The sequence below is a fragment of the Somniosus microcephalus genome, chromosome 18, assembly GCF_052327205.1.
Source record: "Somniosus microcephalus isolate GS21.2 chromosome 18, FLI_Smic_1.0, whole genome shotgun sequence".
Lineage (NCBI taxonomy): Eukaryota > Metazoa > Chordata > Chondrichthyes > Squaliformes > Somniosidae > Somniosus > Somniosus microcephalus.
In genome coordinates this window covers 55,218,882-55,479,324 of record NC_141004.1, presented here as the reverse complement: position 1 = coordinate 55,479,324, position 260,443 = coordinate 55,218,882, and the positions used below count along the sequence as shown (strand labels likewise).

Below are 260,443 nucleotides of genomic sequence, written 5' to 3'. Positions count from 1 at the left end.
AGGGCCTAGGCAGCTGAAGGCACGGCCGCCGATGGTGGGGCGAAGGAAGTGGGAATACATAGGAGGCCGGAATTAGAAGAATGCAGAGTTCTCAGAGGGTTGTAGGAGGAGGTTACAGAGATGGTGAGGGTCGAGGCCATGGAGGGATTTGAACATGAGGATGAGATTTTTTTAAATAAACATAGGAGGGAATATAGGAACAGGAGTAGGCCATTCAGCCCCTTGAGCCTGTTCTACCAGTCAATTAGATCATAGCTGATCTGTATCGCAACTCCGTCTATCCACCTTGGTAACCCTTAATACCCTTTCAGTTTTAAAATTTTCAATTAACCTCAACAGCTTTTTGGGGGAGAGAGTCCCAGATTTCCACTACCCTTTGTGTGAAGAGGTGCTTCCCGACATCACCCCTGAATGGACTGGCTCTAATTTTAAGATTAAGCCCCCCTTGTTCTTGACTCCCCCACCAGAGGAAATAGTTTCTCTCTATCTACTCCATTAATCGTCTTAAAACCTCAATTAGATCACCCCTTAATCTTCGAGGGAATACAAGCCTAGTCTATGCAACCTGTCCTCCTCATTTAGCCCTTTTAAGTGCATCATTCTGGTGAATATGCGCGGCATCCCCTCCAAGGACAATATATCCTTCCTGAGGTGCGGTACACAGAGCTGAACGCAGTGCTCTAACTGGGGTCTAACCAGAGCTTTGTATAACTGTGACACAACTTCATCCCTTTTGTATTCCAGCCCCCCTTGGGATAAAGGCCAAAATTAGAGAGACTGAACGCTCAATGTCAAGCAAATATTGGTTTCTCAGTAGTTTGGTTTGGAGACTTAAGAATAGTGATGGGTTTTCACAAGTGTCAGATAACTGGCTAACTAAAAAATTGATTTGAGGCAATTGTTAATTGAATTTCCCACCAACAACACTGTTCACTAATCCTGTTTTACCTACTGGTATTAATGTGCATGATGTAAATGTACAGTAAAGCCCTTTTCTGCTGTGTAATGAAGCGTATGTTTTGAAGACTGCACAGGATTTTCACAACTCACAATTGCTGCAGCATTATTTTTTTAAGACACCAGTATACGCAGATTCACTTTGCTCATGAATGCGATCCCAGGACTACAGAAAGACGTAGAGAGAAGTTGGCAAGCAGCAAATCAGCATTTGCCAAGGCCTGATGCATGCGTGTGCTTCTGAGTGACGCTTGGCTCTGCTTTTGAACTTCTGTGTACAAAATACAGATTTCCAGGGGCTAAATCTGTCTGGAAAAGAGATCCAGTGGCAGGAAAAGTGGTGCGGGAAACACACCAGCATTGTTATTTGGAGCTGGTACCTGCTGAGTTACTCACTGCCAGTGGTAGACTTGAATCCTGAATGATGTAAACTCCTGTAGAAAGTAATCACCTTATAGGAAATACTGTGGAACTAAGACTGTCTGTGAAGATGTTTTCTTCAGGAAATGTACCCATTAGCCTTCTGCATTTTGTCCTCCTATTTGCAAGTGGTTTGATTGAAATTTTGATTTTACTTAAATTTACACGGGATATAACTACCAGGGGCTTATTACAAGATGATGAGGCTCCTCTGAAATGCTCAGTCCAGTCTGTAGTTATCTGAGCTGGGAGCTTGCTGGTGATCTGGAGATGTTCTGTTACTTTCAGCTCAGCGGTGAGACTGTTCAGAGAACGGGAAAGAAACAAACAAAAAGAGGAAAGACTCGAGGGCAATTAGGGATGGGCAATAAATGTTGGCCTTGTCAGCGACGCCCACATCCCAGAACAAATAAAAAAATAGCTAAATTGGAAGAGAGGAGAAATGAGCAAAATAGGTTTGAATAGAAAAGAAGAGGTAGAATGCAGAAAGGGAAAGTAAGCTTCAGAGAGGAAGAGTACAAGAGACAAATTGAAAAGGTTTTCCAATCCTTGTCAGGTTATCAAATAAATGTACTATCTCGGTATATGGGCTGCATTAGGGTCTCCAGAGATCAGATCTGTAAATCTGCTTCTACTTTGCTCTTTTACTTTTGAGCTGGAAGTTAAATTTTCCCTTTTTTTTTATTTCCCTCTTTCCCTCCATCGTCAGTTTGTGAAGGTACAAAGGCTTTCCGTTCAACACGAAGCTCAAGTTATTGTGAAGCTACTCCAGAAGTTTTGTCTTCGTCATAAATTTGGTAAAATTGTGATATCGTGTCTTTTGTAGATTTCCATTCAGAGTGTTGGACTCGAGCAAATGTGAAAGAGGTTGTACCACAACAGAGAGCAGGATCAGTGTTGGCCTGAGGATATCATGTTCAAGCAAAACTGTTTAGGCTGATGGACAGGTTAAACTGATTAAACTTAGCGATGTGTTCTAATGAATGGCCTCATAATTGCTAACTGTTGTAAGGAAAGATCCCTGTACTGGTGTCTCTGTCACTCCTTTGTTAGACATGCTGTGTGTAAACCCCCATATATGACAGCAATTGCTGTTCTTATGCATTGTGAATGGAAGCTTCAGACAACATTTCTTCATGATACATTAAGGAGTATTCGAGACAACACGTTTGCTCTCCGGCTGCTTCTAGTCAACTGCAACCACAGAGACAAAGGCCCCGGACCCTTGCACCGGGGCAGAAACGTGGTGTGATAGATCCCAAGGGCCTGTCACAGCAGGAAAAAGAGGCAGTCAGTGAACTGCCTGTGCAAAATTATTTTTCTAGGTGGACTCTGTGCATAGCACACTTGGACTCCAGGCCCAATAGACTGCCCCAGCTTTTAGCAGAACAACACAAGTGGAGGGGAACATAGCGGATGTACATGCCTGTCCATATTGGATGCCGCTGCAATTGCCCTCTGGAAGACAGGGGCGAAGGGGAGACACGGCAGAATGCAGGCCAAAATACATTTCTGACCCCATCCACTCTAGATCAACTAGGAAACTGATGGGACGGTACTGCAAATTCGGGGCCACAATATATTATGTACTATATAGGAAATGTATACTTTTTACAGCATTTAGAAATTATACAGTAGTTCAAAATATTATGCACCCCCTTTCATCAGCAGACTGTTCCGGGAGCTGAGGTAAGGAGAGTAAGAGAGAATTATTCTGTTTATTGAACTTGCCTCTTGTTGGTTAACATAGTGTGCCATTGGAAATCTTTACAGGTCAGGTGCAGGAGCAGTAGTCCTCCACCAAAGCTGATTTCCGGCTCCCACGAGTCATAGGTACCAGAGAATAATGGCAGTATTACAAGTGAAGTTTGTTGCGACAACATTATGATGTTTTTGGCCTTTGTCTCAGTCAAAGCAGAGGGTGCCTGCCAGCATTCTTTATAAAGCTGATACATCTGGACAGTTATCCTGAAGGGTTATTGTTGTGATATATTCACTGAAGGTTTATCAAGTGGTGATGGTTCTAATGAAGGTTCCAAAGCCAAAACATTATCCTGTATTTTCTCTTTTGAGATGCTGGTGGATCTGCTGTGTGTTTTCTCTTTTTTTATTTAGGATTTCCAGCATTTTTTTTCTTTTTATCTGCAGTCTCTCTTATTCCATTAGAATATATTTTTTCTTTACCTCTCCTCCCTCGTCCACCAGACACAATGGGAGTGATTTTATCAATGGGGACGCGATGGAGGCGGGACTGTTGCTTGTCAGGTTTTAGTCCCGCCTCCATCGACGTCCGGCCAACCCACACTATTTTCCCTTGATTGACCTTGTTAACCCCGCCCAGCGGGCTCAGCAGGCCAATTAAGGGAAAGCCGGTTACTGGTGATGTCAGCGAGTGCTGTTTCATCTGTCAAGAGCTTTTGACAGATGAATTGTCATCGTTTGACAGCTCTGTGAAGCTGTCAAACACTGACAATCTGTCTTCTAAGTTGAGTCTTTACTCAAGACTCAATTAGAAAACCTTTCTGAGCAGAAAGCAGAAGGCTGCAGCATTTAAGAATGCAGCGGCCATTCTGCTTTCTCTGCCGGTGAGATGAGGCAGCTCCGCAGCCTAAAGGGATGAAGCCTGGAGGAAGATGCAAAGGTAAGTAATCTTATTAAAACACTGTACACTCACCTCACACATTACCTCTCCACACTTGCACTCATCACTCACCTGCACAGTGCACATTTTGGCCCCGCAGACCCACAGCTCGCCTTGCTGACCCTGGCGAGGTTCCGAGCTGTCGGGAAGCCCACACTTTAGGTGACAAAATAAGGATTAGCCAAAAAACTGCCTGTTAAATATCTGTTAACAGGCAGTTAATTGGCACTAATCCCCTTCTTGCCTTCAGGAGACGGGACCCAGCGCAGGTCGGGTGCCCGCCTCCTGGGAAGATGGCACGGAGGCGGGTTGGGGGCGGGATGGGTACCCACTCCCAGATTCTGCCATTTTCCCGGCAGTTCCGCCTCCAAACCCGCCTTCCCAGGGCTGGCAAAATCGCCCCCAATAGGCTGCCGATAGTGACGCCACTATTCCCAGCCACGATGGAGATGATTGGGTAATTCCCCTGTCAATTACGCCTGGAGTCCGCACTGCTGTAAAGGACGGGGATTGATTTTACGCATTGTGTAACTATCCTCCACTCACTGCATTTTGCTGGAGAAATAATCCTGCTTTTATCGGGAGACATTGCTGTAGTTTCGGTCATGGGTTCTGTTTGCTGTCGTTCGTAGAGTCTCTGTTTAAATAGACTCTTTGCTGAGTAAATAGACTGTTTGCTGTAAAGTAGACAGTTGGCTTTAAGTTCTGCCATAAGTCTTGTCCTGCCTCCAGCTCATTGGCTGACACAGTGGTGTCAATGCTCACTTCGAATAAAATATTTTGGCTCCAGCATTTCCCAGACTATTCACCTTCTTGACAAAAGAATGGCATGGAGGTTGAACGATAGGAAAAGGGATGGGTGGTTATGTTTTTATTTGTTTTTATTGCAAAGTCTGGCATTTCCACCAGGATTTCTGATTCTCTAGATTGGACCACCATTGTACACAGGAATTCCTCACTTGCAGGTTAGAAATTCCAGATCACATCTTGAACTTAAAAAGCAATGTTCTAGCACAAGCTAGATGAGCAAGAGACCACAATCCTCGGTAATATGAAGGTAACAGGAGAAGAACTTTTGACCTGAGGGCTGTTAAGTCTGTGTGTTATATTGAGAATTACTACACAGACCACAAGAGTAAACTTTAACAGGTCTTTACTAGTTGAAGGTCAGGGCGGAACTGCCCAATAAATCATTACACAGCACTTATATACCGGTGTGGTCACCACCGGTATTACAGTATACAGCAGCCAAGATAAAGTAGTGCAATCCTTAAAATAGTTCTCTTAAAGGTGGAACGGTTACATACACTACAATCCTCCCTTTTTAGCTTAACAGTACATATTCCCCATTAAACATAACATCATAACATATATACACAACTTCCTGTAAAAACAGTTCACAGATTCAGTCTCTCTGGAGGCTTCCTGACTCAGTCCGGATACCGCCTCGGTGGTGTGGTAGTTTCCGGTGGTGTAGTAGGTTCTTTTGGCAAGGTCGATTCGGCTTGAATGCCAGTGTCGGGTTCATCTGGTTCCAGTATCACCGGATCGGAGGTAGATACTATGGGTATCTCTGCTTCATCATTAGGCGTATAGAGTGGTGGTGTAGGTTGTCCCTTTCCGGATGACGCTATGATCTGGTCAGCATGGCACCTTATTATGCTTTCACCAATGTCCACGGTATACATCAGCGGTCCTAGTCGTGTGCAAATAGTTCCAGGCTGCCATTTCTCGGTACGGTAGTCCCGGGCCAAAACTTGTTGACCTACCTGGAAGGTTCTAGTTGGCCTTTCATTCATGCCTTGAAATTGCCGGTTCTCTACGTCCCTTCTGATGTTTGGCTTGATCAAATCCAGCCGGCATCTTAGTCTTCTATTGAAAAACATCATGGCGTGAGTTTGGTTTGTGACCGCATGTGTTGCATTCCTGTACGCCAACAAGAAACTATCTACCTTATGTTGTAGATTTATGTCTTCATTACCCATGGCCTTTATGGCCTTCTTGAAGGTCTGGACAAACCTTTCAGCTAATCCATTGGTGGCGGGATGGTATGGGGCGGACGTGTAGTGCTTAACCCCATTGTTTTTTAAGAACTTCCTGAATTCTTCGGACACAAATTGCGGTCCATTATCAGAACAGATCTGTTCCGGCAGCCCATTCCTGGCAAATATGGTCCTTAATACTGTGATGGTTTTTTCCGTGGTGGTGGAGGACATCTTTATTACCTCCGGCCACTTGGAGTGTGCTTCCACCGCGATTAAGAACATTGAGTCCATAAATGGACCAGCAAAGTCGATATGTACCCTTTGCCATGGAGATGAGGGCCACTCCCATGGATGTAGAGGGGCTTGTGGCATCCTAGACAGCTCTTGGTCATTTATTCGATGTCTCCATCGATACCTGGCCACCACACAAACGCTCTGGCTAGATTCTTCATTTTCACTCCACCCAGATGCCCCTCGTGAAGCTCCTTTAGCACTTTACTCTGGAGTTTGGGTGGAATCACCACTCTGGATCCACACATCAGGGTTCCTCGGCACACTGACAGCTGTTCTCTTCTTTGCGAGAATGCTGGCAACAGTGGTTCACCATGTGCTGGCCATCCCTTCACCGTTAAATCGTAGACTCGTGAGAGAGTCGGGTCATTTCTCGTTTCCTTTTCAATGGTAGAATTTGTTACTGGTAGACATTCCACTATGGTTGAGTGGAACATCTCCACTGGGTCCACTGTAGGCGCCTCTTCTACCGTTGGCAACGGTAGGCGCGATAAACCGTCAGCATTCCCATGCTGTTTTGATCCTTTGTATTCTATGTCATATTGGTGTGCCCCTAGGAAAAGGGACCACCTCTGTAGCCTTTGCGCTGTCATAATGGAAACGCCCTTTTTAGGGTTGAATATGGATACCAACGGCTGGTGGTCTGTCAGCAGTGTAAACTTCTTGCCCTGCAGGTAATGATTGAACTTCTTTACTCCCCACACAAGGCTGAGAGCCTCCCTATCTATCTGAGCATAGTTGCGCTCAGCGGAGGTCAATGATCTGGATGCAAATGCGACTGGCCTTTCCGAGCCATTCGGCAACTTGTGTGAGAGTACTGCTCCAATACCATAAGGAGAAGCATCACAAGCTAAACGAATAGGTAGCGTTGGGTTGAAGTGAGCCAACACTTCCTCTGAGGTGATCAATGCCTTGCTTTTGCGAAAGGCCTTCTTACAGTCCTCGCTCCACTTCCATGGTACTTCTTTCTGCAAAAGCGCATTCAGCAGGTGCAGCACCGTGGATAGATTTGGCAGAAACTTATGGTAATAATTAATCAACCCTAGGAACGACCTCAACTGGGATACATTTTCCGGAGCGGGAGCCTTCACAACAGCTTCGATCTCGTCAGGTGACTTGTGCAGACCCTCCTGGTCAATGACATGACCACAGTACGAGATCCGTTTCTGAAAGAACTCACATTTCTGGCGATTAACTCGAAGGCCATATTCCTTCAACCTGGTGAGCACCAGTTTCAAGTTTGCAAGGTGTTCCTCATCGTCCTCTCCCGTAATCAGGATATCGTCCAAGTAACATTGAGTGTTTGGAATTCCCTGTAATACCTGCTCCATGGCCCTCTGCCAAATTGCTGGAGCCGAAGCCACTCCAAAAACCAGTCTATTATATCGATACAAGCCTCTGTGCGTGTTGATTGTGAGATACTGGCGCGACTCTTCCTCAACTTTCATCTGTAAGTATGCTTGCGCCAGGTCTATCTTGGTGAAGTGTTTCCCGCCAGACAATGAAGCAAAGATATCCTCAATCCGCGGAAGCGGATATTGCACCGTGTGAAGCACCGGATTAACTGTGATCTTGAAGTCTCCACAGATGCGGACCTTCCCCGGTTCCCCTGGCTTGTTACTCAATGAACGCTTCATGACGGGAACACTGGGCATGGCCCACTCACTCCAGTCCACCTTAGACAGTACTCCTGAACGTTCTAGCCCTTCCAGCTCAGCTTCCACAGCAGGTCGTATCGCATAAGGTACCGGTCTGGCTTTGAAAAATTTTGGGTTTGCATGTTCTGCAATCTTGATTTTTGCCTTAATTCCTCTTAGTGTTCCCAGTCCCTGTTGGAACACCTCTTTAGCCTCATCCAATATTCTGGACAATCGTTCAGGTTTGACATTTCTTTTTCCGGAATCTACCGTCATTGCTTTTAGGGAGTGCCAGTCCATATTTATTTTCCTGATCCACTCCCGTCCCAGAAGTGGTGGACCTCCCTCAGGTAGTACATATATGTCCATTCCTTGGTGTTCTTTGCCCTTGTGTATCACCTTGACTTTTATCTTTCCGATGGGGTATACTTTTTGCCCCGTGTATGTCTGCAATACTATCTCCGTATCCCGTAGGGGAATATGTGTGAATAACCTTTTGTAATCTTGCTTATTCATGACCGTCAACGCCGATCCGGTGTCCAATTCCATCTTCACTTGGACTCCTGCTATCTGCAGTGTGACCCAAATAGTTTGTCGGTCAGCTTCCTTACTCACATTGTGAATTCTCAGACTACCCAGTTCCTTGCTGTTGGAGTCTGAATCCGAATTCTGTTCATCCGAACTCTTCTCAGCCACCTTATGTACCTTTCTGCACTTTCCCTGTGGTGACTTTTTGTTGCTGGTCTTCTTTCCTGACCAGCATACTTTAGCTATGTGACCAAGCTTGCCACATTTTCTACATTCCTGGTTTTTAAACCAGCATTGGTTCTGATCGTGTGTTGTCTTTCCACAACGATAACATTTCGTTGTACCCAAAGCCAATTGATCTACGCTGAGTACCGCTGCCTTCAGCTGCATTTCCGCAGTGCCTCTCGCTGCGGCTTCATGCGATGCTGCAATAGTGACAGCCTTATCAAATGTAAGATCATTCTCTTCAAGTAGCCGCTTTTGTGTTCCTTCTTTCGACAATCCACACACGAATTTGTCTCTCAGTGCCTCTGTCAGGCTTTCCCCAAACTGACAGTATTTCGCTAGCTTACGCAGTTCAATTACATACTCCGCGTTGCTTTCCTCTTTCAGTTGCGTTCTCGCATAAAATTTAAATCGTTCCGCTAACATCAGCGGTGTGGGGTTCAAATGATTCTTCAGGACAGCAACAATATTAGCGAAAGTCTGATTCGCCGGTTTAGCTGGTGATAGAAGATGCTTCAATAGCCCGTATGTCTTCGCACCCATTGAGTTTAGTAAGGTTAGTGCTTTATCTTCATCTGATATTTTATTTGCCTTACAATATATCTCTATGCGTTCTACATACGTGGCCCAATCTTCAACATCGGGATCGAAATCATTGATGTTACCACGCTTAGGCATCCTCGCAATCTTCTTGAGAAACAAAAAAAAGAAATTTTTCTTTTTTTTTAAATGGCGGTTTCCCGCGCTTGTCTTCTTCCCCCGCCTCCGAAAATGGCGGCTTCCCGCGTTTGCCTTTCTCCCCCGCTGGCTGTAATGGCGATTGCCGTATTGCTGCGTTCACCCTCCCCCAGCGGTTTTCAAATCGTGCCTCCCAGCCCCTCTTGCAGTCCGGTCCTTTCCCCCGGCTGCGGCTGAGTTCTCCGCGTTTTTTTTTATTTCTCCCGCACCTTATGCTGACCCGGTCGCTGCGCCTCGCGGCCTCGGTAGCTGCCCGGCCTTTTTCACCGGTCGCGGTCGAGCTCTCTCTCGACGCTGTTGCGTCTCCCAGCCCGCTTGCAGCCCGGTCTTTTACATCGGCTGTGTTTGCATTCACCGCGGCTCCCATGCCTTACGCTGTCCCAGTCTCAGCGCCTCTGGCCCCGACTTCTGTCCGGCTCTTTTCCCCGGCCGTGGTCGAGTTCTCCGCTCTTATATCCTCCGTTTTTCCCTCCCCTACTTCACGCCAACGTGGCCGACTTGCTGCTCGTCGCTGATCGGCTTACCCACCACCGTGATAGAAGGGATGATCACTGCCTGTTGCTGATGGAAGGCTTCGTGTCAGAATTCTTCCTTTGCTCTGCAGACCCGAGTCTTTTCTCAGCAGGATGATGAGGGCGGATGCCTCCTCTCAACGTCCGTCAAACTGCCTTGGATGTATCTCTGCCGCAGGGGAAGATCGTACTCGTCGCCACTGTTAAGTCTGTGTGTTATATTGAGAATTACTACACAGACCACAAGAGTAGACTTTAACAGGTCTTTACTAGTTGAAGGTCAGGGCGGAACTGCCCAATAAATCATTACACAGCACTTATATACCGGTGTGGTCACCACCGGTATTACAGTATACAGCAGTCAAGATAAAGTAGTGCAATCCTTAAAATAGTTCTCTTAAAGGTGGAATGGTTACATACACTACAAGGGCAATGTTTTGAGGGTGAAGACTGATCCAAATGCTGAAAATGTAAGGTGAAGCCAACTGGGGGCTGTTTTGGATCGCAAGAACCTTTGGGCTGACACAAGCTCTCTAAGTCAGAAGGTCATGGATTTGAGCATATAATCCATCTGACACTCCAGTGCAGTGCTGAGGGAATGCTGCACTATCGGGGTGTCGTCTTTCGGATGAGATGTTAAACCTGCTCTCTCAGGTGGATGTAAAAGATCCCATGGCACTTTTCTGAAGAAGAGCAGTGGAGTTCCCCTGATTCTCTCTAACTTTTACCGCTGCACTATAGAGAGCATCCTGACAAACTGTATCACAGTATGGTATGGCAGCTGTAGCTACTATGACCGGAAAGCCCTGCAGTGGGTAGTCAAAACTGCCCAACGCATTACCGGCACCCGGCTACCGACCATAGAGCACATATACCAGAAACGCTGTCTACGGAGGTCATGGTCCATCAAAGACCCTACCCACCCCAGCCACAGTCTGTTCACCCTCCTGCCATCTGAGAGACGCTACAGATGCATTCGCACCCATACGACTAGATTTAGGAACAGCTTCTTTCCCAGGGCTGTCATCCTACTGAACTCCACAAATAAACTCTAAAGCCTGCACATCTGCCAGTGCACTTTATTATGGTTATGTTATGTTAATATACTACAAGCCAAATGTATGTTGAATGTTTAAATGTCTTAATCCAAATGTACACTCTCGGGAGCCGCAAGCCTACATTTCGTTGTACTGCACTTGTGCACTAACAATGACAATAAAAGTTGATTTGATTTGATTTTGATTTTGATTTGATTCAATGCAGTCTCCTCGCTAATATTTATTCAACCGACACCATAAAAAAATTATCTGGTCATTTATTTCATTGCTGTTTGTCGGACCTTGCAGTGTGCAGATTGACTGCCTACATTACAACAGTAACTATACTGTAGTAATGTACAGTACTTTTGTAAAGCACTTTTCAATATTGGGATGACCGAAGCCATTGTCTTCAGTCCCCGCCACAAACTCCGTTCCCTAGCCACCGACTCCATCCCTCTCCCTGGCAACTATCTGAGGCAGAACCAGACCGTTTGCAACCTTGGTGTTGTATTTGACCCTGAGATGAGTTTCCAACCACATATCCACAGCATCACTAAGACCACCTACTTCCACCTCCGTAACATCGCCTATCCCCGCCCCGGCCTCAGCTCACCCGCTGCTGAAACCCTCATCCATGCCTTTGTTACCTCTCGACTTGACTATTCCAATGCACTCCGGGCTGGCTTCCCACATTCTACCCTACATAAACTTGAGCTCATCCTAAACTCTGCTGCCTGTATCCTAACTCACACCAAGTCCCGCTCACCCATCACCCCTTTGCTCGCTAACCTATTTTCGCCCCTGGTTGAGCAACGCCTCGATTTTAAAATTCTTATCCTTCTGTGTCCACCCCTGGAAACAAAACTCTCTCCCAACTGCACTTACAAAATCCCATCCACCCGCACCTGTTTTTGATCCACCCTTTGAGTGTACTCTTTTTTGTGCCAACCATAAACTGTAACTTAACAAAAAAAAAATTAAAGGAAACTTAACAAATTCAATTAAAATTTTGTTGGCGGGGGTGATGATGCACTCCAGTCCCTGCGGTGCCCACTGGTCGCGGAAGGCCTCGAGCGAGCCAGCAGACACCACGCGCTCCATCTCCAGGGCCACCCGGGCGCGAATGTGGCCGTGGAAGAGAGGCAGGCAGTCAGGCTGAACAACCCCCTCGCCCGCCCGCTGCCTGGACCAGTTAATGGCCACTTTGGCCAGGCCTAGGCGCAGTTCTACGAGGAGGCCCGCCGATCTGCCCGTTCCCCTCCGCACCGGGTGACCAAAGATCAGGAGCGTGGGACTGAAGTGTGTTGTGTCCGTGTGTTAATGGAGACACGGAATGCAGGAATTGGTTTAACAGGTGTTTACTGAACAAAGTCTGGAGGTGAACTAAAAGATACAAGACACTATACAGGCTTATATAGCCCGAGTGGCCACTACCGGCATTACAGTACACAGGGGCTCTTAAAGGCACATACACCACAATTCCTCCCCTTTTAGACAACCAGTACATAATATTTTAAGTAGTTGTTATTAACATGTGTACAAGAACAATAATCTACACATTTGCTGCAGTTAATCAATTATAAGTCAGTCTCTCTGGAGGCTTCCTGACTCGGTCCGGATAACGCCTCGGTGGTGTAGTAGTTTCCGGTGGTGTAGTAGGTTCTTTTGGCAAGGTTGATTTGGCTTGAATGCCAGTGTCGGGTTCATCTGGTTCCAGTATTACCGGATCGGAGGTAGATACTATGGGTATCTCTGCTTCATCATTAGGCGTATAGAGTGGTGGTGTAGATTGTCCCTTTTCGGATGACTCTATGATCTGGTCAGCATGGCGCCTTATTATGCTTTCTCCAATGTCCACGGTATACATCAGTGGTCCTAGTCATGTGCAAATAGTTCCAGGCTGCCATTTCTCGGTACGGTAGTCCCGGGCCAAAACTTGTTGACCTATCTGGAAGGTTCTAGTTGGCCTTTCATTCATGCCTTGAAATTGCCGGTTCTCTACGTCCCTTCTGATGTTTGGCTTGATCAAATCCAGCCGGCATCTTAGTCTTCTATTGAAAAACATCATGGCGGGAGTTTGGTTTGTAACCACATGTGTTGCATTCCTGTATGCAAACAAGAAGTTATCTACCTTATGCTGTAGATTTATGTCTTCATTACCCATGGCCTTTATGGCCTTCTTGAAGGTCTGGACAAACCTTTCAGCCAATCCATTGGTGGCGGGATGGTATGGGGCGGACGTGTAGTGCTTAACCCCATTGTTTTTTAAGAACTTCCTGAATTCTTCGGACACAAATTGCGGTCCATTATCAGAACAGATCTGTTCAGGCAGCCCATTCCTGGCAAATATGGTCCTTAATACTGTGATGGTTTTTTCTGTGGTGGTGGAGGACATCTTTATTACCTCCGGCCACTTGGAGTGTGCATCAACCGCGATTAAGAACATTGAGTCCATAAATGGACCAGCAAAGTCGATGTGTACCCTTTGCCATGGAGATGAGGGCCACTCCCATGGATGTAGAGGGGCTTGTGGTGGGGCGTTTTGGACCTTCTGGCATCCTAGACAGCCCTTGGTCATTTCTTCGATGTCTCCATCGATACCTGGCCACCACACAAACGCTCTGGCTAGGTTCTTCATTTTCACTCCACCCAGATGCCCCTCGTGAAGCTCCTTTAGCACTTTATCCTGGAGTTTGGGTGGAATCACCACTCTGGATCCACACATCAAGGTTCCTCGGCACACTGACAGCTGTTCTCTTCTTTGCGAGAATGCTGGCAACAGTGGTTCGCCATGTGCTGGCCATCCATTCACCATTAAATCATAGACTCGTGAGAGAGTCAGGTCATTTCTCGTTTCCCTTTCAATGGTAGAATTTGTTACTGGTAGACATTCCACTATGGTTGAGTGGAACACCTCCACTGGGTCCACTGTAGGTGCCTCTTCTATCGTTGGCAACGGTAGACGCGATAAACCGTCAGCATTTCCATGCTGTTTTGATCCTTTGTATTCTATGTCATATTGGTGTGCCCTTAGGAAAAGGGACCACCTCTGTAGCCTTTGCGCTGTCATAATGGGAACGCACTTTTTAGGGTTGAATATGGAGACGAGGTGTTGATGGTCAGTCAACAAGGTAAATTTTTGTCCGTGTAGGTAATGGTTGAATTTCTTCACTCCCCATACCAGGCTGAGTGCTTCCCTGTCGATCTGGGCATAGTTACGCTCAGCTGAGTTCAATGAGCATGACGCAAAAGCTATCGGCCGCTCCGAGCCATCAGGGAATCTATGCGATAATACCGCTCCTACGCCGTAAGGGGATGCATCGCACGCCAGCCTGATTGGCAGTGATGGGTTCTAATGAGCCAAAACTTCCTTGGACGTGATCAAGCTTTTACATTTATGGAAGGCATGTTTACAGTCTTAGCTCCATTTCCAAATTACTCCCGTTTGTAGCAGTTCGTTAAGAGGGTGCAGAACAGTTGACAAGTTCGGTAAAAATTTATGATAGTAATTTATCAATCCCAGGAACGACCTTAATTGTGAGACATTTTCAGGTGCTGGGGCTTTTATGACCGCTTCAATTTTTTCAGGTGACTTATGCAACCCTTCTTCGTTAATTATGTGGCCACAATATGATATTTGTTTCTGGAAAAATTCGCACTTGGGGCGATTTGCTCGTAGGCCCCGTTCTCTCAGCCTACTGAGCACCTGCTCCAAATTGGCAAGGTGCTCGTTGTCGTTTTCTCCTGTTACAAGGATGTCGTCTAGGTAGCATTGAGTCCCCGGAATCCCTTGCAGGACTTGCTCCATAGCTCTTTGCCAGATAGCTGGAGCTGATGCTATTCCGAAAACCAGTTGATTGTACTGGTACAGGCCTTTGTGTGTGTTTATCGTGAGATACTTTTTAGAGGCCTCCTCAACCTCCATCTGTAGATATGCCTGTGCCAAGTCAATTTTGGTGAAACGTTTCCCTCCGGATAGTGAGGCGAAAATATCTTCTATCCTCAGAAGAGGATACTGTACTGTGTGAAGGACCGAGTTTACAGTCACCTTGAAGTCCCCACAGATGCGAATTTTTCTCTGTTCTTCAGGTTTATCATTATTCAACGTTTTCTTCATGACCGGGACGATGGGTGTTGCCCACTCGCTCCAATCTATCTTGGATAACACGCCTGCCTTTTCCAAATTCTCCAGCTCTGCCTCGACTGCTGGATGAATTGCATATGGCACCGGCCTTGACTTAAAAAACTTGGGAATTGACGCATCTTCCACTTTTATTGAGGCGGTGACGCCTTTCAAGGTCCCTAGTTCCTGTTGAAACACTTCTTTGGCGTTGGCCAAGATGTCTTTTAATCGTTCAGGTTTGACGTCATCATCATTTTTTTTTTCACTGGTCACCGTCAGTGCCTGAATGGAGTGCCAGTCTAAACGTATCTTCCTGATCCATTCACGTCCCAACAGCGGTGGACCACCATCTTGCAGAACGTATAAATACAACTTCTGTATTTCCTTGCCGTTGTATACAACAGGCACCCTTATTTTCCCTCTGGGGTATACTTTCTGCCCCGTATATGTCTTCAAGATAATGGATGTGTCTTTCAGAGGTATATGCGGAAATAGCCGCTCGCAATCCCGTCGACTTATGACGGTCAGAGCTGATCCTGTATCTAGCTCCATTTTAACTGGGGACCCCGCTATCGTGAGGGTAACCCAAATGGTCTGGTAATCTTCTTTGGCAATTACATTATGTAATTTGAGAGAGCTTAGTCTCTTGTTTCCGGAGTCGCTATTGCTCTTCTGGTCTTCGGAGCTACTGTCCATCATCATTTGTACCTTTCTGTACTTTTCCTTATTGATTTTTTTTCTGTCAGTGGATTTTTTGTTTCCAGATCGGCATACACGTGTAATGTGTCCCATCTTTCCGCATTGCCTGCATGCTTTGTCCTTGAACCAGCAGTCACTCTGGTAATGGGTGGATCTGCCGCAGCGATAACATCTCTCGAAACCCCGTGTCATTTCATGGGTGCCGAAGTCCTGTGGCTTTTGCTGTATCTCTGCAGCTCCTCTTGTTGCTGCTTCGTATGATACAGCCACACTGAAAGCCTTGTCCAGTGTCAAATCTTTCTCAGAAAGTAGCCTTTTTTGTGTTCCTTCACTTAGGAGACAGCAGACGAATTTGTCTCGTAGAGAATCTGCCAGTCCTGCCCCGAATTGGTAGTGTAAGGTATCAACAATTTCCTTAAAATTCTTGTCCATCGGTTTGGCTGGAGTGATTAAGTTTCATAACAGCCTGTATGTCCTTGCACCCATTAGATTTAGAAGTACCGATGCCTTTTTATCATCCTTTATTTCATTCGCTGTGCAATATACCTCCACTCTTTCCACATATGTGGTCCAATCCTCTACATCACTATCGAAAGCAGTAACATTGCCAGTCTTAGGCATCCTGAAAAAAAAAGGCGCCTCCCGCGCTTTCCTTCCCTGCCGAAATAAAAATGGCGCCTCCCGCACTTTGCCGCCGTTGCTGACAACGCTGTTCTCCGCGGTTTTTATTTATACAGATATTTTTAATAGTCGGAGACTCGTTCCCGCCGGACTCTCTGGGACTTTTCCCTCCCTCTGCTTGGTCCGAACGCCGACCTGCTTTGCAGCGCTGGCTGTCTCCCGAGTGCTCCACCCTCCGTCTCTGTTTGCCTCCGCCTTCGCTGCTCGGCCCCGCTGCAGAGCCAGCCGATCGAGCCCCAGCCCGCTGCCCAGGAAGGATTATTGCAGTACCTGCCACCAGCCCGGCTAGTTTTCTTTTTTTTTTCCTTCGACCTTCGTCTGAGGAATCGATCTCCTTGAGGTGCTGCCGAATTGCAGGTAAGTCCGTTTCCAATTCGTCGCCACTGTTGTGTCCGTGTGTTAATGGAGACACGGAATGCAGGAGTTGGTTACAAGACACTATACAGGCTTATATAGCCCGAGTGCATTACAGTACACAGGGGCTCTTAAAGGCACATACACCACAAAGTGCAGCCAAAAATTGTGGAGCAGCCCCTTCAACTAATGCAAGAGGGGCTGCAACCTCTCACACTCTACGTAAACATGGAACACGGACTCCTCCAGGCCGCAGAAAAGGCACGCGGCCTGGGAGTCCGTGAACCTACTTAAAACCTTATGGCACGGGACTGCTCCGTGCAACACCCTCCAGGCCAAGTCCCCAATAGATAAAGGGAGGACTCCCGTGTAGAGAGCTCTCCATTGGGGACCCCCGCCTCCTCCGGATGGCAAGATGGTGCGCCAAGGCGTGTCTAGATGGCAGACGAGCCATCCACCCGCAACATTTGTCTCTCCACAGGTGCTGGCTGACCTGCTGAGTGGTTGCAGCATTTTCTGTTTTTAATTGGAGATTCCCAGCATCTGCAATGGTATTGCTTTGGTATATGAATGGAAGCCTATGGCACCTCAAAGCACTGGAGAGGTACCACCAACGCTGCCTCCACAAGATCCTGCAAATCCATTGGCAGGATAGGCGCACCAACGTTGGTGTTCTTGCTCAGGCCAACATCCCCAGCATCGAAGCTCTGACCAAGCTCGATCTGCTCCGATGGACGGGTCACATTGTCTGCATGCCCGATACGAGACTCCCAAAACAAGCATTCTACTCGGAGCTCCGGCACAGCAAGAGAGCCCCAGGTGGGCAGAGGAAACGCTTCACTGACACCCTCAAAGCCTCCTTGAAAAAGTGCAACATCCCCACCGACACCTGGGAATCCCTGGCCCAAGACCGCACAAAGTGGAGGAGAAGCATCCGGGAAAGGCGCCGAACACCTCGAGTCTCTCCGCTGGAAGCCAAGCGCAGGCAGCGCAAGGAGTGCACGTCAACCCAAGCACCCCACCCACCGTCTGCCCCACCTGTGACAGAGACTGTAGGTCCCGCATTGGACTCATCAGTCACCTGCGAACTCATTTTTAATGTGGAAGCAAGTCATCCTCGGTTCCCAGGGACTGCCTAAGAAGAGAATATTTTTTGTTCCTTCTGTTTGATGCTAAATATACCAGCAAACTCAGTAATCAGTGTGCATATATATATATAGAGAGAGAGAGGGCGGGTAATTGTGTGAGCCGGAAAGTCTGTAATTGAGTAAAAGAGGGAGTGTGTGTGGTTGGGCAGAGAGTAGCACTTTGCGGGCGGGCGGGCGCGCGCCTGAGTGTGGCAGTGAGCGAGCGGGAGCGCGGTCCCGGGGAGGCTGACGTCAGGCTGGGCTCGTCCCCGCCGCCCCGTGCCCGCGCCTCCCTGCCTGCTCGCCTGTCGCAGTCGGTGCAGTGATGGAGCTGCGGAGCGAGCTGCTCAAGTCCATCTGGTACGCGTTCACAGCGCTGGACGTGGAGAAAAGTGGCAAAGTCTCCAAATCGCAGCTGAAGGTAAAGCGCTGGGCGGCTGCCCGACTCACTCAGTCAGTCGGCGGCTCCCCCGCAGCGGGGAGAGGGGGAGCGGACACTCCTTCAACTTTGAGCCTTGCTAGTCGGTGCCTGCCTTGTGTTTGGGGAGGGAGTTGGTACTTGGGGATGTGGCACTCTTTTAAAAAAACAAAAAAGAACAACTCAACTGCGGTACAAGTTTGTGTTGATATATTTTTGTGTGTTTTTAAAAAAAAACGTAATCTCAGAGCACCTTTCTAATGGAGTTTTAAGTGGCAGGAAGTTATTCAACACCTCATAATGCGTCAAAAGGGCAGAGGGTGTGAGGGCTGTTGCTTTAAACTCGTAAACTTGCCCTTTTGCTCTGTGTTTTATTGTTTTTATATATAGATGAGTATTTGTGTTTAGTGTCCTGGACAAAGTAAACCAGCTGCCCACCCCTGTGTGGTTTTTTTTTAAGCCATAGACTTGCCTTGGCTCCAGTACAGTAAATATTTCACTTGTAGCTTCTACAGACAAGAACTGGCCAAGTTTAGACTCAAACTGGGACCATTTTATATGAAATGTCTCGAAATGTAAATTTGACAGAGCTACCAGACTTTTTCATGTGTACTTGTATGCAAGAGACGCACACACAGGAAATACACTGCACCACCGACACAGAAGTGGTTAGAAATTCTTCTGCAGTACAGAAGCAATCGTGACTCACCGGTTCTTTAAAACTAATGTCCCATAATCATGTGTGAATAATGCAAAGATTTTCCTGATCATATACCGTTTACCATATACATCTCCAGTTATATGTTTTGTAAGCGTAACTGTAATTGGGTCTCCTAAAATGTTAATGCAGCATGATAGATCAAAAGAGGGTTGTTGGAAAGTGACAGCATAAGATTAAAAGATACAGCTGACATTTTGACATCCTTTGTATAGGCTGATGGAGGATATTGGTCTCTTAATATTTTTTAGTTATATTCATTTTATTGGGCACCTGATCATTTTATCAGAAAGAAAGTTGATCTTGACAGTTTCTTTGTGTTCAAGTTTAAACTACATGCTAAATAACATTTGAAAGATATCAAGAGCTGATGTGCTTTTTCAATGGCCCCTGAGTGCCAAGACACTTTTTTTTAGTTTAAAAATAGATGAGAGGGTAGTGCAGAGGAAGTCCTGTTGGTGCTGGTGCAGTCGAGCGCCCTATTGGCTCGGAAGAATATATATATGAGTGATCAGAAAGATAGAACTGTCTGGGGGGTGTATGAAAAATTGTTAATGACTTCCTGAAGATTGGTGGAAGGAGCACAATTTGCATGTTTTCTGTTGCCTGAGAAGAAAGTGACATTTCAACCGTAGTTTGATTCTGACTAATCGGCAGTGGAAATCGCAATCAGAAAATTCGTACTCAACCAGCTGTATAAGGGGATCTTTATAAAATAGTTGATACTGTATGCAGCTTCTCTGTTGAGCAAAGGTGTTCTAGTTGCTGTGTGTTAGAGTAAAAGCTGCAATATAACTGTTATGTAAGGCGTAGTTTGCCAACATCGACAACAGTCACTGAACTTCATTTGTATGTGAAGCGTTTTGAGATGTTTGAGAACTCTGATCAGGCACTCTATAAATATATCTTTCTAGTGTTATTACTTTGCTCAGAATGATGGTGTAAAGACCCAAAAGATTTTGCTTTTCATAAACTACATCCCAATAGCACTTATCAGTACCTGTTCTCAAGATTAAACTGTTAAGGAAAGAAAGAACTTGCATTTATATAACACCTTTCACAACTTCTGGACGTCCCAAAGCACTTTACATCCAATTAAGTACTTTTGATGTGCAGTGATTGTTGTAATATAGGTGAACGCAGCAGCCAATATGTGCACAGCAAGGTCCCACGAACAGTGATGGGACAAAAGACCAGCTAATCTGTTTTTGGTGGTATTGGTTGAGACAAATGTTGGCCAGGACTCTGGGAGCACTCACCCACTCTTCTTTGAAAAATGCAGAGGGATCTTTTTATGTCGATTTGAGAGGGCTGACAGGGCCTCGGTTTAACATCTCAACCGAAAGATGGCACGTCAGACAGTGCAGCATTTCCTCGGTACTGTACTGAAGTGTCAGCCTAGATTATGTGCTCCAGTGTCTGGCGTGGGACTTGAACCCGTGACCTTCTGACTTAGAGTGCTGCCACGGTTGACACTTTTAGCCGAATGTTTTGTTTAAACAGTAAGTGAAGCAATGACATGATTCGGCTTTGAGGAGTTACTGAGCCCAGCACTATTATGGAGCTGCATTGTTTAGTGACTATCCTTCATACTGTCAGGCTCAGTAGCCTTTGATCATTTAATAAAAAGTAAGTCTTCAACCCAGCCTAGGAAGGGCCAGTATGGTATTTCCATTTCACGCCCCAGACATCCTTTTGGTCCTTGGAGTGAGAATCCCAAACTGTAGCCATTTTTATGGTATAGATGCGTACACACTTGGAACTGGGTTGTGACTTCCCAAACTCGTATGTCTTCATAAATCACCAGTAATCAAAAGAATTGTCACCCACTCACATCCAATGTTCCCCCTAATTTGTTTTTGGGTGCACGGTCCCTTTAACGGGCTGAACAGCCCATTCAAAGTTTCGCCCATGCGTGGAATTTCCCATTTAAAAAGCCAGTCCTGGGCCGCGCAGCTTAGAGGGAACATTGGTCACATCTGCATGCAGAAAGGCCCATGTTCCTCATTTACCCCCCCCCCCCCCCACCCTCATTTTTCTCCCCAGCATTCCTGGAAATGCTGACTCTTGTTACGAGGTTTGGTTCCTCGGGTACCTTACCGAACAATCCCACAAAAGTTTTGAGTTTAGAAGGTTAGCTGGGCAATTTAGGAATGACATCAGGCAGCACTTTTTTACAAAAATGGTAGTGAAAATCTGGAACTCTCCCTGCCCCCCAAAAGGACACGGGTGCTGGATCAATTTGAAATGTTCACAGCTGAGATTGATTTTTTATTCGGTAAGGGTATCGAGGGATATGGAGCAAAGGTGGGTAAATGGAGTTGAGGTGCAGATCAGCCATGACCTGATTGAATGGCGGAACAGACTCCAGGGGCTGAAGGGCCTGCTCCTGTTACTATGTTCCAATTGGCTATTCTTCATGTGTGATCCTAGACAGTGAGAGTTAGTAGACGTTTCAATCTCATTTAGGCTTCAGTCAAGCTCAATCTTGTCCTCACCTGAAGTTCACATAGATACATAGAAGATAGGAGCAGGAGTAGGCCATTCGGCCCCTCGAGCCTGCTCCGCCATTCAATGAGATCATGGCTGATCATCCAAATTCAGTACCCTATCCCTGCCTTCTCCCCATGTCCCTTGATCCCTTTAGCCTTAAGAAATATATCCAAATCCTTCTTGAATATATTTAATGAATTGGCCTCCACTGCCTTCTGTGGTAGAGAATTCCACAGGTTCACCACTCTCTGGGTGAAGAAATTCCTCCTCATCTCTGTCCTAAATGGCTTACCCCTTATCCTTAGACTGTGACCCCTGGTTCTGGACTCCCTGGCCATCGGGAACATCCTGCAGCCAGTCTGTCTAGTCCTGTTAGAATTTTATAAGTTTCAATGAGATCCCCTCTCATTCTTCTAAACTCCAGCGAGTATAAGCCCAATCGACCCAATCTCTCCTCGTACGTCGTACACATGCATTTCAAGTAGGGGGTCACTCGCTAGTATTCAGGAGTGAGAACCCAGCCTGATTTTATTTTTTCCCCCTTCCTTATCCAGAAATGCCATTTGATTTTAGGCTTGAAAAGATTCCTGTGAAAGATTCATCTGTCTGTATCACTGTTTCTGTAATATTTACTTACAAATCTCTTTACATTAGACAATGTCATAAAATTTTACTTCAAAGAGTACATTTCTACTTCTACACACAAGGTACAATACTAGTAGTGGGAGCAGCCTGGTAGCCGTAACAATACCACAGTATTGATTGCTGTTGAACCAATTCAAGGTCTGTAGGTCACAGAGGCAGAAAGAGAAGAGGCATCAATGGAGCTGACGGAAACTAGCTTCACCAAGGACTGCTGCTAGTACTGCTTGTCGATATGCTGGGTAATCTTCTGACTTTGTTGGCAGCCTGCCGTGATCGCACCAGAAATTCTGGTGCATGCTGGGCACCATTTTCCAGCCAGGAACACAATAACAACAACTTGCATTTATATAGCGCCTTTAACGTAGTAAAACGTCCCAAGGTGCTTCACAGGAGGTTATCAATCAAAATTTGACACCGAACCACATAAGATTTTAGGACAGGTGACCAAAAGCTTGGTCCTACAGGTAGGTTTTAAATAGCGTCTTAGAGGAGGCGGAGAGGTTTAGGGAGGGAATTCCAGAGCTTAGGCAGCTGAAGGCACGGCCACCAATGGTGGAGCGATGAACATCAGGGATGCGTAAGTGGCCAGAAATGGGGGAGCGCAGAGATCTCAGAGTTGTAGGGCTGGAGGAGGTTACAGAGATAGGGAGGGGCGAGGCCATGTTGGGATTTGAAAACAAAGATGCGAATTTTAAATTCGAGGTGTTGCCGGACTGGGAGCTAATGTAGGTCAGCGAGCACAGGGGTGATGGGGGGAGCGGGACTTGGTGCGAGTTAGGATATGGGCAACAGGGTCTTGGATGAGCTCAAGTTTACGGAGGGTGCAAGTAGGGAGGTCGGCCAGGAGAACATTGGAATAGTCGAGTCTAGTGGCAACACAGGCATGGATGAGGGTATCAGCAGCAGGTGAGCTGGGGCAGGGGTGGAGACGGACGATGTTAAGGAGGTAGAAGTCGGCAGTCTTGGTGATGGAGCGGATTTGTGGTCGGAAACTCAACTCAGGGTTAAATAGGACGCCAAGGTTGTGAAGGTCTGGTTCAGCCTCAGACAGTGGCCAGAGAGAGGGACAGAGTCGGTGGCCAGGGACCGAAGACAATGGCTTCAGTCTTCCCAATATTTAATTGGAGGACATTTCTGCTCATCCAGTACTGGATGTTGAACAAACAGAAGCACAGAGTCAGAAAATTACCACTATCATTTTTTTTTCCTGTTCTCACCAATTCTTGACATTTAACGTTTCCCTGCACATTAAGGGCTATGAACAAACACTCAATGGGATGTTTGACAAACTATTCATTATGATTATTCAGAGAATTATATTTGATTTTTGACATGAAAAGTAGTGGTATAGGGGTTGCAGTCATACTGCAGGTTTGATACAATTACCTGCCTTGAGAGCCGTGTGAGTGGGCAGCAAGCAGTGAATTCCACTGCTCTGTACTCACGTAAAATGGAGCTCTGTACATGTGCACTTAAAGATGTAGGCAGAGCTCCACATACTGATGCTAGTGAAATTACTTATTTCCCCCTCCAGTTTATTCCCCTCCTTTACTGAAGGAGCCAGTTGTACAGTTTCATGGCCACGTCTAGTTCTCCATCGTGTTGTCGAAGGTGCGTTCTTCATGCATGAGCCTCGGCAGCGAGTGTCGGTAGACTAATTGTCACTGGATGACACATACGAGGGGTCACTCTGTTAGCAATGAGGCGTGGGAGCTGTTGCCCCCTCTATAGCTCAGAGGTGCCAGGGCCAGTTGTAGCATCCAAACTGCTGCCCTGGCTAATGTCCAGTAACTCTGCACAGAACCGAACCAGTCACCACCTGCTGTGCATGGCTTAACTGGGGAAATTACCAAAGTTAAAAGAAAGCAGGTGGGACAGTTAGCTCTTTCCTAAGGGAAACTTAAAGGGGTCGCTCATCAGACTGCCTGGTACTTTAAAGGGGTCGTCCATCAGGTATTAAATCAAATGGCATTAGAAAGGAGATCCTAACTGAGTGAACTCTCGTACGGACAGTGGATTTGGAAGGTTTTCCTGGAATTTCATGCTGCTTCCACCTCGCTTTCTCCTTTATGATAGCAAAATACTGCAGATGCTGGAAATCCGAAATAACAACAGAAAATGCTGGAAAAACTCAGCTACCAAGGCAATATCCGCGGAGAGAGAAATAGAGTCAATGTTTCAGGTCGAAACCCTTTGTCTTGACAAAGGGCCATCGACCTGAAACGTTGACTCTGTTTCTCTCTCCACGGATGTTGCCTGCTGAGTTTTTCCAGCATTTTCTGTTGTTATTTCGCTTTCTCCTTTGTTTTACTAACATTTGTTGTGGGATATTGTTGGTAGCTGCTGTAGCTTGGCGAGCAGTTGGGAAATTTTAACTATCAAATTCTTCGACGCTACAGTCGTTGAGATTGTGTGCGTTAAATGATAGTTTAATGTACCCTCAATTCTTTTAAATAATTCTGGGTTTTATGCAAATCCATCCAAAATTCCAAGTTCTGCCTTCCCCCAGTTCCCCAGCAGTGATGGACAGGACCGGGGGCGCAGTGGAGATGAAGGGAGGAAAGCCACACGCTGAAAAAACTGAAATGAAAACAGAAAACTCTGGAAGCATCCTGCTGATCTGTCAGAAGAAACAAAATGGGTTAACCTTTTGCGTGCAGATCCTTTTGTCAGAACTGGATGCTGTAAGATAAGCAAACCCCTTCATAAGCCTGAACAAAATGAATGGCTGGGGCGGACGCAGACAACCCCACATGAACGTCAAGAGGCAAAGGTGTCCAAACTGGTATGAAGAGGCAGCGAATGGGTTTAATAATCCGCAAACCGGTGCTTTCTGGAAAGACGTGATGGAAGACATACAAAAATTCATCTCCGCCAAGCAAAGACATTAAAGGACTTAAGAGCATTGAAAACATCTCCGCAAAAAAGTAGGAGAAAGACAAAGAGGGGCGAAGACGGCTGCAAAGTAGAAGGGGTGTGGGAGAAACAGACAGGAAAATCGGGCCGACATCTATGATCTGAGGTTGTTGTAGTCCGTGTTTAGAGTGGAGGATTATAGAGTTCCCAGGAAGTAGATGAGACACGGTTCTTGAAGTTTACATCGAGCTTGGCTGAAAAGGTGTTGGAAACAAAGGCGAACGCAGCACATCTGTCAGCTTATCACATGGTGCCTGGGAACTGGGTCACATGCACAGGAACGTACAGCTGCAACATGCTGAACCACCTACAGGCAAAATGGCCACCCTGGTCCAGTAGCAAAAGTGTTGCACTGCTTCTAGTTATAACTAAACTCGTATTTAAAAAAAAAAAAAAAAAATTGCTTGCCAAATTAGTGGTGAAATTACTGTATTAAATGTTCCAAGGACACGCCTGCTTCAACTAGAATTCTGCTCAAGTTCTAAAAAGGCATGTTTTACACAGTGGGTTTCTTAACCGCTCCCCTGTTAATCAATCTAGCTAAATCCTCAATATAATATTGAAATAAAATAAAAAAATGTAATGAGTGATTAATTTTAAAATATTTTTGCAAAGTTGAGGTGGGATAATTCCAGTGGCTGCTTGTAATAATTCTGCGAATGTTTCTGGGGGAGTACGGCATCACCACCTTCCCTGCCCCTTACCCAAACCCATCACACTCTCCATCAGATTATTGCGGAAAGCCCACCATTCAGTGATCTCATTAAAGCCAGGCCTGTAGTATTTATTCAGTATGGATTAGGCTGCACTGCTAGAAATGAAGGCACATTAATATGCAATAAATGTCGACTGTCTCTACATTTCTGTTAACACCGTGTTTCTCAAAGTATTGAAAGCTGCCAAAGAGATCGTGGTTTCCCTATGGCTGTCTTAAAAAATTAGACGGTACTTAAAATAAGAAGAAAGTAGCATTGAGTAGAGCCAGTGTAAAATGACACAATATTGAGATGGAATTGTTAAGCTGAACAGTTAAGAGACTCTATAAAAGTTTGTATAGATCCATTAGAGTTCTGAGAGTTTTATGGATAAACAAGTAGCTCAAAGGATACGCCATTTTATAACAATTTCCCCTCTGTGCAAGAGGGCAGAGTGCAATAGGAAGTAAGTATGACATCGGAAGTGTACACGTTACCTAAGACTTTCAGTATATTATAGATGTTGTTTTTGATTAATGAGTGAGAACAGAAAATGTCAGATTAGCATGGTTCTATTTTGTAATTTGAATGTACACCGTGTTTGAAATGAGGGAGGTAGTGATCGACAGACATTGGGCTGGAATTTGCTTGATCGAACTTACTTGGCAATTTAGTCCAAAATTCCCTGATAATTTCATCAGAATGAGCCAGCAAATAAAAATTGGTGTAAAACAAACAGAAAGCAGAGATGCCCCCCTCTGACTTTCCCCATTCACACTCTGTCCCCTCTCTCCACCTCTCAGCCGTAGTTGCAACAACTTAGGACCATGTCTAGATTTATACATGAAGAATGGCCAACTCGTGAGGTACTGTAGGGCAGTCGATGCCTGTGGAACAGTACTCCAGCATGGGTCAGTCAGTCAGTGTCTGTGGAACAGTACTCCAGCATAGGTCAGTCAGTGTCTGTGGAACAGTATTCCAGCATGGGTCAGTCAATGCCTGTGGAACAGTACTCCAGCATGGGTCAGTCAGTGTCTGTGGAACAGTACGCCAGCATGGGTCAGTCAGTCAGTGTCTGTGGAACAGTACTCCAGCATAGGTCAGTCAGTGTCTGTGGAACAGTATTCCAGCATGGGTCAGTCAATGCCTGTGGAACAGTACTCCAGCATGGGTCAGTCAGTGTCTGTGGAACAGTACTCCAGCATGGGTCGGTCAATGCCTGTGGAACAGTACTCCAGCATGGGTCAGTCAATGCCCGTGGTACAGTACTCCAGCATGGGTCAGTCAGTCAGTGTCTGTGGAACAGTACTCCAGCATTGGTCAGTCAGTCAGTGTCTGTGCAACAGTACTCCAGCATGGGTCAGTCAGTGTCTGTGGAACAGTACTCCAGCATGGGTCAGTCGGTGCCTGTGGAACAGTACTCCAGCATGGGTCGGTCAATGCCTGTGGAACAGTACTCCAGCATGGGTCAGTCAATGCCCGTGGTACAGTACTCCAGCATGGGTCAGTCAGTCAGTGTCTGTGGAACAGTACTCCAGCATGGGTCAGTCAGTGTCTGTGGAACAGTACTCCAGCATGGGTCAGTCAGTGACTGTGGAACAGTACTCCAGCATGGGTCAGTCAATGCCTGTGGAACAGTACTCCAGCATGGGTCAGTCAGTGTCTGTGGAACAGTACTCCAGCATGGGTCAGTCAGTGTCTGTGGAACAGTACTCCAGCATGGGTCAGTCAGTGTCTGTGGAACAGTACTCCAGCATAGGTCAGTCAGTGTCTGTGGAACAGTACTCCAGCATGGGTCAGTCAGTGTCTGTGGAACAGTACTCCAGCATAGGTCAGTCAGTCAGTGTCTGTGGAACAGTACTCCAGCATGGGTCAGTCAGTGACTGAGGAACAGTACTCCAGCATTGGTCAGTCAGTCAGTGTCTGTGGAACAGTACTCCAGCATGGGTCAGTCGGTGCCTGTGGAACAGTACTCCAGCATGGGTCAGTCGGTGCCTGTGGAACAGTACTCCAGCATGGGTCAGTCAGTGCCTGTGGAACAGTACTCCAGCATGGGTCAGTCAGTGTCTGTGGAACAATACTCCAGCATGGGTCAGTCAGTGTCTGTGGAACAGTACTCCAGCACAGGTCAGTCAGTCAGTGTCTGTGGAACAGTACTCCAGCATGGGTCAGTCGGTGCCTGTGGAACAGTACTCCAGCATGGGTCAGTCAGTGTCTGTGGAACAGTACTCCAGCATGGGTCAGTCAGTCAGTGACTGTGGAACAGTACTCCAGCATGGGTCAGTCAGTCAGTGTCTGTGGAACAGTACTCCAGCATGGGTCAGTCGGTGCCTGTGGAACAGTACTCCAGCATGGGTCAGTCAATGCCTGTGGAACAGTACTCCAGCATGGGTCAGTCAGTGTCTGTGGAACCGTACTCCAGCATAGGTCAGTCGGTGCCTGTGGAACAGTACTCCAGCATGGGTCAGTCAGTCAGTGTCTGTGGAACAGTACTCCAGCATGGGTCAGTCAGTGTCTGTGGAACAGTACTCCAGCATGGGTCGGTCAATGCCTGTGGAACAGTACTCCAGCATGGGTCAGTCAGTGTCTGTGGAACAGTACTCCAGCATCAGTCAGTCAGTGTCTGTGGAACAGTACTCCAGCATGGGTCGGTCAATGCCTGTGGAACAGTACTCCAGCATGGGTCGGTCAATGCCCGTGGTACAGTACTCCAGCATGGGTCAGTCAGTCAGTGTCTGTGGAACAGTACTCCAGCATGGGTCAGTCAGTGTCTGTGGAACAGTACTCCAGCATGGGTCAGTCAATGCCTGTGGAACAGTACTCCAGCATGGGTCAGTCGGTGCCTGTGGAACAGTACTCCAGCATGGGTCAGTCAGTGTCTGTGGAACAGTACTCCAGCATGGGTCAGTCGGTGCCTGTGGAACAGTACTCCAGCATGGGTCGGTCAATGCCCGTGGTACAGTACTCCAGCATGGGTCAGTCAGTCAGTGTCTGTGGAACAGTACTCCAGCATGGGTCAGTCAGTGTCTGTGGAACAGTACTCCAGCATGGGTCAGTCAGTGACTGTGGAACAGTACTCCAGCATTGGTCAGTCAGTCAGTGTCTGTGGAACAGTACTCCAGCATGGGTCAGTCAGTGTCTGTGGAACAGTACTCCAGCATGGGTCAGTCGGTGCCTGTGGAACAGTACTCCAGCATGGGTCGGTCAATGCCTGTGGAACAGTACACCAGCATGGGTCAGTCAGTCAGTGTCTGTGGAACAGTACTCCAGCATGGGTCAGTCAGTGTCTGTGGAACAGTACTCCAGCATGGGTCGGTCAATGCCTGTGGAACAGTACTCCAGCATGGGTCAGTCAGTGACTGTGGAACAGTATTCCAGCATGGGTCAGTCAATGCCTGTGGAACAGTACTCCAGCATGGGTCAGTCAGTGTCTGTGGAACAGTACTCCAGCATGGGTTGGTCAATGCCTGTGGAACAGTACTCCAGCATGGGTCAGTCAGTGCCTGTGAAACAGTACTCCAGCATGGGTCAGTCAGTGTCTGTGGAACAGTACTCCAGCATGGGTCAGTCAGTGTCTGTGGAACAATACTCCAGCATGGGTCAGTCAGTGTCTGTGGAACAGTACTCCAGCATGGGTCAGTCAGTGTCTGTGGAACAGTACTCCAGCATAGGTCAGTCAGTCAGTGTCTGTGGAACAGTACTCCAGCATGGGTCAGTCAATGCCTGTGGAACAGTACTCCAGCATGGGTCAGTCAATGCCCGTGGTACAGTACTCCAGCATGGGTCAGTCAGTCAGTGTCTGTGGAACAGTACTCCAGCATGGGTCAGTCAGTGTCTGTGGAACAGTACTCCAGCATAGGTCAGTCGGTGCCTGTGGAACAGTACTCCAGCATGGGTCAGTCAGTGCCTGTGGAACAGTACTCCAGCATGGGTCAGTCAGTGCCTGTGGAACAGTACTCCAGCATGGGTCAGTCAGTGTCTGTGGAACAGTACTCCAGCATGGGTCAGTCAGTGTCTGTGGAACAGTACTCCAGCATGGGTCAGTCAGTGTCTGTGGAACAGTACTCCAGCATGGGTCAGTCAGTGACTGTGGAACAGTACTCCAGCATGGGTCAGTCAATGCCTGTGGAACAGTACTCCAGCATAGGTCAGTCGGTGCCTGTGGAACAGTACTCCAGCATTGGTCAGTCAGTCAGTGTCTGTGGAACAGTACTCCAGCATGGGTCAGTCAGTGTCTGTGGAACAGTACTCCAGCATGGGTCAGTCAATGCCTGTGGAACAGTACTCCAGCATAGGTCAGTCAGTGTCTGTGGAACAGTACTCCAGCATGGGTCAGTCAGTGTCTGTGGAACAGTACTCCAGCATGGGTCAGTCAGTGTCTGTGGAACAGTACTCCAGCATGGGTCAGTCGGTGCCTGTGGAACAGTACTCCAGCATGGGTCGGTCAATGCCCGTGGTACAGTACTCCAGCATGGGTCAGTCAGTCAGTGTCTGTGGAACAGTACTCCAGCATGGGTCAGTCGGTGCCTGTGGAACAGTACTCCAGCATGGGTCAGTCGGTGCCTGTGGAACAGTACTCCAGCATGGGTCGGTCAATGCCTGTGGAACAGTACACCAGCATGGGTCAGTCAGTCAGTGTCTGTGGAACAGTACTCCAGCATGGGTCAGTCAGTGTCTGTGGAACAGTACTCCAGCATGGGTCGGTCAATGCCTGTGGAACAGTACTCCAGCATGGGTCAGTCAGTGTCTGTGGAACAGTACTCCAGCATGGGTCAGTCAGTGTCTGTGGAACAGTACTCCAGCATGGGTCAGTCAGTGTCTGTGGAACAGTACTCCAGCATGGGTCAGTCAGTGTCTGTGGAACAGTACTCCAGCATGGGTCAGTCAGTGTCTGTGGAACAGTACTCCAGCATGGGTCAGTCAGTCAGTGACTGTGGAACAGTACTCCAGCATGGGTCAGTCAGTCAGTGTCTGTGGAACAGTACTCCAGCATGGGTCAGTCAATGCCTGTGGAACAGTACTCCAGCATGGGTCAGTCAGTCTCTGTGGAACAGTACTCCAGCATGGGTCAGTCGGTGCCTGTGGAACAGTACTCCAGCATGGGTCAGTCAGTGACTGTGGAACAGTACTCCAGCATGGGTCAGTCAGTGACTGTGGAGCAATACTCCAGCATCAGTCAGTCAGTGTCTGTGGAACAGTACTCCAGCATAGGTTAGTCAGTCGGTGTCTGTGGAACAGTACTCCAGCATGGGTCAGTCGTTGTCTGTGGAACAGTACTCCAGCATGGGTCAGTCAGTGTCTGTGGAACAGTACTCCAGCATGGGTCAGTCAGTGTCTGTGGAACAATACTCCAGCTTTGTGCAAAAATAATAAATTGCAGGACAACGGAGTGTTACAATTTAAATTATTTTAATGAAGCATTAGATCTGATCTGACTCACAACAGCACCGTGTGGACAAGATGGAGTCAGGACCCCTGGGTCTTCCAAACAATAGTAGTCCTTACAGATGCCTGCAGGCCAATGACAACTCAGCATGTGATCACATGCGAATATAATAGGTATTCCTTACAGATGCCTGTGTGCCAATGATAAATCAATATGCAAATGTTACATCCCCTTTTTTTTAAAAGAAAAGTGTTATGCATTACTTTTGAACCTTTCTTCTACATAATGTTCTCAGTAGCATCAACATATAAGTAAACTCAACGTTTAACTAGCACTGAAAACATCTCAACGTTTCAATAACGATGTACAGTTTTTTTTAGGGCAGCCATCCGCCTACACCGTTTGACAGTTCACAAGTCAAGGATAACTCTAGGCTTGACCTCTTGTCCCGACCTTGTGTGGTATGGAACTGATCCTCTCATCGGAATGACGGTGTTGTTCCTTGGTGTTCAGGAAGTGCCTGCGATTACGACGGTACACCTGTCCTTCTGGGGTGCGGACGTGATACGATCGCTCGGTGTCAGCTGGCTGGATGACAACTGGCTTCCAGTAGTCATGCTCCTGGATTCTCCATTGTGCAGCGGCGGCAGTAGTCTAGCTGACCTGTCATAGTACCTCTTTTGGTGTTGCTGTCTCTGTACACGTTTTGCATACACTTGCTTGCAGCTGACGACCTGTCAGGGCCTGTCTGGGATACGGTGAGGTATCATGGGCTCTTTGACATTTGATGGGCGACGTTCTAGACAAATGGAACATTTTCCGACAATGTCCTCAATGTGTTTGCACATTCCGGGCCAAAACATAATGTCACGTGCTCTTTGTTTGCATTCTTCCATGCCCATATGTCCAGCATGAATTTTTGTCAACATCTCTTCCCTGAGACTGGTAGGAATGATGATTTTCTCCCCTTTGAAGGTGATTCTATTGATTTGTGACAGTTCGTCTCTGTGGTTCCAGAATTCAGATATGCTCTGAGGGCATTTCCTCCTTTCCTCAGGCCATCCTTCATGTATGACTTTGCTCAGCAGTGTGAGTTGTGCATCTTTCTCTGTTTCTGCTCGGATCTCCTTCAGTTTTGAGTCACTCACAGGTAAGCTGTTGTACACCATGTGCACCTGCACATCCATGCCTTCACCGAGGCTGCTGTCCTGGTAGCTAAGAGACTTTCTGGAGAGCGTGTCTGCGACAGGAATGTCTTTGCCTGGACGGTGAATGATTGTGAAGTCATACTTCTGTAGCTGAAGGATCATTCTCTGTAGCCTTGGTGGGGCTGCGGCTAGTGGTTTCCTCATGATTGACTCGAGGGGCTTGTGGTCGGATTCCACAATGACTTGTTGGCCATAGACGTATTGGTGGAAACGCTTACATCCAAACAGAATTGCATATAGCTCTTTCTCGATTTGAGCATAGTTGATTTCACTGTCTGTGAGAGATCTGGAAGCGTAGTAATACTGCGCCTAGTCCGTACTTTGACGCGTCCACTTGTAGTCTGAGCTCTTTGTTGGGGTCAAAGTAGGCAAGAACTGGTCCTGGTTCTCTGGTGATTAGGTTTTTCATTTTCTGAAATGCTGTGTCATGTTGTTTGTCCCACAGGAACTCATTGGATTGTTTGAGCAACTGACGCATGGGTGTGTTGATTTCGGAGAGGCTCGGGGCAAACTTGGCTAAGTAGTTAACCATGCCTAGTACTGTCTCTAGCTCTGCGTGGTTCTTCGGCGGCTCCATCTTCTTGATGGTGGAGATTTTCTCTGGATCCAGCTTAATGCCATCAGTTGAGAGGCGATGCCCGAAATAACTGATCTCGGTGGATCCGATTATGCTTTTCTCGGGGTTGAGCCAGATACCTTTCTCCCGTGATCTTTGTAGCATCGCACGGAGGTTCCTGTCATGTTCCTCTCTATTCCTGCCATAGATGAGGATGTCGTCTACGATTGCGACTACTCCGTCGAGGCCTTCATAGGTTTCGTCGATCTTCCGCTGGAATTCATCCTGAGCTAAGACCGAATGGTAAACGCAGAAATCGGTAGCGTCCAAATGGTGTGTTGAACATTGTTAGCTTAGATGACTCTTCCGTGAGCTTGATAGTCCAGTATCCTGATCGTGCGTCCATTACACTGAAGTAACGTGCTCCTACTAGCTTGGGTGTGATGTCATCTAGCGTTGGTAGAGGGTAGTGAGGGCGTTTGATAGCCTTGTTCAAATCTTGGGTCGAGACAGACTCTGAGCTTGCCTGTACATGGTTTCTCAACCACTACTAACGCGTTGACCCACTCTGTCGGTTCTGTTTCCCGGACGATGATTTCTGTATTCTCCATGCTCTGCAGCTCCTCTTTCAGGCGACTACGTAGAGCAAGGGGTATCCTTCTCGGTGGGCAAACCACAGGGGTTGCTGCTGGTTCAAGGTGAATAGTGCATTCACCTGGGAATAGTCTGATTCCTTTGAAAACGTCAGCAAACTCCTCCATGACTGTCTGCTTCTCAACTGGTGCTGTCAATGATAGCACTAGCTCGACGAGGTCCATGTCTAAACATGCCTTTAGACCTAGCACTGGAGGTGCTCGAGTGTCAATAATGTAAAAGTCCAACATCATGTCGCTTTCTTTGTACTTGCATTTCATCACACATGTGCCTTTTACATTGAGCTGCTCACCCCCATAGCTGGTCAGTCTGCGTGAGGTGGGCTGTAGCTCACACTCATCCTTCAAGCTGTGATACTCACTCAGAGGAATTACATTAACCTGAGATCCAGTGTCTAGTTTAAACTTAAGCTCTTTGCCCTGTTTTCCTATCTCAATATCGGCAAAAGCTTGCTCAGTCTCTGAAATCTGTTTTTTCTGTGACACAGAATCAATAAACAGTTCCTCTGCATTTGGCTCTCTATCTGGCATTTGGCTGTCACTCACTGTGTGTACTGTTTTTCCGAAAACAGTCTTGCAAACTTTAGCAAAGTGGTTCCATTTACCACATTTAGTACATTGCCTTCCTTTGGCAGGGCAGTACTCCTTTTCTCCATGCCAGTTGTTTCCACAATATCCACAGTTTTTGAAGCGTTTTATGTCTGTGTTGCCCATTTTTAGAACTCTGAAACACGCTCTCTGGGTGGTGTTCTTTGGTGTGTGTTTATTAACTGCGTGCACTGTCTGCTCACACGAGCTGTTCGTGGCGCCGGTTATGGTTTTCAACTGTGCTTGGGCTATCTCGTGCGATCTAGCTATGTCCATAGCTTTGTCCAGCGTTAGCCCGGACCCAACATTCAAAAGTTTCTCTCTCACTTTAGCTGAATGTATTCCAAACACGATGCGGTCTCTGACCATCTCATCTTTATCTGCATATACACAGTCATTTACCAGCAGTTTTAACTCCGTCACAAACTGTTCAAACGACTCACTAGCTCCTTGTACTTTCTCCTGAAACTTGTACCTAGCGAATATCGTATTTGTCTTGGGCATCACATATGCTTCAAAACGGTCAAAATAACTTTTCAGTACCTTTGCTTCATCCGTGGTGAGAGACCATGTGTTAAGAATGTCTCTCCCTTTTTCTTTGATCCACAGGAGTAGGTAGCTGCATCTTTCTTCCTCCCCTTTGCTTTTCAACGGACCCGAGAACATCAGTTCCACGTGTTGCTTGAACTTGCACCATTCTCTGTAAGTTCAAAGATTCCCAATTTATTCGAGGTACAGGAGCTCCAACGATGTCCATTTCAAATCCCTGTTCTGACACCATGTCTTGTTTTGCACACTTTGTACAAAAATAATAAATTGCAGGACAACGGAGTATTACAATTTAAACTATTTTAATGAAGCATTAGATCTGATCTGAGTCACAACAGCACCGTGTGGACAAGATGGAGTCAGGACCCCTGGGTCTTCCAAACAATAGCAGTCCTTACAGATGCCTGCAGGCCAATTACAACTCAGCATGTGATCACGTGAATATAATAGGTATTCCTTACAGATGCCTGCGGGCCAATGACAATTCAACATGCAAATGTTACATGTCAGTCAGTGTCTGTGGAACAGTACTCCAGCATGGGTCAGTCAGTGTCTGTGGAACAGTACTCCAGCATGGGTCAGTCAGTGCCCGTGGAACAGTACTCCAGCATGGGTCAGTCAGTGCCTGTTGAACAGTACTCCAGCATGGGTCAGCCAGTGCCTGTGGAACAGTACTCCAGCATAGGTCAGTCAGTGCCTGTGGAACAGTACTCCAGCATGGGTCAGTCAGTGTCTGTGGAACAGTACTCCAGCATGGGTCAGTCGGTGCCTGTGGAACAGTACTCCAGCATGGGTCAGGCAGTGACTGTGGAACAGTACTCCAGCATGGGTCAGGCAGTGCCCGTGGAACAGTACTCCAGCATGGGTCAGTCAGTCAGTGTCTGTGGAACAGTACTCCAGCATAGGTCAGTCGGTGCCTGTGGAACAGTACTCCAGCATGGGTCAGGCAGTGCCCGTGGAACAGTACTCCAGCATGGGTCAGGCAGTGACTGTGGAACAGTACTCCAGCATGGGTCAGGCAGTGCCCGTGGAACAGTACTCCAGCATGGGTCAGTCAGTCAGTGTCTGTGGAACAGTACTCCAGCATGGGTCAGTCGGTGCCTGTGGAACAGTACTCCAGCATGGGTCAGGCAGTGCCCGTGGAACAGTACTCCAGCATAGGTCAGTCAGTCAGTGTCTGTGGAACAGTACTCCCTTCAGGAGATGAGAGGAGAAAATCGGGCAATTTTATTTTGTCAGTTGCCTTGGACATTCTACCACACTATTGATTATATTGCAGCAGTCTATGTATGTTGTCATGTGAAGCGTTACGTTCATCTTAATTAAGGTCAGTGATTTGGCACAGTATAACATGCCTCAACAATCCCAGTGAATTTCTGTACTTTGTGTGTGTAGTGGGATTTACTGTGCGAATACCACAATTTTGCATGAAAGTTCCTGGAGACACTTTTAGCAAATCTGAGCAACAAATGGCCTTTTGCCATAAATAACAGCCCTAAACATATTCTGACAAAGCATTGCACAAAGCATTATGCTCTGCTTGATGAAAGTGACAGGTATTATTTTTAGTCCCTCTTTTTCTGACCTGCAGATTCTTGATGCAAGGTTTGAAAAAAACTAAAGTTTTGAACCTAAAATCTTTGATCTTGGAGTTTGGTATGGAGGAAAAGAAAGGTCAGTTTTCTTGTCAATCCAATCATAGATCCAAAGAGATTTTACCCAAAGGTTGATTGGTTTAAAATCGTAAAGAAGAGACATTTTGGGACCCTTTTATGTAATTTGTTTACAGACATGTGACATGATAAACCAAATATTGTTTGCATGTGATAGTATTGTGTTGAAGACGATGCATTAATTTTCTGGGTTCTGCTTGCCTCGTCTTGAAGGCGCTACCCCATTAAAATGAGTCTCCTGAGCTTCCCTGGTGGCTTAGTGGGCCACTGCACTGCCTTGTTCCGTGCCAGTCTATACAGGTGAGGGAGCCTAGACCAGAATGCTAAACAGGGCAGCAGTTGGGGTGCTAGAGTTGGCCTTGGCACCCGGAGCTAGCGAGGGGAAAATTCAACCAGACTTCCTGCTCTTGGTCAATCTCCAGCAATATCTCCTGGGAAATACATGTTTGGACATTAGGCTGGGAAAGGATTGGGCTCGGCTGCGATTGTGCCCACAGTTAGCTTGCCAAAGACCATAATTTAGTGCCGGGGTAAGGTGTCTCTGGCATTCACACTGACCTTTTTGAAAAATAATCGGATTCTGGGTTGAAAATACTTTTTGAAAAGATTGGACACTGAGCTGATTGGCTTAATGTTCGCTAGCACTCTGGACGATACAGATTAGGACCCAGTTATATGTTACTGGGTTAGATTTGCCATTGCATAAATATTGTGTGCAGTAATTTGCTTTCTTTGTTTGCTTAAACTAGGCGTGAAATAGCATAAATGCAAATAATATATCTTGGAGCTAAGAATGGGTAAACAGTAACAAAAGCAGGTAGACTTACTGCGGGCTAAGTTGATGCAAGTCATTAGTGATGCCATTATATCATAGAAGTTGTGACATCTTCTGAAAGTGTTTTTTAAATACAGCAGTACCTCCATCATTATCATGGTTATGTCTACAGCAACCATTTAATTGGATGGGTTACAGCTTCCCCTATTGCCTAGCTGGCAAAGGGACAGCCCAGTGCAACACTAGGCCGTACAGCCTGGGAAGGTTGCAGGCTCGAGCCACCTGCTCTGTGCGGAGTCAGCTTATCTTGGTCAATGAAGCAGCCAAGGGTTCTACAATTGCCTCAGCGTCCCTGAGCTGGGAAGGAAATACTTCCTGCTCCTGGTCGCTATTGATGTGCCTCAATTATTCCGAGACTCGAAGTTAGCAGAACAAAAGTAAGGCTTTTATTAACTTAGAACATAACACGTAAACTAGAGAGATGTCTTCCTTCAGGAGGCTGATGCCCGACTGACTTAATTACAAAGGAGCCAGGTATGGGCGGAGCCCTGCACACAACCAATTCCAGCACATTCCAATACATAATACATGAGGACTGGGGGAAGGGAAAAGACACAGAAAGCAGGCAGTTACAAGACACAGAAAACAGGCAGTGATGAATGGAATATATTTCATCACATTCACCCCTTCTATAGATTTAGTCTGTTCGGGGGTTTGATAGTCCTCTGCGACCGACGTGGCTGTTGTGGTGCCGCGGGTGTCGGCTGGGTGTCCCCGGTAGCCTCCTGGGTCTCTGCCGGGGGTGCCGCCGGGGTTGTTGAAGGGGTAGTTGGTTGGGGTGCCGTTGGTCGATGTTCTTCCGGGGGTGATGAAAGAGTAGTGGGTGGGTAAGGGTTGCTGTGATCGTCGTCGCTGCTATTGCCGTGGTTGTTGTCGATGCCGGCTGGGGCGACGTCTTTTATGGACACGGTGTCCTCCCTTCCGTCGGCGTGCCGGACATATGCGTATTGGGGGTTGGCGTGGAGTAGGTGTACTGGCTCCACGAGAGGGTCCGTCTTGTGGCCCCTCACATGCCTTCGCACGAGTACCGGACCTGGGGTGGAGAGCCATGACGGCATGGATACGCCTGAGGTGGATTTCCGAGGAAAGACAAACATTCGTTCATGAGGCGTGGCATTAGTGGCCGTACACAATAGCGACCGTATCGAATGGAGCACATCCGAGAGGACTTCCTGCCAGCGGGAGATAGGGAGGCCCTTGGTCCTTAGAGCTAGAGTGACTGCTTTCCACACTGTCCCATTCTCTCGCTCCACCTGGCCGTTACCCCGGGGGTTATAGCTGGTGGTACGGCTCGTGGCGATCCCCTTGGACAGCATGTACTGGCGTAGCTCTTCACTCATGAAGGACGCCCCCCTATCCGTGTGGATATAGCTCGGCATACCGAACAGGCAGAACAGGCTGTTGAGGCATTTAATGACCGTGGCGCTGGTCATGTCTGGGCAGGGGAAGGCGAATGGGAAACGGGAGTATTCGTCCACAATGTTCAGGAAGTAAACATTGCGGTCGACGGACGGGAGGGGGCCCTTGAAATCTAAGCTGAGCCGCTCGAAGGGCCGTGTAGCTTTGATTAAGTGGGCTCTATCTGGGCGGTAGAACCGAGGCTTGCACTCAGCGCAAGTGCGGCAGTTCCTGGTCAGAGACCGAACTTCCTCAATCGAGTAGGGTAAGTTACGGGACTTTATGAAGTGGAACAGCCGCGTGACCCCTGGGTGGCAGAGGTCGTTGTGGAGGGTCTGTAGCCGATCCTCGGTGGCGCTGGCACACATCCCTCGTGAGAGGGCGTCAGGGGATTCGTTAAGGGCCCCTGGCCGGTAAATGATGTCGTACTCGAAAGTGGAGAGCTCGATCCGCCACCTAAGAATCTTATCATTTTTAATCTTCCCCCTCTGTTTATTGTTGAACATAAACGCTACCGACCGCTGGTCGGTAAGTAGGGTGAAGCGTTTGCCGGCTAGGTAGTGGCACCAGTGGCGCACTGCCTCCACGATGGCTTGGGCCTCCTTTTCCACGGAGGAGTGTCTGATCTCGGGCCCTTGGAGGGTCCTCGAGAAGAAAGCTACGGGCCGCCCTGCCTGGTTGAGGGTGGCCGCCAAGGCAAAGTCGGACGCATCACTTTCCACTTGAAATGGAGTGTTCTCGTCCACTGCCTGTAGCGTGGCCCGCTCAATATCCTGCTTAATGCTTTTGAAGGCGGCGTGGGCCTCAGCAGAGAGCGGAAAAGAGGATGCTTTCAAGAGGGGGCGGGCTTTGTCGGAGTAGTTGGGGACCCATTGGGAATAGTAAGAAAATAACCCCAGGCACCTTTTCAGGGCTTTGGGAGTGTTGGGCAGGGGCAGCTCCCGTAGGGGGCGCAATCGGTCGGGGTCTGGTCCGATTTCCCCATTCTCCACCACGCTGCCCAGTATGCAGAGGCGCGTGGTGTTGAAAACGCACTTGTCCTCGTTATAGGTGAGGTTGAGTTTTTGTGCGGTTTTCAGGAACCTCTCGAGGTTCGAGTCGTGATCCTGCTGGTTGTGACCGCAGATGGTGACGTTGTCGAGGTAGGGGAAGGTTGCCTGCAAGTGGTGGTCATCGACCATGCGATCCATCTCCCTCTGAAAGACCGAGACCCCGTTCGTCACCCCAAAGGGGACTCTGAGGAATTGGTAGAGGCGTCCGTTCGCCTCGAAGGCGGTGTACGGGCGGTCCTCTGGTCTGATAGGTAGCTGGTGGTACGCTGACTTGAGGTCGATGGTGGAGAACACCCGGTATTGGGCGATTTGGTTCACCATTTCTGATATGCGGGGTAGCGGGTAGGCGTCTAGTAGGGTGTACCTGTTGATCGTTTGACTATAGTCGATCACCATCCGTTTCTTCTCGCTACCCCTTACCACTACCACTTGGGCGCGCCACGGGCTGTTGCTGCGTTCAATAATGCGCTCTTTCAGGAGCCTGTCTACCTCGGTCGCGATAAACCGCCTGTCCTCCCAGCTGTACCTCCTGCTTTTGGTCGCTATTGGCCGGCAGTTAGGGGTAAGGTTCGCGAATAGCGAAGGTGGCTTTACCTTCAGGGTAGCCAGACCGCACACTGTGAGGGGCGGCTGGGACCCACCGTACTTGAGCGTGATGCTTTGGTGGTTGCACTGGAAAGCCAAACCCAAGATCACGCTCGCACATAGATTCTTCATGATTAATACTTTAAAATTATCATACACAGTTCCGTTAACGCACAATTGTACCGTGCAGTAACCCAGAATGGTCGATGTCTGGGTTTTATCGGCCATAGAGATGGTACCCTGAGCAGGGACCACCTTTAGGGAGAGTTGTTGTGCCAGTTCAGGGTGGATAAAACTCTCCGTGCTTCCACTGTCAATTAAGCATTTAACCCGGCACCCGTTTACCTCGATGTCCACCATTGATTTGGATAGCGGATGCGGCCTGGTCTGGTCCACTGTGACCGATGCCACTGTAGGGCCCTGATCGAGACAAGATGGCATCCACGCTGTCTGCTCATAAGATGGCGGACCCCACGAGGTCGGGCAAGATGGCGTCCAAGATGGCCGCTCCCACGGCGCACACGCGGCGGTGGCGGGTTTTCCGGCGGTTGGTTTTCCGGCGGGGTTCCCTCTGCACACCTTCCCGAAGTGCCCCTTCTTACCGCACTTAAAGCAGGTGGTGCCTTTCGCCGGGCACAGGTTTCTGGTGTGCTTTGGCTGCCCGCAGAAGTAGCAGTTGGGTCCTTGACGCGTCGCGGCTGTCGTAGGGCTTCTGGGGGGAGAGCTGGGCCCCGCCGGTGTCGGGCTGCCGGGCGGGGAAGATGCCTTCCAAGATGGTGGCGCCCTCGGCGCACACGTGGCGGCGTGGGCGGCGCGGGCTGAAGAGTAGGCGTCCGAGTTTCTCTGGGCCATCTCCAGGGACCGCGCGGTGTCCGCAGCCTGTTTCAGGTCCAACTCCGTTTTTTCCAGCAGTCTTTGCCGGATGTGAGTGGACCTGAGGCCTGTGATAAAGGCATCGCGAACAAGCTCGTCGGTGTACACTGCGGCTTTTACATCTCGGCACTTACAGTCCTTGCCAAGCTTTTTCAGGATGCTTAGGAACTCCTCCACCGATTCCCCAGGTCGCTGTGCGCGAGTAGCGAGTAGATGCCTAGCATACACCTCATTCGTAGGCTGCTGGTAATGCGCCTTTAAGATGTTGCAGGCGGCCAGGTACGTATCGGCGTCTTGGATGAGGGGGTAAACCCGGTGGCTTACCCAATTCCGTAGCATTCCGAGTCTCATCTTCGCAGTGTCCGTAGCGTCTTTGACGGCTGCGGAATTGTCCAGGAAGAATTCCATACAGTCAAACCAGTGTCCGAAGCGTGCTGATGCGTCCGGAGCATGTTGATCCAAATCCAAACGTTCGGGTTTCAGGAGTTGATCCATAGTGTTGAAAATTTAAGTTAATAAAATTGATGTGCCTCAATTATTCCGAGACTCGAAGTTAGCAGAACAAAAGTAAGGCTTTTATTAACTTAGAACATAACACGTAAACTAGAGAGATGTCTTCCTTCAGGAGGCTGATGCCCGACTGACTTAATTACAAAGGAGCCAGGTATGGGCGGAGCCCTGCACACAACCAATTCCAGCACATTCCAATACATAATACATGAGGACTGGGGGAAGGGAAAAGACACAGAAAGCAGGCAGTTACAAGACACAGAAAACAGGCAGTGATGAATGGAATATATTTCATCACAGCTATCCAGTGACTTCTGTTGGAAAATGTGTGTGTGAAGATTGAGTGAGGTTGGAACGGTCCTCAGCGAAGATACCAGCACAGTCAAATAGCCTGCTGATACTTGCCTTTATAGGCTCACACACACAGAATGGCCATCTAGATAAGGTACAGGAGGGCGACTGGTGTGTGGAACTGTACCCTAGGATGCATCAGCACCTTTGGAGGGGGGGGGGCGCGGAGAAACTGGTAGGAAAATAAGGAGAAAGAAAAAATGTTGCAAAAAAAAAATTTGGTCACTATGTCATCTGTTTATGGGTGACAGTGTGGTTTGGTAGGAAAATATCTGTTTAGTGCAGGATTATCTACTGAGGAGATGAAAGGAAAATAGTAATTGAAATTTATAAATTTAGCTCGGCTAGTATAAGAACTTGAATTTCCTATATGTCAGCCTTGGCTCAGTGGGCAGCACCCTCGCCTCTGAGTCAGAAAGTTGTGTGTTCAAGTCCCACTCCAGGGACTTGAGCACAAAATCTAGGCTGACACTCCAGTGCAGTACTGAGGGAATGCTTTCAGATGCGATGTTAAACCAAGGCCCTGTCTGCCCCCTCGGCTGGACGTAAGAGATCTCCTGGTGCTATTCGAAGATCAGGGAAGTTATCCCCGGGTTCCTGGCAAATATTTATCCCTCAACCAACATCACTAAAACAGATTATCTGGTCATTATCACCTTGCTGTTTGTGGGACCTTGCTGTGCGCAAATTGGCTGCCCTGTTTCTTACGTTACAACAGTGACTGTACTTTAAAAAGTACTTGATTGGCTGTAAAGCGCTTTGGGGTGTCCTGAGGTCGTAAAAGGTGCTATATAAATGCAAGTTCTTTCTTTATAGTATCTTATAGACTGAGCAACATAGCCCGTGAAAGGAGATTTCATCGGGGTCCTGGTCTGATACATTGAAAGAATGACGTGGACTCAGTTGTGGGTGATTCCAATGTTGTTAAACCGCTGCGATCGTGGTTTGATACAACTCGGAGGCTTGTTAGGCCACTTCGGAGGGCAATTAAGAGTCAACCATGTTGGTGTGGGACTGGAGTCACATCCAGACTGGGTAAGGACAACATGTTTCCTTCCCTAAAGGACATTAGTGAATCAGTTGGGTTTTTATGACAATGCGACCGCTGCATGGTCACTTTTAAATGAAAGAAGTGGTTTCACGGCGCCCCAGGGGCCACAGCCATTGCATTTGCTCTTTCAAAGAGCCGGCACAGTCATCATGGGCCGAATGGCCTTCTGTGCTGTATCATTCTAAGATTCTAAACGGATTCCTTCCCTATAAATAGGATGGATTTAGAGAGACAGAATATTCCATGGCATATCCTGCAAATTTCTAGAGTTACCGAGTGTACAATTTGCTACCCGATGACCGCAATATGTATAAATGTCCCAAAGTCGGTGAAATGTCGGATTTCCTACACAGCAACAATAACGTCAAAAATAATGGATTGGTTGTGAAGTGCCTTTTGACATCCTGACGACATGAAAGGTGTTGTATAAATTCAAGTTCTTTTTCTCTATCAAAGCAGTAACAAATGTTAGCGGCAGCAAATCACCTGTGAAGTGTGTGAGTGACAGAGAGCCACAGTCAGTCAATCAGCCGGTCCACCATTTACCATTGAGCAGCTCCAGCCAAGAACTGTCCCCTTCCTTAAGTGTCTCGCTGGTAGCACCAACACTTGTTGAGGTCATTTTGCCTTTTGTATTTCGTCATTGATAGCTGGTGTAAATGAGGCTTTGATCATTTCAAAATGGATTAACAAATGTCAACTTTGTAAAAGCTGTGTCAGAGATTTCTTTCATAGTCTTGTACTGTGTCTGTTGCTTTTGGTACTGAGGTGACTGAACTCCTGTATCGGACTACAGAAAGGAAAAAAAACTGCTCCTTCACTGAACGTGCCAAGAAACTTTTGAACATTTGAGAGTCTCTGGCCCACATTGCGGTACAATTTCTGCACAGACTGAATAAACCCTTGTCTTTTCTTTGAATGCATAATTTAAGAAGTAATTAATTTAATGTTTTTAACTGAATGTCTGCATTGACTCTGCCCATATTTTTTTTTCTACATAAATGTTGCTGCTGGCTCAGTGGAGGACTTGCGGCGTTATACACACCCCACGGTGCTGTTAACGCCGATAGATGCTGAAACTCATTTAAAATTCACAGAGCGTTGGCGTTTAATTATGCAGCTATTAAATCGTCCTCTCGGACTGATCCCTGCCATGTGACCACGTATACTGGAACTGACTGCAGTCTTTAGTACGTTTAAAATATTTTTTGTTGGTTGTGCAGCTTTTTCAATAGCTCTTGTCGATAACCACATTTCCCAATCTGAAACTGAGCCATTCAGAGCAGGAAAGTTCTAGGTATGATCCCCGGACTGTGTTGAGTGAACTAATTTCAGTCGGAACAGTTGGCTGCTAGAATCTATTTTTGGAGGAAGGGGACCAGTATGGTTCTCGCTCCTGATCACTGTTGAGTGCTGGAACGTGATTGTGTGTGGAGTACGTCCCTGTGAAGCACCTTGGGGATGTTTTACTATGTTAAAGATGCTATATAAATGCAAATTGTTGTTGGTGTGTTGGGTGAGAAAAGATCGAGGTTAGGTGTTGCACTCTGGTTGTATGGTCTGCCAACACCCAGCATGAAGAATGGCCACTGGGGCCAGTTACCAGAGTCAGACAGTGTCTGTCGAACCATATGAGTGAGGCAGCACTCTCAAGAGGGAAGAGTAGAATATTTGTGCCTTTGTACTGTGGTGAGTACAGTTTTTGTCCACACAGGCGGCTCACTCCCAACCAGAAAGTCATGAGGTTACAATCTAGTTATGCGGTGCTCCCATATCTTGAACAGGTTTTTCCTATGAACAGCACATTTCTACTTGTTAGTTCTCTTGCACACCAATGAGTGTAACTACAGTAAGAAAGACTATGGAAACACTGAAATGGTTCTCACTTATGTGCATAGATAGCAGGAAAAATTGTACAGAATTATAATGTGACATTTCTTTCTGTTGTCTGTTTACTTTTCATATTAGTCTAATTGCATTTATTTCTTATTTCTTATTGTTTCTGTGTTCGTCACAGCTCAGCCCTGTTCTGCATTAGGGTTAGGGTTTTATCATTCATTCCACTATTCCCAAGTTTATACCTACCAGAGCCTCGGGATAAGAATCAGAGCAGTTACTGCAACAAAATGTCCAACAGGATACTCAAAAATAAATCATTGTGTTTGCTCCAAGAATGTTGGCTGCCATTTGCGTAATGGATGCCATGAATGTTTGAGAATCTCTAGGAAAGGTGTTCTTGGGAATTCTTTGCTCATATCTGGTTTTCACTCGGGATTTCTGAGGGATCCAGGAGTCTTTATAGCGATGAGACCTTCTGGTGCCTGTCACTCAGGCTCATTTATCGTGGGTGGGTGAGTTTTGTTAATTTCTGGATATGCTTTTAGATGGAATGGCATACGGGAGTGAACTGTTCAACCTCCAGGTGAGGGGATGAGGCCCAAGATGCCTATCCTTGTGTCCCACGTCTTGTTGGGTGTCGTAGCTTTTGCTGCTGTGGCTACAACCTGCAGCACAGACCCTGCTGTCTCTGCTCCCGGAGAGGACAAAAATGGGAAAGTGAGAAGAAAATTAATTTTACTTTACAAAGTCTCAATTGTTTTGCAGAGGATGGATTAAGGAAAATCTGAGCATTTTGAAAAGTGTCAAGGAAATGCTGAAATAAAGTCTGTCTGAGCAGGATAAGATAACTTTGTTGTCTGAACTGTACACGATGGGCTGTTAGCACACAATATGCAGCTCCAATTGTAATGAATCTTGGCTTCCTTTTCATATTGCTGAGTAATGGAGAAGAGTGTATTTGAAATCTAGCCACTGCTGCGTCTTTTGTTGTTTTCCCTCATGGTCATGTAAAGCTCCACCTCATTATGACTTGTTCAACGGGAGCTAATTATTTTGCATGTTTAAGCAAACCGTTGGGAATCCTAGCCTAGAATCTAACTCTAAACAATCAGGGACCAAGTAGCCTTGTAAAAGAGATATTGACAGCTGACAAGGTAGAGTCTAAACTGGCCTGTAATTGGGACCCAGTAGACACTGATTTTCAAAATTGGCAAATGTGTGATTTCCAAATATGCACCAAGGATGAAAAAACTTGCCTTTATATAGAGCCTTTTTATGTCCTCAGGAAATTCCAAAGTGCTTCACAGGCAACAAAGCACTCTTGAAATGTAGTCACTGTTGTAATGCAGGGAAACATGGCAGCCAATTTGCACAAAGAGCAATGAGAAAAATGACCTGATGGTTTGTTTTAGTGCAGTTGGTTGAGGGATAAATGTTGGTCAGGACATCAAGAGAAATCACTTGTGCTTGTAACTCTGCTGCCCGTATCCGAACTCGCACCAAGTCCCGTTTGCCCATCACCTCTGTGCTCACCGACCTATGTTGGCTCCCGGTCCGGCAGCACCTCGATTTAAAAATTCTCATCCCTGTTTTCAAATCCCCCCATGGCTTCGCCCCTCCCTATCTCTGTAACCTTCTCCAGTCCTACAACCCTCCGAGATCTCTGCGCTCCTCCAATTCTGGCCTCTTGCACATCCCCAATTTTAATCACTCCACCATTGGCGGCCATGCCTTCAGCTGCCTAGGCCCTATACTCTGGGATTTTTCTCTAAACCCCTCTTCCTCTCTACCTCTCTCCTTTTAAGACACTCTTTAAAACCTACCTCCTCATCTGTCCTAACATCATGTTCTGTGGCTTAGTGTCAAATTTTGTTTGATAACATTCCTGAGAAGCAACTTGGAATGCCAAACTATGTTAAAGGTGCTATATAAATGCAAGTTGTTGTTGTAGTGCCATGGGATCTTTTACCTCCACCTGAGATGGGTCTATCGGGCCTTGGTTTAACATCTAATCCAAAAGACTACCTCTGACTCTGCAGTACTCCCTCCATATTGCACTGAAGTGTTAACCTAGATTACGTGCTCAAGTCTTGTCGAGTGAGGTTTAAAAAGAAAGACTTGCATTTATATAGCGCCTCTCACGACCAATGAAGTACTTTTTGGGGTGTGGTCATTGGCCCAGAAATTTGGGTCGGGGGCTTCCCGCGGGTGCAAGCCCCCGACCTGCACTTACCTAGCGCGCCGGCCGTTGAGCTGTGGGCCCCCGTGGGATTCCGATGCTGGGCCTGGTCCAGCTGCCGGTGCGCAGTGCTTGCGTATCCCAGGGGCGCAGTTAGTTCGATGCGTCCCCTGGGATCACGTGGCCCACGTGATCCCATCGGAGCAGGGAATGCTCCATTCATAAGTTTGACAGGAAGAGCTGTCAAAACTTATAAATACTACGGGCCCCAAAAATCACTAAATCTTCAAATAATTTTTTTTTTTTAATCACATTTTTTAAATAAACTATAAATTACATGAAATAACTTTTAAACAATAATTTAAATTTTTGAAAAAAATAATTTTATTTTCTAACTGGGCTAAAAATAAACTTACCTTGCTTTAAAGTATTAAAAAAAAACCTGTGGAAAAAATGTTTTAATTTTAATTAATTCACCACTTACCTTGTAAAAAGCAGGCCTTACGCCTGCTTTTTAAATGTGTAAAAGAAAACGTAAGTTCGGTGCGCACACGCAGCCTCTCCTGCGCACGCGGTCGACCTCTTAACCCCTGCTTTCAGGGGAACGGAAGTGCCGGTTTCCCGCGCATGCGCCGTGCATGCAGGAAACCAACACTTCCATTGGGCCTGCGGGTGAGTACCCCGTGCGAATTTCTGGGCCATTGTTGTAATGTTTAGACTGAACTTCTGACCCAGAGGTGAGGGTGCAACTTAGTGCAAAGAGGTGAAATGTCTCTCTAACGCTTATAGAGTGGCTTTACCTGTGCTATGTAGCAGGGGTAAGAACTTAAGCACAAGAAGGAAGGTAGTTGCACATGAGGTGTGGCACTTTCCAAACTGAGTTAGACTTCATTCACTCAATACTTCTTACCAATTATTTTTCCTTAAAATTCATTGGGCGTAACATGATACCAAAATTATAGATAAGTGATCACTCATAAATATCGACATGTACTGTGCTGGTTTGCTTTATTACTGGACTTGCATTTGCATTCCATTAATTTAACCGATTCAAAATAAAAAGGAGGAAAAACTCCAATCAGAGTTGTGAGGACGAGCGAGGCACACACCTATACACACAGATACAGGTTATTATTTGCCCTTTTCAATTGTGTTTTGGGGGAATTTTCTCACCATTTTAATTCTGTTGTGGACACTTCTTTTTGTGGTTCTAGTATTAGAAAATTATCCTTTTCAGTTGATGTTGCTGCCAGCAGCAATTCAAAAGGGCAGTGTTAATTTTACTCCTCTCCTGCTCATAATCACAGCCAGGTTGGTTTCCTTTAGGAGCCCATTCAACAGGATATCCCACAATAGGTCTACACATCCAGCCAGAGTGAAGTCATAGCTGGGCACTCCCCAAACACACTGGTGTCATTGCCTACTGATGCAGTTCCTTGTGAATTGCAGTTACGCAGTAGGAATACAACGTGCTGAAGGTTTTTGTATTAGCCTGAACTGGTACAACCAAGGGTTAGCGTTCAAACGACCATCAGGCATTTGGATGAGTGAACTTGTCACTGTTCAGCCTGTTTTTAATTACTCTATTGCTAACTCTAACATAACGTATTAAAATATATAAGCTGCATTGCAAGATTTAATGCTACCCCACCCTGGCCCACCCATCCAAACTAAGTCCAGTACTTTGCTCCAGTAGATACTCCAGAGCCCAGCAGAAACCGCATGGAGTCTAGCTTCCAGGTTCCCTGATATCCCCACCTCCAAGATGGCACTTTCTCCCCCCCCCAGGTTCCCCCTCTGCTTAGTTGTCCTTTTCCATGCAATGAGGCGCATCCAGGTCAAACCTCATCATTATTACCCAACTTTGTATCTTCCCTCTCCAATGGCACCCACAATCCGCCCACCCTACAACACTCCGCTCCCCGTCATCTTACATCCTATAGCTCTCAAACATCTTCTTTAGTTCTCAAACATGCCAAAAACCTGCCCTAGTCCTCACTAGAACTTGATCTCTCGCTTGCCTAAAACAGTGACCACATTCATTTCCTCCACGTCCCGTCTTCCTAAACGGCATTTTAGGAGATTGTCACTGATAAAACTGTTTGAAAGACTGAAATGTTATTAATAAAAATGTTCAAATGACAAGAACCATACTTGTGAGCTTAATCTGTATTTTGCAGAGTTAATCAGAATAGGCCTATTTTCGTCAGCTCGGCATTCTTGCCTGGATTTATGCTCATGCACCAGTGCACACCCATTCATGTGAGTCTGCATTATGGTGTGTCTGCTGTATAATCACACTCGAGTGTTTTCACCTACTTTTATTTGACCTCTCTTGGGAGGATCACAAGCCTATTTTTTTAGGGACTTTCTTTGAATAAGCAAAAATGTATCCTTGTTTCTTTTGGTGCCAAAATGTGTCTGGAAGTTGACATTTAAATATATTCTCTCAATTTTCAGTTCTGATGTGATGCTTAAAGCCGCTTTCTGTTTGGCGCGGGGAGCAGTCCAACATTCTCCCCATGGAATATCAAAAATAATACAACAGATATCAGTCACGTCTCTATTTTACAGTCGCCTTTAAAGAAGGAACACGTAATTATTTTTACAACGCAGTGAGGATATAACTAACGTCAACGGGACAATGACATGTAAACATTTTATGTTGCTCTTTCATCATTTTAAATAGCGCAGAATGACACGGGCAGAGTGAGGGGCCAGTATAGCTCCTCCACAGTGAATTTTACACATTAAGGAGGTAACGTTCTGTAATGTATTATCACATGGTTTGTCACATGGTTTAGTATGAGCATGCTCAGTTCACTCTGGCCTAATAAACAAGCACATGGCCTAGCAACTCATCCTGTCCCCCTCCTTCATTTGTTCTACCTGCATGTATTAGACGTTCCAAGTAAGCACTGGCGTACGGAAGCTCGTTAGTGCATATTGGAAAATTGCGGGCCCTAATTTTCCTTTATGTGCTAACCACGGTGGCATAGTGGTTAGCACTGTTGCCTCACAGCGCCAGGGACCCGGGTTCAAATCCGGCCTCGGGTGACTGTCTGTGTGGAGTTTGCACATTCTCCCCGTGTTTGCGTGGGTTTCCTCCCACAGTCCAAAGATGTGCGGGTTAGGTTGATTGGCCATGATAAATTGACCCTTAGTGTTAGGGGGGATTAAATACGTGGGGTTACGGGGATAGGGCTTGGGTGGGATGGCTGTCGGCGTAGGGACCGGGTGCTAGAGTTTGGATGATCAGCCATGATCTCGTTGAATGGCGGAGCAGGCTCGAAGGGCCGAATGGCCTACTCCTCCTATCTTCTATGTTTCTATATGCAAGGTTCCACGCTGCCAGTGTGTACACAAAGTTACCCCTAAATGTTAAACTTTGCTGGCTCCAGCGATATGAACCTGCATACTCACACGCACTTTCTTCCCGAACTCTGCCTTGATACCTGCCAAATCATCTCTGTTTATTTTTTAAGGTGCAAAATTTCAGTGAATAAATTCACTGCACAAGATGGCACGGAGACTTACAGATGAGTAAGATCACTAATCTCCGCTGGAGTGGTAGCAGGGGTACGACACCTTGACTTATTGCCCACGGATTAGGGAAAAAAATCCACCAGTATTTACTACTCCTGCTCTTAGCTGAAAAGTGCACACAATTGGATCTCAGTTGAGGATAGAATAAGGCTCATCCATGATACCCTCTAGGGTTGCATAGCTGTGCGACACCGAGATACCAAGGGTAGCTGGTGTGGTGGGACCATACGAAAGCATGGGCCAGTACTTTCAGGATAGGAGGAGAAACATTGGAGGGAAAATGAAGAACATATGTGGGTCCTTGTGTAACAAAGCTCCGGAGATTCTGGGTCCTATCAAATGCTTCTGTTCGTTCAAATAAAAATAATTCTCGATCCACACTCGCATAGTTAGGCGAGCACCCTCTCAGTCAAGTAATCAAAATACATTATCACATTAATAAATATTCTGGAATTCTAATTGGCTGCCTACTATCCACTTATACCCTCATGTAAATCAGTCCCACCTGCAGCCATGGATTTAACCAGGATGTTATCCAGCCACCTTATCAATTCTTTGGCCTCAATATTAACACGCCCCCCTCCCCACCCACGGGTGGGAAGAGGTCGGGAGAGTGGGGTTAAACCCTAAAAGCTCGGGGAAAGCGTCGGCGAGATGTGAGGCGTGCGTGTGTCTCATCTTGGAGAAGCAGGACATTTTATTATCATATTTAAATCAGGCTCCCACAATGCAATTGGGAGCCTGATTAAAATTTAACTGCTGCCGGCTGGGTTTCCCAGGGCTCGGGAAACCCGGCAGCGAAATGGAGACGGGAGCTGCCAGCTCCAGAAGGTAAATGCTTTTCATAGCATTCCATGTGGGCCTGGAGGAGCAGGAGTGCTTTCCACCCTCCCGCCCACCCCCCCCCCCCCCCCCAACAATTGATGCCTGACCCACGATTGCCAATTTCGCCCCCCCCCCCCAACAATTGATGCCTGACCCGCGATTGCCAATTTCGTCCCCCCCCTTAACAATTGATGCCTGACCCGCGATTGCCAATTTCGCCCCCCCAAACAATTGATGCCTGACCCACGATTGCCAATTTCGCCCCCCCCCAACAATTGATGCCTGACCCACGATTGCCAATTTCGCCCCCCCCCCCCAACAATTGATGCCTGACCCGCGATTGCCAATTTCGCCCCCCCCAACAATTGATGCCTGACCTGCGATTGCCAATCTCGCCCCCCCACCCCCCAACAATTGATGCCTGACCTGCGATTGCCAATTTCGCTCTCTTTCCCCCCCCCCCCAACCCCCCAACAATTGATGCCTGACCCGCGATTGCCAATTTCGCCCCCCCCCCCAACAATTGATGCCTGACCCGCGATTGCCAATTTCGTCGTCCCCCCCCTTAACAATTGATGCCTGACCCGCGATTGCCAATTTCGCCCCCCCCTAACAATTGATGCCTGACCCACGATTGCCAATTTCGCCCCCCCTAACAATTGATGCCTGACCCACGATTGCCAATTTCGCCCCCCCCAACAATTGATGCCTGACTCGCGATTGCCAATTTCGCACCCCCCAATAATTGATGCCTGACCCGCGATTGCCAATTTCGCCCCCCCTAACAATTGATGCCTGACCCATGATTGCCAATTTCGCCCCCCCCCCCCCAACAATTGATGCCTGACCTGCGATTGCCAATCTCGCCCCCCCCAACAATTGATGCCTGACCTGCGATTGCCAATTTCGCTCTCCCCCCCCCCCCCCCCACCCCCCAACAATTGACGCCTGACCCGCGATTGCCAATTTTGCCCCCCCCCCCCCCCCAACAATTGATGCCTGACCCACGATTGCCAATTTCGCCCCCCCCCCCCCAACAATTGATGCCTGGCCCTGCGATTGCGAATACTGGAGGCTGTCCTGCGGGGTTTTTCCCCCCCGCACCTTCCCTGCCTCCCCCTAACTATCGGGGCCTATATGTCAGCAACATGGTGGGGAAAAAAAATCCAAATGGCCCATTCAGTTCTAACACTGCCCAGTAATTGAAATGCAGTGTTAACAGTAGCAGCAGAAGCAAGATCTGCTATTGAATGTCCTCGAGTTTGTGCTGCCCCAATGTGAAAAGCGCGGTAAAATGAATCATTCTATCAGGTCACCTTCATTCTTTGAATGATATGGATCCTGCAAACGTCAAAGGAGTGCAGCCTAACCTGATACTTTCTGGGAATTAAAAATGTTGTCATAACACATCTGATAGGCCCTGCTGCATGTTTACTGCTGAAGTCTTGTATAAAGCCCCAGAACCTGTGCCATTGGACCAATTCTTTTGATCTTAAACTAACATGAAACGAAATAATCACTTAAACCCAACTACCCCAAAACGATATCCTGCTAGGGTCAGATCATGATGTGTGGAGAATTTATATCATAAAAAGCATAAAAAACACCCTATAAAGTAATCTCTCTTGATTCTGTTGCTCAATTCTCTACACACTACACACCAAAGAAGCACAAATTTAGGAGGGCAGGCCTCTGCATAAAAGCCATAAAGGTGCTGGAATCAAATCCGGACAGTAATGTTTGGTAATTGTGTAAAGATTACTGTATGTGGCAGCCTTGCTTATACAATCGATTGGAACCTGGCTGAGAGATACACAGGAAGCAGCTGTGGAATGGGTGAATGATCCTTCACTGCTCCCTGAGCTTCTGCCTCGCAAGATCACAGCAGCACAACAGGCACTCAACCATTCGTTAGGTTTCCACTGTTTAATCACCAGTTTGCCTTGGGCTGCTGTACCGTAGGAAGAAAATAACTCTCGAGACTGCCTAAATTGCTCTGTGAGTGACATCATTTAACGTTTTGGAAGTATCTACATATTGGGAACGATGCTTCAGTTGTGACTTCTATGGCAGCCAATAAAACAATGGGACAACTACCTTTTGACCAAGTGAAATTGGGAAGTGACTCCAGTTAAAAATTAAGCTCTGCCCTGTGAGGATGCCAAGTCAAATATGGCTTATTTACAATAAGATCATTAATTCTACAACTAATACTGAACACTAACCGTGCGTTTAAGAAATGTAAACTTGCATATTTAAACAAATTTGAATGGTGGCTACATTGAACAGCAGGAAAAGGAGAGAATGTCCTCTCTAAGCTGACCATGACTTGGCTCCTTGAACAGGAACATGGGAACTGATGTTTTTTTTTTTTTTTAGAGAGGCAAGTTGATCTATTTCTGATGGACCAAACACTTGGAAAAAATAGCTTGAACGCTCTTGGGTAGATCTTCCACTTATGAGGGTAAACGGTGAAATCACTGACAGAATTTGCAATTCTGTTGTTGAACGCTTTAAAAGCTAAGCTGAGAAAATAACTGTCTTAGATACCGCCAACGTACTATCAAGATTGTATCTTGACAAAGGAAGTGAACTGCGCCTCTCTCCCTCCATTCCCCCTCCCCCCAGCTTGTTAATGTGGCAGAATGTTGTAGTGTTGCCTCATCACATATATACCAGCTTACCTTGGTGCAGAGTTGACATTATTGGCATTATTTGGTGATAGCAGAGAATTGCTATATTACTGGCGCATTATATGGCATTGCACAAAAATTGCTAATTTTCAAGTTTCAATACAGTCAGAATTCAAGTAAAACAAACAATTATGCAACAAAAACCAAATGTGATTTAAGAACATAAGAAGTAGGAGCAGGAGTCAGCCATTTGACCCTTTGAGCCTGCTCTGCCATTCAGTAAGATCATGGTTGATCTTCTACCTCATCTCCACTTTCCTGAACTATCCCCATATCCTTTGATTCCCTTAATATTCAAAAATCTATCGATCTCTGTCTTGAATATACTCAACGACTGAGCCTCCACAGTCTTGTGGTAGAGAATTCCAAAGATTCACCACCCTTTTAAATTTGTTTATGGGATGTGGGCGTCGCTGGCAAGGCCAGCATTTATTGCCCATCCCTAATTGCCCTTGAGAAGGTGGTGGTGAGCCGCCTTCTTGAACCGCTGCAGTCCGTGTGGTGAAGATACTCCCACAGTGCTGTTAGGCAGAGAGTTCCAGGATTTTGACCCAGCGACGATGAAGGATCAGCGATATATTTCTAAGTCAGGATGGTGTGTGACTTGGAGGGGAACTTGGAGGTGGTGGTGTTCCCATGCGCCTGCTGCCCTTGTCCTTCTCGGTGGAAGAGGTGCTGCCGAAGAAGCCTTGGCGAGTTGCTACAGTGCATCTTGTAGATGGTACACACTGCAGCCACGGTACGCCGGTGGTGGAGGGAGTGAATGTTTAAGGTGGTGGATGGGGTGCCAATCAAGCGGGCTGCTTTGTCCTGGATGGTGTTGAGATTCTTGAATGTTGTTGGAGCTGCACTCATCCAGGCAAGTGGAGAGTATTCCATCACACTCCTTACTGGTGGAAAGGTTTTGGGGAGTCTGGAGGCGAGACACTCACCGCAGAATACCTAGCCTCTGGCCTGCTTTTGTTGCCACAGTATTTACGTGGCTGGTCCAGTTAAGTTTCTGGTCAAATGTGAGTGAAGAAATTTCTCCTCATCTCAGTCTTAGATGGCCGACCCCTTACTCTGAGACTGTGACCCCTGGTTCTAGACTCCCCAGCCAGGTGAAACATCCTCCCTGCATCTACCCTGTCCAGCCCTGTAATAATTTTACAAAAGCAAAATACTGCGGATGCTGGAAATCTGAAATAAAAACAGAAAATGCTGAAAATATTCAGCAGGTCAGGCAGCATCTGTGGAGAGAGAAACAGAGTTAACGTTTCAGGTCGTCAGAACTGGAAAAAGCTGGAGATGGAACAGGTTTTTAAGCAAGTGCAAGGAAAGGGGGGAGGGGAGGAAAGAACAAAAGGGAAGGTCTGTGATAGGATGGAAGGCAGGAGAGATTAAGAGACAAAAGGGATGATGGTGCAAGGCAAAAGGAGATGGTAATGGGACAAGTTAAGAAACCAAAGATGGCTCTAGATGAAGTGTAAATGGCACTGGCAGAATGAAAGACAGCTGCCATGTGGGAGAGAGAAAAAAAAATGGGGAAAAAGAAGATAGGGGCCGAGGTTCTGGTCTGAAATTGTTGAACTCGATGTTGAGTCCAGAAGGCTGTAAAGTGCCTAATCGAAAGATGAGGTGCTGTTCCTCGAGCTTCCGTTGAGCTTCATTGGAACAATGCAAGAGGACGGTGAGGTCTGAGCCGGAGTGGAGCGGAGAATTAAAGTGACAGGCGACTGGAAGCTCGGTCACCCTTACGGACTGAACGGAAGTGTTCCGCAAAGCGGTCACCCAATCTGCGTTTGGTCTCCCCAATGTAGAGGAGACCACATCGTGAGCAGCGAATACAATATACTAAATTGCAAGAAGTACAAGTAAATCACTGTTTCACCTGGAAGGAGTGTTTGGGGCCCTGGACAGTGGGAAGGGTGGAGGTAAAAGGGCAGGTGTTGCATCTCCTGCCAGCTTTGATCACCAGCCTGTACTGATTTAGACCATAAGAACCTAAGAAATAGGAGCAGGAGTCGGCCATACGTCTCCTCAAGCCTGCTCCACCATTCAATAAGACCATGGCTGATCTTCAACCTCAACTCCACTTTCCCGCCCTATCCCCATATCCCTTGATTACCTTTAATATTCAAAAATCTATCGATCTCAGCCTTGAATATACTCAATGACTGAGCCTCCAGAGGCCTCTGGGGTAGAGAATTCCAAAGATTCACAACCTTCTGAGTGAAGAAATTCCTCCTCATCTCAGTCCCAAATGACTGACCCCTTATCCTGAGACTAGCCCCCTAGTTCTAGACTCTCCAGCCAGGGGAAACAACCTCTCAGCATCTACCCTGTAAATCCCCCTCAGAATCTTTTATATTTCAATGTGTTAGCTGGTCTTTGTTAGAATGGCAGTTAGAGCACTGTAATTTTCATCAGTTCTGGATTAGAGAGGAGAATATTGTCTCGGCCTCGACTCCTGATCACTATTGGATGATCCCCGCTGTAAGGACACGTACATCAATTTTAGATGAGGACAGGATTAGGCTCCGCTGTGATGCCCACCACAGTTGAATATCCTCCTGACACTCACTCTCAAGGCTGCACATGAATAATTGCACCTTTGGGTGATATCGGGGAGGGGGGGCTCGTGGAACCGTATCCCAGAAAGGAGTCAGAGAGGGAGGGGAGAACATTTGCAGTGAAAATAAAGAAGCTCAAAATAAAAAGAGACTCGGGCATTGTGGCCAAGCAAAGAAGAAATATGTAGTGAAATATGTAGTGCTTTGCAGAATTCCGCACCTGCTTACAATGGGCTCTTGTGGCACAGAATTCCACTGCCTCCAGAGATTTTGTATTGGGTTTTTGGATTTGCAATATAGCTCGAAGTACGCACATTCTATTAAAAGTTTCACTACCAGCCCTGGAGTGGTTTTGCACAGTAAAAGATCGCTGTAGTAATGACAAAATAAAACCAGCAGGAAGAAGGTCTGGTGAACGAAACTCTTTGTAACTTTGGATAAAAGGGAATAAAGAACTCTCCTAGGCTGAGCAAAAGATCTAGAGGGGAGATGAGGAGAATTTTTTTTTCCACTCGAGTTGTTGGGATCTGGTACACTCGACCTGGAAAGATGGTGGGAGCTGAATCCATAATTAATTTTTAAAAGCGAGTTGGACGGGTACTTGAGGGTTACGGACAAAAAGCGGGGGCGTGGGTCGAAGCAACACTGCTCTTTCAAAGAGCCAGCGCAGGCACGGTGGGCCGTATGGCAGCCTCCTGTGCAGCAAGTTTCTATGAAGTTGTCTTAAAGAGTTGTAAAGATTTTGGGGGATTTAACATTTTATAAAATTAAATTGCTGTAAAATCCAGCGCATACCTGGGCAGGATCTGTAAACCTGGGGGTGCACTTTATACATTGGTATGGTTTAGTCTTCGTTGGTAAGAGAGATCTGAAACATTTTCATGATTCACAGAAAATAGAAGCCTTTGCAGTTACATCAGTTGTGTGAATTGTACATGTTCCACTGCCACACAAATCCACAAGTTTTACAATTTTGTTTTGATAAATTCTGGAAGATGTCCTGTATATTATCTTTCAGAAGATGTACTCGATATTTATTAACTTACAGATGTACTATAGTGTATGTTGAAACAGGAGCCACCCATGAGCGATGGGTGCCATTTTCGCCAGGGCAATAACAGGAATGCTATGACTCGACTGATACTGTGCCTGGTGTTATTGGTAATTCTGCAATGTCGGCTAGTTTATGATTTTCACTCGTAAACAGGCGCTGGCGGTAGGCAGCTGTTTGCACACGGAGAAAGGGATACGCTGATAAAGAATAGAGTGGATCGATGGTACTGCTGCCTGATTTTCCAAACTCTGCTCGTAGCTATACCACCAGGGAGATAGCAAGCTGGACAAAGACTGGTCTCTTATCCACTGCCACCTCTTGCTAATGTAGGTATAGCCTTCGTCAGACAGAAGTCTAGTTGTGAGCAGCATAATTTAAACGGCCATTAAAGTGAATTGTGGGAATATATGGAGAAGGAGTGGGCAGAAAATTGTTATCCCAGTGGATAATTTGAACACAGCAATTTTTAACCTTACAGTAGAAGATTTAGATGACATATGCAGTAATTCAGTGATGCCAAAATTAGTTTTTTTATTGCATGTTTTGAGAGCATGTAGGGCATACTTACCCATCTGGAGTCATTATTGTAAACTCTGTTTTATATCTCTTGCTGTGGTATTTGCTTCAAACTGAAGCTTCTTTAAAGGCCAAACATCTCAAAGTTGAAGCCCTATTAGAATTAGGGCTTCAGCTCCAATGGAATTTAGTTGCAATTTATGGCATGTCAGGAGGGAAAACCTTCACTTTGTTTTTCCTCCTCTGAAGTCAGCCATGGCTCAGTCGGTAGCGCTCTCGCCTCTGAGTCAGAAGATTGTGGGTTCATCATGCAACCTTTGTTGCCCCACTGGGGGCAAATCTTGCCAATCTCCTCCCCATCCAACTCAACCCCCCTGCCCCCCCCCCAGCGCTGGCAGTGGGGCAGCCATCACCGACCCTCTCCGCATCTCCCTCCAGTACGTCCGTTCACTTGCGAACAAAGCCCTTGCCATCCATGAGCTTATCGTGAATGATTGCATTGACATCATAGCCCTGGTTGAAACTTGGCTGAGGGGTGATGACACCTTACCCCGCCTGGCTATACCTCCCACCACTTGCCCCGCTCAGACTGCTGCGGTGGCGGTGTGATTCTCATCACCAAATCACACCTTGGTCTGTCCCCCTACTCCTAGGCAGTTTCTCCTCCTTTGGGCATCTCACTTTATTCCACCCCTCTCACCTCTCATTTAAAATTCTTGTTCTCTACCGTCCACCCAAGTACCATAAAAATTTTATTACCGAGATATCTTCATTGTTCTCCTCCCTCAGGCTCTGCACCGAACGGCTTCTCATCCTTGGTGATTTCAATCTCAATTCAGCATGTTCTCGTTCTCTCTCTCTCTCTCTCTCTCTCTCTCTCTCTCTCTCTCTCTCTGAGTTCACTAGCTCTCTCTCTGAGTTCACTAGCCTCCTAAGCTCCCTTAATCTCCCCCCCCCCCCCCCCCATGTAAACTCCCAAACCCATATTCATGGCCACCCCCTTGACCTTGCCATCTCTCGTGGCCTTGCTACTCCCATCGTGTCAATTGCAGATAAGGCCATCTTTGACCGCTTCCTCGTATCGCTCTTCACCCACCCCCCCCCCCCCCCCCCCCCAAACTGAAAGGATTTGCAAATTTCATGTCTCCCCTGATGATTTACTTCTGGCTTATTGGAGAAACCCTGGCTGGACTGAGTTTAAAATCCAGGGCTCCAGGGCCCAACAAGATGGCTGCGGTCAACCTCATGGCCAAGGCCTGTAAGTTTCAGTTTGGGCTGACAAAGAAGGAACTTTCCAGAAATTAGAAGGCAGACAGGCTTTCTGCATTTATGCATGAGAAGCAAACCAGTGGCATTCGGGCCTCTGATTAAAACCCATCAAGGCCGTTTGCACAAGCAATCAACATGTAATAGCTGCATTCAGACCTTTGTTTGCAAGCAGTGTTGATGTCCTCTAACAATCAACGGGGCATTCAAACTGGAATGGCCCCATCACAAGGCCAGTTAGACAAAGGGGAACACTTATGGGACGTTTGAAACCCGATTAACCGGCCATCCAGGTCAATGGGCCCAGATCATTTTCCTTTGTATAGGCTTCAACACGTCCAGGTCAGACAAAGAAACAAGCTGATCTGGCGAGTGATAAGGGCTCCCAGAAAGGGGTATAAGTAGTCCCTCGGGAAGCCATATCTCTCTCTCTCTCCCACCTCGACTCCAATGCCCTGCCTTACCATCCAGAAGATTATCGACGAAGAGCCCGTCCAGGGAAGCAAGAAACCGGCAGTTACATTTAAATCACTGGGGTATCTCTGCTCTGGGCTGTGAAAACCCTAAAGACATCGGCAGGCAACGGGGCACGGAGCAGGCGTTCTAACATCCGAGACTGGTGAGCATAAATTTTCTGGCCCATCACAAGACAACTTAGATAGGTGTAAAGGGTGGGAGTTAAGGGGATTGCTAAAATTTTCATTTTAGTCATTTTCCCTCGATGTGTCCATTTCTCCTCCCCCGCTAAGTGTAATTGTGTTACATACATAGTGATTTTCTCTGTATAGTGATTATTTTCTCTATTTTAATAAACATTGGTTTTCTTTGCACCAAACCACTGGTCTCGTTTTGTTTATATCGCTGCTCGTAATAAGTCCGGTGGTCAGAACCAGAGGGGAAGCGATTCGAACTGCACGGGGCTGGAGCAGCTCAGACACAAACCACAAACCCCCTACAAATCCTACTTCCTTCTGTGTCCACCCCTGGGAAAAACTCTCCCAACTCTCTTACAACTGCACTTATGAAAACCCAACTGTCCAGCCTTTGGCCCTCCATTCACTATTACATTTCTGCAGCTACCGATCTTCTCAACCACACCCTCACCACCACCTTTGATGCCCTAGTCCCTACTAAAACAAATACTCTCTCTCACACTGGCTGTTCCCCCTGGTACGGCTCTCATCTTTGCTCCCTTAAGTCCAAGGGACACAGACTTGAACGGATATGGCGGACAACTGGTTTAGCCATTCTCCGCCAGATCTGGCTGGACCACATAAAGCATTATCGGGTCCTGCTCTCGTCTGCCAAAACTGCTCAACTATTCCAGAATCATTTGTTGAAATACAAAGATAAACCCCGGCTCCTATTCTCTGTTGCTAACCATCATCTTAAATCCCTCTCCTCTTCCTTCTCCACCCTCACCTCCGACAAGTGTGAGGAGCTCATGGACCTCTTTGTCTCTGAGATTGAGTGTAAGAAGTCACACAACACCAGGTTATAGTCCAACAGCTTTATTTGAAATCACAAGCTTTCGGAGCGCTGCTCCTTCGTCAGGTGAAGTGGAGAAATGCATAAAGACACAGCTTATATAGTCAGAGAATAATGTCAGATGTTTACAGGTAATCTTGCCAACTGCCATTTATCACACCTCGGCAGAGAGATAATCACAGCAATCAAAGGTGTGAATGGTGTCCAAACAGGTCAGTCAGGAAAACATTACATCAAAGAACAAGGGATTGAGACCATCCGTTCAGCTGCCTCTGCCACTTCCCTTCCTTCCCCTAGCCTACCGGGCCAAACTTCCTCTAAGGTTCCCCCCCTGCCCTAGCCCTGAACTCCCATCTTTCTCCAGTTTCTCTCCGATCTCCCCTCATGACCTCGCCACGCTCAACTTGTCCAGGAGACCCACCTCCTGCTCCCTTGACCCTATTCTCTCCAAACTGCTGACTACCCAACTTCCTTTTCTGGCTCCCATGTTAACGGTTCTCTCTCCTCAGGTACTGTCGCCCTCTCCCTCAAATCTGCTGTCATCACCCCTCTCCTCAGAAAACCAACCCTTGACCCCTCCATCCTGGCAAACTACCGCCCCATCGCCAACCTCCCTTTCCTCTCAAGTCCTTGAACGTGTTGTCGCCTCCCAAATCCGCGCCCATCTTTCCCACAATTCCATGTTTGAATCCCTCCAATCAGGTTTCCGCCCTTGCCACAGTACCGAAACAGCTCTCATCAAAGTCACAAAGGTAAACTATTCCCTCCTCGTCCTTCTTGACTTGTCTGCAGTCTTTGACATGGTTGACCACTCCATCCTTCTCCAACACCTCTCCACCATCGTCCAGCTGGGTGGGACTGCACTCACCTGGATCCATTCTTATCTATCTAATCATAGCCAGAGAATCACCTGCAACGGCTTCTCTTCCCGCTCCCGCATCGTTACCTCTGGTGTCCCCCAAGGATCTATCCTTGGCCCCCTATTTCTCATCTACATGTTGCCCCTTGGTGACATCATCCGAAAACACAGCATCACTTTCCACATGTACACTGACGACACCTCACCACCACTTCTCTCGACCTCTCCATGGTCTCTAAACTGTCAGACTGCTTGTCCGACATATAGCTCTGGATGAGCAGAAATTTTCTCCAATTAAATATTGGAAAGACCGAAGTCATTGTTTTTGGGTCCCACCACAAACTCCGTTCCCTAGTCACTGACTCCATCCCTTTCTGTAACATCTGTCTGAGGCTGAACCACACTGTTCGCAACCTTGGTGTCATATTTGACCCTGAAATGAGCTTCCGACCACATATCCGCAGCATAACAAAGACCACCTATTTCCACCTCTGTAACATCGTCCGTCTCCGTCCTTGCCTCAGCTCATCTGCTGCTGAAACCCTCGTCCATGCCTTAACCTCTAGACTTGACTATTTGCACTCCTGGCTGGCCTCCCACATTCTACCTTACATAAACCTGAGGTCATCCAAACTCGGCTGCCCGCGTCCCAACTCGCACCAAGCCCCGTTTGCCAATCACCCCTGTGCTCACTGACCTACATTGGTTCCCGGTTAAGCAGCACCTCAATTTCAAAATTCTCATCCTTGTTTTCAAATCCCTCCATGGCTTCACCCCTCCCTATCTCTGTAATCTCCTTCAGCCCCACAACACCCCCCACCCCCCCCCCCCCCCCGAGATATCTGCGCTCCTCTAATTCTGCCCTCTTGAGCATCCCTGATTATAATCGCTCAACCATTGGTAGCTGTGCCTTCTGTTGCCTAGGCCCTATGCTCTGGAATTCCCTGCCTAAACCTCTCCGCCTCTCCTTTAAGACACTCCTTTAAAAACTACCACTTTGACCAAGCTTTTGGTCACCTGCCCTAATTTCTTCTTATGTGGCTCGGTGTCAAATTTTTTGTCTTAAAATACTCCTATGCATCGCCTTGGGACATTTTACTACGTTAAAGGTGCTATATAAGTACAAGTTGTTTTGTTGTTCAAGTGCTGCTCCAGAGACTTGAGCAGAACATCTAGGCTGACACTCCAGTGCAGTATTGAGGGTGCTGCACTATCGGAGGTGTTAAACCAAGGCCCCGTCTGCTCTCTAAGGTGGACGTAAAAGATCCCATGGTACTTCTTCAAAGAAGAGCAAGGGAATTCTTCCCGGTGTCCTGGCCAACATTTATCCCTGAACCACCATCACTAAAACAGATTATCTGGTCATTATCTCATTGCTGTTTGTGGGACCTTGGTGTGTGCAAACTGGCTGCTGCTTTTCTTACATTACAACAGTGACAACACTTCAAAAGCACATCATTGGCTGTAATGCGCTTTGGGGCGTCCTGAGGTCGTGAAAGGTGCTATATAAATGCAAATCTTTTATCTTTTTAAGTATTTTTCGTTGGTTTACCAATCGGGATTTTTGTTGTGTAACGGGCACACATTAGAAGCAAGGCTTTTACATTTTTTTAAACCATGTCTAATTTGGTCAAATGTTTGTTGTAGCAAAGAGCTAGATCTGCTGTTTATTGCTCTGAAGTTTCAGAAAGATGGAGGAAGCTGGCAGCTATGTCATCATCCCCGTAACCATAACGACAGCTAATATGTTACAGAGGAAGTGCAGCACAGGAAATTAGCTGCATCTTTTTGGTCAATTTGTTGGTTAAGAAATGTAACATTGGCCCATTTTTATACTTTGCATGAGCTCGAGAAATAGAATTTAAAAATTCTCAACCCTTTCTCATTCACGGTGTCCGGTATCTGGGATGATACTTAACGAGCAATGTGTGCAGCGTAATCTGTGTGACTTGCACGCGTTTAGTACAGCACTTGTGTTTGTTCCCACACGACCTGGAGATCTTATCATGAATTTCCTGTCATTTGTGATAAAGTGCACGAGATGCAAAGAGAAAATGGCAGCCCAGCTTTTCTGTTCCCAGAAGCTGTACTGTTTTATATATTCATTTAAAGAAGCTATTTGACAAATCTAGCTCATTTCCCCAAATTTGAACACAATCAGGATTTGTGGCCAAAACAATTAAAACATTGAAAGCACGGACAAGTCTAGAAAAGGGAAACTCCTCAACTATTTTTTTATTTGGCTTATTGAGATCTGAAAGGATGTTTTGCAAAGGCCACTCCTGTTTGTATATCGTTGTGTCTGTCATGATGTTGCATAGATCGTATATTAAAAGTTTGTGTGGTCCAGAAACCCTTGAGTGTGACAGATCCCTGACCATTTTAATCCGACCAACATGCTGTAACAATGCTGCATGTCTGGCTGCATTACTGAGGGCTGTGGGTACCTCTCTTTGAACATCTTTGTTAGTTAACAGACCCTCAGTACCACTGAGCACGTCAAGCTATGCAGATCCAGTATTCAGACGGTCATTTCTTACGTAGATAAAAGACTAACTTTTGATTCTTACACAGACTATAGTATAGCAGTAATGCTAGGAGTAGTAGCGGTTGGTGCAGTATCGCGGCAGCAGGAGTCATTGAGACAATGCATGTGTGTCTGTCGTAGACGACCTGGTGGTGTTGGGGTTGCCAACCCTCCATAAATGTCCTGTATTCTCCAGGGCACTGCCGCGAGCAACCCAGGAGAAACATCACAGGGTCATTTTTAAAAAACTTTTTTTTTGTTCATTTTTTTGGAAAATGTTCATTTATTAGTTGTAAAAATATTGGAGGTAGGAAGGCTGTTTGACTAACAGTCAAGATTAAAAGGAAAGAGCAGGCCGAGGAGTGACCTAATAGAGGTCTTTAAAATTATGAAAGGTTTTGATAGAGTGGATACAGAGAGAATGTTTCCACTTGTGGGGAAGAGCATAACTAGAGGCCATCAATATAAGAGAGTCACCAAGAAATCCAATCGGGAATTCAGAAGAAACTTCTTTACCCAAAAAATGGTGATAATGTGGAACTCGCTACCACAGGGAGTGGTTGAGGCGAACAGTATAGATGCATTTAAGGGGAATCTAGATAAGCATGAGGGAGAAGGGAATAGAGGGTTATACTGATCGAGTTAGCTGAGGAAAGATGGGAGGAGGCTCGAGTGCAGCATAAATGCCAGCCTGGACTGGTTGGGCCGAATGGCCTGTTTCTGTGCCGTATATCCTGTGTAATCCTAGATAAAAAGATTAATCCAATTGAGTACCGAATATTGCGTTCGCTTTCCAATTGACGTGGGAAGGCGGTGCCTGGAGGATGGACCAATGGCGGGAGTGTGGGGGCGGGACGGTTTGCGGCGGGAGGTCATGTGATGAAACCTCCTGGAATACACCCAACCACAGTTGGCAACCCGAGGAGGTGCACAAGACGGAATTCACTGGCTTTTATGTTGGGGTAATTTTCACGGATGGAAAATCGCTGGTTGTGTGGCCGCAATTTCCTGTTATGCGCTGCCCAAGAGCTCCACTGGGACTTTCAGATCGCAAAATCAAGCCTTCATCGGAGAATGGCACTTTTTTTTTTAAACAGACACTGCGTTCTAAAATGTTGAAAAGAGAAACCCGAGTCAGGGTAAGTACTAACTCTGCCACGAGGGTATGAGGTACAAGGCTAGCAGCAGCAGCCGCCATGTTTTGTACCCACTGGGTATTTTGTTAAGCAGCTCAATTATAGTTGGGAACGGCAGCCATACAATTCATCTTTGCCATCATTTTTGATTACCATTTGTGACTATAAATATGCTAAGTCAAGGTGGATGACAGAGGTGGAATGCTACAGAGATGAGCTTTAGTGGGTTGAAGGGCCTTTTCTCATACTTAACTCGCGTTCTTAACATACTTCCTTTTTGAGAGGTGGGAGAAAGAATGAGAGTGTAAGTAGAACATAGAGACACATCTTAACTATGGTTAATTCTGGCCTCTTGCGCATCCCTGATTTTAATCGCTCCACCATTGGCGGCCATGACCTCAGCTGCCTTGGCCCTAAGCTCTGGAATTCTCTCCCTGCACCTCTCTATCCGCTAAGATGCTCCTTAAAACCTACCTCATCACCTGTCCTAATATCTCCTTATGTGGCTCGCTGTCACTTTTTGTTTGATAACCCTCCTGTGAAGCTCCTTGGAATGTTTAACTACTTAATTGCAAGTTGTTGTTGTTAATCCAGAGTATTTCTTCTGTTTTTTAGCCTGGGTCTAGATTTCTGCTTCTGTCTCACGATATTTGGCTCAGTAAACCTCTGGATGGTTTTCTAAAAGAAGCAAGACACTATAGACCTGATCATATTTCATTTGAAGAAGTTTTAAGTTTAGAAAGAGGGTCTTTTAAAAATAAATAAATAAATAAAGATCGGAAATGGCAATGAGTCCCTATCTTCTGGTATAAGGCTGGTGATGCTTCTTCCATTTTCTAGAATGAATATCTAATGGGTTTGACAGGGTTAGTGCCACTGTTACAGTGCACCCAAGTGTTGGGCCAAGGCTTGCACAACACTCCAAAATATTAAAATGACATTGCTATCACATTGTTGATTTCACAGAAGACCTGCGTGCATCAATAGCCAATATCAAGGAACCAGCCATGATGCCTTTATTGTGTGGCACTCCATGGTTCTTGCATTTTCTGAAGCAGGCGAAACACTGTGCGGTAGCGCTTGGGAGACTATGGCTAACCTCTGGGTCCATGGCTGCTGTTCCCACTGAGAAAACCACTCCCAGCAGAGGAGACTGGAAGCCTGAGCATTTATTTGCTATTCCTTGACCACCAGCTCTGCCTGCAAGAAAGGTGGACCTTCCAGCTTTGGCACAGGGTGAGAGTATGTGCAAAAGGGCAATAGTTAGAGTCATAGGCCTAGAAATTCAGTTGTTTGCGCCAGCCGCTAGCGCCTTAGGAGGAGAAGTGGGGTGCTAAGTGGCTAGCACCCGGGCGCAGCGCGATCTGCGCCTCTCGCGAACTTCAGTTAAGATTTAGCGGTGGCGCAAAACCTTTGCGTGCGCTCAGCTGCACGCGCAGATCCTGACGTCATTTCATGGTGCAACGCCCTTTGTGCGCCCCAAACCGGAAATTCAGTGGCGCCGGCCTATTGTGCGCCTGGCGCCCCTAGCGACTGGTAGAGGGGAACGGTTCCCAGTCGGTGCGGGGGGGGCGCTAATTAAAGGGGACTCCTCCTGCAGTATAAATGGCAGCCATTTTGCACCACTCCTTCTTTGTGAGAGACGGATCTTTGGAGAGAGACAAAGGTAGAGAGCTTTCTGGTTTGGCTCAACACTCGCACAGGTACTTGTGGCTTCAGGCCACAGCTTTGCACTTGTCTTTAATTTCAGAGTCATAGCATTGATTGGAAACATATAATGGGGGCTGCAATGGGTGGAAACGTTGGGCTTCTCCATTGCATTCAAAGGGCTCAGAGACGCCGTGAGAGAGTGCCAGTCATGGCCAGACGGAGAAGGGGCAACAGGCGTCGGCAAAGGAGGCCTTACCCACCCAGGGTATACCGCCAGCAGTTCTCATATCTGAACATGTCTGAGGAGCAGTGTGTTCGGAGGCTGCGATTCCGAAGGGCGGTGGTCACTGAGATCTGCCACCTGCTTCGCGGAGATCTGCAGCCACAGCTGAGGAGCAGGACGTCTCTGTCGGTGGCAGTGAAGGTGACGGTGGCTCTCAACTTCTATGCCACCGGCTCCTTCCAATCCGCTACTGGGGACATTTCCAACATCTCCAAGTTTGCGGTACATTGCTGCATCCGCCAGGTGACCAATGCCCTTTTCAGAAGGAGACGTCAGTTCATCTCCTTCCCCATGACCGTTGACAAGCAGCAACAGTGTGCAATGGGCTTTGCAGCATTAGCGGGCTTCCCCATGGTGCAGGGCGCCATTGACTGCACGCATGTGGCTTTGTGGGCACCTCTAGAGGAATGCCGAGGATTACCGCAACTGGAAGGGCTACCATTCGCTCAATGTGCAGTTGGTGCGTGACCACAGGCAGCTCATCCTAGCTGTCAATGCCCGCTTTCCAGGCAGCAGCCACGATGCCTTCATCCTGCGCCAGACTTCTGTGGCAGACATGTTCGAGGCCCAGCCTCACCCACGAGGATGGCTTCTCGGGGACAAAGGCTATCCTTTGTGCACCTGGCTGATGACCCCGCTCCGTGCGCCCAGCACCCCTGCTGAAGAGGGATACAATGAGAGCCATCAAGCAACCAGGAACATCATTGAGCAAACAATCGGCGTGCTGAAGCAATGGTTCCGCTGTCTGGATCGTTCCGGGGGAGCCCTACAGTACTCGCCTGAGCGAGTCTCCCATTTCGTTGTTGTGTGCTGCATGCTGCACAACCTGGCTATCCGCAGGACTCAGCCACTGCCAGCAGACATTGGAGGACCACCAGAGGAGGAGGAGGACCAGCACAGGAGGGAGGCAGAAATTGCAAGGGCCGCCCATCGGCGGCTTATTGCAAGTCGGTTCTAGGCCCCCTCTCAGGGAATGGCTTGTGCCAATGGCAGAAGATGAATGTCGCCGCTCCACAAGCCCTCAGCCGAGCAGGGCAACCAGGACTTCCAAAAGAAAGGATGGACAGTGCGATTTAAGAATTTTTTTTACTATGATACCTCTGTGCCCTTCCCACATGACAAACTAATGGAGAGAAACCCCCCCCCCCCCCCCCCCCCCAAAAACACAAATACACCAGTCTCGGCCTTTAAATATGAAACAAATACACCAGTCTCTGCTTTTATATATGAAACAAATACACCAGTCTCGGCTTTTATAAGTAAAACAAAACATTTGGCCACACCTTCTACTTTTTCCCCTGCGAGGGTGATCCGTTTCGCTTCCGTGACTGGCCCCTACCCGCCCTGCAGCTCCTCCTCAATGGGACCCCAGTGGCTGCAGCAAGGCTGGGGGAAGGCTGCTGAGGGTCAGATGGTGAGACGGCAGATGCCCTTGGGGGTCGGCCTGGACCAGCTCTGGGCCTGGAGGGGCCGGCTGCTGACTGCTCCAACTCTGCTTGGGTGCCAGCAGTCTGTCCAACAGCTGGTAGCAGCTGCAATGGAGGAGTGACAGTGTTGGCTGCAGGAATGCTGCCAACCTGACAGATCACAGGCACTCCCTGGTCGGCTGATACATTGGCACGCGCACGGGCCAGCACTGCAGCATGCGCAGCAATCTGCTGAGGCACAGACTGCTGGGCTGCTGCGACACAGCGAGTGCCCCGGCGATGCCTGGCCGATCCAGCGAGTGTGGCAGCAGTTAGTGCCCGTGTGGCCCTGGTCTGTGTCTGCATGACAGCAGCCAGTGAATGCACGGCACGACTGAGCACTTGGCTAGAAGCCGCCTGTGAAGCAGCGAAGTCCTGCTGACTCTTAGCCTGTGCTGCCGCGATGTCCTGCAGACTCCTGGCCTGTGCTGCACTGAATTGTTGCAGACTCCTGGCCTGTGCTGCCCCGAATTCCTGCACACTCCTTGCCAGTGACTCTATGGAGTCAGGCATCCTTGCCACTGCAGCCATGAGCTCAGTGTACCTGCGCTCAGCCTGGGCGCCCATTTCCGCTAGGAGCCGCACCTCCTCTGCGCTCACTGTAGCAGGACTGGAGGTCGCACTCACCCTCCGGGGAGAAGGCCGCCGAGCTTCCCCACCCCTCCCGTGTTGCTGCAGCCCGCTGGTCCCCGGAGCTTCACTATCCTCCGACCCTTCCCCCCTGCTCCCCTCCAGGGAAGACGTGTCACCATCATGGCCATGGGCTGCCTCGACTGAGGGTGTCCCTGATGGGCTGGCTTCCTCTTCCTTCTCCTCTATGTCTGACTCGGACACAGTGCCAGCTTGAGGGGCCGCCTCCTCACCTGGCGAGTCACCATCTGAAAGCAGGGAGGCACAAGAGTTGCTTTAGAGTGAGGACAGGGTGGCAGCGAGGGAGGCATGAGTGCTGCTGTGCACTGCATTGGTTCGATAGTGGCAAAGGATGCTGGCGTGAGGCGCAAGTGGAAAGGGAGAGGTCAAAAAGGTGATGACCTTACCATTGGTGCCCAGAACAGGGTCAGCATCTCCAGTGGCGACGGGGCCACTCAGCCGGCCTGCCATGATCCGCTCCACTCGCTGCTCGAGGTCGCTCAGCTGTTTCAGGTCAGGACAGCCTTCCCCGGTCTGTTGCTGCTGTCTTCTGTTATGCGCCAGTTTGGCCTGCAAGAGAAAGGACCGCCTCTAAGTACAGTGTCAAGCCCTGATCTTGCCCGCACTGCCTCCCATGGTCGAATAGCCCTGACAGTGTCTAAAGTCTTGATTGCGCAAGTGCTTTTCATGACAGTCCCATAGCTGCTGGCCATTAGGGCTTTCAGACCTGCTTGGCCATAAAGTGAGGTGCACATGCAGGGATGAGGAGGATACTGGAAAGGGTACTCACCCTGACAACCCGAGTGAGGTCGTTGAATTTTTTCCAGCACTGGGTTGGTGTCCTGCCAACCACGCTGTTGGACGTGACCCTGTTTGCCACATCCCTCCGTGCTTTCCGATATTCGGCGGGCAGCGGCCTCCTGCCACCCTCAGGGAAGAGGATACGCCTGCGGTCCACTGCGCCAACCAGCAGCCTCAGGCCACCCTCGCCGAAGCGCTGCGTGCTCTCCCTGGCCTTCTCCATTCTCCTGGACGTGGAGCTGTTCCAGAAGCAGTGTTCAGGCCTTGCCTTAGGGCTGCAGTGTGCAGGGCGTGGCAGCCAAGCAATTCCACCCTCCCCCTTTAAGTGCTGACCGGCGCCTGACTATCTGCCCTCAGTGAGCAACTCGCCGCACCTGCGCTGCGCCCGCCTTCGGTGTTTGCACCCCGGATCGCCGGCTTAGCGCCTAATGATAGTCGTGCATCGCCTGCTTTAGCGCAGCAGCAACCTCTTGGGGCGATGCAACTGAATATCGGCGAAGGTGGCGCTAAGTTGCGCCGGGCGCAAAAGTTAGCGAACGCCATGCTGTAGCGCCCCAAACGTGGCTATACTGAATTTCTAGGCCATAGTTATACAGCACAGAAAGAGGCCCTTTGGCCCATCGTGTCCGCGCCGGCCATCAAGCCCTGTCTATTCTAATCCCATTTTCCAGCACTTGGTCCGTAGCCTTGTATGCTATGGCGTTTCAAGTGCTCATCTAAATGCTTCTTGAATGTTGTGAGGGTTCCTGCCTCTACCACCCTTTCAGGCAGCGAGTTCCAGATTCCAACCACTCTCTGGGTGAAAAAGTTTTTCCTCAAATCCCCTCTAAACCTCCTGCCCCTTATCCTGGCACTATGCCCCCTGGTTATTGACCCCTCTACTAAGGGGAAAAGTTCCTTTCTATCTACCCTATCGATGCCCCTCATAATTTTGTACACCTCAATCAGGGCCCCCTCAGCCTTCTCTGATCTAAGGAAAACAACCCCAGCCTGTCCAGTCTCTAGTTGAAGCACTCCAGCCCAGGTAACATCCTGGTGAATCTCCTCTGCACTCTCTCCAATGCAATCACATCCTTCCTATAGTGTGGTGACCAGAACGGCACACAGTATTCCAGCTGTGGCCTAACCAGCGTTTTGTACAGCTCCATCGTAACCTCCCTGCTCTTATATTCTATGCCTCGGCTAATGAAGGCAAGTATCCCATATGCCTTTTTAACCACCTTATCTACCTGTCCTGCTGCCTTCAGGGATCTATGCACAGTGCTTGAAATAATACCTCCCAGAGGGTGTGGGAGTTCCCAACTTAGATTTGTGGCATGCTCGATGGACCCCCCAGGAGAAATATAGATAAAAGTCGAGAGCTTTCTTGCCCTCGCCTTCCTTCTGGTGCCAGCAAACTTCTTCCTAATTTTCAACCAGGTCTCATGGATTCCACTAACTCCGTCGCTGACTTCTCTCCATGCAGCTGGCACCAGTCCTTTTACTGGAGGGTAGCCTTTAGCCCCAAACAGGGCCACGCTCCTTTGATGCATTCCGGCAGCAGGACCTTGAACTCCCAGCTTCAAAGGGAGTGGTGTTGTCCACATCCCTCCACTTAGCTGTTGTGAACAATTCGTCTGCCTTAAGCCTTCGAGGGGTTCAGACACAGTTTGACAATCAGAATGGAGGCCTCTCGGTGTCCTGGCTAAAATTCCTCTCTCAAGCAACATGAGCAATAACAGATTGACTGGACATTTACCTTGTTGCTGTTTTGTGGGATCTTGTGTACAAAATGGATGGCTCATTTGCCTATATAACAACAGTTATTGTACTTCAAAGTAATTAATTGTAGGTGAAGCATTGAGAGGTTTCTGAGATGTATGATAAAGCATTAAATTTGATTGGAAAGATGGCATTTATTTATGAATTGAGGGGGAAAAACGTAGAGCTTTTGATTGGCCAATCTGCACAAGACCTCTTTTTAAGTCAACAGTCAGTGTAAAATTTGCCTGATAAATTGAGGTCTTGTTACAGTCCTGCTGATGGTTACAGGTTGGCGAGCCACACTGCTGGGGATATTATTAGTTTATTGTGGGATTTAGGAATGTGTGCGTCACACGTATGGTTGAACACTTCTGGTGACAATCTAATCATATTCACTCAGACTAGCGTATTGTATTTGGACATAAGCCTGTCATTTTATCTATTCAGATGTCTGGCTTGGCTGGATTCGTAAGGAAAGCCTATTTCCATCATCTCTTTTTAAAAAATGTTCTCAGTTAACTAAACCCCAGTGTTCAAGTCCAACCTCCTGTCACAGTGCTACGCTAAGTTGTGTTGTGTCTTTACCAAGTTACTTTGCCCTCTGCGTGATTCGTGTCCAAGGACCTGCTCTGTACTATTCAGTATGCATCAAAGTAACTTCCAGTGGTAATGGTATATTTAGAGAGAAACTGTTGCCATTGGCGGAAGGGTCGAGAACCAGAGGACACAGATTTAAGGTGATTGGCAGAAGAACCAAAGGCGACATAAGGAAAAACTTTTTTATGCAGCGAGTGGTTATGATCTGGAATGCACTGCCCGAGAGGGTGGTGGAGGCAGATTCAATCATGGCTTTCAGAAGGGAATTGGATAAGTACCTGAAGGAAAAAAAATTGCAGGGCTACGGGGAAAGGGTGGGGGAGTGGGACTAGCTGAAGTGCTCTTGCAGAGAGCTGGGACGGGTCGAATGGCCTCCTTCTGTGCTGTAACCATTCTATGATTCTATGTCTATGTAATGCAGGAGGGCTCCCTCCTCTGCCTGTTTATAGTTGGAGAGTTATCCTGGGAACACCATTGAGAGACTAGACTAGAGACTAGACTATCCCACCTCCCACTCACTGAAACTGGTCCAGTAACCACAGTGATGATCAAGCATGTGTCTCCCTCACAGCTGTTTCCTAGTATGTTAGCACTCCAATGAACTATGTATCAAGGAGCCAAAAATACATTTTTTGGGAGATGGTTAGCCACTCAACAACAAGTGCTGGAGAGAAACGGTCTAAAAAAAAACCCAAGATAGCCAGAAATAGGTAGGATGCAGAGCTACTCCATAATCCACTCACAATCTTGTTACACACAGTGGATGGTACTGTCTGTGCTGGAAGAAACCACAGTCTGACACTCTTAGGATTGCAGAACCAAAAATGAAGACGGGTGACTATGCATAGCCCTAAAAGCTTGTTGTTATCTTCACTAGGCTAATAGACACTGAGTCATTGGCCCCGATTTTCTGGCAGCCGTCGAGCGGCTTTTCAGGCGGCCGGGGGCCGAAAATCGCCGAAAAAGTGGGTCGCGACCCCCCCCCCCCCGCCTGATTCCCCGCCCCGTCCGACTTTCGGACCGCTGTTTCTCTCCGACCCGAATCAGTCCTGCCCGCCGCTGGCGGGACTGGCCGTCGGAACACTAATTACCACTTATTACCTTGTTTAAGCCGATTTTCAGGGGCCGTTGTGACTTTCAGGGGTTCCCCACGCTAAACACGCCTGCGGGGAACCCCGCTGATGAAACCTGGCATGAAGCAAGCTTGCTTGCTGTCAGCTGCAGGTCAGGGAAAGCTGCGATTTAAAGGGACAGCATTTGTATGTTGAAGGACCTTGTTGTTGCAGGTTTGGGGCTACTTCTTCAAGGCTTGGGCACAGCTGTGGAAGGTTGGAGCCTCACACACTTCTCCAATGCGATCTCCTGGGAAGCCGCTCTCGCCACCCTCCCTCAGCGCTTCCTCAGCGGAGGCATCTACAAGAAGCATGGGACGCCTTTTTTCCCTTCCCTTCTTGCCATTAGAGGATCTCCAGCAGCAGAGGCGGCAGCAGCAGAACCAGGAACAGCAGGATGAGCACCAGGCTGCTGCTCACTCACCTGAAGCTGCACAGGCCAGAAGGGGCCAGCGCTTGGAAGTGGCTTGAGAGCACCTTGCTGCGCTTTAGGGGGCCATGGGGACCCGTTTCTGCACTGGCAGTCCTACTCAGAAGGACTTCCATGAAGGTCTGGTTTCTCTGTTCAATAGATGGCCAACGCTGCTCAAGAGATGTCATTCTCTTATGAGCACTCACCATGTTTTCCATACCCTGGCGAGTTATCTCCTCCATGGAGGTTGCCAACCTTTCCATGGTGATGCGTTCATGCGCCAATGACTCCACAAAGGCTCTGCTCATGGTCGCTATGGACTCCTCCATTCACTGTGCATGGAGATCCATCACCTCTTCTCTTGCGGATGGACCCAGAGGCAGAGGGTCGACATGCAGCGCAGCTGAGCTGAGCTGGCAGAGTCCTGCGCCCTCCGACGAGGACTCTCCACTGCTGTCCCTGTCTCCAGAATCTGCTGAGGCTCACTTGTGAGCTGTGAAACACCAGGTGACAACACTATGTCCCGAAGGTCCCCCCGAGGTGCGAGTGTCTGCGCTGGTGCTGGGTGCGCTTACGTCTGCTGACGCTGCGCCCTCAGAGGTTGGAGCTTCCTCTGAGGAGTCTGGCTGCACAGCCTCTTCCTGCTCCACAGTGGGGATGGGGGCTCTGGATGGTACTGTGGGGAGTAGAGGAATGAGTTAGAGATGTGATGCCAAGGTTACATGCACATTCGAGTTGACATCTGCTGACACCTGCATCCATGCAGCCTTGGTCTCAGTGGGAGGCCTCTTCCTGCCTGACCTAGGGAAGAGGACCTCCCTGTGGGCCCTAATCCCATCCAATAATGCCTGCAGTGAAGCTTCGTCGAATTTGGAGGCAGCTCGGGGTCTGGCACTAGCCACAGCTGCTGCAGGCTCCTCTGCCATCCTGTATGGTTCGTTTGGAAGCCTTCAGAGGATGCAGTGCTTGCTATGGACCTTGAAAGCACCACGAATGATGACATCATACTGTGGGGCTTTCTGACTAGAAATGGACAATTAGCAAGGCTGCCCACATGCTGGAAATTAATTGGCCACTTGAGGGAAAATTGCATGGAGCTGGCTGACATTTTTTTGTGTGTCAGAACCCCACATTCGGGGGAATCCGACCATTTCCCACACAAGCCACAAAATCGGGCCCATAGAGTCATACAGCACAGAACGAGGCCCATCGTGTCCGCGCCGGCCATCAAGCCCTGTCTATTCTAATCCCATTTTCCAGCTTGGTCCGTAGCCTTGTATGCTATGGCATATGCAAGTACTTTTTAAATGTGATGAGGGTTTCTGCCTCTACCACCCTTTCAGGCAGTGAGTTCAAGACCCTCACCACCCTCTGGGTGAATTTTTTTCCCCTCAAATCCCCTCTAAACCTCCTGCCCCTTACCTTGAAACTATGCCCCCTGGTTATTGACCCCTCCTGCTAAGGGAAATAGGTCCTTCCTAACCACTCTATCTAGGCCCCTCATAATTTTATACACCTCAATTATGTCTCCCCTCAGCCTTCTCTGTTCCAAAGAAAACAACCCCAGCCTATCCAATCTTTCCTCATAGCTAAAATTCCCAGCCCAGGCAACATCCTTGAAATTTCCTCTGCACCCTCCAGTGCAATCACATCCTTCCTGTAATGTGGTGACCAGAACTGCACGCAGTATTCTAGCTGCGGCCTAACTAGCGTTTTGTACAGCTCCATCATAACCTCCCTGCTCTTATATTCTATGCCTCGGCTAATAAAGGCAAGTATCCTGTATGCCTTCTTAACCACCTTATCTACCTGTCCTGCTACCTTCAGGGATCTGTGGACATGCACTCCAAGGTCCCTCTGATCCTTTGCACTTCTCAGTGTCCTACCATTTATAGTGTATTCCCTTGCCTTGTTAGCCCTCCCCAACTGCATTACCTCACAATTCTCCGGATTGAATTCCATTTGCCACTGTTCTGCCCACCTGACCAGTCCATTGATATCTTCCTGCAGTCTGCAGCTTTCTTCTTCATTATCAACCAAATGGCCAATTTTTGTATCATCTGCAAACTTCTTAATCATACTTCCTACATTCAAGTCCAAATCATTGATATATACCACAAAAAGCAAAGGACCCAGTACTGAGCCCTACGGAACCCCACCGGAAATGGCCTTCCAGTCACAAAAACACCCTTTGACCATTACCCTTTGTTTCCTGCCTCTGAGCCAATTCTGGATCCAACTTGCCACTTTGCCTTGTATCCCATGGGCTTTTATTTTCGTGACCAGTCTGCCATGCGGGACCTTATCAAAAGCTTTGCTAAAATCCATATAGACTACATCAAATGCACTACCCTCATCGACCCTCCTTGTTACCTCCTCAAAAAATTCAATCAAGTTAGTCAGACACGACCTTCCCTTAACAAATCCATGGTGACTGTCCCTGATTAATCTGTGTCTTTCTAAATGAAGATTTATCCTGTCCCTCAGAATTTTTCCAATACTTTTCCCACCACCAAGGTTAGGCTGACTGGCCTGTAATTACTCGGTCTATTCCTTTCTCCCTTTTTAAACAACGGTAACATGTTAGCAGTCCTCTGGCACCACACCGGTAGCCAGAGAGGATTGGAAAATGATGAGCAGAGCTGCTATTTCCTCTCTTACTTCTTAACAGTCTGGGATACATTTCATCCAGGCCTGGGGATTTAGCCACTTTCAAAAATGCCAAATCCCTTAATACTTCCTCTTTCACTGTTTATTTCATCTAATATTTCACACTCATCCTCCCTGATTGTAATGTCTGCATCGTCCCTCTCTTTGTGAAAACAGACGCAAAGTATTAATTAAGAACCATACCCATGTCTTCCACTTCCACACACAGGTTACCTTTATGGTCCCTAATAGGCCCTACTCTTACGTTAGTTATCCACTTGCTCTTAATGTATTTATAAAACATCTTTGGGTTTTCCTTGATTTTACTTGCCAATATTTTTTTCATGCTCTCTCTTTGCTTTCCTAATTTCCTTTTGATTTCACCCCTGCACTTTCCATACTCCTCTAGGATTTCTACAGTATTGATTCCTCGGTATCTGTCATAAGCTTCCCTTTTTTTTCTTTATCCTACCCTGTATGCCCCTTGACATCCAGGGAGCTCTAGATTTGTTTTTTTTAAGGGAACATACTTGCTCTGAACCCTCACTATCTCCTCCTTGAATGCCTCCCACTGCTCTGACACTGATTTACCTTCAAGTTTCTATCTCCAGTCCACTTTGGCTAAATCACATCTCAGCTCAGTAAAATTAGCTTTTCACCAATTGAGAACTATTATTCCTGGTCCATTCTTGTCCTTTTCCATAACTACCCTAAATCTAACTGAATTATGATCACTACCATCAATATGCTCTCCCACTGATACCCTTTCCACCTGCCCAGCTTCATTCCCTAAAACTAGGTCCAGAACCGCCCCCTCTCTTGTTGGGCTTGCTATGTACTTGCTAAAAAAAGTTCTCCTGAATGCATTTCAAGAATTCTGCTCCCTCTATACCTTTCATACTAATTTTATCCCAGTTAATATTAGGGAAGTTGAAATCCCCTACTATTACTGCCCTATTTTTGCACGTCTCAGAAATTTGCCTACATATTTGCTCTTCTATCTCCCTCTGACTGTTTGGGGGTCTATAGTACGCTCCCAGCAGTGTGATTGCCCCTTAATTGTTTTTCAGTTCAACCCACATGTCCTCATTTGATGATACTTCCAAGATATCCTCCCTCCTCACAGCTGTAATTGATTCTTTAATCAATATTGTGACCCCCTCCTTTTTTATCCCCCCTCTATCTTGTCTGAAATTCCTGTAACCAGGAATGTTGAGCTGCCCTTCTTTCAGCCATGTCTCAGTAATAGCTATAATATCACACTCCCACGTGTCTATCTGTGCCCTCAGCTCATCTGCTTTATTCCCTAGACTCCTTGCATTTAGCAGTGCCAAACTCCCTTGTTGTCTAGTTTGTAGCCTTTGTTTCCTCTGCCTACCAAACAGGCTTAACTAATTCCCCTCTACCGTGGTTGACACGGCCCTCGACCGTGTCCGTTCTATCTCCCGCACTTCTGCCTTCACCCCTGCCCCTCCCTCCCGGAACCACGATAGGGTTCCCCTTGTCCTCACCTTTCACCCCACCAGCCTCCACATCCAACGGATCATCCTCCGCCATTTCCGCTACCTCCAAAGTGATCCCACCACCAAACGCATCTTCCCCTCCCCTCCCCTTTCAGCATTCCATAGTGACCGCTCCCTCCGAGACACCCTAGTCCACTCCTCTATCACCCCCAACAGCCCTTCCCCCTCGCCTGGCACCTTCCCGTGCAAGCGCGGGAGATGTAACACCTGCCCCTATACTTCCCACTGTCCAGGGCCCCAAACACCCCTTCCAGGTGAAACAGCGATTTACTTGTACTTCTTGCAATCTAGTATACTGTATTCGCTGCTCACGATGCGGTCTCCTCTACATTGGGGAGACCAAACGCAGATTGGGTGACCGCTTTGTGGAACACCTCCATTCAGTCTGTAAGGGTGACCCCGAGCTTCCGGTCGCCTGTCATTTTAATTCACCGCTCCATTCCCACTCGGACCTCACCGTCCTCGGCCTCTTGCATTGTTCCACGGAAGCTCAACGTAAACTCGAGGAACAGCACCTCATCTTCCGATTAGGCACTTTGCAGTCTTCCGGACTCAATATCGAGTTCAACAATTTCAGATCATAACCTTGGCCCCTATTTCATTTTTACTTTTTTTTCCCCACCCCTTTGTTTTGGATCTTCCCTTCCCCCCCCCCCCCCTTTCCTTTTTTTTTTTCTCTCTCCCACATGGCAGCTGTCTCTCATCCTGCCAGTACACTTCACACCTAATCTCAGCCGCCTTTTGTCTCCACTGTCCTATTACCATCTCGTCTGGTTTTGAATACCTCTTAATGTCTCTTTTACTTCTTTTGTTCTATCGCAGCCCTGCCTTCGATCTATTTTATTTTCTTTCCAGTTTGAAAAAGGGTTAGACCCGAAACGTCACTCTAATTTCTCTCCACGGATGTTGCCTGGCCTGCTGAGTTTTTCCAGCATTTTCTGTTGTTATTTAACTCATTTTCTGCCTTCCATTTCCAGCTTTGCTTCTCTCCCTTGCATTATCTTGCAAAGCTCAAGAGTAAATTAAAGTCCTGACATTTTTTGGTAATGTTTAAATAAAACTATTAAACTGAGATCTATTCTGTGACCAAAGTATGTTGCCCTGGTTTTGTAACTAAATAGCTACAAAATAGACTTATTGCAGCATGTATGTGTTGCAATACTTTCTGCCTTTCATTTTCTGTAATTTTCCTTGTTAACAGAGGAGTGGAGGTGTGGCAAGTGCAATGCCTGAAAACTTTCTACTCTTGCCCCTACTAGTACAGTGCAAAATACTCTGCCTCCCATTTGTGAATTAATATTTAGTTTTGCTGTGAATTTTCTTTTTCTTTTCCCTCCATCTTTAAAGTGGAATTTTTCCTCTGTGTTCCCGTGTATCATATTCCTCATTTTCTGAACATAAAAAGGAAAAAACATGAATGCTGGAAATGTGATACGAAAACAGATAATGCTGGAAATGCACAACTGGTCAATCCATCAGCCCCTGAACTTGAAAGCTCGATTGACATTTGGGGTCTGATCCTTGCCTGGAGCTGAGATTTGATGCAGGGCTTGATTGGAAATATTAACTTACAATCCTCCTTCAGATGCTGATTGATCTGTTTTTATTCTGTAACTTTTTTTTAGATTTTCAAATTGTACTCTGCCCACCAAACCCCTTTCCATTATAACTCTGGAAGATCTGGGTTTCCTTGAGATGTTCTGGCACTCCTTAAAATTGACTATTACAGTTGGATTCGGTAAATCTCCTCTATCTTTCTCTATTATTTTTCTTCTTCGTATTCCACGCAAATTTTGTCACTGATGTCAGGAAATCTCCTTCTTGGCTTGGGGTGATTAGCAGCAATATTTATTAATATTGAAATTTATTGCTATTGAACAGTTAATTTTATCCTTTCCTATGTGTTGACTTATCTGCAGAGTGACATCAGTCAGTTCCTCCATCTCTCCAAATCCATCTTAATGGGGCACTACTTCACCGTAATTATCATTGATCACAGCAGATATCTGTAGTTCAGAGATAAAATCCCCAAACACTTCATGTTTCCAGCAAAACCATGTTACTCCCTCTTATGTCACGAGTTAATGCCTCTAACTCTGCTGGGGACCTGGACAGCAACTGTATATCATCTACATACAGGCACAATCTTTTAGCTTTTCTTCCACCACCAATGGAAAAGAAGATCGAGCGCGGTGTAAAACAAGGATGATTTGCTATTGCCCATATGGTTTTCATTTTAAATAGTGGGGTTTGTAAATTCTTGAGTCATTGTGTGTGCTAGCTGCAATTGTCAGTTCAAGGATTAAAGGCCCAATGTTCACATTGCAGTATTAATGGCACTGATGTCTTTCCAGCAAATTTATCACTATCTTGTGATTAATTGCTCAAGGAAAAAATGTATTATAGTATTGCACTCTTCATTTCCAGATATATACAAGGCTGATACCGCCAAAGACAATTTCACCCCGTTAGTTTCTGATTGAAATGCCCGCGCTGCTGTGCTCTGTTCTGTGGAAGAGATGGCATCTGAGCACCAAGCGGAGCCATGTTTAATAACTGATGAAATTTTGGTGCCCTGTTGCATAAGCATGCTACAATTCATTGTAAATTATGACGTTGGATAAAAGAGCTGTTTTACGACAGGACATCGCTATGCTAGATTATGGCATACTGCCCTAATGAGGCATGGCAACTGAGCCCTTTTTTGGTTATCCCATTGCTTCACTGGTGTCAGCCTTGATTCAGTAGTAGCACTCTCACCTCTGAGCCAGAAGGTCGTGGGTTCAAGCTCCACTTCAGAGTCTTGATCACATAATCTAGGCCATCACTTCAGTGTAGTACTTAGGGAGTGCTGTACTGTCGGAGGTGCCGTCCTGAGGATGAGTCATTGAAGTCGTGGCCTCATCTGCCCTGTCAGGTGGACATAAACGATCCCATGGCACTATTTGAAGAAAGGCAGAGGAGTTCTTCTGTTGTCCTGGCCAACATTTATACCTCAGCCAATATCATTAAAAAAAAACCCAGATTATCTGGTCATTCAACTCATTGCTGTTTTGCAACCTAGCTCTGCGCACATTGTATAAACAGTGACTACACTTCAAAAGTACTTCACTGGCTGTGAAGTGCTTTGAAACATCTGGAGCTCATGAAAGGCACCATATAAATGGAGGGTCATTCTTTTCACACTCTATAGGTAGCATACATAATTTCAGCTGGCACCATCTCAGTATCAGTGATGTTAATGTGCAAATAATGGGTTTAATGCTGCTTCCCTGTGGGGGTCATCCCAAACTGCTTTACTGACTGAAACATCCCGAGTACTGTATCTGTACATTAAAGGTGGAATAGTGGATGCATAGGAATTACTATGAGATAGAAATTGTAGATCGCTGAAAAAAACCTGAACTGCAGCCCATACGATTTTCATTTTAAATAGTGGGGTTTGTAAATTCTTGAGTCATTGGGGACGATTTTCCTGGAGCCGTCAGGTGGGCTTTCAGGCGTGTGGGGGGGGGGGGGGGGAAATCGCAATAGGGGGTCGCGACCTCCCCACCCCGGCCTGATGCCCCGTCCGATTTTCACCCAGACGTTTCCGACCCGAATCAGTCCCGCTCGCAGCAGACGGGACTGGTCTTCAGGCACCTTAATCACCAATAATTGGCATCTCTAATGCCATTTTAAGGGGCCCTTGCTATTTTCAGCCTTTTCCCACCTTAAACAAGCCTGGTGGGAGCCCCGCTGATGAAAGCTGGCGTGAACAATATCGGATTGCTGACTATCAGCTGCAGGTCAATCAGGAAAGAAGAGATTTAATCAGACAGCATTTGTAGGTTGCAGGACCTTGTTGTTTCAGGCTTGGGGCAACTTGTTCCAGCATTAGGCACAGCTGTGGAAGGTTGGAGCCTCACACACTTCTCCAGTGTGAGCTCCTGGGAAGCCCCCCTCTCCACCCTCACTCAGCACTTCCTCAACTGAGGCACCTACCAGAAGCATGGGAGGCCTTTTTTTCCTTCCCCTCTTGGCATTAGAGGACCTCCAGCCCCATTTGCGAAATGACACACGCCACAACTGCAGAAGTTGCCATCAGAAATTTTATTTGCAATAACCAGCTGATGGCATTTTTCAAATAAACACAACATTTCACCCAAGTGACTACCCTTGTGACTATTAGTGCTTTATTTTCCTCTTACGCGTGCTCCTACGTAGTGGTTCCCCTGTGGCTTCAGCAGATGTGGAGGCCCCTTGCTCACTTTCCTGCTGCTCCTGTCTCGACACCTTTGGCGGGCGTCCTCTGGGATGGCGAGCCTGTGAGGGCTCTTTAGCATTCTGCTGCTCCTGCAGCTGTGCAGGGGTTGAGACCTCTATCTCCTTTGGGTGTGGACTCCGGCGGGGCTCTGACCGAGGGCTCTGCAGTGGCATGGAAGTGTGAGCGCTTGGAGAGGAGCCCCCACTTCCTTGAGGTCTGCCACCAACCTCCCTCTCATGGGTCAGGTCCCCCTCAGTGCCTGCAAGTGGCTTGAGAGCAGCTTGCTGCACATCAGGGGGGCCATGGGGACCCGTTTCTACAATGGCAGTCCTACTCAGAGGGCCTGCCATGAAGGTCTGATTTCTCTGTTCAATAGCTGACCATCGCTCCTCCAGAGATGTCAGTCTATTCTGAACACTCACCATGTTTTCAGCACTCTGGTGACTTAGCTCTTCCATGGCCGTAGCCATCCTCTCCTCTACTGCAGCCATCCTTTCCATGGAGGTTGCCATCCTTTCCGTGGTGATGCGTTCATGCGCCAATGACTTCACAAAGGCTCTGCTCATGTTCGCTATAGACTCCTCCATTCGCTCCACACTCGCAGCGACCCTGGAGACAAAACCTGCCAGAGACTCCTGCATCTGTGCATGGAAATCCATCACCTCTTCTCTTGCGGATGGACCCAGAGGCAGAGGGTCGACATGCAGCTGAGCTGAGCTAGCAGAGTCCTGCGCCCTCTGACGAGGACTCTCCACTGCTGTCCCTGTCTCCAACATTTGCTGATGCTCACTTGTGAGCTGTGATACACCAGGTGACAACACTACTCTATCTCGCGAAGGTCCCACTGAGGTGTGAGTGTCTGCACTGGTGCTGGGTGCGCTGAATTCTGCGCCCTCAGAGGTTGGAGCTTCCTCTGAGGAGTCTGGCTGCTCAGCCTCCTCCTCCTCCGCAGTGGGGACGGGGGCTCTCGATGGTCCTGTGGGGGAGTAAAGGAAGGAGTTAGCGATGTGATGCCAAGGTTACATGCACATTGGATTTTGCAGATGTTCATAAGACCAAATGATGTAGCTTCAGAATCATAACAGCGACTCATGCTATGTCAATGAGAGAGATGGAAAACTATTCTGTCACCAGCTTGCGGGACTGCCCCTGTCTCTCCTTTCCCAACTTCCGCAGCCACATCAGCCCCGACAATTTCCAGCACTCCTTCCTCCCAGGGGGTCAGGTGGGCTATTGAGGGTGGGCCTCCTCCAGTCCTGGCTCGCTCTCTGTTGTTGTGAGTTATCTTTTCCTGCAATGAGGGAGACAAGTGGAGTTTGAGTGAGAAGGAAGGAGTGAGTGTAGAGATTGCATAGCATAGATACTTAGAGGGAGACAAAGATGGTGTGAGGCTGCAAGACCAAGGGCCCTCCCTGTGTGTTGTCAGTTGTGTTCAAAGCATCAGAGTGAGAGGGAGTGTGAGGGCTGCATGGTTCAATAGTTATGTGAATGTGAGCATAGAGAGAGAGGGAATGGGTAAGGGTGCATGGATGTGACTGTGAAGTGGGATGTGGAGGAAGAGAGCGCTGAAGCTGAGTGTTGGTGGGGAAAGGCAATGGGGATCAGTTTGAGGTGATGGAAACTTCATACTTACTTTTCCTGTATGGTGAAGGTCATGGAATCGTTTCCGACACTGTATCCAGGTTCTTCTGGTGACTCCCAGCGTGTTGACATCTGCTGTCACCTGCATCCATGCAGCCTTGGTCTCAGTGGGAGGCCTCTTCCTCCCTGACCTAGGGAAGAGGACCTCCCTGTGGGCCCTGACCCCATCCAATAATGCCTGCAGTGAAGCTTCATCGAATTTGGAGGCAGCTCGGGGTCTGGCACTGGCCACAGCTGCTGCGGGCTCCTCTGCCATCCTGTATGGTTCGTTTGGAAGCCTGCAGAGGAAGCAATGCTTGCTGTGGACCTTAAAAGCACCACGAATGATGACATCATACTGTGTGACTTTCTGACTGGAAATAGTCAATTAGCAAGGGTTCCCACACGCTGGAAATGAATTGGCCAATTGAGGGAAAATTGCATCAATCTGGCAGACCCATTTACATTCGTGTGGGAACCCGACAATTCCCCACACCTGCAGGAAGGTCGGCCCCATTGTGTGTGCTAGCTACAATTGTCAGTTCAAGTATTTAAGGCCCAATGTCACATTGCAGAATTAATGTTACTGATGTCTTCCCAGCAAATTTATCACGAAGTAGTTTGTAGTTGATTCCTAGAAAATCTGTGTAATACATGGAGGAATTGCTAGTCAATATTTATCTTGTGATTAATACCTCATGGAAAAATGTATTGCACTCTTAATTTCCAGCTTTACAAGGGCGATACCAGAACTAAGAGATCATAACTATCAGGAAAGACTGAACAGCAGGCTGGGGCTCTGGGGAAAAGAGAAGGCTGAGGGGTGAGGCCTGGTTAAGCAGCGCCTCGATTTCAAAATTCTCATCCTTGTTTTCAAATCCCTCCATGGCCTCGCCCCTCCCTATCTCTGTAATCTCCTTCAGCCCACAACCCCCCCCCCCACCGAGATATCTATGCTCCTCTAATTCTGCCCTCTTTAGCATGCCTGATTATAATTGCTCAACCTTTGGTGGCCGTGCCTTCAGATGCCTAGGCCCTAAGCTCTGGAATTCCCTGCCTAAACCTCTCCGCCTCGCTACCTCTCTTCCCTCCTTTAAGCCGCTCCTAAAAACCTAGTTCTTTGATGAAGCTTTCGGTCACCTGCCCTAATTTATCCGTATGTGGATCGGTGTCAAATATTTTGTCTTAAAATACTCCTGTGCAGCACCTTGGGACGTTTTACTATGTTAAAGGTGCTATATAAATACAAGTTGTTGTTGTGATCTGATAGAGGTCTTTAAAATGATGAAGGGGTTTGATAGGGTAGACATAGAGAAGATGTTTCCACTTGTGGGGAGTCAAATCCAATAAGAAGTTCAGGAGAAATGTCTTTACCCAGAGAGTGGTTAGAATGTGGAACTTGGCACCACAAGGAGTAGTTGAGGCGAATAGCAAAGATGCATTTAAGAGGAAGCTGGATAAGTACATGAGGGAAAAAGGAATAGAAGGATAGGGTGAGATGAACTAGAGTATGGAGCATTAGCACTGGCCTAGAGCTGTTAGGCTGAATGGCCTGTTTCTGTGCAGTAAATTCTATGTCATTAACAATAGTGTTTCATTTTTTTTTCCATTCAAATAAAGTTTGACTATTAGAAAAAAAAAACTCCTCAACTCTGAAGGAGGTAGAAAAGCAGGAGTATAAGAGAAAGTAGTTCAATTTGACTCAAACGGGTTATAAGCCCATGGCCATGTAATGCGGCAATATTATATTTATAACATTTGCTATTATTTCTTTAATATGCAATTGAATAAAACCCCACATCACTGTATTTTAGCTCATGTGGTACAATATTATTCCACTTCAAAACATATGGTTCAGTTGCAGGGACTCGCCTCGCATCAGTGTTTGTCACAGCACCAACTGCTTGCCAAACAAAAATACGCAACTGTAATATTGGATGAGATGTGTTAAGCCAGATCTCTGGCCAACTTTTGCCTCTGTTGCGATTCTCTGACTGGAATTAGACGGTGCAGGAAGTCTGTGGAGGCATATAAATTAGTGTGTAATGACTTGATGATGTCATTCATTCAATTAACTATCATTTACACCAATTGCATGCAGTTTAATTTGCACCCCCCCCACACACACACACACCCACCATTCAGGGTTCCTAGGCACTGAGCTCCACAGAAATTTCAAAAGACCAGTAGTGAGATTGTAACACTGTCAAGCAATCGTTGAAGCTTTTCTCGTTTGTTTTTTCCCCTGTTGCCATTAAGGAGCTTTAGTGGTTATTTTGTGGCCCTGCCTTCTATATCTGCTGCCATAGTTCCACAATGGGTTTTCCACTGTGAAACCCCCAGTATCTTTGCTGTGCTGTTAGGAGGAAGACCAACAGAAAGATGATGAGCTGGTCAGCCTACACTTGAGTATTTCATCCACACACCAGTACTCCCACACTGTAATATACTTGCAGAGGTGCATGTAACCCCACATGTCCAAGGGGCAGTGCTTGCGGAGGCTTTGGTTCACCAGGGATGCAGTAATGGTGCTATGTCCCATGCTGTGTGCAGAGCTGCAGCCACACCAGTGGCTGTAACACTCACAACCGCACTGAATCTTCATGGGTTGTGGTCATTTTAAGTTGCCATTGGGGTTATTGTGAATATCAGCTGTGCGTGGATGCATGAAGCAAGTCACAGATGCACTATTTCCTCAAGTATCACAGCTCGGCATGAGCAACCAACAATAGCATGAGAGTGTCAGGCTTCCAAAGGTGTAGAGTGTTCTGGCGTGTGCTCATGTGGCCCCAGGTGCACAATAGCTTGACCCGTAAAATCGAAAAGGATTGAAATCTCAACGTTCCGCTCGCCTGCTGCCAACAGCACCGCATTATGCAAGTAAATGCCCGCAGCCGCTGTCCCAACACTTTCATTTTAAGGCAGCCCAGTGACCCACCAAATTGTGAAAAACAAATATCAGGGTGGCTCCTTGGAGAGATCAAGGCTATTTTCTGCAGCCGTGGCACCTGATACCTCTGTGGTATCCAGGTCGCCAGCTGAACACCGATGTAGCGAGGTGCGTACCTCGACCAGCGTAATCATTGAGCGTGCTGTTGGCAGGCTGAAGCAGCGCTTCGTGTGCCTGGATCGATCCGGAGATATCCAGCAACACTGCCTGTGAAAGTTTCGAGGATTGTTGCTGTGTGCTGCAAGACGCAAAAACATTGGTCGTGGAGGAGAAAGGCCCCCAGCACAGCAGGGACCCCCAAAGCAGCATGAAGAGACAATGGAAGCAAACCATTTGCCAGCTGTGAGAAATTTATGCAGCTATCCTACAGGAGACTACTTAACTTGCAAATGTGCTCACTGCATAATAGTTCTGTCTACATTATCTCTGTGCCCTCCACACATAACGGCATCACCAACAATCACTTCCTGTTTCAGTACAACTCCTGGCTCTACCATTCAAACCATTTGATGAAAGCTGCTACTATACTGCATGTGTACGCGCAGTTATCGTTTTCTACCACAGTGCTTCCCCTTGGTGACAGTGTGTGAACTTTGCCCTCTTAACCCTAACCTGGTGCTTCACATACATGTTTCCTCTGCAGCATTAGTCCTTGAGGTGGCTGGCTGCTGTGTATCACTAGGATTCTCTTGGAATTGAGTTGGTCTTCATCTTCTAGCAGCTGGGCCCTGAGGATGGACCTGCTACATGCTGCGGCACATCTGCTGCTGTGTGCACACCCTGGGCGTCTCTGCTTTCTGGCAGCTGTTCAGGCATCGGAAGAGGCATCCTGAGAAACGGCATCATCATCTGTGCCCATTTCAGCCACGTCACTACTACTAGGCACCACCTTACCATGGCGACTGATTGGTGTGACCGCAGACCTAATTGTAGCTCAGGGCTCTCGAACTGACTATTAATACCTTTTGAGGATGGAAGCAATAGGCCATTCCACTCTGGAACTCCTGGCCTGTATTGCAGCAGCCCGAGCATCCACATCGGAAGACCGTTGCCTCTGGCATGGAGGCCACGCTGCAGGTCTCGGTGCCAAAGAAAGCTTCCCACCTCGTCTTCACTTCTTCCTAAAGGATCTCCAATGCCCCATCAGAGAGGATTCCTGAGCAGCTCTGTGGCCTACACAACTGCTTCCAAACAAGCCTCAAATGCTTCTTTCAGCAGCTGGAAATGTCCCAATGGACAGGCACCCAATGAGAGGCATTTCCCATGCCTGTGGCTTACTGCCATATTATGATCAGGCTGGGATCAGTACATTACGGGTCGGGTACCTGTGAATCGTGCACTGCCCAACTACCAGTCCGGAAAATCTAGGCTTTTTGAGGGATGTGATATATCTTGAGGTCCAGATTATTATGTTTCCCTTTTGCATTTCTGCATCCTCTCAACCCCTTGATGCATTATCGCATACAGTCCAGCTTAGATGATGTTCCACACGTACTTGTGACTCTTAATCTTTGAGTAGGGAACAAACAAGTAATTGGTTAGCACTCCACACAAAAATTATAAATTTGAGAACTCTGACAATGTGTTAGTAAGGCTGTAGGTGAATGATATGACGCAGCAATATGGAATGGAGATTGCAACAGGGATAGAAGCGAGTTGAAGTACAAAACCATTAATAACATAGTTCAGAGTGAGCTATTTTTGTATTTAGTACAGACAAATCATATGTTCCACATTTTATTTTTGGTAAGATTTTTAATTTGTTTCTGGAATGCTCATGTTCCTTCTTCTTTCCTTTGACCATTAGACCATCAGACTTCACTCTTAGAATGTTGCCCACCAGTGAGGGTTCTCTTATGTTGATGGTTTAACATTTGGAGTGTGGATCACTCCTGATATGGTACATTAAAGCTTGGACCCTTGTTTGTGTGAGTCAGCTAATCTCAAGCCAAGCCAGTGGTGAGAGCCTCACTGCCTCTGGACTTGGGAGGGGAGAGATATTAGTCACCGCTCTAGCTCCTGTTCTCTGTCCAGTGACACCTGCTGAGAGCAGATAAGACTCCGCACAAATGACATGCCTGTCTAGGCTGACTCCTCAAGAATGACTGTGGCATAGATTTTCAACTTGCCACCTGGATGTAAAACTGGCTTTGCAGTTTGCCCGCACATTATAGAAGCCAACTCCTTTTCACTTCAATTGATTTCAATGGGCAGCCAATCCGAAACACCCCATGGTTTATTTCATAACTCTTCCATATCTTTATACCTAACATCTGATGCCCCTCATCCTTCAGATGCTTCCTCTTAGGCCTTCTGTTCCTCTCTCGATTAATCTGCCTTTAAGTTCTTTTGCTGCCGCCTCCCTACCTCTTCTCCTGCCAGACATAACCTTCCCACCTCCTATCCAGTTTGCTGCCTGCCATCTTTCATCCAATTTGGTTTCTCTCTCAGCTGTGTGTGCATTTCAAAGAAAGAAAGAAGAATTTGCATTTATATAGCGCCTTTCATGACCTCAGGACATCCCAAGGCACTTTACAGCCAATATAGAACTTCTAAAGTGTAATGTAGGGACATGCAGCAGCCAATTTGTGCAGAGCAAGATCCCACAAACAGTAATGAGATAAATGACACGATAATCTGTTTCAATGATGTTGGTTGAGGGATAAATATTGGCCAGGATACTGGGAGAAATCAACTGCTCCTCTTCAGATAGTACCATGGGATTTTTTACGTCCATCTGAGAGGGCAGATGGGACCTCAGTTTAACGTCTCATCCGAAAGACGACACCTCCGACAGTCCAGCACTCAATCTGTACTGTTCCAAAGTATCAAGTCTGGATTATGTGCTGAGAGCGGGCCTTGAACCCCAAATCTTCTGATTCGGAGGTGAGAGTGCTACCACTGAGCCAAGACTGGCCCCACATTTCACCGTGAATCACAGAAAGCAGTACATAGATACCGACTTCTGAGAGAGAAAACTCTCTGTAACTGAAATAGAGCTGACACTATTTTAAAGGGCCGGTTCTACACACTGCTCATCATTGCACAGGTTTTGAGGATTGTTTACAGGTTAGCAATATGGCGTAATTGGAATGGGTGGGGCGGAAATGTACACACTACAAGTTTATAATTGTGTAGGATAGTATTTCACTCTGGCTGTCTGACAGGACTTGTAAGGAAATGGATACAGAACTTGACAGAGCACGACTGAGTATACTGCGTATAATTTGAGATTTTGAAAGGAAGTTAGTAACTTTGTGCTTGTTTCTGTTCTCTAGGTCTTGTCTCATAATCTGTGTACGGTCTTGCACATCCCGCATGACCCAGTGGCGCTTGAAGAGCATTTCAGAGATGACGATGATGGGCCTGTCTCCAGCCAGGGCTATATGCCATATCTCAATAAATACATCCTTGATAAGGTAATCCTTACTTAGCTATATGCTGTGTGCATGTCTTCCTTTTCTCTCTCTTTCTGTTTAGCATTATGATTTTGGGTTCTTTTAATGCTCTGAATCCAGGAGGGTAGGAAGCCAAGTCTGTGATTGTAGTGTCACTGTGCTTACATAGTGCGGTTGAGCACTGCAGGAGGGGATCCTCCTGTGAGCAGCTTTCTTGGGTGACATGGCCAAGACTAGCACACTCACTGCCTAGGGAAGCCCGGATGTCAGTCCAGACTTAATGGTGATCTCTGGACTTCGAGTAAATACTTCCCACACTACGTGGGCTATTCATTTTAATTGCTTTTTATTTAAATTGCCTCCATATAATTGTGGGCTATATGTAACTCAGATTTTTAGTGTTACTATAAAAGCACTTTTCTGTTGCATTTAGTGTTATACAGCTGCATTTCAGCTAAAATGCTTGGGAAAAATGGAGGTAAGGAGGAAATGTACAGTCATGTTTGATAATTTGCCTACCCAATACTTTCTAAATTCTTACCCATCTTTTGACTAGACAATGGTTTTCAATAGCCCATCTCAAACAGTTCACCTTATGTCTGCATTTGAATGGCGTATTGGTGATGCGATAGAAATGCAGTTTATTGCACTGTAGCGTAGCTGAGTGATGAAGAGGCAGAGTGGTTACTGATGGATGTATATCCTAGCAATCCAACTCGCTCAGCACTTTTCATCAACTCTTAGCTCGTCTGCTGGCAAGAGCATTGCAAAACTTGATGGTTACCTGTCTAATTTACATTGACCATTTCAGACCTCGTACTTCGATGAGCTAACTTAGAGTGACCGTGATTAGCATTCGCATGATACTCTTCAGGAAGATGTCTGAGCACTTTACAATAGGGAGAAAAAGGATATGGTGGACACTAAGCATGAGAGTAGGGAAAATAAGTGGAGAGGCTAGAATGGGAACTGAAACACAGCCAAACTTGAGGAATTTAAAGAGGGTTTTGAAAGTAGGGAAGAAGAAGACTCGGCTTGAAATGGCAGGTTGATGAAGTTGAGTCCAGAGGCATTGACGTTTGGACAGGAGTCAGAGAAGATATTGATGGTCTTGATTTTGCCAACATTCAACTGAAGGAAATCTTGGCTTATCCAGGTCATTATTTTCAGATACGCAGTTTGATATGACTCTGGGTCCTAGAAGGAGAAGAACAGTGTTTTAACCTATTCGGGGCAGCTCTTTCAGTTCTGCTGCACTTCTTGAGCTAGGCATTTGCAGTGGATGACATCATCGGAATTTCTTGACTGAATGTGTTGTTGACCCGAAACAAGCGGCAACTTGTATCGTGTTCTATACCTGATACTCTCTTCGCTCTGTGAGGTTGGAATCAACGTTGCCATTTTTCAAACAAGTGTAGGTTGTTAGTTTGAGGTGTTCAAAATTATAAGCTGGGTTCTGAGCATGAAATGTTTGAGGCTTGATTTTTTTCCCAGCTCCTTGAATGGAGCTCATTGTGCAGAAATATTTGAACCTTCCATCGCGTCTACAGCACAGAAACCAGCCACTGGGCCCAACTGGTCTGTGCCGGTGTTTATGCTCCACACGTACCTCCTCCCACCCTACTTCACCTCACCCTATCAGCAGATCCTTCTATTCCTTTCTCCCTCGTGCTTATCTAGCTTCCCTTAAATTCAACTATGCTATTTGCCTTAGCTACTACCTGTGGTAGCGTGTTCCACATTCTTACTACTCTTTGGGTGAAGACGTTTCTCCTGAATTCCCTGTTGGATTTATTAGTGACTATCTTATATTTATGACCTCTAGTTTTGGATTCCCCCACAAGTGGAAACATTTTCTCTTCGTCTACCCTATCAAACCCTTTCATTATCTTAAAGGCTTCTATCAGATCACCCCTCAGCCTTCTCTTTTCTAGAGAAAAGAGCCCCAGCCTGTTCAGCCTTTCCTGATGAGTATATCCTTATAAGTACTCCTTGAATAGAGTTGATTGTGCTGAAATATTTGAACCTGGGGGGCAGGTAATTGAAGCTGACTCTGAGGCGGAATCTGGGCAACTGACAGAACCAGAAGTATTTCTTTAGTATCCTCAGGTCTCCTTTTTATATTTTGGGACTGATGTATTCTGCCACAGAATGGAACAACATGGCTTCATGTCTACAATTCCCCTGCATGGTACATTATGTTGTAGGAATGTCTAGTTCCTATCCAAAAGACTGAGGTCCACTCAGGCGATCAAATAAACGAGGTTTAATGAAAAGTAACAGAGTTTAACGGATAACTACAGGAGAACATCGAATATAGGTCTAGTCAGTTCGGCGGCTCCACGAGGACTGCCAGGGCGGTCCCGTGGCTGACGTCATCGCGTTTGCCCGCGCTATTAAAGTGATCGCGCTCTGTACATATAAACAGTGAAAACAAAGATACAGACTCCGGCTGCAGCCAACATATTATTAAAGGGAATTATATACAATTGATTGGAGACCCTTAGTGGCTCCGCCACATGCGCCCCCCCAGAATTGTCTTTAATAGCAAAAGTAAAACGGCGTGGAGGCCTGACCAGCCTGTCAGATCGACTTCTGTAGCCTTGAAGTGGAAGCTGATGAACGGCGGGCGAGCTGGCGGGCGGTTGCATTTGATCTGGCACGGCGACTGTGGGCGGTCGGCCACGTTTTGGCGGTTGTGTGATCTCGACTGGGCGGTCAAGGTCCAAGTGAGCAGGCTTCAACTGGTCAACCGAAATGTGGTCCGGTTTACCTCCAACATCGACCGAAAAAGATTTGTCTCCCGGCTCTATCACACGGAAAGGACCAGTGTAAGGGGGTTTGAGCGGGTCCCGATGAGCGTCGTGGTGGATAAACACATAGTCGGCATTCTTCAGCTCAGCTGGGACGTGGGAGCTCTGCAAGCCGCGATGTGACGTAGGCACTGGAGCGAAACTTCTGTCTGCCTCCTGGTGGCTGATGAGCTGCTGGGACGCGGACCATGGCTCTGTTGGAGAGGGAAGGAAATCCCCTGGTACGCGTAGCGGCTGGCCATACATGAGCTCCGCTGAGGACGATTGATGATCTTCTTTAGGTGCCGTATGAAGACGCAAAAGGACCCATGGAAGCCTGTCCACCCAGCCCATGCCTTGAAGGCTGGCTCGCAGTGCGGCTTTGAGCGACCTGTGGAATTGTTCGCACAGGCCGTTTGCCTGTGGATGGTAGGCAGTGGTGCAATGTAGCTTGACGCCGAGCCCCTGAGCCACAGCGTTCCAGAGCTCCGAAGAAAACTGCGGCCCACGATCAGACGAGATGTCTGCCGGTACCCCGAAGCGGGCGACCCAAGAGGAAATGAATGCCCTAGCGACGTCCGTGGAAGTGGTGGAAGACAGAGGAACCGCCTCCGGCCATCGAGTGGTGCGGTCCACCATTGTAAGAAGATGAGTAAACCCGTGCGAAGGCGGAAGTGGCCCCACCAGGTCCACATGCACATGATCAAACCGACGTTCCGGAACGGCGAAAGTGGCCAATGGAGCCTTGACGTGACGCTGCACCTTGGCCTTTTGGCAGACCATGCAGGTGTTGGCCCAGTCACGAACATCCATGTGCATGCCCCGCCACACGAATTTGGACGACATCAACTGTTGCGAGGCCTTCATGCCAGGGTGCGACAACCCGTGTATGGCGTCAAAAACTTTTCGGCGCCAGGCAACCGGGACGATAGGGCGAGGATCTCCTACGGAGACGTCGCAGAGTAGCATAGTGCCCGCGGCATGGAATTTGATGTCAGCCGCTTGGAGGCTAGAGGGGTTGGTTCTGTAAGCTTGGACCTCTGGATCCGAGGCTTGATCCGCAGCCATGAGGGCATAGTCGATGCCGAGCTGGACTGCATGAACGGTCGCGCGGGAGAGGCAATCTACCACCAGGTTGTCCTTACCGGACACGTGCTGAATGTCAGTGGTGAATTCTGAGATAAACGTCAGCTGATGTTGTTGCCGAGCTGACCACAGTTCGGCGGTCTTGGCCATAGCGAACGTTGGTCCTTCTAGCAAGAACCGGAAATGGCGGATGGCCAGAAAAAGGGCCCGCAACTCCCGGTCAAACGTGCTGTACTTTCATTCGTTTCGCCGCAGTTGACGGCTGAAAAACGCCAGCGGTTGCCACGTCCCATGCACCCACTGTTCCTACACTGCGCCGATGGCGTAGTCTGACGCGTCGGTGGTAAGGGCGATGGTGGCACCTGGCAGCAGGTGTGCCAGCATGGTTGCGTTGGCTAAAGCGCCTTTTGTGTCGACGAACGCCCGGTCCATTTCGACCGTCCAGCTGATCGGATCCTTGCCGGACTTGCCCTTGAGGGCCTCGTACAGAGGCTGCATGAGCAGAGCTGCATTAGGGACGAACCGGTGATAAAAATTAACCATCCCGAGGAACTCCTGCAGGGCCTTGACGGACTGCGGGCGCGGGAACGAAGTAACAGCCTCCACCTTCGATTGCAGGGGAATTGCGCCATCTGATGTGATGCGATGGCCCAAAAAATCAATCTGCTGCAGGCCGAACTGGCACTTGGCCGTGTTGACTGAGGCGTCTAAAGAGGGTGCGCAAATGGCAGATGTGCTCCTCTTTATTAGGGCTAGCGATGAGGATGTCGTCGAGGTAGACGAATAGAAACTTGAGGTCCCGAAGCACGGAGTCCATCAAGCGCTGGAAAGCCTGTGCAGTGTTCTTCAATCCAAACGGCATCCGCAGAAATTCAAACAGGCCGAATGGGGTGATGACTGCAGTTTTCGGGACATCTTGCGGGTGTACAGGGACCTGGTGGTAACCACGGACAAGGTCGACTTTTGAAAAAATGGTATTTCCCGCCAAATGTGCAGAGAAATCCTGAATATGGGGGATCGGGTACCGATCAGGAGTAGTGGCGTCGTTCAGGCGTCGGTAGTCGCCGCAAGGCCGCCATCCGCCGCCAGGTTTCGGAACAATGTGGAGAGGTGAAGACCAGGGACTATTCGACTGGCGAATAATCCCAAGCCGCCCCATCGTGTCGAACTCCGCTTTCGCAGCTGCGAGCTTGCCAGGTTCGCGGCGACGGGCCCGTGCGTAGACCGGGGTGCCAGTAGTGGTGATGTGATGTTCGACACCATGTTTCGTGGCCGTGGAAGAGAAAGTGGGTCTGGTCAGGTCTGGGAAATCTCCGAGGAGGCGAGTGAAGTCACCCGGAGGTGGGGACGCACAGGAGACCGTGCCCGCCACGGTGTTACCGCGGTAGCACGGGATGGAGTGAAAAGTGGCCGCATTGATCAACCAGCGGTGCCGTACATCCACCAGGAGGCCGTTGGCGCACAAAAAATTCGCCCCGAGGATGGCTTGAGAGACTTTGGCCGTGATGAAATCCCAGTAAAACCGCTGGCCGCCGAAGCACACCTAGACCCGCCGGCTTCCGAAGGTCCTAATGGCCCCGCCATTAGCCGCCTGGAGGGAGGGGCCGTGCCCCCCAACTTGTAGATCAAGATTGGACGTGGGTAGGATGCTATACTGCGCCCCGGTGTCGCAAAGGAAATGTCGACCAGATAGGGAATCGTTGATGAAAAGGAGTTTTCCCGAATTACTGATTGCCATCGCAGCCGCGGGGCGCTCATTGTAACCGTTCCTCTTTCGACAGGGTGGCTGCTGTTTTTTTTTTTGAGTGAAAAGCTGCAGGGAGGGCGGCAGCATCTTGCTTTCGCGCCAAAACGGGCGTGGTAGAAGCACAACCCCGCAGGTTGAGGGGCTGGAGCGGCGTCCATGGGGGATGGCCGCGCAGTACTGCTGTGTCACCGCGAAGATCTTGTCCGCATCGGCAGCCAGCTCTGCGCAGTCGGTGACTTCCGACCTGGCTAGGGCAGCTTGAACTTGCTCCGGTAGCTGGCTGAGGAATAGCTCCCTGAAGAGGAAGCATTCCGGTTCGGAGCCCAGGAGCGTGAGCATTTGGCTCATGAGCTCGGACGGCTTGGAGTCCCCAAGGCCGGGCATATTGAGCAGCCGGCGGGCGCGCTCCGACTTCGTGAGCCCGAAGACCTGTAACAACTGCGCCTTTATCATATCATATTTGCGATCTTCTGGTGGATTACCAAGCAGGCTGACGATCCGCGAGGCTGTGGCGCTGTCGAGGGTGGAGACCACGTGATAGTAACGGGTCTGATCCGCAACGATGTTCCTGATGGCGAAATGGGCTTCAGCCTGGATGAACCACGCGGCTGGCTGTTGCTCCCAGAACTGTGGTAGCTTTAAAGCAACGGCGTTCGATTCCATGTTCGGTAACTTCTGCGAAAACCGTTCGCAAAAGTCGGGGTCACCAATGTAGGAATGTCTAGTTCCTATCCAAAAGACTGAGGTCCACTCAGGCGATCAAATAAATGAGGTTTAATGAAAAGTAACAGAGTTTAACAGATAACTACAGGAGAACATCGAATATAGGTCTAGTCAGTTCGGAGGCACCACGAGGACTGCCAGGGCGGTCCCGTGGCTCATCGCGTTTGCCCGCGCTATTAAAGTGATCGCGCTCTGTACATATAAACAGTGAAAACAAAGATACAGACTCAGGCTGCAGCCAACATATTATTAAAGGGAATTATATACAATTGATTGGAGTCCCTTAGTGGCTCCGCCACAATGTAAATATTTAATGGTGAGGGTAAGATGAAGCCAGAATATTACTTCGTTAAGTGAGGTCAGTCAGCCCAGAGGACATAAATTTAAATTATAAAATAAATTTAAAACAGCTATTAGAAAACTTTTCTTTACTCAAAAGATGATAAGTTTGTAATCTACCAGGTAAGGTAGTTGAATTAACGATATTAAAGACGTATGAAATGCAGTTGGATGTTAGGCCAGGTGGGTTGAGTACTCCACATGAGCCAAATAGTCTTTTTCATATCCTTGACTTTGCCTAATATTCTTATGAATCCTGCTCTCTCTCTCATTCTGGGGAAGCATAGAGTGGAGGCTAGGGTGTAGAAGTTGGTATATGTTGGGCCTGTTTTTTGGGCATAAAATGAGCGCAAAGCATACCAATTTAGCAGTGGGACAGCCTGCACCCAATCTCCATGGTTGTTGGTCCCACTCCTAAAACAGGCATTGGGCCCATTGAATATGTTAATTAGGGGTTTAACACACCACAGGGTGCTAATAAAAGGTAAGATTCAAAACATTAAAAAAAAATCCTTTCCTGTGAAGCAGGAGGAACAGGAGCGCTCCCCCCAACTCCACAAGTGTCGCAATTTCCCCCCCGGCAGCCTGTCCCAACTTCCCTCTCGGGACCTGTCTGAAGGCTGTTACCAGCGAGTAAGGTGGCCTGAAATTGAAATCTTCCCTTGGGCAAGATAGCCCGTGGAGCCATGATTAACACCGGCAGCTCGCCCCGAATATGTAGATGAGGCCAATTTTCAGCAATCCTTGGTCCAGTGTCAGCTGTGGCTCAGTGGGTAATGCACTCACTTCCGAGTCAGAAGGTTGTGGGTTCAAGTCCCACTCCAGAGACTTGAGCACAAAAATCTAGGCTGACACTCCAGTGCAGTGCTGAGGGAGTGTTGCACTGTCGGAGGTGCCGTCTTTCGGATGAGACGTTAAACCGAGGCCCCGTCCGCTCTCTCAGTTGGACGTGAAAGACCCCATGGCACTATTTCAAAGAAGAGCAGGAGAGTTATCCCCAGTGTCCCGGCCAATATTTATCCCTCAACCAACATCACTAAAACAGAGTATCTGATCATTACCACATTGCTGTTTGTGGGACCTTGCTGTGTGCAAATTGGCTGCTGCGTTTCCCACATTACAACAGTGACAACACTTCAAAAAAAGTACTTTGGCTGTAAAGTGCTTTGAGACGTCGGTGGGCATGAAAGGCGCTATATAAATGCAAGTCTTTCTTTCTTTCTTTTTGCTTCAGTCGCACACTGCTGAGTCTAAGACCAAAAACAGGCCCAGATGAAAATCTAACCCTAGATGTTTTTCAAAGTGATTTTAATCAGTTTTCAGTTAAATTGATCCAAAAGTTGGTGTCAGAAGCTACATGTAAATTATGTCGCTTCCCCCACCGCCGCCCCCCCCCCCCCCCCCCCTTCAGAACAATACTCTCGGAGTTCCTTTCCATCATTTCCTTGGGTACATAGAGGTCTGTTGTAATTTTAAAAACATTTTTCCTAAAGCACATCTTTATGCAGTCGTGCTTGAACGTAACAAAGTTGCAAAATTCCACTCTTCGTGATTGGATATTTATAAAAGAGGAAGTGATGCGAAGTAGCTTCAGTGTATCAGCCTTACACCTGTTAACAGGATCAACCTTACGTTCTGCCTGTGTCCAAAACACTAATTGAGCTGTAGTTTCTGATGCCAGCAGCTCAGACACTAATGGTAAGCGATCTGCTAGGCCAGAGGTAATTCTGAAAGATTTCTTGGCAAGGAACCTTGTTCAGGAGAGACATCAAGAACAGGTCATCCACTAGTTGTTCCCCCTTCCAAACAGTTCTGTATCCAGTGTTGTACTAATTTTAGATGTCTCTTGCATCATTGAGTTATCCAAGTTAATTAAAGAGAAGGGGGTAAGTGTTTGTTTACCATTCCTCCAATTGCTAAATCTAACAGTAATATATTTTTATTCCTCGGTATTGGGTTAATTTGTCTTTTAACCCTTTCAAAATTGAAGTTGCCATTTTTTCCCCTTTTCTCTCTCACCGCCCCCCCCCCCCCCTTGATTTTTTCTTTACTTTTTCTCTCTTTTAAGCTCCCTCGGGTGGTGGACCATTACCTATCCCCCAGGACATCTACTGATTTTCTCATGAAATGTACAGGCTTCTGTGGAATTAAAATATTTTGGAAAGGTTTTTTTGTTGTTGATGAGGCTAAAGTTTTTCTTTGCCAGCAGGATTAGTTGAACACCGCTTTTATGAGTTTCTTAACCTAGTCACCTTGTTGGCTACATTACGCAATACAAAACTGTCTACATTTCAAAATAAACTGGACTTAAACTAATAACCTCACCGAGGAAAGCTGGCCAGGGAAGTGAAAACATTCACACTTGTATTGTGATAGGTGCTGTTCTGGGATTAGAAATCAGGCACAATGGTGAGGCTGAATATAGGGAACTCCACACAACATCTGGTTATAACATGTCCAATCCAGGACTACTGGATGCTGATCTTAGGTGGCTACATTTTAAAAAAAATGCTGCATTCCTCACACGAACGTCCCTCAGATCAAGATGCACAAAAATTAATTCAAATGTATGAGTTTTAAAAAGTAGATAACTATGAGTTGCCATTCCCTTGCCATTTCTTAATCATTTGCTCTACAAGTCCCAGAGTTTTGAGATTAATTGCACAGTTGAAAATTCAGATGGTAATATATATACAGGAAACATTGATGGGCTCCATTAACACTACCACATCCAAGTCAAAAATACAACCAGATTTTGAGAGTTAAAAAGTTAATAACAACAACTTGTATTTATATCGTGCCTTTAATGTAGTAAAAAGTCCCAAGGCGCTTCACAGGAGCGTTATAAAACAAAATCTGACACCGAGCCACATACGGCGATATTAGGGCAGGTGACCAAAAGCTTGGTTAAAGAGGTAGGTTTTAAGGAGCATCTTAAAGGAGGAAAGAGAGGTAGGCAGGGAATTCCAGAGCTTAGGGCCTAGGCAGCTGACGGCACGGCCACCAGTGGTGGAGCGATTATAATCAGGGATGCTCAAGAGCCCAGAATTAGAGAAGCGCAGATCTCTCGGGGGTGGGGGGGGGGGGGTGTTGTTGTGGAGCTGGAGGAGGTTACAGAGATAGGGAGGGGCAAGGCCATGGAGGGATTTGAAAACAAGGATGAGAGTTTTAAAATTGAAGCTTAAGCAGGAGCCAATGTAGCTCAGCGAGCATGGGGGGTGATGAGTGAACAGGACTTGGTGCGAGTTAGGACACGGTTTTGGATGGTCTCAAGTTTATGGAGGCCAGCCAGGAGTTGGAATAGTCAAGCCTAGAGGTAACCGAATACTGTGAATTGGGGATCTTAATTTTTGTAATTCTGCTCTTATTACAATCAGCATTAAAAATGTACAAAAAAATCTAATTTTTCCATATATTGTGTAAAAGGAAAGATGCCCACTCACAAGTTTAGTAAATTACTGTCGGCACAAGAACTGATTGGACCAGAACCTGCTGAATCTCGGGGGCATTTCAAGAGTGACAGACAGGATGGTCAAATGAGTTCTGGCGCTGATGGCGATATAAATAATGGCTCGGATTTTGCGGTCAGCGGCGAAGTGCCGGTGCTCATTGCTGAAAGCTCGAAGAAAGCTGTCCACAAAGATCTAGCGATCTCTCTGGCGTGGATTTCACCTTTCCCGACGTTAGTTTGATTCTGGTACCAACTCTAGGGGATCTCTGGCGTCCAGCAACAATGATATCATCAAGCAGGCTAAGCAGCCAATCACATTGACAAATTCTCTCAGACAGCAAACCAGGAAGTAAAGTGCACTGATTATCCTTCACTTTTTATAAATTTTACAGAGAGTGAAATAAAGATTGGGGTATACCTATGGGATTAAGGTAGAAGCTAAAATATCAAACAAACTTAAAAAAAATATATAATTTTTATAACTACTTGTCGTGTTTCAGTCCCGCCTCCGTCGACTTGTGGCTAACCCATGCTATTTTCCCTTGATTGACCTTGTTAAGCCCGCCCAGCGGGCTTAGCAGGCTAATTAAGGGGAAGCCGGTTACAGAGAACGTCAGTGTATGACGTTTCATCTGTCAAATTTTTGACAGATGAATTGTCATCGTTTGCCAGCTCTCTGAAGCTGTCAAACACTGACATTCTATGTTGTTTGATGAGTCCTTGTATTCAAGGCTCATCAAACCTCTTTTGAGAGCACAAATCAGATGGTTGTTGCATTGGAGAATGCAGCAGCCGTCTGTCATCTCTGCCGGTGAGATGCGAGAGTCTCCACATCCCCAACTGTTGAAGCCTGCAAGAAGAAACAAAGATAAGTAAACATTTTCTATCACTTTCCACTCACCTTACATACTTACCTCTCCACACTTGCACTCATCACTTACCTTCACAGCGCACGTTTGGACCCCTCCGACCCCTGCAGACCCACTGCTCACCTCGGTGACCCTGGGGGTTTCCCCGACGTCGGGAAGCCCGCACCTCTGGTGGAAAAATGGGGATAATCCTCTTAACTGCCTGTTAACAGGTAATTAAGTGGCTCTAATCCCCTTCCCGCGTCCAGGAGACGGGACCCGGCGCGGGTCAGCTACCCGCCTCCTGGGACGATGGCACGATTCTGCCATTTTCCCGGCAGTCTCGCCTCCAAACCCGCCTCCCCAGGGCTGGCAAAATCCAGCCCATGTGTCAGAAGCAGGCCCCGCCCCCAGGATGAATTAATCACCGTTGGGAGTTTCCGCTAATTGCATTCGTTTGTAGGCCTTCGAGGAGGCTCCAAAATTAAGCTGGATCTTTTGGGCGCAAGAACACTAATAAATACGTTTTTAAAAGGTTTTGAACGTAATTTTAAAATTACTAAGGAACTAACTACTGTACCCAATCTAACTAGAAAATAGCCTTGCCCATTTTTTACAAGTCATTTTCAGTAATTTAAGATCATGTTACTCAAATTAATCAAACTTTACCAAGTTACTGTTTTTAAATATATCAAGGAATATTTTTAAAGCGCAATTAAAAAAAAAAAAAAAAAATTACTTTTTAAATTGCTGCCCGATTGCCATGGCTCATCGCAGATTTTGCATTCGACAATACGAAAATGAGTGAGTGGAAACTCGGGGGGGGGGGGGGCGGGAGAAACACTTCAAAAAAGGCGGAATTTGGGCCGGAATCGGCAATTGTGCCCAAAATGGAAACTCTACCCCAAGATACCTTACTGCCCTCATGTCTGTTCTTGGAAACTGAGTGGGAGGTCTATTTGGTTCCTGTCTTGTTTTTGTTTCTCTAGCCTGACTGCTCCTTTTCTGGTAGTAGGGGATTTTGCTTCCCTAATTTTTACTATTTTTTACTTTTGGGCTGTGAAGGAGTGACCTTTGACTGACTGACGTGTGCTGGCTCTCGGGAGGACTCCCAATAGGGTGGATTTGATTGTGTATGGTGTCCTCTTCACACAACTGAATGTTAAATAGTCTCCTGTGGTTGCAGCATTGGCATTGTGCTTGGTTGCTTTTGGTGCCAGGAGTTTGACCATAATCTCTTTTTTTTAAAAAAAATTTTGGGATCCCTGGATGTCCACACAGCTGAGGTTATAAGATGGAGGATAATACTCATTAGTTCATGTAGTGTTCATGCACATTAGTCATCACCTTGCCTGTTTTTCTGGCTACATTATGCCCTGAAGAATTTGTTGATCTATTTCATTTTTGCTGGGTGTCTATAACACCTTCAATCCTTGAAGACCAAGCCCATTCGGTTCATCTTCCTCTTTCCCATTCTGGGAGGATCTGTGTTCTTAAATTGATGTTCTTCCCAGGTTTCTCTATTTGCTCCAAATGTTGCCAGTATGCAGAACCACATTTAATTGCCAGACATCACAATTTATGTGGGCTGGCAGCTATTCACCGATTAGATCCAGTGGGGGCTGCACATCCTCCCCGTTTATTACTGGGCAGCTCAGCTTCAATCTATTGTCAATGGTACTTCCCATTTGGACATATATCCCTGGACAGGGATGTAGGAGGTTTTCTCACACACTCTCTCTCATATATCCTTTGTGGCGTGTTTTATACTCCCTATCTCTGCAAGGTCACACCCTATAGGTGAACACAGTCATGCATTTTTGGCAGGGCATCTGCCAGTACTTCCATTTTTCATGAGGTCAACCTACTTGCTCCCTTTGTGGGAGAACCCAGAGCTAGTCTCTGTTACAACAGCTTTCATAGATGGTCTGAGGTAGGCCTTACATAGCTTGTATCTGGTGCAAGGGAATCTGTTTGCTCCTACATTCCCTCTCTTTTGATAGGTCCAAATCTGTTATTTCTTGTCAACACCCGAGATCTCCCTTCAGGCATTTTTAGACATGTCAACTTTGGAGTCATTTTTAGCCACTTTCTTTTGTGAGGGTAATTTGTTGCACACCTTGTTTCAACATCATGCGTTGTGTAGTGGAGGAAGGTGAAATAGGTGTTGAAATCTTGGACGAGGAATGGGAGGCCATTTCATAGAACCATAGAATCACACGGCACTGGAGGCCATTTGGCCCATCATGCCTGTGCTGGCTCTTTGAAGAGCTATCCAGTTCATCCCACTTCCCTGCTCTTTCCTCATAGCAGTACAAATTAATCCCCTTCAAGTATTTATCCAATGCCCTTTTGAAAGTTATTTTAAATCTGCTTCCACCACCCGTTCAGGCAGTGCATTCCAGATCATAACAACTTTGTGTAAATTTTTTTTCCTCATGTCGTCTCTTTTTTGCCAATTACCTGAAATCTGTGTCCTCTGGTTACCGACCCTCCTGCCACTGGAAACAATGTCTCTTTATTTACTCTATCAAAACCATTCATGATTTTGAACACCTCTATCAAATCTCCCCTGAACCTCTGCTCCAAGGAGAACAACCCCAGTCTCTCCATGTAACTGAAGTCTTTCACCCCTGGTACCATTCTAGTAAATCTCCTCCGCACCCTCTCTAAGGTCTTGACATCCTTCCTAAAGTGTGATGCCCAGAATTGGACACAATACTTCAGCTGAGGCCTAACCAGTATTTTATAAAGGTTTAAAATAACTTCCTTGCTTTTGTCCTCTGCCTCTAATTATAAAGCCAAGAATCCTGTATGCCTTTTAACAGCCTTCTCAACTTATCCTGCCACCTTCAAAGACTTGTGTACGTACACCCTCCAGTCTTGCTGTTCCTGCACCCCCTTTAAAATTGTATAATTTACTTCATATTGCCTCTCCTTATTCCTCCTACCAAAATGAATCACTTCACACTTCTCTGCATTAAATTTCATCTGCCATGTGTCTGCCCATTTCACCAGTCTGTGTCCTCCTGAAGTCTGTTCCTCCTCACTTTAGTACATTTCCGAGTTTCATGTCATGTGCAAACTTTGAAATGATGCCCGGTGTACCCAAGTCCAGGTCATTAATATATATCAAAAAGAGCAGTGGTCCCAACACCGACCCCTGGGGGACACCATTGCACAATTCCCTCCAGTCTGAAAAACAACGTTCACCATTACTTTCTGCTTTCTGTCCCTTAGCCAATTTCATATCCATGCAGCCACTGCCCCTTTAATCCCATGTGCTTCAGTTTTGCTAATAAGTCTATTATGTGGTACTTTAAACACCTTTTGAAAGACCATATACATAACATCAACCGCACCACCCTCATCACCCTCTCTGTTACTTCATCAAAGAACTCAATCAAGTTAGTCAAACATGATTTGCCTTTAACAAATCTGTACTGGCTTTCCTTTATTAACCCATATATTTTTCCAAGTGCCAAATAATTTTGTCCCAAAACCCACAAACTTAACTCACCTGGAGGAGGGCCAATTAATACTGCATTGACCATATTCCATGGTAGCATGAATCTGCCTCTGGCGCCATTGGATTAATGATGAACGTTGGGAGTGGCTACATTCTTTCCCACATTTGGCACTGTTGGCTCATTATTTAGAGGCAGCTGCCCTCCTCAAGTCTCTGGAACGAGCTCCTTTGACATTGATGAAATTTCGTAGAAATAATAGCCCAGATTTTGCTGTCAAAGTAATGGTGAAGCTAATGGCGCTCGTCATTATTTAAGCGGAAATTATACAGCAACTTCAGGCAAGGGGCAGATGCGCGGTTAAATGCCAATACCCAAAAGTTGCTGTCCGAGTTGTGCACCTCGGCCGTTAGCTTTGCGGAAACGGCATCTCACCATTGAATGTCGTGCTGTTGGGATATTTGCGCGGTAGATAGGACTAAATTCACCAGAGAAAGTTAAGTCTTGTCACTACAAGCGCAAGTATCCTTTTAACAACATAACTGTTAATTACTGCCAAGCAACCTCTCTGGCACTGAAAATTAACTATTAAAAGCGTGGAGTCTCATTCCTTCAGTTATTTATTGTTATTGGAGATTTTTTAAATGTCAAATTTAAAATTACATTTTATTTAACTTTTCCTTTCTCTCAATCCAATTTTTATTTCCCTCTTTCTTTCTCTTTCTGTCCCTGATTTGATATTGAATTCACCCACTCTAGCTTACATTTCCTTCTCTGTCGTTCCTCTGTTTATTTCCCAATCCTTCAATCTCATTGGTTAAGGGGATACAGTTACATGCCCTGATCACTCTGGTCCCAGATGCCCTGTTTCCCTCGCTGCGACGATATCAGCTCGCACTTTCAGCAACTTGCCACACGAAAAATGTGAAAAGCTGACGATAGAGAATACATTTCAAATCAGATTTTGGAGTGACCATGCATTCTGGTCAACTCAAACTTCCTTTACTTCTCCACAGCAGCCACTAGCTGCTAAATGCAGCCTGAATGAATGCACAAGTCTGAAAAAGAAACTTGGAGTTAGATTACGCCTGGAGTACTGTGAGCAGTTCTGGGCACCACACCTTAGGAAGGATATATTGGCCTTGGAGGGAGTGCAGCGTAGGTTTACCAGAATGATACCTGGACTCCAAGCGCAAGTCTAACTAACCGCAAACGCCGTTAGAAGCACTGCTACAGCAAAATCTGGGCCAGTATGGAAGAGACATAGTTCGTTGGTCCAGTAACATAGGCAATAGAGCACATTTCCTCACAACCTGATTGTAACAGGTTCCATTCTCATGGTTATTCGCCACGGTTGAGAGAAGGTTCACCAGTTCTCGGCCAGGCTAGATATCTCACCATGCGTTCCATCTCTGGCAGGTCTTCATCTACTTGATCCGCCAGACACAGAAAATGCACGGTGAGATACCGAGCCTGGTTAAGAACTGTTGAACCTTCTCTACTTGCATCCATTGCAAGTAGATCTTCTGTTAGTTTGCTGCAGAGACTGTGGTTGGGGAGAAGTTTCTTTTTCAGACTTGTGCATTCATTCAGGCTGCATTTAGCAGCTTGTGGCTGCTGTGGAGAAGTAAAGGAAGTTTGAGTTGACCAGAATGCATGGTCACTCCAAAATCTGATTTGAAATGTATTCTCTATTGTCAGGTTAAAGGAATTCAGTTCTGATTGTGTTATTTTTAAGGTGAAAATGTATTATAATGCCAAATTCAAATAGTAGACCCACTTTATTTACAGGAAAGTGATTTTGGTTTATATTGGTATGACTGGAATTAAATTAGTAAAAAAAATACAGAATGACCTATTTGGGTAAAAATATATCAGTGCAATCTTCACATACATTTTGCAGTGGTTTACTGATACCTCCTGCAACAAACCAAAAAGAATAAAATGACAACTTTAAGATCTGAAAAGAATGTTTTACATTAAATCCTGAAATTAAAACATGAAAGAACAAAAATAGAACCTTATTATGAAGCTGGGATGTGATTGGTGGAAGATGTATTTCAAGGATTTGTGGTGTATAGAAATTAAACCAGTGAACAGTGGCAGGCAGATAACCTCACGCTTGCCTAGTGAGTTATCACTTTGGACCTAAAAAGGATAGAACGGGGTACTTTCTAAATGGTGAAAAGCTGGAAGCAGTAGAGGTCCAAAGAGTCTTGGGGGTTCATGTACATAGATCATTAAAATGTCATGAACAAAATGATCAAACAGGCTAATGGAATACTGGCCTTTATATCTAGAGGACTAGAATATAAGAGGTTAGAAATTATGCTGCAGCTACACAGAACCCTGGTGAGATCACGCCTGGAGTACTGTGAGCCGTTCTGGGCACCACACCTTAGGAAGGATATATTGGCCTTGGAGGGAGTGCAGCGTAGGTTTACCAGAATGATAACCGGACTCCAAGGGTTAAATTACGAGGTGAGATTACACAAGCTAGGGTGTATTCCCTGGAATTTAGAAAATTAAGGGATGATTTAATCGAAGTTTTCAAGATATTAAGAGGAACTGATAGGTAATTAGAGAGAAACTATTTCTGCTGGTTGGGGAGTCTAGGACTAGGGGACATAGCCTAAAAATTAGAGCTGATTCTACACGCAAAGGGTGGTAGAAGTGTGGAACTCTCATCCGCAAACAGCAGTTGCTGCTGGGTCAATTGTTAATTTTAAATCTGAGATTGATAGACTTCTGTTAACCAGAGGTATTAAGGGATATGAGCCAAAGAGTTAGGTCGCAGATCAGCCATGATCTCATTGAGGGGCTAAATGACCTCCTCCTGTTCCTATGTTCCTAGTACCACAGATGCTATGTTGCGAACATGAGTGGGTGGATACTTGGATTCATTTAAAATTAAGGGCACTTTTCTTTTTGTTTGGTAGGGAATAATTTTAAGATTGGGCGATAGCGTAGAATGGGCGATATCGAATTGGCCAGGCGTTATACGCCTCGCCTGATTTTCCCTTCCGTTGACTTTCAATGGAAAGGAACATTGTGCGTGGTGTATAGTGGGCCGCTACTTCGATATCGCCCGTGTTCCACCATCACCCGACCTTAAAAAGACCCCCGTTGAGTCTTTGAGATACTTTTCCTGTAGCTGTCTTGAACACGTTATTTCATCATATTTCAGCTGCGATTCGAGTTAGCTTTACCATAACTAACACATTTCCTGGCCATGTTTGTTGCTGCATAACCTCGGATACAGCATTTAAAAAACAAAACTTCCAGTGATCACTTGTGGGAAGCAGAAAGCAACAGAGCCCTGAAGGGTTTATAGGTTGAAATCCTGATGGTGCCCTTCCGTGCTGATCCTGCTGGAGTTAGCGGTGCCAACAGGTGGGCACCTGCTTCAATGGGGCTTGTGTACTCGCTGCCATTTTGGGCACATCTCTGGTGCCCACCTGCTAGTGGAGAGGCAGTTGCCCAGGCCCAGCATTCGACCCATCTCATTATATCTTCAGCTTCCTTGGCAAGGGGGCCAATCTCCTGACAATTTATTAAAAAATTGGGGATCTTCAGGGACCCTGACTGGCCAGGAGCAGGACCACAATGGGGCCCACGTGCACCCTTATGAAGGCCGATACGCCTCCACTCTGTCAGTGCACTGGCCTAGACAAAAGCCAGGTCCTGACTCTGAAGCAGATGTGGGAACTCCGGATTAGGGAGTTCCTGTCCCATCATTTGCCTTGTAATGGGAGAACATCAACAACGACAACAACTTGCATTTATATAGCGCCTTTAATGTAGTAAAACGTCTCAAGGTGCTTCACAGGAGCATTATCAAACAAAATTTCACACCGAGCCACATGAGATATTAGGGCAGATGACCAAAAGCTTGGTCAAAGAGGTAGAGGTAGGAGTGTTTTAAAGGAGGAAAGAGAGGCAGAGAGGTTTAGGGAGGGAATTCCAGAGCTTTGGGCCTCGGCAGCTGCAGGCACGGCCGGCAAATTAAAATCGGGATGCGCAAGAGGCCAGTATTGGAGGAGGGTTGTGGGGCTGGAGGTGGTTAGAAAGATGGAAAGGGGCGAGGCCATGGAGGGATTTGAAAGCAAGGATGAGAATTTTAAAATTGAGGCGTTGCTTAACCAGGAGCCAGTGTAGATCAGCGAGCACAGGGTGATGGGTGGACGGGACTTGGTGCGAGTTAGGACACGGGCAGCCGTGTTTTGGATGACCTCAAGTTTATGGAGGGTGGAAGATGGGAGGTCGGCCAGGAATGCGTTGGAATGGTCAAGTCCAGAGGTAATAAAGGCATGGATGAGGGTTTCAGCAGCAGATGAGCTGAGGCAGGGGCAGAGTCGGGCGATGTTACGGAAGTGGAAATAGGCGGTCTTAGTGATGGCGCGGATAAGTGGTCGGAAGCTCATCTCGGGGTCAAATACCACACCAAGGACAGAAGTTTTGCCCCTTAGACGTCTTTGAGGAAACTTTCCCTCAAATGAGCACTGGAATTTTTTTTAATGACCCATCATGGGGTCAAGCAGCCAGAAACATGGCTGCAAAATGTATTTGAAAATTTGCTACCAACTTCAATCACCATTATTTGCAGTTAACATTCCGATTCAGTCAGGGTGTTTCAAATTTGGTAGTACTTTTATTTTTGAAATGGTAATTAAAATTCTAGAAAAATAATCCAGAAGAAAAATGATGTATTGCTGAATGTATAAAATATACAGATAATAGAATGTAATCTTTTGATGGGTCAATTGTGCCAGTCCTGACCAAGTACAAGAAAGTCTAATCTTACTTGGGCATGTGGGTCAGCGAGCTGGTTGAGGAGGCAGAGGACTTGGCTTTCCCTTTGTTAATATTGTGTGAAAGGAAATTTGGTTTCAGAATGTGTGACTGGTTGTAGCCACCAGATGTAAACACTGAGTACCTGTCTTACTCAGGTTGAGGAAGGTGCCTTTGTCAAAGAAAACTTTGATGAACTCTGCTGGACTTTATCTGCTAAGAAGAACTACAAACACGACAAGAATGGAAACTGCACTATTTCTAACCATGACGCCTTCAGGCTGTGGTGCCTCTTCAACTTTCTGTCCGAGGACAAGTATCCACTGGTGATGGTTCCTGACGAGGTGAGAATTTTTTTAGAAATTGTTTTCAGTTGAATTGGTTTTGAAGAAATGGATTGACTTGAGTTGGACGCTGTGGATGTGGCTTACTGCTTTTCTTTGTCTTTGCGTTCCTGGATAATATTTTAACATTGATGAGAGTGCCATTGGCAGCAGGAGCTCAGTTGTTCTACCATCACCTTTTGCTGCCTAACATAGATTAGTTGACCTCCTCACCACCGCCGAACACACCTGGCCTCCGCTCAAGCCGAGATGTGGAATCCGCAGAGTGGGTGATGGATCCTGTGTCCCTCTGTCTACACCATGATGCTGGGCACTTATGGTAGAACATTAATGCCACAGAGCTACCCTTTACATTGTCTTATTTCTAATTAGCCTGAAAGACTAGCCCTTGATTTAGCTGTGTTTGATGCTGGGACACCTGGCTTCAGGTGCACATTGAACTGTCTGTTCTAGAATTAGGCAACAATGTAAAATTACTTATCATTTAAAAAAAAAAAGTAAAATCACTTGATTGTCCACTGAAGCATCAAACTAGATGATGCAGGTAAGCTGGAATTTAGTGGAAAATTCAAATGATTTGGCTGGAACACATTCTATTAGGTAAATTAAGTAACAGAAGCCCATTTCTGGTTCCCATGTGCTCAGAGTGTACTACAGCACTATTAAATGCCATTCCTGATTGGTAGGGGTGCTGTACTAATTTGTAAATGGATCCAGTAGTTGGAGTCATGGACATATTTTAAATTGCTCACTTGTCTGCACATTTTGAGATTCTTTCAGAAGTGTTTTTTTAAGGGAATTCTTGTTGCCATCTACGTTGGCTCCCGGTTAAGCAGCGCCTCGATTTCAAAATTCTCATCCTTTTCAAATCCCTCCATGGCCTCACCCCTTCCTATCTCTGTAATTTCCCTCCAGCCCCACAACACCCCGAGATATCTGCACTCCTCTAATTCTGCCCTCTTTGAGCATCCCTGATTATAATCGGTCAACCATTGGTGGCCGTGCCTCTTGTTGCCTAGGCCCTAAGCTCTGGAATTCCCTGCCTAAACCTCTCCGCCTCGCTACCTCTCTTTCCTCCTTTAAGACGCTCCTTAGAACCTGCCTCTGTGACCAGTCACCTGCCTTAATTTATCCTTCTGTGGCTCGGTGTCAAATTTTTTGTCTTACAATACTCCTGTGCAGCGCCTTGGGGCGTTTTACTTTGTTAAAGGTGCTATATAAATACACGTTGTTGTAACGGTCCCAGATGTTGTTGTAACTGTCCCAGATGATGATGTTGTAACTGTCCCAGATATTGTTGTTGTAACAGTCCCAGATATTGTTGTTGTAACTGTCCCAGATGATGTTGTAACTGTCCCAGATGATGTTGTAACTGTCCCAGATATTGTTGTTGTAACTGTCCCAGATATTGTTGTTGTAACAGTCCCAGATATTGTTGTTGTAACTGTCCCAGATATTGTTGTTGTAACTGTCCCAGATGTTGTTGTAACTGTCCCAGATGTTGTTGTAACTGTCCCAGATGTTGTTGTAACTGTCCCAGATGTTGTTGTAACTGTCCCAGATGTTGTTGTAACTGTCCCAGATGTTGTTGTAACTGTCCCAGATGTTGTTGTAACTGTCCCAGATATTGTTGTTGTAACTGTCCCAGATATTGTTGTAACTGTCCCAGATATTGTTGTAACTGTCCCAGATGTTGTTGTAACTGTCCCAGATGTTGTTGTAACTGTCCCAGATGTTGTTGTAACAGTCCCAGATATTGTTGTTGTAACTGTCCCAGATATTGTTGTTGTAACTGTCCCAGATGTTGTTGTAACTGTCCCAGATATTGTTGTTGTAACTGTCCCAGATGTTGTTGTAACTGTCCCAGATATTATTGTTGTTGTAACTGTCCCAGATATTGTTGTTGTAACTGTCCCAGATATTTTTGTTGTAACTGTCCCAGATATTGTTGTTGTAACTGTCCCAGATATTGTTGTTGTAACTGTCCCAGATATTGTTGTTGTAACTGTCCCAGATGTTGTTGTAACTGTCCCAGATATTGTTGTAACTGTCCCAGATATTATTTTTGTTGTAACTGTCCCAGATATTGTTGTTGTAACTGTCCCAGATATTGTTGTTGTAACTGTTCCAGATGGTGGTGTTGTAACTGTCCCAGATGTTGTTGTAACTGTCCCAGATGTTGTTGTTGCAACTGTCCCAGATGTTGTTGTAACGGTCCCAGGTGTTGTTGTTGTAACGGTCCCAGATGTTGTTGTTGTAACGGTCCCAGATGTTGTTGTAACGGTCCCAGGTGTTGTTGTAACTGTCCCAGATGATGATGTTGTAACTGTCCCAGATATTGTTGTTGTTGTAACTGTCCCAGATATTGTTGTTGTTGTTGTAACTGTCCCAGATATTACTTTGTCAAAAATATGTGAAATGCAAATACAAAAATGTGGTTAACATTTAATATGTTCACAAATTGAGCAATGTGACTAAAGCAGGCAGCAACATTGGATGTGCTTCCTGATAAGTTTACTGTTTAATTGTTTATGATGCCACTTGTCTGCACAGTAAAAACCCATACTGAAACACCCAATGCCTTGCTATAGAAAGTTCTTGAAATTGGAAAGAAGCAGAAATAATCCAATCAACGTAACAGAAAATTATAATTGGATTGTGTCCCTGGCTGAATATGTCTTTGTGATGATGGCAGGTGCCTCAACATTCCCTGCCAAAGGTTTATGTCAGAGAACTCCCAGATGACATTAGAATGATTCAGTCACAAAATATGAAGTTATCTGTTAGACTTTGGTAGGGCTGCTGCTCGATGAAAAACCAGTTAGGTCTTCTGTTCGCTCATCACCCCAGTTCTACAAGATTCCACGATAAAGAAACTTGGAAAAAGTAGTTGGCAGGAGCCCTGGTGCATTGCAGTAACTCCAGTCTTGGTGGTAAATTGATAGCCCACCTGTAATGTGGTCATCTTCTGGACTATGTTAGATCAGAAATTAAATGATGGTCGAGAACTCAAGTTCCAAGTAGTTGAGGTTTGTGCTGATGCTGTCCATTGAGCACTAGCATGCAGTGTCACAGAACGAAGGTTTAAACTTCGGTCCACTCAGTTCCTGATTTTAGCGCTGCTGCATGGGGAACTGAGGCTGGCGTTTCACCTCAAAGAAAGGGAAATTGGAGGATGTGGCTCAATTGGTTTGCTGCCATGCACCTCCTGATGGCCAGCTAAGTGTGGTGGTCTTCAACAGGCTATTTACCCTGCCAGGGAGGTATGTGACCTGGGGTAGGCGTTGGGGGAGCTAAAAGCCTAAACATGTATTTTGTGGGGAAGAAAGACAGGACAGGATCTCAGTACAGAATAATATAAATCGTTTTTTCTCGTCTCTTTCTCTCCATATTCCTGGGACACGTCGTCCTTTTGCAATTACACCTACTCCTGCTAACGCTCGCTGTCGAGCCCCTCCAATCCAGCTTCTGCCTGCCCATAGCACTGAAACTGCACGGATCAAAATCACAACGACATCCTGCGTGTCTGTGACCACAAATCACTGTTTCTTCCCATCCCCACTTGCTTATCCAGTGCCCTTGACCCAACCATTCCATCCCCCTTTAACATGTCACCTCTAACAGTCCATCTCCATGGCATGGCTGTCTCTTGGTTCTGCTCCTACCTGTTGCAGCAATGCTAATTCAGCCCCTCCAATGGCTGATGACTCCCAACGCTACCTCGTCTATCAATCCAAAAGCTGTTGCTACGTTCTCCAGCTGTTTGTTTGACATAAGACCTGAATGAGCCCAAACTTACTTTTGTTTCCTGTCAGCAATAATGTAACCATTCTCTTGGCTGCCGCCAGTAGCTGTAGCCCACTGGACTTCACTCCATCACACTCCCTGATTGCCAACTCAAGTTGAGCTGGGAGGTGCGGAACCTTGGCATACTGTTCAACTGCTGGGTTTTCTCCCCTGCATAAGTTTTGTTACCAAGACCGCTTCTTCTGAAGATCATTCAACTGAGCGGCAGTAAGCATTATACCGCACACATTCTTGAATCCTGCCTTGTTACCGCACTGACTCATCCCTCCCATGTTCGCCAGCGATCATTGTCCAGCCCGGTTGAGTTCATTGGTACAGCTAAATGAGGTCTTGAGGTTTTCTGAGATTCCTCGAAGCTCAGCCACCTGACCGACATTACACACATTCAGTTGTCGTCATGGGTGCTGCTGGACGTCATGTGGATGATGCTAATATATTTAAATTAGCTTGGCTTGCCAGCAGCCAGCAAAATTGTGGTTTAGTAACACTGTCTGAAATATGCTGCTTTAAGATGCAAGACTCTGCAGCAGATACCAGGTTAAGTGTGATGCATTTAGTTGTGGTGAGAGTATGTGATGCATAAACCACATCATCGGTTATGCTGAAGTCAAGAATAGGGAAGGGAAGAAAGTCAACTTAAAATAAAGTAGAAGTGAGAATAAATGGAACTTCTCACAACGCAACTTTTCACTGACCTGCGTTCAGTAGACGCTGGTCATTTATCACATTGGACTCTCTGTGAATAAGTGTATACATTTTCTGACACTTTAAACTTTTTTTTGCACTCATCGTGATACAATTAGCAATGTTGAGAAATTAATCGGTCCCGTCCCCATTCTCCAAGGTTTATCTGATATGCAGTGTGGTGTTCACAGTAATGCCAGGTTGGTGTGGCATTGCTCCAGCAGCACAACCTCAGGACCTGCACTTCTTGCCTCAGTTTGTAACACCGTGGGATGCGAATTACTAAATCGAGTCATGCTGTTAACTCATCTGGGGCTTGCTGAAATGAACAGAATTTGTTTGTGGGTGGGTCAGGCTCAGCTCGAAAAGAAGGTTGTGCCTTACTAATTTGCTCGAATTGTTTTGAATAAGTTACTAGGTTAGTGGATGAGGGGATCCCAGTAGACACTGTCTACTTGGATTTTCAGAGAGCCTTTGATGAGGTACCGCATAACCGATTACTCTACAACGTTGTGGAATAGGTGGGAAGTTGCCACAATGGATGAAGAGTTAGCTACATTCCTGTCGGCAACAAGTTCTTATTAATGGTTGTAGATCCACTTGGAGGCCAGTTACCAGTGCTGTTCCGTAGGGAGCGGTGTTCTTTTATTATATTCATAAATGACCTAGATATAAATGTTGGTGGAATGATCCGCAAGTTCGCTGACGTTACGAAAACTAGTGCAAGTGTTAGGACTGTGGAGGAGAGCAATTTTCTGCAAGCAGATATAGATGCACTGGGAGAATAGGCTAAACTCTGGCAAATGACATTTAATCCAATTAAGTGCAGTGTTATGCTCTTGGGTAGGTACAACACCAAGTATATTTAACACTTGCATGGAACAGAACTGAAATTGATTTGAGAGAGAAAAGGACCTTGGTGTTACAGCTCATAATTCTCTAAAGGTTCACGGCCAAGGCCGAGAAGCCATAACCAAAAGACAGTGGGTATTAGGCTGTATTAATAGGACTATTCAATATAGTACAAAGCACACCATTTTGTCCTTGGTTAGACAACATTTGGAATACTGTAGCAAAATACTGCGGATGCTGGAAATCTGAAATAACAACAGGAAATGCTGGAAACACTCAGCGGGCCAGGCAGCATCTGTGGAGAGAGAAACAGAGTTAACGTTTCGGGTCTGGGACCCTTTGTCAGAACTGGAAAAAGTTAGGGATGTAACAGGCTTTAAGCAGGTGCAGGGGCAGGCAAAGGGCGGGGGAGGGGGTGGAAGGAATTAAAGGGACGGTCTGTGCCAGGGTGGAAGGCAGTTGAGATTAAATGTTGCAAATGGGGATGGCAGAATAATCAACAGCTGCCGCCTTAAAAAAGGGGGCAGCGGTTATGGTCTGAAATTGTTGAACTCAATGTTGAGTCCAGAAGGCTGTAAAGTGCCTAATAGAAAGACGAGGTGCTGTTCCTCAAGCTTACGTTGAACTTCATTGGAACAGTGTAAGGCCGAGGACAGGGAGGTCAGAGTGGGAGTGGAGCGGAGAATTAAAGTGACAGGCGACCAGAAGCTCGAGGTCACCCTTACAGACTGAACGGAGGTGTCCCTAACTTTTTCCAGTTCTGACGAAGGGCCCCAGACCTGAAACGTTAACTCTGTTTCTCGCTCCACGGATGCTGCCTGGCCTGCTGAGTGTTTCCAGCATTTTCTGTTGTTATTTTGAATACAGTGTCCAGTTTTGGTCCCCTCGTATGGTAGGTGATATAAGGGTTTTGGAAAAGATCCAGAGAAGTGACACAAGATTGATGCCCAGCTTTAAAAACTTAGTTTCACAGCTGCAGAACTCGGGGACAAAGAACCTTTAAACAGATTTTTGAAGCAGAGTTGGGGTGGGATGTTCTTTTTGTTTATTTCTCTACGGCAGTGAGGACCCCAGGACTCATGAGCACTTCCAAATAGAATTTATGCTGCACCCCCACTGAAGGAAAACAACTTTTTTTAAAAACTGCATGAAACCTATTTGAACCGAGACGTATTGAAATGCCCGTGAGCTGGAATTGTTTGCAGGGGATGCCTGAGTTTTGAAGACAGTAGAGTCAGGAATCAGCCTGCGAGAGTTGCGGGGAGTGCTATAGCGCCACCAATGGAGAAAATACGATTTGTAGGCATTAACCGTCGGTGCGTTACAGCCGGCACCTCTCTGTGCCCCCCTTTCTCCCCCCCCCCCCCAATAACCTTGTTGAGCCCCCCAGTTTGGGAACCTCTGCCATAGAGTAACACTGAATACTATTTGGGATATTTAAACCTAGATGTCGTAAGCTTGGATTAGTTAAAAATAGTTAGAATAAGTGAGGCAGATTATTTTGATATGAGGTAAAATCATTCGTGGCTCTCCTATGGAGCTGCTCACAGTAAGTTTGAGGATGTGCTGTTTTCTAAGGAGAGGAGAATTAGGGGTTACTCTGCTACTAAAGTGTAGATGTGTGTCTCTTTAAGGCTACAAATGTTAGTTGCACTTCATTCTTGAAATTAGTTATAGTTCAGACTGGCCTTTTTGTGTTTTACATGTCTAAAGCCAATTAAAGTCTAATTGTTAAGTTAAAAAAATTGGTAAATTAAAGTTTAATTGTTGTTTGGTCAGATAATTTTGCAGATTGGAAAGTGCCGGTCAGAAGCAGCCAGCACTTAAGCCTCTGGCTCTTGTCCTCTTAATTATTTTAAGGTTGTTAAAGTGCGATGTGTGTGAGCCTAGTTTTCAGGAGTGACCGTCCTGTTTTGTTACTCACAGTAAGTTAGAGAATGTGCCATTTTATAAGAGCAACAAACATTGCACCATGTAAAACATAGGGCTAGAAATTCGGCGCAATGAATGGTCAGGCCACTTATCGGGGGGTGCTAATGGGGCGCAAATGACTCTTCGCCTGGGCACGGCGCCGCTAATAACTCCTGCTAAATTCAGCGGGAGTTTAGTGGCGGTGGTAACCGGTAGCGCTCCGTCATCGCCGTGCGCAGCGCCCTGTTTTCGCCCCGCCTCCAAAATTGACCCGCGCCCCCTGAATCTGCGCCGGACGATGACAGCGTCTGATTCAAGGGGCGGGAGCGGCAGGAGGCTCGTGGGGCGGTAAGTAAAGGGGAGGTGGCGAGCGGGGGGGGAAAAAATCGTCAGACTTACTTGTCGCAGCCTGTTGCCTCTTTGAACACGGGTTCCGTGCAGCGATCTGGCAGCCCGGCTTTCCTCTTGTGTGCCGGGCTGCTGGCACGGCACCCCGCTCCCTGGTGGTCCAGGTAGGGCCCCGCAGAGTTGTGGTCTTGGGCCCTCCCCTTTAATGAGGGGAAGAGCCCTTCAATGCGGCAGCGCTACGTGGGCCCAGTGTGTACCGCTGCAGAACGCAGGGGCAAAACAAATGTTTCCCCCATAATGTATTATTCACGTTGCTGGTGTAATGAGTTTTCCTTGAAGTCTAGAAGGTGTAATTGCTCTGTGTTGGTGAAATGAATGGTCAGGTCAGTTATTGGGTCAAAACCCTGGCTTTATTTGTGGGAAGGTCAGTTACACCACAGACATTCTGCCTCTAGTTTTTAAGTGAAATATAGAACTTTGCATTAAATCATGTGTTGGTGTATTATTTTAATGCACTTTTTTAAAATATATATACAGGTGTTTGTTTATGTCTAAGTTAAAGGCGCTTGGAGTCACAAAAGGGAAGGAAATCTTGGGGACGTACTTTTGGTTCAGTCTAATTCCCTTTTTTACAGAAAATAAGTCTTACCACAAATTTCTTGGTGATTTTAAAAATGTAAATTTTAACATCAGCATGGAAGCCCCTGAGCAGGGTCTCGCCTTTAGTTAGGCCATACCAAACTGGGCTTGATAAAAACTTGATTTTGAACTGCTTGCTGTTTTCTGGTATATTAGAAAGAACAAACTTGCATTTATAATAGTGCCTTTCACCTCCAAAGGACATCCCATTGCTTTACAGCCAAGGAATTGCTTTTTGAAGTACATATTTTGAAAATGTTTAACATACCAGAAAATGGCAAGCAGTTCAAAATCAAGTCATTATCAAGCACAGTTTGGTATGGCCTAACAAAAGGCCCAACCATCTTCAGCTGCTTCATCAATGATCTTCCCTCCATCATAAGGTCAGAAGTGGGGATGTTCGCTGATGATTGCCGTGTTCAGTTCCATTTGCAACCCCTCAGACAATGAAGCAGTCCGTGCCCGCACACAGCAACAAGATCTGGACAGCATTCAGACTTGGGCTGATAAGTGGCAAGTAACATTCGCACCACACAAGTGCCAGGCAATGACCATCTCCAACAAGAGAGAATCTAAACACCTCCCATTGACATGCAACGGCATTACCATCATTGAATCCACAAACATCAACATCCTGGGGGTCACCATTGACCAGAAACTTAACTGGACCAGCCACATAAATACTGTGGTCACAAGAGCAGGTCAGAGGCTGGGTATTCTGCGGTGAGTGACTCACCTCCTGACTCCCCAAAGCCTTTCCACCATCTACAAGGCACAAGTAAGGAGTGTGATGGAATACTCTCCACTTGCCTGGATGAGCGCAGCTCCAACAACACTCAAGAAGCTCGACACCATCCAGGGCAAAGCAGCCCGCTTGATTGGCACCCCATCCACCACCGGCGTAAAGTGGCTGCAGTGTGTACCATCTACAAGCTGCACTGCAGCAACTCGCCAAGGCTGCTTCGGCAGCACCTCCCAAACCTGCGACCTCTTCCACCTAGAAGGACAAGGGCAGCAGGTTCATGGGAACACCACCACCTCCAAGTTCCCCTCCAAGTTACACACCATCCTGACTTGGAAATACATCGCCGATCCTTCATCATCGCTGGGTCAAAATCCTGGAGCTCCCTCCCTAACAGCACTGTGGGAGCACCTTCACCACACGGACTACAGCGGTTCAAGAAGACGGCTCACCACCACCTTCTCAAGGGCAATTGGGGATGGGCAGTAAATGCTGGCCTTGTCAGCGATGCCCTCATCCTGTGAATGAATAAAAAAAACTATAATTTTCCAACTTGTCAGTTCTGCTCCCAGACCATTAAACAAGTTCAGAGAATTTGAGGCAACTTATGAATTGAAGATTAATTCGCTGACTTGTTGACAGCAAATTGGCAGGTGTGACACTTTCCTACGTGAACAAATGACGCAATAAACTGGTCACATTGGACTTTGTACAGATAGGTGCAACTTTTAACTCTGTTTACTGCTGTCCCCGAAGGCAGGGGATGGGAATTTACTTGTATTGCGCTCATTGGTTTCTGATCGTAGTGTCAGCCGATAAACCTCTCCTTGTAATTCTTGGAATTTGATGCCCTAAGCATGCAAAGTGCTGTTTGCGTCTAGTTGAAAAGGTAGGTTAGATTGGTCCGGCCAATTATGTGCTTTGTGTTTGAATGTGACATACTTCAAATAATTAATCATTAACACATGATTATTGGAATCGGGCAGAGCAGGAATGACGCTGTGCTGAGTGTTGGTGTGCTTCTGTGTATAATATAGGCCTGATAGCTCTACCGTGTTCATTAGCAGCCTGGCGTAGAAGATTGTGATCTCCCGCCGCCTTGCCTCAGGATTGCAATCTCGTACTATGCTATGCTTCCTGGCATTTCTCTCACTGACGAGTGAGAGAAGGCAAGAGAACAGGATAGAGACAGGGTTTAACAGACAGCAGTCATAGCGGTTATGGAACTGCTCTTTTAAACCTGTCGAGCCACTGATTTTAATAGAAGCCTTTCACGACAGTTAATGATTCCAGGTTAGCCCTGCTTTTCTCTTGCTTTCTTTTGCTGTCCACCAGCAATAACTTCATGACACTCCTTAAGGCATCTACGAGACTTTACAGGGCAGAGTGTGAAGATGGACACCAAGCAGGAGGCAGCGGCAAACAAAATGGTTGCGGGGTGGGGGGGGGGTGGTGGTGGCGGCAGGATGGTCAAAGAGGAGAGTTTTGAAAGCAGAGAGGGAGGTGATAGGCCAGAGGTGTTTAATGAAGTAAGTTCCACAGGACAGGGCCATAAAGAGGGACCGGCCGCTGATTAACATAAAAGCGGTATGCTCACCACTCCGATTAATTGGCCTGTGGTCTTTTTTACTGGGCAGTTCAGGCACCTGCCTCATGAATATATGCAAATCAGGATCCTATCACTTGGATCGGACCACAGAACCATTTTAATGGGTGCTGTGGAAACTTGGGTCAGTCGAAACCATCGGAGCAGAAATGGAGGCTCCAAACGGTAAATACAAAACTTATCTTCGTGGGGCCGGGAGGAGCAGGAGCGCTTCTCTGGGCCCCACAGATAAAGCTTGGGCACCCACCGCCTCCCCGGGCACCCACCGCCTCCCACAAGCTCCCCGGGCCCCCACCTCCCACACTTTTGGGTCTTTTCCACCCTTAATTTAGACTTCCCTGAGTGACTGCCTCTGGGCCACCTAATATCCGCTGGTCAGAACCCAATCCCTACAAGCTCTAATCCCATTCCCGACCATCTACCTATTGGGGAGACAGCAGTGCAGGTGATCCGCGGGATACAATGGTACCTGTGCTGCTGGCGGGTGGGGTGGGGGCGGTGGTTGTGAATGAGGACGGTGTAATGTTGCTGGCCGGAGGGCAGCGTTGTTTGTGATGGCAGTGGAACATAAGAATTAGGAGCAGGAGTGGGCCATACAGCCCCTCGAGCCTGCTCCGCCATACAGCCCCTCGAGCCTGCTCCGCCATTCAGTAAGATAATGGCTGATCATCGACCTCAACTCCACTTTCCCGCCCAATCCCCATATCCCTTGATTCCAAAAATCTATCTATCTCAGCCTTGAATATACTCAAAGATTCAGCATTCACAGCCCTCTGGGGCAGAGAATTCCAAAGATTCACAACCCTTTGAGTGAAGAAATCCCGCCTCATCTTGGTCTTAAATGGCCGACCCCATATCCTGAGACTATGCCCCTAGTTCTAGACTCTCCAGCCAGGGGAAACAACCTCTCAGCATCTACCTTGTCAATCCCCCTCAGAATCTTTTATGCTTCAATGAGATCACCTCTCATTCTTCTGAACTCCGGAGTGTATCGGCCCAATCAATCTACACAATTGTTGAATTCGTTGGCGGGTGCGGGGGAGTCAGGATTCTTCAGCTTCCATATCTTTGATTACTCTCGTAAGGGAGCCCCAACTCCCTGTGACCTCGAGTATCTTCACTAGCCTTAAATATTTAGTTAAGCTTTCATAATGTGTCCCAGGATAATGAACAGATAAACCTTTCCTTCATTACTTTAGCCTCCACAGGATCTTTCTCCCATATACGAAAAGTAGCAGAGCAACAAAACCTCAGACCCGGTTTCGGACTTTGCAAAATTATTTAACAGTAGATAAGAACATAAGAAATAGGAGCAGGAATAGGCCACTTGGCCCCTCGAGTCATGGTTGATCTTGGGCTCAAAGCCACTTCCCTGCCTGCTCCCCATAACCCTTCACTCATCTTGCAAAATTCTGTCTATCTCCACAATAAATGTATTTAATGACCCAGCCTCCACGGCTCTCTGGGGCAGAGAATTCCACAGATTTATGACCTCTGAGAGAAGAAATTCCTCCTCATCTCCATTGTAAAAGGGCGACCCTTTATTGTGAGACTGTGCCCCCGAGTTCTAGATTTCCCCACGAGGGGAAACATCCTCTCTGCATCTACCCTGTCGAGCCCCCTCAGTATCTTATGTTTCGATAAGATCACCTCTCATTCTTCTAAATTCCAATGAGTATAGGCCCAGCCTGCTCAACCTTTCCTCATAAGTCAACTCCCTCATCTCAGGAATTAACCGAGTGAATCGTCTCTGAACTGCCTCCAATGCAAGTATATCCTTCCTTAAATAAGGAGACCAAAACTGTACGCAGTACTCAAGATCACCAATACCCTGTACAGTTGTAGCAGGACTTCCCTGCTTTTATACTCCAACCCCCTTTGAAATAAAGGCCAACATTCCATTTGCCTTTTTGATTACTTGCTGCACCTGCGTGCTAACTTTGTGTTTCATGCACAAGGACCCCCAGGTCCCTCTGAACTTTAGCATTTTGTAATCTCTCTCCATTTAAATAATAGTTTTTTATTTTTCCTGCCAAAGTGTATAACCTCGCACTTTCCCACATTATACTCCATCTGCCAAATGTTTGCCCACTCACTTAGCCTGTCCATATCCCTTTGCAGGTTCTTTGAGTCCTCTGCACAACTTGCTTTCCCACCCATCTCTGTATCATCCGCAAACTTGGCTACATTACACTCGGTTCCTTCATCCAAGTCATTAATGTAGATTGTAAATAGTTGAGACCCCAGCACTGATCCCTGTGGCACCCCACTAGTTACCATTTGCCAACTGGAAAATGACCCATTTTACCCGACTCTCTGCTTTCTGTTAGCCAATTCTCTCTCCATGCTAATATATTACCCCCAATTCCGTGAGCTCTTATCTTATGCAGTAACCTTTTATGTGGCACCTTATCGAATGTCTTCTGGAAATCCAAATACACCACATCCACTGGTTTACCTTTGTCCACCCTGCTCGTTACCTCCTCAAAGAACTCCAGCAAATTTGTTAAACATGATTTCCCTTTCATAAAACCATGCTGACTCTGCTTGACTGCATTATGATTTTCCAAATGCCCTGCTACTGCTTCCTTAATGAAGGACTCCAGCATTTTCCCAACGACAGATGTTAGGCTAACTGGTCTACAGTTTCCTGCTTTCTGTCTCCTTTCTTAAATAGGGGTGTTACATTTGCGGTTTTCCAATCCGCTGGGACCTCTCCAGAGCCCAGGGAATTTTGGTATATTGCAACCAATGCATCCACCATCTCTGCAGCCACTTCTTTTAAGACCCTGGGATGCAGGCCATCTGGTCCAGGGGACTTGTCATCTTTTAGTCCCATTATTTTACCAAGTACTATTTCCTTAGTGATGGTGATTGTCTTTATAGTTCCCCCCTCCCTGTGGCCCCTTGGTTATCCATTATTAGGATGTTGTTAGTGTCTTCTACCGTGAAGACACATACAAAATATTTGTTCAGAGTCTCTGCCATTGCCCCGTTCCCCATTATTAATTCCCCTGTCTCATCCTCTAAGGGACCAACGTTGATATACCTATCAATTCGTCCAATAAAAAGCGACGAGTTAGGAACGTAACTAAAGGTTTTTATTGACTAAATAACAGAGCCCACCCTCGTGGGTGATCGGGTCCAACATGGAGGAATACCAGCCAGTCGACTACCTTTATACCTGGGCAGGTAGGTGGAGCCATGGGCGGAGTCGGAGGTGGTCGGAGGTGGTCAGCCCAGGTATAACAGCGCGACAAGAGGCGACCTCGTATAGTGATACAACAGTGAGAACAGTGAGAACAATACAACAGTGATAACTATAGTGTAACGATAGTGAACGATAAAAGTGGTTTACCACAAACGTTTACTTTAGCTACCCTCTTCCTTTTTATATACCTGTAGAAGCTCTTACTATCTGTTTTAATGGCCCAGAAATTCGGGTCAGGGGCTTCCCGCGGGTGCAAGCCCCCGACCTGCACTTACCTTGCGCGCCGGCAGTTGAGCTGTAGGGCCCTGTGGAACTCCGCTCCGGGGCCTGGCCCAGCTGCCGGCCCGCTGTGCTTGCGTGTCCCAGGGGCGTAGTTAGTGCGATGCATCCCCTGGGATCACGTGAGCCATGGGCAGCCAATCGGAGGAGGGAAAAGCCCATTCATAAGTAGTGACAGGAAGACCTGTCAAAACTTATGAATACTACGGGCCCCAAAATATTTGTTCAGAGTCTCTGCCATTTCCCCGTTCCCCATTATTAATTCCCCTGTCTCATCCTCTAAGGGACCAACATTTACTTTAGCTACTCTCTTTCTTTTTATATAACTGTAGAAGCTCTTATTATCTGTTTTAATGTTTCTTGCCAGTTTACTCTCATAATTGATCTTCTCTCTCTTTATTTTTTTAGTCATCCTTTGCTGGTTTTTAAAAATTTCCCAATCCTCTGGTCTCCCACCAATCTTGGCAACATTGTATGCCTTCGTTTTCAATTTGATACCATCCTTTACTTCCTTAGTTAGCCATGGATGGTGCTCCCTTCTCTTAAAACTTACTTTCTCACTGGAATATATTTTTATTGAGAGTTATGAAATATCTCCTTAAATGTCCATCACTGCATTTCAACTGTTTTACCCTTTAATTTATTTTTCCAGTCTACTTTATCCAATTCTGCCCTCATGCCATTGTAATTGCCTTTGTTTAAGATCAGGACACTGGTTTGAGATACAACTTTCTCACCCTCCAACTGAATTTGAAATTCAACCATGCTATGATCACTCTTTCCTAGAGGATCCTTTACTATGAGATCATTTATTAATTCTGTCTCATTATAAGTACCAGATCCAAGATTGCTTGCTCGCTCCCTGGTTGGTTGCATTACATATTGTTCTAGGAAACCATCCCGGATGCACTCTATGAACTCCTCCTCAAGGATTGCCTGAATTCAATAATGATGAATGGTTGCTTGAACTAATATAATATTACCGTACCTCTTTTTACGGTACCATTATTACCGTACCATTATTTGTTGATTTATACTCTTTCCAACAGCATTGCTGCTGTTCGGGGGCCTGTAGACTACGCCCACCAGAGACTTTTTCCCTTTATTATTTTTTATCTCCACCCAAACCGATTCTACATCTTGATCTTCTGAGCCAATATCACTTCTCACCACTGCACTGATCCCATCCTTTGCCAACAAAGACACCCCACCTCCCTTTCCTTTCTGTCTATCCTTCCAAATTGTCAAATACCCTGGAATATTCAGCTCCCAGCCTTGATTACCTTGCAACCACGTCTCTGTAATGGCGATCAGATCATACACATTTGTATCTATTTGTGCCGTCAACTCATCTATCTTGTTACAAATGCTGCGTGCATTCAGTTATAGAGCTTTTAACTTTGTCTTTTTACCATTCCTCCTTGTTTTGGCCCCATTTTCTGTTGCACTCTTATTTTTAAACATTCTGTCCCTTCCTGTCACACTCTGGTTATTATTTCCCCCATCTCTATCCTGCTCTATTGCTTTCTCATTTCTCATTGATTTTTAAAATTCCCGCTCACCTGGATCCTCTCCCCCCCCCCCCCCCCCCAACTATTTAGCTTAAAGCCCTCTCTACAGCCCTAGTTATTCGATTCGCCAGGACTCTAGCCCCAGCATGGTTCAAGTGAAGCCCGTCCAAACGGAACAGCTCCCTCTTATCCCAGTACTGGTGCCAGTGTCCCTCAAATCGAAACCCATTTCTCCCACACCAGTCTTTGAGTCACTCATTCATTTCTCTGATCTTATTTACCCTATGCAAATTCGCTCGTGGCTCAGGTAGTAATCCATAAACTGTAATATGACACATTTATATTTACAGTAAAAAGTATATTGTCTGGTTTCTCAAAGAAAATAAATGTTTACAATCTCTATACTATATTATTCTTCTGAATTAACATTTTATGTATACAGTGATTCTTTCTCTGCTGTGGGAGCTGCACTAATCTAGCCCAACATATGAAGTTAAAAGCTGATTCTCTTTGATTTGAACAATTCAACTATTTTTAAATATCCCTGAAACTGTTGCCAGGATTCCTTAGACTTAAGTACCTGACAATTCAATTTATAAAGGAGCAGTCAATCATATACATAAAGGAACCAATCTCATAGCCTTGTTCATGTTTGAATTATGTGATGCAGTTCCTCTCAAGTCTAACCTTGTTGACAAATTAATAAGACCTTGAAACATTTGTATCAATTTAGGCTGAAGACATGTATTACAACAGCTGCTGGCTGTACATTCATTTTATCACTGACCGAATGCAAAGGTTAAATATTTATGAATAAATATTTTGCATCATTGTTTGATTACCTGTGGTGATTAGGGAGTGTTTTTAACACAATTTTTCTCTTGGGAGATTAAATGAGAGTCTGTGATAACATTGTGTTTTCTTTGTCTGCTGATTTTTTAACTTGTATTTTTGTATTGTTAGAAACAGCATGTAAGGAATTAAAACAGGACCACATGGTATTTCTCAAAGGAAAATCCATTAGTTTAGTTCCTGGCGCACGTGCTAAAGACAATGGAGGCTTCAGTGTGTCACATTCAATGAAAGGCATCTTTTGCTGTTGTCAAAGACTGCCTGAATTCAATAATGATGAATGTTGCTTGAACTAATATAATTATGAGGGAATAAAAACAGAAAATACTGGAGATACTCAGCAGGTCAGGCAGCATCTGTGGAGAGAGAAACAGAGTTAATGTTTCAGGTCGATGACCTTTCGTCAGAACAGCCAATGGCCTATGTTTTCGTATTGAAAGGTCATCGACCTGAAACGTTAACTCTGTTTCTCTCTCCACAGATGCTGCCTGATCTGCTGAGTATTTCCAGCATTTTCTGTTTCTATTTCAGATTTCCAGCATCCGCAGTATTTTGCTTTTGCATAATTATGCGGAATGCAGTCATCATCTGCTTTTGTTCAGGGTGTTAGTTCTATGGCACCTCGACACAGGTTATAGGATCGACCCCCAGCCTGGGGTAGTGGCTTTGATTGGCATCTCTGGTTGTGACCTTCGAGAAGAGGCTGGAGTCCGTGTTGACGGACAGCATGAGGGCTGGAGACACCCTCTTACAGAATTATATTTGGAGCCAATCTCAATCAGTGGTCAAGTGAGTGTTGCAACAAACGGCCAACGGCAATGTTGCCTCTAAGCTCACCGACTCTGCATTGTAAATAGCACGCACTAAAGGAAACAGGCCACACAGAACAAAGCGCAGCTTACAGGGAGCATTGGCCAACGGCCTGTGTTTTCACGTTGTAAGGGCAAGCCAACAGAATAGCTGAGCTGGATTTCAAGCTGCAGCCTGTTTTATAGGGTAAGAAGTGAGTCGAAAGTTCACAGCCTATGTTTACAGACAAAGTGAGCGGCATCCTTATATGTATCGAGGAAAATATAGAAGTGTACATAATTCACACACATTATTTCACTATTCTTTACTGTTATTTCATTTGTCTTGTGGAAATGAAGCAATTTATTGGCCCAAAGCCTGAATCTTGATTTGGTAAGAGTATTTCCAATCTGCTTTCAAAGAGAAGAGAATCATATGGTGGCACCCGATATACTCCAGTAGCCCAAAGTACAGAGAAAGGGTTCTATGTATGGTCCTCAGGTCTTGCAATCATTTACTTAGATATTGGGCAGGAAAAGATGCACTCTGGATTGTAGGAGACATGAGATTCGCTTATGGGAGTAACAAGTGACATAGGACCCAATGAAGTAGCTAGCGTACAAACCTGAAAATTTGGAATAGCCAGTCCATGCATGCCACAACCACGAGTATTTGAGTGAGAGAGAGAGATGAGACTTGCATCCCATCAGTTTGGGGTTGGATGTTAATCCAGGTTCCCTGTGCACTGCCCAAGCCCCCATTTATTTACAACATTTTGTAAGGGGTTTTCTCCGAATCTGGTCCCCCGTTACACACAGTTCTTGGACATCAGGATTTATAAGAACAAAATACACACGGCACAGGGTTTTGGCTCAACCTTTGATTCGTTCGTTTATTGAACACACACACACAATTACTTCTCCAGTATAAATCCCTACAATTTATATTCGACTAACAACCCCAAAATACAAACCCCTATGCAAGAGTAATTTGCATCGACACAACATGACACAGTTAAACCCGTCCGCGATTTGACTGTTACCCAAACTCCATCACAAAGCCCTTATTGTGATCTGACTGAAATTCACAAACTTACTCAGACTCGATCATAAAACATACAATCACCACTCCCGATCGGCTGTCTCTTGGAGTTGATTGTAGGCCCGAATCTTTCTGCTTGCTGTTCTACCGTTGGCTTCCCACACCACTGTCTTCGAAGTGATCTTACTTTAAACCAAAACCAACTTGCAGTATCTTGACATACATTTCCTGGCCCCCTCCTGAGCATACGATGGCCGTTTCAATATGTGAATTAGATACCTTTCTGACAATGCAACCTTCCCAAAGTGACTGCATATGCGAAGTTGTTGGTTTCTGTTAGCATTCGTATTCAAAAAGTTCAAGGCCCGGCCCATTGTCTAGGCCTGCACTGATACTGGTTATTCGGGGGCCATGGTCTAAGGTGAACAATGTAATAACCCCTTAAGGTACATGAATATGCAAATGTTCTTGTTCAGATTTTAGATTGTGATCCAGTCGTAGTTTCGGCTGCAATGTTTGAATTAGCCCTTTTTTGCCGAGCCCTTTTTGCGGGCTCTGCAGTTCTGGGTTTTTATATTTCATAGTCCAATATTTTTACCGTTTGGGGGGGAGGAATCGATTCTACAATTTATAATATAATAGTATAATTATGACTTTAATAGAATTAGCTTAATCTTTTGTGGAACTGTATACAATTTTATCACTAGTTTTACTGTGCAAACTTCAATGCTCTTAATTGAATGAATGACAAATGACTGTATAATATTTATGGGAGACTACTTTCTATATTCACTGATGCAAAATGACTCCTTTAGCTAAAAACAGTTTTCCTGTGCTTTTTTTTTATTGATGGCACCCGCTTAAGAGAATAGGTAATTTGTCAGCAAAATTTATTCAACGATTCCTCAAATCAACCTTCCCGTTATCTCCTCATTTCCCCATTACTTCTGCGGCCTGTGCCATTTTAAACCAGTGCAGCAATTTTAAAAAATCACAGCTGAGTGGACAACTTAACCCAGAACCCAGAAACCCCACAGTGCAGATAGAGGCCATTTCGGCCCATCGAGCCTGCACCGACACATATCCCACCCGATCCCCGTAACCCCTACACCAACACATATCCCACCCTATCCCCGTATTTAATCCCCCTAACACTAAGGGTCAATTTATCATAGCCAATCAACCTAACCCGCACATCTTTGGACTGTGGGAGGAAACCGGAGCACCCGAAGGAAACCCACACAAACACGGGGAGAATGTGCAAACTCCACACAGACAGTCACCACGAGGCCGGAATCGAACCCGGGTCCCTGGCGCTGTGAGGCAACAGTGCTAACCACTATGCCACGTGCTTCCTGATCCAATCCGGAGCCCCTCCCAGCTAGCGAGGCCGGTGGAATGTTACAACTGACTGATTAGTAGTTCAGTCTTCTATGATGTTGAAAACTGCTGTGTTGGTTTAAACCGGAAAAGGCAACAGAAGTGATGGAAACACAGAACAGGAAAAGATCACAAATAGAGTTTGCTGATTCAGCACAACTGCAGATGGGAATTGTTTTAATTCACTTCAAGCGGGCTATCCAGTTCGTTAAACGATCTGCAAAAGCAGGGACTAACTAATAAGAAAAGGATTTATGTATTGAGATTTCAGTCACCTAAGTTGGCTCTACTTAGTAATTGCAATGAGAACTGTGCCATTTTAAACCAGTGCAGCAATTTTAAAAATAAATAGCAAACATGCTGCAGTACAGGATTGTAGCAAGCCATAGTCACTCTTTAAAAAAAAACTACATGGCTGTGAATGAAAGAAATCAAAACTAGGTCCCCCTTATACCCTGCAACTTCAAATTGGTTCATAGGGACTTGGTGGAAAATCTGTAAAGCAATGACTGATGCACCAGAATAGGATCAGCAGGTTTATTATGTCTGTGGTTGTGAGTTCCTCGGCTTTCTAATTTGTTTGTGGCGGCTTTCTAGGATATTGCAAAATCAATATCAATGTTTAACTCTTATCAGCGGACCATAAGGTTATTACCAATGTTCCCGCTAATTTTTTTTTGGGTGCACGGCCCCTTTAACGGACTGCGCGGCCTGTTCTGATTTCCACGCATGCGCGGTTTTTCCATTTTAAATGTCGCTGAGCGGCCTGTGCGGGACCTCCAGCCCGCTGAACGGAAACATTGGTTATTAGCCGGGATTCCGGCTGATTCATTTTCTTGATGATTAGATGTTATTTTTAATAAAGCTTGTTTTTTGAAAATTTCTGTGTTCCTTTTGTTTTATAACATTCCTGCGAAGCGCCTGCGGACGTTTTACTACATTAAAGGCGCTATATAAATACAAGTTGTTGTTGTTGATCTTGCTTCTGTCCCCTACATTCTTCAGTTCTAGACTGGCAAACAGTCATAAGACAAGTGGTTTATCGGGGGTGGGTTGTTCACGTGGCATTTGCAGGGGAAATTGAGAAATTTGTGCAGTCAGGTGCATGGAATTCCCCATCTGAGGAAATAAATGAAAAGGTTTGAAATGCTGCAGAATGACTAACCAACAGCTGTTAGATCTGTTGGATTGCTATTTTGATTAACCTTCAGAAAGTTGGCAAAATGAATGCTACTGGTGTGGACTTTGTATGTTGCTGCGACTGTCTAAAATTCCCGAACATTCCTTCTTTGTCAGTCCAAACCTGAACTTTGCAGGCCTTGGCCATGAGGTTGACTGTAGCCATCTTGTTGGGCCCTGGAGCCCTGGATTTTAAACTCCGTCCAGCCAGGGTTTCTCCAATAAGCCAGAAGTAAATCTTCAGGGGAGACATGAAATTTGCGAATCCTTTCATCACCGAAGGGAAGAAGCTAGCAGGGCTGGCCCTCTCCTGCAGAAAAACGCACACCCCTTCGACCTGCCCGCAGAGTGGTGCTGAAGGCAGACCGTGAAAAGGTTTGCGACTCTGATCCCGATCCCGAGCTGAAGAAAGATGTGTTGGCAGAGTGGGGGGAATGCGGAAAATTATTGTCGCTGATGTAAACCGGTGCTGAAACAAATGAATGGCAGAGGACTGACAAACTCACACCGACCTCAGTCACAAACTTCTAGTAGTACAGAATATTTTAGCCCATTTCATGTACCAACAGGATGTGTTGTTTCGATGCAAATCTGCTTAATATGACATTACTTTGGGATACTTAAAAGCTCTGAAAACTCACTTCAGGGAAAAGAAATGTACTTTATTCCCCATTTATATGAAGAAATTTTAATGCATTTTCTATAAATACATCAGGCGATCAAACAGACACATAAGCATAATTTATCTGGTGATTGAAATTATTAAAGTACTGGACATATTCTGGAATAAGGTCAGGACAAGCAAAATGTCATGACTTGCAGCAGTCTGCAGATACAAACCCTAATGCCATGGCATGCAGCATTGTCCCAATTATTTTAACTGGCAGATTTGCTGCATTTAGGAATGACTATTTGTTTCAATTGTCACTTATATAAAAAAAAGTATTTCCCATAAGCTGAAGCAGAAACTATTGCAAACCAGCGGGGTTCACTGCTGCTAATACTTTCCTAACTATACCAACTTAGTTAAAGATTTGTCAGACACTTTGAGATTTTAAATACATTGATGTCACCACTGTCATTGATTCTACAAAACGCAAACTCATTTGGGACGCTGCAGTTTTCCATCTTTAGGTATGAGCTTAAAAGTTACGCAAGAAAAAACAGACTTGCATATGCAAGTGTTTTTTTTAAGGTTCATGTTTATTTATGCCACATGGGATGGGATTTACTCTGTGCACAAAGTGTAGCAAAATTATCAATCTGCTGTTTATAACTCAGTTTGTAATTTTGTTAGGCACTTTTGAAAGCTTCACCAATGGAGTCATATTGGTAACTTGTTAGATCCGTACTACCTCCCTGCAGACCTGGCACTACGTTAAAGGTGCTATATAAATGCAAGTTGTTGAGTAGAGGGTGCAAGCGTATAAACAGTGTGGGAGGAGATCACTTGGGTAGGGTGGGTAAGGAGCTAGGAAGCGAGCAAGGATTAGAAAATGAGAATCTTGAAGTCAGTTTGCAGTGGCACAGGCAGCCACTGGAGAGAACCGGGATGATGGGACTGCAGGAGTTGCTGCAATGTTTTAAATGAGTTGTACTTTGTGGAGGGTTGGCGGGGCCATCTAGGAGAGTGTTAGAGAAGTTGAGCTGGGCGTGTTAAAGGCACAGATTATGGTTTTGGCAGTGGAAGGATGTTCTTGCCATGGAGAGAGGGCAGTGACGATCCACCAGACTGATACCTGGGATGGCAGGAATGACCTATGAGGAAAGATTGGGTCGATTGGGCTTATATTCGCTGGAGTTTAGAAGAATGAGAGGGGATCTCATTGAAACTTATAAAATTCTAACAGGACTAGACAGACTAGATGCAGGAAGGATGTTCCCGATGGCGGGGGAGTCCAGAACCAGGGGTCACAGTCTAAAGATAAGGGGTAAGCCATTTAGGACAGAGATGAGGAGGAGTTTCTTCACCCAGAGTGGTGAACCTGTGGAATTCTCTACCACAGAAGGCAGTTGAGGCCAATTCATTAAATATATTCAAGAAGGAGTTAGATATATTTCTTAAGGCTAAAGGGATCAAGGGCTATGGGGAGAAGGCAGGGACAGGGTACTGAATTTGGATGATCAGCCATGATCTCATTAAATGGCGGAGCATGCTCAAGGGGCTGAATGGCCTACTCCTGCTCCTATCTTCTATGTATCTATGTATGGGGTGAACAGAGGCGAGCAATGCTGTGGGGGTGGAAGAAAGCAGTCTGAGTGACAGGACACTGTGTAGAAGCTCAGTCTGGAGTCCAGCATTACACTGTGGTTCCCACACCCATTAGTTAGCTGAATATGGGCTGAGAAGTTATTGAAGTCAACATTAGAGACACACAGGAGCCAAAGAGGACGGCTTTGGTTTTGCCACCATTTTAGCTGGAAGACATTTTAGCTTAACCACGTCTTAAGAAATATGTACTTATAGTTAAACATAATTCTTTCCTCAAAACACTGCATTAGGACGTATGTTGCCTGCAGAGGATTTTGGAATGTATTGTGACCAGTAGTACAGGTAGACTATCCTTTATCCGAAAACCTCGGGACCAGCCGAGTTTCGGATAAAGGAGAATTTCGGATTTCGGAAGGTGGGTCCGCGGGGGGGTCGGCGGGGGGTCGTGCGCACGACTTACGCTGACGCTCAGCGTAAGTCAGTCGGGGCCGGCGGGGGGGGGGGTCGGCGGTTGTCGGGGCTGGCGGGGTCCGCGGGGGGGTCGGCGGTTGTCGGGGCTGGCGGGGTCCGCGGGGGGGGTCGGCGGTTGTCGGGGCCGGCGGGGTCCGCGGGGGGGTCGGGGCCGGCGGGGTCCGCGGGGGGGTCGGCGGCTGGCGGGGTCCGCGGGGGGGTCGGCGGTTGTCGGGGCTGGCGGGGTCCGCGGGGGCGTCGGCGGTTGTCGGGGCTGGCGGGGTCCGCGGTTGTCGGGGCCGGCGGGGTCCGCGGGGGGGTCGGGGCCGGGGGGGTCGGCGGCTGGCGGGGTCCGCGGGGGGGTCGGCGGTTGTCGGGGCTGGCGGGGTCCGCGGGGGCGTCGGCGGTTGTCGGGGCTGGCGGGGTCGGCGGTTGTCGGGGCCGGCGGGGTCCGCGGGGGGGTTGTCGGGGCTGGCGGGGTCGGCGGCTGGCGGGGGGTCGTGCGCACGACTTACCCTTTATCCGAACTTCCGCAACCGGAGCCCTCTAAAAACCGAAGGTTTTTTCGTTCAGCGTAAGTCGTACGCACGACTTACGCTGAACGAAAAAACCTTCAGTTTTTAGAGGGTTTCGGTTTTCGGAAGTCCGGATAAAGGGTAGTCTACCTGTAGTACTTTATCACCTGCTACATATTTTACTGGTTCCCAACACACAAGTGTGCATAAAAAAAAATGTCACATGCTGCACCAGATCACACCGGGCCTAGATACTGTAGTGAGAAGTGAAGTTCTGCATAACTCTGGGACTGTGCCCAGGGTGCTGAGGTATAGAGTAAGCTGCATTATCAGAAATAGAATGACACCAGAATTTAAAACTGGATATTCAAACGAAAGCAATCCTGTAAAAACTGATGAAGGCCTTTGCTGTGCAACCCAACAGTAATATAATTTCTTGATAAAAGAGAATGGCATTGCTCTGCTTCTAATATCTGGGATATTTTAGTCTCTCGGGCCTGAGAATACTTTGTGGTTTTGATTATTTAAAGTTGGCACTTATTACAAATATACACTTGGGAGCTGTGGTTTACGCAAAATAAGCCACAATATCGTGAATGCTATAGCTCTCTTGTGCTTACACAGTTCCTCTGTTACATGTCTGCAGTCACTCAGTGGTTTGCAGTTGCCACCAATTCCCGTTGTGTGTTCTTAGTCATATTTTAGAGATTACTATATCTGAACATTGTCACTGATGAAATTTTATTTTGAGATTTGATTTAAGTCGTCCCTCTGTGATTTCCATACATTCAATCATTCTTGTTAAAGTGGGTGGCGGAGGTTCCAAGCACTACAGGTGTCAGCAGTACATTGTAAAACATCCCTAACAAGTCATGACAGGTCACTGTGTGGGATTCATGCCTGAGCTTTTGTGTTTGTTCCTGACAGTGCCAGATTTCAGTGTGAGTTTGAGCTTACATGCTGACATGATAATGCATACTTCTGCCTCGGGAACATCGCCCATTTATACCCTTCCTCTCCCAACCGCTGTAACAATCCTAATCCTCGGCTCTCGGGAATTCTCTCCCAAAACCACTTCCCCCTCACTACCACCTTCAAAAGCGTCCAAAAGGCCCACTTCTTCAACCGTATCATCGCTCCCCGTGCCCCTCCCCCAAGATCTTCATATTGCTGCTTGATGCCCATCTTTCCCTTTGTAAAGTACTGAGAGACACGAATGTAAACTGTTCGTTTGTGAATCCCAGCTGGGATGCACAGTCATAAGCTGTTAGATCACTGCTTCAAAACACATTTTCAGATCGAGAAGAGACTGAACTTTAGGGTGAGAAGGAAGAGAGTTAGGGTGATCTTTTTTTTAAAAAAAAGGACAGGGTTGTTTGGGTTAAATAACCTTCCATAGCATCTTACAGCGCAGAAAGAGGCCATTCGGCCCACTGTGCCTGTGCCAGCTCTTTGAAAGAGCTTTTTCCGTTCCTACAAATTCTTATGTTATATTCACTGCTGAAACAATGAGAGCACTGGCAAGTGTTGTAAACTCTGATATGCTCAAAATTTTTGAATATTAATAATTCACAACATGTGTTTGTACACAAATCTCTAGTTCCTATAACATGTTCTTTTTATTACATTATTTCCAGGCTTATGTGATGAATTTTACAACAATAACCAGCTACCTAAAATCACTCCACGTACTGTTTATTACTCTGCTTTGCCCTGTGTCAAAACAAGCACTTCATTGCTGTATACACTCTTATGTTCATGATTGTTTAATCAGCTCCACAAATATATAGTAATCTATATTTATAAAGGAATCTGTCTGTCTGTCCTTCTGTCTGTCCTCGGGTGTGCGTCTGTCCGGCTATGCGCTCGAAAGTTATACGGCGCGTTACCTCCGAAGAAAGCTTATGCTTCCGGGACGCTGGTAAGCATATTTACTTTTCGGTCGGACGAAAATTGTTCGCGCCTTATGCAAAAAATCTTCAAAATTAAACTCATTATCTGCTAGCATTGATTGACTGACGTCAAGGTTCAACCAATCCTGTGCCGTCACGATTGACCAATCCTACAGTACGGTCCCCTGATGGTTGGCCAATCGGTGTGTGTGTGTGGGCGGGACTAATCGTTTTCATCTCGGGGATCTGGCAGCCATTGTTTCACTGCCATTGCTTCAGCTTCCAGCTCAAACTACTTTGATCATCCAGCTTTGAAAAAGTTAGTATCTCTTTTAAAAATAACATAAGATTTACCAAAAACGTTTTATAAGTACTTTCACTTTCATCTTTCAAGGTATTAAAAGGTAGAAATGTTGCCCGGCAGCAGATTCACAAAGGGACAGAGACAGGGCCCAAAAGCCTGGGACTCGATTTAAAATGTTGCCCGGCAGCAGATTCACAGAGGGACACAGACAGGGTCCAAAGCCTGGCACTCGATTTAAACCGCCCGGCCCAAAACAGCCCTGGCAAAGCCGGGCTCCCCCCAGCTAGTATATTATATAATAGAGGTGAGGTCACACGTGAAATATTCCTAACTCTTGTGGGCACCAGTGTATATCATTCATGATTGACGCCAGTGCCAATAAATGCACCCCTATAGCTATAAGCCACCATCATTAGGGAGATATTCAAAGCATCCAGGCTCAGTGGTAACACTCTCGTCTCTAAGTCAGAAGGTCATGGGTTCAATTCCAGAGACTTGAGCACAAAATCTAGACTTGCCCTTCACTGCAGTTCTGAGGGAGTGATGGAGCGTCGGAGGTGCCGTCTTTCAGATGAGACGTTAAACCGAGGCCCCATCTGGTCTCTCGGGTGAATGTAAAAGATCCCACACTACTGTTTGAAGAAGAGCAAGGGAGTTCTTTCGGTGTCCTGGCCAATATTTATCCCTCAATCAACACCTAAAACTGGTCATTTACCTTATTGCTGTTTATGGAAACTTGCTGTGCACACATTGTCTGCCGCTTTTCTCACATTACAACATGATGGAATACTTCCTGGCATCCTGTATTGTAACTGTGACTACACTTCAAAAGAACTTCTTGGTTGTAAGGCTCTATATAAACACAAGTCTTTCTTTCAACACTCTCTCTGTCTGTATCTATCACACTCTCTTCATATCGCGTGCTCTCTCTCTCTCTCTCTCTCTCTCTCTCTGGATGTTGTTCATATTTTCATGTGGTGGCACGCTGACATTAGGAGTTCAGATTGTGGGAAAACTGTTATTAGCCCGTGTGCTACCACTGCACATTACAGCTTGCCATGGAGATGCCCAGAGTTATCCCGGGGGGTGGGGGGGGGTGGGGGAATTGGAGGAGTAATCACTTTTGAATTATGTTCATGTACCTCTTAATGGCCAATTGTAGAATGGCCTGGGAGCAGGACTCTTGGCTCGCCTTATTGTGGGCATGTTTGTACATGTCTTGGACTTTGCATTAACTGGAACAAGCAAACAAAAATATAATACAGCACATTAATTAACCTCTAAGTAATTTCTAGGTAAAGCAGCCATTTTAAACTTCATTGCCTAGTGTTAAGGGTAGTGAGAACTAACCCTGTTTTAAAGAAGCTATGAAATTACGAAGTGTAATCAAATTATGATAGTTATTTCCAATTTTCTTTATGCCTCCTCCTTTCCAGCTATATTCTGCTGTAAATCACTGTCATTGGCCTGGATTTTGCGGTCAGCGGTGAAGGAACAGCGCTCGTCGGTCACAATGCTGACAGCTGCCCAGAGTTTTTGCGGGCTTTTGAGCAGAGACTTGCTCTAATCCGTGTCGCCCTCTGCAGGGAATCTGTGAACAGGTCAAGCAACAGTGAGGCTCTTCAACCAATCAGATTGAAGTATCCTCACTGAGTCGCGCAGAGTCCAAACCAGGAAGTATAAATCAGGAAATATAAATTAGATTTAAATGATGTACAGAAAGCAAAATAAAGATTGTGAAAGAAAGATGGGATTAACAGAGAGAGAGAAAAGAGACAGACAGAAAAAATATTTTTTTTTAACTCCAACACTAATTAAATTCTGATGGAATGAGACTCCACACTTCTAAAATTAAATTTTCTGGGGCAGAGAGGTTGTTCGGCAGTAATTATGACTGATCACGCCGTTAAAAATTTCACTTACACCTGAGCGCACCAGCCCATACTTTTTCTGGCGTCTTTAGTGGGTAACTAGTGGATAATTACAGCAACTTCACGCCCATACATTTATTTTAATTTGCAAGTCTATTGGCGAGGTGCCGGCGTAGCACAGCCTGTGGAGGAGCAGGGCAAATCAGACAGCAACTTCTAGACTTCCGTGTTTAACTGCGCATGTCCAAGCGCCGGAGGTTGCTGTCCGATTTACTGTATAATAACGGTGAGCACTGTTAACCTCACCATTATTCTCAAAGCAAAATTGGGGCCATTATCTCTACATTTCTTCCTCTTTTCTGTATGTATTGGAATATGTGATGGAAAAGAGCTTGTTGACGAGTTGTGGCATTAGTAACCACTGTCTGTAGTTTTGTGGTACTGGAAAAGGATGAGTTTGAATATGAGCAGGTGCAATGGATATTGATTACAATGCTGAGGACCTTTCCACCAAGTAAATTAGATGGCTGATTCTCTGCTGACACAGTAAGGGTATACAAGACTATCGAACTTATTGGAAGCAGGCTCTCTTGTAAGCAAACAAAAGTTGCATGTGTTCTGCATCTGAAAACTTAGGGCATATAACATCTATAGGACAAGTTAAACAAGGCTGCAATGTCATTCTCTTCCCCACCCAAAATAGATCTTTTTTTATTGAGTAGTGCCGTAACAAAACTGAATTCAGAATGAATTTTTATGCAATAAAAAACCCCAATATAGTTTGATTTTATAACGCTCGTGAAGAATACCATCTGTTTTAAAGTAAATAAAGTTGCCATTATCTCCGACTGTTGATGTGGACGCCGAGCTCGAGGCTTTCCTCGTAACTAAATGGACTGAAGGGCTTCAGAGAGAAATGATTGCCCAGCGTGCAAGAGATCCTTGGCACCAGCATTTGTGTATTCCTCCCTCCCTTTGACCCACCAACGGAGGACGTGTCTTCAGCCACCCAGGCCTCACGCTCTGCACTTCCCTTCCTAAACCCTGCCCCCTCTCCACCTCCTTGGCCTTCTTTAAGACCCTCCTTAAAATCCACCTCTTTGAAAAGCTTTTAGTCACCCCTTCTAATATCTCCTTCTTTGGCTCAGAGTCCATTTTTGTCTGGTTGTGCCTCTGTAAAGCACGCTGGGATGTTTTTCTATATTAAAGGTGGGATATAAGTGCAGGTTGCTGTTGTTAATTAGGTTTTCCTCACTGAAACTAGAGAGACTTTTTTTTAAACTGAGTTTGCCTTACTCCTTGCCGCCTATACATGTTCCCATTGCAGATTTGTCTTGTTTGGAGTACCATGGTACTAGGGCAGATCTCCTACGTCAGCATCTTGTCCAGGACCTGCTCTTAATGAAGTGCTTTTCCTTCACAAGTCTTTGCAAACTCTGGTACAGCCGAGACTAATTAACCTCTGCAAAGGATGCTGCACTGCTGCTCGCTCCTGTTCCAACTCGAGGAACATATACTCCTACCTCATTACCGAGTCACCCACGCATCTTTTCTTCCAATATATTGATATTACTGACAGATCTCCCGTGGTGCTCCTCCCATCAGGTCAGAGGATACTCTGCTACACAACAGAAGCGTTGTGCCATGTCACGCAGTGTATTGTTCTGGTAGCAACATGCAACCATATGTAACTTAGTGCGTCCTTTTAAGACACAAGTGTAATTACTGGGTGTGTTAGAAGGTTCTTAGCCAGATTCTCAGGTCGATTAGAGATCAGACTTACTTTCTCTACTTTATACTTATTTTAAGCATTACTCCTGAAGTTAATTAGAAGGTATTTTCTGAAGGACTTTCCTCTGTAAATCGGAAATGACTTTTTTCTCTCTTTTTAATACCTTTTTTTTAACTGTGATAGAGAAATTTACGCATGTGGCATTGTGATACCTGAACTTTGATGGGCACATCTCAGAACTTATATATGTGTTCCTGTAACACTTCCATTAAGCAGTTTCCATCATGCTATTTTTGTCAAGCGTACCTGTAAAGCTTAAACTCACCTCTGATTTGAGTTCCCACGACAGGCGTGCTATTTTCCAACAATCGACATGCCTGAAACCTCTGCAAATTGGACCTATTGCCTGATGGTCTCCCTCGCTGCCCTCCCACTGCCCTGATCCCAGAGGTGACCTTTCCCTGCTGCCGCCCAACTGATTCTCACATGTAGGCACTAGGTGGCCCTTCACCCTCCCCATTTATTACTGCTGCTGATTAGGGTTCCCAACCCTCCCGCTTTGGGCGGGTGTCTACCAAAATGGGCGATTGGTCTCCTGAGCACTCCTGCTGGTGACTCGGGAGATACAGTCCTTGTATGCACGGTTTGTACATGCGCAGCACTCTGGCTGTCGTGGCTTGCAACCAAACCCTGTTGTCTGGGTCCTGCTGGTCAGACCGCAATTCGGAACTCACCACATCATTGCTGGTTATGAGGGTGGCAGTGTTGTGGCCAACGAAAGTCGCCTGGAAACTCCGCGAGCCCTGAGAGCGCAACTGGGGGAGGGAGAGAGAGAGAGAAACACAAACACAAACTAGGGAGGGAGAGAGAGAGAGAAACACAAACTAGGGGGGGAGAGAGAGAGCAACACAAACTGGCGGAGGGAGAGAGAGAAACACAAACCGAGAAACACAAACCGGAGAGAGAGAAAAAAACTGGGGAGAGCAACACAAACTGGGGGAGGGAGAGAAAGGAAAACACAACTAGGGAGGGAGAAAGAGAAAGCAACACAAACTGGGGGAGGGAGAGAAAAACACAAACTGGAGAGAGAAGCAAAAAACTGGAGAGAGAGAGAGAAGCAAAAAATGGGGGGAAGAGAGATAGAAACACAAACTGGTGCGAGGGCTAGTTCAGGTCGGCCTGTGCTGTGCGCTGTTGTATAAAGTGTTTTGTTCCGGGAGTCGGGCAGCTTTGGTGCTTCTCTCTGAGGATTGAGCCTCACCTCCACAAAGCTGGGCTTCAGTGGTGATGTGTGGGAGTCAGTGAATTGAATTTGGTTTGGTTTTATTGATTAATTTTATAACTTGCGGTATATTATAAAAAGTCATAAAATTGTACAAAACTTTAGTTGGAAGTTACTTGTATCGATGATTTTTTTGTTGAATCAGTGATAATTACTTGCTGTTTCTCATTGCTGTCTGTGTGGAGTTTGCACATTCTCCCCGTGTTTGCGTGGGTTTCCTCCGGGTGCTCCGGTTTCCTCCCACAGTCCAAAGATGTGCGGGTTAGGTTGATTGGCCATGATAAAAATTGGCCCTTAGTGTTAGGGGGGATTAAATACGTGGGGTTACGGGGTTACGGGGATAGGGCTTGGGTGGGATGGCTGTCAGTGTAGGGACCGGGTGCTAGGGTTTGGATGATCAGCCATGATCTCGTTGAATGGCGGAGCAGGCTCGAAGGGCCGAATGGCCTACTCCTGCTCCTATCTTCTATGTTTCTATGATACTGTAGAAACATCACAAGTTTTTATTTAAACATTACTTATCCTTAAATCTTTCTGTTCTTTTGTGTTCTTTCTTGATTTATAAATTATGCTATTCATCTCACTATAAAACAAAGTCAAATACTTTATTCGGGGCTTGGTGATCTAAGACACGCAACTCAGGTAAATGCAACATTTAGTGGACAAATGTCACGTGATCAAATCTCATGATTAAGCATCACATGAGCTGTGTCACGTGATCGAATGTGATCAAATGTCACATGAGCAAACCTCCAGGAATACGGCAAATCAGAGTAGGCAACCCTACTGCCGGCTGTCTGCCCACCTGCCCATTTCTTTTCAAACCCGGCGTCAAGTAAATGTAAAAAAGCAACAGGGAACTTGGCTTTAAGTTATTTGTGTTCATACTGTGCTTTCGTAGTAAAAGTATGCTGTGTGCTGAAATAACTTGAACCTGGTCCCCACAATGGCCAGGAACGCAGCTCTGGCGGTGTGGGAGTGGAATTCCCAAAATGACTTCCTTATGACCCTCGAGTTCAGCAACTTTTTATTCCAAGTGCATTGTGTAACTATACTGTAATTGCCAACGTACAGATGGTAATTATATTATGATCACAGCATGTACTCTTGTAAAACTACTAGGGATGAGGGAAATACAGCTTTCATTTAGTTTCACCTCCAAATCTCTCCCTTCACACACCCCGCCCATCGCAAGTGCTCAAGTCTTCCCAAACCCTTATCCCCCCGTCACTGGCCCTGCCCTCGCCCAACTCTTTCTAATGCTTTTGCTCTACGAAACCAGCTGCTGACCCACCTCTGGGGAAAACCCCAACTTCCACATTTCACAGTGTTACATTCTTGGAAAAAAATTTACTGCACTTTTACTAAGGTAGCACTTTAAACAGTTTATAGCCACTAGCTTGGGTCACTAAGAACTGGGCTTAAGTTCTTTTCTCAACCTCACCACTGTTTCTCCCCCCCCCACCCCCACCCCAAACCATCATCAGCAATCTTAATACAATTGGCACTGTCTATTGGGAGAATATATATGGTTCTCAGCCAGACATAAAGGAACTTGTTGCATGATAAATAAGCCAAATTGACACACAAACATTTATGCCCTGTCGAGCATCATGTTGGAGCAGAATTGACTCCAGCTGTGAAGAATCCTAAAGCACAGTGCCCTTGTAGATGGCAGAGAAGAGCAAAGGTCTGAAATAGCATTAAAATTATATACGCATTACTGGGTGTTCAGAGATGAATTAGAGATTTGAGCCCAGCCTGAAGTTGATCTTGCACACTCAAAGGCCAAAACCAGAAACAGAGACTTGGGTCGTGACATTACTATTTTGCACATTATATATATGTGTGTGAGGCAGTACTTAATCTTTGATGTCCATTTAATTAAATGGCTGATATGATTCAAGTTGAGGTGACTGTGTGGGTGAGCAATCTGATGATGGTGTCATAGTCACAGAGTCATATAGAGTTATACAGCACAGAAAGAGGCCCTTTGGCCCATCGCGTCCGCGCCGGCCATCAAGCCCTGTCTAATCTAATCCCATTTTCCAGCATTTGGTCCGTAGCCTTGTATGCTATGGCATTTCAAGTGCTCATCCAAATGCTTCTTGAATGTTGTGAGGGTTCCTGCCTCTACCACCCTTTCAGGCAGTGAGTTCCAGATTCCAACCACCCTCTGGGTGAAAAAGTTCTTCCTCAAATCCCCTCTAAACCTCCTGCCCCTTAGCTTGAATCTATGCCCCCTTGTTATTGACCCCTCTACTAAGGGAAAAAGTTCCTTTCTATCTACCCTATCTATGCCCCTCATAATTTTGTACACCTCAATCAGGTCCCCCCTCGGCCTTCTCTGCTCCAAGGAAAACAACCCCAGTCTGTCCAGTCTTTCTTCATAGCTGAAGCGCTCCAGCCCAGGTAACATCCTGGTGAATCTCCTCTGCACCCTCTCCAAAGCAATCACATCCTTCCTATAGTGTGGCGACCAGAACTGCACACAGTATTCCAGCTGCGGCCTAACCAGCATTTTGTACAGCTCCATCATAACCTCCCTGCTCTTATATTCTATGCCTCGGCTAATGAAGGCAAGTATCCCATATGCCTTTTTAACCACCTTATCCACCTGTTCTGCTGCCTTCAGGGATCTATGTGCATGCACACCAAGGTCCCTCTGATCCTCTGTCTTTCACAGAATCACAGAAACCCCACAGTGCAGATAGAGGCCATTTCCTAGGGTCTTACCATTCATTGTGTATTCCCTTGCCTTGTTAGCCCCTCCAAAATGCATCACCTCACACTTTTCAGGGTTAAATTCCATTTGCCATTGTTCCGCCCATCTGACCAACCCATCTATATCGTCCTGCAGACTGAGGCTACCCTCCTCGGTATTTACCACCCCACCAATTTTTGTGTCATCTGCGAACTTACTGATCATACCTTTTACATTCACATCCAAATCATTAATGTAGACCACAAACAGCAAGGGACCCAGCACCGATCCCTGCGGTACCCCACTGGACACAGGCTTCCAGTCACAAAAACAACCTTCGACCATCACCTTCTGCCACTAAGCCAGTTTTGGATCCAATGTGCCAAGGCACCCTGGATCCCATGGCCTCTTACCTTCTTGACCAGTCTCCTATGCGGGACTTTATCGAAAGCCTTACTGAAATCCATGTATACCACATCCACTGCACTACCCTCATCCACACACCTAGTCACCCCCTCGAAAAATTCAATCAGATTGGTCAGACGTGATCTTCCCTTGACAAAGCCATGCTGACTATCCCTGATTAATCCTTGCCTCTCCAAGTGCAGACTAATTCTGTCCCTCAGAATTTTTTCCAATAATTTCCCTACCACTGATGTTAGGCTCACTGGCCTGTAATTCCCTGGTTTATCCCTACTACCCTTCTTGAATAATGGTACTACGTTAGCTGTTCTCCAGTCCTCTGGCACATCCCCTGTGGCCAGAGAGGTTCTGAAAATTTGTGTCGGAGCCCCTGCAATCTCCTCCTTTGCCTCACACAGCAGCCTGGGATACATCTCATCCGGGCCTGGGGATTTATCCACTTTTAAGCCTGCTAAAACCGCTAGTACCTCCTCCCTCTCAATGCTAATATGTTCAAGTATATCACAGTCCCCCTGCCCGATTTCTATGTCTACATCGTCCTTCTCCATAGTGAACACAGATGCAAAAAATTCATTTAAAACCTCACCTACATCTTCTGGCTCCACACACAGATTGTCCCTAATGGGCCCTACTCTTTCCCTAGTTATCCTCTTGCCCTTAATATATACTTATAAAACACCTTAGGATTTTCCTTTATTTTGCTCGCCAGTGTTATTTCATGGCCCCTCCTCGCTCTCCTAATTTCTTTTTTAAGTATCCCCCTGCACTTTTTATACTCCTCTAGGGCTTCCTTTGACTTTAGTCCTTTGTATCTGCCAAAAGCCCCCCTTTTTTTCCTAATCCATTCTCGTATATCCCTTGACAGCCAAGGTTCTCTGGGCTTGTTGGTCCCACCCTTGACCCTTACGGGAACATGTTGCCATTGTACTCTCTCAGTTTCCTTTCTGAAAGACTCCCATTGCTCCGATGTGGATTTTCCTACAAGTAGCTGATCCCAGTCCACTTTGGCCAGATCCTGCCTTATCATATTAAAATTGGCCTTCCCCCAATTTAGAACCTTTATTTCAGGTCCATCTCTGTCCTTTTCCATGACCACCTTAAATCTCACCGAATTATGGTCACTGTCACCAAAGTGCTCACCTACTAACACTTCTACCACTTGCCCGGCCACATTCACAGGCAAGTGGTAGAAGTACATTACGTCACAGAAATTGCCCCACATTCAACATCTGTTGACAGAGCCGGAATAATAATCTGCACCTTCTGGGACACAGTTTTCAGTTAATATTGAAACGGGCGACAAGTTGTCTCTGTGTAAAGCGCAGAAACAAATGTATATTGTGGATTACTGAGCAGAGTAATAACCTATGATTGGGACTGTGTGTTCGCAACTGTTTATATTCTAGCCTAACTCTGTAAAAGGTGCGTCTCCTGGTCCCAGTGCAGAGGTGTCATGTTCCTTAACGCACTGTTGCCAAATAAAAGCTGAGCATGCTTTGCTTAGAATGCCCATTCTTCAGTGGCAGAATAGATAACATTTAAATTTAATTTACACACTGAAATACTGAATACGTAGGTGCATCAGTTTTATCCTTTTATAAAAAAATAAAAAAAATAAAAAAAATTTTTTGGCATCTTATTAAAATAATTCTGGAAAACAATTTGGTTTTTGACTCTTTTCCTCCTCGTAAAATTCTCAGTTTGTACATACTTGTGGTTTCCTGTACTGCTTGAAAAAATAATACTCATGCCTTTCTGCATGGTTTCTGATGACAAAAACAGAGGAACTTGAGAGCTACCAAGTTAAACGTGTTTCTACCTCCCCCCCTCACCACCTCCTCTCCTGACAGTGCTGAGCTGTGCTGGGATACGCTATCACACAGGAGCCAGGTGCCGTCTATTGCCTCACCCAAGTCACCGTTCTGAATGTGTGAACCTAGACATTGAGTGGTGGTAGGCCATTGGTTTTGTAGGTGGCGGTGTGAAGTGGTGTCACAGCCCAGCCTGATCCTCCCTTCACCCGACAGCAGACATGCGTACATTTACCAGCACTGGTCACTGGAGAGCAGTCGGGGTGTTTGGGGCCGGGGGGGGGGGGGGGGGGGTGGGTGGAGTCCTGGCTGGTTACCTCTGTTCCCTCATAGCCCAAGGGCAGAGACCAAAGGGGGTCATTTTCCGAGTTCGCTGGGGAGCCCCACCCGCCGGCTGAGCTTATCGGTAGATCGTGGGTGTGACTTGCAGCCTGCAGTATGGACTCAGAAAATCAGCCCTCAGTCTGTATGTCTCAACAACACATTGTTTTTGCCAACAGTGCCATGGAGGTAAAGTTAACAGTGTACGACAGGAAGGAAAGAGGTTGTTCAACCCAATTAGGGTGAGCTTCTGGGCGGAGCTATCATTTAGTTCAAACCCAAGTGGATGTTCTTTATCCCCCCCTGTCTTGTTCCTATAACCATTGAGTCAAAAATATACTATAGTGTTGCTTATACTGAATAATTGGTAATCTGTTTTTAAATACTGTGTATTTAATGTTTTGGAGAACAGAATTATTGCCCGATGGAATATCCAGATCAAGACATTTATACGCATTTTTAAAACTCACTTTGAAATCAAAGGTAATTTTGAAAGTTGAGAAAATAAATTTCTGTTTAAACAGCTTCACCGTTTAATTGTGACTTGGGCACAAGACTGTTGCGGAGGTGCCAAGTCCCACTGTAACCCTCTGCTTTGGTTTTGAACCAGCGATGCAATTTTTAAAACAGGTATGTGTGGAAACTAGTGCAGTTGTAACCAGCTGATGTATGGGGTTGGGGCAGTTACTCTGAAACCACACTTCCTGTCGTGTTTGAGGCACTTCCTTTGCTGCTGAGCAGTACTTAAAAACTTTAATCTAGCTGTCATTACAGCGCTGTCAGTACATGCACATACAGTGCGCATTGAATTGAAGTTTTAACATTTGAAGTTAGAGTCACGGAGTTGTTACGGCTCAGAAGGAGGCCATTCGACCCATCGAGTCCGTGCTGGCTCACTGTAGAGCAATTCAGTCAGTCCCATTCCCCCGCTCTATCCCCGTAGCCCTGCAGGTTTATTTTCCTCAAGGGCCTATCCAATTTCCTTTTGGAAATCATTGATCGTCTCCGCTTCCACCCCCCCCCCCCCGTCGGCAGCGAGTTCCACTCGCTGCGTTATAGGCAGCCATTTTAAACTGTCATCATTTTGACTGATGCTTCAGAAAGTCACACTGCTTTGGAGTGTTTTTTTTTAAAAAGGGGTAAAGGAAGAAATTCAAATTGCTTCTTGTGTTCTCCTCTTCAAAGCACATATTCCAATAGGTAGCAATGCGTAATACATTTCGTTATTCATTATAAAACTATACATATTTTTGTTGATGTAATGGACTCTGTGCTTAGGACCAAATTTCTGTTGAACTTAAAGATTGGGGAGGATTAAGCTGTTTATTTTTAAGAACAGTGAAGTGGAGGCAACTTTATTGAAAATAGTTCACAAAGCATCTGTGCTGGTACCTGGTGGAATGATACTATAGATGGAAATTTGTACTTCGACGTGCTCATTATATCCTGTAGAAAATTTTTAGACTTGGGTTTCTTCACCCTCCTGCCCTCCAATTTTCTCCCCTCATTTGCTGAAAGTGCTCAGTTACGTTGAACTTCCCCGAACACTGGCTGCACTTTGGTGTCTTGCTCGAACATCTTACCCAATAACCCACGCAGGCACACTTTCCAAGAGGATTTACTGGAAATCATAAGCTGAAATCCTGGCTAATTTTTTCCTTCTAAGCCCAAGAATGCTAAGGGCACTTGCAGCACCTTTACCACAACCCCGAGTGAAATCAGCTCACTCAGCACAGCTTCAGGGATCAGATCTGGGTCCTGCACGACTCAGTCCTGCACGAGAGACTGCACTTACCAACTGACCCACCAGGGGAGCTATTTATTCTGATTTCAATTACAGTATTAATTTCTGGCAAGGAAAGTAATGTGCTGGTAATGTATTATAATAGACACAAAATATTTGATTTAACTGTGGTGTAACAGGTATTTTAATTATGAAGTGTAGGTGTGCCAGACCAGCACGTGATTGTCTTGCTCCTCACCTTTGTTTCTCATATTTGCTTCAGTCATTGCTCATGTTTGTAAACCATAAAAATATACGGAGTATTCAAACTAAATGAAAAAATGTGAAATTATTTATCTTTCATACAAGTGATTTGAACATTGTCCCCACGTTTGTATGATTGTCATGTGTTCATTCCAATTAACTGAAGATAATATGTATATTATAAACTGAATATACCATTATAGACTGCAGGTGTATGTTATACACTATGGGGCCAGTACTGATGTTTGTCAGGTGCCCATTCCCTGGAAAATCGGGTGCAGAGGCCTGAGGCCTGCAACGTTGCCCATGGCAACCAGCACATCCTAATGTGGGCAGCCAGCGTGAATGGCACTGTGCGCAAGTCTCATTAGGCTCCTGAAAGATAGTAAAATTAGCGGGTTGGGCGCCACCCTATTATGCAACAGGCACACCTGAACAGTGATCCAGTCTCTCAGTGCACTTTTAGAACAGGCGCTGAAGGAAATGATGCGGCAATTAAAAAAAAAACCCGTATCCGTCCTGCCTGGTACCCACCCCCGCCCCCAACATCCCAGTCATGGTGCCAACTCTGCCCAGTGCTCTGGCACTCGGTGGGAAGCCAGCAACCCTTCACGGGCCCCTGCTGCTCGAAGTTCTGCTCGCGGCACTCCCGGCATGTCATGAACGGCGTGCCTGGGCTGCCAGAAAAGTATTGAAATGGTCCGGCATTACTGGGCGAGGTCAGCTCATTCCTGCACAGTCGCGCGGTGCCCGAACAGCGCTGATGCTGCTTGGGGGGGCCGTGTTATCAACCCCATTCATTGAACTTTAGTAGGAATATTTTCGTACAGAGTATAACACCCCACCAAGAAGGAAAGTTTGTCTGTCTTAGTAAATAATTGCATTCTGCTGAAGTGATTTTTCTATCGGTTGGTTCCCTGTGTCCCTGTTCGATGTCAGGATGCTGAAATTCCTGATGCTCCATTTCCAAGGCTCACACCATCCGTCCAGTTCCAGTTACAGCCCCCTCATTGTATTGCAAGATTATGTGAGACACAGGAAATATTTTGCATACCTCCTTTAGGTTGTACAGTTAAGACACTCCCAGAGGGATTAAGACCGCTCCCTCTTATTTCAGTAGTTGGAAAGTACGCTTAACAACTGCCCTTGTTATTGTATTTACATCGTTATAAATCACACTGACCTTCATTTAGTGGGTTTTTCATAGGTACTGTGGTATTAAACAGGCTCATGATACTCCAACAGCACCTTTGTGGTCAGATATCAAATAATACTGCTGAGCAGGAGCTTTTGAAAGAATCATGTGACTCCAGGAAATGTAGCTAAAATTGCTATAATTATAATGTCTTCGACACGAGTGTCCTCAACTCCATCCCACAGCATGCTACCCGCCACCATCTCAGCACAACCCCAGCCCGGCATGAGGTTGAAAAGGCCATCCGACAACTGAAGAACAAGAAGGCCTCAGGAGCAGATGGAATCCCCGCCGAGGCACTAAAGCATGGTGGAGAAGCACTACTGGCGCGAATTCGTGAACTCATTTCTCTTACCTGGAAGGAGGAGAGCATGCCAGGGGATCTCAGAGACGCCGTAATTGTGACCATCTTCAAGAAAGGTGACAAGTCCGATTGCGGTAATTACAGAGGCGTTTCCCTGCTATCTGCCACAGGGAAAGTCATCGCAAGAATCCTCCTCAATCGCCTTCTCCCAGTGGCCAAAGAGCTCCTCCCAGAGTCGCAATGCGGATTCCGCCCACTAAGGGGCACAATGGACATGATCTTCACCACACGTCAATTACAAGAGAAATGCAGGGAACAGCACCAACCACTGTACATGGCCTTCTTTGATCTCACAAAGGCCTTCGACACTGTCAACCGTGAGGGATTATGGAGTGTCCTCCTCAAATTCGGATGCCCTCAAAAGTTTGTCACTATCCTCCGCCTGCTTCACGACAACATGCAAGCCGTGATCCTGACCAACGGCTCCACCACAGACCCAATTCACGTACGAACCGGGATCAAGCAAGGCTGTGTCATTGCACCAACGCTCTTCTCGATCTTCCTTGCTGCAATGCTCCATCTCACCCTCAGTAAGCTCCCCACTGGAGTGGAGCTAATCTACAGAACAAACGGGAAACTGTTCAACTTCCGTTGCCTCCAGTCCAGATCCAAGGTCGTCCCATCCTCTGTCGTCGAATTATAGTATGCAGACGATGCTTGCGTCTGCGCTCACTCGGAGGTCGAACTCCAAACCATCGTAAACACCTTCACCGAAGCATACGAGAGCACAGGCCTTACACTAAACATCCGTAAGACAAAGGTCCTCTACCAACCTGCCCCCGCCACACGGTGCTGCCCCCCGATTATCAAAATCTACGACAAGGCCTTGGACAACGTGGACCACTTTCCATACCTCGGGAGCCTACTGTCAACAAGGGCAGACGTCGATGACGAAGTCCAACACCGCCTTCAGTGTGCCAGTGCAGCCTTCGGTCGCCTGAGAAAGAGAGTATTTGAAGACCAGGACCTCAAACCTGGCACTAAGCTCATGGTCTACAGGGCAGCAGTGATACTTGCCCTGCTGTATGCCTCAGAGACATGGACCATGTACAGCAGGCACCTCAAAGCACTGGAGAGGTACCACCAACGCTGCCTTCGCAAGATCCTGCAAATCCATTGGCAGGATAGGCGCACCAACGTCAGTGTTCTTGCTCAGGCCAACATCCCCAGCATCGAAGCTTTGACCACGCTCAATCAGCTCCGATGGACGGGTCACATTGTCCGCATGCACGATACGAGACTCCCAAAACAAGCGCTCTACTCGGAGCTCCGACACGGCAAGAGAGCCCCAGGTGGCCAGAGGAAACGCTTCAAGGACACCCTCAAAGCCTCTTTGAAAAAGTGTAACATCCCCACCGACACCTGGGAATCCCTGGCCCAAGACCGCACAAAGTGGAGGAGAAGCATCCGGGAAGGCGCCGAACACCTCGAGTCTCTTCACCGGAAGCCAAGCGCAGGCAGCGCAAGGAGCGTACGCAACCCAAGCACCCCACCCACCTGCCCCTTCAACCACTGTCTGCCCCACCTGTGACAGAGACTGTAGGTCCCGCATTGGACTCATCAGTCACATGCGAGCTCATTTTTAATGTGGAAGCAAGTCATCCTTGGTTCCGAGGGAGTGCCTAAGAAGAAGAATTATAATGGGCCAACATTTGCAATCGGAGGCTTCCCATGGCTTCCGACCTGCAAAATGTTTACGAATTTACCGGGTGGCCCGGGAAGAATGGCAGCTTGTGCTCCGGGTCTGCGCGGGCAGAGCCCCACGTATCCCAGGGGCACAAGCGGTTCACAGACACTCCTGGGATCACGTGGGCCGGCCCAACCAATGGAAGTAGGGAATCCCCATTCAACCTTTTGACAGTTCTGTAGGTACGGAACTGTCAAAAATATGAATGGGGATCACCTAAAAAAAAAAAAATACATCAGCGCATTGAATACATTTTTTAAAAAGTTACATATTTAACATTAATTAAAATGCCATTTAATTAAATATTTTAAACAAAAATTAAATTGTTTGAAAAAAATATTAAATGTTTTTACGGGGCTAAAAATAAACTTACATTTTTGAAGAGTATTTTTAATTTATAAATGAGTTATCAAATTTTATTTTTCTGTTTGTTAAAACTCTTAGGCCTAGAAATTCAGTATAGCCACGTTTGGGGCGCTAGTCCTGGCAATGCGCAAAGTTTAGCGCCAGGCGCAATTTAGCACCACCTAGCGCGATATTGGGTTGCAGCGCCCCTAAAGGTGATTGCGGCGCTAAATCAGGCGCTGCATGCTACTCTTAAGGCGCTAACCCGGCGGCGCAACCCAATTTCGCCGCGGCGGGGCGCAGCGAGGGTGCTGTCAATAATCACTTTCCCTGAGACACACTGGCGCCGGCCAGCTCTTAAAGGGGCAGGTCCATTGGCATCACCAGACACACTCACTGCCTTGTAGGCCTTCAAAGCGGTGGGAGCCTACCTGTGGCGCACCAGCCTAGCAAGACATGGAAAGGGTGAGGCAGAGGGCGGAATGCCTCACCGATGGGGCATTGGATGCTTTGGTTGGCGCAGTGGAATCAAGGCCAAGGAAGATGGTCGGAATGTGATTTATGTTTTGGACAGTCTCCTGGGTGTGAGAGGCAGTTATGTGTCAGTGTATTAGTTTTGCTTTCTGTTGCCGTAGTTTTCTCATGTTTGAAGGAACCACATTTTGTGTAATGAAACACTTTCTTCATTTACAATGGCCATGGATGTGCCTTCAATAACCACAAAACTAGAAGTTATAGGGCTAGAAATTCAGTAGGCTTTGTGCCCAGTTTTCGCCCAAAGGGGGCTTTTGCGCCACTTGCTGAGCTTTCGCCGATATTCAGTGCTGCGGTAATGGCAGCGTTAGCCAGTAGCGCTGCGCCGCCACCGATGATGTCATCGGTGTGCGCAGTGCCCCGCTACCGCCCCGACCGCCATATTTAGTTGCGGCCGCCTCTTCCGCAGTGGCCGCAAACAGCGATCAGAAAACGGGGCCGTCCTGTAGCGTTATTGGGGCGAGTTAAGGCGGAGGTGCGGTCGGCCGCTTTTTCAGCGGCTGCCTGCCCGCAACTCCTTCCCCGGCCTCCTCCACCACCCCCCCCGCCCGCGGCATTGCCGGCTGTTTTCCGGGAGCCCGGCACTTCTCCGTGGTGCCGGGCTCATTTGCCGGCACTAGCGAGCGGCGATCTCGCTGTTGCAGGCACCTCCCCCTTAAGAGAGGGAGGAAGGCCTGCAGTACCGCAGCCTGCCGCTCCGCAGCGGGTGGCGCTGCGGCACCTAGCGCGCCGATATTCAGTTTCAGCGCCCCAAGCGGGGGCGCCGAAACCTTTGAATAGCGGCCGCCTTCGAGTTGGGGCGCTGAAACTGAATTTCCGGCGGGCGCAAGTGGCTCCGTGCGCAGCGGTACTTTCTGGGGGCGAGCGAGCTGGCCGCCCCAAACTGAATTTCTAGGCCATAGACTTTAACAAGTTGGCTTTTAATCACCACGATCAGAGCTAACATCTCAACACACCGACTGGCTCACAGGAATGAGTCATACAGATCCTGAGATCTTTAAGTAAGAGAAGTCAGGGGCGGAGCCAAGAGCCAAGACCCGGAACCTTCCAGGTTAGTCAGGAAAGAGGAAGTGAAACTATACACCGTGTGGGGGAGGGTAATATACATGAGTGCAAAACGGATACGGGCAAGGCAAACAGATTTCATTACATTCACCCCTTCTTTAGATTTAGTCCATCGGGGTGATGTTTCTTAAAAGTTGGTATAAGTGAGTCTGTCAGGAGGTTTTGCAGTTCTCAGTGATCGGCGCAAAGCCGGTTGGGGTGCCTCTAGGGGAGTGGATTCTGGTTCCTCCGCTGTCCGGGCCTCCGCAGTGTCTTCCAGGTTATCTGCAGTGTCCTCCAGGTTAAAGTTGGGTATTGATACCTCTGGGCGTCCTGTCTCTCTTTGGTGTAGGTCTTCCTCGGGTAGTCTCTCATCGTTCTCTCCGCTCCCCGAGGGAGCGAGGTCTTTTATGGAAACAGTGTCCTCTTGCCCGTCAGAGTATTCGATATAGGCGTACTGAGGGTTTGCATGGAGGAGCTGTACCTTTTCCACAAGGGGGTCCGTTTTATGGCCTCTCACGTGCTTCCGCAATAGTACTGTCCCCGGAGACGTCAGCCACGCGGGTAGAGATATGCCCGAGGTGGATTTCCGGGGGAAAACGAACATCTTTTCGTGAGGGGTAGCGTTAGTGGCTGTACATAACAGAGACCTTATGGAGTGGAGCACGTCTGGGAGGACTTCCTGCCAGCGGGAGGTCGGAAGGCCTTTTGACTTTAAGGCTAACGTGACAGCCTTCCAAACAGTAGCATTCTCCCTTTCCACTTGCCCATTACCCCGGGGGTTGTAGCTAGTGGTTCTGCTAGTGGCTATCCCCTTTGAGAGCAAGAACTGGCGCAGTTCGTCACTCATAAATGACGTCCCCCTATCGCTGTGTATGTACTTCGGCATGCCAAACATGCAGAATAGATTACCGAGACACTTGATGACCGTGGCACTGGTCATGTCTGGGCAGGGAATGGCGAAGGGGAAGCGGGAATATTCATCGATGATATTGAGGAAGTATACGTTACGGTCGGCAGAGGGAAGGGGTCCCTTGAAGTCCAGACTTAGGCGCTCGAGTGGCCGTGTGGCTTTGATAAGGTGTGCACGGTCAGGCCTGTAGAAACGAGGCTTGCATTCCGCACAGATGCGGCAGGCTCTGGTCATTGCCCTGACCTCCTCGACGGAGTGGGGCAGATTGCGGGACTTTATAAAATGGTATAGTCGGGTGACCCCTGGGTGACAGAGGTCGTTGTGGAGACCCTGTAATTTGTCCGTATGAATGCTGGCACACATTCCCCGCGATAGGGCGCCTGGGGGTTCATTAAGGGCTCCCGGCCTGTACATAATATCATAGTCGAACGTGGATAGTTTGATCCTCCACCTGAGTATTTTGTCATTCTTGATTTTCCCCCTTTGTTTGTTATTAAACATGAAAGCCACCGACCGCTGGTCGGTGAGCAGGGTGAAACGTTTGCCGACTAGGTAGTGTCTCCAGTGCCGCACTGCCTCCACTATAGCCTGTGCCCCCTTCTCGACAGAAGAGTGCCTGATTTCAGGTCCCTGAAGGGTTCGGGAGAAGAAGGCCACAGGTCTCCCAGCCTGATTGAGGGTCGCAGCTAAGGCAAAGTCTGACGCATCGCTTTCGACTTGAAAGGGAATGCTTTCATCCACTGCACACAGTGCAGCCCTTTCAATGTCCTGTTTGATACTGGTGAAAACCTCCCGAGCTTCAGCTGATAGTGGGAAGGACGTCGATTTAATGAGGGGTCGGGCCTTATCAGAGTAATTGGGCACCCATTGGGCATAATACGAAAAAAATCCCAGGCACCTTTTTAAAGCTTTGGGATTGTGTGGCAGGGGCAGTTCCTTTTAGGGGGCGTAATCGGTCAGGGTCCGGTCCAATTACCCCATCTTCCACCACACAGCCGAGGATACAGAGACGGGTTGTGTTGAAGACACATTTGTCTTCGTTGTAGGTTAGATTCAGCTTTAGGGCAGTTTTTAAAAATCTCGCAAGATTTAGATCGTGGTCTTGCTGGTTGTGCCCGCAGATAGTGACATTGTCCAGATAGGGGTAGGTAGCTTGTAGTTTATTCTCGTCAACCATGTGGTCCATCTCACGTTGGAAGATCGAGACACCATTTGTTACCCCGAAGGGCACTCTGAGAAAATGGTGGAGGCGTCCGTTCGCCTCAAAGGCGGTGTATGGGCGGTCCTCCGTTCTAATGGGGAGCTGGTGATACGCGGATTTGAGGTCGATAGTCGAGAAGACTCGGTATTGCGCAATCTGGTTGACCATTTCTGATATGCGGGGTAAAGGGTAGGCGTCCAGCTGGGTATAAATATTAACAGTCTGGCTGTAGTCAATTACCATCTGTTTCTTTTCGCTATTTTTAACTATGACTACTTGGGCACGCCACGGACTGGTACTGCATTCAATAATGCCTTCCCGCAGGAGTCTGTCCACTTCCGCCTTGATAAAGTGTCTGTCTTCCAGACTGTACCGTCTACTTTTGGTCGCTATGGGCCTACAGTTCGGAGCGAGATTAGCGAATAAAGAGGGCAGGCTGATTTTTACGGTTGATAGGCCACAGACTGTGAGTGGCGGCTGGGACCCGCCATATGCTAGCGTGACACTTTCGTGGTGGCACTGGAAGTCCAGGCCCAAGATTACATTAACACAGAGTTCTGGCATCACGAGGAGTTTAAAATCCTTGTAGTCCGTGCCTTTTACAGTCAGCGTTACCACACAGTAGCCCAAAATGTCCGAAGTGTGGGGCTTAGCAGCCATAGCAATTCTGCTCCGTGTAGGGGTTACCGTTAATGAGTGCCGCCGTACCAGGCTAGGGTGGATAAAACTCTCGGTACTCCCACAGTCAATTAAACATTTCATTAAATTCCCGTTTACCTGTATGTCCATCATGGATTTTGTCAACGGGTGTGGCCTGGATTGATCCACCGTGATCGAAGCCACTGTTGGGCCCTGGGCGGCCGTTGAGTCGGGAAAAGATGGCGGATCCCAAGATGGCGGCACGCACGAGGCGGTGACGGAGTTGGAAATCGGATTCCCCCTGCAGACTTTGCTAAAATGCCCCTTTTTCTTACATTTGAAGCATGTAGCGTCCTTCGCTGGACATCGTTGTCTGGGGTGCTTGGCCTGGCCGCAGAAGTAGCATTTCGGGCCTCGAGACATTGCCGCTGTAGTAGGACTCCTGGGTGAACTTCTGTGTGGGGACTCCGGCGGTGTAGAGCTGGTCTGAGACCTGGATGGGGAAGATGGCTGATTCCAAGATGGCGGCCCGCTCGGCGCGCGCGAGGCGGTGAGGGCCGCATGGCCGGAAGAATAAGAGTCAGAGTTTTTCTGGGCCACGTCCAGCGATCGCGCAGTGGCCACTGCCTTTTTTAAGTCCAGGACCTCCTTTTCCAGCAGTCTCTGCCGGATATAATTCGATTTGAGGCCCGAGATGAAGGAATCGCGGACCAATTTGTCAGAGTACACGTTGGCCGTCACAGCCTTGCAGTTACAGTCCCGGACCAAGTCCTTTAGGCCTTGTAAGAAATCGTCCATTGATTCCTCAGGTCGCTGCCTGCGTGTAGCCAGCAGATGTCTGGCGTACACTTCGTTTACTGGCCTCTGGTATTGGGCCTCCAGGATAGTGATGGCCTCCGTGTAAGAGGTGGCGTCCCGGATGAACGAATAAATCCGATGACTAACGCGAGTAGTCAGTAGACTCAGTTTATCTACCTCGCTAGCGGATGAGGCCCTCGCGAAGAGTTCGAAGCATTTGAGCCAGTGTCCAAATTGATTTGATGCTTCAGCAGAATGTGGATCCAAGTCCAGACGCTCTGGTTTTAGGAGTCGGTCCATCCTAGTATTCTTTAGTGATTAAAATTGATGTGCCTTCAATAACCACAAAACTAGAAGTTATAGACTTTAACAAGTTGGCTTTTAATCACTAAGATCAGAGCTAACGTCTCAACACACCGACTGGCTCACAGGAATGAGTCATACAGATCCTGAGATCTTTAAGTAAGAGAAGTCAGGGGCGGAGCCAAGAGCCAAGACCTGGAACCTTCCAGGTTAGTCAGGAAAGAGGAAGTGAAACTATACACCGTGTGGGGGAGGGTAATATACATGAGTGCAAAACGGATACGGGCAAGACAAACAGATTTCATTACAGCCATGCCTTCTATTTACATGCATCTTGCCCTTCACAGGCTTGGGGGTATCAGACCGGTTCCATTCCTGTTCTTGGAATGGTAGCAAGCATTCCGTGAGAGGGGCCTAGAAGCTACTTCTGATCAGCCTCTGACGCGCAGCCTGAGAAGAGCCGCTCGCGTAGAAGTTCAGGTTAGCAGGCATCTTCTCAGCCACCGACAGAGATGTCCTGCACCTTATCTGAGGCTGCAGATCTGGCTGAAGCAGCTGGCACAGCACAGTCACCACCTCCTTTCTAAATCGCAGCCTTCTGACACACCGCTCCTCCGGCATGTTCATGTAGGAAAACTGCTGTCGGAAAACCCTGCCAGCGTAAGGTCTGCTGTGGCGACGTCTGTTGGCCCTCCTCCATCTGGCCATGCCCGCCCCCCTCTCCCAGCGTCTCAATGCCCTTTCCAGAAGATTCAGCAGCAGGACGTTCCCCTCCAATGCAGCCCCTATAATAAGTGCCCACAGGAAGGTTCCCTGTTGTCAAGGCTCACCAACAGCAAGGTGATGGTCAGAAGGCTGAAGATCGTCTGCCTGCTCTGGCTCAGTGGTCAAATGGCTCTGTGTGCAGCTCAGCAACTCTTTGTAGCTCTCGAGGAAGTTGTGATCCAAAAATGGCTGCCGCTTTTAAACCACACCAGTCCCCTTTAAATAACGCTCCTCCAGCCCGAGAGAGACTTGGTAAGGCCCAGGTAAGCTGTCACTATTAGCGCCAGGCGCTACGGAGGGGGGCGCCACTGAATTTCCGGTCCGGGGCGCCCAAAAGGCGTTGCACACTCAAATGACGTCATAATCAGCCTGCGCCCATGAGCGGGCGCTAAGATTTAGCACCGGCGCTAAATGCATGCTCAATATGGGGCTAGGTGCCTTGCGCCCGCCCGGAAATTGGCTAGCGCCCCACTTCTCGGCCTCTTTAGGTGTTAATTGGTGGCGCTAACAACCGAATTTCTCCCCCTTAAGCTGGTAGAAGCAGGCCTTACACCTGCTTTTCCCAGGCGTAAGAATTTGACAGGCTTTCAGCGGGCGGAAGTTGTGCAAAAAGCGCAACTCTCCACCCGCTGAGGCACTTCTCTCGGGCAGCCGGATGATCTGTCAAGAGAATTCTTGACAGATCGCAAGTGCCGGTTTTCAGCGCTGAAACCGGCACTTCCGCAGCCCCTACGAGTGCGTACACACCTCGTACGGGTCGCAAAAGTCCAGCCCATTATGTGACTATTAAGTGAGTACAATCCCTATTGGTTCATGTGCATCACTAGAGACAGCCGTGTGTATGAAGACTACTATATCCCCACCATCTTTGGAAATCTAACTAATGCCCAGTCTGTGGTTTAATTATTTGGTGGGAGAAAATGCACCAATTTCCTGCATATGAATTGCCATTGTAGGTTGCACAGAGCCAGCATAATCTCTCCCAGGATCTTGTTCAATCCAATAGTAAATATTTTCAGGGCGGTAGTACCTTTCAGAGAGAAGACTTGTTGAAACATTGCCCAAATATTGAGTAATCAATTTGCATGTCTCTAATAAAAACAGAAAATACTGAAAACTCAGCAGGGTCAGTCAGCACCTGCAGAGAGAAGGGCTCATGGTCCCTCGCCAAAATTGGAAGATTTTACAGATAAATCCACACTTGGTGTCACCTAATTGCTATAATTTGATTAATTCCATCTCTCCTACTCTTCTCAAATTTGGCGGTGTCCTGTAATATGAGCCTTGGTCCTTGACCCCAGCTTCTTAATTTAAAAATGTTTTAGTCAGTCCAGCTGTAAGAAGCATTGGTTAATTAGAAGGATATGCAGATAGGGTTAGATGAAGTAGGATTGGGAGGAGGTTCATGTGGAGCATAAACACCGGCACAGACCAGTTCCCAGTAGCCTGTTTCTGTGCTCTAAATTCTATGTAAGTCTATGTAGTAAGCGGAGAGTGATAATTTACTGTCCTGTGGTTCAAAACGTAACTTTAAGACTAAACTTGCTACTCTCCCAATGTACAAATATTATTTTTAGCTCATTTTTAACTCTAGTGTCAGCTGTGGCTCAGTGGGTAGCACACTCGCCTCTGAGTCAGAAGGTTGTGGGTTCAAGTCCCACTCCAGAGACTTCAGCACGTAAATCTAGGCTGACACTCCAGTGCAGTGTTGAGGGAGTGCGGCACTGTCATAGGTGCCGTCTTTCAGACGAGATGTTAAACCGAGGCCCCATCTGCTCTCTCAGGTGGACGTAAAAGATCCCATGGCACTATTTCGAAGAAGTGCAGGGGAGTTATTCCTGGTGTCCTGGCCAATATTTATCCCTCAACCAACATAAAAAAAACAGATTATCTGGTCATTATCACATTGCTGTTTGTGGGAGCTTGCTGTGCGCAAATTGGTTGCCGCGTTTCCCACATTACAACAGTGACTACACTTCAAAAGTACTTCATTGGCTGTAAAGCGCTTTGAGACGTCCGGTGGTCGTGATAGGCGCTATATAAATGCAAGTCTGTCTTTCTTATTCTTATCGAAATGCCTCCATTTTTTGGATTATTCACAAAGCAGGTTACTAATATGTAACCACAAACCACTATATCGATACCCCACTACTTGTAGATATCCTGTAAATTTAAAGGATTCCGAAAAGTGCATGTAGGTTAGAATTGCTCAACACATTGGCCCAGAAATTCGGGTCCCAACGCGTGAGTACGCATGGGGTACTCACGCGTAGGCCCAACGAAAGTGCCGGTTTCGTGCATGCACTGTGCATGCGCGGGAAACCGGCACTTCCGTTCCCCTGAAAGAAGGGGTTCAGAAGTCGAACGCGTGCGCCGGAGAGGCAGCGCGTGCGCATTGAACTTACGTATTTTTTGCAGGTTTCTCCGGGAGGGTAAGTCTCCAGCAGTTACACTTTTAAAAAGCAGGCGCAAGGCCTGCTTTTAACAAGGTAAGTGGTGAATTAATTAATATTAAAACATTTTTTCCATAGGTTTATTATTTTTAAATACTTTAAAGAAAGGTAAGTTTATTTTTACCCCCTTTAGAAAATGTAATTAATTTTTTCAAAAATTTTAATTATTGTTTAAAATAGTTATTTCATGTAATTTATAGTTTATTTTAAAATTTGATGTTTTTAAAAAATTTATTTGAGGTTTTAGTGATGTTTTGGGGCTTATAGTATTTATAGGTTTGACAGCTCTTCCTGTCAAACTTATGAATGAAGCATTCCCTGCTACCATTGGCTCTCCATGGCCCACGTGATCCCAGGGGACGCATCGAACTAACTGTGCCCCTGGGATACGCAAGCACTGCGCGCCAGCAATTAGAGCAGGCCCAGGATCGGAATTCCACGGGGCCCACAGCTCAACGGCCGGCGCGCTAGGTAAGTGCAGGTCGGGGGCTTACACCCGCGGGAAGCCCCCGACCCGAATTTCTGGGCCATTGTCCTGGGCTCTGAAGGTCAGAATAATTCAGAGCTCCAAAGAAAAACTTCAATTTTATATTCTGAAATTGGTGATTTTTTTCTTTCTTCCAGCGCTGGAACTTTATTTAAAAATGCTGAGATCCTTCCGGTCATGGTTTTTCAAAAAATCAATCCTGGAATGTGGGCGTCGCTGGCAAGGCCAACGTTTATTGCCCATCCTGACCTGCCCTTGCGAAGGTGGTGGTGAGCCGCCGCCTTGAACCGCTGCAGTCTGTGTGGTGAAGGTACTCCTGTAGTGCTGTTAGGGAGGGAGTGCCAGGATTTTGACCCAGCGACGATGAAGGATCGGCGATATACTTCCCAGTCAGGATTGTGTGTAACTTGGAGGGGGATGTACGGCTGATTGAAACGCAATGTTTTGCTTGCGAGCTATATATCTGAATTGCATTATTCTTTGTTGTTGTCACTGTAGGTGGAGTATCTGCTGAAGAAAATCTGCACAGAAATGAACGTGGAGTGGAGTGCAGAGGAGCTGGATGATTTCTTCTCCCAGGAGCCCTTGCAGCAGAATGGAATCACAGTCTGGGTGTTTTTGGAGTGGGTGAATTCTGGGAGATTTACCAGGGGAATTGAAAGCGAGACGGTCACAATGGCAGTGGAGGAGGTCTATCAAGAAATTATTGAGGATGTGCTTAAACAGGCATGTATTTTCAAGTAAACACTCTGGAATTTTTGATTCATTTCACAACTCTTCTTCGCACCTTTGTCTCTGAGTCACAAACACAGGCAGATGGATTTACATTCCTGCTCGACTCTAGTTAAAGATACCTTTATTGATATTATGCGTGCAAGGTAGCTCATACCATTGAGTGAAGGGCTGAGCAGGCTGTGGGTAAAATGTTACTTTATCCTGGTTCCCTAGCTGATAATTAGTTCAAGCCTTTGCAGTTTTGTAAATGAAAATACATAATTATATATAAAAACTGTTATCCTAAACTCCATCCACTAGGGTTCAAACCCTTACAATACACAACTGTCAGGAACTTTACTGTAGGATCCGTTCTTTTCCCAGGGTTCTCAGTTGTTTATAAACTCTTGAAAATTCAATACTAAATTCAGTTACATATTTTGATAAACGAATATATATTCAGATTGCTTAGTGTTAGCTCATTTATTTTGCGCGGTTGTGCATAAGTTGCATTTTAAAGTAAATATTTTGATTCATTTTTAATTTAAATTATTTTTTTGTGGTTCAAATCCACTTTTACTGCTAAGATATTTTTTCCACCTCCCTGCTCAAGCTAAAAGTTTGACACATTAATGGAGTGTTTCCCAAAGGCCTTCATCAGATCTGCTTTATGATTTCCGAGCAATAATAACGACACGTTGGTGTAAAGCTCAATTCTTGATTGATGCCCAGGATGTAGATACATTTCAGAAATGCTGAAGAGCATCTGTTATAGATGTGATACGCGCCCTCCTGTATGCTTCAGAGACATGGACCACATACAGCAGGCACCTCAGTGCACTGGAGAGGTACCACCAACGCTGCCTCCACAAGATCCAAAGATGTGCAGGTTAGGTTGATTGGCTATGATAAAAATTGACCCTTAGTGTTAGGGGGATTAAATACATGGGGATAGGGTGGGATATGTGTTGGTGTAGGGGTTACGGGGATTGGGAGGGATATGTGTCGGTGCAGGCTCGATGGGCCGAAATGGCCTCTATCTGTACTGTGAGGTTTCTGTGATTTCTGTGAAATCCATTAGCAGGATAGGCGCACCAACGTCTGTGTTCTCGCTCAGGCCAACATCCACAGCATCAAAGCTTTGACCACGCTCTATCAGCTCCAATGGACGGGTCACATCGTCCGCATGCCCGATACGAGACTCCCAAAACAAGCGCTCTACTTGGAGCTCCGACACGGCAAGAGAGCCCCAAGTGGGCAGAGGAAACGCTTCAAGGACACCCTCAAAGCCTCCTTGGAAAAAGTGCAACATCCCCACCGACACCTGGGAATCCCTGGCCCAAGACCGCACAAAGTAGAGGAGAAGTATCCGGGAAGGCGCTGAACACCTTGAGTCTCTTCGCCGGGAGCAAGTGGAAGCCAAGCGCAAACAGCGGAAGGGGCGCACGTCAACCCAAGCACCCCACCCACCCACCCCTTAAACCACCGTCTGCCCCACCTGTAACAGGGACTGTAGGTCCCGCATTGGACTCATCAGTCACCTGCGAACTCATTTTTAATGTGGAAGCAAGCCATCCTCGGTTCCGAGGGACTGCCTAAGAAGAGAAGAAGAATAAATGGGATATTATGGAACCGATTTTTTTTTGTGCCCATTATGCTTCATGTGCACCTGTTTATGGAGTGTAACAGACCTGCAAAATTTTAATGTTTTCAGGGGGGCATTCCCTCTTGGAAATGTACCCAGCAGTGGGCATGGGGTAAAGTTGCCATTTGGAGGAAGTGTGCTGAATTGTAAACTTGCTACCTATACCCATAGAGATAGGTGCGCAGACATAGGTTTGTTGCAAGTCCAAATTCATTCAACTATAATATATCAAACCCTTCACCATTAATGCTGGCTGGTATTTTTGATCGATTCTGAGACTCTCGCCTGTTATCTTATTTGATGAGAGCAGGCAGATTGGAGAATCAGGTGTGGAGATCGCTGTTTGTGGTGCTCCTAACTTTCTGATTCAGTGGTCGGAAAATCGGGAGTGCTAACCCCTGCACCCAATTCTCCAATCTGCATTCCCATTGAACATGCCTCTACATTGTGAGCAGCGTCTTGCAATAAGGCTGTAATATTTTTTTTTTTTAAATACTGAGTAAAATTTGAATGAAAGCTATTCATGCAAGAGCAGGTAAACGTGGGCTCCTTTTGCTTCATATACTATTGAAACAAAGGAAACTTGATGATTGTATATTTATAGAAATTGTCACTGCCTTAGCTTCAAATTAGAAAATAATTTAATCACCATATTAAACGAACCCAAAGCAGGGTTTATTAATGGAAGTTATAAGCTACAATAGTCATAATTAATCAGTTGATGCTCCCTACCTGCTGCTCTTAATAACAGAATGCACAATTATTAAGAGCATTTACTAACAGAACAGCTTTGCATCTATCGTTTGTTTTCTGTGTGCTGGTATATTTAATTTACCTTGCCTGTAATCTTATTTATACCCTCAATAACTCGATTGTCAGGTCTGAAGGACTATTGCTGATTTGCTTTCATCTTCCTGTGTTGTGCCAGGGCTACCTGTGGAAGAAAGGCCAGTTGAGGCGCAACTGGACTGAGCGCTGGTTCACCCTCAAACCAAGTATCCTCTGCTACTTTGTGAGTGAAGATCGGAAGGAAAAGAAAGGCTGCATCCCCCTGGACAGGAACTGCTGTGTAGAGGTAGACTTCGTTCACCAACGAACTGATTACGTCATTTCATGGGTCACAAGTTTAGTGAAATATGCCGATTAAACTCTTGTCCGTAACTCACTGGAAATTCTACTGCAGATTCGTAATTCAAGTATATATCTTTATTAATATTGTATTTGTCTTTTAGATTCTGTCAGACCGAGATGGGAAGAGATGTATGTTCTGTGTAAAGACACCATCAAGAACTTATGAGATGAGTGCATCGGACACAAAGCAGCGACAGGAGTGGACAGCAGGTAAAACAGTTAAACTAAGATGTGTTGCCTGTGCTCTGGGTGCACCTTACAGTGCAGAGATTGTATTTAGCAAATTTTGTCAGTGTGTTTAATAGCACAAAGTAGTTATCTGTGGGTAAGCCAGAACTTGGACACTGGCAACCCTCTGTAGACCAATAGATCAAGTGTTATCTGATTACCTTTTGGAGCTGAATGCTAAATGTGCACTCAAATTTGCAGCTCTGGAGAATAATTATTTTTTACAGCGTCTCTCTCCCTCTCAGAACACTCATTCTAGTGTTGTGTGGTTGCAAAGGTGCGAGCAGCCTTTCAGTACCTTACCTAAACAATTGCTTATATCCAAGGAAGCATTGTGCTCAGTGCCCGAGGCCAGGGAGCAGGTCAGAATTAGCCAAGATTCTCATTCTTCATTGCTATTGATTGTTAGCAAGTGGGCATGTGTGAACATCAAGTGAAGACAGCCTTTGGCTTGGCTCTGAATTTCACCTCTCCCTACTGCCCATCAATAGTTGAATAGACCATCACAATCATTGTCTAGTCTCGCCCATGAGGAACGTGCAGTGACGGAAGGCTACTGGTGGACATGTGACCATATATCAACATGAGATAGGACCTCCGGGACAATAGGGGAGGGAATGGAAAAAGATTGGGGAAAAGGACATGGTTTCATTTCCTTTTGGTTTCTGCCTTCAGCCATTCAAACAGCAATACGGTTACAGGCAGAGGGGAAGAAATCTTTGCACAAGGATTTAAAACAGAAAAGACATGATCAACGAGAGCTTCGGGAGAAACGGAAAGCAGCAAAGGAGGAAGAACTTCAGAGACTCAAACAGCTCCAGGAGGAGAAGGAGAGAAAACTGCAGGAACTGGAACTACTTAAAGAGGTAATAGTGGTCGGCAGAGGGTAATGGGAGTGGCATCTTGTAATGAAGAGCAAGAAGGAGCCTGGTAAAATTACTTTGCAAGTATGATTTCTGGCTAAGGTTGACACTCCAGCTACAATGCCTTATCAATATGTGGGTGAAACCCCTAAAGATAAATAATTCAATGTGGTCACATCCTGTCGGAAACATGTGATAGTGCAATGGGACCTCACTGGATGGAACTCCTCGCTACCAAGGTCAAGGTTTATTGACTCACCCTCCTAATCGCTCTGTTGAAGCCATGCAAACAATGCTGCATTGATCTTAAATGGTTTCTGTATTGGTGAGGGACCATTAACAATGCTTATTATATTTGATGTGTCTGTACATCTAGTGAGGCACTCTTTAAATTAGCAAAAACAAAAATGATAAAATGTTACTTTAATTGCTATCGCTAAACAGAAAAGAGCCATTAGTCCCTGTTTGCATTTATTTTAATATCTGTTAATCTATTGACAGTTTATCAGCATTCCTGTTCTGTTTTGGGATCACGGATGGGCACATTTTGTGATGACGTGCAAACAAATGGACTGATGTGGGAGGCTAAAAAGTTTGGTTAAAAAGTGATATAATACAGTAACTTACTTTTGCTCAGAGAATGAACTTTACATCCAGCAGTTGGTTGTTTGTAAGCAGTGTTTTTATGTATTTAATCATTCTTTGTAGGTAAGCTGGTGATGTGAAATAGCTCGCAGCTACAGTTTGTTTTATTAGTTAAGCCAACAAGATTATAATACAATGTAATGGCACCTGAATCGGTGACAACATTTCTAGTTTTATTTCAATCGTTCCTGAAATTGAAATGGCCAGAAGTATAACATTTTCTAAAGACCTTATATAAAGGTCATCCATATGGGCGACATGCTAGCTGTTATCTGACTCCATTACAGATACGATAGATAGGTGGATGGACAGCTAAATAGTGGTAGCATGTCCTTTTAAACCTTCATTAAGAAGAATGCCATTTAAAAGGGCAGTGAAGTCTACATTACAACAACTTGCTGGACTCAGTGGACTTTGTGGTGACAGTATGATTACTCCGCTCAAGACTAAACTATTAATGTTGCTGTGACCTTTCAACTGTGCCACATTTGGTCTTTTTTTCTAGACTTTCTGAATAAATACCAACTCTGTGGTGCTCAAGTCTCTCTTTAAGAGCTTCCCAATGGCTCAGTGAGTTTACCCAGTGAGTAGTGGAGCCATACAGACCAGGAAGGGATCAGTCTGGTTGCCCAGTCTGTGCTGAATGAGTGGACCTCAGTGCGAGTGCGACAAATGGCCACTGGATTCCTGGATTTGAGGAAGGAAAATCAGTTAAGGGCCCTCATCAAACAACTCCTGCTGGAAGTGTGCACACGTGGACTCGGGAGGAGGTCCAGCTGTGTTGCTTCCACGAATGTATAGTCTGCCAACACTCACTGTCAGTCTCACAAATGAAGCTACTTGAGTGAGATACTTGGAAGGCACCTGGTACTCGCAGATTTGTACCCAGAAAAATGTCTTCAGGAGAGTTGGAGAGAAAATTGACGAGGGGGAAAAGCCAACTTTTACTGACTACATCATCTGCTTGGGTGGGTGGGGTTGGGGGGATAGGGTGGCGGTTAATCCTATCTTCAGTTAACAACATTTTGAAACTGTTGAATAAGAAAAGCCATTCACCCCATTGTGTTTGTTCCGTCAAGTGGCTATAATCACAGTAAGCCCCTATTTCAGAGTCATCTGTAACATACATTTACATAGATACATAGATACATAGAAGATAGGAGCAGGAGTAGGCCATTCGGCCCTTCGTGCCTGCTCCGCCATTCGATGAGATCATGGCTGATCCTTTAATTCAGTATCCCGTCCCCGCCTTCTCTCCGTAACCCTTAACCCCTTTTGCCCGTAGAAATATATCTAATTCCCTCTTAAATATATTTAATGAGCTGGCGTACACTGCCCTCTGTGGCAATGAGTTCCACAGGTTCACCACTCTCTGAGTGAAGAAATTCCCCCTCATCTCTGTCCTAAATGGTTTAGCCCTTATCCTTAAATTATGTCCTCTAGTTCTGTTCTCACCCGCCAAGGGAAACATTCCTTCTGCATCCAGTCTGTCTAGACCTGTCAGAATTTTATACACTTCTATGAGGTCCCCTCTCAATCTTCTAAACTCCAGTGTGTACATCCCTAAACTACATAGTCTCTCCTCAAAGCATCTAAAGTCTTGGCTCGTATCTGGCCCCCTCTATATTGGCTAAAGGCACTGGAACTGCTCTTTAAGGCCCTAGAGCGATTTCTCATGTGCCAGTGTTTGTGTGAACACACTTTTTTTCCTCCTTTTCTCGCCCCTCCCCAGCCTGACACTTGCCTCTCATGGCCAGATTTGGTTATTGACACATGGAACTACTGGTCTCCTGAAGGCTATGCGCTGATCAGGGCACTTGTAGGCCCCGGGCTGTTTTACGAGTACTAGTGCCATGTGCTAAGAAGCTTGAGTTGAAAATAGAAAGTACTAAAAGATCAAGATCATTATTTGTTCAGATGCATTTTAATGAGGTTTACTATATTTCATCTTTAAATGATTGAAGTTAATGTCCTGAAATATTAGCTTTTTTCTCTTCCCCCTCCCCCCCCCCACTTCACTCCAGGCTCAGCGCCAGGCAGAAACACTTCTAAAGGAAGAGGAGCAGCGAAGGAAACAGCAGCATGAGGAGATGCAGCGAGCACTGGAAGTACAGCTTCGACAAGCTGAAGAGGTCAGAGGCCAAATACAGGAAACTTTGGTTTATCTGGAGGTTAACTGTCTGGAATGCTCGAGCCATCGGCAAAAATCAGGAGCCGTTTCGTTAGATTTTTTTTCTTTTCGTTGCTTTTTTTTTCACCAGTCAGGCTCTGCAAGGTCTCGCTGAAGCTGTTGCTAAGCTACAGAGACGCTTGCAAGGTACGGCTGACTGTTTAGAAGCTGTTGCTAAGCAACAGGGTTTGTTGCCAGACACGGAGCTCAAAATCTCCATATGTTTCAACATTAGCGCTGGTTTGTCCGGCAGTTTTGATGGGACGGCAACAGCTCGGTCCCGTCGGTGCCGGATAGCACAAAGTTTCCTGTAGACGGGATGAGGTTCATGAATTGGTAACTGAGGAAACTATAGCTGATGGAAGGTTCTTCAGTGAATGTGAGGGGAAGGGCAGAAAACTTAATAACGAAGTCCTTTACTCTGCTCCAAGTCCTGATTTTGCAGTGTGGATCCCAGTCAGTCATCTACTATACATAACCACTATGGTCAACTATTTTTTGTTCTGCTTTTTTTCTGCTGACATACATTTACATTCTTGGATTGTTCCTGTTTTATTCTGCTTTGTGTTAGGAGTTTTGTTTTCACTTTCTTGAAAAGTTAGGAATTTCACTCATTTTTATGTGAGGTGAGGGGGTTCTTAGAATCTTCTAAGTTTTTTTGACCCTCCCTCCATTCTAATCAGTCTTATGTTTCAATTCAGATAATGAATATTTTTAAGAACAATAGTTTGTAATGCCTTTAATGTAGAAAATTGGAGTACTGTGAACAGTTCTGGTCTCCATATTATAAAAAGGAGATAGAGGCACTGGAGAAGATGCAAAAAAGATTTACTAGAATGATACCAGAACTGAGAGGTTATACCCATCAGGGAAGATTGAATAGGCTGGGGCTCTTTTCTCTAGAAACGAGAAGATGGAGCTTTTCAAGATTATGAAAGAGTTTGATAGGGTAGACGTAGAGAAGATGTTTTCACTTGTGGGTGAGACCAGAACTAGGGGGCATAAATATAAGATACCCACGAATAAATCCAAAAGGGAATTCAGGAGAAACTTCTTTACCCAAACAGTGGTTAGAATGTGGAACTCGCTACCACAGGGAGACGTTGAGGCGACTAGCATAGATGCATTCGAGGGCAAGTTAGGTAAACACATGAGGGAGAAGGAAATAGAAGGATGTGTTGATATTGATGGATGAAGAGGGGTGGGAGACTTGTGTGGAGCATAAACACTGACATGGACCTGTTGGGCTGAATGGGCTGTAAATACTTTCCAATACTTTGTAAATTGACTCAAGATGCACCATATGGAGAAAACCGCTGTCTGGCAGTAGTGAGAAAGTTGGGAGAGGTGATCGACAGCATGATCAAATAGATAGGTTTTCAGAAGTCTTTTAAAGGTAGGGGGAGAGGTAGCGAGGCAGAGGGATTTAATTCGGGAGTTCCAGAGGGAAGGGCTCACATGGCTGAAGGTTCTTCCGTCAATGGTGGAACAGAGGGAGGAGGGGATGTACGGGAATCCAGAGTCAGAAGGAAAGGCATGGGATAGGATCCATGGCTAAAGGAGGTTGCAGAGGTAGGGTGTGATGAGGCTATGGAGGGATTTGCAGACAAGGATGGGAATTTTTCATTCAATGTACTGGGGGCAGGGAGCCATTGGAAGTCAGCAATGGTGATGGGTGATCCCAATTTAGTGTGGGACAGAATGTGGGCAGAGGAGTTGTGGACGATTTGCATGGAGAGTGGTGCTTGGACCAGGACACCAGGGAGAAGTTGAGTCTAGAGGTAACCAAAGTGTGTTATGAGGCTTTTGGTGCTAGTGGGAGTGAGGTAGTGACTGATCCTGGATAGGATATGAGATTTGGTAATCGGCTTAGGGTCAAATAGGACACCAGGATTACACACCATCTGATTCAGCTGGAGCGAGCAGTGGGAACAGAGGGAGTTGCTGGCAAAGATGTCGAGTTTTTGGTGGGAGCCAGATAAAATGGATTTAGTCGTCTTTGTGTTCATTTGGCGCAAATTCTGGCTTATCCATGCCTTGATTTCGAACAGCGGTCTGGCAAAATAACGATAGACATGGAGTTGAAAGAAGTGGTGGAGAAGCAGAGCTGGGTGCCAACAGTTTACATATGGAAATTGATCCTATGCCAAAAAGGGGTAGCATGTAAATAAGAAAAAGGAGGGAACCAGAGCAAGGGGCAGGAGGAAAAATCATTGCTGGAGATACACTAGTGTTAATTCAGATAAGTATTTATTGTTAGTATTTTTTATTTTGTGTTGACCAGGATGAGCGGTCTTAGTTGCGGGGAATGCAGCAGCTTTTTTCATGTACCCAGTGTCCGCACCATAGTTACGTGTAGCACGGTTTGGTGCAAGATAAAATTCCCTCCATAATGTTACTCAGCCCCAATCTCAGAAAAGTACCCATGTGATATTTTTCCAGTTCCTGCATCAACACCCTGTGGTCTGTCTGAATGAGATTGTGCTCAATTAGCGATGGATTTGTGCTGCTAGGCAGATGTGCATTAGGAATTGGATTGAGCCAAAGGACCATTACAGTCAGCAGATAGAGGAGATTTTCATCCCATCAGTCAGGGGCAAGATTTCAGAACAGGTCTCAGACGAAAGACCAACACTCTATCCCAATGATCAAGGTACTTTAAATAGACGGGTCAAACCAATCTTAAGGCTATAGGTCACTGATGGGCATAGTTTGCATTTTCATTTGATAACGAGGCTTTCTCTTCAGGCTCGAGCCAGTATGCAAGCAGAGATGGTATTGAAGGAGGCAGAGGCAGACCGTCAGAAAAAACGGATTCATGAACTGGAGGACATGCAGAAACTTCTAGAAGAGGCTCTTCACGCTGAGGTAACTGCTCGGCGGGAAGAGGAAGCAAAGAGATATGCACAGACCAGGTATGAGAAAAATACAAACCTATTTAATAGTGAATGAGAGCTGGCAGTACATTGTCCTACTGTGTGGAGTTCCAGTGGGCAGTACCATGGTGGGGCAGTACATTGTCATACTGTGTGGAGTTCCAATGGGCAGTACCATGGGTGGGGCAGTACATTGTCATACTGTGTGGAGTTCCAATGGGCAGTACCATGGGTGGGGCAGTACATTGTCCTACTGTGTGGAGTTCCAGTGGGCAGTACCATGGTGGGGCAGTACATTGTCCTACTGTGTGGAGTTCCATTGGGCAGTACCATGGTGGGGCAGTACATTGTCCTACTGTGTGGAGTTCCAATGGGCAGTACCATGGGTGGGGCAGTACATTGTCCTACTGTGTGGAGTTCCAGTGGGCAGTACCATGGTGGGGCAGTACATTGTCATACTGTATAGAGTTCCAATGGGCAGTACCATGGTGGGGCAGTACATTGTCCTACTGTGTGGAGTTCCATTGGGCAGTACCATGGTGGGGCAGTACATTGTCATACTGTATGGAGTTCCATTGGTCAGTACCATGGGTGGGGCAGTACATTGACATACTGTGTGGAGTTCCAATGGGCAGTATCATGGGTGGGGCAGTACATTGTCATATTGTGTGGAGTTCCAATGGTCAGTACCATGGTGGGGCAGTACATTGTCATACTGTATGGAGTTCCATTGGTCAGTACCATGGGTGGGGCAGTACATTGTCCTACTGTGTGGAGTTCCATTGGGCAGTACCATGGTGGGGCAGTACATTGTCATACTGTATGGAGTTCCATTGGTCAGTACCATGGTGGGGCAGTACATTGTCATACTGTATGGAGTTCCATTGGTCAGTACCATGGGTGGGGCAGTACATTGTCATACTGTATGGAGTTCCAATGGTCAGTACCATGGTGGGGCAGTACATTGTCATACTGTATGGAGTTCCAATGGGCAGTACCATGGGTGGAGCAGTACATTGTCATACTGTATGGAGTTCCAATGGTCAGTGCCATGGGTGGAGCAGTACATTGTCATACTGTATGGAGTTCCAATGGTCAGTGCCATGGGTGGAGCAGTACATTGTCATACTGTATGGAGTTCCAATGGTCAGTGCCATGGGTGGGGCAGTACATTGTCATACTGTATGGAGTTCCATTGGTCAGTACCATGGGTGGGGCAGTACATTGTCATACTGTATGGAGTTCCAATGGTCAGTACCATGGTGGGGCAGTACATTGACATACTGTATGGAGTTCCAATGGTCAGTACCATGGGTGGAGCAGTACATTGTCATACTGTATGGAGTTCCATTGGTCAGTACCATGGGTGGGGCAGTACATTGTCATACTGTATGGAGTTCCATTGGTCAGTACCATGGGTGGGGCAGTACATTGTCATACTGTATGGAGTTCCATTGGGCAGTACCATGGGTGGGGCAGTACATTGTCATACTGTATGGAGTTCCAATGGTCAGTACCATGGGTGGGGCAGTACATTGTCCGACTGTATGGAGTTCCAATGGGCAGTACCATGGTGGGGCAGTACATTGTCATACTGTATGGAGTTCCATTGGGCAGTACCATGGTGGGGCAGTACATTGTCATACTGTATGGAGTTCCAATGGTCAGTACCATGGTGGGGCAGTACATTGACATACTGTATGGAGTTCCAATGGGCAGTACCATGGGTGGAGCAGTACATTGTCATACTGTATGGAGTTCCATTGGGCAGTACCATGGGTGGGGCAGTACATTGTCATACTGTATGGAGTTCCAATGGTCAGTACCATGGGTGGAGCAGTACATTGTCCGACTGTATGGAGTTCCATTGGGCAGTACCATGGGTGGGGCAGTACATTGTCATACTGTATGGAGTTCCAATGGGCAGTACCATGGTGGGGCAGTACATTGTCATACTGTATGGAGTTCCAATGGTCAGTACCATGGGTGGGGCAGTACATTGTCATACTGTATGGAGTTCCAATGGGCAGTACCATGGGTGGAGCAGTACATTGTCATACTGTATGGAGTTCCAATGGTCAGTACCATGGGTGGGGCAGTACATTGTCATACTGTATGGAGTTCCAATGGGCAGTACCATGGGTGGAGCAGTACATTGTCATACTGTATGGAGTTCCAATGGTCAGTACCATGGGTGGGGCAGTACATTGTCATACTGTATGGAGTTCCAATGGGCAGTACCATGGTGGGGCAGTACATTGTCATACTGTATGGAGTTCCAATGGTCAGTACCATGGGTGGGGCAGTACATTGTCATACTGTATGGAGTTCCAATGGGCAGTACCATGGGTGGAGCAGTACATTGTCATACTGTATGGAGTTCCATTGGGCAGTACCATGGGTGGGGCAGTACATTGTCATACTGTATGGAGTTCCATTGGGCAGTACCATGGGTGGAGCAGTACATTGACATACTGTATGGAGTTCCAATGGGCAGTACCATGGGTGGAGCAGTACATTGACATACTGTATGGAGTTCCAATGGGCAGTACCATGGTGGGGCAGTACATTGTCATACTGTATGGAGTTCCAATGGTCAGTACCATGGTGGGGCAGTACATTGTCCGACTGTATGGAGTTCCAATGGGCAGTACCATGGTGGGGCAGTACATTGTCATACTGTATGGAGTTCCATTGGGCAGTACCATGGTGGGGCAGTACATTGTCATACTGTATGGAGTTCCAATGGTCAGTACCATGGTGGGGCAGTACATTGACATACTGTATGGAGTTCCAATGGGCAGTACCATGGGTGGAGCAGTACATTGTCATACTGTATGGAGTTCCATTGGGCAGTACCATGGGTGGAGCAGTACATTGACATACTGTATGGAGTTCCAATGGTCAGTACCATGGGTGGGGCAGTACATTGTCATACTGTATGGAGTTCCAATGGTCAGTACCATGGGTGGAGCAGTACATTGTCATACTGTATGGAGTTCCAATGGTCAGTACCATGGGTGGAGCAGTACATTGTCATACTGTATGGAGTTCCAATGGTCAGTACCATGGGTGGAGCAGTACATTGTCATACTGTATGGAGTTCCAATGGTCAGTACCATGGGTGGAGCAGTACATTGTCATACTGTATGGAGTTCCAATGGGCAGTACCATGGATGGGGCAGTACATTGTCATACTGTATGGAGTTCCAATGGTCAGTACCATGGGTGGAGCAGTACATTGTCATACTGTATGGAGTTCCAATGGGCAGTACCATGGGTGGGGCAGTACATTGACATACTGTATGGAGTTCCAATGGGCAGTACCATGGGTGGAGCAGTACATTGTCCTACTGGCTCTGAATTTATGGTCGGTGACGTAGCTACAGTGTACGCCGCCGACAGCTGAACGAAATCCGCACTTGCCTCGTGCGAACCCCCCTTCGTGAAGTTGCTTTCAGACGCTGCGGAGTTTTGCGCAGCGCAGTGGCCCACGGATCCCAGGGACGCACTGTTGTGCGTGTGCAAACCGGGGATCACGTGGAGCAGAGCTCCTTTCACTTCCTGACTCTTAGGCAATTGGGAAACATAGAAATCTCTGACGAGACAGCATTAAGCTTTGCAAAAAGTCCATCTAAGCAGCTGGCCTGGTTTTATTTTTACTGTTCCCACGGCGCTTTCAAAGAGATTGCTGAAGCGTCTTTCTTCGATTTGCATTCATTTTGCTACATTAAACAATTTGATGTCTGGCTTTGGCTTTTAAAATGCTTTTTTATTAATAAATTACAATCATTGCAATAGTATTTAATACACAAACCAAGATTTCAACATTAATAGAATTCGATCAATCACTGAAAAGTCTTGAGATACTTTTTACTGAAGGTGTCTTTAAAACCATAAAACTACATTAGGATGCATTTTATGGGCTGTAGCATAAACCTAGCTCAAAATGATACAATTTTCTCATCCCCCCCCCCCACCACCCACGCTGTCCAATAGGCTCCTGCGTCTGTTTGCACCAGTCATAAACATTTTCAGGACTATTAATGCACCGTAGGTGGCCCACCTTTTCGCCAGCACATTGGTTTCAATGGGCAGGTGAAATGTGCAGCAAAGCCGATGCGGAGTCGGAACTTGACAGATCGCAAGTTCGGGATTTAGCGCATGCGGAAATCCCAAACTTGCGGTCAATTTCAAAGGCAGTATGACGTCGTATTCTGAGAGTACACCATCATACCGACTGCGAATTCAAGGCCACTGTATGGCAGTACCGTGGCTGGGGCAGTACATTGATAGGATTTTGGGGTCACATTCACCAGCCTGCACCCCACTGAGCTCCAAATTTAAGTCATGTTGCTGTGAGGAAGGAGTATGTCCACAGGAGAAAATCAGCAGCTAAGTATCAAGAACTCTAACGATTCTTGCAACTCCTCTTGGCAACTTTTGATCCAAATCATTGTGAATTCTGCTGAGTGTAGATCCATAGCATTGGCTCTGGGTCCCATTAAACCTTCGCAACAGTTCACTCATCTGAAAATGATGCAAAGTTGTTTGAAGTGACACTACTCACATAGTTGTGTGATTGACTGGGACATAAAATTCACACTGTGATCTGGCAGAATTCTTTCTGGGAGCCTGACTTGCGAAAGCTCCTCAGCATTGGCTGTGGCCTGAGAGCTGCCACATCTAGATACTTCGATGCATAATCCATCATTGTCGATACATGGCGTTTCTCAGATTTAATTCCGCTGTGTATCTGCCCGCTCTTTCTTAATGGTATTGTTGGTAATGTACTGTTACTTAATTTCCCAATCTCCCATTTTGACATGTTTTACAATAATGTGCCACATCCTTGGCAACGCACCTCCACATTTGGATCAGCATTTCCTCGTAGGTCTCCGTAACGCTCGGCTTGTTCAGCCATCCCGTGTAAGGTTGAGCAACCCCACCTGTAAATTATTTGGAACAGTTTCCAAAAACGAATCCTTTAACACCAATTCACTGAATTCATCAAAATTGTTGTGTACACCAATCTGCTGAAGGACAGACCGCTGTGCTGCTGCAGCGCGGCGGGTGCCCTGGCGATGCCTGGCTGACACAGCAAGTGTGGCAGCAGTGAGTGCCCGTACTGCCCTGGTCTGTGCCCACATCAGACCAGCCAGTGACTGCATGGCACCACTGATCACCTGGCGACTCGCGGACTGCTCTGCCCCGAAATCGGACCGACTCGCGGACTGTTCTGCCCCGAATTCTGCCTGACTCGCGGACTGTTCTGCCCCGAATTCTGCCCGACTCGCGGACTGTTCTGCCCCGAATTCGGCCCGACTCGCGGCCTGTGCTGCTTCGAATTGCTCGAAACTCCTGGCCTGTGAGGCGCCGAAATCGGCCACACTATGAGCCAGGGACTCGATGGCCTCAGGCAACCGTGCCACAACCCCCATGAACTCGGTGTGCCGGCGATCCGAGTCCACAGACATTTGATCGAGGAGGCGCACCTCCTTGGCGAGGACCGTCTCCGGACTGGAGGCCGGACTCTCCCTCTGGGGAGAAGGCCGCCGAGCTGGCCGACCCTTCCCGCGTTGCTGGATGCCACTGGGCCCAGCAACTACACTCCCCTGCGACCCTTCCCTCCTCTGGGAAGAAGGCCGCCGAGCTGGCCGACCCTTCCCGCGTTGCTGCACGCCACTGGGCACAGGAGCTACACTCCCCTGCGACACTTCCCCCTGGCTGTTCTCCAGGGAAGACGTGTCCCCTCCATTGGCATCCCCTGGCGCGGCTGAGGGTTCCCCTGATGGGCCGCCTTGCTCTTCCTCTTCCTCCTCCTCCTCCTCCGAGGGGCTGTCACTGGCAGCTTCAGGGACCTCCTCCTCACCATCTGAAAGCAGGAAGGCACAAGAGTAGCTTTAGAGTGAGGAGAGGGCGTCAGCGAGGGAGGCATGAGTGGTGGCATTCAGTGCATTGGTCGGACAGTGGCAAAGGATGTAGATCTGATGCGCAAGTGGGACGAGAGAGGTCCAAAAGGTGATGTCCTTACCATTGGTGCCCAGAACAGGGTCGGCATCTCCAGATGCAACGGAGCCAATCACCCGGGCACCCATGAGGCTACCCACGCGCTCTTCAAGGTCACTGAGCTGCTGGATCTGGGGACCGCCTCCCCCGGTCACAGTCCGGCTCTTCTGATTGTGTGCCAGCTTGGCCTGCAAGAGAAAGGACGGCCTCTAAGTACAGTGTGGTGCCCAGATCTTGTGTGCACTGCCTCCCATGGTCGAATAGCTTGGCCAGTGTGTAAAGTGCAGAATGTGCAATTGATGTTCATGCCAGTCCCATAGCTGCTGGATGATGGCTGGCCATTAGGGCTTTTAGGTCCCTTTGCCCATAATGTGAGGTGCACATGCAAGGATGAGGAGGACACTGGAAAGGGGACTCACCCTGACAATCCTTGTGAGGTCATTGAACTTTTTCCAGCATTGGACACCAGTCCTGGGGACCTCGCTGTTGGATGTGACCCTGTGGGCGACCTCCCTCCAGGCTTTCCTGTAGACGCTGGTGGCAGGCTTCTTGCCACTGTCCGGGAACAAGAGTTTGCGTCTCCTCTCCAAAGCCCTAACCAGCACCCTCAAATCATGGCCAGTGAAGCGCTGTGCTCGTTCACGGGCCTTCTGCATCTTTCCCGGCGCTATTTCTGTTCAGCAGCAGTGTTTAGGCCTAGCTGGAGGGCTGCAGTGTCCAGGGCGTGGCAGCAGACGAACTCGACCCTTCCCCCTTTAAGAGCTGGCCGGCGCCAGGGTGTCTGCTGTCAATCAAGAAATGACCGCACCTGCGCTGCGCCCGGCCTCGGCGGTTTAGCTCAGCACCGCCGGCTTTGCGCCTAAAGATAGTTGTGTAATGCCAGTTTTAGCGCTCGAGCAAACTCTTAGGGCGAAGCTACTGAATATCGGCGAAGTGGCCTCGACTTTGCGCCGGGCGCAAACTTTACCGGCCGCCCGACTTTTCCGCCCCAAAAGTGGCTATACTGAATTTCTAGGCCATTATGTTTATATTGTAGGTATTCGGGTTTACCGATGTAGGTATTGGATGAATTCCTACTTAATAATCGAGTTCGACTCCAGGAGAACAATCAAAAAGGTTTTTAATGCAGGAACAGAGGAATTCTAACAGGTTGCAGAGCTAGGTACAGGAGAGCCATAAAATAGGTCTTCACCAGACGGAGATGCCACGAGGACTGACTAGCTAGTCCCGTGGATTGCGTGATGACGTCATCGCGTTCTTCCCGCGCTTGGGTAGTCACGTGACTTGCGTGATGACGTCATCGCGTTTGCCCGCACTTGGGACGGTCACGTGATGTGCGACGTGACGTCATCGCGTTTGCCCGCACTCCCAAAGGAGGAAAGCCCCGCACCGGCTACATCGTTACGTTAAAGGGAATTATGTACGGTAAGTAAGGGACACTCGGTGGTACCGCTACATGCGCCCCCCCAGAATTCGCTTTAACGGACGTCGAACGGTGAGGTGGTCTGACGAGCCTGTCTGAACGACTCCTGTAGTCTCGAGACGGAGAATGCTGGGTGGCTGACGGTCTGGCGGGCGGTCGTACTTAAGTTGGCGTAACGACGATGGGTGGTCGGTGGTCTCGGCGGTCGTGCTGTCTCGACTTGGCGGGCGAGGTCCAAATATGTGCTGGTCGTGAGCGGATCCTTGCGTGCGTCGTGGCGGATAAAATGTATCCAGCCTTGCGAAGGACCGTGGCGTCATGGCGAATAAAACGTATTCAGCCATGCGAAGGACCATGGAAGCGTGTGACCTCTGTAGCCCGTGGTTCGAAGCGGGCGCCAGGGCGAAACAGCTGGCCGCGTCATAGTGACTGGCAGGTTGGGAAAAGGTCCCCAGTCTGACGAAATCTGCAGGAACGCCGAACGGGTGATCCAGGAGGAAAAAAACGTGGGTCTGGGCAGGTCGGTGAACTCGCCGACAGGCGAGCGAACTCTCCGGCAGTCGGGAACGCACGGAACGGTGCGTGCCGTAGTGCTACTATGGGAACACAGAAGAGAGTGAACCGTTGCTGCGTTGATCAGTGATCGGTGATGACAGCAATTTTCGCGAGGCCGATCGCGGCCGCGGGATGCCCGTTGGACCCGTCCTCGATGGTCGCAGCGTCAGTAGATGTTTGCTTTTGTTGAGGGGAAAACTGTAGAGAGGGCGGCAACGCTTCTAGTTGTTGTTGATTGCGGTAGGGGGAAAAACTGCCGGGAGGGCGGCAACGCTTCTAGTTATTGTTGATTTCGGTAGGGGGAAAAACTGCCGAGAGGGCGGCAACGCTTCTAGTTATTGTTGATTTCGGTAGGGGGAAAAACTGCCGGGAGGGCGGCAACGCTTCGCCGTCGCGCCGAAAAGTGTGGTAGAAAAGACAGATCAGCAGGCTGACGGGCTGGTGCAGCATCGGCGGGGGATGGGTCCTCGTGGTTTGCGAGGGGCGAGTCCTCGTGGGTTGTGAGGGGTGAGTCCTCGTGGGTTGCGAGGGGCGAATCCTCGTGGATTGCGTGGGGCGAGTCCTCGTGGGTTGCGAGGGGTGGTTTGCGAGGACTGAGTCCTCGTGGCCTCTCCGCCGGGGCGTGCTCCGATCCTGTGAGCCCGTAAACGTGCTGTACCCGCGCTGTGAGGGTGTTATACTTGCTGTTCTGCCGTGGGGCTGTTGAAGAGGCTGACGCTCCGAAAGTCGGTAGAGCTGTCGAAAACGGAGACCGTATCCAGATACGTGGTCTGCGCCGTATCGATGTTGCACAGGGCGAACGGGGCTTCTACCAGGATAAAGCACGAGGGCGGTTGTTGCTCCCAGTGTTGCGGTAGCTGAGCGAAACAGCTTTGGCTTCCAGGCGTGCTTCTTTCGTGAAAAACGTTCACGAAAAATCGGGGTCCGGCTGCGCTGCTTTTGTGAAAAACGTTCACGAAAAACGGGGTCACCAATGTAGGTATTGATGAGCTCCCGTCCTCACGTCATTGGTCACCAATTGTAGGAATTGGTGTTCGTCGGTTGTTGTTCGTCGTGCCGTTCTTCTGAGAAAACGTTCACCGAGACGGGGTTCAGGCTGTGCGCTTCTTCCGTGAAAAACATTCACCGAGACGGGGTCACCAATTGTAGGTATTCGGGTTTACCGATGTAGGTATTGGATGAATTCCTACTTAATAATCGAGTTCGACTCCAGGAGAACAATCAAAAAGGTTTTTAATGCAGGAACAGAGGAATTCTAACAGGCTGCAGAACTAGGTACAGGAGAGCCATAAAATAGGTCTTCACCAGACGGAGACGCCACGAGGACTGACTAGCTAGTCCCGTGGATTGCGTGATGACGTCATTGCGTTCTTCCCGCGCTTGGGTAGTCACGTGACTTGCGTGATGGCGTCATCACGTTTGCCCGCGCTTGGGACGGTCACGTGATGTGCGATGTGACGTCAACGCGTTAACCCGCGTCATCGCGTTTGCCCGCACTCCCAAAGGAGGAAAGCCCCGCACCGGCTACATCGTTACGTTAAAGGGAATTATGTACGGTAAGTAAGGGACACTCGGTGGTACCGCTACAATATCATCATAAATACATTAAAAACTACAAAATTCTGAAAAAAGGGGACACTAAATTCATCCATGAGATTAACTACTATACGTTGGAAATGCTTCAAAGAGGTTCCCCAGGCACAGGCCTGCCTCTCTATCTGGAGTGTCATAGTTCTGCCCTGTTCCCGGAGCTTTGCGCCTTCAGGTGGGTTGAGGAGTTGTAGCGCCTGTTTGACAAATTCTGCATGTGTGCAAAAGCGAGATGCACTGTGGTGGTTGCCATTTTCAGGCCTCTCCTGCAGAACTACAATATCCAGAATGCACTGTGACAAGCCATATAACATAATGACCAGAAAGAAAATGAGATGAGATGAAATTAATTTTTTGGTTTTCTGCACCTTCCCCCCACCCCCCCCCCCCCCCCACTTCCTCTAAAAGGAGTGACTGATGTTGAGGCACATTTCATGGACACAAGAAGCCCTCCAGTGCCTTGTCCATGGTGGCATTCCTCGTCTGAATTTACACAAGTAGCAGTAGGCCACTTGACAGTAAGAGGCATCACAGCATAGGAACAGGACTCGACCATTCAGCTCCATGGGCCTGTTCCGCCATCCAGTGAGATCATGGCTAAACTGTATCTTAGCTCCGTCCACCTGCTATATCCTTTAATAATAAAATAGCAAAATACTGCGGATGCTGGAAATCTGAAATAACAACAGAAAATGCTGGAAACACTCAGCAGGCCAGGCAGCATCCGTGGAGAGAGAAACAGAGTTATCCTTTTGTACCCTTGTCCAGCAAAAATCTAGCGATCTCAGATTTAAAATGATTAATTGAGCTAGCATCTATTCCTTTTTGTGGGACTGAGTTCCACATTTCTTCCACCCTTTGCGCGAAGAAGTGTTTCCTAACTTCTCTCCTGAATGGCCTGGCTCTGATTTTAAGGTTATGTCCTTTTTTCCTAGACTCCCCCACCAGCGGGAAACATTTCTCTCTATCCTATCAATTCCTTTCAAAATCCTAAAACCTTCAAACAAATCACCCCTTAACCTTCCATATTCCAGGGTACACAAGCCTAGTTTATGTAATCTCTCCTCGTAAGTTAACACTTGGAGCCCTGGTAACATTCTGGTGGATCTGCGCTGCCCTCCTTCCAAGGCCAATATATCCTTTCTAAGGTGCGGTTCCCAGAACTGTACACAGTACTCCAGATGTGGTCTTACCAGGGCTTTGTATAACTGCAGCAAAACCTCCTCCTCCTTTATATTTTAGCCCACTTGTTATAAAGGTTAACGTTCCATTAGCCTTTTTGATTACTTTTTGTACCTGACTACTACATTTTAGTGATCTGTGTACACGGACCCCTAAATCTCTTTGGACCTCCACTGTTCCTAGCTTTTCACCATTTAAATATTATACGGATCGATCCTTTTTTGGGCCAAAATGGATGATCTCACACTTACCTGCATTGAAATCCATCTGCCACAGTTTTGCCCACTCACTTAATCTATCAATGCCTCCTTGTAATTTTATGCTCCCGTCTACACTACTTACTGTACCACCAATCTTTGCGTCACCGGCAATCTTGGATATATGGCTTGCTATTGTGTTATCGAAGTCATTAATAAATATAATGACTAGCTGAGGCCCCAGCACAGATCCTTGTGGGACCCACTAGTCAGTACCTTCCAATTCAAGTGCACAAGAGAGCAGAATCTGATTGTGTCTTTACCAGCAGGCCACACACATGCCTTTACTAACAAGTAGATAGAAGCGGGAACCATTGCTGTTTTATTTTCCTCCTCCGGTGTGCAGGGGTGTGGGTAAGTGGAGTTGAGGTGCAGATCAGCCATAATCTAATTGGATGGCAGAGCAGGCCTGAGGAGTTGAATGGCCGGCTTCTGTTCCTAATGTTCCTGTGATACTGAAACCAATTATAGTGCCCCCCCCCCCCCTCGCTGGCCCTGCTGAAATCAGCTAACTGAGCGCAGATCAGGAACTGAATCTGGATCCTTTTGGTCTGTACGACCAAAAATCACATCATGTGGTATATTTATCCACAAGTCATCAGGGGAATCACTTGGCTGAGCATTTATTTGAAAAATATAAATGCAAGTGCTGGCCGACTCTGTGTGTAAATCAACAGCAGCCTGACTGGTGAACATTTTTCTCCAACTTTTACATTCTTAAAGACATTCGTAGTAGCATGAACTACACCCGGAGGCAGAGCGCATCGAGAGTATTTCAACTGCGGTCGGGTCTCAAGCAAGCTGGCTTGAGGCAGACGAGCTCATGCTGACCTTGTTTTTGCATCTGTCTCGAATTCTCTTTCAAGTCTCTCGTAGATCACAGTGGTACGAAAGCAGAATGAAATCCACATCTCCTTCCTTTGAAGCTTGAAACTCACTGAAAGATAGGTTTTGTAAGAATAACTGTTGTTGCTTCACCTGGTCATGATGACAAACGGGAGCGCAATCAAAGGAAGCCACCATACTACTTCAAACAAGGAATTGCAGGATTCTGAGTTATGTAAATAATGTGGGTGAAGCTCCTCCGATGGCTGAGCTGGTTGCAGCAATGAGGAGCTGAGCAATATAGACCAGGAAGATCTCACTTTTGATCCCTGGACTCTGCTGAGTCAATTGATCTCCGTCGTGGAGTCGTCGTCTTAGGCAGTCCCTCGGGACCGAGGATGACTTGCTTCCACATTAAAAATGAGTTCTCAGGTGACTGATGAGTCCAATGCGGGATCTACAGTCTCTGTCACAGGTGGGGCAGACGGTGGTTGAAGGGGCGGGTGGGTGGGGTGCTTGGGTTGACGTGCGCTCCTTGCGCTGTTTGCGCTTGGCTTCCGCTTGCTCCCGGCAAAGAGACTCGAGGTGTTTGCTGCCTTCCCGGATGCTTCTCCTCCACTTTGTGCAGTCTTGGGCCAGGGATTCCCAGGTGTTGGTGGGGATGTTGCACTTTTTCAAGGAGGCTTTGAGGGTGTCCTTGAAGCGTTTCCTCTGCCCACTTGGAGCTCTCTTGCCGTGTCAGCGCTCCAAGTAGAGCGCTTGCTTTGGGAGTCTCGTATCGGGCATGCGGATGATGTGACCTGTCCATCGGAGCTGATCAAGCGTGGACAAAGCTTCGATGCTGGAGATGTTGGCCTGAGCGAGAACACTGTCGTTGGTGTGCCTATCCTGCCAATGGATTTGCAGGATCTTGCGGAGGCAGCGTTGGTGGTACCTCTCCAATGCTTTGAGGTGCCTGCTGTACATGATCCATGTCTCTGAGGCATTACAGGAGGGCGGATATCACTACTGCTCTGTAGACCATGAGCTTAGTGCCGGGTTTGAGGTCCTGGTCTTCAAACACACTCTTCCTCAGGCGGCCGAAGGCTGCACTGGCACACTGAAGGCGATGTTGGGCTTGGTCATCGACGTCTGCCCTTGTTGACAGTAGGCTCCCGAGGTATGGAAAGTGATCCACGTTGTCCAAGGCCTTGTCGTGGATTTTGATAATCGGGGGGCAGTACTGTGTGGCGGGGGCAGGTTGGTAGAGGACCTTTGTCTTACGAATGTTTAGTGTAAGGCCCATGCTCTCGTACGCTTCGGTGAAGGTGTTGACGATGGTTTGGAGTTCAACCTCCGAGTGAGCGCAGACGCAAGCGTCGTCTGCATACTGTAATTCAACGACAGAGGATGGGACGACCTTGGATTGGACTGGAGGTGACGGAGGTTGAACAGTTTCGTGTTTGTTCTGTAAATTAGCTCCACTCCAGCGGGGAGCTTACTGAGGGTGAGATGGAGCATTGCAGCAAGGAAGATCGAGAAGAGCGTTGGTGCGATGACACAGCCTTGCTTGACGTTGGTCGGTACGTGAATTGGGTCTGTGGTGGAACCGTTGGTCAGGATCACGGCTTGCATGTCGTCATGAAGCAGGTGGAGGATGGTGACAAACTTTTGAGGGCAGCCTAATTTGAGGAGCACACTCCATAATCCCTCACGGTTGACAGTGTCGAAGGCCTTTGTGAGGTCAAAGAAAGCCATGTATGGTGGTTGGTGCTGTTCCCTGTATTTCTCTTGTAATTGACGCGCAGTGAAGATCATGTCCATTGTGCCCCTTAGTGGGCGGAATCTGCATTGTGACTCTGGGAGGAGCTCTTCAGCCACTGGGAGAAGGCGATTGAGGAGGATTCTTGCGATGACTTTCCCTGTGGCAGACAGCAGGGAGACTCCTCTGTAATTACCGCAATCGGACTTGTCACCTTTCTTGAAGATGGTCACAATTACGGTGTCTCCGAGATCCCCTGGCATGCTCTCCTCCTTCCAGATAAGAGAAATGAGTTCATGAATTCACACCAGTAGTGCTTCTCCGCCATGCTTTAATGCCTCGGCAGGGATTCCATCTGCTCCTGGGGCCTTGTTGTTCTTCAGTTGTCGGATGGCCCTTTCAACCTCATGCCAGGCTGGGGTTGTGCTGAGATGGTGGCGGGTAGCATGCTGCGGGATGGAATTGAGGACACTCGCGTCAAAGACAGAGTCTCGGTTAAGGAGATCTTCGAAGTGCTCCTTCCAGCAGGCACTGACTGCCTCCCTGTCCTTGATGAGTACCTCTCCATTCTTGGCCCGCAGTGGGGTAAGACCTTGGGTGCTTGGGCCGTAGGTGGTCTTGAATGCGCTAAAGAATCCACACACATCGTGGTTGTTGGCTAGCTGCTAGATTTCCTGTGCTTTCTCCTCCCACCATCTGTTCTTTAGGTCGCGAGTTTTTTGTTGGACCTCTGCCTTCAGGCATCTGTAGAGCTGCTTTCTTGCTCTTGAGTTCTGTTGCTGTTTCCAGATCAGGAATGCCTTGCGCTTGCGGCTTATTAGCTCCTGGATCTCCTGGTCATTCTTGTCAAACCAGTCTTGGTGTTTCCTGGTCGAATGACCGAGCGTCTCTCCACAGGTGCTGAATGTGGAGGCCTTGAGTGCAGACCAGGCGCTGTGGGCACTCTGTGTCTCTGCATCACTGGGAGTCGTCAGGTTGTTTGTGAGGCGCAGGTTGAATGGGGCTTTCTTAGCAGGGTCTTTGAGTGCTCCAGCATTGATTTTCCTGTGGCATTGTTTCTGTTGCTGCCGCTGTTTTGGGGCTATATTGATGGAGATGACTGAGAGAATTAGGCGGTGGTCTGTCCAGCAGTCGTCCGCTCCTGTCATGGCGCGGGTGACGCGGACCTCCTTGCGGTCCCTCGCTCGAACGATGATATAGTCCAGCAGATGCCAGTGCTTGGAGCGAGGGTGCTGCCATGAAGCCCTGTACTTGTCTCTCTCACGGAGGAGCTGAGCAACATAGACCAGGAGGATCTCACTTTTGATCCCTGGACTATGCTGAGTCAATTGATCTCAGTCGTGGAGTAACCAGATAGACAGACGCTATTCAAATTGCTTCTCTGATAACGTTGTTGGTCTTCTATTTTATTATTTGAGTGCTAAAGGAGTTATGAACTCCCCCATGGCACAGTAAGTAGCTGACCCCTAAGCACCGGGAAGATTACACTGTGAAGGAAGATGACTTCATAGAATCATAGAACAGTACAGCACAGAAGGAGACCATTTGGCCCATAGAGTCTGCGCCGGCTCTTTCGAAGAGCTATCCCATTAGTCCCACTCCCCCGCTCTTTTCCCATATCCCTGCAATTTAGACTTGGGCAAAGGTGGAAATTATGAGATCTCTCGAACAGGAAATGCTGGTGGACATTTAGCCTGTGGTGTGATTGGCATTCCTAAACAATGAAATGGCTAAAGAATGAAATGATTATATATTAAACATAATTTAATAGGACAAAGTCAGCATGGTTTTATGAAGGGGAAGTCATGTTTGACAAATTTGCTTGAGTTCTTTGAGGAAGTAACATACAGGGTGGATAAAGGGGAACCAGTGGACGTAGTGTATTTAGACTTCCAAAAGGCATTTGACAAGGTGCCACACAAAAGATTATTGCTCAGAATAAAAAATCATGGGATTGAGGGTAATATTCTGGCATGGGTGGAGGATTGGCTATCTAACAGAAAGCAGAGAGTTGGGATAAATGGTTTGTTCTCAGACTGGCAATCAGTAACTAGTGGTGTTCCACAGGGGTCAGTGCTGGGTCCCCAACTCTTTACAATCTATATTAACGATTTGGAGGAGGGGACCGAGTGTAACATATCAAAGTTTGCAGATGATACAAAGATGGGAAGGAAAGTAGTGAGTGAGGAGGGCATAAAAAACCTGCAAGGGGACATAGACAGGCTAAGGAAGTGGGCAGAGATTTGGCAGATGGAATACAATACTGGAAAGTGTGAGGTTATGCACTTTGGCAGGAAAAATCATAGAGCAAGTTATTATCTTAATGGCAAGAAACTGGAAAGTTCTGTAGTACAAAGGGATCTGGGGGTCCTGGTGCACGAAACTCAAAAAGTTAGTATGCAGGTGCAGCAAGTGATCAAGAAGGCCAATGGAATGTTGGCTTTTATTGCTAGGGTGATAGAATATAAAAACAGGGAGGTATTGTTGCAGTTGTACAAGGTATTGGTGAGACCGCACCTGGAATACTGCATACAGTTTTGGTGTCCATACTTAAGAAAAGACATACTTGCTCTCGAGTCAGTACAAAGAAGGTTCACTCGGTTAATCCCGGGGATGAGGGGGTGGTCATATGAGGAGAGGTTGAGTAGATTGGGACTCTACTCATTGGAGTTCAGAAGAATGAGAGGCGATCTTATTGAAACATATAAGATTGTGAAGGGGCTTGATCGGGTGGATGTGGTGAGGATGTTCCCAATGATGGGTGAAACTAGAACTAGGGGGCATAATCTTAGAATAAGGGGCTGCTCTTTCAAAACTGAGATGAGGAGAAACTTCTTCACTCGGAGGGTAGTAGGTCTGTGGAATTTGCTGCCCCAGAAAGCTGTGGAAGCTACATCATTAAATAAATTTAAAACAGAAATAGACAGTTTCTTAGAAGTAAAGGGAATTAAGGGTTACGGGGAGCGGGCAGGAAATTGGACATGAGTCTATGTTCGGAACGGTCATGGCCCTGTGGGTAACGGAGCGGGCCCAGGGGCCGTGTAGCCTGGTTCTGCTCCTACTTCTTGTGTTCTAATTATGTGTTAGATTTCAGGAGATGGTTCTATTCCTGTTCCTGGCTGGGGTGGAGATCACCTCTTACAGAAGGTAAGTACTGTAGAAAATATAGGGACAGTGATCTCCTGGACGAGTTTCGATCGCCTTGATGGGTCGGAGAGGAATTTCCCTGATTTTTTTTCTCCCACATTGGCCATTGGGTTTTTTATCTGGTTTTTCGCCTCTCCCAGGAGATCACATGGGTTCGGGAGGGATGTAGAGTGATAGTAGATTTGAGGTTAGGATCAGATCAGCCATGATCTTATTGAATGGTGGAGCAGGCTCGAGGGGCCGATTGGCCTACTCCTGCTCCTATTTCTTATGTTCTTATATGTGGGGGGTGGAGAATTGCCATTGTAACACGTTCAGTCCTCAGCCTGTGCTGTGCTACCTCATCTCAGCTGGGGCAGTGGTTACACTGCTGCAATTAGCCTCAGTGCCTCTGTGGTCAGGGAGGGAAACATTGGCCAGGATTCCTTCTCCTGAACATTGCCCACAATCTCCTGCTGTAAGTACACAGGTGTGGACATTGGATGAAGCAGAATCTTGCTCAGTTGTGATGTCCTCCTATGATCAAGTAGGCTGTCAACACTCTATCAAGTTCACCCACGGATAATGTCACTTAGATGAAGTATGAGAATGCGACTGGTACCTGTTATAATTCGTTGTACGCCATACAATTGCTGTGACTCCTGTATTTAATTTATGAAAAATGGTATCAGCAAACACTGGAAATTACATTTCAATTTTTTTTTAAACTTGAATTTGGTGAAAATGAATAAGTCATGAAGATAGATGCAGTGATACAAAAAGGGAATCCTAGTACCCCAGCTGTTCGGGCTGGCAGGTGACTTGCATCTAGCCCTTTTCCGTTACTGCTCTTGTGCCAGATTCTGGGAGAAGTGTCCAAGTACACAGGGTGACTTGACTTCTGATTGTCCCATCCTCACTGGGTTTTTAGCTTTTGCCCAGCATCTCTTGTGATATTTGCTATCAAGAACTTGTGGTGTGGGAACTCGTGAATGCAAACTGAGACCCCAATTCCATGCAAGTTGGATAGGAGCATGTATGAACTGTCCCATTATAAGGTCTTCATTTGAAATGGAGAGTTGGCTGAATTTAACTTAAAGCAATCACTTCTTATTTCTCTGCTGATCCATCCTCTCGTTGTCAGTTTCAATATCAACGTACTTCATACTGTGGAATAGAATTGACATTCGGTTAACTTACGATTTCTTCATAATGACCAACATGCTAATTATGAACTTCAGTCTTGGAGGGGGGAAAAAACACAAGGAAACGATCTTTTGAACCAAAATGACCTCCCTCGGTCTTTCCTTCCTCCCATAATCTTCAGGTTTACAAAACTCAAGCTCGGCATTGCCTAATCATTACTTCATGATTTACTTCATTATTTTAACATTCAACCCTAATGGTGTCCTGGCTCTTCACCTTGGTTTCTCAGTTTAAAATATATCTCATTTTTAAAAAAATCAGTTGGTCATTTTTTTAATGTTTGGCGATTTTAGTGATATTAATTGTAGGGGGATGTAGTGGAGAACACAGAGGGCCCTTTTGGAACATTTATAAATCACTCGACCCCTGCAGATGTGTCAGCTTCTGTTTAGTGCCGTGAAACTGGCTGGATCAGTAACATTTTGTTGACATTGACTTACCTGCAATGACTTGTCGGCAGTGGTGTTACAGTATGCCTGTTTTTTATCATTCCAATGTCAGGTGATACAGCACGAGCAGGAAACTCATCACCAAATCAAAGTTATAGGGCCTGATGCAGATTTGACATTTCATTGTATATTTACATATTGATTCTTCACATACCTTTAATTTTACCTCTACACTATTATGATGTTTAATACAAATGAAGGTTCAAACATGTATGGCCCCATCTTTATTAATCTTTCTATTATTCACTCTTGTTCGAAGCATATAGACATCATGAAACTTGAAGTGTATTAATATCACTCTTTGGTTGAATAGAATCTCCAGACACATTGAAAACATGCACCAGCCAGATCTGTGTACAGGAAACTTTGTGATACCCGGGACCGAGCTGTTGCCGTTCCATCAAAACTGCCGGACAAACCAGCACTAATGTTAAAACATACGGAGCTTTCTAGCAACAAACCCTGTTGCTTAGCAACAGCTTCTAAACAGTTGGCCGTAGCTTGCAAGCGTCTCTGTAGCTAAGCAACAGCTTTAGCTAGACCTTGCAGAGCCTGACTGGTGGAAAAAAAAAGCAACGAAAAGAAAAAAAACTTACTGAACCAACTCCTGAATTTTGCCGGTGGATCGAGCATTCCGGACAGTTAACCTCCGGATAAACCAAAGTTTCCTGTATTATTTACCTTGACCTGATTTGAGCCGTGGGCACTAATAAACTGGTCCATACACTTTCAGATCTCATTCACCCACGTGAAAAAGCAATTGAAGTGGCACTTGTGCCCAAGAGGCAGATGCCAGATTAGATCCTGTGATTGTTTGTGCCACTGCCTGGTCTGGTCTGCTTTATAGCTGTCCAGTGCCGACGCATTTTGTCTGCTTTACTGCCCCCTCCACTTCTCTGCCCTTTTTGCAGTTGTATTTCGTATGCTGCAGGGCTGGCTACTTGAATTTCATGTGTCAACATAAACCAAGTGGATTATATTCAACAGCACTGAAATACATTTCAAGACTGTTGATAAATGTCTGCAAGTGGAATATTTAAGATACGGATTTAATAAAAATATGAAAGCAGCTATCAGCTTAGAAAAGGACCATGAACTTATTGCCAATATAATTCATATATTTGATTCTCAAATAAAGGTTAAAAAAAGGAAATCTATTAATATAAATTGCTGCAAACTGTTAGATAAAAAAAAAAGTGCAGTAAGTGACATAAAATACTATGTAGAGTTCTTTTTAAACCATTCTTTTAAGAATCGAAAGTTTCATTTCTAAACTAAATCATGCCGTGAATGTGGTGTTTTGCATTGTAACTGTTGATATGGGGGTCTGTGAGGCTCCATGGAACACAGCTAAGTGCTCCACTGGGACAGACTGGGCACACCCAGTGTAATATTCCTCATATGGAACCACTTTTCACTGCAGCTGTTTTAGGACCTGGCTGTTTTTATGAATACAACTGATTTAAACAAAACACCAACTACGTGGGTGAACAGACTTTTAACCTCGTCAGTGTGTGACTTGTGTGTACGTTTATAAACAGACTGATATGTAATTGAAAAGCCACTAATCAACGGTTTGATATGCAGTTGGCTAAGACAGTAATAATAACTAGTCCCTTCTCGCGGAATCAAAAAATGTAAATGCATTGAATAGTTTACAAATTGCAGATTCCCGGGCTATTGGCCCGACTATGGTAGGAACTAGGCCACCTGAACACATTCTACCAACTCATGTAAATCGTGTGTACATTGTTCTGTTGCAGTTTCTGACTCCTCCCATTGAATGCTTTCAGCATTTTCTTGAAGCTCAGCATCCGGTGGAAGAAGTCAAACACTTCCACAGTACAGTAACGAACAAATCGCCAAATTGTGTCCCAATAGCATCATATTTTGTAAGACCTGGACCGGAGTGCTGCAAAAACAGTTTTTGAACCCTGACTGAAACCCCGTTATGTCCCAGTGAGTTCTAACCACTACAAAGTTCTGTTTGAAATCCATTTCTTAATTGACAAGTCCCCAGGTATCCAAATGAGTGAAAAAGATTGCAGAGAAAATTTGACAAAATGTTTTGTGTAAATCAAGTCAGCAAGAAAATGCGTTTCCGAAGTGAAGACGTCTATGTGATGCACGGTGTATCTGTTTTGTTGTCAGATTGCTGTCTGAGGAGGAAGACAAAATGAAAGAACTGATGCAGCTAAAGGAAGAGCAGGAGGAGCTAATTATAAAAACCCAGAGAGAGAAGCAGGAGTTAAGGCAAGAGATGGAGAACAAGTCCCAGATCCTGGAGGAGGCTCAGAAACAGCTGGAGGAAGTGCAGGTTAACAGACAGCGAGCTGATCAGGATGTGATGGTAAGTGTCTGCACTAACCAACCCATCAAATTATTTCAGCACTGAAACGATGGTCACATTTACATAAGATCTGCGAGAGGCTAATCTGCTAGTGGCTCGTCTGTTGCCTAAATGACAACATGTTGCCATGTAAGATCACAAGCGAAAGCAATACTTTCTCAACATCAGATGATGTGAGTTGATAGTTCATAAAAATAAAGAAGGTAGAAATTAATTTAGGTGATGTTTATCACAGCATTAATGGCCCGTATTTTCCGATCCCTACGGGTGTGTACGAGCTGCGAAGTGCATGTGCTGAAAACCAGCATTTCCGATCTGTCAGGAATCCTCTTGACAGATCCTCCGCCTGCCCTGGAGAAGGGCCTCTGCGGGGGGAGAGTTCCGCTTTCTGCAGAACCCCCGCCCGCTGAAATCCCTTAAAAATCTTAATCCTGGTAAAAGCGTAAAGCCTGCTTTTACCAGCATAAGAGTTTTAAAAAGTTTTTTAAAAAATTCACTTATAATTTTTAAATACTTTAAAAAAAGATAAGTTTAATTTTAGCCCCGTAAAAAAAATTTTGTTTAAAATATTTAATGTAATTTTAACTAATTTTAAAAACGTGATTTAAAAAAATTATTTAGGCCTAGAAATTCAGTATCGCCACGTTTGGGGCGTTATAGTCGAGCGGGCGCAAAATTTAGCGCCCAGCGCAAATTATCACCACCTTCAGCGAAATTGACCTGCTTCGCCCCAAGAGGTGCTTGGAGCGCTAAAGCAGGCGCTGCACGACTGTCCTAAGGCGCTAAGCCGGGGAAGCGAAGCGCTACCACCGAGGGCGGGCGCAGTGCAGGTGCGGCCAGTTAGCGATTGCAGGCAGACACGCTGGCGCCGGTCAGCTCTTAAAGGGGGAGGGTCGATCTTGGATTGCAGCCACACCCTGCACATTGGAGCCCTGATTCTCGGCCTGGACAGACCTGCTGCCACATTCTAACACCTAGGACCATGGAGAGGGCCAGGGAGCGAGCGTAGCGGTTCAGTGAGGGGGCTCTGAAGGTTCTGGTTGGCGCAGTGGAGCGCAGGCGACCTATCCTGTTTCCGGACAGTGGCAGGAGGCCGCTGCCCAACGAATATCGAAAAGCTTGGAGGGAGGTGGCACACAGAGTGACCTCCAGCAGCATGGTACCTAGGACCCCTGTGCAATGCAGGAAGAAGTTCAACGACCTCACTCGGGTTGTCAGGGTGAGTACCCTTTTCAGTATCCTCTTCACCCCTGCATGTGCACCTCACTTTATGGCCAAAGGGTCCTGAAAGCCCCAGTGCCCAGCCCTCCCAACACCTATGGGCCTTTCATGAAACTCACATGCACATTCACCACTTTACACACTGTAAGGGCTATTCGACCATGGGAGGCAGTGCAGCCAAGATCAGGGCTTCACACTGTAAGGGCTATTCCACCATGGGAGGCAGTGCAGCCAAGATCAGGGCTTCACACTGTACTCGGAGCCCGTCCTTTCTCTTGCAGGGCAAGCTGGCCCACAATAGGAGGCAGCAGCAACGGACCGGGGGAGGCTGGCCTGACCTTAAAGACCTCAGCGATCTGGAGCAGCGAGTGGAGCAGATTATGGCAGGCCGGATGATTGGCCCCGTCGCCACTGGAGATGCCAACCCCGTTCTGGACAGCAATGGTAAGGTCATCACCTTTTTGACCTCTCTCCTTCCACTTGTGCCTCACACCAGCATCCTTTGCCACTATCGAACCAATACAGTGCATCGCAGCACTCATGCCTCGCTCGCTGCTGCCCTGTCCTCGCGCTAAAGCAACTCTTGTACCTCCCTGTTTTCAGATGCTGATTCGCCAGGTGAGGAGGCGGGCCCTCAAGCTGCCACTGTGAGTGATTCTGAAGGTGACGAGGAAGAGGAAGCCAGGCCATCAGTGCCACCCTCAGCCGAGGCAGCCCATGGCCATAATGGGAACACGTCTTCCCTGGAGGGGAGCAGGGGGGAAGGGTCTGAGGAGGGTGAAGCTCCGGGGCCCAGCGGGCTGCAGCAACGCGGGGGGTGGGTAGGGAAGCTCGGCGGCCTTCTCCCCGGAGGGAGAGTCTGGCCTCCAGTCCTGCTACAGTGAACGCAGAAGAGGTGCGGCTCCTCGCTGAAATGGGCACCCAGGTGGAGCAGAGGCACACTGAGCTCATGGCTGCAGTGGCAAGGATGCCCGACTCCATAGAGTCACTGGCAAGGAGTGTCCAGGACTTCGGGGCAGCACAGGCAAGGAGTCTGCAGGACTTCGGTGCAGCACTGGCAAGGAGTCTGCAGGAATTCGGTGCAGCACAGGTGGGTTCCACGCAAGTGCTTAGTGGTGCAGTGCAGTCAGTGGCTGGTCTGATGCAGACACAGGTTGAGGCCACACGAGCACTGACTGCTGCCACCCTCGCTGCATCGGACACGAATCGCCGGGGCCCTCGCCGCGCCGCAGAAGGCCAGCAGTCTGTGCTTCAGATTGCTCCGCATGCTGCAGTGCTGCCCCGTGGGAGTGCCAGGGAGTGCCTGTCCTCTGTCAGAATGGCAGCATTCCTGCTGCCAAACCTCCACTGCAGCTGCCACCACCCGAAGGACAAACTGCTGCCGCCCATGCAGAGTTGGAGCAGTCAGCAGCCGGGCCCTCCAGGCCCAGAGCTGGTCCAGGCCTTCCCTCAAGGGCATCTGCAGTCTCAGTTTCTGACACTCAGCAGCCTTCCCCCAGCCTTGCTGCAGCCACTGGAGTCCCATTGCAGAGGAGCTGCAGGGCGGGAAGGGGCCAATCTCGCAAGCGAAGCAGATCACCCTCGGAGGCCAAAAAGTAGGAGGTGTGGCAAAATGCTGTTCATTTTTTTAGTGCAGGCTGAGGATCATGGTCATTTTTGGTTAACTCTTTTGTTCATTGTCTCCAGGTTGTGAGAGCCAGTTATGTGTCTTGACTGTTTTTTGGGGGGTTTCTCTGTATTTCTTTGTCATGCGGGAAGGACACACAGTTTGTTAAATAAATAATTGTCTTTATTCAGATTGTGCATGTTTGCTCTTTGAACTATTTGTTGCCTTGACCGGCTCAGGGTTTGCGGAACCGTTCCATTCATGTTCTTTCAATGGCACAAGCCATTCCCTGAGAGGGGGCCTAGAACCGACTTGCAATAAGCCGCTGACGGACGGCCCTTGCACTTTGTGCCTCCCTCCCATCTTGGTGCTCCTCCTCCTCCTCCTCCTCCTCCTCCTCCTCCTCCTCCTCCTCCTCCCTCCTCCTCCTCCTCTGGTGGTGCTCCAATGTCTGCTGGCAGTGGCTGAGTCCTGAGGATAGCCAGGTTATGCAGCATACTACAACGAAATGGGAGACTCACTCAGGCGAGTACTGAAGGGCTCCCCCGGAATGGTCCAGACAGCGGAACCGTTGCTTTAGCACGCCGATTGTGTGCTCAGTGATGTTCCTGGTCGCTTGATGGCTGTCATTGTATCGTTCTTCAGCAGGGGTGCTGGGCGCACGGAGCGGGGTCATCAGCCAGGCGCACAAAGGATAGCCCTTGTCCCCGAGAAACCAGCCTCCTGGGTGAGCCGGGGCTTCGAAAAGGTCTGCCACTGAAGTCTGGCGCAGGATGAAGGCATCGTGGCTGCCGCCTGGAAAGCGGGTATTGACAGCTAGTATCAGCTGTCTGTGGTCACACACCAACTGCACGTTCAACGAATGGAACCCCTTCCGGTTGCGGTAATCCTCGGCATTCTCTTGAAGCACCCACAATGCCACATGCGGGCAGTCAATGGCGCCCTGGACCATGGGGAAGCCCGCTATTCTTGCAAATCCCATTGCGCGCTCTTGCTGCTTGTCCAGGGTCATGGGGAAGGAAATGTACTGACGTCTCCTTTTGAAGAGGGCATTCGTGACTTGGCGGATGCAGCAATGCACCGCAAACTGGGAGACATTGGCAATGTCCCCAGTAGCGGATTGGAAGGAGCCGGTGGCATAGAAGTTGAGAGCCACTGTCACCTTCACTGCCACCGACAGAGACGTCCTGCTCCTCAGCTGAGGCTGCAGATCTGTCTGAAGCAAGTGGCAGAGCTCAGTGACCACCTCCCTGCTGAATCGAAGCCTCTGAATACACTGCTCCTCAGACATGTTGAGGTAGGAGAACTGCTGGCGGTATACCCTGGGAGGGTAAGGTCTCCTGTGCCGACGCCTGTTGGCCCTCCTCCGTCTGGCCATGATTGGCACACACTCTCAGCGTCTCTGAGCCCTCTCAATGCAATGGAGAAACCCAACGTTTCCACCCATTGTAGCCCCCATAATATGTGGCCACTCAAGGCTATGCCACTGAAAAATCAATCCAACTGCAAAGCTCTGGGCTGAAGCCAGAAGTACCTGTGCGAGCGCTGACTCAATGCAGAAAGCTCTCTCCCATTGTCTCTCTGCAAATCTCTCTCTCTCACACAGAAGGAGTGGTCCAAAATGGCTACCACTAAGAAACCAGGAAGAGCCCCCTTTAAATAGCGCCCCCCCAACCCCACAGCGACTGGGAACCGTTCCAGTCAACCAGTCACTGGGAGTGCCAGGCAGAAAGAAGGGGGGGCGCCACTGAAGTTCCGGTTCGGGGCGCACCAAGGGCGTTGCACCATGAAATGACGTAAGGATCTGCGCGCGCAGCTGAGCGGGCGTTGCAGTATTGCGCTGCCGCTAAATGTCCGCTCAATTTCGCGAGAGGCGCAGGTCTCGCCGCGCCCGGGCGCTAGCTGCTTCGTGCCCCACTTATCGCCCTCTTAAGGCGCTAATGGCTGGCGCTGACAACTGAATTTCTCCCCCTTAATGTTTTGATGTGTTTTTTCAGTGATCCCCATTCATACTTTTGACATGTCTAAGCTGTCAAAAGTATGAAGGGAGATTCCCTTCCCTCATTGGCTCCCCATGGCCCACGTGATCCCAGGGACCCTTGCGAACCGCATGCGCCCCTGGGATACCTGGGCCCTGCGCATTTCGTCATGGAGAGGCCCAGGAGGAAATGGCCGGACCTCTGGAGCCCTCGGGTAAGGGCGTAGATTTTTTTCAGATCGGAGGCCTCCGCTTGCAGGACTCCGATCGGAAAATACGAGCCATTGTGTTCATACTAAGTTCCTCTCTGCAATTTTAACAGAGGGGCTAACTCATTTATTTCAAATTGTATTAACATTTACACAGAATGCTGTAATCACGATACGTTTGACTCGGGTAAGTCCAAACGTGCCGTTGAATGAAGAGCCATAAGTAATCAGTGGCCTGCATTGTGTTTGTTACAGAATTCATGAAGATTACAAAGACCAGTAGAAAGGTTATATGTTACTTTGCACTTGTCTCTGCACTTGCTTAAAACCGGTTATATCTCTAACTTGGGGGGGGTGGGGGCGGTGGTTCATCGCGAGGCCAACGTTTCAGGTCGATGACCTTTCATCAGAACTGGCCTGGCGAAAAGGTCATCGACCTGAAACGTTAACTCTGTTTCTCTCTCCACAGATGCTGCCTGACCTGCTGAGTATTTCCAGCATTTTCTGTTTTTATTTCAGATTTCCAGCATCCGCAGCATTTTGCTTTTGTATATGTTACTTTTGTTTGGTTATATTTAGAATTGCCAAAAAAGTCATTTGAATCCAGATGCTGATTGGAAAATCAAAGTCCATGTCTAAAGATTATGCTACCTTGGTTAGAGCAGAATTAGGCAATGGGATTCTACTATTAATGTATAATTTTAGAACCAACAATTACAGCTGATAAATGATTCAAAAGCAAAATATTGCTGGAAATAGGAAATAAAAACAGAAAATGCTGGACCTACTCAGCAGGTCAGGCAGCATCTGTGGAGAGAGAGACAGAGTTAACGTTTCAGGTCAATGATCTTTCGTCAGTTCTCATGAAAGGTCATCGACCTGAAACGTGGTGTTATAAATCTCATCATCAAGAAACTACTTATGAAATAACACTGGACGGCCAGCTGGTGGCGCCGTCCAAGGAGTATAAATACTCGGGCGTGGGCCCCAGCTTGCCAGGGACATTTTGTAAGACAGGAACTAGTGAAGTACAACTAGACCTCCATGTTCTGAAACAAGTTGATTAAAGCCTTGCTTTATGCTCAAACCAAGTGCGTCGTGAGTTTTATTACATCAGTTGGCCTTGATCTTAACCCCCTCCCACGACGGATGAGAGGAGGCAGGGGGTGGGGTTAAAAGCGAAACTCGACCCCAACCCACCGTATACGCGCCCATTGTCGTTTTTATGGCAGTGGGTTTCGTAACGACCGAGTGTCCTGCAGTGGAGAGGCGAGACACTTCATTAACGTATTCAAACTGGCTCTCATAGTGCAATTGGGTGCCTGATTTAAAATTAACTTCTGCACGGGGTTCCCAGGAGTCGGGAAACTAGGCAGTGAAAGGGAGACGCGAGCTGCTGGCTCCACAAGTTAAGTGCCTTTTACAGCACTCCTTGTGGGCCAGGAGGAGGAGGAGTGCTTTCCCCCCAGCCCCTCAAGGAAGTCTTCGGCCTCTCTCTCCCTCAAATCACCGGCCACCCCTCCTCCCGCAATGGCCTCTCTCCACCGCCCGGCCCTCACCCACCCCACTCCCTACCCACGATCGCGGCCGACCTCCCCCACTCGTCCATCCCCCCTCACCCCGATTTCCGGGGACCGTCCTCAAAGGTCCCCGGCTGAGGCCTCCTGCCACTGGTTTTCCAGGCTGTCAATTTGGCCAGCTGCCGGGTGGGAAACGGAAGGAAAAAGTAATAACGAGGTCCTGCCGTTAAATTCGGCAGGACCTCCACGTCCCCGACCGTGCCGCGTTCTTCGCCCGTTTTCAGCCTCCCCGACTCTCTGTAAATATCGGGGCCGTTAACTCTGTTTCTCTCTACCCAAATGCTGCCTGACCTGTTAAGTGTTTTCCAGCATTTTCCACTTTTAATTAAAAGACTCACATTAGTTCACATATCCATTTAGTCACCAGTCAGATTAGCGTGCAAGGAAACTTAGAAGAGGGGAAATGTATGTCGCCTCCTGGACCACATACCCTGGAATCTGAAGTACCTGAAAACTGAGGGACTATGTTTGCTTTTGTTCTGTCAAGAAGACTTCTACCATTTATGGTATGATAGGAAGTGGGAAAGTTTTGCCACTTAATGCCAGAACCACAGAGATATAGTTTAATAAGTTCAGCAAATTTTAGGCTGTCTTCAAACCTTCCTGGAACAAGGCTTGGATTGCTGCTTAACCATTGTTCATAAGATGGTGTTCTTTACTTTTTATTTCCATGTAAATGAAATTTTCCAGTCTGAAGTTTAATGAAAATGGGCCATATGCTCAATTTCCCCCTTACTAAGACGTTAAATTGACCAATTCACATCTATATCGGCTCTTGCGACACGAAGCTCTTAACTAAACAACAATGAAAGCCCTGGTTTTGATGTGGTGTAGCCTGTAGCTGAGTAGAGCATTGCTTAGGCCTTGGCCTCTTTCTATCTAAGGTGGTTTCGGAGTCCCATTGGGACAAGAGATTGCTGTCTGCCTTTCCTTCCTGCCTTGTAGAAATTTAAAATAGAAGTCATGTTTTATTGGCCTTAAAGGAACAGTCTGTGCCTGTAGATGCAGAACTCAGAGATTTAAGACATCTTGTGAACTGCCTTTTGTTTCATACAGAAAAAGACTTTTGTACCCTATATTACAAAACAATGAATAGCTAATTGGCTTGGCTCTTTTTGTACATTTAATGTTGCTGTTAACAGGAAAGTAAAGTTTATCATAGGTTTTTAAAATGTTGCTATCACTACATGGGCCAGTTTTAATTGGGTCTTCACTAAGGGAGGAGAGTGGGAGAAAAGGAAAATAATTTGCACACGTGGAAGCATGGCCTTTAGCTTGTGGTATTTGTGGCGATATGTGGCGTATGATGTTTCGGGTTTAAGGTCAAAGTAACATCACACTGGTTAAAGTTGACAGCATCATGAAGCGTTTATGGGACTTTGTACTCATCATTTTTGAAATTCATCGAAATATTACAATTGATGGCTTATGCTTCCTGTGGGCCACTGCTGGAGCTGCTTTCAAATAACCGAGACAGAGCAGCCAGAATCCATGGTGCGACGATAACAATGAGTTCAAAAAGCAGTGCTTCAGAAATATCAGTTACAGTTGACAATAGGAACCCAAACCGCCAATCGCACAAACGTAGCATGGAAACAATACTACTGAGCAAGTCATGGGTTGATGGGGTGATTTTTCACTTTAACCTCAGGACGGTAGCAGATTGGTGGCCCGTCTTACACCTCGCCCAATTTTCGTATCCAATGGAAACTAAAATCAGGCAATCAATCCGATACCTCCCGTTTTCCGCCCAGTGGTAAAAGTGAAAATTCGCCCCAATCACTGCAGTCCAGGGGGCAAATACATATACGTATTGGGTGATTATGTTTTATTTGATCAATTCTTAAATAATCTGATTTAAAGTATGCACCAGTTTATGTTTTGCAGCAGCAATCTTCAGAGTTAGTGAGGGGACTTCTGCAACGTGTCTGGTAATAACTAGTTTTTACCTGCAGTGAGTTCTCTCTGCCCACACCGTCCTATGTCCAGAGCATGCGATGGAGATTAATGCTGCGGAGTCATAGCAACAGAATAATTATATCAGCTACTTCACTGCTGACGGGTCCAATCTCAGGAGGGCTGCTCCTGCAATGAAACTGGTCCTTTCTCCTCTGATATGTTTAGAGGATATATTTTCATTGTGAAGCACTTAAATAATTAGTTATCGCACATCCGGCTGTGTCAGAATACAGCCTACTCCTGATAATTCAGTCAATTTTTATGCTAAAAATTTGGATTTTTCCAATAATTCGATTTAAGAGGAGTAGCATGTACTGCACACAGTGACTTGGTGTTTCATAAACATACAATATGAAGCATCGATTCCCTTTCTTTCAGAACTATTAACAGTTTTGGTGAAATTTGGTGCTAATTTGTCAGTTGTCTCTGCTCTCGCAAGTAACGTTTTGTTTCACTGTATTTCACAATGAAGTAGTATCCAAGCCAAGACTGAACGCAATCTCCTTAAATGAGGGATTTTTAAAATAAGTCTTTATAATGTAATCTTCGCACCTAATACTGTAACAAGTTGGCCATGTTGTTTAACGCTGTGGATTTGCAGCAGCAGACTCTGCTAACGGCTAGAGTGTGGCCTTCCTTTAATGAAACATTCTCTTCACACTGATAAACGTGCATCACCAAAATAGAAGCATTTTACACTTTTTGCTGAGAACCTGTACAGTTAACACTGGGCAATTTCCCATTTGTTGGTTGGTTAATGGAGTCCGTGCAGGGTTTTATTTGCTGACAATTTCCCCCCCCCCCCCCCTCATTTTACAGGCTGCGCAGAGAAAATTACGCCAAGCAAGCTCGCACGTTAAGCATTGGAATGTCCAGATGAACAGGCTAATGCATCCGATTGGACCAGGAGGTAACCAACAACATTGAAGTAAATTATATTTTTGTAAAGAAATATATATATTTTTTTTTCAAATTGTCGTATTTGTTTAAAAAATTTACCTCGGAAAATGTAAGTCCAGAATTTTTATATCACTTTAACTGTCTTTGTGTTACAGCAAAAAATCTGCATCTCCAAGTTGTAATCAGATCATAAACCCAAAGCTAGAGTCCTGTGCACAGACCGTAATGACAATGGAGCTGGGTTTCTGCAGGCGGTCTCCCGATCATCCACCCCAACTTCAGCGTTTAGCCGTCTGTCTGGGGTTTCTGTCGGTCGACCGCCGAAGTTACGGTGGATGATCCAGTGAATGCCCACAGAAATTCCAGGCTATTGTCCTCAAAGTGGGCAGGTGCATCCCAGTGTGTTTATACTGCTGCAGCAACAACCAACTGGAGGCTGGCTGTCGCATCGCTCCGTCACTTGGCCACAGACTGTTTCATGACTCCACATTGGGCTTCCTATCATTTTAGTTTAGTCTGGCACTTCTTTCTCTTCTGCTCCTCCTCCCATCCAGCCTTGGCAAAGGTTGACAAATATTTCATATCCATTTTGAATCTTTATAAAGGCTGAAACAATACTTGCCCCATATATGCAGCCACTTCTCTTTTTTGTGCAGATACATCTCTTTAAATTTCAGTTTGAGTAATTTTTTCTGCTTTATCTGCTTATATTTATCATCTGCCTCTTTTTGAAAAAACTAATTTTTGCTCTAGCCTCTGTATTTATCAATGGAACCCCAGCCTTATTACTTTTAGTCCACATATATTTAACCTCTACCTCATCCCCCCCCCCCCCCACTACTGGTCCGCTGTTTGATCGGACATTTTTTATTCCTATCAATTATCCCCTTCAATCCATTGACCTTAAATGTAATGCATATAATATGAGAAATACTGCACATGAATACCACAGTAAAATTACAGGGTTATGGAGGTACAACAGTACATAAAATGGCGAGTAACTAGTTGACTGTGAAGAATTGTGAAGACAATTGGTTTACAAGTAATACTTGCTTGTACGCCTTTAAAGTTCCAGTTGTCTAGTTTGTGGTTGAGATGCATGTCATACATTGGCAGTTTCCTGTTATTACTTACTTGATAGCTATCACAGCACCAGCTTATTGCGCCTTCAGATAAACGCAGGAGAAATAACTGACTGCATGCAGAGTAGTAACAGTTTGAGTCATTCAGCAGTAAATGAAGGAATTCAAAATTCAGTGAACAGAAACCTACTTTATGTTGCCTTACCAACAACTGCATTACATTCTGAACTGTAAAACCTATCAGTTAGCATGTTGGTATTGCAAGTGCAAAGTAACAAAGACTGCCTTCAAGAGACCAATACCATTATGTTGACTGTCTTAAAAGCACAGTTTGTTCTGAAAATGTAAGGTGTGGTTTTAAATGTTCATATTTCATATTCCCCGAGCTCTCATCAGTCCTGAGCTGTGGATGTATTAGACATGCCAAACTAACAAAGTAAACAAATAGAAAATACGTCTGTGTGCCATTGATAATCTTCTTGATTAATATTTCACACATGGTGACCACGTGAATTTTTAAAATCTAATGTAACCAAAGCCAAGCTATGCCCCACCTCTTTAATCTTAAGATGACTATGAGCTCTAGCCTACCTGGATTTGCTGTGTGGGAATCGGGGTGTAGGTTTGAAATGCTCATTGATCCATCCGGCTGTCAGCAACTGTGCTGAATGATGTCAGAGTGGTGATATATCTATTCCAGCAGACACGACGATCTTCCGCCTCTGATGATCTGTGTTAAAGGTGTTATATTAGACCTTTGGGGAAATCCGATCAATTATGCCTTTGTGTTGGGTAGCGCCTGAGCCACTGCACTCAGGCATAAAGGTGCCAATTTTAACCTAACCCACGCGATCAGGTGCAATAGAGAGTAATATTGGGCAGGGTGTAAATCCAGCATTACACCCGATCCCGAGGGGATCCCGCTCGGCAAGTTAAGTTAAAATTACTCCTAAAGTGTGTGTGCTTTAGAATGTGTGAAAGTGCTTTGTGCTGTGTCAATGAGCGTTCAGTATGTTTGATACTTTGCCTGGAACTAATATCTTGATGTTTTGTCTGATCACCCACCTTTGTATGAATTGTGTTTATGAATTTTAAGATTGTCAGAATAACAGGAAGCTTCCTGGTTTGCATTAATTTGTAAATAGTTTAGCTAATTTTAGGCCGTAAAGCTGTGATCCAAGTTTTGATATTCCGCACTGAACTGCTTGTAGTGCGAGTCTCGGTAAAGTCCAGTACACAAATTGGGGTTAGCCCCAGGCCAAACACCATGACAAGGCAGATAGCATAAAACTACAGCTTCCAGTTTGGGGGAGACACGGGGGGTAATTTTAACCCCCAACAGCAGGTGGGTTTAGGTCGGGTGGGAAGGTAAAATATTTAAGATTTCAAACCTGAACCCAGCCCGCCTTGAACCAGCTCACTTCTGGTTTTAATGGAGGTGGGACGGGGGTCGGGCGACCAGTCCGCGCTCAGGAGGCCGGTCAGTTGTTCACATCTATTAAGGAGGCTGCGTGCTTCCATTTTAACACAGTTTCTATTTTCCACTCCTGTCAGCCGGGTTTCCCTGGCCTCGGGAAACCTGGCAGGTAAAAGGAGGCGTGCAGGGCCAGAACCATAAGGTAAGTGCCTTAACAGCACTGCTTGTGGCCCAAGAGGAGCAGGAGTGTTTCTTCAATGCCCAACAAGCTAACCCGGTAAACTCCACCCACCCCCCAACCCCCCCACTCCACAATCACTGACAACCCCCCTCCCCCTGATCTCCCACTCCCGGGATCTACCCCTCGATCTGTCGGCTTCCCTGACCCCTGCGATCACCGACAACCTTCTTTCTCCTCCCCCCCTCCCCCCCCCCGGTGATTTGTCCTCTTCCCTGACCCCTCCCGCGATCACCAATCCCCCCAACCACGCTCTAACCCCCCCCAATTCCCACAATCCCGTGATTTCTGCCCCCTGTCAATCAGGCTAGCTGTCGGACGGGAAACATGGAAAAAAGAATCAAACATACCATGCAGTTAAAAACTGCAGGCCAATCCGGGAAACAAGTACTTCTGGGCTTCCTGTTCATAACTCCTCCCTCCCCCTGCTCCATAAGCATGCCCAAGTAAATATCAGGGCCATAGTCTGCTCACATGAAAGACTCTGAAACCATTGAAAGTGAGACCTTGAATCATAATAACATTTGTAGTTTGCTTTCTTTCCATCTTTAGTTCCCCATCACATCTTTCCCCGTATTACTATGACCTACCTTTAAGCAGCTGCCAGTGCTATCCACTAAACAGTGTACATGTGGCGTATCTGTTTTCTTTCTCTGTCTGTAGCATCTTGCACAATTTTCTTTTACAGCAGTTTTAACTCACTCTCCCACCTCAGGTACAAAAATTAAAGACACATACTTCACTAATGTACTAATAATATTAAATCGAAGCTAGCATCTGTACTGTAATTCTTAGAATGGCTCACTGAGCACCATGTGCTGCAGTGCAGCAATGTAAGAACTGTTAAACTGTGAGCCTTTAGAGTTGACAACTGGATACAGGAATCAAAAGGGGGGAGAAATGCAACTCGTTTTTCTGGCGTTAAACCTCGTACTTTCACGTTGTGATCTGCCACGCCATAGTGGCTCGGGCGAATTTCACATATCCGTGATGCCTGCATGGAGCAGGTGTTGGGCTCCCTGAATTTTGCATTTGGTATCCTATGCCATTTGTAGAACCTTAATGCAAAAATTCAGGTACAAATGGATGGCGCTTACATTGTGCATACCTGGCGTTGAGTGGCCTAACCAGCATTCCTTAAAGGGACCACTGGAGGCTGCTCGGGAAAAAAAGGCCCAAGAAATTTTCTGTTCTCCTTCCCCGTCATTGTTTCCGGCCTCCCCCGCCCCCTCAGACCCGACCTGCCGGCTCGCTGCACCTGACAGCCAGCCTGTTTCCCACTCTCCTCGACCGGCGAGCTGCAGTGGTGGCCATCTTGTGCCCGCAGCTCAACAGTGGCATTTAAATGAGGCCCGATGCCGAATTTGGCTCAGGCCTCAGACTAGCATGGACATGTGCGGGGCGCCATCGCTACGTCAACTCATTTTGGGCACAAGTCGAATTTCTCCCCCAAGATGTCTTCCATAATTGAACCACTTATAACAAATGGATGCAATGATTTCCTGAACTCCAGAGATCCCAGCCCATTTGCTCGTGTTACCCAGAGCCCTTTACATTAATTTTATTGATTTCAAGAGCTAGCAGTCTGTGTTAAAAGGTTTCTACATGCTTTCTAATCAAAACATATTTACATAGGAATAATGCCTTTTGAAGTGACATTTTGCATAACAGATGATGATGTATATCTTCTCCAACTGGTAGAAAACAAGTTAAAAGTAGCAAAATTGAAAGTGACCAGCTACATCTCACAAATGGATATTAAAAATCTATGGGCTAAAAATTGAGTAGCGCCCCAGAAAAATTAGCGCCCCCGCGCTGGAACTTGAGTGGTTGTGCCCCAAGGGGGAAGCGGGGCGCTACTGGAAGCGCCCTGCATCCCTCTTGGGGCGCTGCAAGTCAATATCGTGGCGTTATGTGCCGCAGCGCCACATGCTGCGGCACGTCACGCCGCGGTATTGCAGGCCTTCCTACCTTCTTAAAGGGGAGGGGCCTTGTGCAGCGCGACCTGGAGCCCAGCTGGGCCCCCGGGGAGCGGGAGTGCAGGCAAAAGAGCCCGGCACTCAAGAGAAGTGCCGAGCTGTTGGAGCGCAGCCAGCACTCCGCGGCGGGGGGGGGTGTTTCAGGAGGTCTGGGACGGCAGCGCAGGCAGGTGCTGGCAGGCGGCCAGCAACAAAAATGGCCGCCCCGCACCTCGCCTTTAAATTGCGCCTCCCCGGTCGCAGGTACACCCCCCTGACCCCGTCGGACATAGCGTCCGGCGGTAAGTCGGGATGCTCCCGAAGATCGTGAGCAGGATGCTGCGCACACCAATGACGTCATCGCCAGCAGCGCAGCGCCATAGGGCGCTACCGGTTAGTGCCGCCACTAACCTCCCGCTGAATTTTGCGGGAGGCGTGGGCAGTGCCGCGCCCGGGCACTAGTTGGTTTGCGTCCCGTTAGCGCCCTCTTAAGGCGCTAACGGGAGGCACAACCAACTGAATTTATCCCCCTATAGATTGTCTTTTGATTTCATTTGTGACAGAACCTCTATTCATCACAATCTATTAGTCGGCCTCTGAACATTTCAGTACGTTTTAAAGTGAGAGTAGATTAAAGGCAAGTAATTGCTGAAACAGCAGGAAATAATGATTGAAGGATGAGAAAATGGAACTTTTAAAAATCATAGAATGGTTACAGCACAGCAGGAGGCCATTCAGCCCATCGAGCCCATGCCGGCTCTGTAAGAGCACTTCAGCTAGTCCCACTCCCCCGTCCTTTCTCCGTAGCCCTGCAAATTTTTTTCCTTCAGGTACTTATCCAACTCCCTTTTGAAAGCCACGACTGAATCTGCCTCCACCACCCTTTCAGGCAGTGCATTCCAGATCATAATCACTCGCTGCGTAAACATTTTTTTCCCTCATGTCGCCTTTGGTTCTTCTGCCAATCACCTTAAATCTGCGTCCTCTGGTTCTCGACCCTTCCGCCAATGGGAACAGTTTCTCTCTATCAACTCTGTCCAGACACATCATGATTTTGAACACCTCTATCAAATCTCCTCTCAACCTTCTCTGCTGTAAGGAGAACAACCCCAGTTTCTTAAGTCTATCCATGCAACTGAAGTCCCTCATCCCTGGAATCATTCTTGTCAATCTTTTCTGCACCCTCTTTAAGGCTTTCATATCCTTCCTAAAGTGTGGTGCCCAGAATTGGATATAATACTCCAGTTGAGGCCGAACTAGTGTTTTATAAAGATTCATCATAACTTCCTTGTTTTGGTACTCTATGGCCCGTATTTTCCGAGCGGAGGCCTCCGATCTGGAAAAAATCTACGCCCTTACCTGAGGGCTCCAGAGGTCCGGTCATTTCCGATCCTGGGCCTCTCCACGATGAAATGCGCAGGGCCCAGGTTCGCAAGCATCCCTGGGATCACGTGGGCCATAGGGAGTCAATTGGAGAAGGGAATCTCCCTTCATACTTTTAACAGCTTAGACATGTCAAAAGTATGAATGGGGATCACTCCAAAAACACATCAAAACATTAAATAATTTTTTTTATCACATTTTTAAAATTAGTTCAAATTACATTAAATTAAATATTTTAAACAAAAATTTAATTTTAGTTTTTTATGGGACTAAAATAAACTTACCTTTTTAAAAGTAATTTTAAATTATAAATGAGTGAAAAAAAATTTTAAACTTTTTTAAAACTTTTATGCTGGTAAAAGCAGGCCTTACGCGTGCTTTTACTAGGCATAAGATTTCTAAGGGTTTTCAGTGGGCGGAGGTTCTGCAGAAAGCGGAACTCTCCACCCGCAGAGGCCCTTCTCCAGGGCAGGCGGAGGATCTGTCGAGAGGATTCTTGACAGATCGGAAATGCCGGTTTTCAGTGCATGTGCTTCGCATACCTGAAACCGGCATTTGCAAGGTCCCTACAAGTGTGTACACGCCCGTAGGGATCGGAAAATACGGGCCACTGCCTCTATTTATGAAGCCCAGGATCCCGTAAGCTTTTTTAACCTCTTTCTCAACCTGCCCTGCCACCTTCAATGATTTGTGCACATATACCCCCAGGTCTCTCTGTTCATGCACCCACTTTAGAATTGTACCCTTTAGTTTATATTGCCTCTCCTCATTCTTACTACCAAAATGTATCACTTCACACTTTTCTGTGTTAAATTCCATCTGCCACGTGTCCGCCCATTCCACCAGCCTGTCTATGTCCTCTTGAAGTCTATCACTATTCTCCTCACTGTTCACTATACTTCCAAGTTTTGTGTCTTCTGCAAATGTTGAAATTGTGCCCTGTACTCCCAAGTCCAAGTTATTAATATATATCAAGAAAAGCAGTGGTCCTAGTACCGACCCCTGGAGAACACCACTGTGTACCTTCCTCCAGTCTGAAAAACAACCATTCACCACTACTCTCTGTTTCCTGTCACTTAGCCAATTTCATAGCCATGCTGCCACTGTCCCTTTTAATTCCATGGGCTTCAACTTTGCTGGCAAGCCTATTATGTGGCACTTTATCAAACGCCTTTTGGAAGTCCATGTACACCACGTCAACCGCATTGCCCTCATCAACACTCTCTATTACCTCATCAAAAAACTCAATCAAGTTAGTTAAACATGATTTGCCTTTAAAAAATCTGTGCTGGCTTTCCTTAATTAATCCACACTTGGCCGAGTGACTGTTAATTTTGTCCCAGATTATCGTTTCTAAAAGCTTCCCACCACCGAGGTTAAACTGACTGGCCTGTAGTTGCTGGGTTTATCCTTACACCCTTTTTTGAACAAGGGTGTAACATTTGCAGTCTCCAGTCCTCTGGCACCACCCCCATATCTAAGGAGGATTGGAAGATTATGGCCAGGTACCTCCGCAATTTCCACCTTTACTTCCCTCAGCATCCTAGGATACATCCCATCCGGTCCTGGTGACTTATCTACTTTAAGTACAGCCAGCCTTTCTAGTACCGCCTCTTTACCAATTTTGATCCCATTCAGTATCTCAACTACCTTCTCTTTCACTATGACTTTGGCAGCATCTTCTTCCTTGTTAAAGACAGATACAAAGTACTAATTTAGTACCTCAGCTATGCTCTCTGCCTCCATACATAGGTCTCTTTTTTGGTCCCTAATCAGCCCCACCCCGCCTTTTACTACCCGTTTACTATTTATATGCCTATAGAAAACTTTTGGATTCCTTTTTATGTTAGCTGCCAGTCTATTCTCATACTCTTTCTTTGTCCCTCTTATTTCCTTTTTCTCTTCCCCTCTGAACTTTCTATATTCAGCCTGGTTCTCACTTGTATTCTCAAACTGACATCTGTCATACGCCCCCTTTTACTGCTTCATCTTATTCTCTATCTCTTTCGTCATCCAGGCTGCTCGAGGAACTTCAGCTCAGAGTTGATGAGCTGGAGTCTGAGATTCAGACACTGCGACACATTAGGGAGGGGGAGCATTACCTGGACACTAAGTTAAGTGCCAGGAGGCAGTCACACCCACTAGAGTAATTACTTCCAATTTGGCCCATGGTCAGGGACAGGAGGGTGTGACTACAAGCAAGGCAGGTATTGGGATCCAGGAGGTAGTGATGGAGGAGCCTCAGCCCTTGGCCTTGTCCTATAGGCATGAGATTCTTGCTCCCTGTGTGGACGAGGGCAGGGACTGCAGGGTGGATAAGCAATCTGACCACAGCACCGTGATACAGGGAGCCATTCAAGTGGGGGGAGTAAAAAGAAATGTTGTAGTGATAGGGGACAGTATAGTGAGGGGGATAGATACTGTTCTCTGCAGCCGAGAGCATGAGTCCCAAAGGCTGTGTTGCCTGCCCGGTGCCAGGGTTAAGGACATCTCAGGGCTGGAGAGAAGCTTCAGGGGGAAGATCCAGTTGCCGTGGTCCACGTAGGCACCAATGACATAGGTAGGACAAAGAAAGAGGTTCTGCTGCGAGAGTATGAGCAGCTAGGGGCTAAATTAAAAAGCAGAACCACAAAGGTAATTAACCCTGGATTACTACCTGAGCCACGAGCGAATTTGCATAGGGTAAATAAGATCAGCGAAATGAACGAGTGGCTCAAAGACTGGTGTGGGAGAAATGGGTTTCGATTTGTGGGGCACTGGCACCAGTACTGGGATAAGAGGGAGCTGTTCCGTTAGGAAGGGCTTTACTTGAACCATGCTGGGGCTAGAGTCCTGGCGAATCGAATAACTAGGGCTGTAGAGAGGGCTTTAAACTAAATAGTGGGGGGGAGGAGCCAGGTGAGCGGGAATTTAAAATTCAATGAGAAAGCAATAGAGCAGGATAAAGATGGGGGGAAATGGGGCCAAAACAAGGAGAATTGGTAAAAAGAAAAAGTTAAAAGCTCTATATCTGAATGCATACAGCATTCGTAGCAAGATAGATGAGTTGAGGGCACAAATAGATACAAATGGGTATGATCTGATCGCCATTCCAGAGACGTGGTTGCAAGGTGATCAGGGCTGGGAGCTGAATATTCCAGGGTATTTGACAATTCGGAAGGATAGACAGAAAGGAAAGGGAGGTGGGGTGGCTTTGTTGGTAAAGGATGGGATCAGTGCAGTGGTGAGAAGTGATATTGGCTCAGAAGATCAAGATGTAGAATCGGTTTGGGTGGAGATAAAAAATAATAAAGGGAAAAAGTCTCTGGTGGGCGTAGTCTACAGGCCCCCGAACAGTAACAATACTGTTGGACAGAGTATAAATCAACAAATAATGGAGGCCTGTAAAAAAGGTACGGTAATAATCATGGGTGATTTTAATCTCCATATTGATTGGACAAATCAGATTGGCCATGGTAGCCTTGAGGAGGAGTTCATAGAGTGCATCCGGGATAGTTTCCTAGAACAGTATGTAATAGAACCAACCAGGGAGCAGGCTATCTTGGATCTGGTACTGGGTAATGAGACAGAATTAATAAATGATCTCACAGTAAAGGATCCTCTAGGAAAGAGTGATCATAGCATGGTTGAATTTCAAATTCATTTGGAGGGTGAGAAAGTTGTATCTCAAACCAGTGTCCTAACCTTAAACAAAGGCATGAGGGCAGAACTGGCTAAAGTGAACTGGAAAAATAAATTAAAGGGTAAGACAGTTGAAATGCAGTGGTGGACATTTAAGGAGATATTTCATAACTCTCAACAAAAATATATTCCAGTGAGAAAGAAAGATTTTAAGAGAAGGGAGCACCATCCGTGGCTAACTAAGGAAGTAAAGGATGGTATCAAATTGAAAATGAAAGCGTACAATGTTGCCAAGATTGGTGGGAGACCAGAGGATTGGGAAATTTTTAAAAACCAGCAAAGGATGACTAAAAAAATAATAGAGAGAGAAGATCAATTATGAGAGTAAACTGGCAAGAAACAATGGCCCAGAAATTCGGCTCTCCACGGGTGCGTACGCACGGGGTACTCACCCGTAGGCCGAATGGAAGTGACGGTTTCCTAGATGCACTGCGCATGCGCGGGAAACCGGCACTTCTGATCCTCTGAACGAAGGGGTTCAGAGGTCAAACACGCGCGCAGGGGAGGCTGCGCGTGTGCTTTGAACTTAGTTTTTTTTTACAGGTTTTCACGCGAGGTTAAGCCTGCAGGATTTACACATTTAAAAAGCAGGCGTAAGGCCTGCTTTTTACAAGGTAAGTGGTCAATTAATTAAAATTAAAACATTTTTTCCACAGGTTTATCATTTTTAAATACTTTAAAGCAAGGTAAGTTTATTTTTAGCCCCGTTTTTTATAAAATTATTTTTTTCAAAAATTTAAATTATTGTTTAAAATAGTTCTTTAATGTAATTTATAGTTTATTTTAAAAGTGTGATGTTTTTTAAAAATTTATTTGAAGTTTTACTGCTATTTTGGGGCCCGTAGTATTCATAAGTTTTGACAGGTCTTCCTGTCAATCTTATGAATGGGCTTTTCCCTCTTCCGTTTGGCTGCCCATGGCTCACGTGATCCCAGGGGACGCATCGCACTAACTAAGCCCCTGGGACACGCAAGCACAGCATGCCGGCAGCTGGAGCAGGCCCCGGAGCGGAATTCCACAGGGCCCTACAGCTCAACTGCCGGCGCGCAAGGTAAGTGCAGGTCGGGGGGCTTGCACCCGCGGGAAGCCCCTGACCCGAATTTCTGGGCCATTAAAACAGATAGTAAGAGCTTCTACAGGTATATAAAAAGGAAGAGGGTAGCTAAAGTAAACGTTGGTCCCTTAGAGGATGAGACAGGGGAATTAATAATGGGGAACGGGTAAATGGCAGAGACTCTGAACAAATATTTTGTATCTGTCTTCACGGTAGAAGACACTAACAACACCCCAATAATGGATAATCAAGGGGCCATAGGGAGGGGGGAACTATAAAGACAATTACTATCACTAAGGAAATAGTACTTGGTAAAATAATGGGACTAAAAGATGACAAGTCCCCTGGACCAGATGGCCTGCATCCCAGGGTCTTAAAAGAAGTGGCTGCAGAGATGGTGGATGCATTGGTTGCAATATACCAAAATTCCCTGGACTCTGGAGAGGTCCCAGCGGATTGGAAAACCGCAAATGTAACACCCCTATTTAAGAAAGGAGGGAGACAGAAAGCAGGAAACTATAGACCAGTTAGCCTAACATCTGTCGTTGGGGAAAATGCTGGAGTCCTTCATTAAGGAAGCAGTAGCAGGGCATTTGGAAAATCATAATGCAGTCAGGCAGAGTCAGCATAGTTTTATGAAAGGGAAATCATGTTTAACAAATCTGCTGGAGTTCTTTGAGGAGGTAACGAGCAGGGTGGACAAAGGTGAACCAGTGGATGTGGTGTATTTGGATTTCCAGAAGGCATTTGATAAGCTGCCACATAAAAGGTTACTGCATAAGCTAAGAGCTCACGGAGTTGGGGGTAATATATTAGCATGGATAGAGAATTGGCTAACTAACAGAAAGCAGAGAGTCGGGTAAAATGGGTCATTTTCCGGTTGGCAAATGGTAACTAGTGGGGTGCCACAGGGTGCCTCAACTATTTACAATCTACATTAATGACTTGGATGAAGGCACCAAGTGTAATGTAGCCAAGTTTGCAGATGATACAAAGATGGGTGGGAAAGCAAGTTGTGCAGAGGACTCAAAGAACCTGCAAAGGGATATAGGCAGGCTAAGTGAGTGGGCAAACATTTGGCAGATGGAGTATAATGTGGGAAAGTGCGAGGTTATACACTTTGGCAGGAAAAATAAAAAAGCTAATTATTATTTAAATGGAGAGAGATTACAAAATGCTACAGTTCAGAGGGACCTGGGGGTCCTTGTGCATGAAACACAAAAAGTTAGCACGCAGGTACAGCAAGTAATCAAAAAGTCAAATGGAATGTTGGCCTTTATTTCAAAGGGGTTGGAGTATTAAAGTAGGGAAGTCCTGCTTCAACTGTACAGGGTATTGGTGAGACCACACCTTGAGTACTGCGTACAGTTTTGGTCTCCTTATTTAAGGAAGGATATACTTGCATTGGAGGCAGTTCAGAGATGATTCACTAGGTTAATTCCAGAGATGGAGGGGTTGACGTATGAGGAAAGGTTGAGCAGGCTGGGCCTATACTCATTGGAATTTAGAAGAATGAGAGGTGATCTTATTGAAATATATAAGATACTGAGGGGGCTCGACAAGGTAGATGCAGAGAGGGTGTTTCCCCTCGTGGGGAAATCTAGAACTCGGGGGCACAGTCTCAGAATAAAGAGTCGCCCTTTTAGAACTGAGATGAGGAGAAATTTCTTCTCTCAGAGGGTCGTAAATCTGTGGAATTCTCTGCCCCAAAGAGCCGTGGAGGCTGGGTCATTAAATACATTTAAGGTGGAGATAGACAGATTTTTGCAAGATAAGGGAGTGAAGGGTTATGGGGAGCGGGCAGGGAAGTGGCTTTGAGCCCAAGATCAGCCATGATCTTATTGAATGGCGGAGCAGGTTCAAGGGGCCAAGTAGCCTATTCCTGCTCCTATTTCTTATGTTCTTATCCAGGGAGCTCTGGCTTTGGTTGCCCTACATTTCCCCCTCGTGGGAATGTACATCGACTGTACCCGAACCATCTCTTTAAAGGCGGCCCATTGTTCGATTACAGTTTTGCCTGCCAATCTTTGATTCCAGTTTACCCGGGCCAGATCCGTTCTCAACCCACTGAAATTGGCCCTCCTCCAATTAAGTATTTTTACTCTAGATTGCTCCTTGTCCTTTTCCATAGTTAATCTGAACCTTATGATGCTATGATCACTGTTCCCTAAATGTTCCCACACTGACACTTGCTCCACTTGACTCACCTCATTCCCCAGAACCAGATCCAGCAATGCCTCCTTCCTCATTGGGCCGAAAACGTACTGATCAAGAAAGTTCTTGATCAGACTTCAGAATTTCTTCCCCCTCTCTGCCCTTTACACTATTACTATCTCAGTCTGTATTAGGATAATTGAATTTCCCCATTATCACTACTCTATAGTTCTTGCACCTCACTGTAATTTCCCTGCAAATTTGCTCCTCTATATCCTTCCCACTAGTTGGTGGCCTATAGAATACACCGAGTAGTGTAATGGCACCTCTATTGTTTCGTAACTCTAACCAAATAGATTCTGTCCAAGACATCCTCTCTCTCCAGCACTGTAATACTCTCCTTAATCAATATTGCCACCCCACCATCTTTCTTTCCTTCCCTATCTTTCCTAACACCTTATATCCAGGAATATTTAGTACCCAATCCTGCCCTTTTTTGAGCCAGATCTTCGTTATCGCCACGACATCATATTCCTATGTGGCTATTTGCGCCTGCAGCTCACCAACCTTATTTACCCTGTTTTGTGCGTTTATAAACCTGAATTAGACCTTGTATTCTCTCTAAGTCTGACCCCACCTAATACCGTACTATTTCTTACTCTAGTGCTATCTGTCTCTCCCAATCCTTTGTGCGCCTGGTTTCTCCTTTCTAATGCTACATCCTGGTGCCCATCCCCCTGCCAAATTAGTTTAAACCCTCCCCAACAGCACTAGCAACCCCCCCCCCCCCCCACAAGAACATTGGTCCCGGCTCTGTTGAGGTGCAACCTGTCTGGTCTGTACAGGTCCCACCTCCCCCAGAACCGGTCCCAATGTCCCAGGAATCTTAAGCACTCCCTCCTGCACCAGCTCTCCAGCCACGCATTCATCTGCTCTATCCTCCCATTTCTGTACTCACTAGCTCGTGGCACCAGGAGAAATCTGGAGATTACTACCTTTGAGGTCCTACTTATTAATCTCTTTCCTAGCTCCCTAAAATCTGTCTGCAGGACCTCATCCCTCTTTCTACCTATGTCGTTGATACCAATATGGACCGCGACCTCTGGCTGTTCACCCTCCCCCCTCAGAATGTTCTGCTGCTGCTCAGTGACATCCTTGACCCTGGCACCAGGGAGGCAACATACCATCTTGGAGTCACATCTGCGGCCGCAGAAACGGCTGTCTGTTCTCCTAACTATTGAATCCCCTACCACTATTGCTTTTCTGATCCTCCTCCTCCGCCACCCCACCCCCGTACAGCTGAGCCACCCATGGTGCTGTGGACTTGGCTCTGGCTGTACGCCACAGAGGAACCATCGCCCTCACCAGTGAATACCGGTTAGAGAGTGAGATGCACTCTGGGGGACTCCTGCACTACCTGCCTGGACCTCCTTGTCTGTCTGGTGGTCACCCATTCCCTCTCTACCTGCACATTCTTAAGCTGCGGGGTGACCACCTCCTGAAAGCTCTCAGCTTCGTGGATGCACCGCAGTGACACCAACTGCTGCTCAAGCTCCGCAACCCGGAGCTCAAGCTCCTCCAGCTGACGACACTTCCTGCACATGTGGTTGTCCAGGACACGGGAAGCATCCTGGAGTCCCCACATGGCACAAGATGATTCCACGGGACTGAGTTGCCCTGCCATGCCTCTATTTAATAGATTGTTAACTAACTTAACAAAAATAAACTCAAGACTTAAAAAAAAACAATCACCATCTACTCACCAATCTGCTCCTTCCCTTGTGCTGAAGTCACTTTAGGTTTTGTTTACCTCGCTCCCTCCGGGCTCCAGGCTCTCGGGCCTATCTTCATCTCCGGCCGCTCCTCTCGCGCTCTCCTCCTTCCCCCTCTGCTCCGAATTCCCACTCTCTCCAAATTCCCAACTTTAGCACTCTGTTTAAGATCACTCTGTGCAGATATAAAATAAAAATAATTGGGATTAAAATGTCATAAAACTGTTACTGAGTAACCATCTGTGTGGGAGTAGGCAGGGAATTCCCTTTCGGTCCTGCTTTTGATGAAACCCCTAAACAGCAGTTCATGAGTTAGTGTCCTTCCACCACCCCACAAAAACAAACACACACACACACACACGTGAAAAGGTATCAGCAAAAAGCAGAAACGGCTGCCACTGGTAGAGTGTAATGCTGCAGGCTGCTGTTTTATTCTCTGACGGTGGGTGGGCTGAGTTCTCAGCCTGCTCCTACAGACCATCAATTCAGTTTCTGCATTTCTGGCCTGTAGGGACCTTTCTGCATATGTGTGCTTATTCAGGAGATTAAACAAGTTGAAAAAGAGTCCCTGCTAGTACAACTTGTAAATGGTCCAGTGGAAAAGCCAGGCTGCAGAGACAAAAGAGCTTTTATCATTTCACACTCTGTTATGCATGTAAACATTCTCAAAATGCTTGCTTATGTTGCTGCAGATAAACGGCCTTCGTCAGGAAGCATCATTGTGCCTAGTTTTCGAGGCGGCGTAGGAGGACAGAAGGATGGAGGAGTAAAATTATCGGCAAGAGCTGATGAAAAAGGTAACGCAACTGCCGATGAGTGTGGGAAAGAGAATCTCCATCGATCATTGTCAAACTGTCCTTCAAACGCAAGCTCAGTTGTGGAAATGGAGACCACGGCTTTAAATGGACAGTTGAAAAGAAATTCAATGGAAGTGAGAAACCCAATTCAAAGATCGCCCACAGAAGATCTGGAGCATACTCCAACAAAGGAACTTGTGTGGTAGTCTGGATGAACCACCAGGAGGTGTTTGAGTAGTTGGTATTCCATCACTTCCCATTGGACAGTAAACATCACATCACCAAGAGCAATCTCGTAAAGTTCGGCGTCACCAATGAAAAGAGTGAAAGACAGACGGCAAGACTGAAGTCAGCCATAATCTTGAGCTTCTTCCACAGGGATAACCAAGTCACTTCCGACAAAATGATCTCAACTTACCTGAAGCCATCAGCTATTGTTTGCATACAGTAGAGAGCAGTGCTTAATGTATCCTTGGGCCGAGAATAGACTGGTGACCAAAAACTTGAATTTAAGATTGGAACTTTATCACGTTCCTACACCTGCATGCCATAGCACAGTTTGAGGATTTTTAAAAAATCTTTTAATTGGCAAAAACATCTGTGTTAAAAATGGATACCATCTGCCCAGTTTTGAATGAGCTGTCTGGAAATGGCTTAAATATAACCGGACAACCAAAGTCTGCTTTTAAAATAGAAGTACAATTTTTCCGATTTGTTCATATGTCTTATAATATGGATGCATTACTTATTAATGCTATTAAAGTTTTCCATTCATTTCTATTAGCAACAAAGCAGTCCTCAGAACTTAAGCCCTGACCCATCCCTATTGTGCTCACTATCTGATTTTGATTTGAGAAGTCTAAAGTCGCACTTGCCTAAACTTGCCAGTGTGTGTCATCCAAAGTCAGACTGGACGAGGCAAGCACATCTTAAATCAAAACAGTTCAGACCCATTGTAAACTGGTTTGGAGCGCTGAGTTCGTAGGACTTCCATCTCTATGGTGTTAGAAACGTGAACATGAGGAACGTACGTATCAACTGCTTCTTCAATGGCATTGCACAAATTTTGGTTTGACTCTCTAATTTTGTACAGGAAGTTTAAGTATGGGATACAGGATAAAAGGCGCTTCTGCAATTCGTAAATAAAGACAAGCCTCATTTCTGCTATATGCTTTCAAAGGAACGTGTCCTTTATTTTGGGCTACAGTCAGAAGAATTTCAAATCATCTCAACGTTGCTTTTATTTTTGTGCTTCAATTTTGTAAAATATATATGCAGTTATTTTTAATAAATATGTAGTTCAAATACTGCACTGGGGTTTTTTTAAGTGAAGGGTAGGTACTGGCTAACTCCAGAAGTATCTATTGAAAAAGGTAGGTTACAGTTTGATACAGACTGGGATTTGTAAAGACAGAAGATGTGTTTGTGTATAGTTTGTTTATTGACAGATACAGCCTGCCTTACAAAGTATAACCAATGTGATTCCATCATTTAAAAACTGTCGCTTAATCCACAGTCAGACCTAGTTTGGATACTGTCTCCATGAGTAAAATTCCAGTTAACCAACTGATTGAGGGTCAGAATTGCAAACTTGTTACAGCTGTAGCCAAATTATCCCTGTTATATTATATAAACGTTCCTTTTAAATCATCTAAATGATGCAGTAATTCAGAAAAGCCTGTACAGTATTTGTTGCATTTCTACTGTAATAAAGTAGTTTTCTTAAGATGTGTCGTTCAATGTCTATGTTTCTGCACAGTCACAGAGCTGGAGGGACAGCTGGTTATTGTCCTGTCGGTTTGTTAATCACTTCTCCTCAAATTTCAAAACACCAAACGATTTTCTGTTCATTGCTACATAATTCATCTCATTTAACTTCAAAATAGCCTCTTGATTAAAGCACTTGAGAAGGTCACAAATAATTTAACTTTATCTTTTAGACATAGGTACCAGCGTGGGGGGGGGGTGGAGGGTAAGCAACTGCTGAACAATGTTAAAACTGAACCTCCGATGCAGGTGGTTGTCTCTGTCAGGGCAGGCTCACTAGTGAAACGTGTTGGCCAACAGCCTGCCTGTCCTTTGCAGCCAGTTAAATGATCAGATTCCGACTTGCAAGGAACTACCCCCCTCAATCACCGCAGCTGTCTGGGCTCTGCTAAATTTGAGTTAGCTAATTCAACTGACTGCAAACTCGAACAAGCCATGGGATGTCTATCAGTGTTTCAGCAGCAAGTCCTCCCCAGCCAAGGCAAAGGTAATTGAGATAGGCAGGTTGCCAGAACTTTGCCACAGGTTGGTGAACAAAATTAGGGCACATGGATTGAGAATTGGTTAACAGACAGATAACAAAGAGTAGGGATAAACGGGTCTTTTTCAGGATGGCAGGCTGTGACTAGTGGGGTACCGCAAGGATCAATGCTTGGGCCCCAGCTATTCACAATATATATATATCAATGATTTGAATGAGGGGACTAAATGTAACATTTCCAAATTTGCTGATACAAAGCTTAGGTGGCTGTGTCAGTTGTGAAGAGGCTTCAAGGGGATCTCGACAGGCTCAGTGAGTGGGCAAGAACATGGCAGATGGAATATAATGTGGATAAATGTGAAGTTATCCACTTTGGTAGAAAAAACAGAAAGGCAGAGTATTTCCTAAATGGTGAAGGATTGGGGAATGCAGATGCTCAAAGGGACCTGGGTGTCCTTGTTCATGAGTCACTGAAAGTGAATGTGCAGGTGCAGCAAGCAATTAGGAAGGCAAATGGTATGCTGGCCTTCATTACAAGAGGATTTGAGTACAGGAGTATGGAAATCTTACTCCAATTATATAGGGCCTTGGTGAGATCATACCTGGAGTATTGTGTACAATTTTGGTCTCCTTACCTAAGGAAGGATATACTTGCCATAGAGGGAGTGCAACGAAGGTTCACGAGATTGATTCCTGGGATGGCAGGACTGTCGTATGAGAAGAGATTGAGTAAACTAGGCCTGTATTCTCTTGAATTCAGAAGAATGAGAGGGGATCTCATTGAAGCATACAAAATTATTACAGGGCTTGATAGGGTGGATGCTGGGAGAATGATTCCCTTGGCTGGGGAGTCTAGAATCAGGGGCCACAGCCTCAGGATAAAGGGTAGGCCATTCAGGACTGAGATGAGAAGAAATTTCTTCACACAGAGGGTGGTGAATCTTTGGAATTCTCTACCCCAGAGGGCTGTGGAGGCTTAGTTATTGGGTATATTCAAAACAGAAGTCGATAGATTTCTGACTAGTAAGGGCATCAAGGGATATGGCGATAGGGTCGGTGAATGGAGTTGAGGCAGAAGATCAGCCATGATCTTATTGAATGGCGGAGCAGGCTCGAAGGGCCGAATGGCCTACTCCTGCTCTTATTGCTTATGTTCTTATGATAACCCGTGATTTTTCTGCGAATCTCAAGATACAAATTTTCTCAGCTTTGGCGAGCCTCAATGACTTGATGAGGTGGTTCCTGGAAGGTGGTATATTTGAATAGTATCAATGCACCAATCGGAGAAACATAATTTATGCGCCCAGTAAGTTCTCGAGTGTCAGGTACACGCTGACCAGAAACTGCAGCACGGGGAGACTTCAACAACTATAAATCTGGGGAGTTGGATCTTCAGGAATCTGGCGGGCAGGAAGAGACCAAGCATGGGGAACGAGGTGGGCAAAGAGAAGCAGGCAGAGCAGGGGAAAACAGATAGGTTGGGAGAGGCAGGTAGAGTATCAGGAATTGGATCAGTAGAAAGGCGGAGCTTTGTGAGCCGGCTGTGTGGGTGAAGCAATTGACTCAAGTTAGTGTCCTGAGCATTGAAGTTAATGCATCAGAATTTGAATACCAAGACTACTGCATTAATTCCGTCACATCTGGAGAGTGCAACATTTTGTTGTAACAACACATACTGTGGAGTGGTAAAACCGTGTGCCTGTGTCCCATTCCCCATATGGTGAGTTCTTGATTTTAAGAGCCCCTTTGAGGGAGGCGCAGATTCGAAAACACAGGCACTTGTTTCGAAAGAACTCTCAATATACCATCGAACCAATGCAACTCCAAAACTTTTCAGAAAAATTACACACCAAAATTCACAGGAGAATAACAAAGGCTTAGGAAGCAAATCAGAATTAGGCAAACCAACAAAATTAAGAGTGGAGGCATTAAGAGGCATTGTCAATAACCTGTGCTATTTGGAGCTGGTGGAAGCACAGTTTAAATGAGACATACTTAACAAAACGCACGAAAAAGAGCTGGGAAAATGAATTAATATGGGGCAAGGTGTGGAAGGAAGCACATTATACTAGTTTTACAAAACAGTCCATACATAACGGAAAAATTCTGTTCCTCGAGCTTGACCTGCTGGAAATACTCAGCATCTCGAGGAACAGCACCTCATCTTTCGATTAGGCACTTTATAGCCTTACGGACTCAACATAGAGTTCAACAATTTCGGATCGTGACCGCTGACCCATTTTTTCAGACAGCAGCTGTTGGTAATGATTCTGATATTCCCATTTACACCTCCTCTAGACCCACCTTCTGTTTCCTTACTTATCCCATTACCATCCCCTTTTGCCTTGCACCATCATCCTTTTTGTCATTTAATCACTCCTGCCTTCCACCCTATCGCAGACCTTCCCTTTTGTTCTTTCCTCCCCTCCCCCACTTTCCCTGCCTCTATTCTTGCTTAAAACCTGTTCCATCTCTAACTTTTTCCAGTACTGACGAAAGGTCATCGACGTGAAACATTAACTCAGTTTCTCGTTCCATAGTTGCTGCCTGACCTGCTGAGAATTTGCAGCATTTTCTGTTTTTATTTCAGATTTCCAGCATCCACAGTATTTTGCTTTTGTCCTTACATGACACGTGGGGGGAGAAATTGAGTACAGCCCCATTTGGGGTGCCAGCCTCGCCAGGGCGCTAAAAGTAGTGCCCCGGAAACATTCGCGCCCCCGCACCGGAAATTGAGTGGTTGCACCCCAAAGGGAAGCGTGGCACTACTGGAGGCACCCCGCATCCCTCTTGGGGCGCTGTGAGTGAATATCGTGGCGCTACGTGCCGCAGCGCCACACGCTGCGGCACGTCGCGCTGCGGTATTGCAGGCCTTCCCTTCTTAAAGGGGAGGGGCCTTGTGCAGCGCGATCTGGGGCCCAGCTGGGCCCCCGAGGATCGGGAGTGCAGGCAAAGGAGCCCGGCACCGAAGAGAAGTGCCGGGCTCTTGGAGCGCAGCCGCCACTCCGCGGGGGGTGGGGGTTCAGGAGGCCGGGGACGGGAGCACAGGCAGGTGCTGGCAGGCAGCCAACAACAAAAATGGTCGCCCCGCACATCGCCTTTAATTTGCGCCTTCCCGGCCACAGGTAGGCCCCCCTGAACCGGTCGGACATAGCGTCCGGCAGTAAATCAAGGGGCGCTGCCGAATATCGCAGCCAGGGCGTTGCGCACACTGATGACGTCACTGGCAGTGGCGCAGCGCTAACGGTTAGCGCCACCACTAACGTCCCGCGGAATTTAGCGGGAGGCGTGGGCAGTGCCGCGCCCGGGCGCCAGTTGGCTTGCGGCCCTCTTAAGGCGCTAACGGGTGGCGCAACCTACTGAATTTCTCCCCCTTGATGTAAAGTAGCTTTTTTCGGAATAGAGACCTAGAGCAAATAATTATCAGCATGGGCAGTTTTGGGGGAATTATGAAAAACAATGCAAGATATATAAAGTAAGTTATTGAGTTATATTTAATCATTGATCTATCGTTGATGCTCTCGGATACGTGGACAAATGATTATTAGGAAAGGTTCAACAGAACTTATTTTTCTTCTATTGGCAAAGTGGTTCACATTGCAGTCTGGAAGTGTCAAATACTGGCCAGCACCCAACAATGAAGAAATACATTTGTGGATATTGAGTACCCAGAAAGAATAGTTTTTTGAGAACAAAGGGAAAGCAAGATTTCTATGCCATGGATAAGTGCGGGTTGTAGTAAAGGAATAGAATAGCAGGCAATCTGTGCAAGTGTAAAACAATTTGCAATGTGTGATTGGAAATATGGTGGGATGGGGCACCCTGATTGCTCTGTGAATTCATCCACTGAATAGCTAAGCCACGCAGACCTAGATTGGATCGCAGGTCTGTGCGGAATTAGCTGATCCTGTTAGATTCAGCACCTCTGGGTTTGGGAAGAGGAAAATGGCAGAGTTGCTGCAGCCGATCGGTACTCAACGACTCCTGTACATTTGTGGTCATTGGGTGGGAACTGGATCAAAGTAGGCTGTGATTCTCTCCCCTCCCCCAACAGAATTAGCTGCCTACACTTGCCAAAGGTTACACACAAATAATGACCACTTGGCCAAGGTTCCAGAGTGTGTCCACCAGATTTGGTGCCCCAGCAATGAGTCAATGACCTCTGGCTAGGAAGGAAGGAGAGAGGAAAAAAACTAGTGGAGTAAAAGAAGCATTGGCAGATAATCTGTTTACGTATTTGTGAAAGAGAAAAGGCGGGATCAATCAACCAGAATTCCCAATCCTGATCACTGTCCAATGATCCCAGTTGGAAATCACGTGTGATTGGATATCAGGTAAGAACAGGATCAGGGATCCGTGATCATAGGAACAGGAGTGGGCCATTCAGCACCGACAGCCTGATCCGCCATTCAAATTAGACGATCTGTGCTTCAACTCCACTATCCTGCTGACATTTACTGTCGAGCTTGAAGATTGGCCACTTGAGAGAGATTTGGGAAGAAAGGGGAGATAATTGACTATAGGGAGGCGGGAACCCCTGAACTCACATAAAATGTTGTAGATTTTAAAAATACCAGCCTTACATATTCTAGTTAATAATGATTGAACATCATTTCCCTTTTCTTTAGGTAAATGAAATATCATAGTTCAACTATACAGGTGAACTTTCACTTCTACTGCCAGGTGTAAAATCGCACGGGTGTAAATCGGACGGGCGTAAATCGGACGGGAGTAAATCGGGGGATGTAAATCGGGCGGGTGTAAATCTGGTGGGTGTAAATCGGGAGGGTGTGTAAATCGGGCGGGGTGTAAATCAGGCGGGGTGTAAATCGGGCGGGTGTAAATCGGGCGGGTGTAAATCAGGCGGGGAGGGGTGTAAATCGGGCGGGGTGTAAATCAGGCGGGGTGTAAATCGGGCGGGTGTAAATCGGGCGGGTGTAAATCGGGCGGGGAGGGGTGTAAATCGGGCGGGGAGGGGTGTAAATCGGGCGGGGTGTAAATCAGGCGGGGTGTAAATCGGGCGGGTGTAAATCGGGCGGGGTGTAAATCGGGCGGGGTGTAAATCAGGCGGGGTGTAAATCGGGCGGGTGTAAATCGGGCGGGGTGTAAATCGGGCGGGGAGGGGTGTAAATCGGGCGGGGTGTAAATCAGGCGGGGTGTAAATCGGGCGGGTGTAAATCGGGCGGGGTGTAAATCGGGCGGGTGTAAATCGGGCGGGGTGTAAATCGGGCGGGGGTAAATCGGGAGGTGTAAATCGGGCGGGTGTAAATCGGGGGGTGTAAATCGGGCGGGGTGTAAATCGGGCGGGGGTAAATCGGGAGGTGTAAATCGGGCGGGTGTAAATCGGGCGGGGTGTAAATCGGGCGGGGGTAAATCGGGAGGTGTAAATCGGGGGGGTGTAAATCGGGAGGTGTAAATCGGGGGGGTGTAAATCGGGCGGGGGTAAATCGGGAGGTGTAAATCGGGCGGGTGTAAATCGGGTGGGGTGTAAATCGGGGGGGGGTAAATTGGGCATGGTGTAAATCGGGCGGGGTGTAAATCGGGGGGGGTAAATCGGGCGTGGTGTAAGTCGGGCGGGGTGTAAATCGGGGGGTGTATATCGGGCGGGTGTATATCGGGCGGGTGTAAATCGGGCGGGTGTAAATCGGGGGGTGTATATCGGGCGGGTGTAAATCGGGGGGTGTAAATCGGGGGGTGTAAATCGGGCGGGTGTAAATCGGGGGGTGTAAATCTGGCGGGGTGTAAATCGGGGGGTGTATATCGGGCGGGTGTAAATCGGGGGGGGGTAAATTGGGCGTGGTGTAAATCGGGCGGGTGTAAATCGGGCGGGGCGTAAATCGGGCGGGGTGTAAATCGGGCGGGGTGTAAATCGGGGGGGGTGTAAATCGGGGGGGGTAAATTGGGCATGGTGTAAATCGGGCGTGGTGTAAATCGGGCGGGTGTAAATCGGGCGGGGCGTAAATTGGGGGGTGTATATCGGGCGGGGTGTAAATTGGGCGTGGTGTAAATCGGGGGGTGTAAATTGGGCGTGGTGTAAATCGGGCGGGGTGTAGATCGGGGGGGGTAAATTGGGCAGGGTGTAAATCGGGCGGGGTGTAAATCGGGCGGGTGTAAATCGAGGGGTGTAAATCGGTCGAATGTAAATCGGGCGGGTGGTAAATCAGGCGGGTGTATATCGGGCGGGTGTAAATCGGGGGGGTGTAAATCGGGCGGGGTGTAAATCGGGGGGGGGTGTAAATCGGGCGGGGTGTAAATCGGGGGGGTGTATATCGGGGGGGTGTAAATCGGGGGGGTGTAAATCGGGGGGGGTGTATATCGGGGGGTGTATATCGGGGGGGTGTAAATCGGGGGGGTGTAAATCGGGGGGGTGTAAATCGGGCAGGGTGTAAATCGGGCGACTCTAAATCGGGCGGGTGTACATTGGTCGAGTGTAAATCGGGCGGTGTGTAAATCGGGCGGATGTAAATCGGGCGGGTGTAGATCGGGCGGGTGTAAATCGGGCGACTCTAAATCGGGCGGGTGTACATTGGTCGAGTGTACATCGGGGGGTGTAGATCGGGCGGGGTGTAAATCGGGCGGGTGTAATTCGGGGGGCGTAAACTGGGCGGGGTGTAAATCGGGCGGGTGTAAATCGGGCGGGTGTAATTCGGGGGGCGTAAACTGGGCGGGGTGTAAATCGGGCGGGTGTAATTTGCGCGGGGGTAAATCGGGGGGGTGTAAATCGGGGGGTGTATATCGTGCGGGGTGTAAATCGGGCAGGGTGTAAATCGGGGGACTCTAAATCGAGCAGGGTGTAAATCGTGCGGGGTGTAAATCGGGCAGGGTGTAAATCGTGCGGGGTGTAAATCGGGCAGGGTGTAAATCGGGCGACTCTAAATCGAGCAGGGTGTAAATCGGGCGGGGTGTAAATCGGGCGACTCTAAATCGGGCCGGTGTAAATCGGGCGGGGTGTAAATCGGGCGGAGTGTAAATCGGGTGGAGTGTAAATCTGGCGGATGTATATCGGGCGGGTGTAAATTGTGGGGTGTATATCGGGCGGGTGTAAATCGGGGGGGTCTAAATCGGGCGGGTGTAAATCGGGGGGGTGTATATCGGGGGGGTGTAAATCGGACGGGTGTATATCGGGCGGAGTGTAAATCGGGCGGGTGTAAATCGGGGGGGTGTATATCGGGGGGTGTAAATCAGTCGAGTGTAAACCGGGCGGCTGTAAATCGGGCGGGGTGTAAACCGGGCGGGTGTATATCGGGCGGGGTGTAAATCGGGGGGGGGGTGTAAATTGGGGGGTGTAAATCGGTCGAGTGTAGATCGGGCGGATGTAAACCGGGCGGGGTGTAAATCGGGCGGGTGTAGATCGGGCGGATGTAATTCGGGGGGTGTAAATCGGGCGGGTGTAAACCGGGCGGATGTAATTCGGGCGGGTGTAGATCGGGCGGGCAGGTGTAAACCGGGCGGGGTGTAGATCGGGCAGGTGTAGATCGGGGGGGCGTGTAGATCGGGCGAGTGTAAATCGGGGGGGCGTGTATATCGGGCGGGTGTAAATCGGGCGGGGTGTATGTCGGACGGGTGTAAATCCAGGGATTGTTCCGCTGCTGCCCATTTCCAGCTGGCAGTAAATATGTCAAATCACATCACGGTGTCATCTTACAGCGCCATCTAGGGGTAAATACACGGCAGCAGTTCTACAAACTGGTTTGAATGAAATATGTAACAGTAATGTTCAGTTGTTTAGATAACTTATTTGAATCATTGGATTTAATTAATAAAAAAATAATTAATGGGATTAACTCATTAATTGGATATTTGTGGCAAGTTTGGGCCAAATATAACTCCAATGGCTTCTTCTCCCATATCCAAATGCTAATCCCCAGAACTCCATCCTTGATCCCCTCCTCATCATGTTTTATAATCTGTCCCTTGATGGCATCATACAGAAGCATGGGGTCAACTTCCATATCTAGGTGATTGACACCCAGCTCTGCCTCTCCGCCTCCTCCATCAGTCCCACTCTCTAACTGCCTGTTTAACATTGAGGCCTGGATGAGGCATAATTTCTTCCAACTAAATGTTGAAAGAACCAAAGTCATTCTCTTTGGCTCCTGCCAGCACCTTATATGCCGACCAAATTTGGCTCCATCAATCTCCCCAGCTGCCATCTAAGGCTTAACCCAGAGGTTACATTGCTCCACCCTCCGCTCAACTTCCTCACCCACACTGATCCATTACCAAGACAGTTTATTTCCTTCTACAAAACATTACCGGCTTCAGCCTATTTCTCCCCTACTATTGTCGAAACGCATTCTGATCCATGCCTTTACCACCTCAAGGTTTGGCTTCTCCAATGATCTCCTTGTTGATTTCCATCCCTTATAAACTACAACTTATTCAAATCGCCATGGCCCACATTCTCACCCACACAAAATCCCGCATTCCAACCCCTCCATGCCTCAGTGAATTGATTCCAAATCTTCATCTTTGCCTTCAAATCACTCCATAGCCACACTCTACCCGATCTCAGTCCTCTCTAGCTATACGTCTGTTGCGCACCCTCCGCTCCTCTGGCACTGACTTCCTCCCCACTCCCACCCCTTCATCACTGGTGGCTGGTCTTTCAACTACTATCCCTCTCCCCTCTTGAATTCCCATCTAAAACCCCTCTGACAAGCCACCTCCCTCTTGGCTCTTTGACCATGCTCTTGTTGCCTGTCACCCACCACCCCCCCCCCCTCCCATCTCCTAAGCTTTCTTGTTCCATTCTCCCTCCTGCTTGCTGTTTATCTTTCACCCTGTGGAGCACAAGTGACATTTTTCTGTATGTGAAAAGTGTAGTGTATGTACCTTTAAGAGAGAACTACTTTTACAGCTCCTGTATACTGTAGTACCGGCAGTGACCACACCTGTCTATAAGCCTTGAGCATGCCTCTGTACCCCCAGTCTTGAGACTACCCTACTCCAGTAAACACCTGTTGATTGTTAAGTTACAGCATCCGTGTAGTTATTGGAAAACATCATACTCTCCGAATCACGGATCTAACAAAAAGTGCTACAAAAATATAAGTTGTTGAGCACAAGCTCATACTGCAGCTTATAAAGGTATTGTGCACTGAGGGTGGTCAAAGAGTTTTTGAATAAAACTATAATATGGCATGATTCTCAGGCTGAAGTAACTATCTTTGGTTCAAGATATAGCCAACTAAAGACAACTGGGAAAAGAGAAGTAGCAAACAGGGAGTAAGGGAGTACTAACGATCCTGTGTGGCTCAAACAATCACTGCTTGGATCAGTTTGAGGGAAGAGACCTTGAGTTAATCATAACCATATGCTTCTATTGTGGTTATAAATGTGTTGCCTAGCTCTCAGCCTGTGATATGAAGAAACATCTGCTGAATATGCTACACGGCACTTCGTAAAACAGTACAGCTTCTGTTTTTTAAAAGAAAAGTTGCAAAAGGCAATTAAAAGACTTGCTACTTCCAACAGTAAATCAAATCAAGCAGCCTTGTTCTTTTATTGGTGTTTTTACTTGTCAACCTCCCACTGATAGCCCCACTGATATAAAAGGCTATAGATGCATGGAGACACTAATGGCAAATAAATGGGTTCAAAGAAGGTGTATCCAAGACACAACCTTCAGTCATTACAGCCTTCGACTTTGGAATTCTCTTCCTAAACCCCCTTCACTTTCCTCTATCTCTCCTCACATTGGAGAACCTGTGCACTGTGGGACTACCTTCACCACCTGGACTGCAGTGGTTCAACAGAAAGGCTCACCATCACCTTCTCAAGGGCAACTAGGGATGGGCAATAAATGCTGGCCTTGTTAGCGACGCCCACATCCTGAGAGTGAATATTAAAGAAAACATTCTAAAGTCTCTTCCAATCCAAGCTCTTTGACCTTTGGTCACCTCCCCTAATTCTCCAGCTTGATGTCTGTTTCTCTCCCTCCTTTGTGAAACTTGGTGGAGTGTTTTGCTAAGTTAAAGATAACTACATGTCGCTGCTGCTGGTGTCGTTGATCAGTTGAGCCAAATTGTAATACACAAAATAACTTACACCTGCTTCAGTTATGTGAAAGCAGGTCAGCAAAGACGGAATGAAAAAATTAGCACTAACAACAGATTTTCATTCTGAAATTTACCGACCTAAAAAAAGCTGGATTCAGGAATTCCATTCAATGCGGTCAGATTTGCAGATGATGCTGAATTAGGAGGGGCAACTCAGAAATTACATATAGAAGTGGGCAGGACATTGGGAGATGACATTTACTGCAGGCAGGTGTAAAGTGCTGCACATAGGAAGAAAAAAGTACTTCATGGGCTGAGAAGCTCTTTGGGACATCGTGAAAAGCATTATAGAAATGCAAGTTACCTTTTTCTTTCTTAGCCAAAACAATAGGATATAAGTTAGAGAAGGTAATGATTAAACTGTCAGATGCACCTTGACTACTGCATCCAGTTCTGGTCACAAAGAAAGAGCGGTGGAGGCAGAGCAAGGAAGAATCACCATAATAACCAGTGTCAGGGGCCTGAAAAACTTTGCTTTTCTGCCTGAAAAGGAAGGGATCTTGCCGAGGATTTTTTTAAAATTCATTCACGGGATATGGGCATCTCTGGCAAGGCCAGCATTTATTGCCCATCCCCAATTGTTCTTGAGAAGGGGGCGGTGAGCTCCCTTCTTGAACCACTGCAGTCTGTGTGGTGAAGGTACTCCCACAGTGCTGTTAGTTCCAGGATTTTGACCCAGCGACGATGAAGGAACGGTGATATATTTCCAAGTCAGGATAATGTCTGGCTCGGAGGGGAAATTGCAGGTGGTGGTGTTCCCATGCGCCTGCTGCACTTGTCCTTCTAGGTGGTAGAAGTCGCAGGTTTGGGAAGTGCTGTCGAAGAAGCCTTGGCGAGTTGCTCTGGTGCATCTTGTAGATGGTACACACTGCAGCCAATGTGCACTAGTGGTGGAGGGAGTGAATGTTTAAGGTGGTGGATGGGGTGCCAATCAAGTGGGCTGCTTTGTTCTGGATGGTGTTGAGATTTTGAGTGTTGTTGGAGCTGCACTCATCCCGGCAAGTGGAGAGTATTCCATCACACTCCTGACTTGTGTCTTGTAGATGGTGGAAAGGCTTTGGGGAGTGAGGAGGTGAGACACTCGCCGCAGAATACCCAGCCTCTGACCTCTTGTAGCCACAGTATTTATGTGATTGGTCCAATTAAGTTTCTGGTCGATGGTGACCCCCCAGGATGTTGATGGTGGGCGATTCAATGATGGTAATGCCACTGAATGTCACGGGGAGGTGGTTAGACTCTCTCTTGTTGGAGATGGTCATTGCCTGGCACTTGTGTGGCGCAAATGTTACTTGCCACTTATCAGTCCAAGCCTGAATTTTGGGCATGGACTGCTTCATTATCTGAAGAGTTGTGAATAGTGCTGAACACTGTGCAATCATCAGCGAACATGCCCACTTCTGACATGATGGAGGGAAGGTCACTGATGAATCAGCTGAAGATGGTTGGGTCTACGACACTGCCCTGAGGAACTCCTGCAGCGATGTCCTGGGGCTGTGATGATTGGCCTCCAACAACCATAACCATTTTCTTTTGTGCTAGGTATGACTTCAGCCAGTATATAAAATAGTTCAGGGTACAGAAAAAGTTAACCCAGAATATTACTTTAAATTAAATTGTGAACTAGGGGATACTGGTTCAAACAGGAGAAGGGTACATTTAGAATGGGTATCAGAAATGTCTTCACACACAACAAATGATCAACAAGTGAAATAAAATTTTAGATAGTGTAGTAGGGTCAAAAACCCTGGAATAATTTAAGAAACAATTTGCTACAATGATCGAGGGCTGTTAGGATTTTTCAGAATAGATAAATTAATTGGGCTGAAAAGCCTCCGTTATCTTGAGATCCTGTATGTTGTGGGGGATTTCCTACTCCGTGACGTGATAATTCCTGTTCTTATGGATAGGTAAAGAAAGAACTTGCATTTATACAGTGCCTTTCACAACCTCCCAAAGTGCTTTACAGCCAAAGTTGTAATGCAGCCAATTTGTACACAGCAAGGTCCTGCAAAAAGCAATGGGATAATGACCAGATCATTTGTCTTAGTGATGTTGGTTGAGGGGTAAGTATTGGCCAGGACACGGGGGATAACTCCCCTGCTCTTCTTCAAAATAATGCCATGGGGTCTTTTATGTCCACCTGAGAGAGCAGACAGGGCCTCGATTTAACGTCTCATCCAAAAGATGAGACCTCCGACACTGCAGTACTGGAGTGTCAGCCTAGCTTTATGTGCTCAAGTCCCACAACCTTCTGACTCAGAGGCGAGTGTGCTGCAACTGAGCAATAGTTGACACAAGGTCAAATATAATTGTAAAATGCTGTCTAAAACCTGATACAGGGTGTATAAGGGTATAGAAGTGAAGCAGCTGTGGAATTTGTACTTGGGGTTGTTTCTTTGCAGAGAAAGTATGGCAGAGAGTGTTTCCCTTTTGTGTAATTTTACAGCTGGGTTTGGTTTAGCAAAAGAAGATGTATTGTTTGGTCCCTTAGCTGGGTTTAAAACAGATGTTTTTTCAAAGGGATTGCTTGTCGATCACATGGTGAAATGAGCTTTATGGTAGACATAGAAGATAGGAGCAGGAGTAGGCCATTCGGCCCCTCGAGCCTGCTCCACCATTCAATGAGATCATGGCTGATCATCCAAACTCAGTACCCTGTCCCTGCCTTCTCCCCATATCCCTTGATCCCTTTAGCCTTAAGAAATATATCTAACTCCTTCTTGAATATATTTAATGAATTGGATTCAACTGCCTTCTGTGGTAGAGAATTCCACAGGTTCACCACTCTCTGGGTGAAGAAATTCCTCCTCATCTCTGTCCTAAATGGCTTACCCCTTATCCTTAGACTGTGACCCCTGGTTCTGGACTCCCCCGCCATCGGGAACATCCTTCCTGCATCTAGTCTGTCTAGTCCTGTTAGAATTTTATAAGTTTCAATGAGATCCCCTCTCAATCTTCTAAACTCTAGCGAGTATAAGCCCAATCGACCCAATCTCTCCTCATACATCATTCCTGCCATCCCAGGTATCAGTCTGGTGAATCTTCGCTGCACTCCCTCCATGGCAAGAACATCCTTCCTCAGATAAGGCGACCAAAACTGCACACAATACTCAAGGTGTGGTCTCACCAAGGCCCTGTACAACTGCAGCAAAACATTCTTGCTCCTGTACTCAAATCCTCTCGCTACGAAGGCCAACATACCATTTGCCTTCTTAACCGCCTGCTGCACCTGCATGCTTATCTTCAGCAACTGGTGCACAAGGACACCCAGGTCTCGTTGCACTTCCCCTTCTCCCAATCTATTGCCGTTCAGATAATAATCTGCCTGTGATGAAATATGCCTTCATCAGACCTGCTTGTATTTTACCTGCTTGTATTGTGTGAACCACACCCTTTTGTTCCTATTGTGTGTATTGGCTACGCCCCTGTCTTTTGCCATATAAAGGTCTCAGGAGCTGTATGAGTCACTCACTACCAGATGAACCCGATGTGGGAAGACCTGCTATGCTGCTATGTTCTTAGTGATTAAAAGCCTTCAGTTGAATCCTTGTCTTTGAGTCATTGATGGTATATCACTGCCTTCCTGTTTTTGCCACCAAAGTGGATAACCTCACATTTATCCACATTATACTGCATCTGCCATGCATCTGCCCAATCCCCCAACCTGTCCAAATCATACTGGAGTTCCTCGGCATCCTCCTCACAGCACACACGCCCACCCAGCTTTGTGTCATCTACAAACTTGGAAATATTACATCTAGTTCCCTCGTCTAGATCATTAATATATATTGTGAATAGCTGGGGTCCTAGCACCGATCCCTGCAGTACCCCACTAATCACTGCCTGCCACTTGGAAAAAGACCCATTTATTCCAACTCTTTGCTTCCTGTCTGCCAACCAGTTCTCTATCCAAGTCAGTACCTTGCCCCCAATCCCTTGTGCTTTAACTTTACACACTAATCTCTTATGCGGGACCTTATCGAAAGCCTTCTGAAAGTCCAAATACACCACATCCACTGGTTCTCCCTTATCTATTCTACCAGTTACATCCTCAAAAAATTTCAGTAGATTAGTCAAGCACGATTTACCTTTTGTAAATCCATATTGACTTTGCTCGATCCTGTCACTGTTTTCCAAGTGCTCTGCTATTACATCTTTTGTAATGGACTCTAGCATTTTCCCCACTACTGATGTCAGGCTTATAATTCCCCGTTTTCTCTCTACCACCTTTTTTGAATAGTGGGGTGACATTAGCTACCCTCCAATCCATGGGAACTGTTCCAGAGTCTATAGAATTTTGGAAGATGACCAGCAATGCATCTACTATTTCTAGGGCCACTTCCTTAAGTACCCTAGGATATAGATTATCAGGCCCTGGGGATTTATCGGCCTTCAATCCCGTCAATTTCCCAAACACCATTTCCCTACAAATATTGATTTCATTCAGTTACTCCCTCTCATTAGACCCTATGTTCCCCGACATCTCTGGGAGGTTATTTGTGTCCTCCTTTGTGAAGACAGAACCAAAGTATGTATTTAATTGGTCTGCCATTTCTTTGTCCCCCATTATAAATTCCCCTGATTCTGACTGCAAGGGACCTACGCTTGACTTCACCAATCTTTTTCTCTTCACATGTCTATAGAAGCTTTTACAGTCAGTTTTTTTGTTCCCTGCAAGCTTACTCTCATACTTTATTTCCCCCCTCTTAATTAATCCTTTTGTCCTCCTTTGCTGAATGCTAAACTGCTCCCAATCCTCAGGTTTGCTGCTTTTTCTGGCCAATTTATATGTCCTCTCCTTGGATCTTATGCTTTCCCTAATTTCCCTTGTTAGCCACGGCTGAGGCACCTTTTTTGTTTTATTTTTATGCCAAGCAGGGATGAATAAATTCTGTAGTTCATCCATGTGATCTTTAAATGTTTGCCATTGCCTATCCAACATCAACCCTTTAAGTAACATTCCCCAATCCATCCTAGCCAACTCGCGCCTCATACCATCGTAGTTTCCTTTATTTAAATTCAGGACCCTAGTCTCTGAGTCAAATACTTCACTCTCCATCTTAATGAAGAATTCTATCATATTATGATCGCTCCGCCCCGAGGGGCCTCGCACAACAAGATTGCTAATTAATCCTTTCTCATTACATAATACCCAGTCTAAGATGGCCTGATCTCTACTTGGTTCCTCGACATATTGGTCCAGGAAACCATCCCGTATACACTCCAGGAATTCCTCCTCCACAGTATTGTTACTAATTTGGTTAGCCCAATCTATATGTAGATTAAAGTCACCCATGATATCTGCTGTGCCCTTATTGCACGCATCTCTAATTTCCCATTTAATGCCATCCCCAACCTTAGCATTACTGTTTGGGGGTCTGTATACAACTCCCACTAACGTTTTCTGCCCGTTGGTATTTCTCAGCTCTACCCATACAGATTCCACATCATCAGAGCTAATATCCTTCCTTACTATTGTGTTAATCTCCTCTTTAACCAGCAATGCTACCCCACCTCCTTTTCCTTTTTGCCTATCTTTCCTGAATATTGAATATCCCTGGATGTTGAGTTCCCAGCCTTGGTCACCCTGGAGCCATGTTTCCGTAATCCCAATCATATCATATCTGTTTACATCTATTTGTGCAGCTAATTCTTCCACCTTATTATGAATGCTCCTCGCATTAAGACACAAAGGGCTAGATTTTCAGTATAGACAGTTTTGGGGCGCTAAGCTTAGCGCCCACCCGAAGTTATCGCCCGCCCCAAAGTAGCGCCCCGTTGCCGGAAATTCAGTGGCTTCGCCCTAAGAGGTTGGTGGAGCGCTAAAAGAGGCGTTCCACTAGTATCTTTAGGCGCTAAGCCGGCGGTGGAGAGCGCAACACCCGAGCTCGGGCGCAGCGCACGGCAGACACTCTGGTGCCAGTGAGCTCTTAAAGGGGAAGGGTGCATGTATTTTTTTCAAATGCAAAGTCTGGGGGGAAACGGGATGATGATGATGATGATGATGATGAGGAGGAGGAGGTGGAGGAGGAGGAGGAGGAGGAGGAGGAGGAGGAGATGATTGGTGCCCGGAAACATAAATAGACCGTTCACAACAACACTGCTTACTTCCACACAACACATGCAGAGTGCCTTTTGTACGAGTGCCCTTTAATTTGCGCTCCCCAGGGTGTGTTGCGTTCCATTTTACAAACGCTCTGGACGCCAGCCGCACAATGGGACGGTCCGACTGAAGTTTGGATTCGGGGCGGCCAAAGGGCGTTGCACGAGGATGTGACGTCATTTTCTGCGCGCGCATCCGGGCGGCCGCTAAACTTTGCGCCGGCGCTAACGGGCAACTTAATTTGGGGCGGGGCGCAAACTGCGCTGCGCCCAGGCGCTACACGCATAGCGCCCAAAAATCACTTCTCTTAAGGCGCTAACTGCTGGCGCAAGCAACTGAAAATCTAGCCCAAAGCCTTCAGGCTTGTTTTTTAAACACTCTTAGACCTTTTAGAATTATTATTTACTGTGGCCATGTTTGATTTAAACCCTTGATTTCTCTGACTGCCACTTTTGCTTTTCTCCTTCCTGTCTTTTGCTTCTATCCTTGTTTCCCTTTCCTCTGTCTCCCTGCACAGGTTCCCAACCCCCTGCCATTTTAGTTTAAATGGTGGAATGCATGCTGGTTTGAGATGGGTGTATGCATAGATAATATGGTGGTACAAAATATTGTGAGATGTATCCATGATTATATTTCATTAGATGTTAAAAAAGTAAAAAGGGAAAGATATTGAGGGGTTGGAAAGTGTCAAGCATGGTTGTGGGGCAATATTGTATCATTGTGAAATGAACTAAATATTTTTTTCTGAATGAATAGATATTAGCCTAGAACTTACTTTGTGATATTAGCATTAAAATGTTTATCATGTTCATATAATGTTTGCTTCTTTATTTTAAAGGAGGCATAATTTTAAAACAAATTAACAGGTCATTCACCTCATTTACTGCTATGCCCAAAATGGCTGCCGTCTTTGGCTACATAACAGTTACTGCATTTCAAGGTAGTGAATTGTATGTGAAGTGCTTTCAGACATTTCTGAGACATAGTAAGGAGATGATACATGCCAACCTTTCTTTCTTCCTTTGTAGAAGTTATGGTTTGCTTTTCCTGTTTCACTTTTTGAAGATGTAATATGCACTGGGATGTGATGTCTTTGGTCCATGAAGCAAGACATGGTGTCAGAATTCGGCCTGCAGAACTGCGACAAAAAACACAGCCATTGAAATCACTTGAACTTTTGAACCGGGAAGGCAATATGAGTGAAAATTGTCGATGTTGGAATCATCGTTTCCAGCTCTACCTGACTGCTGCTGGAGTGGAAGATAGGTGGAAAACTGCAGTCGTCCCTCTTCCCTCATGTCATTGGAGAAGATGCTTTAGAAGTTTACTAATGTTTATACTTAACAAGGAATAAAGGATAATTTTAAGAGGAAAAAATACTCCAAATGCTGGAAATTAAAAAACGAATGTACTGGAGCATATCCTTGGAGTAGGGGTTCTCCCCAGTCTAATTTCAGATAGAAAGAAAAGAAAGAACTATTTGCATTTATATAGCGCCTTTCACAACCTTAGGACGTCCCAAAGTGCTTTACAGCCAGTAAGTACTTTCTGAAGTGTAGTCACTGCTGTAATACAGGAAATGGAACAGCAAGCTCCCACAAACAGCAATGAGGTAATGACCAGGTAATCTGCTTTTTAGCGATGTTGGCTGAGGGATAAATATTGGCCAGAACACTGAGGAGAACTCCCCTACTTTTCTTCAAAATAGTGCCACGGGATGTTTTATGTCCTCGTGAGAGTGCAGGACTCCCTCAGCACTGCACTGGAGTGTCAGCCTAGATTTTGTGCTCAAGTCTCTGGTAGTGGGACCTAAACCCACAACCTTCTGATTCAGAAGCAAGAGTACTTACCTCTGAGCCAAGGTTGACAGCATAATAGGATGGTGCATGTGCTTCAATTTACCCAGAAAGGACACTATTCCCCAAGGTTAGCCAATATAACAAGGAAGTCGAGACTAAGGGAATCCAGAAGAAGCAGCAGCAGCATGCCAAAGCTTTGCCCTGGGTATCATCCGGTAACTAAAATTAGCTGGCGAAAGGAAATGCGTTTCAATATCCAAGCCCTGCATTGTGAAAACAGAGGCTTAGACCTATGATGTAATCAAGGGAGCCTTGTTCTTCTTAGGCAGTCCCTCGGAACCAAGGATGACTTGCTTCCACACTAAAAATGAGTTCTCAGGTGACTGATGAGTCCAATGCGGGACCTACAGTCTCTGTCACAGGTGGGGCAAACGGTGGTTGAAGGGGTGGGTGGGAGGGGTGCTTGGGTTGACGTGCACTCCTTCCGCTGCTTGCGCTTGGCTTCTACTTGCTCCCGGCGAAGAGACTCGAGGTGTTTGGCGCCTTCCCGGATGCTTCTCCTCCACTTTGTGCGGTCTTGGGCCAGGGATTCCCAGGTGTCGGTGGGGATGTTGCACTTTTTCAAGGAGGCTTTGAGGGTGTCCTTGAAGCGTTTCCTCTGCCCACCTGGGGCTCTCTTGCCGGGGGCCTTGTATACAGAGTTTATCAGATTTTATTATGTGATGATGATGTGAAAAGTACGTCAGCATAGACTACAGACAGCCAGCATGATAATGAATCATATTTTATGAATTCAAAGCAAACAGCTGAGTCTAAACCTGTTGCAGTTCAACAGCTGCTCCCAGCGGCAGGACTGAAAGTCACCATGACTAGGTCAAGTAATAAGGAAACCAGATAGAATTATTGGATTGAACATCATAATGTTGACTTTATATTAAAAGAAACTAATTAAAAAATGAGAAACCATTTGTAGTCTGTTGGTTATTAATTTTGTAGGACTGCGAGTTTAATGTGTATTAGTTCAGATATTGTATAACTTTAGTTTGATGTACATGTAACTTCAGTACCAAGCTTCAGATGTTAATGTAATGATGTCTATCAGGCTGTTTATATAGGCAGTGAAAACTGGTTTCACATTAAATAGTCAGTCACAGATATTTGGTTAAATTGTACAGACAGCTCTGATCCTTTTGACCTTCAATATCTGTGTCCCCCGCACAGTAGCTGCAGACAGCATGTCACATGCTGAGAGGTCAAAGTCGCTTTTAACCTGACAAATCCAGGTGGAGCAGGGTTGATCTCCTGGAACACGTCATTGGATTTATAAGTAACTTCCGCACCTGGACAACTCACTGAGATGGGGGGGCTTAATGGGCAGGAGTTGACTGTTGGAGACACGCCACAAGCTAAATGTCTTTCTTGAATTATGACTATAATGTGAGAGCCTGGTTTCTGAAGCAGTGTCTACATGTAGTCGCACCTGTTCTGTACAAATGGAGCCAGATACTGAAACCTTTTTGTAGTAAAGATTCTGTAGTGTTTTTAGATCATGCAGCAGTGCAGTTATAAAAGGAAAATTGCACTTAGTTTGAAAGCTCAAACCTTTCAGCGTCCAAAGTGTTCATATAAACATAGAACGACACAGAATAGGAGGAGGCCATTCAGCACATCGTGCCTGTGCTGGTTCTTTGGTAAAGCTATCCAATTAATCCCACTCACCTCGTTCCCCACAGCCCTGTAATTTTTTTCCCTTCAAGTATTTATCGAATTCTCTTTTGAATGTTATTATTGAATCTGTTTCCATCAGTGTTTCAGGCAATGTATTCCAGATCACAACAACTCGCTGTGTAAAAAAATGTTTCCTCATGTCGCCTGTGGTTCCTTTGCCAATCTTGTTAAATTTATGTCCTCTGGTTACTGACCCTTCTGCCACTGTAAACAATTTCTCTTTATTTATGCTATCAAAACCATTCATGATTTTGAACACCTCTATCAAATCTCCTCTTAACTTTCTCTGCTCTAAGGAGAACAACCCCAGCTTCTCCAATCTCTCCACATAACTGAAGTCCCTCATCCCTGGTACCATGCCGGTAAATCTCCTCTGCACCCTCTCCAAGGCCTTGACATCCTTCCTAAAGTGTGGTGCCCAGAATTGAACACAATACTCCAGCTGAGGCCTAACCAGTGTTTTATAAAGGTTTAGCATAACTTCCTTGCTTTTGTCCTCTATACCTCTATTAATAAAGCCCAGGATCCCAGATGCATTTTTAACAGACTTCTCAACTTGTCCTGCCACCTTCAAAGATTTGTGTACACACACCCCCAGGCCTCTCTGTCCCTGCACCACTTTAAATTATACCATTCAGTTCATATTGCCTCTCCTCATTCTTCCTACCAAAATGTATCACTTCACACTTCTTTGTTAAATTTCAACGGCCATGTGTCTGCCCATTTCACCAGTCTGTCTATGTCCTACTGGCGTCTGTTACTATCCCCATTGTTTACTACATTTCTGAGTTTTGTGTCATCTGCAAACTTTGAAATTATACCCAAGTCCAGATCATTAATATATATCAAAAAGAGCAGTGGTCCTCATACCGACCACTGGGGAACACCATTATATACTTCCCTCTGGTCTGAAAAACAATTGTTTGCCATGACACGCTGCTTTCTGTCCCTTAGCCAAGTTTATATCCATGCTGCCACTGTTCGTGGTTAACAGCAGTTTGTAGTTATGATAATTTGACTGCATCTGCCAGTGGTTATTTGCCTGGCCATATGCAATGAGGCTAAGTACCACACTTCACTGTTGAACTCCATTCTGTTACTTTGCATGAAAAAACAGAAAATGCTGGAAATCCACAGCAGGTCCATCAGCTTCTGAAAAGATTGGGCAGCACAGATCTGATGAAGTGTCCCACCTCACTAACATGTCTTCTACTATCAGTTGCTGACTGTCCTCTTTTACGATTCCAGCATTTTCTGGTTTGATTTCAGATTTCTAAACATTTGTAAATGTTTCTTTTTACTTTTGATGTTGTCCATTTCTTAACTTTCAAATGGAAGTGGATTTATTCAGGTCACAAGCGTAACACCAACAGAATCTTGACAAACACTTCATTCTGCCCATTCACAATGCTCTCAGTGTTCAGCTGTTGGAATCTCACATAAAGGATTAGTGATTGCTGCTTGAGTCCAAACTGTAGGAAGGAAAAATAAACAGGCTATTGTTAACCATTAAACACGTTTCAATTGGTGAGTCATCAGGAATCGAAAACAGACTTGTTTAGGATAACTTGGTTTTGAATGTAAATCCTAAGACGCTCTTTAGAAGCTAACTCTACTTCTTTCATTATACAAGTGTTACATTGTTAGAAATGATGATTATCTCATTTAAAACTTACTCATGGAATACGGCTCTGTTAGTCTACAAGAAAAAACACACGCGCGCAATTCTATCTTCTGAATGTCGACAATTATCTGTCAGGGGCTGATTCATGTCGAGTCAGAGAAACATTCAATTCTCAAAAGGAGGTAGAGCACGATGAGTTTGGAATGACCGCCCACTCAGAAGAGTTTCAGATCTCAATGCAGGTTAAACTCAGAGTCACCATCACAAGGCTGGTTGGGAAATGCTTGGCAGATCACTCTGGGGACAACAACATCTGCACTGCGCAATGCTGATTCAACAGCTGTAGCAAATACCTTCTTGTGCCCCAGGGTTATTATAAACATACAAACAGCGCCAGGGACCTGGGTTCGAATCCGGCCTCGGGCAACTGTCTGTGTGGAGTTTGCACATTCTCCCCGTGTTTGCGTGGGTTTCCTCCGGGTGCTCCGGTTTCCTCCCACAGTCCAAAGATGTGCGAGTTAGGTTGATTGGCTATGATAAATTAACCCTTAGTGTTAGGGGGATTAAATACGTGGGGTTACGGGGATCGGGTGGGATATGTGTCGGTGCAGGCTCGATGGGCCGAAATGGCCTCTATCTGCATTGTGGGGTTTCTGTGATTCTGAAACAATGATGGACAGGAAAAGACCCTCTGCTCCATCCAGCCTGGGACCATTTCAAACCTTTTGTGAAGGATGAAAGGTTCAACAACAAATTGCATTTATCTAGTCCCTTTAATGTAGAGAAATATCCCAAGGCACTTCACAGAGGTGTAATCAGGCAAAAATGGGCACTGAGATATTAGGAGGGTTGACCAAAAGCTAGGTATGGGTGTTTTTTTTTTAGCTAAGATGGGTTTGGAGAGGCTTTTTAAAGGCGCAGAGATAGGTGCAGGGGCAGAGAGATTTCGGAGGGAGTTACAAGTATAGGGCTGAGGCAGCTGAAAGCTCTGACACCACTGGTGGGGATAGGGGAAGGGGGAGCGGGGTAGATTGCCCAGAAGGCTGGAGTCAGAGGAACGGAGAATTTAGGATAATTCCCAGGCTGTGGAAAAGTCTCAGTTACAGGCCAGCTTATTAAGAGCAGGCCAGCTTTTGCGAGGGTAGCCATGGATAGACTGATGTAACTAGTATTAGATTAGGTCAGTCAGGATGAAGAAGAGTTTTGGTGGATGCATGGCTGAGAACCATTATATGCCTGGTTTCCCTTGAACTTGCGGCCTTCATTACAAAAAAACCCTGCAATATTTAAAATAAACATTAACATAAACCTATATCTCAATCAGCTGTTGACTTTGGGCTCATCTGGCTTTGGTTTGCACCAAAATAGTTGGGGAGCGAACAAATACATTGCAAAAATACGACTGCTGGCTCACTGGAGCTTAATGCGGAAATGGAGTAGCAGTAAGTTCTGGGGCGTGGGTGAACGTGGCAAGCTTGAGGAGGCTTGATGTTCCTTGTGGTCAGAGTCAGATAGCTCTTGCTTCCTGTATCGTATCACTCTCTGCACTGCGCCTCAACAGCACCAGATACATTTTTAAGATGAGTGGCAGGTGGTCAAACGCCACATACTGCAGCTCTATTGGATCTATCGGCCAGGCACCTGCACAAAACTCAAGCAGACTGCAAAGTAGATTTTTACAGCATTGTTATATCTGTTAGTTACAACTAATAAAAGGAATCTCATGTAAAAATACCCATTTACTAACAATCCCACAAACACACACACACTCTCACACACACAGTTTACTGAACCTCACGGATACAGACTGAATAAATCTCCTGCATAATACAGGCGTGAGAAATGATAAACTTACTGAAAATAACATGTGCAATTTAGTAAAAGGGAAACATTCCAGAGTGCACATTCTCAATGCTTAACAGATGGAAAATTAAGAAATAACAGTTAAATGCAGAATTATTGAAGATATATTTATTTCCTGAAATGTCACTCTACCAACAGAAGCAGCCTTCCTTTACACAAAATGATCTTTAGAAAACCATCTGTATAGGCAAAAACTGTGCTTGTGTGAAGTGCCAACATTAATCATTAATTCCAGGGTTAGTCCGTGATACCGGCAGCACCACTTCAGGTTTGAATTCCGCGATAACATTGTACTATTGTCTCTATAACTTCTCTCTTCTCAACTACAAGATTAGCAGAGTGTCCTCTGCTGGCCCAGGTGACATTACATTCTCTCATCATGACAACTTATTGCCAAATTGGGAGTCAAAGTGAACATGGCTTGTGCTTTGAATCTGTTTTTACTGACACCAGCACTGAGCCATCCTTGTCATACTAGGGCACCAGTCACATCATATTTCAACCTCCTACAGTGCTGTGACCAGTTTACACTTTGGTTGCCATTGAATCACCTCCTCTGTGTCCAGCATGCATGCTACGTAATAAGAAAAGGAAAATTATACTTGATTTTTTTTAATGTGCCATTTCCTGCATATATATTTAAAAAAAACAATGTTTTGGTGGTGCGCTTAAGGGAATGGTTCAATCTTGAGGTTCTCCTGATACTGATATATCCCCACTAACCTCATACCTGTGATTTATGGCATTATTGGAACCACTCCAGTGAAGTGGTGCCTATAATTCACCACCTGCCAGCAAGTCGAGTGATCATAACTTTGGTGCGGTATTCTAGACTTTGGCACAGAATATGCTAAAAAAATAATGGCGTCTCAGCGATGCACGCTGTTATTAATGTGCAAATCGGCCAACAAACTTGTGGCGAGGAAGAGGTACCCCGTGAATTGCGAATCGCCACAAGTTGCTGGATAATTTGTGCCGCTCTGTCGTTAGCTTCGCGAAAACGGCATCTCACCCCTTAACCGCCTTCATGAAGTTAATGCATTTACACATTAATTGCCCATTAAACTCGCCACAGAAAATTAAATCTAGTAATTATCAGCATAAGTACCCTTTTAATGACGTGATAATTGTTAATGACTGCCAATCAACCGCCCTTGCCCAGAATGTGAACAATTATAAGTGTGGAGTCTCATTCCTTCAGGTTGTGAATTGTTTTAGGAGATTTTTAAAATGTCAAATTTAAATTTAATTTTTTTTTTCTATCATTTACTTACTGACTCTTTTTTCTCTCTTTCTTAAATCAATGTTTCTTTCCTTCTCTTTCTCTACCTGATTTGACATTGAATTCACCCACTCGATTCACTCTCCTGATACAATCTTTGTCCTGTTGTTCACCAAGGTCGCAGATGCCCTGTTGCCCTCGCTGCACCGTTGTCAACTCGCACTGCCAGCAACCTGATGGGCAAAAATTTTAAAACCTTACCGCGCACGAACAAGTCTAACTAACCGGGCACGCCGCGAGATGCCCCACTCCAGCAAAATCTGGCCCTATATACTTTCTAATTGAATATGTAGCCAACAGAGGGTGCTGTTCCTCAAGATAACATCGTCATTGATGTAGAGCGCTCCTGGCTGGGATGTTAAGGATCAACAATTATAGACATGAATGAATGCCTGACGAAAGAGTGATCTGAGCAGGAATAAATACACTATCACCGCACATCGCCTGGGTATTACTTTTTTATTTTAAAGAACAGGTTGATATCTAGAACTTGTGAGCAATTGGGGACAAAAATGTTTTTCTTCACAAGATTATGACAGATGACATTATACATTTGTAGTATTCCCACTTCATGTTTATATCTTTCCTGTAGATTTTTCTGTCGGTCCCCTATAAATGGCACATGCCATGACACTTTTTCTGTGTTCTCCCATATAGTACAGACACACATACAAGTATGAACACAACCCTCTTCAGCCAGAACTGCCGAGCGGATGATCCATATCGGCCTACTCCTGAGGTCCCCACCATCACAGAAGCCAGTCTTCAGCCAATTCGATTCACTCCACCTGATATCAAGAAACAGCTGAGCGCACTGGATACAGCAAAAGCTGTGGGCCCCGACAACATCCCGGCTGTCGTGCTGAAGACCTGTGCTCCAGAACTAGCCGCGCCGCTAGCCAAGCTGTTCTGGTACAACTACAACAATGGCATCTACCAAACAATGTGGAAAACTGCCCAAGTGATGGAAGGTGTCATCGACAGTGCTATCAAGCGGCACTTACTCACCAATAACCTGCTCACTGATGCCCAGTTAGGGTTCCGCCAGGACCACTCAGCTCCAGACCTCATTACAGCCTTGGTCCAAACATGGATGAAAGAGCTGAATTCCAGAGGTGAGCTGAGAGTGACGGCCCTTGACATCAAGGCAGCATTTGACTGAGTGTGGTATCAAGGAGCCCTAGTAAAATTGAAGTCAATGGGAATCAGGGAGAAAACTCTCCACTGGCTGGAGTCATATCTAGCACAAAGGAAGATGGTTGTGGTGGTTGGAGGCCAATCATTTCAGCCTCAAAAAATCGTTGCAGGAGTTCCTCGGGGCAGTGCCCTAGGCCCAACCATCTTCAGCTGTGAAAAGATCGCAAAGTCTCTGTTTGAAGAATGGACTCAGTCGAGAATATTTTTGTGGACTTTATGCGATTTTCCCTGTGGTGGGATCGCCCTGTGCAGATGCGTGGGGGGCTGGTTTGTTAAAACTCCAGAGAACGCATGGCAATTGGCTGTGACAAAAGAACTGTCAGTCATCCAGAATGTATGGGTTCGCCCGACAGTCCTGGAAAAAGGAAGGGGGCCATTGAACTTGAACTTATTAGAAAGCCACTCTAATATGCAAAAGCACTTCTCACCTCCATCTCAGAAGAGAAGCAGAACAATGAACCCACTAGTCTAGCCAGCCGAAGAGGAGCCAGTTTTTCCCAACACAAAGACCGAGAGATGTCCCAGACTTAGGGCCATTAATCCAATCACGGAATACTCATGGGTCCGATGATGACCCATTACTGATTAGAAACGAAAGGATTTTAAAGATTGGCGGGAAAGATAGGGGTAGCCAGACTCGTATAAAGATAGATCTTTTCCCACCATTCTCTCTCTCTCGCTCCCGCTCCAACAAGATCAACCTAATAAGAAGTCCCAGAGAAGCCGCCGAGCGGAGCGAACAAAACCGACCGTGTGTGGGGGTAATCATAGTCTCGAGTGTCCCAAGCCGGTATCCCGATATCCCAGGCGAGCTGGGTGAGGTGTAAGGGCTCAGGGTTTTTCTCAGAAGTGAAGTTTTGGGGCTATTCCGAGGGTGGGAGCTTCGTTTGGTTCAGCCAGGCGAAGGGGTTTATGCGACTGGGTAATTCGTTGGTAGGGGTGGAATTAGAATCCACCATAGCAACAAGGGAATTACTGCATGTTATAGTCCCCAGTTGTGTACTGTATGTATGTTGTTTGTAACCTGGATTTTATTCTCCACAGAGACAGTGATTTCGTTTAGTAGTGCATGTTTTAGCCAGTGTATGTTAGACCAAATAAATACAAGTTTGATTTTTCACCGAAGCATTCCTGTCTGTGACTTATTTTATTTACATTCGGAATAATAATTCCCGGGTATAGAACTTTCATAAGGCGGGGGCGATTCGAACCGTCCGTCTAGCAATTGGTCTAGGTTCAAAAACCGCTTACAGCTGCTTCATCAATGACCTTCCCTCCAACATAAGGTCAGAAATGGAGATATTCACTGATGACTGCACAGTGTTCAGCGCCATTTGCAACTCCTCAGATAATGAAGCAGTCTGTGTCCACATGCAGCAAGACCTGGACAATATTCAGGCTTGTGCTGATAGTGGCAAGTAACATTCACGCCACAAAAGTGCCAGGCAATGACTATCTCCAACAAGAGAGAGTCTAACCACCGCACCTTGACATTCAACGGCATTACCATCATTGAATCCCCCACCATCAACATCCTAGGGGCCACCATTGACCAGAAACTTAACTGGACCAGCCACATAAATACTGTGGTTTCAAGGCTGGGTATTCTGCGGCGAGTGACTCACCTCGTGACTCCCAAATGCCTTTCCATCATCTACAAGGCACAAGCCAGGAGTGTGATGGAATACGCTCGACTTGCCTGGATGAGTGCAGCTCTAACAACACTCAAGGAGCTCGACACCATCCAGGACAAAGCAGCCCGCTTGATTGGCACCCCATCCATCACCGTGGCTGCAGTGTGTACCATCTACAAGGTGCACTGCAGCAACTCACCAAAGCTTCTTCGGCAGCATCTCCCAAACCCGCGACCTCTACTGCCTAGAAGGACAAGGGCAGTAGGCGCATGGGAACACCACCACCTCCAAGTTCCCCTCCAATTCCTGACTTGGAAATATATCGCTGTTCCTTCATCGTCGCTGGGTCAAAATTGTGGAACTCCCTCCCTAACAGCAACATGGGAGTACATTTACCACACGGACTGCAGCGGTTCAAGAAGATGGCTCACCACCAGCTTCTCAAGGACAATTCGGGATGGACAATAAATGCTGGCTTTGCCAGCGGCGCTCACATCCCACGAACGAATAAAAAAAAAGGAAAGTGTGGAAATGTTTAAATTGTGGGTATATTTTAATCCAATGTGTGTGCATGGGTAAATTTGGAAAGGGAGGAGTAAAAAATGTACAGTGTTTTATCAATTTTCCCCTTTGTATCACCTATCTTTTTTCACTCTTGTGCTTTACTGCCTTCTGTTTTCATTGTTGATTTTCTGTCTCTCTGCTTCCATCTCTCTGCCTGCCTCGTGCACCCGCTGGGATGGGCGGCACAAATAGTAATTGTAGTCAACAAGAACTGTGGTAGCAATTTTAAAAGCATGGAGGAAAAGGTAGTGTACAAACCCCATGAAACAGTCGGATGTTCTGTGTTCTGTCTACATCTATAAGGAATGAACTAATCATTAAAGGATTCAAATGGTGTCAGAGATCACAAACGTGAACCTGGGATCAGCTTAGAACCATTAACTGACTCCTACAATGAGATTACTACTTTACATACAAACATATCAAAGAGGGACGAAGAAATACCATCAGGCTCAGCAAGACCCCTCGAGTCAATGGTCCAATCCATTACCCTGTTCATCCACCGCCGAACCATGCTATCACCAGGGAGAGCCAAAAAAAGAGAAAATAATTACTGTCGTCAATTCAGAACGATTGCTCTCCGATTCCGTAAGGAAATTAAGCCTACTGTAGTGGCGCTTCTTAGTTTCCAAACAGGCAGCCACTGAGCTGTGGGGTTTTTTAACAACGAGTAGACGCGTGTCGAAATAAAACGTTCCCAAACGTAGCTTTGTCTTTTAAACTGTTTACTATAACACTTAACAAACGGAATTACAAAGCAAACACGTATAAACGAACACGGTCAAAAGCTGTACTGCTCCAAACCTCACAGCTTCTGCCTCCTTCAACCACGTGCAGTTTAAACTGTAAAATGGCTGCACCCATGTGTGGCTTAGGGACTGTTCCACTGTGGCAAGAATGAAGGGGGTGTCTCGGACTATACTACTGGAGCAAGAACATAGGGGGCTTCTTAATACAATAAGTCGGTCAGGTAAATTAACTGTATTATGCCATTTAACCACTATTTTAAAGTATTTTCTTAAGCTTTTATGGCTCTTACATTCCGGCCCCTAATTGACTAGGCACATGAAGCATATCAATTACTCAAACATTAAGAGTCATAAACTAATGAGTTCAACATATTTACAATATAAGTGTCCACTTTTTTCATTCGGGAACCTTTCACGCTGCTTCTTGTAGCAGGCAGAGCTTTGTGATCGGTCTTTCCAGGGTACTGGTCTTGGTTTGCGAACAAACGCGACGAACGACGCCTCTGGAGTCTGGCATGGTCTTAATTATTTTTCCCATCAACCAAGAATTTCTAGGGGCTGAATCATCCACAATTAAGACAATGTCTCCGACAATGAAGTTCCTCTTTATTTTGGACCATTTTTGACGCTCCTGTAGCAGAGGTAAGTATTCTCTTGTCCATCTGGTCCAGAAAAGGTCTGACATATACTGAACTTGCCTCCACTTCCGACGGGCATACAGATCTTCCTTTTTGAAGACTCCCGGGGGCATGGCTGGCTGTGTTTTCAACAACAACAGGTGGTTCGGAGTCAGGGCTTCGAGGTCATTGGGATCATCTGATGTCTTAGTTATCGGTCGGTCATTAATGATGGCTTCGACCTCGCACAGAACGGTTTGGAGTCCCTCGTCGTCAAGCGCTTGCTGCTTCAGTACAGAACTGAGTAGTTTTCTTACAGTGCGTATCTGTCTTTCCCAGACACCTCCGTGGTGGGATGCAGCCGGAGGATTGAAGATCCACTTAATTCCTGTTTGCATCATGGCTTCCTGTATTTTAAGCTGATTCCAACCTTCAATAGCTTCCCGTAGTTCTCTCTCCGCTCCGACGAAATTAGTGCCATTATCAGAACGCATAATGGACACCTGTTCTCTTCTACAGACAAAGCGCCGCAAGGCGTTAATAAAGGAATCAGTGTCAAGCGTGTGTGCCACCTCAATATGAACAGCTCTGATGGTCAAACAAGTGAAAAGCACACCATATCTCTTGACAAGGCTCTGTCCTCGCTTTACCTCGAAAGGCCCGAAATAGTCCACCCCTACGTTTGTAAATGGGGGCTTGTCTGGTAACAAACGGTCTTCAGGCAGGTCTGCCATTTTCTGCTCCCCAGCTCTAGCATGTAACCGTCTGCAAACAATGCATTCAGAGAGTATTTTTCTTATTACGGAATTAGCTCCTGGAATCCAGTATCTTTGTCTTAGCTTCGCAAGCACGTGATTCCTCCCACTGTGTCCAATACTCTGGTGTATATGCTGAAGAATGAGGGTAGCAACCCGGAGGTCCTTAGAAAGGATAGCAGGATGCTTGGCCTCCTCTGGCATAGCAGATTTGTTTAGTCTCCCTCCCACCCTCAGTACTCCATCTTGCAGTGTAGGGTCCAGCTTGTAGATATGACTACCTTTCTTGATTGGAGTATTTCGCTGTAGAGCTTCGATTTCTTCTGGGTATCTTTGTCTTTGACTGAAGCGAACTATCTCCTTCTCAGCCTTGGCCAAATCCTCCACGGTCAATGAATTCTTGCCCAATGTGGTCTTGTGATGATGCGTATACTGCTGTAGAAGCATTCTCTGCTTATCGGGGTTACTTTCAGACTGACTGATAGTGACTCGGTACTCTTTTCTCTTACCGCTCAGGTGTAGCAGCAACTCTTTCAACCTTAGAAACCATGCAACTGCTTTCCTCAACTGGTGCCATCCTGAGAAATGGTTAACAAGCTTGTTCACTGTGTCAAAGTTCTCTTTCGTATTTATGAGATTTACTGTGGCTGATCTCTTGACTTCGACGTCGTCTTCAGCAATCTGACTTGGCATATCTGGTCTTTCTGGCCATGATCTCTCTGTTTCCAGCAGATAACTTGGGCCTTGTATCCAAGTTTCACTCCTCATGAAGTTTTCAGCCTTCAATCCTCGTGAGGCTTGATCTGCTGGGTTTAATGAGGTGTTTACGTACCTCCATTGAGATGGTTGTGTAGCTTCTCTAATGGATGAGATTCTGTTTGCTACGAAGGTCTTGAAGCGTATCTTCTCATTCTCTATATACTTCAGCACCGTCGTGCTATCCGTCCAGAAGACAGATTCTTCTAATGGGAGCTGTAACTCTTTCCGCATCACCTGGTCAACTTTAACTGCAACAACCGCTGCCGTCAATTCCAGTCTCGGGATGGTGACCTGCTTCAGCGGAGCCACCCTGGATTTCCCCATGAGGAAGGCACAATGTTTCTGGCCCTGTTGATTTGTCAGCAAGAGGTAAGTAGCCGTGCCATAGCCGTCCTCACTGGCGTCCGAGAAATGATGTAGTTGAGCCGTCTTTGTAACTCCAAAACTCGCGGGCTTGATGCATCTACTGACGTTGAAGCTAGAAAGTTGTTGCAAATCTGTCAACCATCTGTGCCATCTCTGAGCTTGACCTTCTGGGATATCTTCATCCCATCCTCTCTTGTCTCTACACAGCTCTCGTAGCATCAGCTTCACCGGCAGAATGAGTGGTGCCAGGAATCCAAGAGGGTCGTAGATGGAACTGACCACGGAGAGAATACCTCGTCTTGTGGATGGTCTTTCGTTCACCATTATCCTGAAGTTGAACGTGTCTGACTCGATGCACCATTGTACACCAAGAGCTCTCTCGATAGGAAGGACATCGTGGCTCAGGTCCAGATCTTTGACTTCAGTGGCTCTTTCCTTTTCTGGGATAGAAGCTAGAACTGCTCTTCTGTTGCTTATCCACTTAGTCAGATGGAATCCTCCATTCGAACACAGAGTTCTAAGGTCTCTTGACAGTGCGATGGCATCGTCTTCTGTTGACACGGACTTCAGACAGTCGTCGACATAAAAGTTTCTGAAGATTGTCTCCACAGCCTCTGATGGTGCTTTGCCTTTGCCATCTTCTGCAGTTTTTCCGAGAGCGTAGCTTGCACAGCTGGGAGATGATGTGGCTCCGAACAAGTGTACGGCCATTCTACGTTCCACCATCGCTTGACTAACGTCGCCATCTGGCCACCAAAGGAAGCGCAGAAGATCAGCATCTTCATCAGGGATTCTAACTTGGTAGAACATTGATTCTATGTCTGCCATCATGGCAACGAGCTCTTGTCTAAACCTAGTCAAGACGCCAATGAGGGTATTGGTAAGATCAGGACCTTGAAGCAGCTGGTCATTCAGTGAAGTTCCTCTGAATGAGGCAGCGCAGTCAAACACTACACGGATCTTTTTCTTCTTTGGGTGATACACCCCGTGATGAGGAATGTACCAGACCCTTCCATCGTCTCTGTTCAACTGTTCCTCGGGCACCTTTACAGCATAGCCTTTCGCTGTGATGTTTCTCATGAAGTCTTTGTAGTCTGCGTGAAAGTCGGGGTTCTTGTTCAGCTTTCTCTTTAGACTGATGGCGCGTTGCTCTGCTATGCAGCGATTGTTCGGCATCTTCGCGGTCTGTCTTCTCAGTGGCAAACCAATGTGATAGTGGCCATCAATGAACTGTGTAGACCTTGTCATCAAACCCATGAACTGATGGTCTTCTTGTGACATCTCTGTCTTTTCCTCACAGCTGCGTTCTGAGAAGTCTGCGTTGAACTGCTGTATCAACAGCTCTTCAATGCTTGCGATAGAGATGCGATTAACTGTGACGTTTTGTCGTTCCTCCTTGTTCGACTTGTGGCCATCATCTCTCCTTACCAGTCCATTGACTACCCATCCAAGGGCTGTCCTGACGGTGTAGGGTCCGTCATCCTTGCTGTTTATCACCTGCCATGGCTCCATAGTTTTGTAGGCATTGGTTCCAATTAATAGGCCAATTTCTGCTTCAATGTATGGGAGACGCACCTTTTCTAGGTAAGGCCATCTATCCACATCCTTCTGCAGGGCTAGGTTCCCTATTCTAACAGGAATCTCCCTCTGTGTGAAAACATTAGGCAGGTCTATGAAGTCCTTCTCTTCAAGTCCACACACTTCTAGGTCTGACAGGATATAACTTTGCATTAACTTCTGATGACCCATGGTGCGTAATAGGATTTCTGTTCTTCTGCCTCTAACGTTCAGCTGTCGCATGAGTGATTCTGTGCAGAACGTTGCTGAGCTACCTGGATCCATGAAGGCGTAAGTCTCCACAAGCTTCTCGCTCCTCTTAGACTTGATCTTTACTGGTACGATGGCAAGAATACAGTCACTGTCACCGGCCCCAGTGAGTCCACAAGTCTCTGGTTCTAGCGACACCAGAGCACTTGAAACAACCTTCTCGTCGGTATTGTTTTCTTCACTCTTCTTAGAGACTTGTTCTTCTTTATGGATATGCAGCAGGCTGGGATGTTTCCGAGTGCACTCTCTGCATGTTGTTCTTTGCTTACAGTTTCTACTCAGGTGCCCCTGAGAGAGACATCCAAAGCATAGGCCGTTGCACTTCAGGAATTCGATTCTGTCCTTATGTGGCTGTGCTTTGATGTTGCTGCAGAAATCCAATGTATGATTCTTCTGGCAGAATAAGCATGGCTTCTGAAAGGCATTAGCAGACGTCACTGTGCTGCTCTTTTTGGGAGATGAGTTCTGGGGCCTTTCTTCCTCGGCCTGGGTGACGATAGTTGCAAAGCTGCTTCCCCTGGAACCACCTTTCCTGAGAGTCTTTGATTCAACAGGCTTGGCTTTCACTCTTCCATCGGTGGTCGGGCTGACATCTTGGATGTTTCCAAACAATGGGTCCCTAGCAATTTTAGCCTGTTTGTCTATGAAGTTCACTAAGTCTGCAAACCTGGCTCTACCTTTCCGTCTCTCCATTATCTCAAAGGCTGTTCTTCTCCATTGTTCTCTCATCCTGTAAGGAAGCTTAGAGATGATGATTCTCATAGTCGTAGGATTGTCCATCTCTTCCATGAATTCAACATCCTCCATGGTGTTGCGACATCCTATGAGGCAAAGAACATATGCGTTCAATGCCTCTCCATCCTCCGATCTGATCTGTGGCCACTTGGTAACCTTTTCGATATATGCAGTGGCTATCTTCAGCTCGTTACCATAGTGCTCCTGCAGCAACTTCCTGGCTTCTATGTATCCCCGGTCCGGTCTCATGTGTTCACAGCTTCTGACCAGGTCTTGTGGCTTACCACTGGTGTACTGTCCCAGGTAGTACAACTTATCACTGCTGCTCTCTGTTTTGGAGTCAATGGCTTGTTCAAAGGATCTGATGAAGGGCTTATACTTGAGTGGGTCGCCTTGGAACACTGGTATGTCTCTTTGAGGGAGTCGAAACAGATTCTGTTGTTTTACAAGCATCTCTGTAATTTCGTTCTGATGTTGCATCACTCGGTATAGGCTTCTCCCTGTGTCTTCAGGCCTCTGGTGGTCATCAGCAGGGTCTAGTCTAGACCGTCTGACGTCTGGGGTAGCATCACGTGCTCCTGTTAGTGGAGAGGCCACTCTTCCACGCTGTAATGCCAGGGGATTGCCTTCGGGCTCTGTTGTAACTCTTGAAGGTGCCCTGGATCCAACTCTATGTGACGACGTTGACTGGCAGTGGCTCCCGCCGTCCCGTGAGCCTTCATAATCTTCGTACGCACTCAACCTGGCGTCTGAGACCTCGATAGCTGTTTTTATCTCCAGCTGTTCTTTCTTTGCCTGCACCTGGGCCCGTTGGGCCTGCAGTTGGGCCTCTTGGACCTGCAGTTGGGCCTCTTCCCGTTCAAGAGCTTGCTTCTCCGCTAAAGATGCTGCGCACGCCATCAACGCCGCCCGTTCGGCCTCCGCTCTCATGCGTCGCGACGAGCTTGTGGTAGAAGTGACTGACCTGCGTCCAGAAACAGAGCTACCTTCTTTTCGATTTTTGCTCGGTCTGGCGGAAGTCTCTGAAATGCTATCGTCTGGTCCGACTTCATCGTCAACTTTATCTTTCTCTGCTGTATCAGCATCTTGACGAATCTTTAACATCCACTGTTCCGTGGCCTTGATATAGTCCTTAATGCTGGTTGATTTAAGATCAAACCAGTTGTGCTGATCAGCGTTTCCCTCTTCTTCAGACAGAAGTGCTAATACATCTTCATTGAGTACATTAAATTCTTCATGCAGCTTGGAGAAATCGTAATACATTATGTCTTCAGCTTTCTTAATATTAGCATTATCTTCCATGAGACGATCGATTATCTTCATTTTTCCAGTTATCTGAGCTAATTTAGCCTTCCTTGCACCTATGCTTCTATGTAACTTCTCTTCCATTGCCTTTGGGGTGAGCTTTATTTCCCTCTTTTGGCCAGCAATCTTTCTGGCTGATGGAAGCTCCTGGCTCCGTAAGGCCTCGGCCATTTTACCCGCAGCTCTTATTTAGCTTCTCAATAGAATGAACAAAGCAAGTAGCAGTCACTGTACCTTCGCTTTCTTATATTGTCGTCTGGCTCCGTGACCATTCGGGTATACGTTCGCCGACGATTCCGTCCCTTCCTTCTTAGGGAGCAAGTTTTTGACTAATGTAGTGGCGCTTCTTAGTTTCCAAACAGGCAGCCACTGAGCTGTGGGGTTTTTTAACAACGAGTAGACGCGTGTCGAAATAAAACGTTCCCAAACGTAGCTTTGTCTTTTAAACTGTTTACTATAACACTTAACAAACGGAATTACAAAGCAAACACGTATAAACGAACACGGTCAAAAGCTGTACTGCTCCAAACCTCACAGCTTCTGCCTCCTTCAACCACGTGCAGTTTAAACTGTAAAATGGCTGCACCCATGTGTGGCTTAGGGACTGTTCCATTGTGGCAAGAATGAAGGGGGTGTCTCGGACTATACTACTGGAGCAAGAACATAGGGGGTTTCTTAATACAATAAGTCGGTCAGGTAAATTAACTGTATTATGCCATTTAACCACTATTTTAAAGTATTTTCTTAAGCTTTTATGGCTCTTACACCTACTCCAGAAGATGGTGGTAGCCCATAAGAGCTCACGATCACAACTAACTAGCAACTTATCCCTATAACTGGAAATGTCCATTCTCAGGGACTTGTCAAGTTCCCTTTTAAAGGGCTGCGTAAACTCCTTACCCACCTCACATTTCAGCAGTGTACTCCAGAAGATGGTGACTGCGAAAAGAAATACTTCCTGGCAGTCACCCCACATTACAACAGTGACTGCACTTCCAAAGGGCTTCATTGGCTGTAAAGCGCTTTGGGACATCATGAAAGTCGCTTTAGAAATCCAAGTCTTTCTTTTTTCTTTCTTATCTAACTCTTTGCCTATGGGTTTTACATTCCAGTTCTAGCATCCTCCATCCATTTCAAATAACCTACCGAACCAGACGAAGTCCAATCCCTTTATCATTTTAAAAACCTCAATCATGTACCCTCTAAGCCTGCATTTCTCCAAATAACTTTAATTCTTCGAGCTAGACCGCGCTGATGATGCCAAGTTGAAGAACATTATGAAACAGATGGGAAACTTCTGGTCCAAGTTGGAACAAATTACAAAGTTTTCTCGAGGGAATTTAAGGAGTGAGGCGCCAGACTGAAAAATTAGTCCTCAGGAGTTTGTAATCTTTGGATTGCTTCCTGTGCAATGTATGAACAGGCTAAGGAAAGGAAGATTAAGAAGGTCAATGTGTGGTTGCAGGGCTGGTGCAGGACATAAGAATAGTAGGCCATTTGGCCCTTCGAGCCATTCAATAAGATCTTCTTCCTCATCTCCACTTTCCTGCACTATCCCCATATCCCTTGATTCCCTTAATATTCAAAGACCTATCGATCTCTGTCTTGAATATACTCAATGACTGAGCCTCCACAGCCCTCTGGGGTAGAGAATTCCAAAGATTCACCACCCTCTGAGTGAAGAAATTTCTCCTCATCTCAGTCCTAAATGGCCGACCCCTTATTCTGGGAGGGAAGGGGTTCACATTCTTAGGAGTGAGTTTTAGAAAAAGGGAAGACTGTACCAAAGGGACAGCCTTCACCTGAATTAAATTGGCACCAATATCTCAGCAGAGCATGTAAATAAAGCAGTGGGGCGGATTTAAACTAATATGGTGGGGATCGGGATAGTCAAGGCTTGGGACTAGGGAGGGGGAATGGGATTAATAAAGTTGTTGGAATAGAAGTGAAAAGGCTTTGCTGAAATAAACAGTGAGAAAATATCAGACTAGAGGAGAAAGGGGGAAACTTTGAGATAGTGAGAAATCAAAACACAGTTGCAGAAGGGGTAATGAATGTCAACAAATTGAATAAGGAAACCAGTAAAAGTAATAGTGGTCAGCATTCCAAAAAAGCAGAGTCAGGATTGATTGGTATGTATGTGGCTGCGCAAAGCATTCCAAACACTGGAGAATTTGATCTATTAATAGCTATGGAAGAGTACAATTTATAGTTGCTATAATGGAGATGTGACTGAGGTTTGGGCAGGGCAGGATACTTGGCATTCCTGGTTGTAACATTTTCAGGAGAAAGAGAGAACGAAAAACAGGGGTGGGTAGGAGTATTAATAAAGAATGTCATCACGGTGCTAGAATGTCAGGATGCTTCAGAGGATTGTGTTGAACAAAATCTGTTTCAATACAGTTAAGGAAAGGGAAGGGAAATGGCACAATTCTCAGTCTGCATTACAGGCCACCAAAAACAGTGGAGATGAGGCAGGGCAATATTGGGCCAGAATTTGCTAAAAAAAAATAACAAGGGCTAGAAATTGCGTAGCGCCCCATTTGGGGCGATAACTTTTGTGGGCGCATAAAGGTATCGCCAGGCAAAAAACATTTGAAACTGCCGGGAAGCTTCCGCCTTAGTGCTCCAAGAGGGAAGTGGAGCGCTAAGTCAAACGCTACCACTTCCCTTAGAGCACTACAGGGAGCGAGAGGGGCGGGAGCGGCAGAGCACTGAGCAATGTTTGGGGCAGCGCTGCCGGTTTTACAGACTCCTTCCCTCCCTTAAAGGGAAGGGCCAATGCTGCGTTGAAGGAATCCTCAGGCTGTGTCTGTTGGGTGATGGCACCTGCGATATGCGCATTGCAGCCCCAAGCACTCTAAGAGAGTGCAGGGCTGAGCAATCATGAGGTACAAAAAAAATTAAAAACACCAGAATGGGGCATAAATAAATTTTTCCCTAGCTGACCACCACTGCCTTTAAATACCGCTCCCCAAGCAGCCAGCCGAGGTGACAACGCCTCCTGCAGCTGCCATTGTTGACACCTGGTGATGCTGCAGGGGGCAGGATCAAATATCACTTCCGGGGCAATAACGGGGCGCTGCGCACCGGATGACGTCACGATCTTTGGGGCGCAAGAGAGCGAGGTGGGAAGTCTTAGCGCCAGCGCAAATCCGCCAGAGAAGTTCGCAGGCGTCGGTGATTTTGTCGTGCTCGGTCGGTAACCCCTTAGCGCCCCATTACTGCCCCCCCGGAGGCGCTAACAGGAGGTGCAAACCAGGCCAATTTCTCCCCTACAGCGTCTGAACAACGCACGCCTTTATTAATGCGCAAATTGGCTAGCAACTTGTGGCGAGGAAGAGATACACCATGAATTGCAAATTGGCACAAATTGCTGGCCAATTTCGTGAAAACGGTATCTCGCCCTTAACCTCCCCGTGAGTTTCATGAAGTTGCTGCATTTGCACATTAATTGCCCACTAAACTCACCACAGAAAGTTGTATCATCGTAAGTGTCCTTCTAATGATATGATAATTGTTAATGACTGCCAATCAACCTCTCTTACCCAGAAAGTGAACAATTAAAAGTGTGGAGTCTCATTCCTTCAGGTTGTGAATTGTTTTAGGAGATTATAAAAATGTCAAATGTTACATTAAAAAAAAAATTCTTAATTTTCCTTTTTGTTTCTTTTTTTCGCTCTCTTAATCCAATCCCTCTATTTATTTCTCTTTCTCTACCTGATTTGAGTCTAATTCACCCTCCTTCTCAGTCCTTCCTCCGTTTCTTTCTCAATCTTTCAATCCCATTGGTTAAGGAGATTCGCTGTTTCTCCCATTGTTCACCAAGGTCCCGATGCCCTGTTGCCCTCACTGCGCTGTTATCAGCTCGCACTTCCAGCAATGTTGTGGGCAAAAAATTTTTAAAACCTAAACATGCACCAACAGGTCTAACCAACGGGGCACAGCCCGAGATGCCCCACTCCAGCAAAATCTGAGCCAATAATTCAATTTAAGCCCTTCTCTAAATCATTAATGAAAATGATGATCAGCAACGGTCCTGATACACAGCCTTGTGGAATTCCACCAATGACCAGTCAGCTCCACTCCCATTAATAACAACCCTCTGCAAACATGATTTCAACCAGCTACCTATTCCATGTAACAGTTACCCTGAAATCCCATGAGATCTGATGCTTTCTAATACCTCTTTATGTGGTATTTTATTGAATGTGTTTTGGAAGTCAAGTATAAGAAAAACTTGCATTTCTATAGCGCCGTTCACGGCAACCGGACGTCTCAAAGCGCTTTACAGCCACTGAAGTACTTTTGAAGTGTAGTCACTGTTGCAATGTGGGAAACGCGGCAGCCAATTTGCGTACAGCAAGCTCCCACAAACAGCAATGTGATAATGGCCAGATAATCTGTTTTTGTTATGTTGATTGAGGGATAAATATTGGCCCAGGGACACCGGGGATAACTCCCCTGCTCTTCTGCGAAATAGTGCTATGAGATCTTTTACAGCCACCTGAGAGAGCAGACGGGTCCTCGGTTTACATCTCATCCGAAAGACGGCACCTCTGACAGTGCCACACTCCCTCAGCACTGCACCAGAGTGTCAACCTAGCTTTATGTGCTCAAGTACCTGGAGTGGGACTACTTCTGACTCAGAGGTGAGTGTGCTACCAACTGCGCCACAGCTGTCACAACATTATACAACATTAATTGGAGTATCTTCATTCACTATTTTGGTCACTTCCTAGAAGAACACAATCATGTTAGTGAGGCAGGATCTACATTTCCTAAAGCAATGCTAGGAATACCTAATAACACGTCATCATATTATACTTCCTGTGCAATGCTTTCTAACAGTTCCCTATAACCAATGTCATACTCAAAAGCCTGTATTTACCACGGTCTGATTTCATTCATTTTCTATATAATGGAACCACATGAGTCTCCCTCCAATCCATGACAACCAACCCAGACCACAATGAGTTCTTGAATACATGAGCCTGTGGCTCACACAACCTCCCTCAACACGCTGGGGAAATTACATTGGATTCAGCAGCAATATCAGCTTTAAGAGCTAAAACCATTTCTGCAATTGCTTCTTATTGAACCAATTTTAGCTAAACTCCGATCCTGTAATACTGGGACTGTGGTATGGTCTTCAGAACTGAAAACTGAGCAAAGTGTCTGCTCAGCTCATCAGCCACATCTTTAGCTTCAGACCAGGCCTGCCCTGATAAATTCCTCAAAGGACCAATACAATTTTTAATCATTTTCTAACTTCTTATGTAAAAGCACCTTGCCATTATCACTGCAATTGTCCACTCTTCTTTTTTTTTCTAATTCCCACTTTAGTATTCCTAATACTGGCTTTAGTTATCCTAAGTTGTGTGTTTTTTTTTAAACAAACTTGGCCCCACTTTGAACTGATTAGAGAGAGCCTATATGGATTTGTAAAGGGTAGGTTATGTCTAACGAACCTAATTAATTTTTTTCGGGCAGTAACTAAAGTAGTAGACAAGGGAATGTCTATGGATGTAGTTTATATGGACTTCCAGAAGGCATTTGATAAGGTTCCACATAAGAGACTGTTAGTTAAATTTAAAGCTCATGGAATTGAAGGTAAATTATTGATTAGGAGATTGATCAGGCAGTAGATGACAGAGAATAAGTGTTCTGGACCGATGGACTATTTTATGTGTGCAGATAGCACCCTCTGGTGGTAGTTATTGTGTTAGCAGTGTGTTTGTATGAAGCAGAGGTCATTTGACCTTTGTTCCTTTCTTCCTGTGTGAGGTCATTTGACCTTTGTTCCTTTCTTCCTGTGTGAGGTCATTTGACCTTTGTTCCTTTCTTCCTGTGAGAGGTCATTTGACCTTCGTACCTTTCTTCCTGTGTAACCCAGGAAGTAGAATCCCAGGAAGTAGAATTCCAGGAAGA

The 260,443-nt window shown here is 46.6% G+C and overlaps 1 protein-coding gene across 4 annotated transcripts; it reads left to right on the top strand.

The window, feature by feature from the left end:
- Positions 1-18,167: 18,167 nt before the first annotated feature.
- LOC147105284 (differentially expressed in FDCP 6 homolog) lies at positions 18,168-219,022 on the top strand. 4 transcript variants are annotated; one of them, XM_086011480.1, is made up of 12 exons: positions 18,168-18,379; positions 90,552-90,692; positions 110,074-110,259; positions 161,821-162,048; positions 164,610-164,756; positions 164,914-165,022; positions 165,716-165,906; positions 168,573-168,680; positions 171,467-171,633; positions 192,109-192,307; positions 200,775-200,832; positions 201,680-201,769. In XM_086011480.1, exons 1-11 carry the CDS (start codon positions 18,284-18,286, stop codon positions 200,805-200,807), a joined length of 1,605 nt encoding a protein of 534 aa, XP_085867606.1. In that variant the 5' UTR covers positions 18,168-18,283; the 3' UTR covers positions 200,808-200,832; positions 201,680-201,769. The 4 variants fall into 4 exon arrangements, with proteins under 4 accessions (XP_085867606.1, XP_085867603.1, XP_085867605.1 ...); XM_086011477.1 differs by lacking the exon at positions 200,775-200,832 and adding an exon at positions 217,192-219,022 and having other exon boundaries at positions 18,170-18,379; positions 201,680-201,770; XM_086011479.1 differs by lacking the exon at positions 200,775-200,832 and adding an exon at positions 217,192-217,281 and having other exon boundaries at positions 18,170-18,379; positions 201,680-201,788.
- Positions 219,023-260,443: the final 41,421 nt, after the last annotated feature.

Coding starts and splice junctions, on each gene's coding strand:
- LOC147105284 (XM_086011477.1), top strand. CDS start 18,284: ATGGAGCTGCGGAGCGAGCTGCTCAAGTCCATCTGGTACGCGTTCACA. Junction 90,693..110,073: donor ATAAATACATCCTTGATAAG/GTAATCCTTACT, acceptor TGTCTTACTCAG/GTTGAGGAAGGTGCCTTTGT. Junction 192,308..201,679: donor GAGCTGATCAGGATGTGATG/GTAAGTGTCTGC, acceptor CTCATTTTACAG/GCTGCGCAGAGAAAATTACG.